The 288,358-nt window shown below is 41.4% G+C and overlaps 3 protein-coding genes across 13 annotated transcripts; 2 read left to right on the top strand and 1 right to left on the bottom strand.

The window, feature by feature from the left end:
* Positions 1 to 27,930: 27,930 nt before the first annotated feature.
* Positions 27,931 to 59,546, bottom strand: LRRC38 (leucine rich repeat containing 38). Of its 4 annotated transcripts, none has more exons than XR_012665409.1 (3): positions 58,827 to 59,546; positions 31,675 to 32,296; positions 27,931 to 31,380 (listed from the first exon to the last, which is right to left on the bottom strand). XR_012665409.1 is itself a non-coding variant. In XM_075121042.1 (3 exons), exons 1-3 carry the CDS (start codon positions 59,449 to 59,451, stop codon positions 28,495 to 28,497), a joined length of 714 nt encoding a protein of 237 aa, XP_074977143.1. In that variant the 5' UTR covers positions 59,452 to 59,546; the 3' UTR covers positions 27,931 to 28,494. The 4 variants fall into 4 exon arrangements, 2 of the variants coding, with proteins under 2 accessions (XP_074977143.1, XP_048681071.1); XR_007353312.2 differs by having other exon boundaries at positions 27,931 to 28,515; XM_075121042.1 differs by having other exon boundaries at positions 27,931 to 28,515; positions 32,229 to 32,296.
* Positions 59,547 to 94,573: 35,027 nt separating this feature from the next.
* Positions 94,574 to 122,276, top strand: PDPN (podoplanin). 2 transcript variants are annotated; one of them, XM_048825121.2, is made up of 6 exons: positions 94,574 to 94,949; positions 108,427 to 108,512; positions 109,682 to 109,811; positions 113,857 to 113,895; positions 114,619 to 114,730; positions 119,786 to 122,276. In XM_048825121.2, the coding sequence occupies exons 1-6, from the start codon at positions 94,880 to 94,882 to the stop codon at positions 119,790 to 119,792; spliced, it is 444 nt and encodes a 147-aa protein (XP_048681078.1). In that variant the 5' UTR covers positions 94,574 to 94,879; the 3' UTR covers positions 119,793 to 122,276. The 2 variants fall into 2 exon arrangements, with proteins under 2 accessions (XP_048681078.1, XP_048681079.1); XM_048825122.2 differs by having other exon boundaries at positions 94,582 to 94,949; positions 114,619 to 114,724.
* A 28,646-nt stretch (positions 122,277 to 150,922) lies between these two features.
* PRDM2 (PR/SET domain 2) lies at positions 150,923 to 270,283 on the top strand. Of its 7 annotated transcripts, none has more exons than XM_048824661.2 (10): positions 150,923 to 151,049; positions 166,832 to 166,905; positions 182,939 to 183,056; positions 186,667 to 186,770; positions 194,858 to 195,010; positions 205,080 to 205,206; positions 235,796 to 235,900; positions 237,593 to 242,051; positions 265,998 to 266,128; positions 267,911 to 270,283. In XM_048824661.2, the coding sequence occupies exons 2-9, from the start codon at positions 166,897 to 166,899 to the stop codon at positions 266,104 to 266,106; spliced, it is 5,184 nt and encodes a 1,727-aa protein (XP_048680618.2). In that variant the 5' UTR covers positions 150,923 to 151,049; positions 166,832 to 166,896; the 3' UTR covers positions 266,107 to 266,128; positions 267,911 to 270,283. The 7 variants fall into 7 exon arrangements, with proteins under 7 accessions (XP_048680618.2, XP_048680617.2, XP_048680622.2 ...); XM_048824660.2 differs by having other exon boundaries at positions 267,813 to 270,283; XM_048824665.2 differs by lacking the exons at positions 265,998 to 266,128; positions 267,911 to 270,283 and adding an exon at positions 245,748 to 245,880.
* The last annotated feature ends 18,075 nt before the right edge of the window (positions 270,284 to 288,358 follow it).

Raw genomic sequence — 288,358 nt, 5'->3', positions numbered from 1 at the left:
AGCAGGAGCTTTCCCTTTTAGCTTCTCCCTGGGAGCCTAACTCCTGCCCCAGATGTTGGAGGGCAGGCTGATTGGGCTTCCTGTAGCCCATTAACCCTTTCCTTCCTTGTGGGAGCTTTGAAAAGCCCTTTGGGATATTGTGATGGGGCATACAAAGCAGAGTTAAATGCAGAAGAGCGATTCTGGGGGGGAGGAAAATCAGCCACCATGAGGCACTCAGCCATCCCTCCTGCACGGTCTTGGGGATTCAAGACGGTTTTATTTCTGTTAAGAAATTAAAACCAGATTGTGGTACATAAGTAGCCTTCCCAGCCCACAGCCCTTGAACCCATGCACTAAACAATACATCACCGAAATGGAAATCCTGTTCTCTGCAAATGGAATACCTGAGGATGAAGCTATCCGGGGGAGGGGAAAGAGAGAGAGTTGCTTTATATAGTGCTTTAACTGCGGGCAGTACATCCCATGCCAAGACATCCAATGTTGGTCCTGATCAGTAGAAGTGCTGAGCACTCACAGCCCCTGTTGAAATCAATGGAAGCGGTGGGTGCTCAGCAGCTTTGAAAAATCAGTTCCTCCCTGTGCTGTCTTTTATTCAGGAAGCCAAAATCAAGGCTACATGTGCCAGAGGAGTTTCTCAACAGTTAGATGAGGGGGTTGATGGTTAAGACTCTTGGGTTCTCCTCTGGTTGCACCTTGGATACACTAGGCAACTTAGAGTAACTCATGCAACTGCAGGTGTTGTAAGACTTACCAATTCATATCTGCATAGCACCATGAGGTCGCAGTTGCAAAGCAGCTATGCAGCATGTGTCCAAATGCATTAGGATTCCACTGTGACATGACGTAGCTTCTGAAATAATAGAGAGGGGACATGATCTGCCTGGATAGCAACCTCCATGCTACCACGAGGTGAAGCTCGACTGCTTGCGTACAATACGTTTCAGAACCAACACCACACTGAAAAATAAAATACACGGGGTAAGAGGGAGTCTCTGAATTCACTTGTCGATCATTCTTTCCTCTTCAGCAAAAATGGAAGTAGGATTTCTATAGTGAAGCTTTGTAGGAAAAAAATCTATTTTTGTAAAACACAGGAAAACAATGGAGTCTCCCCTCACCTTGCACAGCAACACCCAGGAATGTGAAGGACATCTTCAAAATAAATGAGTTTCTGGGCATAAAATATCAGAGGTCACAATTTAGCAAACTATCCCAAGTCAGGATGCCTGCTCATAGAAGTCAATGGGGCTTAAGCAGATGCTTACAGTTAAGTGTGTGGTTAAGTGCTTTCCTGAATAGGGTTCAGAATCACCAAGCGGAAGTAGTAAGGTGTACGAACAGAACTTTTCCCTAGACTTAGTTTTGAATATGGCCCCTGATCAATGCTGAGATTACCGACCAGGTTGGTAACCAATGCTCACTATGATGTTGCTTTTTGTGATGTGGACAATTGACCTCTAGGAACTAGGTGGAACACATCAACTCATTTCACCCAGGCCACCCAAAGCAATGGTGTTTGGCCAAAAGAAACGCTGCACCTTGTTTTGGGGAACCTTGGTTATCTGGCACACATGGCTTACATAAGATTATCTCAGTTCAGTGACATTAAAAATAGATGGGAAATGTTCACCCTGAACAGAGATGCGCATTGCGGAGTGTTTGGGCAAAATGCAGATTCAGATCCCTTTTTCCCCAAGCAGGTGCCATTTACAGTTGTGGCAATGTGTAGTGGACATTGCATGTTCACAAGAGACATGTCCTTAATTGAAAAGTAGGGTTGGCCACCACAGTGGTTTTATGAGGGAAATAAGGGGATGCAATTATCTGAGCTTCATAACACCCTCAAATGGGCATGGAGAAGTTCAGACAAAATTATAAGAGCGTAGAATTCAGTACAAAGCACTGGAGGTGTCTGACTGTGGTGTGTGTGTTGGTGGGAGGGGAAAGGGGAGAAGACAGAAGCGCCATTTACGGACTTCAGAATCAGGTGGGGCAGGTACCATGCAGGTTGCAAAATGCCAAATCTACATCAGCCCCCGTTACTTCTGCTAGTGTTCTGAGGCATGACGCACGGGTAGCAGGGCTACATCTGAACAACGGTGTCTGTACATGTGGCAGCAGAGAAGGCGTTCAAATGCAGCGGATATGCACTACTAGGAAATACCGAAGAGGTTTTCTTTGGAATTTGTCACACAGTGCAACCCTACCTGCCATGACCTGCTGCCATGCAACATGTTTGCTTAAACAAAGGTGGAAGAGGCTAATGGAGTAAAGTAGCAGATACTTAGCGGCTGCGTTCAGTGAGCAGCAGAGGAGCTGCTAGCTCTGCGGGGGCTTATTACGTGTTCATTACAAATGAACACGTCCACCGCCAAACTCACTGGAATTCATAACCCAGGACTTGAAAGAACCGAGGTCAGAGAATAATAATAATGTTTTACATTTCAAGCACACCTTTTACACTGCAGTAACCCAAAGTGGGTTATAAACTCACATTTACACTGGACACATTTTCTGTCTCACTTTTGGGTGGATCATAGCAACTGTTTAACAGCACTCTCCACTATCTGCTGGCCAGTGTTGCTGATTGCGGTATCCATGGATCTAGGAAGGCAGACTATAGGTGTCTGAACTGGAATTTAGCCAGGCTCGAGCTAACCAATACCCCATCTCTTAGCTAAAGTATTACAAGCTCTTTAATTACTGCAAGCCCTCTGGACATTGCTTATGTCTCATCGGAGAGAGGGTGGGAGAGTACGAATTCATTTGCTTAGGCAAGAAACTCCAGTCTGGGGATTTACCTGGAGCTATCACAAGTGAAAAGCAGTGCCACCTAGAAGAAGGCAATTATTATAACTATTGTTTATATAATAAAATATAAAGCCACCTGCATCACAACGCTATACACATGCCTAACGAACAACTGGGATCTTACCCTTCCCCTCCCTGCTGTCTGTTACTGTCACTTGTTGCATCATATCTAAAAAGGAGACTGAGATCATGGGGACAGGGACCGTGTCTTCCCAGTTCTATGTTCTAGAAAGTGCCCAGCATGCTCTTGGGTGCTGACAATGGCTCAACGGGTGGGGAGGTATTGCTAGCCCTTATTCTGCAAAACACGCTTCTGTTACTGTCCCTGGTCTTCTCATTCCCTGAATTGTTTCTTCTGCCTATTGCATTCTTGTCATAATCCTAGGCAGGGCCTGTCCTGGTACCTTGTCTGTGCAGAGTCTAGCACGACGAGGCTTGGATCCTGGACCGGGACTTCTTGGGGCCATTGAAGTAATAAAACACCAGTCACAATATTAATAGTAGGTTTCAGAGGAACAGCCGTGTTAGTCTGTATCCACAAAAAGAAAAGGAGTACTTGTGGCACCTGAGAGACTAACCCATTTATTTGAGCATGAGCTTTCGTGAGCTACAGCTCACTTCATCGGATGCATACCGTGGAAACTGCAGCAGACTTTATATACACACAGATCATGAAACAATACCTCCTCCCACCCCACTGTCCTGCTGGTAATAGCTTATCTAAAGTGATCATCAAGTTGGGCCATTTCCAGCACAAATCCAGGTTTTCTCACACCCCCCCCCCCCACAAACTCACTCTCCTGCTGGTAATAGCCCATCCAAAGTGACAACTCTCTTCACAATGTGTATGATAATCAAGGTGGGCCATTTCCTGCACAAATCCAGGTTCTCACCCACCCACCCCCCTCCAAAAACCACACACACAAACTCACTCTCCTGCTGGTAATAGCTCATCCAAAGTGACCACTCTCCCTACAATGTGCATGGTAATCAAGGTGGGCCATGTCCAGCACAAATCCAGGCTCTCACCCCCCCCCCCTTTTTTCCCAGGGACACACACACACACATGCAAATAGTAATAGTAAATTGTGCATACATAGATAGGGAGGGGGCTACTAGGGTGAGAGGGCCTCTGTTTGTGGCTTCTTTGGAAGAATTCTTGAGCAAACACTTTCCACATGGGAGCACTGCCAGTAAGTCTCAAATAAGATGGCAGATGTTTGCCTGTCCCCTAATAGATTCTATTTTATTTTATGACTTGGGAAGCTGCCAAGCTGTCTGGCGTAAAGCGCTCTGGCTCGTCTGTTCCGCTGAGTAAAGCATTACCATTGCTGCCACAGAGTCTCCTCCTACCCGCGCAACCCCTCGGGGAAGTCACTCCGCAATCAAACGTCCTGGGCCTTCAGAATAGTAATCTGCCACACTCAGAAATAGGCTTACCCTGCGGCTATCACTGGTGTCATGTGAACATCCCTCCCGCCTGTTGTGCCCTTCAGAGGAAAGCCAGCGCTCAGAGCCTGTGTGTGTGAGGGAGAGAGAGTTAAAGGACATTAACTCTTTGTCTTTAGAAGGGCTGGGACTCCTTCCGATATACCGAGCATCACCCCTGCTCAGGGCCCCTACCTCAAATAAGGTGACAGGGATGTCCTGATGTTAGGGGCTTTGTCTTATGTACACAACTATGACACCCAAAGAAAGTGTCCTGATTTTTCACTTGCTGTCTGATCTCCCTAACCGGAAAGGGCTATCATGTGGTTTCACTACATTAAGAGGATATTTGTTATATCCTAGCATGTAGGATGCCAATTTTGAACGTCTGGCTGGCTCCCAGAGTAGGGGTGTCTCACCATACGTGGCCCTCCAGGCTCTGAATTGTGGTCATAGAATCATAGGACTGGAAGGGACCTCGAGGGGTCATCTAGTCCAGTCCCCCGGCCCTCAAGGGTGACTGTGTTAAGAGGAAAACATGCCACCGAGTATTAATTGAAGATGTTCTGCCCAGGCCACTCCCATGGCTTTTTAAGCAGAAGTGAATCAGCACCATCAGTGCAGGGAGACAGCAGGGGCTGCTGCTTCCGTGACTGCCTCCCCTGTAGCCTCGGAGCAGGTCTCGTGGGAGCCTGGGAACGCAGCAAGTCCAGCTGCTTGGAAAGTGGATTTTTCCCTCCCACAAAAAAGATGGAGATTGCTCAAAATGATTTGTCCCAAACTAGGGCAAAAAGCCAACATTTTTGAAGTTTTTCACAAAAAAAAAAAAAAAAAAATTGTTGGGGGGGCAGGGGAGACATTTTGGCTCAGTTGAATGTTTTGTTTTGATACTGACCTTGGTAAAAAAAGCTATAGAAAATGAAGTACATTTTGCTGAACTTGACTAACTTCTGTGCAGCGCTCCCGCCATCCTGCAGAGCCCTTGACTTTAAGGGGGCTTCCAAGAGCAGCAGCCAGGGAAGCCAGATTAGCAAAGTCCCACTTGACCCCTGCTGAGAGGGAGCTGGGGAGAGCAGCAGGAGGAGAGAGGGTGTGCGGCTACCACCCATGCCCACAGAAATGGGGGAGACGGACCCAGGGACTGCCCTGCTGGTTACGCAGGGGTGAGCCCTGCTGCCTGCGGCTCTCCACTAGGCTGGCAGCTCCAGGCAGCATTGCCTGCCTCTCCCGACCCCCACCTGCCTGGCCAGGGGCTCCAGCCCCGGACTCACCTGGACTGACCCCTGCTTTGGCAGCCCAGGCCTGCCAGTTTGCAGCACTCAAACAGCGCCCCCTGACCACAGCGCCCTGGGTAGTCGCCCATGTCACCCACCCATAAGGCAGCCCCGGGTTAACACTTAAATGAATGCTCACAGAAAGCAGCTCACAATCAACCCAGAGACTGATAATGTTCATAAAAATTCTCAGCAAATTGTTTATTTTTAAAAAAAATCTCAGCCTGTTTACAGGCAGAAGATTGGGCCAACTGCAACTAATTTGATCAGCTCTCTCCAGGAAGCTGAAAACTAGAGTCAAACACCCTTTACTTAGATCCTCCTTGAAGTTTTTGGGATTTTTGTTCATCTTGAATTCTGTGGGGCATGCATTGAATGCATTTGTGTGACAAGGAAATCTTTTAGGTGGTTCCATGTCTACTTAGGCCCTGTAACTGGTTTGAGCTACTTGACTTATACAGGTCATTACTGAGCAGGGTCTGAAAAGAAAGGGGAAAACAAGGTCTTTTAAAAAACACCAAAACTGGATAAAAGAATATTAGTAATGACTCAAATGTTTCAGTTTTTAGTTTTCCCCTTTAGGAATTATTTTTATGCAAACTATTTTGTATCAGTTTAGGTTTTAAAAACAGGAACCAAGATTGTCAAGTGTGACTAATATTCTGGAGGTCTATTTGGACATTCCTTCTAGGCTCCCAATTGCCAGAGTGGGGAAGCTCAGCATTCCCTGAAGATCATGTCCTTTAAGGGAACCCAGAATTGGTAGTTAGTTTTGAAAGTCTTAATGAAGGATAGGTTTTTTAAATGTCAATAATATAAATTGTAACAAGGCACCATCAGTGCTAATTAAATCCCTTTTGGGGGACCTTACTGGGAATGAATCGGCAGGAGTCAGCACTCAGAGTCAAACGGATGCCTTTTATAATGGCAGTAATGCTTTAGGGTGTATTTTCCACCGGAATTCTTTCCTTACTGCAGAACAAGCCATCCAGGGTGCTGAAAAGTCGAATTCTCCAAGTGACTTTACAAAGGGTAATGAAAATCTTGCTAATTATTATTTAATTAGATTATTGGCATTACTGTAACCTCAGGAATCCTAAGTAACTAGGGCTCCTAGGCACTGCAGAGATGGGCCAGGACTGAATTCTGATCGGCTCAGTCCTAACAGCCAACAGAAAGATGGTCCCTGCCCTAGAGAGGATTAATAATCCCACCCAGTGTAATGACTTCATATTATAGCAGGTCTTTAGTCAACCAAACCCAGTTTCCAGTCTCCATGCACATCCTGCTTATCTATGGCTTAAAGGAACTTCCCCTTTCCTGCTAACCACAGGTGGCACTAGGTGGCGACGTAAGAATTCGCCGTAAAGTGAGGTTCTCAATCAGAAGAGTGACTGTACAAACACCACTTTGGAGACCTGCTTCCTGTCTGCGCTCAGTCAGACCTGCTGTGTCTAGTGACACTGGTTGGTCAGGGACAGAGTCTTCCGCTGTACTGCACCGAGCGCAATGCTGCCCCCCCACGAGCACTTATGCAATATAATAATAAACATATAGTTGTAAAGTTTGACCAGTTTGAAGACAAAAGGGTAGCACCTGCATAACTGAGGGCCTAACCTGGCATGTGGAACCTCTGTTCTGCTGCTAATGGGGTGGGCGGAGGCAGAAAACAGCTTCACCCTCTGATCCAAGTTTGCGGTTGTCAGCTTGTAAAAAAAAATACCCTTCTACTTGTAAGCAGAGCACAGCTGGTAGGAGGTTTGAGAGACGATAAAGATGAAACTTCACAATCCTAGGTGTGCAGTCGCTTTTCATAGCAAAACTGCACTTCAAACATTACACCGTGCTCTATACACAGTAATTTTATATGTGATTGTGGATGCTACAGTACTGACTGACATTGTCAAGTTTGTTTAAAGACATTAGGCAAGCTTTGAATAGCATAGCACATAACTGGCAATTTGGCCATAATGGATTCTCTGGCTTCTCAGCTGTTACATTTAAGCAATAATATTTTACCCTAAACATAATTCCAGCACTGAATCAATTACTTTATTTGTACAATTAAATACAGTTACAATCCATTTCTAATTTCCTTGGGGGAAAAACACCCAGGATGGTTGCTCGTCGTGTTACATGAACAATCAGCCTGAAATGTAACTCAAGCCCTTTCACAGAAATTATTCATAATGAGCTCTCCGTTAAGGTGTAACATTACTTCCTATTCCCTCTCACTGACACAGGAAGTCTGTGTTGCGAATAACAGCCTCCTGTTGTTGTTATAGAGATGCCTTCAGCTAGGTTGTCCAGTTCCTGCTGATCCTAGGGTTACATTAATTCAAAGGAACGCGTGCCAGGACAGAAGTCTCAGGTTGTGTCGACATGTTTTTAGAATTGCATTAACAAGTGGCTTCACGTGTATAATTAATAGAGAGGAAGGAACCCTAGACTGTCAGAGAGCTCAGCCTCCATCCAGCACATCTTCCTTCCCTAGACCTGCTTTTCTCTTCTATGCGGTTTCTTAGAATGTGGCCAGGGCTTTGTATATTATACAGTGAGAGGAAGAATGTAGACGTGAACAAGAAAGGTTGCACACTATCTGTGGTGCTAAAGAGAGGACAGTGAAACTATTTTGCAGCGCAGTAAAAGAGCATCTGTTACACTGACAGCTCAAAGTGCTGTACAAAGTTTAATTAAAAATTAAGCCTCACTACACCCATGCCAGACAGGCAAGTAGTCTCAAATCCGTTGTAGAGATGGTTAAAATGCAGCATAGAAAGGTTAAATGATGTGCCCAAAGTCATACAAGAAGTCAGTTGCAATGCTGGGAAAAGAACCCAGGAATTCTGGCCTCTACTCCACTGTTATGATCATTAGACTCCAATAGAGAATGAGTGTCACTGTTGTCCCGTGAAAATGATTCAGGGGACTGGTTTTTGGATGAGGGGTCTTTCACCATTGATGGATACTGGTAAGTGGCCAGGACAGCTCTTGGGATTGGAATTGGGATGTAGTCACTGGCCTAGATCAGTAGTGAGCAAGAGTCCTTATTCTCTGTCTGCAATGTACCAATACTGTGGATAGAAAAAGAACGTCTCCCCCCGTATCTGGGAATCTGGAATCTTTGAAAATAGATTCCAAAAGTTCCTGCTTGCTGGTATTGCTGTAAAACATCCAGATCGGGATGCAGCAAAGCCCTGAAGAACACACGCAGCTTTAAGCTGCACTTAAGTTCATCTCTATTCAGCAAAGCACTTAAGCACATGCCGTTGATTTGGGACCTCAGGGAGCAATTTCCAGCTCAGACGAGCTCAGCAGCAGCTTGGACTGCACTGCCTCACTCAGAAGCAGACGTCCCTTTCCTTAGCTCCCCTGGTAGAGCTGCCCTCTACAGACTACAAGAAAGAGTCTAGTTCTAGACTAGGGGCTTGTCTTCATGTCTAGCACTATACTGTTGCGGCTATGGTGCTTTAGTGAAGACGCTCCTATGCCGACAGAAGAGCGTCTCTGGTTGGCGTAGTTAATCTGCCTCCCCAAGAAGCAGTAGCTATGTCGATAGGAGAAGCCCTCCTGCCAACATAGCACTTTCTGCCCGGAGCGTTAGGTCGGTATAACTACATGGCTCTGGGGTGTGGATTTTTCACATCCCTGAGCGACGTAGCTGTATTGATATAGGTCTGTAGTGTAGACCTGGCCGAGGTGGGGGTCCTGGTTAGAGGGCAGACATGCGCACCCAGGAAACCCAGTCTCTGGATGAAGAAAAGGAGTACTTGTGGCACCTTAGAGACTAACCAATTTATTTGAGCATAAGCTTTCGTGAGCTACGAAAGCTCATGCTCAAATAAATTGGTTAGTCTCTAAGGTGCCACAAGTACTCCTTTTCTTTTTGCGAACACAGACTAACACGGCTGCTACTCTGAAACCAGTCTCTGGATGGGGGATTCTGCTAAGTAATTAAGTCTACTCAGCAGCTGGCAGACACAACAGCTGCCGCCATTAAAGTTCTGACAGCATTATATGATAAACCCTTATTTTGAAGGGTTCATATCTTGGCCATTTTAAATCACATTCATCTGAAGTGCAGCAGGCAGGGAAATAATTGTATAAAGACTAGCCCAAAACAAAAGCACCATGTCAGTGTTACACGATGCCAGGCTGAGCATTTTTTTTCTTTTCCATTTAACATTGTTACTTGCTTATTTCTCCAGCACAGTCGTAGAAAAAAACCCAAGACAAACCCGAGAGCCCTGTTTGCTCTATCAGTGATCATGTAACCCATACTCCCATAGTGTAACCCACACCTCCTGGGTGTGGGGTTCTGTCCCATCTTGTGGCACCCAGACCACTTAGAGAGAGAAAGAAAATGAGTTTGTTCTACAGCCTTAGCTAAACTTTTAGCTCATGCGGTAGAGGATCATGCACAAAGCTCCAGAGGTCCCTGGTTCGATCCCACTCACTGACGACCGGGGTCTGTTGGCCTTACAATAGCAGCAGCAATGGGGGTGGGGGACAGTTCTGGGTCCCAGCTGTACGTTAGCAAACATCATTCTCTTATTTGCGTTAAAAATAAAGCAAGCAAACAAACATAACCAGTGTGAGTTTAGTGCTGCAGAAAGGTGCCAGTCTCTTGGAATCCTGAGTCGGTAGGTAGAGTCCACCAAGATGACATGAATAGTCCCCCCCTTCAGATGAGCCACAGAGCCCAGAACTCAACAAAATAGGAGAATACAGTGAATGCAAAAAAACAGGTCACAGGATCAACGCAAAAGATCCAGATGGGGACACCAAGCAGAGAGCTCTGGACAGCAACCTAGGGAGCCCAAGGAGTCAGTGGTTGCTGCCCAAAGGAACTCTGCCTGGATGTGAGCATGGACAAGGGATTGGGGAAATGCCCCACACTCGCAGAAACCCCCACACCTCCACCCAGCTTTGTCCTGCCTGGACTGATAAATGGTCCTCTTAACCGCTGCTGGGAGGTCGTCTTGGGACTTTGTGGGGCAAGGAATGGGGAGTGCATAGAGGAGCAGGTGCAGGGAGAAGTGCATGAGGAAAGGGGCTCCGATCTGCTACACTGCAGGTAGGCATATGCCAGGCTCTCCCTCTTGTTGCAGAAGGGAGATGTGTGGGGTCCTCAGTGCACAGGGCTAGAATGACAGCCCTGGAGATTGAACTTCTGCTTGCGTCCAGCCAGAGCACAGATATGGCAGCAGACCAGCAAACTGTCCCCTCACAAATAAAGGAGATATTAATAACTCACACCTCCGAGACACTAACAACTGAGTTCCTGGTCCAACATCCATTGAAGTGAATAGGAGCCTCGCCATAGATCTCAGCAAGCTTTGGAACAGGCCCTAAAGAAGGGAATGGTGGCCAAGCGATCCGAACAGAAAAAATGGAAGTCAGGACTCCCAGACTTATTCCCACCTGTGTCACGGTCTTGCTGGGTGACTGGCATGGGGTTCACTCACCACTAGCCACACCTCCTGCATTGCGCTCATGCTCCGGCAGTGTCTTCCCCCATGCTGTCTCGCTCTCACTCCAGGGACTGCAGTCTCCTCTTCAGGGCTTGGCCCTCCAGCCAGGTCACTATAGTCCTCCCAGACCTGCTCTCTGGCTGGCAGCTCCAGCACCCCTGACACTTTCCAGTGGCAGATAGGGGAACCCAGGCCCATCCTCTACACTGGGTTACAGCCCAGGGACCCTATAACAAGCAACCAAATTCTCTGCACAGTCCTACCACTTGCTGCTATTTCCCTGTGCTTCTTCCTACATCACAGGCCCCTACCCTCTCTGGGTTTTGCAGCCTCTCAACTCACTGCACCTAGGGAGTCCCTGCACTCTATTTCCCTGCCGTCTTCCCCAGCAGCAAGTCTGCACTGCAGCCAGCTACCTGGCTTTATACAGGTCCTGCCTGTTCCTAATTAGCTGCTTTCAACCTAAAGCTCCCCTGTTTGCAGCCTCATTAGTTGATTGGGCCTGCCTGGCCTATTTCAGCTCTTCTTGGGCTAGTGTGGGGAATACACCCCATGACAGTGACCTTGGATGGGATACAGGTATAGCTTCGTGCTTCAGTGTCCTTATTTCTAAAATGGTGAGAGTGATATTTGCCTGCTTCATATGAGTATGGTAAAGCTTTCCTAGCCAGGGCCAGGCCTTCTTTCCTTCCACACGTAAAGCCATTGATGTGAGTGAAAGCAGCAAGATTTGGTCCTAAATTTGCAAATTGTATTGAGACCCTGAGATGAAAAGTGTTTTGTCAATTCAAAGCATGCATGATCAGGATAAAATCATTTTATAAAGACATTCACAGGGCATTGTACTAAAGGGTTCTAACCCCGACAGCCTCACAAAACAACCTTAGGCCAATTTGTGTTTTCTGACAGCTACCTCAGCTCCCTGGAACTTGGTGAGGGTGTCTGGCTGAAAACGAGATCTGAGTAATGGCCTCTTAGCTACAAATCATTTTCACATCCATCTATCCAATGAAAGGTCCTTAAAAAATCAATCAAAAAATCCCTCTGATGCAACATTCAGAGACGTAATACATTAAACCAGGATGGCAAAGCTGCTCCTCAGAGAGATTAGGCCAGACAAAACAATTATCTTCTGCTTTTTTATTTAATCTGAGATCAACCCGACACAGGAATATCCCTCCCTTTCATACGTCACAGAAGTTGGACAATCCCATAACCTAATGCATCCCGTGGCAGGATTAGTATGTCGTCTGCCTGTGACTTGGCTGAGATCCAGTCATGCTAAAGTTTGGGGCATATGTTCAGTAATACATATCCTAGGGAATTTGCAGTAAAAGAGAATGGGAGCAAAATTGGAAACACTACATTTGAGGGGCTCTGATAAAAGATCTAGGTAGCTACAACCTTGTAACGCTTGGGAGTCTTTCCATAAATGTCAATGGGCTTTAGATCAGGCCTTTCCCACACTCTTGCTACCCTTCTATTTGCTTATATGGCCTCTATCCCCAAAGTATCTGACCCACCACACAGTTATGGTCTTGGTTAGAGATGGACCTAAAATGTAAAATCCTCATCTGGCACCAGATTCTGAATGTCATGAAGTTCAGAGCTGGAGGTTTGGATCAGATGATAAAAGTGGGGCTCAAACGTGAGATCGGGATTCAGAATCTGAACGTCCCCTCCCCACAAAGCTTTGTTTTGAGCGCCTCTCTAATACGTATTTTACAAAATCAATATCACTCGCTGCTTTGCTCATTTCTACAAACACCTACGGAAGGCCTCTTAAATCGAGGAAATATCTAGATTCCGTTGAAACATAAGCTTGGATCCCTTCACGGTCAGTGACACAATTGAAAGGCCTTCCAGAGCCCCACTGGGCAGCCCTCATGCCACCCCTGAAGAGCATGCATCAAACAACCCCTTGCAAGCCTGACTGGTGCAGTGAGGAGTGTGGGGCATAGCCCCAGTCACATCCCTTTATTGTCCTTAATGAGATGCAAGCTACAGCAGTGCTATTAGCTGTCAGGAGCCTGGACCTAACTGCTCCTTGCATCCTGTCTGCTCGATTAGGCACCCACACTTGGGAAGGTCACAATCTTGCCCTATGCCAGGGAAGACCATGATTCAGTGCTTGTTTTGTCAGACCACAAGAAGACACCTTGAAACAAGAAATGGCTCTTGATGTGTCAGTCTGCCTGGCAGAGCAGATAGCTGGGCGAGGCTGAGGTCAAAGACGCTCAGCATAAATCCATCGTCAAACTAGGACAAGATACATAGAGGTACAATGATGATGAGATGTGGAGCATGTGCTTGGAATGGCAATGACTCAAGGATTTGTTCACAACTGGGGCCTGATCCCGCTTTCATTGACCCTGCGGTGACTCCACTGAATTCATTTTAAGCCCGTTGAGCATCTGTGCGGAGAACTGACTGCCATGTTTGTGCAGAACCGGGACCCTCTAAGCAGTGCTATTTGACATCATAAACAAGAAGACGCAACCACTCCACGGCAGTATGGAAATGACAGATGTATAGTTCATCGTTGTAAAATGTGCAAGCTATGGACTATTTGCTTCCTTCCTGCGACAAAATGTGCAGAAGGGAATAAACATACAAAAGCTCCTAAGCTCCATAAGGGTTTACATTTTCCAGCCTATGTCCTCATCAGCATAGCTCTGTACCACTGAAGTCAACAGATCCACGTTTGTTTATATCAGCTGAAGAATTGGTCCTGTATTTTAGTGTGAGGCTGTACAGGGGATATTGGTCTTCAGGAATTTTTAAAAAGTCCTATTTGAAGTTTAATAGAAACCAATCATCCGATGAAGTGGGCTGTAGCTCACGAAAGCTTATGCTCAAATAAATTGGTTCGTCTCTAAGGTGCCACAAGTCCTCCTGTTCTTTCTGCGGATACAGACTAACACGGCTGCTACTCTGAAAGAAACCAATCAGTTGTTCTTTTTCTTTCTCACCCCCCGTCACACACGTACAGGCGTGCACACAGATATACGCACACACCTTCAAACATCAGTAAGTAATGTGCGCTCTGCAACATTACAAAGAAATCAGTCCCCATGGTATATTTTCTTCTGGAAACAGCAAAAAGCTCTCAGCTCGAAGTGTATTTTGCTCTTAGGGGATGATATTAATTAGACCATGTTAAATTTTTATAGTCATTATCTTGTCATATCATAGTTTTGTGTTCATCAGACTATGGTTTCCTTTAAACCCTTTCATGCATAAACCAATCTCTCAGGGTGTATTTTCATTCAACTGCTTACAAAAAAAAAAAAAAAAAAAAAAGCCATTCCGGACTGAGTAATGCCAACAGCTGCTTTTTCTTGCAGGTCTGGTTTAAAGATTATTTCTTACAGTTTTGAACAATGTTCGTGAAGTTTGGACACTCTCTAACACAACTTCAGCCGTGAAATTTTGTCCCGCAATTGGATTGTGAGAATTTTCGACACCACGTTATATGATGCTAAAACATTTCTGGCACTAGGTTTTAGAGGTCACTTTTCTTGTCACATTTGCCAAACGAGCTGCTAGCCAAGGTCAAAAAGTAGAATGGCACTTAGGATCTGCCATAAGAAGAAAAGAATTAATCCGGTTCACGGCAAAGTAACACTCCCTCCCTTCCCTTTTTAAAGAAGCAATGAACATTTTAAAAACAAAAGTTGTGAGTGTAATGATCATGAAAACTGAAGGGTGAATTACACCTGTTGAGCGGGAAGACAGCAAGGACAGGTGGACAGTTTAGGATTAGGAGTCAAGACACTTGGGTTCTAATCCCAGCTCTGCTACAGCCTTGGCATGTGACTTTGGAGATATCACTTTGGTCCAATTTTTCAGAAGTGGCCTCTGATTCTGGAGGTTTTAATATTGGCATATGCAAGCTGAGATGCACCCCAAAATCAGGCCACTCAAAAAGACCAGCCAGGTTTGAAAATGTTGGCCGTAAATCTCTTTGCACCTCAGTTTCCCCATCTGTAATATAGGGATAATAATGCGTATGGTACCTGCCTTTGTAAAGTTCTTGAGATCTATGGATGGAAAGCCCTTTAGGTGTGCTAAGGGCTAAGGGTTGTTGTACACCCTTAATAAAATAATAATAATAATAATCTATAAGAAAAATAGACCACCTAGCTTTTATAGACATGGATTTAGGTGTAAAATATGACATTTAATAGAAAAATCAAAACATTCTATTATGTTTCCCCTGTCTCAAGTATAAATAATAAACCAATAAGAAACTAGCTAACTTGAAAATGAATATTATTATAGCCTTCCATGGAAATAAATTAAGACATAATTGTTTAAAAATGGAACCAGACAAGGTAATAGAAATAGACCGAAATAGACTCCTTGGGGCAGAGACCATGATTTTGTACCTGCTTGTTCAATGCCCCAGTACATTGTGAGCAGCACCAGAAATAAAGAATAGTATTTAAACTTTTAAAATGACTTTCCTTATGGATTTTAAATATGCAGTTAATGTGCTGACTCTGTACCCCAATGCACCACTTCAAGTAAATGGGAAAATTCTACACTTTTTTGGACAGATTGATGGCTCAGAAGGTTGGTTCAGTCTTTAAGTAACCCAGGGTTTTCAAAAACCACCTGAGTCCATATTTATATGAGAGACTAAACAGGTTGCAAAGGAGCTCCCCAACCCGGCAGGTGCAGCGTGTACATTCTTAATAAAGGTCTCAAACATGTTTGCCCAGCTGATCAAAATGACCTTAAGGGATTTTTTCTGATCATTTTCTTCTGTGACCTAAATCCATGTTTGAAGCCAGATCTTCGAAGGATAAAGGGTAATACTTTAACCCGCCACAGATTGTGCGACCTAATCTACTCTTGAGAGAATGATATAATTCCTCAATTTGGGGGGAAATTAGTAGGCAAAAATAGATTTCCAAACTGCAGAGTCATTTCATTCCCTATTAAAGGCTTTTAAGGACTAAACTTCATTTCTTCTGCAAAGCTTTTCAACAATGAACCACTAAAAAGGTGTACCTGAACTGTATTGTCTGTATCCAATCGTAAGAGACCAGTTGCCTGTAAGCTCTCATACAGTTGGGCAGTTTAGTTCAGTGCACAGGCATAGCGGGCTAATGGAAGTTCCCTCCTGCACAGGGGAATCACTGGGTGATGTCCAGCTGCCTTAACAGCTCCTATGTTACCATCCCCTCCCCTGGCAATGGGGTCAGGGGGTGTGACCAGGAAAAAGGAGGTGTGGTTAAGGTGTCTTTATACCTCAATGATTTCTGGTTGGCAGAATGACCCGTGGGGCCCATAGACCATTGATGCAACTTAGAGCAGCCTTCCGGTCTCATATTCTGGGTGGGGATTTGGACTCTTTCATTTCTGGGTTGCTCAGATCTGGAGTTTTGGTACAGCCCATTACAGAGGTAGCATGTCCCATTTCAGTTCCCAATTCAAACTTTCTTGAAATTGGCAGGTGTTTCAGTTCAGAGCGGTGTAAAGCTGAGATTTTGTTTCAGGTCTATTTCTACCTGGCCTAGCCAGATGTGGCTACCCTAACCTTCAGGATTCACAGTTTGTAGCAGGAGGTACAAGGAAAGGCGCTCAGCAATCAAGCAAAACATGGCCTGTGGGACAACCTTGAATCTACCAAACAGTATCTTCTGTTTGCTGTTCGTTCCTGCAAACCTTCCTCTTCCCAAGATGCTAAAACTAAAGGTGGCTCTGCAATGTTTACTCAGATGTTTTTTGACAGCCTGAGAAAAAGCACATTATGCGCTGCTAACCCAATGTTACACATTTCCACATGGCTTCACAGGGCTGGTGGCGGGGAGTGAGTGCTGGCTGAAAGTGCACGAGCCAAGAGAGACTCCAGCTGCAATTCAAACATTCAGCATTGCAACAGGAGCGCTTTCTTGCAGGCTTGCACTGTCAGAAAGCTTGAAATCCAGTGGGTTTTCCCTCCAAACTCTTTGCAGGTATCCGTACATGGGCAGTCATTCAGTATAAACAAAAGCCTGCTTTATGGGGGAGCTTTCCTTAGTCTTCTGGTTAATGATTACTATTCCGTTTGATTGATCATTTATATCACTGTAGCATTCAGAGGTTTTAACCAGGTTGGGACCCCATTGTACTGGGTGCCGTACAAAAGTATAGTAAACAACAGTCCCAGATGCAAAGACCTTACAGTGTGAAAGATAAGACATAACCAATAGGTAAAGCAAACAAGTGAGCAAAGGGAGGGAGGATGTGGGATGTTGCAGCACAAATTAGCTGTATGCACAATCTGTAGCTGATCAGTAGCAGTGATCACAGTAATCACAATTTGTGATCTGAAACCCCGGTCCTTTCCTCTTCCAAGTTAGTAGGGAGCTTCTGACTAAAGCAGTCAAATTGCTCACAGGTGATTGACTACAGAAAGGTGGGAAATTTCCACCCTGCATGCTGATTTTCATGTGTGCCTCTGCACTACATCACAGCATGTTAAAAGTTCAGGCAACTGGACACACTGGAAGGGAATTACACAAATACATAAGTAAATAATGCTTTGCATTAATCCAGTCTGCAGCTGAGTCTGAAATAGAACCCAGATCTTGAGTCACAATATTCTCATGCTTGGGACACAAAACCATCCTTTTCTTTACACACTTGGTAGAATTGCCGGTGGAACCAGGAAGCCTTTGATGGCTTGTGGTCATTACAAAGTGCCTGACACACAGAGCCCATGGCACTTCCTGTTCCACAAGCAATTTTACTGGTTTATTTGTTTAGCTTTCTCTCTGGAAAGGGAGTATGGGCATTCAACACCTCAATCTAAAAAACAGTACCATGAACCACATCACTCTCACTCCCTAGTAAAGCACTTCTATTGCCACTAGAGGTCACTAAAAACAGGTTCCAGGACAAATGATAACATTTTTACACAGTGAGAACTCTTGTCAGGAATGCCAGACAAATTTAGGGTGACCAGACAGCAAGTGTGAAAAACTGGGACAGGGGGTGTGGGGTAAATAGGAGCCTAGATAAGTCAAAGCCCCAAATATCGGGACTGTCCCTATAAAATTGGGACATCTGGTCACCCTAGACAAATTCAGATTTAACATGGAAATAAACATCGGTGTTCTGTTCCTTTATTTGTAGGCATGTGAATTTAGTGCTCAAGAAATATGCCAGATTGGCAGCTCTGGAGACTAAAGGTAGACGGCAGGTAGAGAGATGGTAAAATTCCGCATCTGGCTCTGCCCATGTGCTCGGGTCCTTGTCTGGAGGCATGAATGGCCATTTCAGGCCCCATGGCCCATTCTGTCTTCAGACACTCTACTGAGACAGACTACAAGGGAGATAATTAGAGGAAGTTCTCTGCCAACTGCCGATGTAATTATTTTAGCCCCCAGGCAGGGTTGTGCCTGCAAACCAGCAGCACTTTGCTCCAATTTTAAGTCTACAAGATTTCAGGGAAAGACTTTGAGGGTCTTGTAAATTTTGAAAGCTATTGTGGATACCTCCAGACTTTCCCAGACTGCTGTTCACAGGGCACTTGGCATTCATGCTCAGTTTGTTGGGATACATGGTATTTTTGCTGTGTTCCTGATTTGTTGTCTGATAATTTGTTGTCTCAGTAGAGATTCATAGATGTTAAGGCCAGAAGGGACCTTTAGATCATGTATTGTATTACACAGGCCATTACATTTCACCTAGTAACCCCTGCACTGAGCCCAATAACTAGGGTTTAACTTAAGTAAATCTTCCAGAAAGGCATCCAATCTTGATTTGATGAGAAGAGACGGAAAATCCACCATTTCCCTGGGTAGTTTGTTCCAGTGGTTCCTCACCCCCACTGTTTAAAATTTGTGCCTAGTTCTAATTTGAATTTGTCTGACTTCAACTTCCAGCCACTGGTTCTTGTTCTGCCTTTTTCTGCTAGAGTGAAGAGCTCTTTGGTACCAAGTATTTTCTCCCCACGAAGGTACTTACGCATTGTAGTCAAAACACCTGTCAATCTCCTTTTTGATAAACTGAACAGAATGATCTCTTTAAGTCTCTTTAAATGCTCACTGTGGGGCATTTTCTCTAGCCCTTGAATAATTTTTGTGGCTTTTCTGCACTCAAATTTTTCAACATCATTTTTAACATGTGGCACCAGAACTGGCTGTAATTTTCAAGTAGCAGTCTCACCAATGCTGTAAATAGAGGTAAAATCACCTCATACTCCCTACTCCCAGGATCACACTGGCCCTCTTTGTTCCAGCATTGCACTGTTCAGTTGCTTGTCCACCACGATCCCAAGTCACTGCTTTTCCAGTAGGCAGTCCTCCATTCTGTAGGCATGGCCTACATTCTTTCTGTCCCAAAGTAGGACCTTGCATTTGACTGTATTACAACATATTTTGTTTGAATGGGACCAGCTTGCCAAGCAATCCACAACGCTCTGTTTGACTTCCCTGTCCTCCTCATTACTTACCACTCTGCTAATCTTTGTGTCATCTGCAAATTTTATCAGTATTGATTTCATATTTACTTCCAGACCACGGATAAAAATATTGAATAGTACTGAGCCTAGTACCGATCCCTGTGGAACCCCTCTAGGAATACCTTCATCCAGTGATGATTTCCCATTGACAAATACTTCTGGTCAGTTAGCCAGTTCTTAATCAATTTAACATGTTCTTTACTGATATTGTATAGTTATAATTTTTTAATCAGAATGTCATGCTGTACTAAGTCAAATGCCGTACAAAGGTCTAAATGTATTATATCTACATAGTTCCCTTTGTCAACCAAAGTTGCAAATCCATAAATTTGTTTCATAAATCCATGTTGAATGGCACCAGTTAGACTCCCATATTTGAATTCTTTATTGATTGAATCTCATATCATCATGGGATTATTAGTCCATTAGTTTTTCTGGAAATTATTTCCCATATCATTATTCTGTTATATTTTCCAGAACTGATGTCAGACTCACCAACCTATCATTACCCAGGTTATCCTGCTTGTCTTGTTGGACTATTGGCGTGACATTAGCACAGAAGGAGTCTTCCGGAGTTTCCCCCATATTCCAGGATTTATTAAAAATTAACATCAGCAGGCAAGAGATCTCTTCAAGCCGAGGTGCACCCCAGCTGATTTTAAAATGTTGATCACTAGTAGATGCTGTTTAACGTCCTCTTTAGTTACTAGTGGATTGGAAAGTACTTCATCATCCTCATGTATAAGTACATCATCATGCTTCTTTCCAAATACTGCCCATGGGCAATATTGTCCATGAACACTTTGGCCTTTTCTGCATCATTATTCACAATTTTATCATCTCTATCTAGTAATGGGCCTATAGCATTGTTAGGGTTTTTTTCAGAGGCTGCATTGTGTTGGAGTTCTCTAATCCAGATGGAAAAATGTGGGGGAAAACATTTTCTTTCAATCCTAGCAGCTGGGTCTGTTTGCTTCCATCAGGTAGGGGCCTAGTACATTTAGGGGCTTCATTAATTCCTCTAGGAACTGTCTTATTTTTACTTTATATTTGCCTGGCCATAAACACAGCACCTCCCAGTTTATGTAATCTGTTTTACTGGTATCAGCGATTTCTCTTTTGCCATCAGACCAAGACTCTGTATATTACTCACGAACAGAAGGGGGTGGCAAAAGCTTCAGTGCACTAACATTTTACTAGCTAATGTACAGGTTATAATTTTTGCACTCTCTCTGTGCTTCACAAGTGCACCGAAACACACACACATGCACAACCTTTTGTATTTGTGTAGATACAAATGCGGATTGTATCAGCTATTCCATGATAGGAACAGAAAATTCTTTGCACGGGGGTGGCATAGATCCATTTTTCACTTTGGGTCTCATTACTGAAATTTGACCTATTACACAAATGTGACCTGCGTTTTTTTCGGTGGCATTCTGCTATGGAGAAGACCAGCTTAATAATGCTGCTGCTTCTACCAAGCAACTCTGTTCGTTAGTTTATTCGATTTTCATGTGCTCCTTCTCAGTGCTGTGTCTCTCTCTGGGAATGGAGCACAAGGTCAGATTCAGTAATGTGGGATCCTGCAAACTCAAGTGAACTCACAGGTAATGCCAGAAGTTCTCATCCAGCCACAAATGATGGGAATTTGCATTTATGCAACGCAGACATGGGATTTTGCTTGAGCACAAATATCAGCCGTTTGTGAATGCAATTTGCATGTGGACTGGCCCAATGACAAAATTCACAGAATTGTGGGAGAGCCAAACTGGAGGATCCACTCAGCACTGATCAGAATCATGTGTGGTGGCATTTTACGTGGACAGCTGGTCATTGGCAAGTTAACTAAGGCCACGCAATCTGTTGCACATAGGAAACTTCACAGTGGGTAACAAGTTTTTGTTATTACTAGGTGTGTCCTGGACAGGAGTCAAATTAGCAGCCTAGGACCTACAGGCCGTTGGCTTCAATTAGACTATACGTCTGTGACTGGCAAGCAGGATTTGGCCTTTACGTTGCCATTTACCGGTTCTCAGGCCCATCCCCTCAACTTGCTTTCCCAAGACATGTTTATGTTGCTCCAAAAACTGGCCCATTCGTATCCATCATTGAATATGATCCACAGCAAGGAGAAAGTCAGCTTCGAACACCTTGGCTGATGAAGAATAAAATACTGGCCTCATATAGTCACTCCAGGTGATATTTTACTTAAATATTCTCTATGTTGAACCAATTTTTTTAACCAATGTGTATATTTCTAAAAAGCCAGTGCCTATTTCTCACAATTTCATCGCACAAATGTGCTTCCCTGCACAATATTTTGGATCTTTATGCACAGCCCCATGATGCTGCAGCATTTCGTCAAAGAGATATATCCTCAGGCAATTTCACAGCTGCTTCCTGGCTCTTTCAGCTTGCAACATTTTATCTGGGTCACGTGAAGTATCGCTTCTTCTCCTGAAGCAGATAAAACATTTGCTCATTTCAGGTGACAGCAGGAGACAATACTGCGAACTCAAAGCCATTTTTACAAGAGAAAATGTAAATTAGGATGCACCCGCTCCACTATTACACAGGTGTTTGTAATAAGCTACTGATAAAGTTTCTTGTGCATTGTTTTGAATTGGTTGCTTAGGGAATGAAAGTTAATGCTCTTGGTTGTATTGGCGACATGCTTATTTTAATAGGGTTTAACTCTAGATTAACACCAGTGTAACTGAGAAGAGAGGGCCCAATCAGACCCCTCCACAGGTAAATATCCCGCTTCTGCACAGAAGGGAAGGGATTAGCCACACCCTACCAGCCGTACAGAGCTAGGGATGGAAAAGATAATACAGGCTCTTTAATCATCGTCACTCTCTTCATGGTGGGATTCCCCCGTAAAGAGGGGGCGGCTCCCCCATGGGACTCCCCTGCAGCTGTACTGTCAGGAAAGGGACGGGAAGGCTTGCCAAGTGCCAGGACAGAGGCATGGTGGGCCTGGCCCCTTTCTGATCCCCAATATCTACACAGAGCCCAGAAGACCGACATGATTTGATGGCTGGCTCTGCAGGGTGAGAATTGGTGCTCAAACCCAAAAGCTGGCCTTATGGAGTCAGAGCCTCCTTTCATTGTCACTGGTGTAAACCAGAGTATCTCCACTGTGGATCCCATGGGTATCTAAAAGGAAGTAGGCTAGAGAGAGCCATGCAGACAGATAGAGCTTAGGGGTTCTCTGCAACGATGCTGAACCCAGTTTCATCCATTATGATGTTGATGTAATTGGTAGGTAAAAGCCCCTCACTGACACCCAAGGCTCCCTGATCCTCGAGAACACTACACCCACCACAGTCAATGGAGTTACTCTGGGTTTACACTGGAGTCACTGACAATAGAATATGTCCCATTATCTTTACCTGCGGCCAGAGTGTCTCTCAGTGCACTTCTGCATGACAATTTTTCCTACCCACTCTCAAATGCCACCAGTCTCCCCTGATTAATAAGCCACTACTCCATGCTTATTTTTTAGTAAGTCAGAGACAGCATAATCAGTCATTTCAGTTATGGGGAATAAATCAGAGTAATTGGCTGGCAATTAGTACAGCACAAATGGTTCTGAAAAAGTGAGTGATGACATAAGAATGGAATGCTTTGGACTTTCACAGCACCTTGCATCCAAGAATTTTACAGTGATTTACAAACATTTTGTTACATCTCACAACCTCCCTTTGAGGTAGGGAAGTATTCTTCACCCAGTATGCAGGTGAGGAAACTGAGCAATAGGGAGGCTCAGTGATTTGTCCAAGTTCCCACTGCAAGTCTGTGAAGAGCTAAGGACGGACTCCCAGTTCCTGACTGCTGGTGTGCCACTGTATCATGCATCTTCCCTTCCAGGTGCAATTTGTAGCACAGGAGGTGATTTCTAGTTAACAGGGGAAAAAATTGCAACTGTACACACACACACATACACACACTTATCATTGTGGGTATATGCATTTTCATGACATTAACATGGGTTTCACATATTTTACCAGCTAGTTAATATATGTTATACATACATATGTACAACTGTGCATATTTGATTGTAACCCCCTCTCTCCACCTGCTCCTTATCCTCATAAGATCGTAAGATCTTTGGGGCAGGGACCATGTCTTCGTATACGTTTATTTAACACCTAGCAAAAAAAGGCCTGGTTCTAATTGGGACCATGTGCTTCAGTGGTATTATTATTAATGTTATCCTTCCATATTACATTCAGGACATTTTTTAAACAAATAGCCTGCACAATGTACAAGATCTTTACGCATAAAAAGGAGATCTCTGCTGTCTAAAATTTATCCCCATGAGTCACCGATAAATCCTGATCATGAACTGGCTCTGTAGGTTTGAGTAGTCAGGAGTTTTGTTAAACCCTCTACAGAATTCTTGCATTTTAGGGGCTCCTTGACTTTCCTTAAAATTCTCACAGTGCCCAAGTGCGCTGTCTTCCAGTGGTCACCGATCCTGACGTCTTGCTCTCCCAATTAGTTCTTGAGCTGCTCATCCGTATCCTTAGGGATCACTCCAGTTGCTCCAACAGTCACTGGGATTGTCTTTATTCTAGTTTTTCATAATCATTCCACTTGGTGGCAGAGTTATTCATACTTCACTATCTTCTCCTCTTGTTTCTTTTTTTACGTTTCTGTCTGCTGGGATCGCAACATCAATGGACACGGTCTTTTTTGTCTTCTTTTCTACAACAATGATGTCCAGCCTGTTTGACAGCACCATTCAGTCTGTGGCAATTGCCAGACCCCATAAAATCTTGGCCTCCTCGTTCTCTAGAGCAGTTTCAGTTAGGTGGTCATAATACTGCACGGTTCGTTTAAATCTGTATTTGCCACAGAGGCTTGAGTGCAGACACTTGGTGACCTCATTGTGTCTGTTCAGATATTCTCTCCCAGCCAGGCTCCAACAGGCGCTCAGCACATGCTCCACCATCTCTTCCTTTTCGGAACACAGTCTGCAGTTCAGGGAGCAGTGCTGTCGTTTAGTTTTGCTTCGAATATAATTAAGCCTGAAGATCTGCTCTTGTGCACTCGTAATGAGGTACTCTGCCTCTTTTTTGAGGCATCCTTCTACAAGCCATGAACAGGTTAGTTTTCGATCACTAATGGGTTCGATCTCTCCCCACCACTGTCCGTACCATGATTTCTGTGTACCTCTTCTGAGTCTTTCTTTGGTGATCTGCTTTCTCCTTTCTTTTATGCTTTCTTGGGCTTTGGATGCACTCAGTCATCACTTGTTATCATGACCAGTTGATCTTTTACTCTCTCTTGCTCGTAATATATTTTGATCTTATACTTTACATTGTCAGATGCTTCCTCCACAGATAGCAGAACTTTTCTTCCATCAGATGGTCGGACCTCCACACCTTGGCTGCCAAGGCTGTCGTACATTGTTCCCCCATCCATTTGCTGCAATGCCACAACCCTTCAGGAATTCTAGAGGATTCTGGAAAATGAGCTTCCCATCCACCAGGACCTTAACAACATCCCTCACCCCCGCTTGAAGGCACAAGAATTGGACCCAGGCATTTAACCTTCAGCAATGCAACGTCAACGCTGAGGCAGCTTGGAAAGCCAAATGGACTTCACAAGAAGTCACAAATAAATATCCAATGAAAGACCCGATGCAGTCGATCCATGGCTTCGATTTCCCACGAAGCTCCTGAGCAACCCTAAAACGTATCTGCACAAACCATGGCAGATGCAGATACATGCTGCACAAATGGAAAATTAAAGACTCTCCAGTGTGTGACTGTGGTCACCCAGAACAGACCGTGGAACGTATAATAACTCAATGCCCTACTCACAAATACAAAGGAAGCATCACAGCAATAAACTCTGCTATTCCAGATGCAATGATCTGGCTTAACCATCTAAATGTAAAATTTTAATTGTTGCTCCACATCAGTCATGTGAAGAAGAAGTTGGGGGTACATCCTGTCAACATCTTAATTGATATTCATTACTCTATGCATCGCCAGGAGCTTTCTTGTTTGGATTCCAAATTTTTTCTTCTCCCCTTGATTCCACTTGATCACCCCCACAGAGTACTGTACTACTGGTATCACCCACATATTAATAGCTCGGATCAAATTCTTCCAGTTGAGTTTTGTCCTTAGAGTAGGTCTTATTTGTCTGTATCTTTCCTCACCTCTTCATTGACTTCCTTATGTTGTAACTCTGACAGTTCCCTGATTCCAGGGTATTTGTAGGGGCTACTCTGAGAGATATCTTGGATAGCACCTTTGTTAACTTGTATGCCATCTGTCTGTACCAGTTTGCCCTTCTTTTCAGATGCGGATGCATGTTTAGCCAAGTCAACTTGTAGATTTATATCTTCGCCAAATGCATCGACCACATCATCAGTTTCTGTGTCTCCTTTTGTGATAGTCCATAGATCATCCATGTATAACAAATAGTCAACTGGTCTTCGCCCTTTGCTGATATGGTAACCACAATTGGTCTCACGGGGCATCCAATGCACCAGCATTGCTACAACAAGCAGCACTGGTGATAAGGGATGCCTTTGAAAATTTCCTCTTTTAATATGGACCTCACCAGTGAGAATCGAGTGTTATTATTCATTATTATTATTATTTATATTACAGCAGCACCCAGGCACCCAACTGAAATAGGGGTCCCAACGTGCCAGGCACCGTACAAACACACACTAATAGATAGTCCCGGCCCCAAGAAGTTTATGGTCGACACAGACAAAACCGACCAAGGAAATTTGTCTACCTACATTTTACAAGTGGGGAACTGAGGCACAGAGAGATTAATTGACTTGTTCACAGTCAAGTCTGTGGCAGAACTGAACCCAGGTCTTCTCTATTCCAGCCCAGTGTTTTAGCTTCAGACCACCATTCCTTTCAATATAGATATTAAATAATAATAATAAAAACCCAGTGAGAACTAAGTCCAAGTTCTGACACATTAAATAGCAAGTAAAAATATGTGAAACCCATGTTAATGGCATGTGAGTGCATATGTTCACAATGCAAAAATGATTCCAAACAGTTGAGTATAATACCGACGTATTACATATTATTCAGCAGTGTACTATGTTATGAAATGCTCTTATCTTGAAAATAACATATTTTGCAAAAATCACTTTAACATGAGACAGTGACAGTGTTATAAACAGAGCTTTGCTAAACTCTACCATTGGTTTTGCAAACTATTTTGGGTTTCAGCTTGGCTTGGTTCTCATCCCCTGAGTTTCAAGTGGGCTCAGGCCCTAACCAAAACCAGTGTTTCAAAAGACTTTATCTTCACAGTGGGTTGAACCAAAATCTTCAAATGCCAACAGCCCTAAACCTGGGATCATTCTCAGTCCAGATCTTCCTTTTGTGAAGCCATCTCTAAAAAGTTAGAATGAACCTAGAAATTCAAATCAGAACCCCATCAAAATGGCCAAAGTTTTGCCTAGTTTGGGTCAAAAAGTACACAGAATTGCTGAGCTTCACAGGACATGGAAGAAAAACCATAAATCCCTCCCTTGAATGGTATTATGAATATTATTTATTATTTGCATTACCGTAGCACCTATGAGCCCTCATCATGGGCAAGGATCCTGCCAAGCCAGGCACTGTACAAACAGAAAAAAAGATGATCCCCATAGGATTTTCCCCCCAAACCCAGTGAAGGTTCACTTGAAAATTTGCCAGAACAAAACATTTGGTGAATCTGAACCAAGCTTTGGAGCCATAATAAAACTTGAAAGCAGAAAAGTGTCACCTTGGTTCATGTATCACTAAAAGCTGTTTCCACAGCTCTAATTACAAACCTGTTGATGACGTATCTGTGTATGCTGCAAATGGCACATTTTTCATTAATTGAGTGCGTAGCGCAATGGAGTTGTGTATTTAGAATCATAGAATCATAGAATCATAGAATATAAGGGTTGGAAGGGACCCCAGAAGGTCATCTAGTCCAACCCCCTGCTCGAAGCAGGACCAATTCCCAGTTAAATCATCCCAGCCAGGGCTTTGTCAAGCCTGACCTTAAAAACCTCTAAGGAAGGAGATTCTACCACCTCCATAGGTAACGCATTCCAGTGTTTCACCACCCTCTTAGTGAAAAAGTTTTTCCTAATATCCAATCTAAACCTCCCCCACTGCAGCTTGAGACCATTACTCCTCGTTCTGTCATCTGCTACCATTGAGAACAGTCTAGAGCCATCCTCTTTGGAACCCCCTTTCAGGTAGTTGAAAGCAGCTATCAAATCCCCCCTCATTCTTCTCTTCTGCAGGCTAAACAATCCCAGCTCCCTCAGCCTCTCCTCATAACTCATGTGTTCCAGACCCCTAATCATTTTTGTTGCCCTTCGCTGGACTCTCTCCAATTTATCCACATCCTTCTTGAAGTGTGGGGCCCAAAACTGGACACAGTACTCCAGATGAGATGGGTGGGGGGATCATTTTCATGTACAAATAAACAACAGCAGCAATGTATTCATTAGAAATATATTTGTGTAATTTGTAACCATGGCACTACATAGTGAAAACCATGTCATTTCATTTTCTTGAAAGAGCAAGAAGAGAGTAAGAGAGAATTGATGCAGCATATTCTTTCACTGGACCACTTAATTTTGTTTCAGTGCATTTCCAGAAAGAATAATCTTGTGATTACAATTGTAACATTAAATCAGGTTGAAGAAGCTGGAGAGATAGAGTGGAATGAGAAACTGAATTACACTAGGCTTGATTCTGTTCTCACACTGGTGTACATGAGAAGTAACTCCATTGACATCAATGGAATTATACTGATGTAAAATCAGAATTAGACTTACTGTATATCTTGTGCTCCAGCCTCGCTTATGTAATAATAATACATAGCCCAAGATATAGTGCTTTTCACCCACAGATCTCAAAGCACTTTGTAAAGATAAATAAGTATTAATCCCCCTTGTACAGATAGGGAAACTGAGGCACAGAGATGGAAAGTGACCTGTCAAAGGTCAATGGTAGAGTTGGAAACTGAACGCAGGTCTCTTGAGTCCCAGTCTTGTTCCCTATCCACTGACCCACACCACCTGTCAAAATAGGAAAATTAAATTTCACTTCCATCATCTTGAGCAATTAGTACACAATATAGATACAAGGGATTTGGGTGATTGCAATAAAAATCAATCCGCATGAATTGTGCAAGGCAAAATCATAGCAAAAAAAAGTTTTACAGAAACAATACCAGTTTTTACAGTAGTTAGATGCTACTTATGGTCACACCTGAGTCTTCTACAACAGAGCATAGTTCTTGGCTTGCTTTGACTTTTTTTGTTCGTTTTTGTTTTTTTGTACTATTTTCAGTCTTCCTAGCTTTTCTAAATAATATTTTCAGTATGTACATTTTAAAAAAAATATTTCCATGACAAATTTTTTAAAAATATACTTATCCAAAAAAGCTATCCAGTGCTATTCCAAAAATCTCCTGTAATAAATGTTCATTTATCTTTTTAACAAAAATATCTGCCCTTTTATAGATGAAATCAAGTTTTGACAAGACCTATAATACAGTCAGAATTGATATATCCTAGAGCCAGATTCCACTCTTGTTTGCACTGGTGCCAATCTGGATTAACTCCATTGATTTCACTGGTGTTATTCTGGATTTATACCAGTGCAACTGTGAGCAGAACAGAGCCCTTAGTATTTCAAAACAATAATTTAGAGCCAGATTCTGCAAGCAGACCCTTGCTTTTGCTTGAAGTCCAACTGAAGTCAGTAAGGGGTGTGTGAATGCCAGGATCAGCCTGCCTGGATCTGCTTGCAAGATCAGGACCTTATTGGCCAATAATTTTCATTGATTATGTCATGCTGCCAGACAAGAGTAGGAGAAGATCCCCAGTTCTTCTAATATCTCACCCCAGTTCCATGCATTGCAATCATAATTTTTCATCATGTCTATTTATTCAATATTGACTCACTGGAGAAATAAATGATTTAAAACATTCTTTAATAAACTCAAACCCCTTCCTGAACAAACTCCCTGGTGATCCCTGCCTCATGGAAACATAACATAAACCTTCTATCCAGTGACAACGCTGCTGGGATGACTGGCAGAGAGCGGGGAGAAGCCATCTCTTCTATGAGAGTACCTCCTAAGACCCTGATTCATCAAAACATCCTTATTCAGGACAGCACTTAAGCATGTGCTTCAATTCTACTGAAATCACTGGGGCTTCAGCACATATTTAAATCCTGCCCTGAATCGGTGACTAAATATGGATGGGGATTTGTATTCTGCACCAAGATCCACAGCCACGTTTTACCCTTGGCCTCATCTCAATGCTGGGCCAAGCTAAAACCTCCATGCCAAACTCTCCAATATTGTGGGTATTCACAATCCAGATCCAATGATTTCTCAACTTTCTGAGAGTGAACCATTGCACTAAGTATGAATGTTTTAATGGTTTGTTTTGTATTTCATAATGAGAACTTCGTATACTCATACTTGGAACCCACTTCTAGCTTGACCTAGCCTTGAGCTTCAAAACTCAGAGACAGACCTGATCCAGATTGCAAATGCCCTGAGACTGCGGATTTTTCAGTTCAGCTGAGGGAACCAATTTTAAAATGCAAGCTCAGAAGAAACCTCTTAATCTTTGGGGATATTCAAATCCAGTGTTCTGTTTCAGGCACAGGTCTCATTGTCATGAACTTGGGTATAATGAAGCTCTGTTTATACTGAAGTAGAATGAATGCACCAGAGTAAAATCATAGAATCATAGAATATCAGGGTTGGAAGGGACCTCAGGAGGTCATCTAGTCCAACCCCCTGCTCAAAGCAGGACCAATCCCCAATTAAATCATCCCAGCCAAGGCTTTGTCAAGCCTGACCTTAAAAACTTCTAAGGAAGGAGATTCTATCACCTCCCTAGGGAACACATTCCAGTGTTTCACCACCCTCTTAGTGAAAAAGTTTTTCCTAATATCCAACCTAAACCTCCCCCACTGCAACTTGAGACCATTACTCCTTGTCCTGTCCTCTTCTACCACTGAGAATAGTCTAGAACCATCCTCTCTGGAACCACCTCTCAGGTAGTTGAAAGCAGCTATCAAATCCCCCCTCATTCTTCTCTTCTGCAGACTAAACAATCCCAGTTCCCTCAGCTTCTCCTCATAAGTCATGTGTTCCAGACCCCTAATCATTTTTGTTGCCCTTCGCTGAACTCTCTCCAATTTATCTACATCCTTCTTGTAGTGTGGGGCCCAAAACTGGACACAGTACTCCAGATGAGGCCTCACCAATGTCGAATAGAGGGGAACGATCACGTCCCTCGATCTGCTTGCTATGCCCCTACTTATACATCCCAAAATGCCATTGGCCTTCTTGGCAACAAGGGCACACTGCTGACTCATATCCAGCTTCTCGTCCACTGTCACCCCTAGGTCCTTTTCCGCAGAACTGCTGCCTTGCCATTCGGTCCCTAGTCTGTAGCTGTGCATTGGGTTCTTCCATCCTAAGTGCAGGACCCTGCACTTATCCTTATTGAACCTCATCAGATTTCTTTTGGCCCAATCCTCCAATTTGTCTAGGTCCCTCTGTATCCTATCCCTGCCCTCCAGCGTATCTACCACTCCTCCTAGTTTAGTATCATCCGCAAATTTGCTGAGAGTGCAATCCACACCATCCTCCAGATCATTTATGAAGATATTGAACAAAACCGGCCCCAGGACCGACCCCTGGGGCACTCCGCTTGACACCGGCTTTCAGTACATTTCAGAACATTGCTGTATGCAGACTGCAATCCAGTTAAAGTGTCCCTCTGCTGATTATAGTGAAGTTGTTCAAGTGGCTAATGACACTCAACGTTGTTCCAGGATTTGAATGATACATTAGGATAAAGAGCCTGGTACCCAGTACTGCAGTGATAAGGGTTGTCTTTGCTTCATTATACCTGAAACCAAAAAGGAAATCTATCATTATTTATATACCCTGGCCAGAGGTTTGCTGGGCAGCTGCTTAACAGCAGCTAATGCTTGAGAGGGTTTTTATTGTTGTTGAGACCTAGAACAGTATTGGCTTATTTAAAATGTTTCTTTGCTTGAGTGAGGCTCATAACTCGGATCACTGACTTGTGGGAGAATCTTTACAGAGACACCATGTGTAAAGAAAATGTCAAACTTCCTATAATGGTTTATACAGCAATACGAACCAATGTAATTGAATTTGGGAAGTTGGGTACATTTACCTGACTCTCCTCCTCCCCAGGCAGAGGGAGGAGACCATATGAAATTGCTTCTGTATTTCCAACTGAAAGCTCTGTATCTATGCTACATATAGTGGGCCCTTTTCAGGGTGCAGTTAGAACAATCTATTAAGTACATATGCTATCATGAAGACAATCTTTTTCAAACACCGGGACTTCTTTTGGATTCATTCCCCTCTTTCTTCCTCTCCTAGCCCCACCCTGAGTTTAAATGCAACGTTTGACTGAACTCCACAGAAACAGATCCAGTGTCAAGAGATCTAGGTTTGCTTTTCTTTCTTTCTTCTTCTTCTTTGACATTGGCTGTTGATCAAGTAATCTATAAACGAGGGATATTTAAATACAGGAAAGGTTCAGTCCTCACTGTCTTCTTCGTCATCGTCGTCTTTGCTGGGAGTGCATCTCTGGAAGCAATGCACCAGCGTTGCCAAGAGGAAGCTTGAGAGAATGGCAGCGATGGAGACCGCCACTCCAGAGAAGATGATGATCAACAGGTCCGTTAACGACAAACTAAATTTGCATTCACTGAAGCTGACCTCAGATAATTCGTCCAGAAAGATTCTTCTGTTTTCAACAGGCAGGGAACACTGGAGTTCACGTAGTCCTGCAAAGAAAAAAAATAAAAGAGGGAGGAGACGAGAAGCGCATTGGCCGACCGTTTACTTGGTTCAAGCTGGGACCCGGACAGCTGGGGAGATTTGTATGGGGATCACCTTTAGGTTTCTAAGTTTGTATTCAGCAAGTCCAGGAAGGAAGTGACTAAAAGCTGATATCAACTGATGGCTGTTGTTACGCAGCCTGTGCAAAATAAGCTTTGGGAGTATCTGGACAAGTGTCCACATCCCAAAAATAGAACATTCGTGTTGACCTCAGCAAAGAAGGCAAGGATGGAATGGGCCATGGAGGCTGAGTTATGCACTCCTCTTTACCCCTTCAGGCCAGGCTTGAGACATATTAGTGAGTCAGAGTGGGAAAGCTTTCAACATGCATGTTCTGTAAATAACAACAGGACTTCAGTCTTCAGTACTGTCTGTTTTGGGTATGTTTCTTTGTGATACAATCACCTATACAAATAAAACACAGTCTTAAATGTAAGCCTCAAACTCTACATCATAGTATTATTTTCATATACCACCCTATAATTCCTGTGCATTCTCCTGTGGGACCTTTTCCTCCTGTGTGCAGCAACAAAAACCAACCAAGAGGTTACTTTGGGTAAAATTCCCCTGTGCACAAAGGGTGAGCAATGGTATGCACCATCTAAATCCCAATTACACTTTATTTTTAGGGCTAAAGTGAGGTCTGAATAATGCATAGGTCTTGTGCGGCCCTTTGCATGAGGGTAAATTTCACCCTTTGTAATTATCTTGTTTGAAACAGATCATTGTTCCTTTAAGCCAAAGGACGTGCAGAAAGATGCACAGGGCTACTGCTCTTGGTACTGATGTTGTGAACTTTGCCCTCCCTCCACCCCCGCTTCCTGTGGATAAAACTATAGTGATGTTTTTCCTTCTGATCAAGATAACAGATTGGGCTTAACTGATGCTTGATTAACTCTGTGATCTGCTTTCACCTTCTCCTTTACACTTTGTTATAAGATAGTATTCCTCCATGCATTATTGAGGAATGCCTAGAGCTGCCTAATAGTTTGCTTTCTTTATGATGAAATTAGGAAACCAAATTCAGAAATGACTATGAATATAGCTTGATAAAGACTGTGAGGACACCAGTAAAAGTAATCTCCTTGCAGAGCAAGCAGACTAGAGAGAGTATTTCTAATGATGCCAAGGAAGTGCTTTGATGGACTGATGGGTAAACTGAGTGAACTCTTCAGGGGTCGTTAGCATGATGGATCTACTTGGCTACTGAGGATAGGAATGCAAAGGGGAGATACGAGGAATGTGTATTAATGGCCAGGGAGCCCCTACTGGTCTATTTGACACATTCTTCCCTTTGTCTGCTGGTGAGCACAGAATAGCTGGAAAGGCACCTGGCCTCTCAGGTTTTGACTCTGCATCATTGCGTGCTCACAGTTCAAGGTGTGTTTCTGGGGAAGTACTGCTCATTATTCTATGAACACAGTTCCCACTTCATTTCAATTACATGGAGAGTTGTTACAACAGGACTACATGGGGTGTTTATGACTATCAGATTGGGACGGTTGAAGCTAGTGATCTAGATGTCACAGACAGTCTGGACTCAGCCTAGCTGTTACATGTTAGTTGCTCCATTTGGGATGTGGTTAGGTTGAAGTCCATCCTAGACTCATTGTTCCACTGTCTTTTTGACCCTATCATGTTACAACCCTGGTTTACCAAATTCTGGCTCCTAAGCCTCTCGACACAACCCTGGCTAATCCTCCCAAGGTTCTATGATCTTCACTGTGCCCCATGTTCCTCTCACCCACAGCACAATATGCAGCTGCCTGCCAGCTTCTCCAAAGCAAGTCAGCAAAAGAGGACACCAGTCTGCATGCTCAAGGCCGGGTGGCAGAGGAAGATACTGAGCGGTTTCCACCTGACGAATTGCTACCGGGAGCATGAGCTGCATGTTCTAAGCCTGGAGTGCAGTGGAAATGTGTGCCGGACAGCCATGCAAACTGGTTGGCTATGTGGACCTTTTGAAAGCATCCTGTCTGCATCACTAGCCAGCATCCTATGAAGCTGTGGAAGCCAAAGGTTTCAAATGTCCTCTGAGACCTTCAGCAAATTGGGGCTGCTCTTGTATTTAAACAGGTCCATAAATGTTCTCTAGAACTTGTGCAGGCAGGGTGATGGATCGGCACACTCAGCTAGTGGGAGGAGGGTACAATTTAATTATAATGTCTGTGACTAGTAGGGGCAGCTGGAGGAGGTAGGAGAGAAGGAACTGCGTCTCCATAGCTTGCAGGGGTGTTTTCTGTACCCTCCAGGCACCTAGGCAGACCTTTCTAGTGCACAGCCTGTTCACTGGAGCTTTGCACTGGGTCTAGCTAGCATTTGCCTTTAATGATGCACTTGGGATAGACAGTCTAACCTAGTTATTTATTCAGTGGTAACAAGAAGGGCGAAAAGCAAAATAAGATAGGAACAGAAGCCCCTCCCATCCCAAGATCCCTGGGAAAGAAACCGGGGTGAAGAGAAAACGTGGAGGTCTTAGCCAGGGAAGCTAAGCCCTAGGACCTCTCTCTCTCTCTCTCAATTCTATCAGATGTTAAAGCCATGAACAGTTATAAAATAACCCATTGCCATTTACACACACAGCTAGTGATTTACATTCTTCTCACCAGATTGTCACAAGTAAGAATTTTAGTTGCACTCAGATGGATAAAATAATTACTACCAATAATATCGTGTATGTAAGCCTCATTTCCATGCAAGAGCCACTTAGTTCTCTGGGACAATGCAGCTAAAGAAGTCCCCGATGAAGCACATGAGAGCTGGACACAAGGCATTCGTGGAGAAGAAGGTCTGGCTATGGAATGAGCTACCAGTGGGGATTAGACTATGCCAAAATTTGGCCACATTTAGAACACGTGGCCCGACACAAGTTTTTGCTTAAGCTTTTCTAATGGAACTGGAAAGGTTTTTTCCTATATTGTGAATAAACAATGCACCTGTATACTCCAAACAGGCTTCCTAAAATCTGGGAAAGGAGAAGAGCAGAAGTCTGCTATATAACCTAATTTACCTATGTGAGGCTTAACTAACACAGGGCCAGATTTTCAAAAGTGCCCCCTGCCTAGAGGGTTCTGAGCATGACTGAAAATCAGACCCCAATTTTGGAAGATGAACATTTGAAAATCTAGCCCTGAGCTGTTTCGAAAGTCTGCCAGTGAAGTCCAACCTAGAAAACCCTCAAATAGATTTAATGTTATGCAAGCATCTTAATATGTTTTATGAATATTAGTGTTGTGATTTTCAAAAGCATGTAAGTGATTTAGGACCACATTTCCCATTGACTTTCAAAGGGCCTTGTGCTCCTAAATTGCTTAAGAGCTTTTGAAAATCTAACCCTAAATTATTAAACTCCTTAATACCCTTGTGAGGCATGTATTATTCCCTTTTAATATATAGGGAAACGGAGGCACCAAGCTTTAAACACCACCTCCAGTGCATCATGGTAGACGAGAAGTAGATGCCAGTGGCCCTGAACCCTGCAAAACGTTTGCACACATTTGCACCTAGAAATTAATTGTCCGCTGCTCAGGTAATTTGCAGAGAAGGCCTCATATGTTGTAAATTCAGTTTTATTCTCTCAGAAGCAAAAGGACCGCTTCTCTCCTTCTGCTTCTGAGAAATTTCTTTGCTGTTCGGTTGTATCCTGAAAAATGCTTCATGTCAGGCTTCTACAATCACATTTTGTAACATAAAAGGACCTGGCTGGCCAACTGTGCTGGAAAATCAGACTTTCATCATCTGAACCTTTGAGAAAAATCCTGTCTTTTAAAATTTCTTGGCTGATGCGTCACACTGGGTCAAAAGAATCAAGTCACGAATCATAAGGTGATATGGCCAGGAAATAACAAAGGGAGAGAAAGAAACTTTCAGAAATGAAACGGGGTGTTGGAGAGTGCTGAAAGAGAACTTCTTTGAACAGCACTGCAAGCTCATAATGGGTGCTGTAGCAAATCAGTGGCGAATCATTTGGAAGGCTAGGAGTTTGAGCCATTATGCATTTCATTGCAAATCGAAAGTCAGTCCTGATTCCATTAAATTATCCTGCCAAAATGGGACCATTTTCAGAGCAGAGCAGCATGTACGATCCCTAAACTGCGGCCCCATTCACACACTGGTTCTCTGAACCCTACCTGATCGAAACTCTTGGTTAGCCAAAAGTTGAGTACATTCCCCCAAGTTCTGAGGGAAGCTCTGGTTCCTGGCATGTGGCTGAATCACAATTCACTTTTTAATTTGAATTAATATTCACAGATATTCTTTTTCCATGATTCCCTCAGTTTTAACCATTCAGTCTCTGCATCCATTTATGAGGATGTCATCTTGCAGGGTGCTCAGTGCCCTCAATTTGCAGGACTGACCTTTACTCCTGGGCCTCTCTGCTGGGACTGCAGAGGGTTAAAGTAATGGAGAGCAGCAGGGTGGGAAGCATAGCTCCCCTTCTGCTGTTAAAATTAGCAGGAGCTCCCCAACTACTGCTCCCAGATACTGGAGTTACTTCTGAGTTATTGGCCTGAGACCATCAACTCATCACACACAGCCCATCAAAATTGTAAAAACGTATGGATACTTTTTACATAGACTAGAGTTGAAACAGGGACCAAGACAGCAAAGGCTACATAAGCAATTCCCCAGAGCCATCCAGTTTCCTTTTGATTTATTTAATACAATTTGTACACTAGAAATAATGAAATCTAGTTGCTCTTTGCTTCTCAAACACTAATTATATCTTAACGGTTAAAACACGTTGGAACATAATTAGGGAGCAGCCAGAAGCGAATCAGGGTAACATATTGCAAATTAGAATTAACAGGAAGATGTTTGCTATGGGGAGGAGATCAGCACCATGCTGTGACAGAAAAGTCTGCTCAAAGGGGACATAGGAAGGTTTCAGTTAAGTACAGCTGAGAAAATGGGGGAAGGGCGGAAGAGGGGAGAGAATCTGCAAATAGTCAAATGTGAAAGCGAATTTCAGTTTGAATATGGTTATGACCCTTTCTGAGCCTTTGGGCTTTACTAGTGTGAACACTCGTGAGCAGCCCATTGTTTAGCTCAAGTGCGTGAATATTCACTGAGGCTGAAACTCACCCCAAATTCAGAGGGCAAGTGTAACCCGTGCTTGCTTGGTGTGGTGCTCTGTCCCCCTCTAGTACACTTAGCCCTCTAGGAATTGGAGTCTGCTACAGCTGAAGCTAAGAGGCACATGGCTTTTAGCTCATGCAGTAGAGGCTCATACATAAGCTCTCGAGGTCCCAGGTTCAATCCCACCCGCTGATGATTGGGGTTTGTCGGTATTACACAAGGACCAGGTCTATGCACCTCTTAAATTCCACTGGACTTAAATGCAATTTAAGTAACTGACGAGCTTTGTGCTGGGGCTCTGCACAGGGGTGAATTTCATCCATGGAATACAATTCTGCACTGACTTACTGATATTATTAGTGGTATTCCAGAAGTGCCCAGAGGCCCCAAATCAGAATCAGGGTCTCAATGTGCTAGACATGGTACAAAAATGGAATAAAAGTCAAAGTCCCTGCCCCAAGGAGCATACAATCTAACATCTTTGCAGTCCCACTGAAGCCAGTGGTGAGAGTCAAGGCCAGATATGACCTCTTAGGTCAAAACTTGTTAAGAGTATGTTATTTTGAAATGTGTAAGCCTGCTTTTCCTGTTTTCATTTTACAGATACAGCCTTATCAAGAGCATTATCTCTGGTGCCATGAAATGAATGTTGTTGTAATTATAATTCTTAGCATATGCACACACCTAGGAAAATCATAAAGTTGGGATGCACAGCTAGGTGGTCAGATCCGATGTTCTAGTTTGGGCTGACTATCTATCAGCCTCCATAGCTGCAGTTAGCATGTGAATACCATTCAGAGAAACTAGTTCCAAACGGCTAAGTTTTCCCATACACAAAATTCAAGGCATGTATTTCTCAGCCTCGATTACAACAGTAGCTACTGGAGTCCATGAATATTGACTCCTGTTTGTTGCCAGCACGCCTTTCTGTCATGCCCTGACACAGACAACATTTATTTCAGACAAAGAACAAAAGAAAGAATGAAAGAAAGAACAGCACTAAAATCTCCAAGTAGAGACAGAACACAGTCCTGCCCTCTGGACTAAAATTCAAACCAGCAGCTATCCCGTACAGTAGGCAAGGGAACTCCAATCCATTTAAGGGGACAGCATGCAGAAAACAGAGTGAAAGCTTTCCTTTCCAATTATAGTAACACAGAGCAAACAGGCAAAAAAATAGGGGCCTGGAGATACAGTGTTATGGTAAGTGGTGCTATAATAAAGAGGTTTCAGAGGGGCAGCCGTGTTAGTCTGTATCAGCAAAAAGAACGAGGAGTCCTTGTGGCACCTTAGTGTCATTATAGTGGGTATGGCAACACCCATTTTTTCATGTTCTCTGTGTATCTCTCTTCCTACTGTATTTTCCACTGCATGCATCTGATGAAGTGGATTTTAGCCCACGAAAGCTTATCCCTGTATAATAAAGAAAACTCCTATTTTCTGGTACATCTGAGTTGTAGTCAGCATAAGTCTAGAGGAGGGGTGCAGAAGGTGACTTTAAGCCACCCTTGTGCCCACTAATCCTGGGCTCCAGAGGGGGTACTGACCTGGTTCTCAATTTAGCTTAGAACAGCCTAATTTATACTGTTCTCGGAGGCGCTGTTCCAGCAACCAGAGATCAGCCTGGCATAAGTACATCCTGGTTGCTCCCCCTAACCTGGCATGTAGCAGTCTCTATACAGGGGGAATCCTTCACGGTCTGGATCCACCAGCATTAGGGCTGTGTTGTGTGCTGGAGTTAGGGTGACCAGATGTCCAGTTTTTATAGGGACAGTCCTGTTTTTGGAGGACTTTTTCTTATATAGGCGCCTATTACCCCCCACCCCCGTCCCAATTTTTCACAGTTGCTATCTGGTCACCCTAGCTGGAGTGGCACAAAGCAGCCCCCATGCACAGGCGTATTGGAGCCAAGATATACACTGTATTTTCTTGAGAGAAAAAGAAATTGAGAGAAACAGGAGAAAGAAACATTGTTCCTAGGTGCATCACCTCCTGGAGCCTGGGAATAACTCAGCATGGTGGTGCATCTCGTATCTACAAGGCAGATTTTCTTTGTGTGGTACCGGGAAAGATTGGGGCCCAATCCTGCACAACTGATGTCAATAGTAGTTTTACTGTTGACTTCAGTGGGAGTAGGACTGAGCCCACAGGGAATATGTCAGCTCTGTTCCTTTCCCCATGTGACATTCCCTGTCTTCACCTTACATCAGGATGTAAAGCATCCAAATCAAAGAGAGTTTGTATCGTACTGAGCCCGGGGGGAATATTTCCTGCTGTGTGTGAACTAGAGTGTGCTGCAGTGATGGAAAGCCTGATTATAAAATGAAACACACACACACACACACAAAGTGCTCCTCTTTGTGTAGCTGTGGGTCCTGGAATCTAGGTCAAACTCTCAAACAAACCAGATTAGATTGGAATTTTCTACTTGTTTTATTCTCACACACTCCAACATCTAATTTAGCCCGGAGTTTTCACAGAGTTCTTAGTCATGGAAACTAATAGATGCCACGGGCAAAGCTCGACCTGAGACAAAAGAGGCCTTGCTAGCTCCCAGCTGTGGCTCACCCGCACTGTGTATGTGCCTTCCTCTGGGTGAGACCAGGAGGGGGGAAAAAACAGGCTGCTAAAGCTCTTTTGGGAATAACCTAACGTGACTGCATTACTCATTGGGAGCTGGAGTCGGTGGGGTTGGGAGAGAGAGAAACCATATATTGTTCCATTCAAATTGGTGAATTAACTTTGTGAGGCTGTTCCAAAGCCCATTAAAGTACGGGAGTTTTCCTGTTGACTTCAAGAGGCTTTGGATCAGGTCCTTCATTTCTAACAGGAGTGATAATAATAGCAACATCTCCAGTTGCGCAGGGTGCTTCTCCTCCCTAAGGGATGCGTGGAGTCCAAGATAATGCAGTACACCAGTGGGTTTTCAACATTTTCATTTGCGAGCCCCTAAAAAATTTTGAATGGAGGTGCAGACGCCTTTGGAAATCTTGTACATAGTGGGTCTGCGGACCACAGGTTGAAAACTACTCCAATACAAATTGCATCATATCTATTGATTGCTGATTGGAAGTTCTATATACCTGGGCAACACATGATGAATTTAGTAAGATGCGGGGACCATAACAATTCCTTTCTTGCCTTTCATAGCTTGGTGTCACACCCTTCACGCGATTTAAATGTGAGTCGTCTTCATCATCATGAAACTTGAGTCCACTAAGTTTCTATACCGGAAGGACGGATGTTCTGCGTTCCAGAAGAGGCCCTATCTCCCATCTAGCAACAGATCCACGTGGTGGATCTTAAATCCAATGGTCTGTCTCCTCTCTACATGGAACTCCCTCCCACAAGTGATCCTGGGGGTTCTGTGAAGGAAGGAAGGGCAAGACAGCCTGCTGCAAAGTGGTCAGCATTAATAACAATGGTTATTTCCCGGCAGGGAGGCTGCTGCACAGAGTGGCTTCCCCACCCAGTCCGTATCCTCTCCACCCGCCTGGGCCAGAGGGACAGAAGAATGATGACATTTAAGCTCCGCTCCTCATCTTCTGACAGATGTATTGTCCATTTGTCTATGATTTATTGCTTCTTTCTTCCTCTCTGCAGTGAAAATCAGCAGGGATGATTTAACCCTTACCGATCTATTATACCATGATAACAGAGAAACACTGAGATACTTTCCAGCAATGGGTCGCACAGGTATTAACACCTACTAAGCCACTCGAGCAAAAGCATAAATACAAGACCAGGACACTTTGCAGTGCTTATTTTCAACAGCTTGTTACTGCAGCCCCTGGGATTCGCACACATTTAAGTGACAAAAGGATTGTCTAAAAAAAGTTCCAAATCCTTATGCACCCCACACCTTTTATTTAATCATCATGTTTAAAATTTGTTTAACAACAGAGCCCAGAGCTCCAATCAGGATTGGGGACACACCACACAAACATGTCTGAAGATACAGTCACCATTCTGAAGGCCTAAAAAATTAACTCAGTGGGAATTTCAGCACATTGACTGGAATGCAAGCACAGAGCGAAAGGAAGGAAAGAGAAGCCGTGCACCACCAGGTAGGGCTGGCTGTGCCTGGCCCTACATGGGTGTGCAAAGGAGGTGGGGGACGACAGCATGAGGAGCTATTTGTTTGTGCCCCCGATGAATTCCCCCTGAGTGCAGCAGCCTCCCACAATAGAGTCACCTCCACCAGCTCTGTGCTTCTCCCATCTCCCTGCATGTGAAGCATGGTGTGGGCGGGCTCAAAGAGAGACAGGCGTGGTCAGTATAGACCTGAGCCCCTGTGATTCTTCACTCCTGTTGCAATGGTTGAAGACAGGGGTCATTACAACAGGGATCCAAGTTAGGGCTTCCCCGGCCTATATCAGATGCTTCACCCTCTGAATGTGGAAGGTGGCAAGCTGACTCCCTTCTGTACCCGTGCCTGTGTAGGCACCAGGACAAATCTGCCCTGAGGACTCTCCTAGGTTCCCCAAAGTGATTGGGGAAGGGTTGCCTCCTGAAACAGCCAGTAGAGTCACTCAGGTCAAAGGCTGGTGCTGCGGTCATGCTTCCTAGGAGGCACTGGAGAGGCTATTGGTATGGTGTGTCTGCACACCGTCCCCACCACGGCATATGACTCAGAGCCACAGTTCAAGCCCAAACACCTCGACTGCACTGTTTCCTATGCGTGATTCCTGGTGCAACAGAGAGGTCTGAACATAGGACATTAGATAACAGAAGATCAAGACATGCACAGCTCGCATTACTTATGTGCTTGCATAATATGAAGCTTCAGTTTTACATGCGGATCATTTAGACCAGGTCTTTCCATCACCAGATGGGAGACAGGATCTTCTCTGGTGAGTAATAAAAATCCTTTTGAGTCTCCTAACAAATTGTAACAACCTTGCTAGAAGACAAACTGTACAGAAGTGGGCAAAATGTGTGCAGAGATGCTCAACAGAGCATCATTTGTGCTCCGGAGCCCTAGAGAACTTGCCCCACTGCAATGTCTAAAACCTGACCAAGAACAGGTCCCATTTATGTTTTGCTGCTTGACACGAATAGTAAGCCCATAGTCAGGTACATCAATAGACTACACAGTCACCAATCTCAGATGCTGACCTGTCCAAGATTTTAGTGATTTTATTAGTGCAGCACTAGATTTTGGTCCAAGAACAGGCACCCAAGTTATCCAGCCCCTTGGAGATAAAACCTCAGTTAATGGGCAAAAATGGAAAAGCCTAGCAGTTGAACAGTTTCTTTCTATAAGTCCACAGTCCCTTAAAGAAAAGTTCTATAGGATGTAATAGAAATGTTACCTTTTCTAGAGGTTTTTGAACCATCCTATTCAGTTTAATAGAGAATTCTACCCTGGCTACACAATTCTATAAGGTAAGGTCCCCCCGAGCCATTGGCTCATGTGACAAAGGCACACCAGTTTTCATGGCCAGTGGCACACATGGGAGGGTTGTGGCCAGCACTATGTCCAATCGCACTGGAGATGGGGATCCAGTGGGAAAATGAGTGAGATCTGAACTGGCAACTTTCAGGATTGTGATCAAGATCCTGAACACCCAGCCACCTCCTACACAAGTCCATAAAATGGTTAAAATTACTGGAGAGAAGATCTCATTCACTGTTAATTTCTATAGTTTTGAGAGTAACTTCTATAGAACCCTGTTGATTTCACCCCTTTTAAAATTCTACCAGGCTTTCCCATAAAAGGTGTCTCATGGGGGCTGTGGAAGTTTGAAGTTGAAAAATTAGCTGGAGCTAATAAAGATGACCGTTATATAAATCAACTTGCTCCCACCCAGTGTTCAGAAGAGCCGCTTCTTCATACCACACACAAATCTGTAAATGAAATAAATGTTATAAATATGTCACGTACGTTATTTTGGTCAGGGTCATCCTTTATCTTTTAAACTCCAGCTGTCCCAAGGACAAGGTCGTACGTTCTGTATCTTTCTGGTGTTTCATTTGCAGAGACAGATGTATTCATGTTGCAAGCAGTCTATTGTTTCTCATTCTTGTTATTATGGGAACCCCAGGCAGAGATCAGGCACTAGGCAGTAGCTGGGCATTGCACTCGGGCCTTTATGTACACATGACAACAAGGTTGGGGTCTGTGTCTTAAAGAGCTGACAGTGTAAATAAAGTGGGAAGCTTGGGACTGATGGAACTCTAGAACCATATTTTGAAAGGAGGTGTGTTCTGAGGCACGTCAGGATATATGTACTGTTTCTTTAAATAGCAGAAAGTGAGGAAGGATAGTGCTGAGGGAAGGGTCTAGGCCAGGGATCGGCAACCTTTCAGAAGTGGTGTGCCGAGTCTTCATTTATTCACTCTAATTTAAGGTTTCGCGTGCCAGTAATACATTTTAACATTTTTAGAAGGGCTCTTTCTATAAGTCTATAATATATAACTAAAGTATTGTTGTAAGTAAAGCAAATAAGGTTTAAAATGTTTAAGAAGCTTCATTTAAAATTAAATTAAAATGCAGAGCCCCCCGGACTGGTGGCCAGGTGAGTGCCCCTGAAAATCAGCTCGCGTGCCATAGGTTGCCTACCCCTGGTCTAGGCAGAAGCTGTACTTATTTTAATAAAGTTCCTTGTTCAGTGTTCAAAGAATGGGACTCAGGGATGCTTTACTATTGTCACACGACAGCGGGGGAAGTGTTAAGGAGTCTTGCTGGTTGTTTTGCCTCCAATGGGGTAACGCCCTGACAATCTGCTCACACTGCAGCTAATTCCTACCTAAATGTGGAGGGGGGCAGGAGGACTATGCATCTGCTTAAGTGCTTTGAAAATGGATACAATCTGGAAAATGGATCTATATCCCCCCATATTTTGGGAGGGATGAAAAATGGAAGAAAGTCTCAGCAAAATATTGTTTCTCTTTTTTAAAAACAGCTCCAGTAGAATATTGTGCCACCCAAAGAGATGTGACCCTGCCGTCCTACCCGATCCTAACAGCACACAAAACACCCAGATACATGTAAGCTGTGTAGAAAACCTGCAACACTCGATATCCATGATTCAATCATGTTTGTCACTGGGGCTGGTTAGCCAAACAAGTTTCTAGCTACACACCAGTTGGCCCACTGATTGCTTTGAAATCACCTGCTCTGGGATCTGAGGTGAATATTTCCCCAGACATCTGCAACGAGTGATGTTATATTGTACGCAAAAAGAAAAGGAGTACTTGTGGCACCTTAGAGACTAACCAATTTATTTGAGCATAAGCTTTCATGAGCTACAGCTCAGCTCACGAAAGCTTATGCTCAAATAAATTGGTTAGTCTCTAAGGTGCCACAAGTACTCCTTTTCTTTTCGCGAATACAGACTAACACGGCTGCTACTCTGAAACCTGTTATATTGTACGGTAACTTCTGATTTGGATTTATGTTCCTCTGGCTCAAGATAAGCAGCAAATAGCACAACTGGCCTCAGGTTAACTTGACTCTGCTTTAAAGGACCTTCCGAGTACATGCTGTGTCCTTGGTTATTCCTAATACTTAGGATGTTATGGGAAGTATTTGTATTAGTTATACCTTTTATAAGGAATATTTTGAAACCCATTAGTATTGCAATACCATTGCTTTAGTCTGTTTTCCCTTTTGGGCTGGGATTGCCTCTTTTCTTTATACAGCACCCTACACAAATCCCAATTGGGCCCTTTGGGTGCTACCATAATATAAATATTTACTACTTCTTCTACTAATAATTATAACTCCCTAATACAAGAAACTTTCTGTTGCCTTAGTTAATATTACATGTAAACTATCCATTAAATAATTGATAAATTTGTAAAAACCAACCTATGTCAGCAGGCAATTAGCCAGCAGAAAGAGGGACTACAATTATTGCTTACTGCAAATATTTTCCTCAACTCTATTTTAATCTGCATGAGTGAGTTACTGAAGATTATTGCAAGAGCATTTGAATATTCCATAGCAGCTTTTCTAGAAAAAAAGTAAAATTGATATTTGTCATTTTGGGTAAAATTGTAGCTGTTCGCTGATGTTACTGAGGTTACAAAGCCTTGAAATGTTTAAATGTGGCATTTTATTCCTTATATTGTATTTTGCCTCTAGTTACATATCCCTTTCTTCTACTTTAACACTGTCACTAATGTCTTAGCTGTATTAATAAGCACTGAGAGAGACTTCTGCTCTGAAGAGATTTGAACTGCCACTCAGCTCCTGCCTACGGCTACCAAAAAAGAAAGGCAAAAAAAATTCAAAGCTGGGCGTCTAAGGTTAGGCACCTAATTCCACGTTTAGGGACCTATAAATAGCGTACTTTTTTTAAAGGAGGTGAGTGCCCACAATTCCCACTGACTTCAGTTTACCTTCAGCTAGAGCTGGCTGCTCATCACCTTTGAAAATTGGACTATTTGTTTTGGATCCTAAATGTAGATTTAGCCTGAAACTTTTGGCCAGAGTGAATTTGCAAAATAGGAATGACCATTATTCTCCTGAAAATCCTCAGAAATGAGGAACACAACAAAAGAAGCCAGTGACAGATCATTTAACTGCAACTGAGCAGAATTCAGTGTATAGATAAAAACCAGTGCACGGCGCTTGTGGAGGAAACTTATTTCTGTTAGGGGATTCTGCATGAATAGACTAAAAGCTGCTGAATGTGAGATGTCTCGGAACTTTTGATTCCATTCCTGGCCTTGGATATTAAGTACTAATTTATTGATGTGTTAGTATATGCATTGATACCCGATGAAACACTGTGCTATGGAAATGGACTGTAGTCTCCTGCCTTTTCGGTGGAAGCTTGATCTAATTCTATAATAGCACGCAGTGTAAAGGCAGCCTTGTGTGTACAGCAGATAAATAGGTACAGGTGCTACTGGCAGGAAGATACGAGTGACAAAAAATTCAGTAGTTTCACTGACTTTCCACCTGGCTAAAAATTTAAATAAAACTTTACATATAGGGCACCTTTTGAAATTAACATTTACCATTTTCATCGAGTCCATTAGGGCTACGGATGTCAATGTGGCCAGGATTTGGCTGCTGGCAGCAAGAACCTACATCAGGAGTGCAGATAAACTGAAGCATACTGTTTTAGGTTACATACCATGACTTGGTCATCTCTTGACTCTCATCCATTGTAACCTTTCCCTCTGATCTCTCCCCACCCCATTCTACAAAAAACCCACCGTTACTAAAGTTATTCTTTTCCATTGCTCCAACCACATTGCTCCACCCCTGGAATCCCACGTTGGTTTCCTGTTACTACATTCAATTCAACCTCCGCTTCCTCACTCCGGAAAACTTGCCCATAATCTCATCTCCACCTACTGTGTATCACGGCTCTCATTTTCTCCTACTCCCTTGTTCCTTCTTAGCCTTCTTCCCAGTTCTGTTGCACAGCTCATCTCTAAGCGGTCTATATTGGGGCGGTAGCTGACGACAAAACTGCTCATGGCAGTACCACAGCAGGGTGTACATCAGCTGCGATACGAAGCCAATGCCCTTTGGCTCTCCTCAGGTCATACGTGACTCCTGTGCACACAACGGAGCAACAGCTGATCAAAAGAATGCCTGGCAAACAAGAGAATGACATGGCTCAGGCCAGGGCCTTTGTATTTTCACGTGCGATTTCCTACCACCAGTGGGGTCCCTTCCAACAATTTTCAAAGGGAACCAGAGAGCTATGATTCCATTGTTACTTCAGCACAGGAGATGTGGCTGTGTCTCTACTAGGCTTAGATGGGCAATCTCCCTCTGTTGCTCTCCCACTGAGGAGACCATTGATAGAAGCACAAGTGTAGACGGCATTGTCATTTAAACCACCATGTCATCTAACCACGTTCAAAGCAGTGGTAAATAGTGCAACAATGAAAACCAGTTCCCTATCTGCACTAGGGCTCCCTCTGTTGGCACCGTTGATTTCCTACATTTATAACCACTGAAAATCGGTTAGCGAGTCTGTGAGTGGCCAACACAGTAGACGTCTTACCCCAGAAAAGGAGGTGGTGAATCACAGGGATTATACCAGACCATATTGTTTTGATAGTAGCCATTCACAGTCTCTACCTTCTGCTTAAATTGGTGCAAATCTTTCACATAGTTCCACAGCTGCAGCATTTTAGCAAATAAGACCATAAAGCCTTTTGTTCCCATAAAGTGTAGGAGGGACTTTAAGTGGGATACGCATTAAATAGCAACAGGATGAGAATGCCCGTACTATTGACGCTAGTTTTAGTGGCACAGTGGCTGCTCTTTGCAAGACCAATGCAGCTCACCAGCTTCCTCACCCTTCCTGAAAAGGCTTTTTCCTAAGACGCTGAAAGGAAAAAAAAAAAAAAAAGAGGGCAAGATGACAGAAAGGAGACACCACAGTCACACTTCAAGAACTATTTAAACTCTAATTAAAAGTCATGTTAAAAATGCATTAGCCATTAGTAAACAAGGTCACGCTCACAGCTACCCAAGGCATGTCCATGCAAGGTATAAAATAGCAATAGAGACCGCTACAAAGCACTTAATTAAATATGGGCACCCCAGGCTACTTGAATTCCCTTCAGGACTTGCATTTCATCGGAACCCACCTTTTGCATGCAAGTGGGGAGACTCAATGGGGTCCTTTTACAGCCTTTAATTTTTCTTCCAAGCTGTGTGCCCAAAAAGCTTTATGGGTTTAAATGATGAAATGGCAGAGTTAGGCCCCAATCCTACAGTTCACGGAACATCTGCAAGCAGCAAATTGCCGCATCAGGGCTTGCAGTAGTAAATAATACATTGGAAGAGTGAAATTAAGAAGTTTAGGTCTTTTCAGCTGAGACCAGACCTGAGAGAGAGAGCAGATGAAGTCTGGAGATATAGGAAGGTTTTTACTGATAGCAGGAACAGCAGGGTTGCATTTTCATGGCATTGCTAGCTCTACATGAAGCAGCAAATACCTTAAATCTCATGAGACTGTGGATGAAATCCTGGCCTTACAGAAGTCAAGGGCAAAATTTGCTTTGACTTCAGTTGGGTCAAGATTTCATCCAATCGTTCCAAGATCTCTCTAGACCAGCCCTGCATACCCAACAGACTTAGGTGGTTTGAATAGGCCTCTGAAAGTTATTCACACCAACCCTCCAAATGCCCTGCATTCGTTCTCGCTTTTTTAATAGCACATTTCTTACCCTACTTCTAAAAGGTTCCTTAAAGGAGCCCATGTGAGCTCCTTCTCTTTTAAAGTTTCCACTCCGGTGAATCTGGACCTTGTCAATCAAACCCAGCAAGCAAAAAATGAAATGTGTTATGGAGTCAATAGAATGAAGCCGAGGGAATGCCATAATGGGATAGGCCTCAAATGTGCACTTCCCTTGACTCCCTCAGACAACAGGGTCAAATCCTGGCAAAGCCAGCTCAGCCCTTGATCCAAATGAGACCTTTAATGAAAGAGACCCTGTCTTCTCTGCATAGACTCTACAGATCTGATGGAAGATATCTTAAGAGCAGATATTTGCCCTGGTTTTCTCCCTCACTATTCTTAGCATTCTGTGCACCCGTCATCTACCTGGTTGCTGCAATGCAATGGTGCCACATGTATGTACAATGAAATTCGCCCTCCGTGCAGAGAGCCTGCACAAGATTTATACATCAGGTTGAATGTCCGCCATAGTTTGGACAGCACTTTTTGGATCCTTTCAGATAAAAGCAGCTATACAATCAAAATGTTATTACACTGACCTTCATTTCTTCTGACAGCTTGATGCATTGCACAAGTTCAGCCTTCACTAAAGCTGGAACCATTTAGATGGGTAAAAATTGCCCTTTGTTCTGGATTGTGATAAAAATTCAACATTGTACATTTAAAAGAAAGAAAGTACTTGCCTTCCATAAAACTGGTAAAGTGATCAGCAGCCATTTGTTTTGAGCATAGAACATTTTATACAGCTCCTGTCACAAGCCTGCCTGTAATTGAGGGTGCGAGAAGAAGCACTTTTTGCTGAGTAATGCTTTATTTAGAAAGATAGGTTGGGTGCATAAAACTGAGATCTGTAAAAGGAATCAAATGGCAGATGTTTGTGCGACACAACAGAGCCAGATAGGCAGGAGCAGCATAACTGGGAAGAGACTTTCTGGTCAAACCGTCAAAGACAGAGCAGCAGAAAAAGTAACTTTAGAGGCCTTTTCCCGTCATTGCCCTGCTAATTAGAAATCAGACACAACGGATGCAGGTTTTGCAAAACGTCAGGGGTTGAACTGTGGTTCATATCCAGGCCACCGATTTACCCAAATATTTGGAGTGTAGGGGGAAGAAGGATGTTTCGGATGAATTGTTCTGGGGTTTGGCCCTTATCTGCTGCAGCAGAATGGAATTTCTATTCAGATGGGCTACACTGCAGGGTGGTTTGAATTTTTTTCAAACCTCGTCAACCAGAGGTTGAACTTCATCAGCTGGGTGTCTATTTTGCTATGTCCAAACCCAAGGCACTTTTTGGATCAGGATCCCATTTTAAGGAAATGCCCAAATTTCAGGGATGGGGTAGTTGGTGGACTTGATACACAGTTCCAGTTTGTGTCATTCTCTGCTATACTGGAGAGGCAGGGCACATTAAACTGCATTTTCAACAGTCTCTTTTTAAGCTAAAAGAAAAGGAGTACTTGTGGCACCTTAGAGACTAACCAATTTATTTGAGCATGAGCTTTCGTGAGCTACAGCTCACTTCATCAGATGCATACCGTGGAAACTGCAGCAGACTTTATATACACACAGAGAATATGAAAGTATATGTTTCATATTCTCTGTGTGTATATAAAGTCTGCTGCAGTTTCCACGGTATGCATCTGATGAAGTGAGCTGTAGCTCACGAAAGCTCATGCTCAAATAAATTGGTTAGTCTCTAAGGTGCCACAAGTACTCCTTTTCTTTTTGCGAATACAGACTAACACGGCTGTTCCTCTGAAACCTGTCTTTTTAAGCTCACGATCAAGAGTAATTTACAGCGTCTGACTGTATCCTGAAGTTTCTCTCCCCCAGCCACTTAGTTTCTGTTTCTTTCCACCTGTCTCTGATCCTTACAGGGGCCATATTTCACAGCAGTATCCGAAAGCTGCAGTCCTGGGCCCCAGTTCAGTTCCCTAGTGCAGGTTAGGGATTCCCCTACGGTTGTTATAGCAGCCACAGAATAGCAGGAGTGTACCTCTTCTGACATGCTTTCTCCTACTCCAATCCACCCTTATGCCCTGAACCAGCTTTGAGCCTGCCAAGGATGTCCACTGAAATGGATGGGGCATTATAGCTGGTGCAAATAGGCACAGGGCACTGATGAATCAGTCCCTCCCCCCCTTAAATTTCCACCTATATTTCAGGAGGGGATGTTTTCCCTTTCTTTTCTTTTTAAACAGGAACTCAGTATTGGTGAATGAAAGGCACATGAGATTCCCAGGCTCAATAATTTGACAGCTCGGTCCCTTGACAATCTGTGTTGTTAATGCCGCCATATACCTAAACGATTTCAAGTGGAGATAGTCACCAGCCAGTCCCCCACATCTCAGCTTTCCCCATTAACATGTGCTGTGATATTCAAGCACTGGAATTGCTCTAAATATGGAAAAGGAAAAGTGTGGTGCTGAATTCAGACCTTTATCTTGAAACCTGCACAATTTGTCCCTGTCTTTCCTTTCTAAACTGTTTCCCGGCATAATGCTGGCTGCCCTACTTATCTTGATGTGCTGACAGCAAGAACACACGCCTCTGTGACTCCAGACTTGCAGCAGCACATCAGGGAATTCAGTTCGTCTGACTGCCAAATGTCCAGGTGGATTGCTGTTTGCATAGACACTGACTCTCTGGGTGCTCCAGGGCTGGAGCATCCACGGAAAAAAATGATTGGGTGCCTAGCACCCACAGGCAGCCAGCTTCTCCCCTCCCCCACGGCGCCTCCCTTCCACCGGTGGCCCCACCGATCAACTCTTCCCCCGCCCTCCCAGCACCTCCTGCCCCTCGCGATCAGCTGTTTAGCGGCATGCAAGAGGTGCTGGTGGGGAGAGCGAGAAGCGGGGACAGGGCGCACTCGGGGGAGAAGGCGGAACTGGGCAGGAAGAGGTGGGGTCTTGGGGGAAGGGGTTGGACCTGGAGCAGACTGGGGGGAGGGGGCCCAATGATTTTAAAGTATAGTAAAGAAAATCTTGCCCTTTGTGGCTTGGTTTTGCCCTCACCTCCTTGAGTAATACTTTCCTACGTTTAATGAAATAGACAGCCTGTACTTTTAACAGCAGTAGCTTCGATGAGGCAATGTGAACTAGGGTTCCAACCCCTTCTGAATGTATGTACTTAAATTCACTCATGTGAACTGTCCCAGTGAAGTCAATGGCACTGCCCTGTCAGGCAAGCTAAGCAGGTGTTCACAGGATTGGGGTATAGGGACAGGGAGACCATTTCAGATAAAATAAGAACCTGCCCAAACCTTTGCCCCAAAGTCAAATAAAACTAAATCTTCTGAAAGCTTGAAAAAGTTTAGTGAATTTTTTTCGGTAAGTTGGTGAGCTCCTCTGCTCTGTTGATTCATGAATCATGGAATCATAGAAATGTAGGACTGGAAGGGACCTTGAGAAGTTATTAAGTCCCGCTCCCTGTGCTCAGGCAGGACCAAGTAAACCTAGACCATCCCTGACAGGTGTTTGACCAACCTGTTCTTAAAAACTTCCAGTGATGGGTAGTCCACCAGCTTCCTCGGAAGCCTATTCCAGCGCTTAACTGCCCTTATAATTAGAAAGTTTTTCCTAATATCTAACCTAAAACTCCCTTTCTGTAGATTAAGTCCATTACTTCTTGTCCTACTTTCAGCAGATTTGGAGAACAATCGATCACTGTAGGAATGTAGGGCATGTAGGAATGTTATCAGGAGGGCCAAATCGCACCTGGAGCTGCAGCTAGCCAGAGATGTCAAGAGTAACAAGAAGGGTTTCTTCAGGTATGTTGGCAACAAGAAGAAAGCCAAGGAATGTGTGGGCCCCTTACTGAATGAGGGAGGCAAACTAGTGACAGAGGATGTGGAAAAAGCTAATGAACTCAATGCTTTTTTTGCCTCTGTTTTCACTAACAAGGTCAGCTCCCAGACTGCTACGCTGGGCATCACAAAATGGGGAAGAGATGGACAGCCCTCTGTGGAGATAGAGGTGGTTAGGGACTATTTAGAAAAGCTGGACGTGCACAAGTCCATGGGGCCGGACGAGTTGCATCCGAGAGTGCTGAAGGAACTGGCGGCTGTGATTGCAGAGCCATTGGCCATTATCTTTGAAAAGTCGTGGCGAACCGGGGAAGTCCCGGATGACTGGAAAAAGGCTAATGTAGTGCCAATCTTTAAAAAAGGGAAGAAGGAGGATCCTGGGAACTACAGGCCAGTCAGCCTCACTTCAGTCCCTGGAAAAATCATGGAGCAGGTCCTCAAAGAATCAATCCTGAAGCACTTGCATGAGAGGAAAGTGATCAGGAACAGCCAGCATGGATTCACCAAGGGAAGGTCATGCCTGACTAATCTAATCGCCTTCTATGATGAGATTACTGGTTCTGTGGATGAAGGGAAAGCAGTGGATGTATTGTTTCTTGACTTTAGCAAAGCTTTTGACACGGTCTCCCACAGTATTCTTGTCAGCAAGTTAAGGAAGTATGGGCTGGATGAATGCACTACAAGGTGGGTAGAAAGCTGGCTAGATGGTCGGGCTCAACGGGTAGTTATCAATGGCTCCATGTCTAGTTGGCAGCCGGTATCAAGTGGAGTGCCCCAAGGGTCGGTCCTGGGGCCGGTTTTGTTCAATATCTTCATAAATGATCTGGAGGATGGTGTGGATTGCACTCTCAGCAAATTTGCGGATGATACTAAACTGGGAGGAGTGGTAGATACGCTGGAGGGGAGGGATAGGATACAGAAGGACCTAGACAAATTGGAGGATTGGGCCAAAAGAAATCTGATGAGGTTCAATAAGGATAAGTGCAGGGTCCTGCACTTAGGACGGAAGAACCCAATGCACAGCTACAGACTAGGGACCGAATGGCTAGGCAGCAGTTCTGCGGAAAAGGACCTAGGGGTGACAGTGGACGAGAAGCTGAATATGAGTCAGCAGTGTGCCCTTGTTGCCAAGAAGGCCAATGGCATTTTGGGATGTATAAGTAGGGGCATAGCGAGCAGATCGAGGGACGTGATCGTTCCCCTCTATTCGACATTGGTGAGGCCTCATCTGGAGTACTGTGTCCAGTTTTGGGCCCCACACTTCAAGAAGGATGTGGATAAATTGGAGAGAGTCCAGCGAAGGGCAACAAAAATGATTAGGGGTCTGGAACACATGAGTTATGAGGAGAGGCTGAGGGAGCTGGGATTGTTTAGCCTGCAGAAGAGAAGAATGAGGGGGGATTTGATAGCTGCTTTCAACTACCTGAAAGGGGGTTCCAAAGAGGATGGCTCTAGACTGTTCTCAATGGTATCAGATGACAGAATGAGGAGTAATGGTCTCAAGCTGCAGTGGGGGAGGTTTAGATTGGATATTAGGAAAAACTTTTTCACTAAGAGGGTGGTGAAACACTGGAATGCGTTACCTATGGAGGTGGTAGAATCTCCTTCCTTAGAGGTTTTTAAGGTCAGGCTTGACAAAGCCCTGGCTGGGATGATTTAACTGGGAATTGGTCCTGCTTCGAGCAGGGGGTTGGACTAGATGACCTTCTGGGGTCCCTTCCAACCCTGATATTCTATGATTCTATGATTCTACTGTCCTCTTTATAACAGCCCTTAACATATTTGAAGACTGTTATCAGGTCCCCCTCAGTTGTCTTTTCTCAAGACTAAATGTGCCTTTCCTCATAGGACAGATTTTCTAAACCTTTTATCATTTTTGTTGAAGAGAGTCCAGAGAAGAGTGATTTGTCCTCATTTCCTAAAGTGTGGTGCCCAGAATTGGACACAGTACTCCAGCTGAGGCCTCACCAGTGCCAAGAAGAGTGAGACAATTACTTCCTGGATCTTACATACAGCACTCATGTTAATACACCCCAGAATGGTATTAGCCTTTTTCGCATTTGCATAACATTGTTAACTCGTATTCTATTTGTGGTCCAAAACCTTACCAAAATCAAGATATATCACATCTCCAGCTTCTCCCTTATCCACTAGGTCAGTAACCCTATTGAAGAAGGAAATTAGCTTGATTTGGCATGATTTGTTCTTAACAAATCCATGCTGGCTATTCTCTTACAACCCTATTATTCTCTAGGATCTTACAAATTGATTGTTTAATCATTCGTTCCAGTATCTTCCACATATTGACATTAAACTGGCTGGTCTATAATTCCCCGCGTCTCCTTGTTCTCCTTTTTTAAAGATAGATACTATGTTTGTCCCTTTTCCAGTCCTCTGGGACCTCACCCATAGTCCCTGAGTTCTCAAAGATAGTTGCTAATGGTTTCAAGCTTGCTTCAGCTAGTTCCTGAAGAACCCTACGATGAATTTCATCAGTCTTTGCTGACTCGAATACATCTAACTTAGGGCATGGCCACACTTGCGGATGTAGAGAGCTGTGAGCTAAACCAGCCCTCAGAGAGCGCAGCAGGGAAAGCGCTGCAGTGTGTTCGCACTGTCAGATTCAAGCCCACTGGTGTGGCCACGTTAGCAGCTCTTGCAACACCACAGAGAGCAGTGCATTGTGGTAGCATTCAAGTGGCTGCAGCATGCTTTTCAAATGTCGGGGGGGAAAGGGGGGAGTGTGACAGGGAGTGTGCTGTGTGTGGGGAGAGAGAGTTGGTTTTGGGGGGACTGAGAGTGTGTCAATATGCTGTCTTGTAAGTTCAGACAGCAGCTGTCCCCCCTCCCTCTCTTTTACGCACTCACAGCAAGCAGCAGTCCACAGGGATGGTTGCTTTGTCCCGGAGCAGATAAGCAGCCGGCTGTCAGAAACGGAGCTTTGAAAGGGCCTATCCGCATTGCTACAGCCAAGTTCAAAACAATGACAAGCACGGCCACTTGACTTAAGGGGATTATGGGACGTTTCCAGAGGCCGATCACAGGGCAGTAATGCAACACCTCGTTCACACTGACACCCGGGCATTTCAGCCGGGGCGCAGCAAGCGTTATGCTTCTCGTGGAGGTGGATTACCAGGAGCGCTCCAGCTGCAGAGTCCAGGAGCTATAAGTGCCTTGCCAGTGTGAACGGGTCGGGAGTTAGGGCGCCCGGGGCTGCTTTAATGCTCTCTAACTTGCAAGTGTAGCCAAGCCCTTATTCTTTAATCTGTTCTTTCCCTATTTTGGCTTTGTTCCTTCCCCCTTGTTGTTAATATTAATTATGTTAAGAATCTGGTCACAATTTACCATTTTAGTGAAAATTAAAGCAAAATAGGCATTAATACCTCAGCCCTCTTGATGTCATTAGCTTTTCTTCCCCATTAAGTAGAGGACCTATACTTTCCTTTGTCTTTCTCTTGCTCCTAATGTATTTACAGAACCTCTTCTTAGTGTCTTTTATGTCCCTTATGTCTCACTTTGTGCCTTAGCCTTTCTAATTTTGTCCCTACACGCTTGTGCTGTTCTTTTGTACTCCTCCCTAGCAATTTGTCGATGTTTCCACTTTTTGTAGAATTCCTTCTTGATTTATAGGCCATTAAAGATGGAGCCATATTCTTTTACTATTCTTCCTATCTTTCCTTCACATTGGAATAGTTGGCAGTTTTGCTTTTAATATCAACTCCTTGAGAGACTGCCAGGTCTCCTGAAGTCTATTTTCCCTTAGATTTTCTTCCCAGGGGAATCTTACCTCGCAGTTCTCTTAGTTTGTTAAAGTCTTCTTTTCTGACGTCCATTATCCTTATTCTGATGATTTTACTCCTTCCTTTCCTTAGAATAATGAAATCTATCATTTCATGATCACTGTCACCCAAAATTCCTTCCACCTTCAGATTCGCTACCAAGTCCTCCCTGCTGGTCAGAATCAAGTCTAAAATGGCTGCCCCTTGGTTACTTCCTCCACTTTCTGAAACAAAAAAACTGTCCCCAACACATTCCAACATCTTACTGGAAATTGTATTTTACTGTATTACTTTTCCAACAGATGACTGGATAGCTAAAGTCCCACATTACTTCCAAGTCTTGTGTTTTGGATATCTCTGTTATTTGTTCTAGAAATGCCTCATCCACCTCCTCTTCCTGATTTGGCAGTCTAGAGTAGACCCCTATCATGATGTTACCCCTGTTATTTACCTCTTTTATCTTTACCCAGAGACTTCCAAGTGGTTTTCCTCTCACCTCCTTCTGGAGCTCAGAATAAATATATAAATATTCTTGGGTTTATCTAGGGTTGAAAATGGCTGAAACAAAACATGGTGACAAAGTGTTTCTAGCCTCACTGACCCCAGGAAGCATGGGGAATCCTGTAAGAAAACTTGATCTCTGGGATTTCTAGGCCAAAGAAACACAGGTAAACTTAGGAACAGGCATAAGAGCAATGGGAAGGTGAAAGTGGAGTGGTGGAAGGTATACTGGGAAGGGAGGCAGATTGGGGAAGGGAGGGTCATATTATTTGAATATTTTTAAGGTGGAACAGATCGGGTTGGGTTGGGGGGATGATGGAAATGAGGGATAATGCTGGCTCAGATAAGGAGGTAGGGGGGAAACTGATCACAGCGTATGCTCAGTTAAAGGTTAAAGCAAAAGAAAATGTAAATGTCATTCAGACAAGGAGTTGGGGGAAATGGGTGAAGGTTCTGTTGGGACACAGAGGGGCAGATGGATGAAGGTTTGGCTTGGATCCGGGGAAGAGATGGGTCAGGGTTTGGCTCAGATACTGCCGGAGAGGTGGGCCAACACTCAGCTCAGAGACAGACTAAAGGTGGCCCAGGCATCGTGGGGGACGTAGGTCAAGACTCAGCTCACGCCTGGCAGGGGTGGGGAGATCAACCCTTTGTCTCCCCAAATCACTTCATTCATCTCTAATAGGAACAAAAAGAAAAGGAGTACTTGTGGCACCTTAGAGACTAACCAATTTATTTGAGCATGAGCTTTCGTGAGCTACAGCTCACTTCAAGTGTAGCTCACGAAAGCTCATGCTCAAATAAATTGGTTAGTCTCTAAGGTGCCACAAGTACTCCTTTTCTTTTTGCGAAGACAGACTAACACGGCTGCTACTCTGAAATCTAATAGGAACTGATTCCATGACATCCTTGAGCAGCTAGGGCACACAAGATTAATGTATCAAAAATGCCACCCAAGGTCACGAGCACAGGGAGAGCTCACATACATGATGACAGCCTCTCTGGTGACAAAGAGGAGGGAAAAAGCTTCTGAAATCATTTTCTTGGCTAACTCTGTGTTTTCCTCCCTCTGCCTCTGACACTCCATGAAATACACAGAGATGCTCTTTACAGAATGGATTCTCCCTCTTTCTCCACCTCCTCCCATTCTCCCTGGCTTTCAAGCCTCAGCCTTTTATCATCCCGCCCCCGCCCCCCTTCCCAGTCAAACACAGTCCTGCTCAGAAGCAGACTAGGCAGCAGTGACCTCATTAGGGGTGCTACTTTGTGGACCCTCAGTCACACTGTTAGCGCCTATGCTCCTAGCAGTTTGTCTTTCACGTGCATCTTGGGGGCTCAGTGGCATGAGTATATGACCCGGTGCTTGTTGGGAACCATGAACTGTGGTTGATCTCCAGCTAAGGCTGGTAAGATTAAGAGGAGCTTTGGGCAGGGAGAGTCTGGATTCCTGCACATGGCTGCTTTAATATTATTTCAATACACATCTGAAAAATAACCAGCCAAAACCCCAGAACCAAGTGCTTTGCCATTTGAAGTGGTCCAGATCCAAACCCGGATGCCGTTCCAAATTTTGTAGCTTGAGCTCTCATATAAATTGGCTTCCAAAATTAAAAGCTATGTTATTTGTATGAAAACCAGCAACAACCAAGCTGTAACTGGAGATCCCAATGCAGGCAATCAAAAGCAACTAATTCCAGGAAAGGGTCAACAACCACAGTGTATAAAATGGGATGCAGGGACTGAATTATCCTATGCTGCTTCATAGAAAATCTAGGCAGGGTAAAATAAGGTTCCCCCATGTGCTGGCACACATATTCAGCCATTCAAAGGGCTTATTAAGGGAAATCTATTTATTTACTTAATAGAAACCAAAGCCTGGAAGAGAATCAGTGCTGGGTTACCCTATTTGAAAAGGCTCCTTCTCAACCTGGATAGGTTTAGTCTCAGGACCAAAATATCCCATTTGCTGGGAGGAGATGTTGTTACTAAAGGAAACCAGCTTCATTTTAAGGGACTCACTGGTTCAAATGTGTAATTGTGGTAGGACCAGAATTCACAGGTTGGATCACTGCAGGCAATACACCCAGATGGACAAGCTGACCAAGCACACACACACACACTAGCTGCCTTGCAAGTCATTTAGCTTTACCTTTCTGAAGCTTGGATGCATTCTCTTGTATCCAGCTGAAGAGGTTGGCAAAGTCACAGTCACAGACCCATGGGTTGCCCTCTAGACGTATAGTCCGAAGGGATGGAAGTGCTTCCAGGGCAGCCACGTTGAGGCTCTGCAAGTTATTGTCATTCAGTTCTAACACTTGGAGCTGTTCCAGGTTCTCAAAAGCAGCCTCGTCCACATCCACTAGGTTATTGTTCCCAAGGCTTAATTTTATCAGCTTCTCTGCCGACTTGAAGATCCCAGCATCAAGCTGCGTTAAATTATTGTAGCTTAGGTCTAAAAACACCAGTTTGGTGGAACTGCTGAAAGTTCCCTCTTCTAAGGAGGTGATTGAGTTATTCCTGAAGTCCAAGTAGACTAGATCTCCATAAAATATAAAGAAATCAGCTGGTATAGCCTGAATGTTGTTGTCAGCTATGAGAAGTTTCCGTACATCCAGTGGAAACAGATTAGGAACACTGGGGAGTCCTTGATCCCTGCAGTCTATAGTGTGGGAGTCCATACAGCTACAGAGAGCAGGGCAAAGATGCCCCAAGGGTAAGAAGAGCAGGCAGAAACAGAGAGAAAGTAGAAGGCAGAGGGGAAAGCATGGCCACATCGTCAAGGATTTGAAAGCTATGATGAGCAACGCTGCTAGGAGAAAGACATTTTGCTCAGCTGGGTAGCAATGCCTGGTGGTTTTTGTGTGTGTGTGTGTGCGCGCGTGTGTGTGTGTGTGTGTGTGTGTGTGTATCCAAGAGATCACATATCATCACAGATCAGATAGCAGCCGACTAGGGAGGAGGGGGAGAGAGAGTGTGTGTGATTGAGGGAGAGAGGGAGGGAAGCAAATGTGAGGATTTACACTATCAGGGATTTAGAATGCTGTAGAGTGTAGGGAAGAGAGAGATGACTGAGCGGATGGATGAGCTTTGAAGGACTCCCCTGTTTTTGCAGGTTAAAGGAAGCAGGGAGCCTGTCTGTGTATTTGCTGCTTATTCCAGCAAAAGGGAAATCAGACCTTCTCCTGTGACTCTGTGAGCAGCAGTTAACCGGTAACCAGTTCATGGTTAACTAGCCGTGAATGTAATGAAAGCTGATGAAGTCAGTTATTTTATTTCTTTCCGCACCATGCTGTGTTCCTAGTTCTAAGTGCTCCCTGCCCAAAAGACAGCCAGGCAGGGGGAGGGGAGGGAACCAGCCTGGACTGCTGCTAAGGTCTCTTTCTTTTCCATTTGTAAAGCAGGGGGGAAAAGACCAGCTGGGGCAGTGAACTGACTATCTGAATACTCGTCCTGAAAGTACTGGCTTCTTTTGGTTCGGATCAAGTATAACATCGGTTAAATACATGTCAACCTACCTTCCACAAAGGGGATAGAACCCATAATAGCAAGGAGGGGCACTTGATCTGTTAGGCATTTTACATGGCTCCTTTTTTATGATCCACAGCTGCTACTTTTTAATGTTGCACTAGCCATGTCCCTAGGAGGCCAGGTACAAACATGTCTTCTGGGCCAGATCCTCTGGTGGCGTAAACTGAAGGCAGTGGAGCGACATGGAATTACATCAGCTGAAAATTTGGCCTTAGGGGTTTTGAAATATCTGACATTCTCCCCATCCCCACCCCCAGCAGTACAAGCCTTTGCATGTGTGTCTTCGTGACACTCTCCCCAGTATCACTGCTCCAAGGACATACCCTCCCCTTCAGCTGCAGGGAGCTGCGTGTGTCCTACAAGCAGGCAGACGTGTGGCCTGGACACTAGATCAGCAGTTTAAGGGCTAAGGGGGAGATATTCCGAAAGCACAGCTGATCTTTAGGCAGGGCCGGCTCCAGCTTTTTTGCTGCCCCAAGCGGCGAAGGGGAAAAAAACCAAAACCCCAAGCCTGGTTGAGCTGCCGCTGAAGTGCCACCCAAGAAGAAGAAAGGGACTGCAGCGCCTGCCGCCGAATTGCCCCCGAAGACCTGGACATGCCGCCCCGATGATGGACAGAGTGTCGCCCCTTTCTATTGGCCGCCCTAGGGACCTGTTTCCTTCGCTGGTGCCTGGAGCTGGCCCTGTCTTTGGGCACCTAACTCCCATGGAAGAGCGATCGGAATTGGGCACCTAAATGCCAATTTTGCCTTTTTCTAAACTCCCAGGGGAGCTGGCCACGTTGGTTTATTATCACATTACAGAAACGTGTTTAGAGTCACTGTTACCCAACTTGTGAGGTGCTTAGAGCTAAATCTGACTAGGGAAAGCAGAGTTTGGGGAAGGAGTGAGGGTAGCAGCATCTGTATTTGCCAGGTCTGTGCTACTTGTCCCATAGAAATAGACACCCCATTATCCTTTCATTTAAGAAGACTTCTCCGTGTAGGACTGCCTGCAGTGGGGACTACTCCATGCACTCTGCTGTTTTACACTGAGGGCCCTGCTTTACCATATTATTCATTATTACGCTAGTTCTTATGACTATTGGCGGAAGAGAGTTGGAGTGAAATCGCAAGCAGCTGGGTTCTACGTTGCCCTGCTCAATCTGCCTTGCTGATACTGCAGAGTAGTTGTGTTTTACGTTAGGATTTGAGGTGTTGATGATAACAAAGGGATTAGCCAGGTGCACTGACTTACCGTGGAGGGTTGTCTTGTTTCCTATCACTCTCACTAGCTCTGGGTTGTTTTCTTTAGCTGTTGTAATAAGGGTGCAGAGCCGGAGTAGAGTGCACCATTGCACAGACTGGTGATGAGACCTAGCTGGGGGAAGTGAGTTTACAGCAGGAATTTGAAGGAGGCCACGGTAGGGCACAAGGCAGCCATAAAGCCCCCCTCCCTTGCGAATACCCCAGCAAAGTGGATTTTTCCAGCAGGCACAAAGACCATTCAGTCAGCTCTGCACCAATCCCCACATGCACCCATGCAGGAGGTGTGTTGCAGGCAGGAAAGAGAGGGCTGTGGGATGGAGGAGGCATGAGTCGGACATCCCAACACTCCGGCTATTCCCTGATTGCGAACAGCCCAGTGGATATTACAGCTGGGGCACAAGTTAGGTCAGCCCTCTGGGCTGCTCTAGCCCACACTAGGGGCCATATCGGCCCCCAGCAGCCCTAGGAAGTGGAAGGCGCAAGCCACTCCCCCTCCTTGGGTTCAGCACCAGCACAGACATGCTGTCCCCCCTCAGGGTAGGGGATGGGAAAGGCTGTTCAGATGTAAGAGGTCATATGGAAAGAGACAGAACTGCAAGTAGGAAGAGGAGACAAAGGAGGGGCAAGGTGCCATGAACTGCTACCCTGTTCTGCAACGTCCTCTATTATTGCACTTCCTAGGCCGCTCTGCCAGTGCTATTCCATCCCTCATTCTAACCCCTAGAATTTCCTTTATAAAGCCACCCAGAGTGAAGTGGGCACCGTTATCTCTTTAAAACACTAGGCTAGAAAGAAGTTCAACAAACTGTTACAACTATGATTTTAAAAATTCCATAACCAAATTAACATGTGAATGGACAGCTGCTAACTTACCACAAAATGCACGTCCCTTCTGGCCTGGAATTCCTCCACAATCAGCATCAGAAAGGAACTACAACTGATATTTCTTACGCAGAATTGCAGGCTTTTAACCTTTAAAGGCCCAGTCTTGCAAACAACTGCTACCAGGAAGTAGTCCCATTGGGATTTACAGGTACCTCTCTATATTTAGTCTCACATGTGTGTTTTAGGTCAGAGCTGGTGCTGTTCCTGTTTCCTTCAGGTACAAAAGACAGAGCTATCACAATACCTGGTCATGTAGTCCCTGTAAGCAATAATAAAATAGTAAATAATAATAATAATAATTAATAATTAATTAACTTCTTTCATTTACATAGGGCTTCTTCCTATGCTCATTGACGTCAATATTGACTTGCATGGTGCAGAATCAGGACCATAATTCTTTTTATTTAAAAGACGGCTCAGTAATATTAGTCCTATTTTACACAGGGGAAATTGAGCTTGGAGACATTAACCCCTGATTTGCCAGGGATCATGGTATTAGTAGAGGCAGGAACAGAACTCAGTTCTCCTGACTCCTAAGGCCCACCACAGTCCTCTTCCCTAAAGAGACTTCCTTGTTGGTCATTAAATCAGGAACTTTCTTTACCCAGCATAGAAGATGCTGCCCATGGTGAAAGAAGATTTCCTTAGCTTGTGATTTTGTGCCTCACGCACATAAATGTGGTGTGAGATTTCCATGTGGCCTGAAGGCAGACTTCACATCTGAGACATTCCGTATGCAGAGCAAGGCAGAAGCCTAGAGATTGCAATCAAGCTTTGGATCCCATTGTGGTGTGATAGCAGACAAGAGAACACTTGTTGTGTGGTACAAACATATAGCACACAAGCCCTGACCCAATGAGCTTAGAGCCAAACCAAACAAAGTTTAACAGAGGATGGTTGTGTATAACAGTGTTACTCTTTGGCTGTACAATAGCAGCTGTTGTGTTTCTTGAGCCCTACCTTGCTACCTCTCCTGTACTATCCTTGATTTTGACTGTTTTCCTCCTGACTTGTTTTTTAATCTATCTGACATTTCTGCTTTGCTCAGCAATTTCCTTGGCTTTTGCTTGTTTGGGTGTCTTACCCGACTCCCTCAGAATCGAAAGTCTCTCTCTCCTCCTTTTGAAACTTCATTCATTAATATTTTAAACATTCAAGACATTTCCAGAAATTCTGCTATGGGGACAGAGATGCAGCAGAATTATCGAACTAATAATCCAGTAAGACACGGTTACTACAATGACTGTTCTGGTCCTTTATTTGTATTACACAGACATAGTTGCCCTGTGCTATTTACATAGCCAGTGTTCTGCTAAGTATATAGCACCCTCTTGTTACCTACATGTCAGTGGCCATTATATAGTTCATTATATCACTATATTACACCTATTACCGATTCTAATGCGCAGTTTACATTCGGAGCACCTTTTCTTCCTCCCCCTTCCGAAAACACACTACAAAATGAAACTACAGGATTTAATTCATGCTGTCTCCCTTTCAGTTGGCTATTTTTAAGGAGCTATAATCAGACAGAAGCACAGACTGAAATAACTATGCTGCCCAAGGGTAATTCCTCCAGCTATGTGGCCTATGCACTGGCAAGATCACACTTACAGACTTGTCCAGAATGGGCGAATAAAGTTCTCCTATATACTACAGCTTCTATTTCCCTGCCAGCAGCCCTGGCTCTAAGTACAAGGAACCAAAATTCAAGCCCACTGCAAAACCATGCAACTCCAGTCCCTGAAGCCAATGGCGTTGGAATCACAGTAGGTCTCAGTTTGGCCCACTGTGGGTAGTTCAATAACTCTCTTGGGCATTTCTTCCAGTAATTAGGACCGGTGGGCTTAGGTTTTGACGTCATCTGGCAGATATGGAGATTTCAGGTAAATGTAGAGTCATCTGATGCTGGGTAAAGCAAAACCTCAGCACTTTTCCTTTGGCCCCAGAGACCAAAGAGCCAGAAAACAAAACTGCTCCATCCATGAATATTACGTGATTTTTCAGAGTATACAGTGTTCAGTTATATTTTCCATTTCTCTCGGGCCCATCCAGCACCTCCCAACAGGTAAAGCCACACCCACAGGAATCTCACATTTCCAGGGCCAAACTTACATTCATCCAATTTTGAAAAATCACAACTTTTCCAATTAGGTACATGCCATGCAAGAACCAAAGCTGCTCCCACTCGAGCATATGGTGAGACACCTCTTGCCCCAAATCATCTTTCAATCTTCAGCCATAACACCCGCTTCCAAGCTCCCCGAAGGCCAGGGAGGAAAGACGGGTTTTGCAGTGTGCCTGGAAGGTTACTACAGTCACAATTTCGTTGTCAGTGTCCTATATTTTGAGCTTTCTGAGCCAGGGATCGTCTTTGTTTTACTCAGTTGTACAACACTTAGCACAATGATCCCCAGTTGGGACCTCTAAGCACTACTGTCATATAACTAATCATTGTAAAGCACACCAGCATTTCTCCATGCAAGTATTCCAAAATAACTAAGGGGGATATTGTGCTTAGCCCCTGTGTGGACAAAAGGAAGACATGAAGAGCTCCCCTCACCACCTACTTGCACTGGCTGGGCACAATGGCAGGCCTTGTGCAAGGACTTGAGTGTAAATCTGCTTTCCGTGCCAGGGACTGTCAGCAGCAGCCTATCCTAAACCAGGGAGGGGTGAGGCCATCCATCTGTTGGTCTGTCTTGGAGTTTTATACTCCTGTCCATCACCATAGTATCTCACTGCCTCCCACATAAAATCAATAGCAAATATCCATCTGAATACTGCTAATGTTACACCCTTTCTTTACTGGCCACCAGAGAGGAGTGGATTCTGCACCCTTGGGGAAGGTGGCCCAATTTCTGTGTTTCTCCTGCTTCACTGCCTCCAACAACTGACTATGTCTTAAAGGTACAGGATAACCGCAACCAATTTCAGTAACTAGAAGAGCCGGTGCAGCCATGTCTCGGAAATGCCTGAGGGACACAGATATTTCAACCAAGAGACCACTACGTACAACAGACCGAAGCAAGGAGCTGCCCATCCTAACTGAAGTCTGTGAAAAGTTAACAGACCAATCTTTTTTAAAGGATGTTGTTATTCCAGGCTTATGCTTTACTGGGTTAAGGTACGGGTCATGCCTTGGGGCTGCTGTACTAGGTGCATTTGATGATCACCAGCTCCCTTCCTCTTCATTGTCATCCATCAGCATTGTATGCTGGGGCCCAAATGTTCAAGCGTGGATGGGCAAAGTTAAGAACCTCACTTAAATCAATTAATTCATTACACACTGAAACGAATGGTATTTGCAAGTGTTCGACGCCTCTGAAAATCTCTTATTTAGTTGCCTAACATTTTGATGCAGATTCTTTCTTCTGATGACAAATATTTGCAACCACTCTGGGCAGGGATGCTTGATGTTAGTATGAACACCATTGGACAGTTTTTCTTTCACTCTTTCTTAGATGTAAGGTCAAAAGAAAAAAAGGGAGAAAAGGGAAACTTCTTTGTCTTGTTTAATTCCTAAGGAATGTTGGGAACTGTGAAAGGAACTGAAGCTTGTGTTATATCTGCTCAGAGTCCTTCATTGCTGCCAGAGACTGCTGCTCCATTGGGAGACAAAACATCTCAAAATTAATCAACTTCACAGTGGCAATGATTGAATTTGAAAACTTTAGACACCACCGTTCAGCAGCCAAACGAGTTGAGTCCAGCAATCTACATCAGAATGATTCCATCATTTGCGAACGTGAGTTAGACAGACATATGGTAACGATATTATTAGCAAGTCCTTTAAAACAACATAACCATTCATGGACCAAAGGACCCTGTACGTTCTGTTTCCCTACCCCAAAAAGGTGTTGGTACACAACTTCCAACATGTAGTTAGATGCCCAGCCTCTGTCACATGCAGTAGCAGGTAATTTGACTTGCTGGCCCAGTATTACCAGGGTGTCAAGGAGAATTATAAGCAACTAAAAGTGGCACCTTGCCCACTCATAGGAAACACTGTCTTGTTAGCTAACAGGAATGAATGTGTGTCCCCATTGCACTGTGATGAGTGAACTGTTGTGTCTCTGGTTACTGGGAGTTCCTTAAATCAGTGAGGTACAGGATTGTGAGCTTTACTGCTCACGATGTGCTACACAGGTGTCCATACAGCACTGCCTAAGCTTCCAAAGTCCAGTCCCAGCATGCCCATAGCTTAATGAAAAACCCGGTGTGGGATCCCCAAAGATTGCACGAATTTTAAAGTACTAGTTCTCAAAATGTGGTCCGTGGACTACTAGTGGTTGGAGAAAGCTGACGGGCTTTCTTTCTTGTTTCCAGGTACTCAACTGCATTAGAAGACAGGTAAAAATACATTAAATACTTCCCTACTGTTACTTTTCTCTGTAGTTACCACAGAGATGTTATGCAACTGTGACAGACAGAGGACAGGACCCGCATGATACCAAGTGAGAGGGGAGCATAGGTGCTGGAACTTGGGGTGCTACCACACCCCCTAGCTTGAAGTGGTTTCCATCATATACAGGGTTTACAGTTTGGTTCAATGGCTTTCCCTACCCCCACTATACACATTGTTCCAGTACCCCTGGAGGGGAGGTATCTACGTGACACACTCTCTCCATTAAAAGGTGCTCCCTCCTTTTATGAGAAAATTTGAGAATTCCTGCTTTAAAAGGAGTGCTCACTTTCAGGATTGGTTTGGATAAGCAGTTTGGACCATGTCTGGGGTCTGCATAATTGGCCAGGACTCTCACAAGAACAGGACTTCTCATGAGATTTGCAGCACACTGCATCTGGTCAAGCTGGGAATATGGCACTTCTTGGAGGATCATGGTGCATCCCGGTGTAGTCCTGGACATGCAGATTCCAGAGTAACAGCCGTGTTAGTCTGTATTCGCAAAAAGAAAAGGAGTACTGTAGCTCACGAAAGCTTATGCTCAAATAAATTGGTTAGTCTCTAAGGTGCCACAAGTACTCCTTTTCTTTTTTTTCAAATAAGCTTATGCTCAAATAAATTGGTTAGTCTCTAAGGTGCCACAAGTACTCCTTTTCTTTTTGGACACGCAGAGAATCAAGATTCTTCAACATAATGGAACAAGAGGGGATAAAAGATTAAATATTTTAGAACCTTCAAAAAGGTTTAAGGTTTGGGCTCAGTTCTCAGAACAGCTGAAAGGTTAGAGTGGCAAGGAAGGTCTATTTTGTCTGACCCAATTTCTGCAAATCTATAGCCAGGTTCATTGAAGGGCTCATAAAGATTTGAAAAATCTGGAGCGAACCTGGGGTCTGAGCTTGCTCCGCAGTCTGGAGATAAATTTTTGAGTAAACTTCATGTGACATTATTATTTTCACTGGAAAATATATGAAACTCGCTGGTTTTTAAACAGCAGCTTGGGTCGAGTGTTGCTTTGAGTTCTGAGGCTTGTTTGAACCTGAAACTCAAAGTGAAGCTCAAGTGGAGAGAGCTCATGAGAAGTAAAATGGAAAAGAAAAAAAGTCTGACTGAACTTCTCGGAATTGAAACCACAGAGTTTCTTGCAGCTTTAGTTAAAAGTTACAATAAGAAAGGGATCTGAACCCATTGTTGCCAATATAAAGATGTCATGTTTGCTCCAAGTAACAGTATTCTAAGGACTTTGTGCAACTGATCTTAACCAAGTGTAACCCCTACCCTCCACATTCATTCTGCCTAACCTTTCTATAGAGAGCAATCTCCAAATACTTTATAGAAGCATTCAGAGTCTGACCGTGTCACTCTGCGATCTGGCTAAGCTGAGAGTAATAGAGTATGACAAATTGTGTATGTTCTGGGAAACAGAGTGAGCAAAAAAGTTCTTGGAGAAAGGAAAACAAGAAATTAATCTGGAAGAGCCAGGAGATTAATTTGTGTTGTTCAAGGTGGGGGTGATATCTCATTTTTATTACCTCTCTGAGCAATTTATAAAACATTCTGGATAGGCCCCTGTGCCCTGACTCCATGGGGACTAAGCTCAACCCAGACTGAAACACATAAGCAGCCGAGCAATTTATTTTGATTTATGGAAAGGTGTTTTTCTGCTAACAGGCACCCATTCCATGCTGCGGAACAACACTGAACATCCGCTGACTGCCCCAATAACAACTATGTGGGTGAAACCAGGCAATCACTGCACTCGCAAAGGAATTCACACAGGAAAACGATGAGACAAAAACCACCCTGTCACCTGTGGATGAACACTTACAAAGCGATCACTTTATATCTGATCTATAGGTTTTCATCCTCAAAGGAAACCTGCACAGCACTTTCAAAAGACAAGCCTGGGAACTTAAATTCATAACTTTGCTAGACACTAAAAATCAGTGTCTTAATAAAAGGAGTATTTGTGGCACAAGTCCTCCTTTTCTTTTTGTGGATACAGACTAACACGGCTGCTACTCTGAAACCTGTCTTAATAAAGACATGGGATTTATAGTTTATTACGACAATCTCTAACCCACTAACCTTCTTTTTTGTCCTGTGACAACAGGGTGTTAATGGACCACTTCATCTTAAATATGCGCTAACTACTTATGCTAAACTGTTTGACCTCGGATTTAGCTGTGACACTGAGGCCTGGTCTACACTACATGGTTAGGTCAATGTAAGCTACCTAGTGTTGACCTGGGTGTGGAAGTATCTTTGCTTAAATCTGGCTTGCACCTAAGTGCCTCTCTATGCCGATTTAGTAACACCACCTCCCCAAGCGGTGCAGAGTCGTGGTTGATGTAATTAGGTCAACGTAGTGTCAGTTTAGACACTGCGTTGCTTATGTCAACTGTTACTGACCTCCAGGAGCCATCCCACAATGCCCCACACTGACAATACAATCGATACAAGAGCTCCTGGTGAGGATGCACACCGCTGACACAAGGAGACAAGTGTGCACATACACAAGCAATTTAATAACTGCGGTGGCTGGATGCTGAGGTAAGTTAGGTTGACATAATTTTGTCATGTAGACATGGCCTGAACACCTTCCCCAGAACTGAGGAAGAGCTCTGTGTAGCTCAAAAGCTTGTCTCTCTCACCAACAAAAGTTGGTCCAATAAAAGAGATTCCCTCACCCCCTTGTCTCTTTAACATTGAACAGAAACATTCAGCCTCATCCACAAACAGGAAAAGAACAGGCTGCTCATTCCATCCCAGGCAATGAAGCAGCTAACCCTTCCCACCCTAGAGCTCCCCACAGAAAATAAACTTCTCCAGTGCCCACCGCCCCCTCCACATATGTCTTGGGGAAAAGATGGGACTTGCAGCATATCCAGAAGTTAACAAATCTTGACCTCTGGAGAGGGGGCTGTGGTGTGCAGTGCAGCCTCATGGGAGGTTCTGTTCACCTCCTGTGCATGCAAGGCGGGATTCTTCCTGGCCCTGAAAAGGCCTACAGACAGGATAATGTTGGAGGCAGACCAGCGAGTGGCTAGTGGATCCACAACTATGCAGATCCAGTTGCATAAATGACACAGGGAAGAGCAATGCAAAATGGTTGCAGTGCAGCCCCCTTCCCCGACCCCGAGTTGAATGGGGATTGTGGATGTTGTGACTGCTGGGGTTACATGCACGTCCTTTATACTTTGCGATCACCAAGGACACACAGCCCTTTACATCAGCAGAGCACTAAGAGAGAAGCTCCCATTTATTTCCGAAGGGCTTGAATTCACTTTGCCATTAATGCTGTAATTTTAATGGACTGAAATGTCTTGTGGAGACTGAAGGAGATCGTGCACTATGGTAGTGGCTTTGTGCAACTGTGTGCCGCATTACATACCGAGCTAGAAAAAAAATTCTTTGCAGGCAAATGAGGACACAGGGAAGTTAATGGGCAGCTGCGGTCTTTATAGCTGTTCCTGGGCATTTCTCTCTACTGCAAGAAAGGGGCTTATTTAACACAAGATGTTCTGAGTCGCCACATTTTGCTGTGTTAAATCACCCTATTTGATGTGATACAACCTAATCACAATGGAAGAAAACAGCTTGGTTTTTCCAGTTAATAGAAACCAACACAGCAATCTGTGAGCTTGAGTCTCTTCTCCCATCCACCATCCGGAGCACTATTGCATACCCTTCACTGACTCTGTGTGCACAGCGCCTGTGTGTGTCAACTGGGATTCCACGCACGAGATGAGCGAGAGACGGAATGAGAATAATCCTCTTACATTTCTCCAGTGGCTTTCACCCAGAGGCACGTCACAAGCTTCACTAAGGCCGTGTCTATACCCATGCCACCGTAGTATGGACACTACCTGCAGTGACAGATGGGGTTTTCCTGTAGTCGTAGTAAATCCACCCCCTCGAAAGGGGGTAGCTTAATCAACAGAATAATTCTTCGGTAGCAATGTCTATACTGGGACTTAGGGTGGCTTAACTCAAGGGCTGATGTTTTAGGTGTAGACCAGGCCAAAGAGAGTATCAAAATGACAGGCCACATTTGCAAACTTGGTCTCTGAAATTGCACCCTCAGGATTGCACCCTCATCAGTTTGCACGCACCAGTAAGGCAGGCGTACAGTTCCCTCATGGGCATCTGCCACCTCGCAGGTCATTTTTGAAACTTTGGCCCTGTATATAGACAGTAGCTTTATCCATCACCAAAATGCATCCACGTCTGAGATGGAACACAGCAGCTGTTTAATGGCGCAAGTGACACTGCATAATAATTTAGAGCAGTATGGTGGAGTATATTCCCCACATAGGCTCCAAAAGGATTAATATTGGCTTAAGAGGCCAATTAATATACCAGGCTGCACCTGGAGGGGGAGCCAGGGTTGACTGAAGATGAAGCTCATCTGGGGAAGCTCTGGAACAGGACAATAAACAGAGGAAGCTGAGAGCAGAAAGGGGCTGCTCTTCAGTATAAGTGAACTCCAGATAGTGATAATCAGGCAACAGACAAAGACGAAATAAGCTTTGAAATGCTCAGACACCTAAGAGACGAAAGCCTGGGGGTAATATTAAAATTATACAATAGCATATGGAGAAAGGGGGAAATGCCTAAGGGCTGACAACATGTGATTATTGTCCCAAGGAGGAAACCAGGCAAGATTCACTCTAGGCCTGAGGCATACAGAACAATTGCCCTCACACCATGTTTAGGTAAAACTATGGAAAACCTGGTGACAGAGAAGTTAGTAGAACACTTGGAAAGAAACAGCTTATAGACGGAACACAAAGTGGGTTCAGAAGAGGCAGGAGTGTGACTGACCTGACCATGTTGTGTATATATAGAGACAGAAGCACAAAAAAGCTTGACAACCAAAGAACCAAAGTAATCTTCCTGGACATAGCAAAAGCCTACAATGTGCTATGGAGAAAGGGACCATTATGTAAAGTGGCAACCATGGATACTGTAGGAAGAATGTGCAGATGAATAAAGGATTTCCTAGGCAAAAGGGTAGGGGAAGCCTCTTTTACCATATATTCCATTACAAATGGAACTCCGAAGGGGAGTAGCTTTAGCCCAATCATTTTTAACATCATGATGAAATCAACTTCCAAAGGAGACGAATGGAAGAACAGGCATCACATTATTTGCTGATGACTGTTCTATATGGCCCGAAAGCAGAAACCTTGAACGTGCCCACAAAAGAATCACTTCAGAAGAGTACAGAACGGGGAAACAAAGGTGGAGCTTCAAGTTCTCCACTGACAAAACGAAGGGAATGATCTTCACAACACGGAAGATTCAAAAAAGAGGGAAAACTATTTATATATCTACAGATCTATATATGAACAGCAGATAAGTATAGTGAAAAAGTACAAATTCTTAGGTTTTCTATTTGATAACAAGCTCACCTGGAGGGACCATATTGAAAATATTATAGGTAAGTGCAAAGGAAGAATCATCTGACTCAGGAGTATATATGGAACCTCCCAGGGAGCGGATAAGAAATGGTGATTTATACAGCGAACTAATCAGATCTTTTATTGAGTATGGCTGCCAGGCTCTTAGGCCAGTGTTGAAAACAAATGTGACAAAACTAGACTGTATCCAAGTACAGGCATTGCATATTGCATGTGGTTCCTTCATTACTATGTGTCCGTCTGTAATGCGGACACCAGCCAGAGAAATGCCTGTCAGTCTTCGAATGACCCTCCTAGACTTAGATTTAACTTTTTGAGCCAAAGTAGAGGTAATAGCGAAGATGCTAACATTATGCTAATATAGACTGATTGTTGAAAATTAAGTGGAGACCGGGTAGGAAAAAACCTCAAAATTCCTCATGCAGTTAGGGTAAAGAAACGGATTAAAGATCTCAATGAAAAGAAAGGCTTAAAAGAGGGAAAGCACTTTATCACTTGAAAACCATCCCCTGTCCCCCCCGAGATAGACATGGAATTATATAATAAAATAAACAAAAGGAGAAGAATGATAAATATACAAGATATAGCAAATCAATATCTCTATGATAAGTTGGGACACTATTATCAAATGGAAAAGGAGTACTTGTGGCACCTTAAAGACTAACAAATTTATTTGAGCATAAGCTTTCGTGAGCTACAGCTCACTTCATCGGATGCATTCAGTGGAAAATACAGTGGGGAGATTTATATACACACAGAACATGAAACAATGGGTGTTACCATACACACTGTAACGAGAGTGATCAGGAAAGGTGAACCATTACCAGCAGGAGAGCAGGGAGGGAACCTTTTGTAGTGATAATCAAGGTGGGCCATTTCCAGCAGTTGACAAGAACGTCTGAGGAACAGTAGGGGGGTGGGTGGAAATAAACATGGGGAAATAGTTTACTTTGTGTAATGACCCATCCACTCCCAGTCTCTATTCAAGCCTAAATTAATTGTATCCAGTGTGCAAATTAATTCCAATTCAGCAGTCTCTCACTGGAGTCTGTTTTTGAAGTTTTTTTGTTGAAGAATTGCAACTTTTAGATCTATAATCGAGTGACCAAAGAGACTGAAGTGTTCTCCAACTGATTTTTGAATGTTATAATTCTTGACGTCTGATTTGTGTCCATTTATTCTTTTACGTAGAAACTGTCCAGTTTGACCAATGTACATGGCAGAGGGGCATTGCTGGCACATGATGGCATATATCACATTGGTAGATGCGCAGGTGAACGAGCCTCTGATAGTGTGGCTGATGTGATTAGGCCCTATGATGGTGTCCCCTGAATAGACATGTGGACACAGTTGGCAGTGGGCTTTGTTGCAAGGATAGGTTCCTGGGTTAATGGTTCTGTTGTGTGGTATGTGGTTGCTGGTGAGTATTTGCTTCAGGTTGGGGGGCTGTCTGTAAGCAAGGACTGGCCTGTCTCCCAAGATCTGTGAGAGTGATGGGTCGTCCTTCAGGATAGGTTGTAAATCCTCGATGATGCGTTGGAGAGGTTTTAGTCGGGGGCTGAAGGTGATGGCTAGTGGCGTTCTGTTATTTTCTTTGTTGGGCCTGTCCTGTCGTAGGTGACTTCTGGGTACTCTTCTGGCTCTGTCAATCTGTTTGTTCACTTCAGCAGGTGGGTATTGTAGTTGTAAGAATGCTTGATAGAGATCTTGTAGGTGTTTGTCTCTGTCTGAGGGGTTGGAGCAAATGCGGTTGTATTGTAGAGCTTGGCTGTAGACAATGGATCGTGTGCTGTGGTCTGGATGAAAGCTGGAGGCATGTAGGTAGGAATAGTAGTCAGTAGGTTTCCGGTATAGGGTGGTGTTTATGTGACCATCGCTTATTAGCACCATAGTGTCCAGGAAGTGGATCTCTTGTGTGGACTGGTCCAGGCTGAGGTTGCTGGTGGGATGGAAATAGTTGAAACCATGGTGGAATTCCTCAAGGGCTTCTTTGCCATGGGTCCAGATGATGAAGATGTCATCAGGGTAGCACAAGTAAAGTAGGGGCATTAGGGGACAAGAGCTGAGGAAGCATTCTTCTAAGTCAGCCATAAAAATGTTGGCATACTGTGGGGCCATGCAGGTGCTCATAGCAGTGCCGCTGATTTGAAGGTATACATTGTCCCCAAATGTGAAATAGTTATGGGTGAGGACAAATGCATACTGACAAATGTATACTGACAAATGTATACTGACAGCTCCAAAGAGGAAGGAACAGGTAGAGTGGGAACAGCTTTCTCTGTGCCCTCATTCGGACTCAGGAAAGCCGAAAGACTATCTAACTTTATCTCCGCCTTCACAGCTGAGCTAACAGGGATATTGCTGGCACTAACTTGGGCCTTAGATTTGCGGCCAGCTGCTGTGGCCATCCTGTCTGATTCCTTATCAGAGCTGCAGGTGCTATGCAAAAGCAAGTCTGACAGCAGAAACAATATATTTAAGAAAATATTACTGCCAGTCACTGAATTTGCGCAATTGAATGTGGCCGTAGTAATAGCATGGATCCCAGCACACGTAGGGAGAGCTGGCAATGAACTGATAGATAAAGAGACAAAAAATGCTCTTAAACACAAACAAGTTGACCTAGCCCCTTAAGCAAACTGGAATTTAAACACTTAATCAAAAGTGAGCTAAAGAAAGCATTGCAAGAACTGCAGGCACATGAAAAGAAGGGGGAAAATTCCATGAAGGTTGCCCAATAGTTGAAAATGTTGCTATAATCCAAGACCCTGAGAGGAAGAGTGAAGTGGCTCTATTTTGAATTTTAACAGGTTATTGTGGATTAAATAGTAATCTATTTCTAATAAACAAACCTAAGGACGGTCAATGGGATTCTGGCTCCTAAATCCCTATTGAAAATAAGTTTTAGGATTTTAAATCAGTGGGCCTTTGCAATACTGAGCACAGCAACCCATAAATGCCTTTAAAAATCTGGGCGTAAGCATTTTGACCGCTAAGTGTAGGGAGCCCTTTCTATCATCTGACCCTTCAAACTTTTTAATGCTACTTAGAACATTCTAAAAAATATATCCTCCCCGAAGTTTTACTAAAGACTTTTGTAAACTTTTAAAACCGCTGTTCTTTCACACACACATAATGACCAGAGACCAAAACAAAATGGCTGCGTAAAGATCTTGGGGCCAGTGGGTGAAATTCAACCCTGTTTTTTACAATGTTAGTGGGAGTTAAGTGATGGCTACGCCTGTGTATTCTACAAAGGGATGAATTTCTCTTCATGGTGAATTAAGGCTGGATTGATTTGATCAGAGGATTTCATAGAATCATAGAATCATAGAATATAAGGGTTGGAAGGGACCCCAGAAGGTCATCTAGTCCAACTCCCTGCTCAAAGCAGGACCAATTCCCAGTTAAATCATCCCAGCCAGGGCTTTGTCAAGTCTGACCTTAAAAACCTCTAAGGAAGGAGATTCTACCACCTCCCTAGGTAACGCATTCCAGTGTTTCACCACCCTCATAGTGAAAAAGTTTTTCCTAATATCCAATCTAAACCTCCCCCACTGCAGCTTGAGACCATTACTCCTCGTTCTGTCATCTGATACCATTGAGAACAGTCTAGAGCCATCCTCTTTGGAACCCCCTTTCAGGTAGTTGAAAGCAGCTATCAAATCCCCCCTCATTCTTCTCTTCTGCAGGCTAAACAATCCCAGCTCCCTCAGCCTCTCCTCATAACTCATGTGTTCCAGACCCCTAATCATTTTTGTTGCCCTTCGCTGGACTCTCTCCAATTTATCCACATCCTTCTTGAAGTGTGGGGCCCAAAACTGGACACAGTACTCCAGATGAGGCCTCACCAATGTCGAATAGAGGGGAACGATCACGTCCCTCGATCTGCTCGCTATGCCCCTACTTATACATCCCAAAATGCCATTGGCCTTCTTGGCAACAAGGGCACACTGCTGACTCATATCCAGCTTCTCGTCCACTGTCACCCCTAGGTCCTTTTCCGCAGACTGCTGCCTAGCCATTCGGTCCCTAGTCTGTAGCTGTGCAGATTTGGAACTGCCAACCTGAGGGGAACTTCCAGGATCACTTCTTTTTCAGGAGCCTAGGAGTGCCCAATTTTTTGAGAGATGGGTCACTCATTGGACAAGAGTTGGAAGTAAATTTTTGGCAAAATAGTAAACTTAATTGAAAAATGGAGTTTCGGGACAACTGAAACTATTTGCCAATTCAGGCTGAATTCAGCAAATAGCTTCAGCCAAATAAAAAGGTAAGAAAAAATTTCCAAAAAGTCAAAATGGTTTGTTTTGACTTTTGGAAATGAACCGTTTTGACATTTTGTTTCAGAACCAACTGTTTTGTTTCAAAATGTCATTTTGAGTCTACATTTCATTTTAAAACTATCATTCGTTTGAGCCGAACAAACGAACTGTTTTTTATTTCAGTTAGAAAAAGCAGGGGGAAAAATCAGTTTCACTTTGAAACAAACCAAATTTTCGTGTCACCAAACCAAAAAGTCAATTACTTGCTTAGCTCTATATAGGACCTGCTTCTATAAATCCATAGTCACACAAACAGCCTTTACTCACAGGAGTAGAGTCTTATGGAAGCCAATGGGACTATAACCAGTGTAGGGACAGGGACCTGAGTGTTTGCTGGGTGCGGGCCATATTGATTAATTAGTTCAGTTACTATTCTCTGGGTTAGTTTGAAATTTATCTGCAGTCCTGTGCATGGCATGCACCGGTCACTCAAGTATGTTCACACAAAGATGATCCTTCCATCTCTGAACAAGTTTCTCAGGCTCCACAAAAATATTGTGCCCCTCAGGGAATGCAACGTATTTTGACTTAATGTTTTCTGACATTTCACTCGCCTTCTTAATAAGATGGGTGAAATGTCAGGAGAAATTAAATCAGTGAGTGCAGCAATCCCCCAAAAGGGGAATATTTGGAGTTCTAATACTTCCTCTGGATTTGCTTTTTAAAACAAGTTGTTACCCATTCCTAACTGTTAAAATTACCAGTTTTCATAATTGTTACAGAAAGTTCTTAACCCAGGATTTAGTAATCAGTGGTAGCACGCTTGTACTCAGTGATTTTACACAATGTCCTTTACAGTAATCTTACACATGCACTTGGTGACACTAAATTAGCACTCATTAGTAGTGCTACGCTAATATTTGTCAGCGGATTTCCCTGATGGGCCGCATGCCAAAGGTTGCCAATCCCTGAGCTAAGTATTATTATTAATAGGCTATAGGGCCCGATTTTGCCCATCTGCCCCACAGAGGTCAGCAGGAAATAGGATATTGACATAGGGCCTATGAGCCCTATGACGTGAGCCCTAAGTTTAGATGAAACCTGTTTTCATGTAGTTATCAGTATTTCCATTTTGAAATTCATAGACTCAAATATTTACACTTTGTCATTGCAACGGTGCCTGGATCTTAAGGCGATTTTGTGCGGCATGGGCTATTAAAGCCACACGACTCTCAAAGGGAGCAGCTGACTGGCTCTCCTTAACATCCTTGAATTGGTTTCCGCAAGACAGGTCTCACTTGTAAATACAGAGCAAAGCACAAAGCATTTATCCGCTAATTTAAAGCTTGACTTCACTTACCCCATAGCTGCAGAAATCCTGCATTTGAACTGCACTCCCATCCCTCCCTCAAGTTACTGCTGACAAGATATTATCATATTAAATGATCACAGCAAAATACTTTGCTAGTGCAACGAGGTCTCTCTAGTGAATATGCCATCGAGCCTAATTGTGCCACCCCACATCCACCCTCCTCCTAAAGACCGAGTCTCTGCTGCTCTGCACCTTCCATGAGTGCTACGTGGATGTAAAATGCAACAAACAAAAATGATAGCATTTCACACCCACTTCGGACTCATGTTGTACAGGTGCAGATGATGACAGAAGGTGCAAGGTGGTGACCAATCAGGCCCTGACTCTCCAACTTTCACTCTGGCCCCTTCAGAATATTCATTAGATGATGATGTCGTTTGCTATATGTTTACTTATTATGATACTGTGACCGGGGTCCCAGTAGGGGCCAGCTATGATCACTCAGTTAGGGTGAACTGCAAAGAACGGGGCAGACAATCCCCAGAAAGCTGGTGGATAGTCCAATACTTAGACTCACCAAGCCAGCCACCAAAACTGCTTCTACAATACCTTACTGGTTACTCAGAAGTCCGAACAATGCAGTTCTCTTAAACCAGAGTTCCCTTAAATTGATCCAGCCCCAAAACTCCATCCAGATACCTAAGTCAAATATGATGATTTCTGAAAATCATTTTTCATCATATAAAAGAAAATTTTCTACCAATCCCAAAGGATTGGACACATTACCTCCCAGGTTAATGACTATTCCAGATCTTTCACAAATAAACGCTACAGCCAATTCTTATTAACTAAACTAAAATTTATTTTTTTTAAAAAAAGAGAGAGTACGGTTAAAAGATAAATATACATACAGACATGAGTTCAATTCTTAAAATTCAGATTCATAGCAGAGATGGTGAGCTTTGTAGTTGCAAAGAATTCTTTTAGAAATAGTTCAAAAGTTATAGTCCAATGTCCAAATCTCATATTCAGGGCGCACCAGCATAACTGGGACCTCAGTCTTGCGACTCAGACTTCCCCTGATAAAGCCTAAGCAGATCTGAGATGACAGAATCAGGACCCAAGAATCTTTTATACAATTTCATGTCTTCTTTGACAAGTAAGAGTTCCTCCCGGAACAAAAGGTAATTAGGACTTTGAAGGAGGTCCATCACCGGTACTTAGCTACAGAATTAACATAAGGCAATTTGCTTGTTCCTCCACCATTCACAGATTATTTGCTATACATTTCAAAGAGAGATGAATACTGAGATATGCCATGTTTACAATTCATTTAAATGCTAGGATCTTCTTTTGACCTCTGAATTATCAGAATGCACCATAGACAGGGACTGTTGATTACATTGTCGACCCTACTCACACCTATGTAAATACACAAAAACACAAACATTATCTCCCCACATGTCTTTTGAGGGTTATTTATTTTGCAGGATGTTTAACCCTTTCTAGCCATGTGTCACAGGTACGTATTGATGCTTTTTTCTCTCCTCTTGTTTTATTTGAAAAATCAAATCAAATTACATTTCAAGAGAAAAGTAAAGTCCAAATCAGAATAATAAAGCATTCACAAATCCCATTAAAAATGAATTATTTGGAAAAAAAGAAAAGTCTGATTCTAATATCTTCTCCCAGACAAAGAACTAGCACTCACGGCTGGAAGCAAGTGATTAGTGATTTAAAATAATACTACTGTATTTTATTTGATGTGATTAGAAAACTGGGCATATAATTTGTGAATACATCTGGATCTTGCAAATATTTGTGATTTTGTTGTTGTTGTAATTTTCAAGTTTTCAGACTGGTTTTGGTTTGATTTGAGGCATGCTTTGCCTCTCAAAAACCTTCAGATTGCTATTAACTGTTGAATTTGTTGCCAGGCCCCATTCACCCAGCATCACTACCGCAGTTGTCATTTCAGAAAAATACGATTGTTTCCACTGTTGCCTTTTATCTACTTCTCATTGAGGCATGTGGTGTTTCCATTCCAAAATATTTTTTTGGGGCGGGGGAACACTGGTATCTGAAGATGTGGTACAGAAGCTGCAGCCCATGCGTCTGGTTTGTTTAGAGTGTATTTGTCTGCTAGAGTTTCTTGGCGGGGGTTGAGGAAACAGTGGAATCCAATATATAAATAGCGACTGAATTTTAAAAAGTACAATATCAGTAAACATACAACTCCCTCTAGTGGTCTCAGAAAGACTATAAAATGTGTAGGTTTCAGAGTAACAGCTGTGTTAGTCTGAATTCGCAAAAAGAAAAGGAGTACTTGTGAGCTGTAGCTCACGAAAGCTTATGCTCAAATAAATTGGTTAGTCTCTAAGGTGCCACAAGTACTCCTTTTCTTTTTATAAAATGTATAGGCTCCCTTGTTGCTCGAACTCTTGAAAAACTATTTGGAAATATATAGCAGAGTCAGTCATATCCTACTGGTATGGAGTGTGTTGCAGAACCAAGGAAAGACACCGGAATTACCAATCTGTGGGCGCCCTTTCTTTACTTTCAAAGTTTTGCAGCTCTCTGGTCCTGGTTACATCTTGGCTGTCATGTCATCCTTCCCTCTCACATTTGTTCCAGCCACCTTTTACACCCAGTTGCTCCCTTTTCACCCACTTTTCACGTTCATCGTTGCACCTTCTTCTATGCCATCCCTTATCCCTGGAACATTTTCTGTATCCTGGAAGTAGAAGAATCCACTATCTCTGTATCATATCCTGCGTTAGAAACACCAGGCTGAAGCCAATGGGAGTTTTACCATTGCCTTCTGTGCGGCCAGAATTTCACACACATCCGTCTTCTGCCCAAAGAGGCACTAGTGCTTATTTACAAAAAGAAAGCAGCTGCATCACTATGCACCATCTCCTAGCAACCCTGCGTGAATTTTACCCCATGCAGAAGAAACAGAAAGCACCTGTGCAGGGGAGATAGTAGAACTTAAATGGTGCATAGGCCTTGTGCTGACTCTGCACAGGGATGAATTTCAACCCCAGTGATTTATATCTGAACGGTTTCCTATTTGCCTCTGTAAGTTATAATCTCTGTCGGTATACTGTCAGCACTCAGCACACACAAATTCATATTCAGGGCATATGAAATGAAAGCATGAAAATGCCCGAAGTCCTAATGACAGACCTTTGCTTTAATACGTTCTACTCACTTTAAAACACTGAAACTGCATAAAAACAAGAACAAGCTCCGACAGATCCATTCCATACATCATAGATCTGATGAGAGTGAATACACAGGATGTGTGTCCAGCTTCTTCTTTTTTTGTTCCCTGGCTATATTGCTTTCCATATTTAACTGCCCTAGTTAAATAACCATCTGTGCCCTAAGAGAACCTATGTCAACATTGTAATTTTTGGTTAAATACATGGTGGTCATCCACAGATTTAAAATTAGCAAAGTAAAGTAAAGAGTGAGCTTTCCATATTTAATTCTGTCACACTATTGTATGTCATGTACAGCTAACTACTGGCAAACTTTGGAAAGATTACCCCTCCTTCCCCCCCAGATAAAGTGGCAACATCAATTATTGTGCAGCCTAAGCAGCAAGCCCTCCCTCCTGCAAACAGTTGTTACCATATGTCCTCCGATGAAGTGAGCTGTAGCTCACGAAAGCTTATGCTCAAATACATTTGTTAGTCTCTAAGGTGCCACAAGTCCTCCTGTTCTTTTTGCAGATACAGACTAACACGGCTGCTACTCTGAAGTGTGACTAATGTTTGCAGGAATGAGACCTAAGAAAGTAGAATAAACATTCTCATAAGCTCTATTTTATTTTCTCTGATAATGTAAAAAGGGAATTGGGGGAAACAATGAACCATTACATTACATACTGTACTCAATGGGACTCCTTTTGTTAATAATTTGAACTGGGTTTTCTTAACAAAAGATAAACACATCTCATGCCTGAGGGTATAAACTGATTATCACAACTGATCCTTTCTTTTTCCTCAATACAACATTTCATGACTGGTTTGATACAATAAATTTTTTTTCCTTAATCTAAAATACCAGATATTGACCACTGTCAGAGCAGGATATAGGACTGGATGAACTGATGGGTTGATCAACTACAGGAAACCCTATCGTCGTATAAAAGCTCATTCAAAGAGATCCTTTTCTATACAGGTTCTTATACAGCGCTTATCATTGTAACATCTGAATGTAGAATCTGAGAAGTATTTTTGATGATCTACAAGTTTTCTTAATCAAGGTAGTGTAGAATACTTCAAAAGTGTGCATCATATCCCTCCCCATAGAGGCTAGGCCTCACGGAGGTTAACACCGTTCTCCTGCTACCAGACAAGTTATCAGTAGTTGGTTCTTAGGCTCAAGAGGTAGTGATCCATTCTTTGGTACAGAAGGGCCCAGATTTAAACCCTGTCTCTGGCAATGACCCCACAGTAAGAAACAGGAAAACCCAGGCTTTGAAATGCCAAAGGTAGGAGATAAAGTCACATTAATGTCATTTGTAATGTAATTTGCTTTTGAAACTCAATATCCAAAACCAGAAACTTTTGACAGGTCAAAAACCTGCCGGCGTTCATCCCCTCCAGACTGGGCTACTGCTGACTGTGCGGACAACATGGAAAGTCCAGATTAGCCCCCCCCGACTTCCCTAGTATGAAACTATACAGACACTCATCGCTGAATCCTAGTTCACTCTGAGTGTCAATTCAAGGCCCCAAGTCCTCGTTGGGTTGAACCCTGGCTACTTCAGAAATTGCCTCTCCATTAACAACCCACCAAGACTGCTGTTATTCCAAAGACAATGCAGCTGGCAGTGGTCAAATTTAAGCTTTTGAAAGACAGATGTAGGACATTTTTGGTCAAAGGCCTTTGACCATAAAACAATGTTCAGTGGAGCCAAGACTGAGTGTGACCATTTTCAGACACATTAAAAGACTGACCTTTTTGCCACAGCTTCCTACGGTAGTTGAAGGTGAGGAAGACAGTTAGTAACAAAGCAGAAAGTACAAGAAGCCAAAGAGAAGAGAAGTGAAGAGCAGGTGGTCATCTCAGTGCAATTGCTAATAACTGTATTTGGCACTTACATTCTGTGGTGAGGGATGCTAAGAAATACTGAAGACAGATAGATCTGGGACCTCGTGGAGGAATTTTGTGCCAAGTCTATTGTAAGATGCAACAAATTGGCTTATGTCACGTATCTAGATCAACTGACTGAGCACAAACAGTTGTTTTTATAGCCTCTTTTATATTCTTAAGTAACAGTCAAGTAAATCTAAAAACAGCCTTCAATTGGCTTGACATTAAACCCACGTTGTTTGGAAATTTCCCACAAAGAGTCTCCATCTCTCTGTGTTTCCACTCTTAAAAAAATCTTCTCTCTCTCTAAGGGTATGTCTTCACTTCAAAGTGAACCTGGGTCAGAGCACCTGCCTGGCTGTGAGCATCCCCACTGCAAAACCTTATCTGTGTTACTTTGTCCCCTCTGTTTCTGCACTCGGCCATGTGGGTCTGGGGGAATGTAGCATTTTGTGTGAGTGCGCGGAGAGGCTCTAGGCTTCATTCCCAGTCAGTTGGGTCAATTGAAGGAGAACTTGTCTGTCTTTCAGGGAGAATTGTGGGAAGGCATTGGAGGACTATCTGAACTTGAATGATATAGCCTACTTCCTCAGTGTAAAGTGGGTAGGTTCCAGCCCGAGTTAAAGCAAAGCATGGGTATAAACCTACAACTTCAGCTCGGTAGGCTAGCCCAGGCATCTCCATACCCAGGTAAAAGGTTTTTGTGTGTGGACCATAGAGGGGGTCGGACTAAGTCCTGGGTAAGGGCCCAGGTTAACTCTGAAGTAAAAACATAACCTCAAATGTTTGCTTGAATATAGTCTCAAGAATATAGTCTCATGTACATTTTCTCTGTCACTTTCCTTCCAGTTTACCCTGCTGAGTTTCCTCTCAACCCATATGAGATACAAGGAAAAAATTTATTACACACCTTGACTTCAGATCAGTGTACATGCTTGCTGTTGTATTCTGTGGTCCCTTTGTGGAAGTGATAGGCTGCACTCTGCTTCTGTCTGAACCCATGAATTTCTCATTTACAGTAGCAGCATGAAACAGTCTTGCTTTCTGTTTTTGTCTATGCATCATGGGCCAGCTGGTGCAGATTTGTATAGCTGCCTCAACTTCAACCAGGCTGTGCTGATTTAGATCTGCTGAGGAGCTGGCCCCTAACCTCTAAAACTGAGGAGTAAATTAGGAAAAGTAGAGAAGTAAGCTAGGATTTACTGTTCTAATTTGAGATCTCGAAGGCCCAGCACTGATTCAATGTTCTGATTTAATAATCTCTCTGAACTCTACATCTAACAGTCATGGCTGGGCTGACAGGCCTGAATATATTATTTTATGGTCAGGAGTATTAATGTTCAAGGAAGGATATTTGATTGTTTACCTTACCAATTGTCTACATAATATACAGGTTTATGGACATCCATGAAGTAGAAGATTTCAGAGTAATAGCCGTGTTAGTCTGTATTCACAAAAAGAAAAGGAGTACTTGTGGCACCTTAGAGACTAACCAATTTATTTGAGCGTAAACTTTCGTGAGCTACAGCTCACTTCATCGGATGCATGTGAGCTGTAGCTCAAGAAAGCTTATGCTCAAATAAATTTGTTAGTCTCTAAGGTGCCACAAGTACTCCTTTTCTTTTTGTGGATACAGACTAACACGGCTGCTACTCTGAAACCATTCTTATATAAGTCCATCCAGCCCAACATCCTGTCTTCTGATGGTGGCCAATGACAGGTGATTCAGAGGGAATGAACAGAACAGGCAGCCACTGAGTGATCCATCCCCTGTTGTCTGATAGCTTCTGGCTATCAGAGGCTAAGGACACCCAGAGCCTGGGGCTGCATCCCTGACCATCTTGGCTAACAGCCATTGATGGACCTATCCTCTAAGAACTTCTCTAATTCTTTTTTGAACTCAGTTATACTTTTGGCCCTCACAATGTCCCCTGGCAATGAGTTCCACAGGTTGACTGTGCATTGTGTGAAGAAGTACTATACTTCCTTTTGTTTGTTTTAAACCTGCTGCCAATTAATTTCATTGGGTGACCACTGCTTCTTATGTTATGTGAAGGAGCAAATAACAATTTTTATTCACTTTCTCCACATCAGGCAGGATTTTGTAGACCTCTATCATATCCCCTCTTAGTTGTCTCTTTTCCAAGCTGAAACTACCCAGTCTTTTAAATCTCTAATCATATGGAAGCTTTTCCATACCCTTAATGATTTTTGTTGCCCTTCTCTGTACCATTTCCACTTCCACTATATCTCTTTTGAGATGGGGTGACCAGAACGTCACACAATACTCAAGGTGTGGGCATACCATAGATTTATACAGTGGCATTATGATATTTTCTGTCTTACTATCTACCCCTTTACTAATGGTACCGTTCTGCTGCTACATATTAAGCAGCTGTTTTCATAGAACTATCCACAATGACCCCAAGATCTCTTTCTTATGCAGTGTACAGCAGCTAATGTGCGGTGATACATGCAAATTGGTCTGTTGATCATTTATTCTGAGCTGGAAGTATACACAAAGTTTTGGAAAGTATATGCAAAGAAACACAACTGGCAAATAATGTAGGTAAAATCATTTAGGGAACAATCCAGTGTTCTCTGAAGCCAAGGGAAAAACTCCCATTGACTTCAGTGGGCTTTGGATAAGGCCCATAATACTCACCCCCTTTGTATCCACTGGAACAAATGCGAGTCAAGGGTTTTATAACAGAATGGGATCTGGCTTTGCAGATTCTAAAACACTGGGTAGGCCAAATGCTTTCATAGAAATGAGTTAACGCAGTGACTCCAGCTGAAAAGTCAGCAAAAACTGGCACAGGACCGTGGCTATTTAGAACCTCTTCTGGGGCCTGTCCCACAGCTCACTGAAGTCAATGGAAAGAGTCCCACTGATTTCAATGGACTTTCCATCAGATCATTGGTGAATGTAGACCCATCTCTGAGGGTTGATCCCCATTTTTCTTTCAGGAAAAGAACCCTTGGAATCTTGCAACTTCTACTTAGGTAGCTCTGTGAAATGGGGCTATGTCAACTCTACTATTTAATGTCTGACACCGAACTGGTTTGCAAATGGGTTGTTTTTATTTCCATGGAAAATCTTAATGGAAAAACTGAAAACCTCTGCCTGAAAATCCAAAGTTTCTGATGGGAAAATCAAAACAAAATATGCCTGAGTTGTAATTTGGTTGCAGCATACCTCAGTATTCCCCTTTGGGTCAGGCTCCTGGGCCAGACTGCATGTCCCATGATGCACCATGGTCTCTCCTCTTGTGAGCTGCCACAGTGCATCATGGGAGTCCTGTGGCCACAGTGCATCGTGGAAGATGTAATCCAGACAAGGAACCTATATTGGCAGTATTACATGTTCCAAGTTCAATCTAAATATAATACCATGAATGTTGCAGTCACATTAATTTTTCCAGCACAAGGTAATCAACAAGGCTTAAATGGTGATCACTGTATATTCGAAAATGGATATAAACCATAAAAATAGAATTCTTTCTTTAATAAATGGTTTTTACCTTTGTAAATTTCAAGGTTTTTTTTTCTCTTGTCAGTCTCCAAATGGATTCCTACAGCTTCCAGACCCCGTTCAAAATAAAAAGCTTTGGTTTGGCTTTGCTGTGCATATTAGTGTCTATTCCCTTGCAGCATCACCTGTAACTTTGGCTTCTGCCTTCTGGCCACTTAAATGAACAAATGGGTGTTCTGTCTTTTACAGTAAGAAATGAGGTGTTTGACTGTTTGAGGAACAGGTAAAGGATTATTGCTGGAAGTCTCTGAATGTGAAAAATTCCACAGTGAGGGTCTGAAATTGAAGAAGTGTAAATCAACAAAGGATTTGTCCTTTTCACTTCATTTCCTGCACTGCAGTGAAATAACCATCAAAGTACCTTTATGAACTGGCTAGTGCATATCTGCGTCACTGCCCTATACGCTGTGGCATCAAATAAAGATTCTCCTACAGCTCAAGTGGTAGGGGCCTGGGCTCTTGAAAAGGGAGACTTTGGGTTTTCTCTTTGCTTTCCTCCCATGCAGTTTCTAGTTGCCAGAGCATGCAGGGTTAGGGTTAGGGTTAGGGTTAGTTTCTGGCTGGCCCAAGATTTGTTCTAATGCTTTTTTGTTTACAGTGCAGACCCAACTGCTGCTAGAATTTGTTTCTGCAGAATTAGCTCCAATGCAATTGGGACCCTGTTTCCTGTCCCCTTGAAGAGTTTCTCTAGAAACCCAGTTTATAGAATGCACGTCAGCCATTCCGCAGCACTAGAAAGTATACTGGTAAAGAGCGACTGAAGCCTACAATTTGTTATCCTTTGCAAACTAGAATGAACTTGTCTTTTCCCGTTGCCAAATTTCCTGTTTCTGTATCCTGGGGCAGCTGTGGGCCCTGCAAAATTGGGTCAGAAACATAAAAGCTGTTTTCTTCAAGCTTTATTAATTTTCAAGTCATTTCCTGTTTTCCCACTGCAGCCAAAACCACCCCTTTGGCAGGTATTGAACTATGACAACCCCTGATTCAGATCTGCAGCCATTGAGTAAATGGCCTCATAGCTGAAAGAAGCAGCGACCCGGAATGATAGCTACCAGGTTTCGTTATTCTGCTTCAAAATGGCAATTTTGCTTTAGTGTGGACAAACCTTTCAGGAAATCACACCCACTCCACAAAGGTCCCTGCCTGACTCTTTGAATCATTTCCTATCCAGAACCTCCCCTCCAACTCGGGTGACCAGATGTTCTGATTTTATAGGGCTTTGTCTTACATGGGGACCCTATTACCTCTCATCCCCAGTCCTGATTTTTCACAGTTGCTATCTGGTCACCTCCAACTCCTTAGAAAGTCATGAACAGGGAGGTCTCTTCCCATACACTGAATGCAACCTTTTGAAAACGGAAATAAAACATGTGTTCCATTATTTGGGCTTGTATTTATTTATTTGTTTATATAGCACCTTCAGCTGGGATGGAACCATGAAGTCCAGATGCTTCAGAAATGGCCTCTGATTCTGGGTGTCCAGGTTGAGGCACCATGGTTCTGATTTACAGAGGTGCTGATCACCCACAGCTGCAAAGAAAGTCAATGGCAGCTATGCATGGTCAGCTCCTCTAAAGATCAGGGTCTCAGGATGGGAACCCCCAAAACAGAGGCATGGGGCCACTTCAGCTAACATAGACATAAAAGTTTAGGGCTTGACTCACAACTTGCATCTCCTTTTGCCAGCAGAAGCAGAGGGAAATCATCCCATAGAGGAAGCAGGAGTGTGGTTCTGCGGCTATCAATCCCTGAGATTTCTGCACAGGCAAATTGAAGCTACACCTGGAGCTCCATAGGAGCCTCCCCTGGAAGCTACCCAAGGAGCATGTTTCCCAGATGTCATTGCCAAGCCTTCTCCATGACTGGTCCTGCTTGATTCCTGGGCAGCATTGGGATTGGGCAGCAACAGAGTAGGGATTATGGCTGCCTTGTGCAGCAAGGTCCCCTGTCCTTCAGATGGACTTTGTGTCACTGGGGTCTGGATTCATTCCATGGATGTGAATCACACCATCAATAGACAGCAAGGGATTATTTAATTCACCAGAGCAATACAGCCATCTCTGGGGTGGCACATGCCAGTTGTAAGGAGAGTGGTCACTTTAGATAAGCTATTACCAACAGGAGAGTGGGTTTGTGTGGGGAGGGTGGGGTGGGGGGGAGAGAAAACCTGGATTTGTGCTGGAAATGGCCCAACTTGATTATCATACACATTGTAAGGCGAGGGATCACTTTAGATAAGCTATTACCAGCAGGAGAGTGGGGGTGGGGGGAGGTATTTTTTCATGCTTTGTGTGTATAAAAAGATCTTCTACACTTTCCACAGTATGCATCCGATGAAGTGAGCTGTAGCTCACGAAAGCTCATGCTCAAATAAATTGGTTAGTCTCTAAGGTGCCACAAGTACTCCTTTTCTATATGCCAGTTGTAACACCACAAATCAACACCACACAAGAGCTTACAACAGGGAGTTAAGAAAAAAGCAGGCAATTAAACTTACAGGGGAATTTGCATACAAAGAAGGTGCAGCAGGGCCAAATCATCTGTGAAAAGCCCAGTTAACACAGCCATAGATCCCCTGGCCACACCCCTCCGTGACTGTGTGCAGGAAGCCCACACACCTCTGTGCTCCAGGGGTGACAGTCAGGTTCTGGCTGTCTGCACTGGCCCCCTGTTTCAGGCTCATCCCTTCCTGTGCAGCAGATTCACACTGATTCATCTGGGGTCAAGCCCTTCCCCATCTGCAGAGCTGGAAGCACCTCATTGAAAAATATGATCTGAAATCTGAATTTTAAGCTCTGAATCTTTCCATTGACTTCAGTGGTCTTTGGATTAGGTCCTTCTTGCTAAACCCCATGATTCAGAAGAAAAACAAATGATCCCAGAACTCATAATGCTTTTGTTGCTGAGACATTAAACTTTGCTGGATGATCTCTCTCCACCTCCAGCGTCTCTCTCTCGCTAAGTCAGAGAGACAGCCTGGCCTCCCAGGAGGCTGTGTAAATGACTGATAGGGTCAGAAGGAGAGAAGAGCTTATGAAATGAAAACAAAATAGCAGCTTGTGTTCAAGGCGCTGTCTCCCTCCTCCCCTAAAGCATTGCCATTAAAACCCCACAGAGCGGCCCTGTGCAAAACCAGGCAGTTTTAAAGGGTGACTCACCCACTCACAGCCTGGTACATTCCAAACTGAAGAATCTGACTGGTAAGATTTTAGGCTTATAGATATGGGACACCTCTGGCACTCATCTGTAGAGGTCCAGGCGCCAGTTCAGTAAAACATTTACGCACATGCCTAAGTCCGTCCCTATTCAGCAAAGCACTTACACACATGCTTAAATTTAAGAATGTGCTTACATCCCATAGAATCATAGAATATCAGGGTTGGAAGGGACCCCAGAAGGTCATCTAGTCCAACCCCCATGAAATCAAGTAATTAAGTTAAGCACATGGTGAAGTGCTTTCCTGAATAGGGTTGAACTGTAGAATTAGGGATGAACTGAAGTCTCTTGCTCCACTAACAAAACATTACTTCTCTTTATTTTTACAAAATATATTGGCTAGATTAGTAGAATAACGATATGTGGTGAATGACAGCTTTCAGAGTAGCAGCCGTGTTAGTCTGTATTCGCAAAAAGAAAAGGTTTCAGAGGAACAGCCGTGTTAGTCTGTATTCGCAAAAAGAAAAGGAGTACTTGTGGCACCTTAGAGACTAACCAATTTATTTGAGCATGAGCTTTCGTGAGCTACAGCTCACTTCATCAGATGCACCTTAGAGGCTAACCAATTTATCTGAGCATAAGCAAATAAATTTGTTAGTCTCTAAGGTGCCACAAGTACTCCTTTTCTTTTTGTGATATGTGGTGAAATATTTTTTCACAAAGAGCTCTGATTTCAGTGGAGTTATACTAGGGAGGAATTTAGCCTGTTATCTGCTTTTAAACTTCCTATCCCTTATCCTAGGTGCATGCCCATACATAAGGAGATTCCCCTTCTGAAGATGATTCTTTAAAACTGTGATTTGGGTTTGTGTTTTTGTTTTTTTATTTGTTTGCTTGGGTTTTTGTTCCATCCCCAGGGTCATAAAATGGCCCCAAATCCCAAATTCCTTCATTTACATATTTCTTAGGGACCTCTCCTTCCATTTTCTCCCTTGGATGTGAATGAACAATTTTCATAAACATTATGCAAGGGAGCCATGCACATGCACCAAAGAAAAGACAGAGTCTAGAGAAATAATTTGTCATAACTAACAAGTGGATGGGTCTCACTAGTTAGTGCTAGCTGAAAGTGGTACTAGCTAAAGGCAGTATACTCCACTGATTAGCACACAGCACTAGGAGTTAAAAGATCTAGGTTCTATTCCCAGCTGTGCCACTGATTTGCTATATTTCCTTATGCAACTTCCTTTCCTTTTTTGTTGTGCTTGGAAGCTGACTTTATAAAATTCTTGATAGACAGGTAGGTAGAATCCTCTAAAGTCTTTTTCTGATGAGGAACTGGCTGACTTACTGGTCAGAAGAAATTGGTATATATCATAATAGGCTTAGACAAAAATGTTCAGAAGTAGCCACAGATCTTTGGAACCCTCTATTTCTTGAAAGCCCAACTTGAGACACTTTCTGTTCTATCAAATAGAATTAAATGAACTTTAAAGAATAAAGTTTTTTAATCCAGCACACCATATGTCATCCTTCAGAAAGATTCTCATTCTGAAGCCAACAAGAGATACATCCATGAATCTGAGGACAAATTTGACTCTAAACATGCAAAGTTCTCAGGGTACTGTAAATAGGTTCATTGATCAAGGGGGAAAACAGGGCTAATGTCCTGGAAAGACAGGATCCAAATCAGAACAAAACCAAACCATTTCAAATTCTTCTAGGTAACAACATTTTCAAATATTTTTGACTCAAGTCAATCGAAACGTCTTGTTCCGATTTTGACTTTTAAAATTGGATATATTAAATTTTATACAATAATATAAAATAAAGCCCTAGACTACAAGTCATTTTGAAACAAAAAAAAAAAATCTAACCATTCTGTTCTGATAAGGTCAAACTACTTTGAATATCTTTTTTAAATGAAGTGTCATTGAAATCGGCACATTCCTGTGAAAAGTTTCATTTTCAATAAAATCGCATTTTCCAACAGAAAACATTCTGTTGGGAAATTTTTAACCAGCTCAACCCCTGAATAATCCATCCCAGGTTTTATAGGTGACTCAGGGCATGCTGAAACACAGTACATGGAAATATTTGTTTAGTTAGTTCTATGAAGACAATAATCCAGGCAGGCTATAGTCAAGAAAAGCTGCTAACTCTTAAATTAACATTGAGCCTTATGTGTTTAATTCTAATTTCCTAGTAATCTGAGCTTCAACAAGGAGTATGTGGCTATGGGCACTTAACTTACTGGTATAGCTAAGCCTTTGGCACTGAATACAGAATTGCTGGAAAATGGGATGTGTCATTGCTGGAAAAACGGAATGACCAATGCTGAGACATCAAGCCAAATTCATCACCGGAATAAGAGGATCTTCTCCATTGAAGACACTTATGCCAATAACGCATCCAGCCCCTCACTTCTAGAAGTCCTATCCTTTGGAAACAAGCCCTAGGAATCAGAGTAGCAGCCGTGTTAGTCTGTATCCGCAAAAAGAAAAGGCTAGGGAGGCTGTTACAGATGATGAGTCAATGGGGGGGAAAAAAAGGGAAACTTTTCTATTTGTTGCCTCTGGTTCAAGAGGACCATCATGTTCTCCAAAGCCAAATTAGTGGATGGAACGAATGGCACTGAAATCAAGACATCTGTAATTTTGATGGATGGTAGCAGAAGATATTGTATATCATTTTCTGTGGAGTAAATGATTAACATTACATTGTGCAGATGGGAATCAACAGTATTGATTAAGGGGCCTGGTATGTAATGGGTGGGAGGGAGAACATACATAGGTTTTTAACCAGTAAAATAGCACATAGGGAAATTTCAAAAAGACTATAATCAAAATCTTTTAAATAAAGGAGGCTAAAATAAATAAATAAGTAAATAAGTGCTGAGTGTTTTAAAATATCATGAGGTTAAACAAACTTCCATTTTTAATCCAATTTCCAGCTGAGATTTTTGTTCCCCTAGGAAGGGGAACATCTTCCCAAGGCCATATACTTACACTGCTGTGAAGCACACTGCCCTCAGCCAACCAGCTCACTGGCAACCCACCAGTGCTGTGTATTTGCTTGGAAAAACACCCAAAATAATTCTGTTTATAGCACCTTTCATTTACAGTTCTTTATATACATGGTCAAATTTAGCCTCAGTTTACTCATCTGTACCTACTACTTACGGGGGCTGTGAGCCTTCATTCATTCATGTGTGCAGGCACGTAGCTCCTGCCCATCTGAGGACTTCACAGAGGCTGCTTCCACAGGCCCAGGGTAGATGTGTGTGACAATTAGTGTTGCCACTTCCCCGGATTTATCGGGTAAGGGGATTTTGGCTCCGCCACTGAGACCCTCACCCCCTATATCTGCACATCCCCTGCCCAGCAATTAATCCTGCTCCCTCTGCTCCCAGTTCTGCTCCCACATCAGTTCTGCCCATTCCCCCACCCCATCTGTTCACTGCCACCCCCCCAGGCCCCAGATCAGTTCTGTTCCCCCTCCCCCAGTCTCACCTCTGTTTCTCCTGGAGTTCTTCACCCTCCTCCCCAGACCGGGGAGGGCTCAGCAGGGTGCTCTTCTCCCCTTTCCAGGCTGCAGGGACTCATCACCAACCTTGATCCCTTCCCAGGCTGGGTGTTCCAGCAAGGGTGGGGGAGAGGCAGAGGAGCCATCCTGTTGCTCACGGGAGGGTGGGGAGGAGCACAGAAACCCTTAGGGGCTGGGGTCTTTCTGCTCCCGTACTGTGAGAATGGCATTGGGTTGCTGAAGGGAGGGGGAAGAGAGCTCTGCCTCCGTCCTGCTCTTCTCCAGGAGGCAGGCGAGAGAGGCGGGCAGCAATCAGAGAGGCTTCCCCCAAGCAGGCCTGAAATTCCCTAGAGGGCTGAAACGTCTCACGTCATTGCCAGATGGGCTCCAAAATCCCATGACTCGTGGAAAAATCACAAGAGCTGGTAACACTGTAGTTGTAGGGGCTGCAGACCAGCAGAGGCCAGAGGCCCTCCAGGCACTGGGAGCCAGGACTCAGTCCCGCTTTGGATGCTGTCCTACTGGCATGAGAGCTGTCAGCTGCCCAGACACAGATATATATCCTGAGCTCCAAGCCCACTGCCCCCATCTGGCCTACTGATTCCAGGTTGAGCTTTCAGTTGTTGTTACAAGACTGGCTGGGGCCTTCTTTAGTTCTCATCCCTGAGACTCTTGCCCGTTCCCATCTCCTCCTTTCAGTTGACCCCTTTCCTGTCCAAGGAATGAACTGTCATTTATTGTTATGTGGTGTTTGCTTTACTGGCCTAGTTAAGGAATATCCTACTGGTCATAAGGTGTTAGGCCTTTGTACACCCAGCACTAGGTGGAGGCCCCAGTTGGTAGGAATGCACGGCACATTGCTCCTAAAGGGGGTGAGGGGAAGCGCAGATGGCCTTTGAATAGGGCGGATCAAGGGACTCCCTATTCTGGGGGATCGGGGTGTCCCAGGAATGGTCAATCCGTTACTCTATCTATTTGACTTAATTAAGCTTCACAACAACCTAACGTAGTACGTACAGATGAGTAAACTGAGGCTAAAATTAAGTTACTTGTCCAAGGTCTCAGAGAGCAGACTGCTCTTAGTGCTTGCTAGTGCATGGACATGCCAACATATAAATGGTAGATGACCATTAGGATGTCACTTGAGGATACACAGACAGACACACACATACCAAAATCAGACACTGTGTTTACTAGCAGCATTAAATCCTCTGTTCCACAATTATTTCTCTATCCCTGCACACACACACACACACACACACACACACGGGCTTACTGAGAAGTGAAGAAAACATCAGTTTACTGCTGGAAAAACACACGAAAAATTATACTTTACCCTTGATCCTTAAATATTTTTGAAAGGGGACTTTATAGAAAGGAGGGAACTCCCTGCTCACCTCCCTCTGCCTGAATTCCCCTCCCCCTTCACTAAAGATAATGGTCTCAGGCATCTTCTAAAAATCTGATGCAGATCTTGTAACTTTAAACCTGGTCTGAGATCATAATTTTAGTGCTGGCCAAACAGAGTGCAGAGGGCGGGCCTGCCTCTTTTTTCCAAGACCACCTTAGATAGCCTCCCACCCCGAGTTAAAAAAAAAAATGCTGACTCCATTCTCAGTTACTTTTCTTTAGCTATACAGTTATCACGCTGGGAAAACCTACCCCTCTAGCTACTGCAGTCAAAGGAATATTTGGAACCCCAAAGTTTTTCCACAGTGATTTCTGCTTGTGAGTTCAACTTTCCCCCACCCTGTCTCTAAAATAATCAGAATTTGGAATAGTTTGATCCCAGGATTGGAAACAGAACTATCAAAGATGTTTATTCAAACTCAACTCCTCATCTTCCTCCTAGGGAGCATGCCCTTCAGGGCATTTGCTGAAGAAGGTAAGAAGAATCCTATGATGAAATTATTTCCAATGATTTGCTGTAATTAACACAGATTGTGTTGTTCTTATTCATTTGCAGCGGGACTGGTCTGTGTTGTTTATTAAGCTCTCCCTTCTGAATTCTTAAAAGCCACTGTTGAGTGAGTGTCTAACGTGAGAGAGACACGTCAAAGTTTTCAAACTGGTAAAGTTTACTGAGTGTTCAAAAACAGTTTTGATGCATGTTGCCTTTTATACAGGAATGCAAGGGAGTGGGAACTATTATAAGCACTCAGTGAAAGCATTACATCAACAGCCCTTGGAAATGTCTCCAGTTTTACCATGTACTGTGTGCAAGAGGTTACTGTCAGCAATGATTTAGTGTAACTGAAATTAAACAGTGGAACCTTTGATACCAAAGTGATTTTTATTCAAAGAACAAATTCTTTGTAAGCAGATTGCGTTGTAGAGTTCAGTGCACTGTAGCAATGGAGGACTTTCGCACTACTTCACTTTCAAAGGGGGGTTGCGAATGCTGACTTCACTTTAAACATGTTTGACTGTATTTCCGTATAAACAAGTGTTGTGACAGTTCTTGGGGAAATTTATGAAATGGCAAAAATTATTGATTAAGACAGGTTCTAAGCAAATGTAACTTGACTCTGAAATGTGCTCTGTGCCTGCTCAGGGGGAGTACATTTTGCAAACTATGTCTTTTGAATTTTAGGTATTAGAAGCATGAAATACTCTGCATTCTTAGAGTTCTTGGATTTTTTTAATCCAGCTAAAATGCGTAGGGGTAGATCTGATCCACTTACACTGAATAGTACCGTTAGTCCACAATGAGTCACACTGAAACTGATAAAACCATTCATTGAGTAATGTGCTACTCAATATAAATCAAGATATCAGTATCTGGCCAATAGGCAATTAACATCAATGGGGTTGCAGTGGTGTAAGATAGCGGGGTTTTGCCAACAAAGTTCTGCATGACAGGATAATATTTTTATCAAATGTGTTAATCATGCCCAGAATTTTCAAAAGCGGAAAATTATTTTGCAAGCTTTTGCTTTTGGGAAGCTACTTAAGATATTGGACTAGATCCTCAGCTAAATCAGCTCAGTTCTGTTGGAATCTGTGGAGCTATGTCAATTTATACCACCTGAAGACCTTGCCCACTGACTGTCACTGGAACTGCCGGCGCTTAGCACCTCGGAAAATCTGGCTCAAGGTGTCTCAGGTTGGGCTCCCAAACTTTACAACCACCCAAAGTCAGTGGACACTTTTGAAAATGTTTGCCTATTCCATTTTGTGTTCCCCAAGATAAGCACATATGGCTCAAATCTTCAGTACCCTGCACCTCCTCGTATAGTCCTTCACATCAGTGCAAAGTGTCAAATGGTATTTTTCTGATTGAGCATCATTTTACATTGGTTTTGTACTTACTTTTCACCGGTATAAATGACTACACAAGCTGCAGAGAAATGGTGAATCCGCCCAGAGCTGCTGTCCAATTTTAAATGCACCAGAGTATCCCACTGTGAAAAACGAGGCAGGGAGATATGTAACAGCTATCTGTAATTATCGTAACCAGTTTGGGGGATGTCAGAACTGTAGCTGAAAGAGGACTTTTTTAGTTGTTTAAGAAAAGAAAAAACCCTTACTTTCTCTGAGCGCTGAAGCAAGACGTGTGGCTGTGACCGAGTGGGTGTTGTGCCCATCTCCACTGAATGAGTCACAATGCTACAGTTCAAACTATGTTAGCCAGAAACATGTTTAAACACAGCTCTTGCTGGCAAAGTGCTAACATGGTTTTCCTTGGCAGAATGGATAGAGCTGAACTCTGGTGACCTCTGTTAGAAGTTGGTTTACAGAACCGTGCTCTCGATGTGGGAGCTCTTTAATAGTCTAATCTGTCTGTCTGTCTATTTTGGATTAAGATTTTTCAGACACACAATTCCAAGTTGGTGCAGCACCACCGTTGGTTTAATCTGTGTCTAGTGTAGTACAAACAAGACTCAGATGGGCATTTGTACCACGGTGTCATCTAACTTGTACCCATTAGTGATTATGGATAAACAAATCCCACAGGACTAATACAATTTCCTTGGCCAATAAAAACTAAGCTGATTTTGGGGGGGGGGGGGGGCGGCGGACACTGTGTTAGGCAGAGTTGTGTCTAAACATAATTATTCTGACCTAAATTATCTGAACCTCTGGGTCTGCAAAACTGGCTGGAGATTTTGTGGAAAGGGACATTCCTTGTAAGATTTCTGGTACTTCTTGCGTCCGCTTAGGCTAGAAATAAACCTGGCATTGTCTCTTAGTGGCATTTTGGCCTTTCCATTTCTGGACCTAGACAGAATCTGGAAGGGCAGGTTCAGTCTGAGTTTGGGACAAAGTTTTAGAAAGATTCTTATATGATCTTCCCTCAAGCTACTTAGTGCCGCATATACCCAACCCAAGACCTGTTCTGCTCCTGGCAATATTCCCCTCCTATACTGGTAGTCCACATGATTCACTCTACCATCGAAGCAGGTTAGCAGTATCAGCTACTTCCAAATCTTTAAGTCTTAGCCAAAGCCAGATGTGCACAAAGCATCTGGGGCCACTTGTGAGCCAGCAAGCCTTTAAAACATACGATTTAAAGACAGCAGCCAGTGCAGATCGAGCAATGGGCAACATCAGCAAAGATACAAATAGCTTTGTGAGGAAAATCTGTGAATCCTATGCGAACGGCCAATAATACACAAACATTCTCAGCCCCCGGATGCTCTACGGTACGTCGGCATTTCAAGACGGAAGTGTAAATTCCAGCGTGAAGAGACATACATGTGCTAGCTTGAGAGAGGGAAGCTGTGGCAGTGTAAGTAATGGGAGGAGTTAGCTGCCCTGAATACATACCGAGCATTTTGAACAGGTACGTCCGAGGCATGGCTAACCGCTCCCACACAGTGCAGCTACACTCTGCTTACAGCGAGCTCTCATGAGTATGTCTCCTTGCGCTGGAGTTTACATCTTGAAGTATAAACATACTCTTAGTGAACAAAGAGCTACGTAAACTTTTCCTTTGGCCTTTGTGTATATCTTAGTATCAGGGGAAAAAATTCCCAAATCAGTTAAGAAATAGTCTTCCAGTGGATATCAGCCCTCATTGCAGAGAATGGACGTTGTTTGCTAGTCAACAATATCGGTCTTTCTCCTAACATCTTTGGTTCCATGGCTGGTTTTCTGCTGCAAAATAAAAAAAGTTGTAATCTCTGAATAGTACAGAGTCACTTTTCCCACCTTGGCTTTGCCTCATATTCATGGCTACTGGTCATTTACATGACAGTAGTTCTCCAGAACTCTGGTCATTTCCCCATGCATCTGCCCCAATTAGAATATTACTTAATTTTGCAAGCATCCTTTATATGAGCAAAGTTAAGTGCAGTATTGGAAAGCTCAGAGGATTTATTTAGAATCAGCTGTTTCTTTGCTAGGCTGGCCCTACAGGATCAGACTCAGAGATGGAAAAGTGCTGGCCTTGTTCCTCTGGCTAGACTAGTCAAGGCAACAGAAACCATCTGCAGCGGGGTGTGGCGGCCAGATACACCAGCCACAGGAAATGTTTCTGACAGTTCAGCAAAATGTTGTCATACAGCATGAACCACATGGAGCGGCAGGACGACAAAGCACGTTGCAACATAAATCAGGCCCCAACTGGATCCCATACTGTGCATCAGGAGCTTGCTTCCAACAGGAAGATGCTTTCTTAGATTCACAGTGTTCTCCCATTCACCTGCCTTCAGTGCCAAAAAAACCACCAAATCCATATGGCAGTACATGTATTGGGAACCAGCATCAGGCACTCTAGGGTTTAATCAACACAGACTGCATCTTCCTAAATAACAAAAACAAAAGCAGGGCAGCGCCTTTCAGAATGTCACTGCACAGCCATGTGTCATGCCATGATTTTCAGTTGCAAATTACCATTAAGAATTATAAGAAAAAGGAGCCAACGTCACTCTGAAAACAGCCACACAATGGTTCCAAATAGTCCACTGTTGCCCCTCTCTGGATTTTATTCTGCGTTTCATGATATTTCATATTTTTGTTAAAGCCTGAGCTGCTGGAGTCATGTGTGTAAGTGAGAACTTCAGCTTCATTTTAAAAAAGTCATTTCCTAGTTGCAGAGAAAAAACTTGAAAATGTGACCCCTACTAGCTCAAAATCCAGAAGGTATATAAAAAGAACCCCAAATGTATTATTTTTCAAAAGGCCATGATTTTTAAGCTAATATGATTGTCTGGGGGCCTGACGCATGATTTTTCAGTGTCCAGGGTTGGCAATAATGTGGAACCAACCAAGGGGGTTATAGATTCTTTGTACTTAAACTCTTAAGCAACTGACTCATATAAGAACATCAGAACAATCATACTGGGTCAGACCAAAGGTCCATTTAGCCCAGTGGTTCCCAAACTTTAACAACCTATGAACCCCTTTCACTAAGATGTCAAGTCTCGCAAACCCCCTCCTAAAAATGAATATTTCCAGGGATTTTCTCCTTTATCTGAGTGTAATTCATAAAAGCAGTGATCGTGGAAATATAAAATGTGTTTTTATGACATGCTTATTACACATTATTTATTATTAATTATTTATCATTACGGTATTTTTATTACATTTATGTAAACAGCAACACTCTTCCAAGATCTCACTTTCCGTAGCTTGTATCACTTTGAATAAGCCTGTTATAAGACAAGGCTCCTACGTTTCATCAAGGAGTGTCAGATGTGAAACAGCATGAAGGGATTTAAGAAGCCAACTCAAAGTTCCTCCTATACAAGCATTCAGGTCTTGAGCAGTCCAGGCAAAAAACGCACGTTACAACAAAGCTTAAATTTGTTCTTCATAATAATTTTAAAAACAATACTAGCTGTCTATTTAATTTTAAAAACAGCAAAAAATATCCACCTCCCTTTTCATTTCTTATAAGGAGTCTTGAAGTTTAAATCTCCTCAGTGTGATAAATATGCTTGCTTTGATCTGCTTAGCTCTTGGAAGTCCAGAGGCTCTGGGCTGCTGGCCCCGTGCTGCCCGGGGTTCCTAGGGACAGCTCTGGCCGCCATTAGGGAATTTTTTCCCAAGAACCGCCTGTAACATTTCACAAACCCCCAGGGGTTCACGAACCCCAGTTTGGGAACCACTGATCTAGCCCAGTCTCCTGTCTTCCAACAGTGGCCAATGCCAGGTGCCCCAGAAGGAATGAACAGAACAGGTCATCATCAAGTGATCCATCCATAATAGAAGAAAATAACACACTGCACTTGTAGAGAAAGGTGAGCAGAGGTGGTGGGGTTTGGATCTCGTTCTGGATTAGGTTTAAACTGAGGCTGAAACCAAATCCTGGACAAGGAGATTGGATTTGAAATCTAGAGAGCTGCTGTTGTGTGATTTTGTTCTCAAATGTCAGAAACCCTGTGAGATCAGATGTTTTTGTGAGTTTTCCACCACTTTGAACTTAAGTCTCTCCAGAAGTGGCCATATCAGAGCAAGTCCCAGAAGATAGGCTCCTTGCAGATTCAGAACTCAAACAATAAAGGTCAAAGGTGGGTCCATGCCCAGGGATTTGAATCTCAGACTCATGGGGGTTAGACCTGTGGTAAGTAAAGGATATATAGGGATCACTTTGCCCACTACCAAATGGCAATCGTCTCTGGAGTAGAATGAACGAGCTGCATATTACACACATTAACACTATGAACACAATAGTTTATGGCAAGAAGTGAAGAACGCTGCCTCCAAAGGGGAATTTCAGCATGGAGAATGTAGTTACTTGAGGTGGAATTTGGTATGGACACTTGGGTTAATACACCCATTCCTACAAACAATTCCGTAGGGTCTTTAACAGCCATAGGTGCTCAGGTGATAGGTTTTTTTACATCTCATCCAGTAAAAGGCACCTGCAGCACCCCTCAATAATGTGCTGGGGGTATTGCTTCAGTGCATTAATCAAAGGGAAGAGTGTCACCTACAGTGTCACAAATTCCACTTACTACAGTTTCTTGTTGCTCCTAAGAAGTCTCCCATCCGAGTACTTACCTAAAACTTCTTTTGAGGTTTGGATACAGTTAATCAAATTGAAAGTTCCATTTTTTCAGCATGAACTAAATCTGTGGTAGCGTTCATAAACTGCAGTGTCTGCAAAGCAGGCTACCACATGATATTTAATTATAACATGACATGATGGGGAACTGTTGGTTTGGCGCTGATTGAAACACAAGCACTCAGTTAGCCCATAATAGTGGGTATGATATTTCCTGAGCTATCTCAATGGCCTATATGAAGATTTCACTGGGGGTATTATTAGACACAAATAGATTTTCCTTGGTCTAGCTTTCTGATCCCACATCATTGGTGGTGGCTTCTCTCAAACTTTCATCTTTGATGCCTCCCAGACTTAGCCCTCTGGTAAAGAACATTTTAAATAAGAAGTGACTTTGCTCCTAAAATCTGAGAATAAACCTTAAGCACCAAAATTGTCTGGTGGCATAATGGAGATGATTAAGCCAGCAGAGAATTTGACCCTACTGGAAGCATGACGAGCAGGAAGGATGACATTAACCATATTGTGGAACAAATGCGGCTCTAGATTTTCTAGTACAATCCAGTTCTTAAACAGCTCTGTTAAATGGAGAGGTGTTTCTTCTTCCTTAATAGCATAATTTTCATGCCACACAATGACACAGCCTAAGCTAAAAATTAACATGCACATTCATAAAACTTAATATATCCTGCAATTACCATTTTAGTACAAGAAGTGACATGCCAGCTCTGCTCCTTTAAATTAAATGTACAAAGCACTAAATAGAGTTGCAAGGCCTAACTCTGGCTTTCGTTCTATGCACGTAACAAAGAGCAAAAGCTGGCCCCAGACCTTTGGCAAAACTATCCAAGCAACATTTTGGAGAGTGGCATGGTGAATATACTGCTTCCCATCTTGGAATCGTGTACAGGTTTCTTTGCTGCTATATTTGGCTAAGAATGCCACAGTTATATCCCGCAATATTTTTTCAAAAGAAACTTTTATTGCCCATAAGGTCTTTCCTTCCAGAAGCAAAAACCAGGGTAGTTTAGCTCCAGCAACATGTGTCTCAGCAACTAATGGGATAATCTGCCAGTTTTGCCACTTCCACTGGTTTCGTAAATAGTTTCAGGACCTAAAAGTTACAGTCTTTTGAATATTAACAAGAACTTTATATGTGGAGTGAAGTTTGAGACCATGGAAGTTGTGAAGCAGGTGACCAGTTTGCATCCAGAGCTAAACCTAGAAGTTGTGAAGTGCCACAAAAACCAAAATAAAAGAAACTGGTGCGTTTTGCTCAACTCTAGTTGAAAATAATGTTCTTCAAAAGCTCCTATTCTCCCCCCCACACACTTTTTCCTAATCAATCTTGTACTAGTTTGTATCCAGTAGGTACCAAATACTTTGGGGATGGAAAGAAGCCAGGTTTCCCCCAAGCTTAGGGTAGCATGTGTAGATGGCTGTCCCTTGCCTTTCATGAAAATCTATACACTGTGTGATGCAGTGTGGACTGCACCTCCCATGGTTTCCTGATGTGACTTACAGTAGCTTGATAGGACTTGACATGGTGAATGCATGTTATTTTACATTACAACATAGAATAGGTATAGAAGATATTCTTATGTGGTGGATCAGTTCCCGAATACTAGATGAGGAGGAGGGTTCCCACAGACAGCATTATTTCATAGGGCTTCAGTAACTTATATCAACCCTTTAACTTTACAAATATAGATTTGGGACATTACTCAAAATGGAGTAATTACATTAAAGATGGTGCAGATAGCAGTACTGCCAGGCTGATATGTTAACTACTTCCAGTCTACTACCTCTGTAATGGGAAAGGCATGACATGTTGTATATGACATATCCCTAAGAAATGTACAGTTATGATCAGCTTCTAATCTAATCATGGTACTTTGGCAGCACCTGAGTACAGCTGTGGCAAAATAGCAATATCAATAGAAACTGTGTGGGGAAGTCAGTGAAATACCTGTCTAGTTATTTGTGGGTACCAAGTCATTACTTCTTCGGGTGAAGAGAATACCATGTCCATTATAAGACTAAAATCTGCTGCTGGTATCTCCCACCAAAACTGACAGTGGGTTTCTGATCTGAAAAGGAACATTCATATAAACACATGCATTGAACTTAATCTGAAATCTCAGGGCTGTGTGTGCAATACAGCTACAGGTCCATATTCAGACTCTATATACGCGGGTGCAACGTGGATTGAAATCAAGGGAGTTGTACCCATTTCTTCTTAGGTTTGAATTTGGCCCCCAGGCTTGAAACAACCCACCTTACCTGGATCAATCAGTATGGGCATCTGAGGCACACTCACTGGTTCAATTACATTTAAAATTCAAGTTGCTTTGACTCTGACAAATGCTCCGATGCTTTTAAATCCTGAGAGTTAATCACTAGGTAATGATTGCCGATTTCAATTAATGAATGTGAATAAAGTAACTTGAATTCTAAGATGCAATGACCCCACTGACTGTTTTCTGTGTGACCCAGGTAAATTGTTTGAAAGGAGTGTATTCTCCTTTATATATACGCATATATATGCATGGTCATATGCAGTCTCGTGTTTTATGATGTCAGCATATGATGTGAATAAATCATAGAATCATAGAATATCAGGGTTGGAAGGGACCTCAGGAGGTCATCTAGTCCAACCCCCTGCTCAAAAGCAGGACCCGTCCCCAATTAAATCACCCTAGCCAGGGCTTTGTCAAGCCTGACCTTAAAAACTTCTAAGGAAGGAGATTCCACCACCTCCCTAGGCAACGCATTCCAGTGTTTCACCACCCTCCTAGTGAAAAAGTTTTTCCTAATATCCAACCTAAACCTCCCCCACTGCAACTTGAGACCATTACTCCTTGTCCTGTCCTCTTCCACCACTGAGAATAGTCTAGAACCATCCTCTCTGGAACCACCTCTCAGGTAGTTGAAAGCAGCTATCAAATCCCCCCTCATTCTTCTCTTCCGCAGACTAAACAATCCCAGTTCCCTCAGCCTCTCCTCATAAGTCATGTGTTCCAGACCCCTAATCATTTTTGTTGCCCTTCGCTGGACTCTCTCCAATTTATCCACATCCTTCTTGTAGTGTGGGGCCCAAAACTGGACACAGTACTCCAGATGAGGCCTCACCAATGTTGAATAGAGGGGGACGATCACGTCCCTCCATCTGCTCGCTATGCCCCTACTTATACATCCCAAAATGCCATTGGCCTTCTTGGCAACAAGGGCACACTGCTGACTCATATCCAGCTTCTCGTCCACTGTCACCCCTAGGTCCTTTTCCGCAGAACTGCTGCCTAGCCATTCGGTCCCTAGTCTGCTACGCACACACACAAACCATGCTACGCACACACACAAACCCCCTATGCCTTTACACTACAGAATGCTGCTTTTCAGATTGTATATTCTCAACTTGGACAGAGAAAAAAACAAAGAAAAAGCCTCTTCCAATTTTTGTTAAGGTGGATTCTTTAACTGCCTTTACCTAAATATTCCCATGACTCACAGGGAGTGAAACTCACCACATGAAGAGGGGAAGACCAAAGTCTACTCACCATTTATATCCTACTTAAACCCTATTTTGAGGGCTGAGGTGGGGCACAGGCTGTGTGCTGGCTTTGCACACAGGGGTCTCATTCATTCAGGCCGCAGGGAAAGTCAAAAGGTGGTTTTGGTATCTTCTGTCTTCTAAAGATTCTTTGTTTTTCTTGGAGGTACCTGAGAGACATGCTAACTGACAACTGTCATGCAACTCCTGCCCATTCTCTTGACCTACACAACAGGCATACTTTGAAAGTAATCAGAAGAGGCTTTTCCAGTAGGTTGTCACACCATGATAAACAGTGAGCCATGAGCTCATCTTTTCATATGTGGGCCATGGGATGTCTAAGCATTTGAAATATTTTCAAAGCAATACTGAGCTTTCAAAGACACTGTGTCTTGTTGTGGTGTGAGAAGTTGCAACCCAATAGCAGTTGGGGGCTGTGAACTGGAATGCATCCAGTTGGAATTTGGCAATGCAAAATGCACTGATTAAACTACATCCGCACCAATCTACAACTGAAATAACAATGACCAGAGATGAGCCAGTGGTAGGAGGGAGTCATGGTTCCAAAGGGAATGTTTATGTTTACAAATGGCTCGGAAATAATAACGGAAATATATGTTGAACTGAACTGCTGCTTTCTGCAGTGGTTCCCCCTAAAACCTGGATCAGCTTGGGTGAAATTGTATCTGTACACATGGTCAGTAATGAACCAAGCCCATGCACTACTTCCGTCCCAATTAAGCCCCCTTTTGAAGACTTAAGTGATGAATGGGCTTTGTGCTGAACACTTGCATGGGGTGAATTTCATTCCCTGTGAAGATAGTTTCCCCCCAAATTTGTTCAAATAATATTTTAAACTTTGGAATGCTTGAAGGTGAAATCAGATTCCTTTTCCAAGAACATTTTTTCCTCTCCTGTGTGCTCACATTGGTTTGTAATCAAAAGATTACTTGTTAGTCAGACTACACATGCTGGTTTATTACTGTAAGAGCATTTGCAAGCACTGGGCCTTCTACACTGCTTTTACTACTGTAGAGGTGCTTATAAATACTGTACTGCCCCAGTTATGTGCGTTTCTCCAGTATGACTCTTGTGATAAAATCCTGGCCCCATTGTAGACAATGAAAAAATTCTCATTAACTTCAGTGGGGCTGGGATTCCAGGCTCGTTCTTCACTGACTCAGGGTTTGTCTTCACTACGGAGCTAAATCGGCACTGCTGCAATCGATACAGCGGCATCGATTTAGCGGGTCTACTGAAGACACACTCAATTGATGGGAGAATGCTGTCCCATCGATTTCTGTACTCCACCTCAACAAGAGGCAGAAGCAATGTCAGCGGGAGAGCGTCTCCCATCCACATAGTGTAGTGTGTACCCAACAGTAAGTAGATCTAAGCTACGTCAACTTGAGTTATGCTACCAGTTGTAGTATAGACCAGGCCTCAGATGGAGTTTATTCCTTGTGTACAATAGTATACGAGTGGGAAATCCATTTAACTACGTTGATCACTATGTATTGAGAATTAGGGTTGACAAACTTGACAGAGTATGAAGTTTTCCAAACCTCTGTTTTTTGGGGTCAGAGAACTAATGAGAGTTTACAAACCCTGTTTGCCTGTAATTGAAACCCAAAAATGAATAATAGATTTTAAGGCCAAAAGAAACCATTAGATCATCTAGTCTGATTCCTTTATAACACAGGCCAGAGGATTTCACCCAACTTCCAATGTATTGAGCCCAATGTTTGATTATCTGCCAGAAAGGCATCCAGCCTTGATTTGAAGACATCAAGACATGGAGAATCCACCACTCCCCTTTCTTTGTAGTTTGTTTCAATGGTTAAATCACACTCACTACTATAAAATTATGCTTTATTTCTAATTTGAATTAATCTGTCTTCAGCTCTCAGGGATTGGTTCTTGTTCATATGCTTTTTTTTTTTTCCTAGATTAAAAAGCCTTTTAGTACTTGATATTTTCTCTCCATAAAGGTACTTATATACCATGATCAAGTCACCTCTTTATCTAATCTAATCTAAGATAAAGAGATTGAGCTCTTTAAGGCTGTGCACTATAGAAATAACTAATGCAAACATACAGACAAAGACAGATTTCCTATACTACCTCTGGCATACAATATTGGATTATTTCACAGCCCCTCATGTCTCTCTTTGTGAAGCTCACTAATGCTCTACTTGTTCTGCTGCATTGTTTCCTTTAGGCGTCCGTAGTATCAAGTAATTCTTAAGGGCTGAAAGCCGTTGCACTGCCAACAGAGTAATTAGTTTCCCTGAATGGGGTTCTTGTTGAGCATGTAGTGAACTTCTTTCACTTCCCATGTGGGGTTTTCCTCCATTCATTGGTTTTCTCCATCTGTGCTTATTCTGTGACTAGTGAATAAGGGATGTTTTTTCAGTTGGGACTGGGATTATAACTTTAACTGATCCTCACAATTTGCATTGTTGAACTCTCAAGCAGATGTTTCTTGGTTTACATACAGTATATACAGCATCCTAATCCAAATATTGTACTTTAAAGGCATTACTTTGTAAACCCAAAGAGGGCCAAAGACAAAGTATTTTAGTCTGTATCTGCATTTAGACTTTCTCTGTTCAGTAACTGGATTTTTCTTTTTAAATATTTGATGTTTGGTAGACATTTCAGATCTGGAGAAATGCCTTTATTAAATATTTTATGGTTTAGATCTGCTCCGGGGAAACATTTAATATGTATCAGTATTTGCTCTTTTGGAGCTTCTTCAAAAATAGAAGAGAAAAATAATCATCAAACACAATTTTTTAAAAATAATTTAGATAGAAAAAGGATTTTTACAGTATTTTCCGACACAAGAATGTTATTAGATTATAAAATCACTGGGGCAGCTCTTTTTTGTTATGTGAATACAGTGCCTAGTAGGGATGTAAATACTGTTTAAAAAGTTAACTGTTTAAACGATTAAAAATATTTTGTTTAAATGGTTAACCGATCCCACACGGCTCAGGCGGCTCCAGTCGGGCAGTGTGGCTGGGTTTAGTGAAATAGTTAGGACAACTGTCTTAATGAAATTATTTCTTGATAGAGACATTTCTAATAAATGCACTGCAGCTCAGACTGGGGGAATATATATATATAGTACAGTATGTATTCAAGGAAAGAAGAACTGGATATGGAAATCAGTGAGTAATTTAGAGATCACTCCACAGCACTTGAAGAAATTTTGTGCAGAAACCAGATGCACATTGAGCACCTCCATCAAGTGGTAACAGGCAAACACAATCTAATTTAGAATTAAACTATACCTGATTAAACTTGCTTCTAGGGACTTGTGTTTGTATTGTCCTTAGTGGGGAAGTGCAAAACCTTCCCAAACACGTCTTTGAGAGTCCTCTTCACAGTTCAGTGCTCTATCAGATTAATTCCAATGGCACAACAGAGCAGCTGTTCATTATTACTTTAAGTCAATCACAGGTGAGTTTTGTTTCGGCCTCCAGGGACCTCTCTAAAAAGCAAAATCGTACTTCTTCCATGTTAAGGCAAGCATCACGAGTTCCATTTACACAGTACCTGGTGGATTCAGCACCTCTGGCCAAAACTCTAGACAAACTTTAAACATTGTTAATAAAGGACAGCTGACTTCTTGGCCAGGATGCTTAATACAAACCAAGGACCTAGGCCACAAGGTTAAACCAAAGTATATTGCAAATATATGTGTGTAGACATATACATACCGATAGTTTACCTCCACTGCCATATCCATCTATCTCATGTTGAATATACTTAATTTGGAAAATGTTCAACTTAGCCATAATAAGTGATCATCAACTGAAATCCCTAACTCATTTTCTGTGTTTTCCTTAGCAAGCACAGTTCCACTGGAAGATGAAATAGTATCAATCGATTTCAAAGACAGAAATGACTCAGAGGTTGAAGAAAGGCCAACTCTGGTGGGTGTCTCTTAAACTGAGGATCTTCAAACCTAGCTGACACTGTATTCCTTGTCTTCTTGCTTTGTCTTTTGAGCTTGTGGCTTTATGGCAATAAGTGATGATTTGTTTCAAAAATAAAGGGTGGCCAAATACCAGTTTTTTGCTTTGCAAAAGTTTGGGTGGAGGAAGATGAAGCTGAAAATAATTATAACATTTGCTGAATTTCACAGAATATTCAGGGCTTGCTATGCACTGTCTTATACCAGTTCTACCCTGGTGTGCCTCCATTGGCTTCAGTGGAACTGCACTGATGTAACACAATGGACAAACAAATTTGTAAATTTCTACAACACTGGGTAAAACTCCCCTTTCCCTGCCTCTGCATTGGCAATGTTTTGCTGTCAGTGATTGCTGGGGCAAGCAGTTCTATCTTTCAGTTGCATTGACTGTTGTTCCTTTACAGTAAAGTTGAAGTAGTGACAATGAACAAAAACCCAAGGATTTAATTTTTCCCTTTAGAAATCGATGAACTGGCATATTGTCTTCTATACTGGAAATACTTCCCCACAGCTGCGTTCCTAAAAGCTGGGCTTTAAGGTGGACATAGCTTATAACTGATCAGTAATTCAGCATGTGTTGTTCACACTGAAAATCCAGACAGTCAAATATAGGCTTATATTATTAGTATTAAAACTTGTAGAACATACGACAGCCAAACAGGGCTGTTTCTTTTCTGTCTTTGTTTCATACACTTCTTTTTTGTGAAACCTAGGGCTTGATTCTCAACTGATCTTGGGCTGGGGATAAGAGGTACCTGGTTGTGGCTCCCTGATCATGTGGCTGCTTCTGACCCAATCCTGAGGTAGATTAGAGCAGCCTATAGCTGGCCTGCAGCATGGTCACACTCCATCCCCATCAACCCATACACAGGAGGATCTGCAGGCAATTGCATAGAAGACTGCTATGCTTTCTATATGCCCACAGGAGACTCCCCCAAATTAGGGCAGTAGGATACCTCTTCACTCCCTCTATGCAGTTCACTCTAAAACAAAAAGAGCAAAGCTGACCACAGAATCCACACATTGGACTTTATGCAGGAGAGGAAATTAAAGTTCTGCCTTTATATATAAATGTTAAAGAGATTGGGTCTTACTTCGTCTTTCTCTTTTAACATTCACTCCTCCCAGTTGCCTACAAGACTGCATACCATAACAGACCTGTTCCCCTTAGAAGAGCTAATGACCACAGAAAGTGCGGTCGCCGATAATGAAGACAGTGAGAACTCTACTGATCCAGATGTTGTTGAAAATTCTGAAGGTAGAAGCCTTTACTTGTGATTTTTAGTTTTAATAGACTGTAAATTATGTTCACTGAGGTTCATGAACCTGTCAAAGCCAAGCTGGGCCCATTCATGGCTTTGCACTGAAATCCCATGAATTCCACTTGCAACTGAGTTTTGCTTTGGCATATAAGGTTTGTTTCAAAATGGAAAGTCAAAGCGGAACTGGGAGGGCACACGTCTAGCCTCGGTATAAAATAGTTCCACAGATCCCTGCAAAGCAAATTTCCTACAGTTGTCTAGAGCAGCCTGGCCTTGGGCTCTGCTTTCCTAAGTACCTGTAACCCCCCACCTCCCGAACTGCTGTTGCTCACACAAGCAGTTACTGGAGATGTCACTGCCCCAGGTCACTCCCTGTTCTACCTGGATGTTGGAATAGGCTCTATCTGTTGATAAATAAGAAGACATTAAGTTAACTACAGTCCTCAAACAAAATTTCTGGTTTCCTGGTTTCTTTCTCTGCTTTTCTATGCTGCAGCAGTTGCATATCCCTGGATAGAAGATCAAACACATTTGTTTAAAAATGTATGTTCTTCTGTCTCCTTACCTGATTCTTTGTCTCAGCTGCCAGCCTGGGCATCTCTTGAGTTTGTTCATTATTAAATAACAGAAGCAATGGTAACCAACTCTGAATTTTACAGAGGGAGTTTCAGACTCACTTTCTAAAGTACGTGTGGGTGATTTGAGATCACTTTCCTCTAGGAAAGAAAACAGCAATTGTGTTTCATCTACTTCTGATTGCTAGTCAAGTAAGGCGTTAATAACACTGGCTAGAGAAAGAGATTGTGCAGCCTCTGTACAAACTTCCCACACACAAACTCTGGCAATGCATTGCAGTTCCAATCTTCAACACACTAGTTAGTTCAGGCTTGGTTCTTTATTAAGTAGAGACTGTCACTCATGCCAAATTGTAGCAGATTATGGGGTGGATGCAGGCAAATGACTCCTTGGAATTAATATGTGGTGACCAAATTATCTGGCCCCAAGTTTCTGGAGTTCAAAGACATATGCATTAGTTAAGCCAATGCAACATCAAGTTCCTATCATTTTATTTATATACAGAGCCACTTTTTAATTATCGAAAGAGGAAAAAAAAATTGGTATCAGTCAAGTATGAAAAAAAAGTCTACGCCGTTTGCTACACAAAGAATGTCTGTCATTTAGGTCAGAACACCTTTTGTACTAAAAATCTTCCAGTCCAAAATAAAAGCTCTTTCCCAACAACCATAATGCTTGTACTGTGCGCAGTAATGCTCGCTAAATGCTTCTATTCAAGGATCTTACAGTGCTTAACATTAATGAATATACAACACCCCATTCCAAGGTGGGTAGTGATATCCTCATTTTACAGATGGGGAAACAGGCATAGAGAAGAAAAGTGACTTGCTCAAGGTCATGCAGGACATCAGTGTCAGAACCAGGAATAGAACCTAGATTTCCTGAGTCCCCAGCCAGTGCCTTAACCACAAACCATTCTGCCTCATAACAGCTGCAAGCCCTTTATAGGCAATCTTTCTAGTCACCTAAATGAGAGACCCCTTCCCTAAATTAGTGCTGTTCAGAATTTAATACCCAAAGAATCACTTTTTCATCAGGTGCAGCCTGAGACCCACCAATTAACTGCAGCATGATACCCTGAAACTGCACAGTGACACTGGGTCAGTATTCAACAATGCTGCGTCTCCGGCTCCGCTTTCCCCAGTGTCCATTGAGAGAGGAGAGGTCTCCCCTTTCTCTCTCTTTCCTCAATCTTTTGGGCACAGAGGAAGGAGATCTCCTGTCTCGTAGCAGCTGAGAGGGGATGGGGAGGGTTTCTCTGTCCAAGCTACTGGATGGCAGGGATTGTTTCTCCTCTCCTTCTTCCTCCCCACCCACCCCTTTCCTGGTTACTGTTGGTGGGGGGGGGGGGGGAGCAGGTACATCCCAAGGGGGAATGCACCTCCTGGCAGCAATCACACTGTCTGTGAGTTTGATCAGCATTCCTCCACAGGAAGCGTTCTTATAGTCAATGTCTTAAAGGCCTATGGGCTCCGTGAAGATAGCATTCAGGGCTTTGAACAGTCACAAATGGGTTATCACTGATCTACCCTATTTTTTTTTTGGTGCCTTTCATGTTAAAACTAAAGAGGAATGATTAAATGCTCAGGAATTGTGAGAAGGAAAAGCTCATGCATTATTATAAGCATTTTCAAGTGCCATAAAATATTATGGGTGTGCTGAGCTGTCCTAGGCATCAGTGCCCAGTTTGTGCCAAAGAGCACAAATATCTTCCCAGTGTTTTACTTTTTCTGTCAAGAGACAAACAAAGCCATTCTAAAAATGACACAGTTTCCTTAAAACATTGGCATTGTGTCAAAGCATCCTACTGCTGCACTGTCAGATTGCAAGCCAATAACAAGCTGTGCAGTACAAACTCGGGGGCTGGGGGGGTTGGCTCCATGGAGTGCAGATACTGTAACAGATATGTTCAGGTCAGACAAGCTCATGACATCCAAAACAAATGTGCCTTCCTGTCCGGTTAGGCATAAATCTAAAGCAGAATCTAAAATAAATAATGAAAGAGTAATGTCTCTGGGCTCAAGCCTCAAACAAATCAGTCCAAGTTTGACTAGCCCACTTAAGGATCCAATATAGGAATCAAAATGATACACCAAAATGATACACAAGGAACTACACTAGTTTTAATATCTGGAACACTGATCACTTCCCTGCCTGTTTGTTGTCCTGATTTTAACCAGGCAGGTGTCACTCTGCAGTTAGGTTAGCTAAGATATTGCTATTATTTATTATACAAAAAAAATGTGTTAAAAGAACATTAAGGTTGCAAAGTCAAGCACTCAGAAGTTAGGAAAAGCCAGAGTTAAGGTTATCTGTGAAATCTAATTTATAGCGGTTTTACACCAGTGTAGCTCTATTGATCTCAGCGGGGTTGATCCTAATTCACACCAGTCCAAGATCCCTTTAAATTTCAGTTTGTCTTTGGGCTGGCCTACACTGACAAGTTAGGTCAACCCAGAAGTGAAAAATCCACACCCCTGAGCGACATTGTTAAATTGACCTAACCCCAGTGTAGACTTGGAAGAATTCTTCTGTCAATCTAGTTACCACCTCCTGGGGAGGTGCATTAACTATAGTGACAGGAGAAATCCCTCCTGTCACTGTTGGGCAGCAGTTCTCAATCCACGGCCCAATTAGCACACAGCTACGGCCCAGGTCAGCTGTGTGCTACAGGCTGCAGGCTCTGGGGTCCCGGCTGCCCTGCTGTGCGGCGGGCTCTGGGCTGCCAGCTCCTCACTGCCACATGGCCCCACATGGCAGGGCTCAGGGTCCAGGCAGCCGGCTGCCACCTGTCCCTATGCAACAGGGTCCCAGCGGGATCTGGGGTCTGGGCAACCGGCTGCTGCCCGGCTCCACCCAGCAGGATCTGGGGTCAGGGTCCTGGCTGTCGCTCAGCCCACTGTGGCGGGGTCTGGGGTCGGGGTCCTGGTCCTGGCTGCCCCCCGGCCCTGCACATTGGGGGTCGGGGTCCCCGCGCAGCAGGGTCCGGGTCCCTGGCCCTCACTGCAAACACAGCTCTCTGCTCCTGGCCCCACCCTGTGGAGGGGTCTCTGGGTGGAGGGTGCTGAGCATAGGGGTTCATGGAGCGGTTTAGGTGGGGGGCACTGTGGTTCTCACTCTGCGGCCCACAGTGATAAACAGGTTGAGAACCACAGCTGTGGGGAGTATCTACACTGAAGGGCTATAGCTGCCGCTGTGCTGCTGTAGCATTTTACGTGTAGACAGAGCCTTTATTTCAGCTGTGATGCTCCATCCCTTCACAACTCCTTCTACTCTACACTCTCTGTGTGCTCTCTGTTTACACTCACTCCCCAATTAACACCCTATTAAACTGCACACCTGTAGTGGTTTCATTCTCAGACCCATTGTACTGTCGTTTTTATAACCTCCCCTACAGTGTGACATCATGGCATGAAGACATAACAGTCACCATATTAAAAGGTTATTTTGGTTCTTTCTTTCCAGACGAAATGGGTGGCGAGCCAGAGACTCCAAAGGAGAAAGGTAAGTAACAAAATTGGCTGTAAAAGGAGTAGATGCACTTAAATCCCAGATGATATACGGCTATGCACTTTTAAAGGCTTTAAAGGGCCTGTCTCAAAGCCCATTGAAGTAAATGGACAAACTCTCTTTGACTCCAACAGGCCCAAAGAAAGTGTGCAAGGAAACTGCTAAACCGAAATGACATATTTTCAAATGGTTTGCAATATTGTAGGCGTTAGTCCCAAGGTACTAGATAGACAAGGTGGGTGAGGTAAAATCTTATATTGGACTAACATCTGATGGTGAAAGAGACAAGCTTTTGAGTTGTACAGAGCTGAAGAAGAACTCTGTGTAAGCTCAAAAGCTTGTCTCACCAACCAGTGCTTAATATGCAATGAAAGAGGTGCAGGCCTCAAGCAATTTTTTTTTTTTTTTTTGCTTTCATAACTGATGTGGCAAGCCTGGAAGTGCCGGGGCTCTGAACTGCCGAGCGTAGAGGTGCCGGGGCTCATCCCTGGCACAAATTAAGCATTATCACCAATAGAGTTTGGTCTAATAGGACCTGTCATGTCTCTCTAAACCGAAATGACATATTTTAAAGTTCACAGGATTCAGGGAAGATACCCCAGGAATCGAATGTGACAAAAATAATTCCATTTTATTACGAAGTATTAGTACCTCTTACTATCCGGCCCCACAGTTATGTGGAAAACATGCTAACATCCTATACATTTCCCCACTCAGATGGCCTGGCAACAGTTGCACTGGTTGGAATAATCGTTGGAATCATAATAGCAGTGGGAATCGTTACTGGAATCATCATTGCCGTCGTGAGGAAAATGTCGGGCAGGTACTCGTAAGTAGATTACTAGGCAGGCTTTATGGCTGGAGGCTGCTATATCTCCAATCTCAGTGATGGACACCCTTCAAAAATTCAAGATCCAATGCAGTCTTTCCATTGATTTCAAAGGGTGTGGGATCAAGCCCCAAGTTTGACTATTGGATTCATTCCAGATAAGCAGCCAAACATTCAAGTAGTTTATCTGAACCCCATGAGAGACCGGAAAACTCACAGGAATGGGCCCTAATATTTCTAGCACATCTACTATTGGACATAGCGAAACACAGTTTGGGACTGCCCCTTATCGTGGCATTCAGTGCTTCTCAGTCTCATTCTTCTCATTCAGTTGTGGCTGGAAAACAGAAGCGAAGGGGGAAAGAGGGGAAAGAAATACCCAAGCTTTAAAAAAGTTTGATCAGCATCCACTTCCAGATATTAAATCATAGAACCATAGGGTTAGAAGGGACCGCAAGGGCCATCTACTTTAACCCCCTGCCAAGATGCAGGATTTGTTGGGTCTAAGCCATCCAAGGCAGATGGCTCTCCAGCCTCCTTTTGAAAACCTCCAGTGAAGGAGCTTCCATGACTTCCCTAGGCATCTGTTCCATTCTCCTACTGTTCTTACAGTTAGGAAGATTTTCCTGCAATTTAATCTAAAACGGCTATGCTGTAGTTTGAATAATTTACTTATTTATTGGTGGTGCTGAGGGAGGGTGTGTCAGTTTCTTTCCTTCACTCCTCCAACTGGGTCATCTACAATCCTTAATCATTTATACAGTAGAGAGACAGTTAGTCAGGCAGGGGTGAGCAGAGACAAGAAAATGTACTCATTTGCTGACCTGCTTCTTGTGACAGTCAGTCCCCGGCCAAGGAGCCTTAGGAAATGATAAACTGATGCTGTCACAGCTGTCGGAGCAGACTTACCAGAGTTAAAATCAGACTGAGGCATTTTTCTCTGGAACATGCCTCTAACTTCTCTTTAATATCTGTTTTGTGCAGGTTTCACTCAGTGCATCAACCTGTGGCAGAGTAATCTGTCTCATGCTGGTATCTACACGGGACCAGATGCTAAGATGGGGTTAACTGGCATAGCTCCAGTTCACACCAACTGAGGATCTAGTCCTGTCTCTCAGCTTTAGTGTTTATAAGAACATCAGTACAAATCAAAGGAGATGGACCCAGCGGGCTGTCTCCCTTTAGTCTATTTTTTCAGTTACTTAAACTATGATCTAAATTTAATATTTTAGTTAATTTTTTTAAACCAATTTAAACTAATTTTAAAGGTATCCCTACTGAAAGAATTAGAGCTAAGTCTAGCAGATTCTTAGTCAGAGAGGTTATGCATGAAATTACCCTGGCTGCATACACCAACCAGAAAGATGCAGGTGGAAACACCTATTTAGCTACATTTGCATGTACTAGTCTCTGATTTATGTGCAGAATAAGGCAATGGCATGTGCAAATTAAGCACACTGTTGCACACAAACTCTTTGAAAACCTGGCCCTCATAAAAACCAAATAGTAAATACATAATCTTTTTGTTTTGATTTTATTTGCACTGTTTGATGTCTGGCAGATTTCTGAGTCTGGAAAATAATGAGTTCATTCCCCCAACCTTCCCATATTTTCTTGAGTTTTTGATTTAAGTGAGCCCAAAAGTCCAAGTAATCCTGGCTCTGAAATTGATTAGCTGTGTGCCCTTGGGTGCACCACTTACCCTCTTTGTGACTCAGTTTCTCCTTCTGTAGAAAGGGGGTACTAACCATACCCATTCCACTTAATCAACTAAAAGGCAAATCACCCCGTTCCTCATTGTGCTAAGCCTAAGAAAACAGGCTTGGCTTTGTCTGACCCTGTGGAGTTAGGAGATTTGTCACTCTACAGCCCATTCAGCCCATGTGCTGGCAAGAATGGCTAGTGGGTACATGTAGCCACAAAAGCCTGGTCCCTCTGCCTCCAAGTGCCCCTGCATCCCCCACCAAGTTCTGCTAGGTAATGGCTCAAGTGGAGCTTTAATGGAGTTCAGCTCTATATTGCAATTTTGTATCTGGGAATCTGTGCCTCCTCTCCCCGTAAGGCTGTGGAGAATGAGAGAGAAAGAAGTGGTTCGGGACTATTTAGAAAAGCTGGATGAGCACAAGTCCATGGGGCCGGATGCGCTGCATCCGAGAGTGCTAAAGGAGTTGGTGGATGTGACTGCAGAGCCATTGGCCATTATCTTTGAAAACTCATGGCGATTGGGGGAAGTCCGGGACGACTGGAAAAAGGCTAATGTAGTGCCCATCTTTAAAAAAGGGAAGAAGGAGGATCCTGGGAACTACAGGCCAGTCAGCCTCACCTCAGTCCCTGGAAAAATCATGGAGCAGGTCCTCAAGGAATCAATTCTGAAGCACTTAGAGGAGAGGAAAGTGTTCAGGAACAGTCAGCATGGATTCACCAAGGGCATGCCTGACTAATCTAATTGCCTTCTAGGACGAGATAACTGGCTCTGTGGATGAGGGGAAAGCAGTGGATGTGTTGTTCCTTGACTTTAGCAAAGCTTTTGATACGGTCTCCCACAGTATTCTTGCCAGCAAGTTAAAGAAGTATGGGCTGGATGAATGGACTATAAGGTGGATAGAAAGTTGGCTAGATTGTCGGGCTCAATGGGTAGTGATCAATGGCTCCATGTCTAGTTGGCAGCCGGTATCAAGTGGAGTGCCCCAAGGGTCAGTCCTCGGGCTGGTTTTGTTCAATATCTTCATAAATGATCTGGAGGATGGTGTGGATTGCACCCTCAGCAAGTTTGCAGATGACACTAAACTGGGAGGAGAGGTAGATATGCTGGAGGGTAGGGATAGGATACAGAGGGACCTAGACAAATTGGAGGATTGGGCCAAAAGAAATCTGATGAGGTTCAACAAGGACAAGTGCAGAGTCCTGCACTTAGGACGGAAGAATCCCATGCACCGCTACAGACTGGGACCGAATGGCTCGGCAGCAGTTCTGCAGAAAAGGACCTAGGGGTTACAGTGAACGAGAAGCTGGATATGAGTCAACAGTGTGCTCTTGTTGCCAAGAAGGCCAATAGCATTTTGGGATGTATATGTAGGGGCATTGCCAGCAGATAGAGGGACGTGATCGTTCCTCTCTATTCGACATTGGTGAGGCCTCATCTGGAGTACTGTGTCCAGTTTTGGGCCCCACACTACAAGAAGGATGTGGAAAAATTGGAAAGAGTTCAGCGGAGGGCAACAAAAATGATTAGGGGACTGGAATACATGACTTATGAGGAGAGGCTGAGGGAACTGGGATTGTTTAGTCTGCGGAAGAGAAGAATGAGGGGGGATTTGATAGCTGCTTTCAACTACCTGAACGGGGGTTCCAAAAAGGATGGATCTAGACTGTTCTCAGTGGTAGCTGATGACAGAACAAGGAGTAATGGTCTCAAGTTGCAGTGGGGGAGGTTTAGGTTGGATATTAGGAAAATCTTTTTCACTAGGAGGGTAGTGAAACACTGGAATGCGTTGCCTAGGGAGGTGGTGGAATCTCCTTCCTTTGAGGTTTTTAAGGTCAGGCTTGACAAAGCCCTGGCTGGGATGATTTAGTTGGGGATTGGTCCTGCTTTGAGCAGGGGGTTGGACTAGATGACCTCCTGAGGTCCCTTCCAACCCTGAAATTCTATGATTCTATAATTTTATAAGAGGATTTGCTGCTTATGGTTTGTAATGCACGTTGAAATTCTCTGACAGAGCGTGCTCCAAGTACTGAGTGTTGTTATTATTTCCTGTTTAATTTATCCAGCAAATAGGTTTGCTGTGAAATGGATGTGTTCCCAATGCAAACAGATCCTTTTCATTTCCAATTTCTGCTCCAGCAGAAACAAGGAAACAATATTTATCTATACATTGTCAGTGGAATCTCTGCATACTTTCCATCGCGAATATCATAGGTCACCATAATGAACTGCCAAACTGCTTTTAAAGTATTTTAAATGCTCTCTTGTCACTTATCATTTAACCCATATGTGACTGTGTCTGGAGCAGATATTCCGAGTTTCCAGAGTCCCTTTGAAATCTCCAGCTCTGGTGGTCACCTGCCTCATTCCTGCTTTTGGAAGACAATCTTCCACATATGGTGGAGTCAAATGGAAATGCTATCCCTTCCTACCCTTGGATGTGCCTCTCAACTTTCTACTGTTCTCTGTTTAATTTCTTCCCTCATGTTACCAATTTACCATTGGGAGAGTTAGTGCTACAGGGAGACACCACCTCTACAATGGGACAATCAATAATAGAGCTGGTAAAATGGTGAGGAGGGGATAAAATTGCAAATATGTCATCAATATCAGGACTTCCATTCAATTTTTTGTCAGACTTGAGCCCTTACACTATGTTAAAACCCATTCATGAATTTGCATAGCTTCAAAACTGGTCTGCATGGTTTGGTTGAACACACCTGTGGCAATGTTTGCAAAGAGCTCAGATCCTATGATGACAAGGCCTTCTAAGGAGATAGACAGAGGATGATATTTTCAAAAATGCCTGACACTTGCGCTCTTATCATTCACGCACTTTTGAAAATCCCACCCAGATACGGTGCTCTGGAACAGCACATGTTCTCACAATAGGGTTTAAGGAGGACTTAAGTGGCATTCTGCTGGCCACTGTACAGGGGTGAATTTCACCTTAGAGTAACTGATTTTGAAGTTGGAATACTGAGAGATAACACTGGATACTGCATAGGCTGTCCTCTGTTCACTTCTGACATTCTTGGAATATATTCTAGTACTGACAAGATATACGAGCAGCAAGACCAGTCCATGAATGCTTTGCAAAACTGAAAGAAATAAAAATGTATTGAATACGGTATTTGGGGAATGCACTTCACCCTGCTTTAGTAAACAGGCAGCAGAAGCAAGCTGCACTGGTAATAGGCACGAGAGAGAGGAAAATATTAACTGGGAAGGGGAGGAAAGAGGCAGCGGGAAAGGCAGGGAGGAAGATGACAAGACAGACAATGAATATATTTTTCTGGCTCTGGGAGCCAAAATAGTATAATGTTACCCCATTTTTCCATTTGTTTTCACAGGCCCTAAAAATAAGTGAAGAAAGAAATCATGTCGTTTTAAGCCAGAAAATAAACGTGCTTCCTATTTTACAACTGCTAGAGACTCTGTTCCTGTATCGCTGAGAGAAGATGATCCATGGAAATCGTGAATGCAGAATTCCAAATCCATGGGGATCCCACACAGCTTTCTGAAGGGATGCTTTACAGACTTATCAGAAATGCAACAATTCATAGGACTTTGATGATCAAAAGTATTTAAGAGGAATGAAAAAAAAATGCTATAGAAAAGAAAAACAACAAGCAGAGCCACATGCATCTGAAAGGTGCTTTATAGATAGTATAAATACAATTGTAGATAGGTGTTAAACTTTGCCAGGAAAAAGTCATCATCTCACATTGCATCCTATTGGTTCCTTTGAAAAGTTAAATCCAGATTCTTTTCTGTTCTAAGCCCACTGTGAAGTCAGAAAGTCTGTTGTATCCTTCAGTGCTATAGATGTTTAAAACCACCAGTCCTTGTAGGATGTTGATCTACTGAATCTGTATTGTTTAGCAAGGTAAGAAAGTAACTTCATCCTAACCATCCAGAATTGACTTCAGAAGGAGACAACTGTATTTAAATTATGTAAGCAAATTGCATTCTTGGCCTGGCACTTCAATCATTCTGGTCAGGATGCTGCACGTCTATAAAGAAAAACATGGTGGGCCCAGCTGGAACTGACCTACCAACTCATCTCTCTGACTGTTGTGCCAAGACCTTCTGTCTTCTCTGTTGCAGAGATGTGCAGGGATTGGAATACACATCCTAACTTAAGCAATGCTAAGAAAATACCCACTTTCGATGGGTCATCGTAACCTACTACTCAACAAGAGCTGGATTTGATGTGTAGACAATGTCTGAATCAGTAAATGGCATTCTTTTTATACTTTTTTTTCCCTTTTTCTTTTTAACTGCATGGCAGGCTGAGTTTAGTCACACACTGTGCAACATCAGATCACTGCACATATTGATGAGGTGTAACACTTCTCTGGACACAACATAATTTTTACCATGGCATAAATAATGCAATGGGACAGGATGTGACTGAGATTTCAAAGTAAAAGGCTTTAAGTTCCAAATGGCTGCAAAATATCATGTTTAGTAAGTGCCTACTCTGGAATCCACTTCTGCAGAGTGGACTAAACATGCCAACTTTTCCAGATTTGCTCTTCTACTTCCTTTGTCTGCCACGATCTATCATATAGAGCTGAGCTTTGGAAATAAAAAATTATGGTGTATCTAATATCAGATTTTGCAACAGTTAGTCTTTATTTTCTTTTATACTATACACAAAACCACTTAAATTCTTACCTTCCTGAATCTTTCTTCCTTCTGTTACTGTCTCTCTATCCTGGATTCTTTTTGTCTTTTACAACCTTTGGCACATTTCTTTCATTAAAAAATCAAGTGTATTTAAAAACGTCTATGTTCCAGTCTAGATACACTCGTAAGAAAAAATGATTTAGAAACAGTTTGCAGTGCAAGACTTGAACTTGTACATCAGTGAATCCTGGTCTCTGGTGACTATGATGAGCTCACAAAGTATAGAGAGACTAGGAGATGAAAGAGAAATTCTAGTGATCAGCAAACATTTTAATTTAGCAAACTTCAAGTTTAGGGCATTTTATTATGGCCTCCATCCCGTTCAGCCCTGTGTTTTGTCAACCTGAACTTGTGCAAACTTTTCTATCTAGAGAAGGGCCCAAACTGAAAAAAATAAATAAATCAAAACTGGATCTGGGGGTTGGGATGTTTTGATACAGGCTTTTGCTCTGGCCCATTTATAGAGTCCAATTTACAGACTTGGGATTTAAAAATAAAAACTCAGCATTCAGACATGTTTGGATACCGGGTTTTGGTTTGGGCCTGTATCTTTAAATCTATTTGCTTCCGCAGCCACTGAGAGGACATTTGTAATGTCAGAAGTGGAATGTAACATTCTCTTCTTTATCAACAACTAATTATAAAAGATGAACTTCACCCCTGTACGGCGTCAGCTCAAAGCCTATGCACCACAAGTCTCACTTAAGGCCTAATTTAAAGACTTCAATGGGATTTAAGTGATGCGTAGGCTTCATGCTGGCCCTCTACACATGGATCAAGTTCCCTCCAACTAATGGTACCAGAATATCTAATGTTTGAGGAGCCTAACTTAGAATAAAATGAAATATGCCTTCCTGGCTTCATTTTGGGTGACTGCTCTCATAAAAATATAATCAAGAGCTGTACATTTAAAGGGAGCTGTTTCTGTGATGGACAAGGTGGAATTTACAGTTGCCTGCATAGGATGGTGATAAGCATAAAACTGAATTATTGCTGTTCATTTGTTGTTAATTAAGGACTACTGCTATACAATGTATTTCAACTATCAGAGTGTTGACACCCTAATATTAATCTGTTGTAATGTAAAAGGATATTTTTCTATAGCTATGGAATACATTCATGAAAAAATACATTCCTACTTCACTTCAATCTAATTTGTCTTATATTTTGTCTACACACAAAGTTGCTCTGATTAACTAAAATCAGTATGATAGACCATTGTGCTAAACACATGTGGACATTCTCAAACCAATTTAAACATGGTGTGTATCAATTTAGCTACAGAACAATACCTTCCCAAATTAAGCTGAATTGATATACGGCATTTTTAAACCACAAGGGGTGAAATCCCGGCTCCCGCTAAGTCAATGACAAGACTCCCATTGACTTGAGTGGGGCAAGGGTTTCACCCCCACAGGCCACATCGGTTTAACTAAAATAATTAAATTATAATTCAGCTGGTATGTAGATAAGGTCTCACACAGATAGTCTCACTGCCTTCAGCACGAGTACTCGTGAGATTTTGCCCAACTGTTTTGAACAGTTCTGACAACTTAGCCTTTAATTGCCTTTTAAATATTAAGGGCTGTACATTCTTCTTCTGGGCAAACACATCTGGTAACATGCAGTGGGATAAGTGAAACTCACACATGTGCATTGAAAAGAAAATATGCCCTGAGGTGAGCATCTCTACAGAATTCCTATTCCATGTGGCTCAGCTCAGATACAGACATTTGTGTTTCTTAATAATTTAGAAATAACTTTTGTATTTCATTTCCCACTAATATCCTTTGTTTTGTTTATTTCTCTGCATAGTTATATGTTGGAATTTTGAGGGAACTAGTTTACCAACAGTATCCTCAGAGGAGGAGGGGAATCCATATTTATCATTGGTATTTTTAAAAGGATTATTATGTACCTGTTTGTGAATCACATTTCCATGACTTTCCTATCTGATTTTAACTTCATATGTGACCTGTATGAAGTTGCTGAAATGTGTGTAAATCCATATGAAAGCAGCAAAGATATTGATTTTTCTTACTGTGGCAAGATACGATTATATGAAGAGTAAATTACGTTAGTCTAGACTCTGAAAAATGTCTTATGTCTGTACTAGAAACTTCCCTGCGTGGTGCACTTGATCACTGACCAAATGGATGCCATCTGGAATTATGAATTATTCAGCCATTACAGGGAATATCACAGATTTCACCAGTTTCCTCTGTACCAGTTCAGTTTGCTGCTGCTGACTTTCACTTGCACAAAAAGAAAATACATCCTTTCCTGTGTCTATCCCTCAACCTGAATTTCATAGTGGTTAAGCCAGAAATAAGAGCACATGCTCTCCAAAAATAGCATGGTAGAGGTCAGGCAACCTTTATGGATTGCTCCCAGAGTTCTCCTCAATCATTCACAACATGCCTGCTCAATGATAAGCATCAGCATCCTTATAAGGTGTTTCGTTTTGGGGGTTTTTTGGCCAATAATTCAGAGATTTTCACTAAGGGCCATAAACTACCCTTACTCCATGCATGGAACTGACACAGGTATTCTGAACATAGCAGTGAATTCTGTACTTTGACCATTAACTCACACAAAAAAAGCCCTAAATCTTAATGGGTGAAATTCACTCTAAGCAGATGGCCAGCTCAAGGCCTATGCACCATCAAAATCCTGTTTTGAAGGCTTAAGCATTGTGTAGGCTTTGTGGTGGGCTTCCAGTCAGAAAGTTTACTATGTAAAACATCTAATCCCTCTTTGTCAAGGTATATCACTTACTTTACTGATGGGCTTTAGCTCCTGGTAATGCTTCAGAGCCAAGAGTACAGCAAGCTGGATTCTGTTTTTGTTTAAGGCACTATCTCCCAAGTATCCAGCTACACTTTAATTAAAGGATCTTTATCAATGGCATAGGAGTGAGCAGCAGAAAGACATGGCTTAGTAGTAGAGTTGGGTGAAACTTGTTGGATGAAATATAGATTCTGTGACATTGAAATGTTTTATGACTTCATGTCAGTTTCTCTGAATTGTTTTGATAAACAACAATCTAAACATTTCATTTCAACATTTTCTAAACAAAAAATTTTGATTTTTCAGCTGGAAACAACTTTTCCTTTCAAAAGCTCCTTTAATTTTTTTTTAAATCGTAAACTTTTAACAATTACCAAATTCCAAATGATTTTGTCAAAACTAAACTTTTCATGCAACCTGACATAATTTTTTGTTTTACTTTTCAAAGTGCTGAAATTTTCAAAAAAATTACATTTTCGGTTTGACCTGGAACTATTTATTTTCCATTTTTTTGAGCGAACTGAAAAATCCATTATTCGCATAGCTCTACTTAATAATTATTTACAGGATGCCTTTGACACCAGCTATGAGAACAATCATCCTTCCATTTATGATTTGCTCTAGAAGGGACGTTTTAGAGAAAGGATGATCCCTATACAAAGTCACTTTTCGGGTTTTAACTGCAATTTAGGGGTCTTATCCAAAACCTATTGAAGTCAATAGACAGCCTCTCATTGACTTAAGGGGAGCTGGATCAGGTCCTATATAAAGAAACTAATCTAAAGAGAGGAGCTTGTATATAAAAAGTATATTACAGAATACACAGACGGCTAGTGCCAGATATGATCAGATTAAATATACTCCTGCTGCCAGACTCCAGATCTTATCTTCCATCGCATGCCCCACACATCCCTGAAGACACGCTGAGATGAGGGTGAAAAGGATGAAATCAACCCAAGTACTGAGCAGCATCACACCACTTCAGGGCTGATTTGGTGGATAAGCTTTGCAGTGACTCTCTGAGAGGAGGGTAAATTTCACGCTCTGTGCCTGATCTGGTAAAGTTCTGAGCACCCTAAAATCCATCTGGTGTCAGCTGGAGTGGAGGATGCTCAGCACTTGGCAGGAGGAGCTCAGAAAAGGACCTATTTCCATTCCTCTTCATCAGTTTTTTCTGCCTCCACAAAAAGAAAGTTCCTTCTCCTGCATCAGTTCTCCACTTCATATAAGCATCGAAACACAGCTTCTTTTGCTTGAACACCTGCAGTCATATTTTTCCTTTACTGAAAGTTTCCTATTTAAACCCCCTTTTTAACTTCCTCGGTAAAATCAGTGAATGGAAGGAACGATTCATGATCGGTGCTTGAATAAGAGCAACACCTTTTCACTGGATGTGGGCAGGGTCTGAGTCATGGAGAGTACCACGTTGTTTCCAGTGACATCATCTAAAGTGGCTGCCTCTCAAACTAACCCTGTGCTAAGCATGTACGTGCTCTGATCTTCATGTGTTTAATAAAGAGGACAGGGGGCAAATCTGTTCCTCGTGCAAGTGAGTACAGCTACCACTGGCTTCAGTTCACAGATTCTGGGCCAGACATTAGCTTTTACTAAGGCCTCTTTGTGCTGCTTCAGGGGTGCAAAGGGGCCATGAACCTGACCTATCCACTTAGCTAAAGATTCCCCCCCCCCACCCCTGGGAGAGTCCCTGGGCGGGGTAAAGGCATTGCAACAATAATTACTGTAATACAATAGTCTGTCTGAGGTTTTTCTAAGGGATGAGCACCTTGGTAACTAAGCACCATACGTCAATTAAAGGAGACAATAATCTTGCTCACAGTAGCCAACTAGATTGCTTCTTTCATTGTTTCAATACACTGCAGTGTGCAAAACAAAACCCAACCCCTCCTACTACAGTGAACCTCAGTTTAGAGAAAATAAGTTATTGTGAGAGGAAAACATGATGTCACTCTAATGGTTTTGTTGTGTTAGGATCTGACCCAGATTGAAATGCAGGAGCTTGTTATCTGCCAGGAAGTGGTCTCAGCATCTTACATGATCAAGTCCTAAATGCTTTGGGATTATAACCAGCTACATAAAAAACAAACAAAAAACCACCACACACGCACACACACAGAGAGAAACGCTAATTTTGTGGATTCATCTTTTTCTGCATTTGTAGTCCATGCAGGGAATGCATTTAGCACAACTGAAAAGAAAAAGAAAAAAGTAAAGTTGGAACAAAGTGATTTCCAACTTTTTTACTGCCATCCAGCGACCTCACAGTACTGCCTATAGCATGAGAATAGCTCCAAATGAATCACATAAATTCCTTCCATATAGGACTGTGCTTCACGTACAACGTATTTCCATTTCTCTGTCTCACCTATTCTTTGTTTCTTGTGTTAAATTCTAAGCCAGACAAACAAACAGGTCTTATTCTGAAAATGTGTATCTATCCCAATCTCATATATGTGCTACATGTGCATGGTAATGATAGAATAGTAAATTAGATATGGAACATACTTATTAGGCTCTCTAATTCATCCTCCTGCCAGGGCAAACTTAGTAAAATAACCAGTCTACTTTTAAATTGTTTCATATGCAGTTGCTAGTGAGTTCCTGGTTCATGGCACCAATTTGTGTTTAGACCAAGTGGTGGTTGTGAACTGATCATAATACAGTAACATACAGCATTTGTTCTGATTGTTTATTCAGTTATTGACAGAACTGCACCCCACATGTGACACAAATAATCCTTTATTTTCCCAACCTGAGGGCATCATCCCTGCATTGTTCAGAACTGTCAGTTGCAGAGACATCTGAGCGAGCCAGATAGGCAATGAAGTGATGGGCAGCTTTGCAGAATGGATTTGATCTTCTGAGCATATGATTTTTGATTTGGGTTTAGTTTTCTAGCTATGAAGAACAAGGGAGGAGCACCAGAACAAGAGCACACTGTACAGAGTGCAGAAGGGTCAGTTCCCAAGAGGTGTTGCCAGGAGTGTGAGTCCGTTCCATCCCTAGTTAGAGATTTCTGGAGGGAAACCCCATTGCTCCCACAGGTGTAATAGAAATATATTGAGAATCACAGGTAAATATTCATACATATATGGATGCAAAGGCTCTAGCAATCAAACACAGCCTGTTCCTAGTTCAGAATCTCATTCCAGTGAGTACAGTGCTGAAGACTTAAAATCCCACCAGTCCTGCAGGATGGGGATGGTTTTTTTCACAAGAACTCATTGGTTTTCAGTGTGCCCGAAATAATGGCCTTTAGAACGAGAGAAATTTTAAGATTCCAGGCTGCATGGGTCTGTGGGTTAGATCTGTGCTGAAGAGAGGCTTCTGTCTTTTGTTGAGGGTTGAGTTCTGCTTTATGCTTTTAGTTTCCTGGATTCTGAGCTGCTCTAGAGGTCATTCCCCCAACATAAGTTACAACATAAATTAGCAGCAGGTGTTATCTGGGCCTATGCTGTTCGTGCACTAGAGAAGTTCCCCTGAAGGCTGTTTATGGCCCCTTTATATGGTCACATTACAGTGCAGTGAGCCCTTGAATCTGGCCATATACATAGAAATCCTAAGTGAAGGGTGCAATCAAACATCAGTTTCAATGAGGTTTTAACTCAACTCTTAACAAGGTTTAACCCAGGGGGTGTTGGACTGGGATCATTCTGCCACCAGCAGCAAACAGTAGCCAGCAGATGGGGACGCACATTGCTTCTTGTTCAGGGGAGCAGCACATTATCTTGAGCTGGTCTGTGAAATCCTGACCTGGTCCATAATCCAGCAAACTGGATTAGTTAAACATGTGCAAAACTGTTTACAGGATCGGACCCCAGGTCAGCTGGATTCCTGTAATCAAGAGTGCACCAGGGAATGACTGCTCCCACACCATGACTTGTTGGCCACATCAGGATTTCATTCACAAAGAACATTTACCATTTCAACACTTGCTATTGTCAGGCAAACACCTCCAATTCCTCGTCAAGTTCACAGCGGTAATGCTCCCTTTGCAGCTTGGCTCTGGGTCATGAGTGTGACTCTCACAAACAATGGACAGGCAGAGACCAAGTTTCCTGTGAGAAAACCGGATGTCACTGGACCTTCATAAAACGTTGTCATCTCGGTTTTTGGGTGTCTGGGAGGAAGACAGTGCAATGGACAATAAAGGCAATTGTTACCGCGTATACGCTGCAGATATTTTCACTGTAATAACTTAAAACAAGTTGCTGGGGATATGCGGAGTCGTCAGAACAAGTTAACACCAAAAAAACAAAAAAAAACAAACAAAAAAAAAACTTAACTGTAGCCATCATAAAAACCTCATGAGGCACTCTCACTCTGATTTTTGAAAGTGTGCAAAGCTTTTACACGGACGATTAAAATCAAAACAAGAATTCCGCGTTTACCATTAAAATGTGAGTATTATCTTAGATGTATGTTGAAATGGCTAGGTAGTATTTTACACATCAATAGGTTTTCAAAAATCTTAGTTGTACATCAGCCCTGTGAGATAAGTATTACCCCCATTTTACAGATGGAGAAAGTGAGGCAGGGAGGTTAAATGACTGCCCAGGGTCACACAGTAAGTCAGTGACAGACCTACAACTAGAACTCCAGGAGTCCGTAAGATTCAGTCCAGTAACAACTAGGCCACATCACTTCACAGATGAAGTAATGACTTTCCATTACACATTTTTATGTATAACATGGCACTTTTGTGCCCTTTCATATGGTGCATATAGACAGCAACTAATGGCACAGGAAACAGGGTAACTTGACTAATATGCCAAAAATCCTGAAGTGAGAAATGTCCGCTCTGTGGAAACCACATTAATTTAATACAGTGGAAACCCCCTCAATATCTAAACTCACCCCTCTTAGACCATCCGAAAGGTCGCACTGAAAATAACAGCAAACCACTATGACTAACCCGGTAACTATCACAGCTGGCCCTCAGTATCATTCCTGAATAGAGTGGCATAACTATTCATAGTCTCTTCCAGTTAATGAGATTAGATATTAGAATCTCCATCAACATCAGCACCTCATCACTAATAGCTTCTTAATCACACTGAAGTCTATAGCATCTAGTGTTGTTAGTGGTCACCCATAGTTATTAACAGGATCTAGAAAGTGGTAGTGGGTGTGTAACTTGACCCTAGGGGCCGTAATAAGTAATTTGAATTACTGCTTTGTACATTTCTTGCAGCTGTAGCATGGAGCCATTTATGTATAAATAAACCCGGCATCACACTAGCCATGTGTCTCTTTGTCTGGGCCTTGTGGATTTAGGCGTCAGACCAAATCCGCAGCCCCCTGCTCACCAACGAACAGTTGGATTAGGACACAAAGGTCCCCATTCAGTCTAGTAGCTTGTTAGACTTCTCTAGGCTGGAGAGGGTAGATTTTCAGACTCCTGTAAATGCTCAATTGGCAAGTGTCTTAACAGGCAAGAAGCCCTGCAGATTCCATACATTTTCAAGGGTATGTATTCTGTTTCCAGAAAGCAGTTGGAAAGAATGATTGATTAATTACAGAGAGTGTCAACAGAAACAGGAGATTTCAAAAACAACAAATGAGCAAGAACAATTTACCTTCCTGCAATGTAAGAACTGGAGACGTTCAAAAAAAGAGGCGGGAGGTGGGGGAGAATCATAAAAATTGAACACTTCCAAACTGCTCTAAAGGAGCCACAATGGGCCATGCTCTATGCTCTTTTAATAAATAATAATAATAATATAGTCTTTTGCATTTATGCAACATTTTTCATCCTAAAAGATTCCAAAGCTCTTTGTGGACTACAGGCTCAATTCTCAGACATAGGCATCGAAGTTGGAGCTCTCATTTCCACAGCCGAGCGCTCACATCAGCAGTTAGACAGCAAAGGTGCTGAGCTCCTGCAGTTTTCCTATGGACATCAGCTGGAGCTGTGGGGAGCTCAGTACCTTGGAAAGTGACATCCAGAGCATGATTTTAGCACCCAAAATGCAAAACAGTCACTGCACAGTAGAACAAAATGAACAGTTAGAGCCAGCAACAACTATGCCACTGCTTGCGAACAGGAAGTGAGGACTAACTCCTCCATTTGGAACCACAGGAGGAATTCAGGTGGGCAAAAGGTAATTGGACAAGAGTCTCATACACACACAATAGGTCTCCCCTGTAGTACCTGCAGCACTTGGTTTTAAAGGTATAAGTTACAATTCAATAGTTTTTGGAGATGTGCTACAGAAATGGATACTTTGCATATTGCTTTTCTTCTCGATTGGAGCGTTCCTTCTCATCGCCTTAGGTGCAAAGCAACCTGCCAGCACAGCTTATAGATATTCTATAATACAGGGCCAACAATATTAAAGAGACGTACTAATTTCCACCCAATCAGAGCTCCCTTGCTGAGCATGTACTTTATATGTGACACTGGTGCCCTAGGGTCAGCTGGACCCATCAGGCATCTCTTGGGCAGCAAAAGCTGTCAAGGATGACAAGGGGAATTTTGGATACACAAAGAATGCAAGTTTGGTCCATCCCACAGACTGTAAGTCAGTTTCCACCCTATTTTAAATTCAGACTTTTACTATTTACAGAAAAAACACTGGGTCAAATTCGCCCCAATGGGCACAAAAAGGGTGCAATTTCCCTTCGCTGCCTGGGGGACCTGTGTCACCCCTGCGGAAGGGTAGCTAAATCTGTTCATTTTCCATGTGAACTGGCTCCCTCTTAGCCTGACTCCCTCCCTTTTGAGGCTGGACCCCTGGCTGCAGATTCCCTAGTGTCACGGACACTGAGCAGCTTGGAATTTACTACTGCTGGAGCCCAAACCCTGGGCTGCAACAGCCGAGTGAATCAGGCCCATTTTGTGTGAACATTAATCATCAACTGGTTTTGGAGAGCAACATTTTGACTTGTCTGACCGTTACGCTTTTCCTTCTGATTCCTTCTCTAAGCAAAATTAGACCGTTCAGATCAGTTTAATAGTGGGCAGGAGTTTAACAATTTTATCAAGATAGTGGGTTATTTAAGAAAGACACACCCTTGACCCCCACCCCCAACAGATCTATTTAATGTCCCATAACTCCTAATCGTTTTATAGCCTGTGTAGATCGACAAGAAACCTCTTTTCAGCCCACAGCCAAACTACATGTTTCTATCAAAGAGCCAAGTTTCAAACATGTACTCATTCACTTGTAGGCCAAATGACCTTTAGGGTAGACTTTGTGTCTCTGCTGGATTTCCATCCACGGCTCTTGATGTGTGTACACTGCACACATTTATAAACTGCATTCCTAAAAGCTAAAATAGAAACTTCCCAAGACCAAACAAAAGCTACAGGGATGCTTTCTTAAAGCCTCCCCCAAAATGAGCTGATAGGTAAGAGTAACAGCATTTTATATGCAAGATACATAGTTTTCCCGGTGCCTTTTTTTTACTCCTTTATTAGTCAAATTCTGGTTATAACTAGGCTACTTTCCTGTTGCTGAGCCGCATCTGTCAACCAATATTGGTAGATGCAGAATAAGAAGGAACTAGTGTAATATGATGGATTTATAATACATATAAGGAAAAAACCCCACATGCTCTTGTTCCTTTTCAGCCTCTCTTTTCAATACTCTCAGGAAAAAGTTTGAGATTTATTTGAGAACACCAAGTGAATGGAGCCCCAATCCAGCAAAGCACCTTCACAGGTGCTTAACATGTGTGTAGTCCCGTTATTTCAACCGAATCACTCACATGCTTTGCTTCAGGAAGTAGCCCGTGCTTAAATGCTTTACATGCTTCATTTTAGCTCATGCTTAAATGCTTTGCTGGATTAGGGACAAAAGGAGTCCCTTCTAATATGCTCAAGGTTTGCTCTGTATCCATCTGGAATGAGAGATGGGTTAGTGGAATGTCAGCTCTTCTTCCTTTCCTGCTCTTTGTCCTGAGCCTTTATGATTTTTGTAGTCTCCAATGGGCTAATAAATCTCTACCAGAGTAATTCTGAAGAGGGGAATGTCACCACCTCTGGCTTTTGCATCGTTATCGTTGTAATATTCACATTCCATCCCCAGAGGTGCTGCTGCTTATATTAGTTCTGCAGTGGCTTCCAAATGGCCAGCTTGCAATGCTTTAGCTAAAAAGAATCCAGAAGTGGAATCCAGGGAGAAGGAACGAGATTATTGCTATTTGTCTCCTACGTATGCTGTCAGTTATTGTGATGCCAAAAGATTAGAGTAAGAGACTGATGAATGGCAGTTCTGCCCAGTAATCTTTTCAGTGCTTGCTTGGGGTGTAGCTGGCAAGCTTGTTTTGTTTCTCTTTCAAGTTTCACACACACTTGCAAATATTTGTAATCTGAATATCTGACCTACATGTTGAATTCATTCACTGAGGTTTTTTGTCCCTGGTCTGTTCCTGTGTTCTTTCGACTGTGGGGTGTTTGTTTTTTAAATTCACTGTCAGAAACAGGTGCAGCACAGACATTAATTGACAGTAAAAATATATAACACACAGCTGGCCCAGTCAACCTTTTGGTAGTGAAATTCATCAAATTAATTTTTGATGAACATATTTGCAAATTATTCACCCAGCAGTACAGCTCAGAATATAAATGCGTATGTGTGTGTTCTGGGGAGAACAATTTATTCTTGAAATTAGCTGAATACATTCTTCAACAACTATTATTCAGCCATCTCTTTTGGAAAGGGAGGTGGGTCCACAACGAAACAGTTTGAGAACCATGGATATAACTCTCTTGTGTTTCAATGGTTGAGTGTTCTCTCAGTCAGTAGGCTACTGGGGGCATGGAGTTGTGTTAGAGGAATGCTGGATGGAGTCAGAACTTTCCTGCCCCACCTACATCATCTAGTAGAGTTTATATCCTAATTAAAGTAGTTATTTTTCTAACTCATTTCTAGACTTTTAAATATTGTTACTTCAAACATATCAAGCTATATATACACACACTAAAAGTTTTCAGTCCTGCAAAAACACACCCAACTAGTGGACACTTCTACTCCAACAAACAAACACAGACAATTTTGTTTGAGTCGAAGTAGTGGCCTGGGATGATGCCTGAGAAGTCTGGCTTGCGATTCAGTCTCCATTCCAAAGAGGTAATTTTAGGATAAAGCCTAAACATCCCTTCAGTTGTAGGCACACCATTATGGAGCAGAATAAATATTTGATTGTGTCAATACTGCCCCAAAATAGCATGTTCCAGCCAGCAGATTTGAAGCAACTTGTAATGGATGCTAATTTTCTTTAACACAAACAGTTTTCTCAGTATGTCAAGTTTATTTGCCCAGAACGAGCATTAGGAGATGAGAAAAACCACTGCTTGATCATTCCTCCAAAAGCATGGCTACTGTTCAAAATATACAGTATCATCAGCTCATGGGAACAATGAACTGTCATGTGCTTATATGCCAAGAAGGATACAATTAAAAAAAAGTCCCACAGTTTATTAAATTGAAGTACAGCTGCATCTGATAGCAGTATAAAATTCAGGTACACTGCCAATCTGACCTGATTGGGCAGTTTCAGGCATTAAAGCAAAATGGTATCTCAGCTGAAGTTAACATTAGGGGGAAAGTGCAAAAATCTTAGAAACGTGTATGGTTTGATGAGAACAGATCAGGATTAGGATTTTAATACCCCAAAAGAGAACCTTAAAAACCCAGACATAGTTCCTGCAATGTAACTCAATGCATAGGGGTTACATGGCAAAGGCGTGGCGTAACTTTGCATTCTGACTTTTCACCCATGTTCAAAGCTCATTTCAGTCACCAGGGAAGCTGCGTTTTTGTGTGTCTACATCACAGACCTACCACCTTATGCAAGCATAAGGTTTGTGCTCACTGACTAGTGTTCTGCAACCACAGAAGGTTTTGCATTAGGACCGGTTTCAGAGTAGCAGCCACGTTAGTCTGTATCCGCAAAAAGAACAGGAGTACTTGTGGCACCTTAGAGACTACCAAATTTATTTGAGCACTTCATCGGATGCATAGAATGGAACATATAGTAAGTATACACACACACATACAGAGAACATGAAAAGGTGGAGTAAGAGGCTAATTAAGAGTCAGCAACAAATACCTCCAGGCTTGCATACTGCATAAGGCCATGCAAGGACATGGAAGCCACAGACATTTCATCCTTAGTGGCTTTTGCAGCCTTCCACAGTGCAGACCATGGACATGCTTATTTTTATATTGAATCAGGCGCCTTTAGATGATCAAACATTGAGCCTTAATTTTCACTCAGCAGTTCAGTCATGTGGAGAAAACTGCCTTTTTCCCCTTAAAACCTTTTAGAAGGGGCACCATCTTCAAAAGAGGAAGGAGGATACACTGTGACAGGTAAAACTCTTGGAAACTCTTGCTCAGATTCACACATTAAAAGACACTTATGAAGTTTTAGTTAAAGGACTATCAGTTGGAAAAAGAAAATCACAAATTCTTAAGATATTGACTGTCATATCACCTTCATCTCTACACTGAGACCTTGAAGGTTAAATCTGGGCGTTCGTACATGTACACATACACACAAATTCATAGATATTTAGGCCCAAGGGACCATTATGACCATCTAAGTCAAGTTTAACCTCAAGCATAACTCATTCCAGGGATTTTTACACAGGGATTCCTGCATCAAGATCATAATTTCTGCTTGAATTAGAACATATCTTTTAAAAAAATCTTCCCGTCTTGATGTAAAGATTTCAAGGTATGGATAAGCCATCACATCCTTGATAAGTTGTACCAGTGGTTAATTGAAACCCAGTAGAGGGGGTGGGTCTCAGAACTTGGCTCCAGTCCAAGAGGGAATATCTACACTGCTATTTTTAGCCCCACACCAGAGTCAGTTAACCTGAGCTCTGAGACTCAGTTCTGCGGGTTTTTCTCTGCAGCACAGACATACCGCAAATCCCCATTGCCAGACCCCTGAATCATCCAGTCCCTACCCTAGACATTTTCTAATGTATTAATGCATACATATTATTCCCGGGAAACCTTTTGCGACTTATGCCTCACTCAAACTAGGAAACAACTCAGTTTCCTGCTGTCAGCACTTGTGCTGTTCTCAAATAACACTTTCTTTTTGAATGCCTGAGGATATTTTTCACATTCCTGCCCCGAAACATAATGTCATGCAGGAAACGGGAAGAACTGGCAATCCTGCCAGGTACACTCCTGGGAGAAAAAGATGGGACTGCGAGCTCTTCCTTGTTTCCTGTCTGCCATTCTGTACTGAGTACATCAGGAGACAGGAATGTGAAGAGGTTCCACGTGCAGACTAAAAATTTATTCTAAAAATGAACACTAGCTTTCTTCTTGGAGGAATATGCTGCCCCCACCTGTATCAGAATTCTCATTAATACCAAAGGGGTCACTGTGATCCTCTGGTCCCGATGCCCGGAACTGTGACCCACTGTTACCCCTCTGCCTTAGCAAGTGTGAGAGCTTTGCCGATGCTAAACTGTGTGTCTGCTTCCTGACAGACTAGCCTCTCTGCGCTGCCAGAAAATTTTTTAGGACTCTGCCAGTCAAAACTTTGCCTTGTAGGTAACAGTCAATGAACCCCATCTCCTGAGATGTTGGATATCTCCCTGCAGTCCATCTCACTGGACGCTCACAGAAGTTATTAAGTTCACTGTCTTCAAAGAGACAAAGCACACACCAGCCTGTCAGGTTAGCTGAAAACTCACACTTCACTTTACTACACAGCACGCAGATAAATTTATTCTTGTTTCATTACAAAACTATTAACAAAGAACAGAGATTTAAGTGATACTAAGCAAGAGAAAGAGAGAGAGATTTGGTTATAAACAAAACAAAACAAAACACGCTTTCTAGTGACTAAAACTTAACATAAGCAAGTTAGAAAACTGCTTAGGTAAAGATTGTTTCTTACATCAGGTTACCAGCATCCCTAACCCTCCAGAACACGGGATCCAACTTTCACAGGCTCGGAGGCAGCTGTACCTATGTCCCATCAGTGAGGGATGCCAAAATGGAATTTTGCTTCTACTTATATTTTCCCAAAGTCATTGTTTTGTCACCAGAGTCAGGCTATTAATCACCAGCATGTCACTGGCTTTCATAAAAGACCTTGCTTGGCACACTTTTGTAATACTGCATACAATCAGTTGATTCAATTGCTTATTCTTTGGGGTTCAGGCCCCCTGTCCTCCCTCTGGGGTGTCTGGACCCTGATCATCACAGTCACAAGAGGCAGTATGTGAATCTTCTCAAAGATTCATTTCCAGTCTTTCCTTAGCCAGGATGCACACTGCACTGATTCTGTGGGCACCTAGGCTAATCTATACAATGCTCTGGCAAGAGGTGCTAATGAGTTGCCCATTTGGGGCCACTGATTCATAAGCACCCAGGATGAAACTCTTCATAGAAAGGATTAAAGACACCAGGCAGACACTGCCTTCAGCAAGGTGTTAACGGTATTGTGTGAATTAAGGCACTCTCCTACATCTGGGCTGTTGGACCTTTCTAAGCTTTTTTGTGAGTCTGCAAAGCAGTAGCACAAAAGGGAAGGGGGGGGCGGTTAATAACAGAGCCACTGTATCCAAACCATCTGGTCCAAGTGGAACTTTGGATTGGGGGTTCCCAGGTGTAGAGTTCAGGAAATGAGGGAGGAAAGGGGGCACACAATATTTTTTGTGAAGCCCGGAGACAAACAGATGCTCAAGGCAGCTCCTTCTTGGGACAGGGCAGTGGTAATGTGGCCTTTCCTGAGGTTACTTGCTTGGAGTTTGTTGCTAGTCTTCTTTGAAGCAAGACGACTTGTGCACATTTTGTAAATAAACAAACGTATACTAAGAAAATACCTGACTCTGTGCCATCAATTCCTGCTCCAAATGGGAATCTCACTCGCAAGGCCCTGAAATCTACTTCTTCAGCTTGGCAAAGGAACAGCAATGCATTATCTGAACAAGACTTCATAGCACACAACAGGAATAGAACTCAAGACCTGCTGTCACCAAAATACCAAATAGCCCTGACAATCAAACAAAAGAAGTCTCTCTCTCTCTCTCGCACGCATAGGCCAAACATTTCATCCAGCAGAGGCACACATGCACACTCAGTGCAGAGATTGCCACTGACCCTGGGCAGGTGCACAAGAGTGGAGGACAGAAGACACGAGAACTATTTTACAATGTGTACTAAAAATGCTTACAAGCTTTTGCAAGTTCTTCAGGACAGGGTCAGAGTCAGTGTGTTGTAATGCACATTTCCACAGGATTCTGCAGATGCTCTTATCGGAATACAAAATCTTTACAAGGGGGCCTCTACCTTTGGGCATGAAGATTGCTGCTGAAAAAACAACACCACCATTATCAGTTGATAACCCCTTGAACACTAGGAATAGCCTGGTCATGGAAACTGCAGTGCTGCTTTAATTACAGTGTCGTGGAGGTGGGATTAGTATCATTTGCTGAATCAGAGATGGCCTATATGTTCTGTGCTACTGTGGGAGAAAACTAGGTTTGAGTCTCAGGCTCTACTGCTACAGGTTGCTAGATTTTAGCTCTTCTTTAGGTTTATCTAGATGAGCAAAAGAGGTTGATATTAGTTTGAGGTGAGAGAATACAACTGTTTTTCTAATGTATGTAGATGCAGGTCACCTTCATTTAGTTTAACACCTAATCTCAGCCTCCTCTGCTAGCCTCAACAAACCCTTAGAACTTGATGGGATATTTGTGTTATTTTGGTTGAGAAACATGAAGAAACAAAAAACCCCTTCTACCATACAGCTTTTTGCCATTCCATAGCACTTGTTTACTAGTGAAAACCATTTAGTTCAGGCAGCAGCACAAGACTGTCTAGCTGGTCCAGAGCTAGATTCACCCAATTGAAATTATCCTTGGCACTAGGACATGGCTGTTTGTAGGTCCTAAAACGTTAATGAGATCATGAAAACATTCAGTGCTATTAACCGTGATGCATGAGGAGATTAAAAATACCATCTGTTCATTAGGACCTAGATGTGTTGGCTCTGGGAAATATTTAACCCACCCATTTCAGTTTAGTCTTTTAAAAACGGATTTTCAGGGGGGATTCTTCTAGTTAATGATGTAACGATTAACATCATAATACCTTGCTTTCCCAGGGAATATCTTGGAAGCAGCCTTGTAGAAAGCAATAACAGAATGTATGTGTGAGAAAGGGGAAAGGAGGGAATGCTTTGTTAAAACACCAGTGTGTGTAAATTGTCTGAAATACCAACCAGACCAGGTGTGCTTCACAACAGGAACAGGGTAGAAACCACAAAAATGCCTTAAACACCAATAAATCAGACTATGGAGAGTGACTAACAGTGACACACAGGCAGAATATTAAGAGGGAAGAATTCCCTATTGCAGGCCAATAATGCAGATGTTTCATTATAATTGCATGCTTAGTAAATTGTATCCTAGCACCAGCTAGTGGCAAGAATTAATGGAGACATTATTATTTACAAGAAAAATAGGGAATATGTTTGTCACAAGAAAACTTCCTATCTTCCATCCTTTTAAACATATAGAATATTTTAAATAAAACCAAGGCTATGAAGTGGCCTCAAAGGTCTTGTCTATACTAGTTGTTTTGGAATCATAATTCTGCATAGGTGCAGCCCAACATGTGGCAACACTGGAAGAAACTCATGTGTTTTTTCCCATTCATTGTGCTATTTAATCTGCTCAGATCCAGACCTGTCATTACCCAACATTATTAGCTATACCAAGAGTTTAAGGCCTAGAGAGGTTGCTTTAATATTTTTATAACGTTCTCCCTTCCTTTGAGAGGTGAAGCTGGGAATGGGCAAGGCAATTAATTGTAGAGCATTGATTCAGACTCAGTCACCTCACTAGTGATGAGCTCACAGTCCTCTGGTGCCTGCTCCAACTCCCACAGTGCCTAGTTGGTTTTAGGAGAAGGCAGTCGCAAAGCCCTGGGAGATTGCTCTTATATGGGTCACCACCTGATATCACTCAGTGGAAAGACTTGGCACCTGCTGCCACACCTTTTGGCTGCTGATGGTTTAGCTTAGCCTTTCACCCTGACTGGTCAACAGAGTGAGTCAGGATCCAGTGCAGATCTCAATGTCAAGTTATTTGTACTATGGTAGCACTTGGAGGCCACAACTGAGTTTAGGGCCCCATTGTTTTAACTACTGTACATATAGTAAGAGTCCCTGCCCAAAAGAATTTACAATCTAAATATACTCCTCAGCTGCTACTGTCCCAGCCTGGCCTGATAGGTTTGTCTATGTAACTTCATATAATATATTACAAATGTGTGTGCCCCTGATGCCTATTTCTCTAGTCTTCTCTCCACAACTCAAAGCTGCCAGAGATAACAGCCATGGCACAGCCAGTCAGAAGTTTTGAAAGCTCGACAGTTCAAGCTGGGAGTGGATTTTACAAGCCAACATGCAAAATAATTTGAGGGACTTGAAATCTTAGCAAAACAAATAGGTGAAAATTTCTGCCAAAAAACAATTTACACCGATTTCACCTAGCCCTAATCTTTATCCCCATATCACAGATTATATAAATGATGTACAGAGAGGTGAAGTGACTTGATTAAAGTCTCTAAATGAGTCAGTGGAAGAGCCAGGAATAGAACCCTGTGTCCAAACTCTCCAACCTCTACTTAACTCACTAGACAAACTCAACCCACCCATAGTAGGCTGTAGTCCTACATCACATTTCCTCCCACTCATTCATACAATGCTATGATGTGTCTCCATGTGGAGGGTTATTAAAATGGACGAATAAAAAGACAGGAAATAAATAAAATAAAAAAAGGAAGGACAATGCTTAAAATAATCACATAAGAGTTATTTGCTTATTCCTATGCATACATTTATATTTATGTAAATTCAATCTTCACTTTGATAGTCTCCGTTTCCTTCTGTAAAGAAAAGGTATGAACTGCCAGGTAACAAAACACCTAAATCCCATTCTACCTGGATCTTTCTGGCTGAATAGAAAGACTCATTTAATTGATAATAAAATGTGGTTCAGTCAATATCCACTTTGCTGTTAAAACTCAGAACCCCACCTCTGCCTTCTGGATGTTATACTTAGTAGAGTCTTTGTTGAAACCTCTATTCAAAGCTTGTGCTGGTTATGGTATCTTTCCCCATAGGGGTAAGACCTTGTGGTGATTGTAAGTTTAGACAATGTCTTTCGGTTTGAACAAACTTCCTGATTGCTGCTCAGAACTGAGAGTGTTTCCTTTGATGGACCCAATCAAGTTTAATATTTAGGCTCTTTTGAGACAGACAACACTCCTAGCCTGGCTGGTGCGTAGGACCTTTGAAGCTGGCTGAATTAAAAAGTGGAACCTTCCCCGGAAGCAGGTAAAGGCAGGATGGGTACTTCTTCAGTTCTCTCATGCTTGATGTAGCTCAGTTTTCATCAGCAGTCTTAACAGAGTCCATTGGGTACACTTCAGAGCATTTGAAGTGGACGCTAGCAATCTAAACTGTTTAGAGAATTCTTTCACCTCACTGGCATTCAGAAAAATTCTATTTGAAAAGCATACAATATATAGAATTCAGGCCTAGTTTGAAAAATAAATCTCCCAATGCTTTTTGCCAAACAAGCAGTTAATTTGTGTCTTTATTGCTATTACCATGAGAAATTGCTAGCATTAGCCATAATAACAACACCCGGCACACTGTCTCCTATGTTTACCAAAACAAGCTGGAGTGGCACAGAGAAGTTTGATAATACAGACCTTGTTCCAATTAGCAAAAGAAAAACACATATCAACGTACCACAGGTCAAGTTATTTTCAAGGCTACTTCAGACTGTATAGCTCATAGATTCCTTCCTAGTGTTCCATATTTCATTTGCCTGCAGTTTTATTAGTTACTGTTCATATTAAGGTTCTGTAACACACATGGGGTAGGAGAGAAGGATCCTTAAAGTGTGATTATGGTTAGAAAAGTGATTATGTAAACAAGTCACCTTTTCAGTCATCACATCTTCTCCCTGCATTTATTCAGAGTCAGATCTGCTGACTCTTCTGAGAAAAAAAAATGTATTCCTGTTTGCACTGAATATAATATACGTGTGCATGCATGGATAAAACAGAGAGGGAACCACATTTTCTCCCTTTAAGAGAGAGCCAATTGAATTCTGTTCTTGTTTGTGCAACATATACATGATAGTTAACTAAGTTCTGAATGCAGAATTTTTCGTACGGTGCTGACGTACGGAAAGGATCCAGTTTGACTTTCAAATCCCAGGATGAGTGTGCTGGGCGGTCATTTACCAAAACAACCTCTTTATTTGTAAGCCAGTAAACAATGAACCCTGCAATGCTATCTAAGTCACTTGTTTCAATATAATCACATGTTAAACAAATTTTGAAAGCGACAAGAGGCTCATTCTGACAGGAGGCATTGCTAGTTTTCATTGAGCTGATAAAAAGAGGTGCGGAAATCAGAAACTTGGGGCTAAATATAGGGTTATTTTAACTACAGGCAACAAGAATGTGTGTGCTCTGTGTGGTTCATTCAAGTTGTTCTTTGGGAGAGGAGACTAATGTTTGTTCTATAGCTATATCACAAGGCTTTTTGACATAACTCAACTTTTTGTTGACAGTTTTGCATGCGTCTACAGCTAAATATGTCTCCCACAGATGTAGCCCCCCTCATTACATCATCTCCTCGAAAGACTTAAGTCCAAAGCTTACATACTTCCACTGACAAAACGCCAGGGTGGACACTGCTTTACCTGTGTCACCTCTGACAGTCCTCCAGCAACAGTCGCACAATGCCCTGTCCTCACGACAGTGACTGCTCTGATCACAATTTTGAACTCCAGTACCCAGGGGTCACAGATACTGGGAGTCTGTCCCCTCCTTTAACATCCTCAGAATGTTTTGGAATTGCCTTTTTCTGGTTGCCCGCCTTGACGTGCATACCTACTGACCCACCTTTGCGAGCAGCCAGCCATGACGGCTCAGTGTAGAGATAACAGAGCCATATTATGTTTATTTTTCCTTTCTCAAGCAAAATGCACAAAGGTTTTCAAGTGGAAAAAAAACCCACTAAGAGTATAATTTAAACAAACGAGCCTATCTATGTGGCTCTTTGGATTAAATGACAGATTTGCTAACTCTCACAATTTTATCACAAGGCTTACAATATTTGATATTTTTCTTAAAGCCCAAGCTCTGAGAGACACAGGTGATTACATGAGATGCTCAGCTTTCATTTAAAGTAAAAAATAAGTTTCTAGCCCTCATGGTTGCAGAATGAGAACAGGAACTCTAAGGGCAAGACCAGAAGGAAAATGAAACGAAACTGACATTTATTATTTTGTAAAATGCCATGACTTTTAAGCCAATCCCATGATTTTTGGTGGCCTGACTCATGATTTTGGAAGGCTTGGGGTTGACAATCCTAAAATCATGAAACACATAAATATGGCTTGCATGTTCGATATCACTCCTAGTCTGTGCCCGTAATCAGGTAAAGGTCTGAGGAATTTATTTATTTATTTACTGTTTGAAATAAAATGGAAATTGAATTGTATGTCTGCATGATTGCCACCAGATGGTGCTTATTTTCATAAACAGTAAATGCAGGAAAAAAGAAGAAAGCATTTCTTATATGTGAGTGGCCAGATTCATGAAAATGACTTCAAGTAGAAGCAAACATGTGGCTATCCCAAGAAAACCAACCAATGAAGCCAAACAGGCTGGCAGGCAACAGAGCCTAAAGGCATCCAGTCTGACATATTCTATGCCAAAGTTAAGCAGCCCAGTTAGGTTCAAAATGGCTGAATGATCAACCACGGAGAAAGAACACTGAGAGCTGAATCATTGATGGACCATGAAATACAAAAGACTGAGTCTTGTATTAAAATACCACAGAGGGAAGAGATCCTGAGTTAAGTGTTGCATGAGACAGTGAGGTTGCTACTGGAAACTCTTCTGTTTTAAGCTGTAATAACAGAGTTAATAAGGTGTCATGTTCACTGTCTGTTTTCGGTTTGTTTTTTGTTGTTGTTTTTTCCTTAATGCTGCAGACCTGCTAACTTTCACACATTCAGCATGAGACTCACTCGGTTCAGGTTGAGTCTGAAGTCTTTTTTTTTTTTTTAAACTTTTTTTAAAGTTCCTCACTCTTGTGAGAAAGGATTTTATGATTTGTTTTGACAAGACATTTATTATCTCATATTGCTCATTTAAATGATTGCAGCTTGAGGGCCCTGATAATGCACGAAGGAACTGTACTTCACTTATACATATTTTAGTAGCTCACAGTAAACATAGGTTTCAAGTAAGTAGAAGCACCTGGCTGATGATATTAAATTGTCGTGCATAAAGATGAAAGTATGGCCTCTACTATTTTTTGTCTTCTGTAAGTAAATCTGTAATGTCACTTCTGGATTGCAAATGCCTTGGTTCACAGAAGGAACTCCAATTTACCCAGTGTCAATACCTTTGTTATTGCAGTTATGAAATTAACCCATTATTTCCAGAGACAAATGTGGCTTTTGAATTCTGATGAAGGTTCTCTCTTGTGTTGGAGTCTATAACTTTGAAAATGTACTGTCCACTGCAGAGTTTGCAGAAGCCCCCTTTCGTATGCTAATAAGACTTTGACAGCAAGAGGAGTTGAGTCTCATCAAAGTTTTTTCTTGGGTGATATTTCTTCCCCTTCAAGGTAAACACAGACTCAAGAGCTAGTATTCTACCTGAGAAAAGCACCAGTTATTGCAACCGCATCAGACCTTTGGTTTTCAGGAGGTTTTCATGCAGCCTACCATGTATTTTATGTGGTCATCATAATTGTTTAAATAAAAAACTGTTTTAAATGCCAGCCAGTAACAAGCGAATATATCCCTCATTTTCTACATTTACTATATTTACAGTTTACTGAATTAAAGCAGCAAATGGTAAGAAATACTAGAAAGATTTAGGCAATCTGGAGGAGAGTCAGAAAACAGCAACAAAAACATGAAGGGGCTGATCTAATTTACAAGGAAAGATTAAATTTACGTTAGGAACGTTTTTGAAAATTTGCACCAGTGAGGTATTTATACCCGTGCAAATTTCTCTAATGTCCCCAGACCTAAATATTTATAGCCTGATTAAATCAAATACAAATAAAAAGTTCTTGTAGTCTCTCATTAGCTTTTAAGGATATGAACACCAAGGAGGAGAAGAACTGTTTTGGGTCTAGTGAGCTGTAAGTAGGAGTAATGGGATAAAACAAGGAAAAGGTAAATACAAGCTGAAAAGTTTTGTAACAGTGAGGTCACTAAAGATTTCCTTTTCCCAAGGAAAGTGGTGGAATCCCTATGATCTGACACACATAATATTGACAAAGCACCGTTTATCTGTCTCAGGTATTTCTAAAATTGCCTGTTACTAGGATATCTAAGTGCTGACACTATACATTAAGGAATACAACTGGCTGAATAATTCAAAAAATAATAGGTGAATATTTACACAGGTAAAAGAGGTGAGTTCAGTTCATTTGGTTTTGGTACTGGGATAGTCTGTCTCCTTTTCTTACTTGGCTGAGCACAGAGTAAGGGATCCCACCCTATTCAGTTCACCAAGATCTTGGACCTGAATACCTCATTCAGAGCACAATTCCTGCTCTCCCAATATTCCCTGATGTGAGCAAATAGACTGTGAGAGGACGGGACCTTGGCTTTACCCCTCCCTCACCTTACTCATTGGCTACAGTAGCTGGCCAGGTAGAAGAACTTTCTGCCCCACCAACCCTGGAGCAAGAGGGAAGGTAATCAAGGAATTGTGACATAATTCAGTCCTTAAGCCAAGCAGTTACGTATGGCTCCTGCCTAAAGGCTCAGACTGGCCCATCCATATGACCCAATCAGCAATATGACGATTTCAGCAATAAAACATACAGTATCTTCTAAAAACTGTAATAAAAACCAATGGTCACAGATGAACTTTCAATTTGTGAGTGACAGAAATGAATACCTTTTTCTAATGCTCACCATTGCTTCTGTTAAGGGCTCATTCTTTGTAAAATGCATTAAATATCTCAATTAATTTTTTTTAATTTTAATGTAATTAAAATTTAAATAATACTAAAAAAGGGCAAAACCAAAAGCCTGGATCCAAATCCACTGATCTTTGGATTTGATCAAAATCTGAACTCGGATTGAAGTTTTGCAAATGACTTCTGTATATAGAATGGATCAGTCAACAAAAACCTAGAGCTGAATACAGAACCTTGGACTCTTTAAAATCTGGATCCAAATTCTGCAGCTTTAGTCCATCTCTGGTTTTAAAAAGTAAGTTATGTGGCTACAAACAGCATTGGTCATTTTAAAATCATGTTGTTTTCCTTGCTGTAGTTTAGAAACTGCACAGATTATGTTTTATTACATTTCATTGTGATCCCCAAACTCACTTTAAATAAAGATTTTAGTTTAGAAATAATTTGGCTAATACTCTCTCTCTCACTTTTTGAAAGGACTGTGAAGGCCTTTCAAATGAACAACTGAAAACATTAGGCTTAGATGAGAATATATGCCCACTTGTGAAAGAGAACAGATGGACTGCAGACAGCCTACCAGTACATTGGTGCATCTACCGTCAAGAAGCAGACCACACAATGATACCAACCTCTTAGTAATGTTTAATTGGAAGAGTAAGACTATATCAGTCATCCCATTGCTAACATGCTAGAGGTATTAATTATCTAAAGTGCTGATGCAGTGACAGCTTCTGATGAAGAAAGTTTTATACTGAAAGATCCTTTTTTTCTTCCCCTTGAAAATGTGTATGTAACCCCAATTAATGATTATTGCAGTTCTGCATATGTATTCAAAGGCTAATGATATCTAGTGCTTTATATCTTCAAAGTACTTTACAAACATGAACTAATTAATCTTCAAAACAAACTTGGGAGGTAGCCTACGTAACATCCTCTCATTTTAGAGAGGGAAACTAGCACAGAGGTCAAATGATTTTCCCAAGCCAAAGAAAGAATTATAGTTTGACAGTTCCTGGGTCCTGAAAACACTAACTCATACCTTTGTCTATTTCCCTGACAGCTAATGAAATCCTATCTATTATCAACAAACCATCTTAAGAGCTTTGGAGGGAACTATTATTGTATTTGAGTTTTTTCTGTTCATGTGATCTCTGCTGCCTACTTCAGTGTTCTATTCTTGTTTCTTAAATAGCATAAGAAATATTTATTTTTGTAAAGATGAACACTTTAATAAAGTTGACTTTGTGTTAAAACAAAGCGCTATTTTCTTCTTCAGAAGCAATGCTACTAGTGATTTGGAATTAAGATATATATTCGTGCACATGAATGTATCTAAACAGAGTTTCATAGCACGTCTAATATTAAATACCTAAATGGGTAAAAAGAAAAATGACTGTAGGTCATTGCTTTAGATGCAAGCATAAAGCTAATTTCAATGAAAAAAAAAAAAGCACAAAATACCCCAAACAGTTCTATAATATAACAAACTACCCAACAAAACCTGACTGCTTCTCCAATACATAAACTAAGCCTACATTTTATTTTAAAAAGTGTGTATGGCTCTCTTGCTTTTTTATAGGGAGACAATTTCCCAGAATTCCCACTCACCTGTTTCCTTATACCAATATCCCAAGCTTTAGATTCCAGTTTAGGACTACATTTCCCATGATGACTTTTAGTCAAGTATCCTCCAATCAGCTACAAGCTAGGTCTTTAAATCAGGCTTCTATGGGGGTGGTTCCTCCCTTAAAAAGGAAGGAAGGTTGAATCACTTCCAATATATGAAAAAAAGTTTTCTCCTTCTCTTCTCACAAATGGGTGAGTAAACACAGATCCATAGATAATAAGCATTGTAACAAAACTAACAGGGTTTAAAGTCTTATGGAAAAAATATTATTTTGCATTTAGTGCTATAGTTATGCATGGTGCTTTAGAGGTGAATAAATAGTCAAGATCCCCTATCCCATGGAGTTCGTAATCTAAATTAGACCAGAACATAAAATGCCAGCATCTGGGATATAAGGAGTGAGAGAGGAGTGAAAATGGAGTGAGGAATTCTGCTGTTAGGGCAGCATATATTTTTAAACATGAATGAAAATCTACTTTCATATGGGTAAGTATAATATGTAAAGGTAATATGTTGTATTTTGCATGAGGATAATTAGTAATTACTTAAAGAAACCTTAATTCTAAATTAACTTTTTTGTGGGTGGGAGGATTTGTGTGTGCCAGCCATGTTCCCTCCCTTCCCCATTTGCCTTCATCCCTTCTAACATAACAAGTCTCCAGTTTCTCATTAGCATTGAGGCTTGGTTTCTATTAGAAAACTTGCATCGGTGGAATTAAATTGATTAGTAGTACCAGTGTAAACCCTTAATATAGATGCACTTTAAGATTTTTCATTTATGCTTAAACCAATTTAGTGTACTATAGTAAGCTAGAACAGTTTAAGCATGTCTATGTTGATGGTTTGCTGCTGGTGTAACTAGATTAGTTTTAAATTGGTTTTGTTACACTGGTGCACATTTTCTAATGTAGACAGATCTTGAGTATTCCAGGTGTGAAAAGTGGCTGATCGACCTTCTAAAAAAAAAAGAGGAGAGAAACAAGTATAGTAATACATTTACATTTAAACAGAGCCCCTTTCTTTCCAAAGTGCTTAACACACTATGAACATATAAATCCACAGAAATGCATCCACCTCTGGGTATAAGCGAGGTAGGGATCACCATAATAATGGAGGAAAAATTTTGGCCAGGACACTGGAGCATGCTCCTACTCTTACAAAAATGAGTCATGGAGGCTGAGGTTTTCAAAGCAGTACAAAGGAGTTAGCCATATATCTTCCACGATAGAAAAAAAAATCCTTTGCACTGACTTTAAAATCTCAACAAAGGAGCTTTAATGTCCATGAGGCAGAAAGGGCCTTAGTTATCAAGACTGTCCCTTGCAGACTACAAGGAAACTGAGTTTATCTGTCTTGAGAGAAGGGCTGAGAAGACCCTGCTGGGATTTGAATGTCTGGTTCTGAAGAATCTTGCCATTACAAATCCGAATTTAGCTTATCTTGTCCCAAGAGCTTTATAGGGTCTACCTTATAAAAAGGTTTCAGAGTAACAGCCGTGTTAGTCTATATTTGCAAAAAGAAAAGGAGTACTTGTGGCACCTTAGAGACTAACCAATTTATTTGAGCATAAGCTTTCGTGAGCTTATAAAAAGGATAGCTCATAATCAAGAATGTTTATTTTGAAAATACTTGTCTGTGTATATTCTGTACAGTCTTTGAATTTACCAGACACCCAGCCTGAAGTAACTACAAAATCTAAAGGGGGAAAGGGCATCAGTGATGAGCAAGGAGATGCCTTGGTGAGCTACTCTGCCACCCAACTTCTGGGAAAGGTCCTGGGATTTCTGACAGGGTGCTGTCCCTGAACATTGATCAGGACTTCATTTCTGAATCAGTCTCTGGCTAGCAGGAGTTAAATTTGAAACTCTACTCACCTCTCTGCTGGAAGGGAGAAGGAGTTTTCTGCCTCCCTTCCTACATCCAGGATTTCCTTGCCTGCTACAAGGATGGAGGAATGGGTTTTGTTACTTTCTGTCCCTCAATGATTCCTAGTTATTAGGAGGGAGAAATGATCTGTTCTTGTTATACTCCTCTCCTTCTCCAATTTTGTGTTCTTGGGACTTCCTCCATGAATAACTCCAGGACCTGCTTCAGCTACCTGTAGTTTCGACAAGCAGCTGCAGTGAGAAATGAACATTATTCTTGACTGTTTCAGTGCTGACCACAGGGTTCTGATTGCTGAAGAGCAGCTGTGAATCTGGCTTTTGTCCTGGTAATTTCACTCTGCTGTTGCCTGGCATAGCTATGGACAACAGAGGCACAGGAGTTGTTTGGCTTCAGACTCTGCACTCTTTAAAGTTGAAAGGTTTCAGAGTAGCAGCCGTGTTAGTCTGTATTCACAAAAAGAAAAGGAGTACTAGTGGCACCTTAGAGACTAACCAATTTATTCACGAAAGCTTATGCGCAAATAAATTGGTTAGTATCTAAGGTGCCACTAGTACTCCTTTTTTTTTTAAAGTTGAAAGGTTATCTTTGCAACCATAAGTGTTAGAAATTGAATGGGTTATTTTAAATTAAGCAAAAATTGTCAAGTTAGGCAATTTTTCCTTGCTTGCTCGGGAAAGTTTCCAACTCACCATGTGGAACAGTATTCTTCAAACCAGATATTTTATAGTTTGTATTGATACTTTGCCCATATTTATCAGTAGTTTTACTCCATCTTTTTATATACATGCACAATTTGAAATCAAATCAAACTACAAAAATACCATTCTGCATTTTAGATCTCTAAACCATAAACAGTCTGGTAATATCAACCCGCTCCATCCCCAATTGTGTTTAACAGAAGAATCCTTCCCCATTTATGTTATGAATGGCACATTCTCCTCTTGTCTATGGAAGAGGGAAGAAAATCAGGCCACCTAATTCTATGTATATAGAATTTCAAGTTCAAATCCTTATAGTCAGACTATACAAAGAGAGACCCTATTATACGCAATGATACATACGCATAAATGTATCAAGAGATGAGCCTACTCTGGTTTTTCATTAAATACCTGCTCAGAAACTACAGTGAGAAGATGTTTGTTGCTACAGGACATCACAATATGTTTGCTGTTTCAAAAGGACACTAAAATTTCACATTAGGTCCCAACAAGTCAGGAATTTCACCATCACCCTCCCTTTCTACACCTGCCAAATCTTACTTTTTGGGAGTAGGGAGGTCTCTCAAACCTGTGCCCCCGATGATGAAGTGTTTCTCTGACATTTAACATCTCCATTCATTCCAACTAGTTTCTGACAGCCCCTGAGCTCAATCAGCTTGATGAGTGAGAAGAACTCCCTTGTGGAGCTGAACTACTGAAGGGAGAGAAACAAGAAAGGGCTAAGAAGGGAGAAGAATGTGCTCTTGGGGGTGGGGGTTAATTATGGAGGTGAGCACCTGCAACTGATTTGTCAGGAGGGATATTGAGGGAGGGGGAAGAGTCAGAGTTTGGGTGTCTTGGGAAATGGGGCCTTTTGAACTGGTCATAAAATGGGAATTATATTTTTAAAACTGAAGAAATTGTCCTCCCTTTTCATCACAAAATTTCAATGTTTCCTCACCTCTACTTTGAGGGTACTGAGCCATGGAGGAAGGGGGTCAAGGTTGAAGTTTTGGGAGTCTTGAGAGTTTGGGAACAAGTAGGGAGTGGGCAGAGGAGCGGGTTGGGGGTTTGGGGAAGTGACTGGGGAGGGGGCAGAGGCAGGGCATGGGGAAGGAGTTTGGGACTGAGTAAGGAGGGGGCAGAGGTGGGTTGGTGGAGTAGGGAAGGGTTATGGGGAGTGGCCAGCGGTGAGTTTGGGAGGGAATAGGGAGGGGGGGCACAAGCAGGTTTGGGGAGAAGGCAGAGGTAGTTTGGGGAGGAGGGAGAGGACAGAGGCAGGGTTGGGGGGAGTCGGGAAGGGTTTCAAGGGAGGGGGCAGAGGTGGATTTGAGGCAATAGGGAGGGGGCACAGGCAGGTTTGGAGTGGGAAGGGGGTAGAGAGTTTGGGGGAGGGGTTGGGGCAGGGGGCAGAGGCAGGTTTGGGGGGCTGGGGTGAGCGTGTGGAGGGGGCAGAGACCGGTTCGGGAGGGTTGGGGGGAGTGTGGGAAGGGGGCTGGGGCAGTGGGGAGGGGGCAGAGACCGGTTTGGGAGGGTTGGGGGGAGTGTGTGGAGGGGGCAGAGGCAGGTTTGGGGGGAGTGGGAAGGGGGCTGGGGCAGTGGGGAGGGGGCAGAGTTTGGGGGAGGGGGCTGGGGCAGGGGGGAAGGGGCAGAGACCGGTTTGGGGAGCGGACTGGGGAGGGTGGAGGGGGCAGAGGCGGGTCGGGGTGACCCGCAGGAGACCCGGGCGATGGCTGGGGGCGGACTCAGGGGGGCACTGGCTCGGGGTTCCCTGCTGGGGAGGGGGGCCCGTTCCTCAGCGCCCCCCTCCTCTCGACGTCACTTCCGAGGCCGGAGACAAAATGGCGTCCGGCTGGTGCCGGAGCCTGGGGCTGCTCCGGGCCACTTAGAGCCGAGCCGGGCCGGCCGCAGGGGCAGGTGGCGGCGGCGGCGCAGGTAAGACGGACCCGGCGGCGCTGCGAACAGACGCCGCCGCTGCAGGGGGGACTTGGGTCCCGGGCTAGGAGCCTCCGCACAGGGCCGCTGGGGGCGCCCTACCCGCAGCCGGGGGACGGGCCCTGGGGGGAGCCCGGGGACCGCCCTGCGGTGGGAGGGGCGGTCAGGTGGGTCCCTGAGGGCAGCGCCGTGGAGCCGGCTCCATGGGATGCCCCTCGCCGGGGCTGGTAGATGGGGGCTGTCGGAGGGCTCCGGAGAGGGGCGGGGGAGTTCAGGCTGTGGGGAGTAAAGGCCCCCCTCAGCCGTGAACCCCAACGTTGTGCCTTGGGGGAGGCGAGCAGGGCTCCTGGGGACACCCCCCCCTGCCCAGGGTGCTGGAGGAGGGGGCCAGGGACAGAGCCCTGACGGGCTGGGGGCCAGCGAAGGGAGTATTGTGCACATGGGGAGCAATGCAGGGTGGGAATCCGTTGGGAAAGGGGGGCCGCACCCATCGAGGTCTGTTTAAAAATTTCTTCGCGGAATAATGTTTTTGCAGTGGTCTGGGGTGGGGGGTTCGGACACATATTGGAAATGCCCAAAACTAAGGAAAAACCTCCCAAATGCAATGAGATTCCCACTTGGCCAGTTGGAACGTGCAAAATAATATACCTCATTCAAACACACAATAATCTTGAGCCTACTCTGTCATCAGAAGCCATGACAATTGATGAGCCTTGCAGCTCATCTCAAGACCAAGAATCCAAGCTCTGTTTGACCAGGGAGAAATGAATTCCAGCGTCAAAGGCCTGGTCTGATCATAAAAATTAGATTGACCTAGCTACGTTGGTCCAGGGTGTGAAAATCTTCATGCACTGTGAGATGTAGTTGGGTTGACCAGACCATCACTGTAGATGCTGCTAAACTGGTTGACGAATGAATCCATCAACCTAGCTACCACCTTTTGGAGGGTTGGATTAACTACGTTGATGGAAGGGTTTTCCATTGGAGCAGGAAGCATGTACACTATGGTGCTACAGTGACACAGCTGCAGCACCATGGCTGTGGCTGCCATGGTATAGATGTACACAGACTCCTCGCTGAAAAGACCCTCTAACAGGGTCTCTTGCACAAACCAGAGAGCTCTTGCTTGAAGGTGGAGCAGTATCACTGGGGAAAGAGATGGTTCTTCAGGTAGCCTCAGACACAAAACACTTAGGGCTGTGTAGATCAAAACTCCAGTTTCAGACTGATTGGAAATCAGTGCAGGACATGGAGTGCTGGTATGATGAAATGTTCTCTTTGCAAAGTACTGTGGATAGTCACATTCTCACTAAAGTTTCCCAATGATCTTAAAAACTGTAAAGTGTACTGCAGGACTTTGATTTTGAGGGACAAAGAAAATGTCAAACTCTTTCATCAGTAGCAGAAGGGAAAAAAGCTGCTTTTGTCAGTCACTACCTGAGCATCCAAATGCAGCAGAGAATTTAATAACCTCCGTATTCTGAAATTGAGTAATAAACAGAATATATGCTTCTCCTCTCTAGTGGAGCTGCTAACATTTCTCCAATTTTTTCTCCCAACTTACCCACATTCTCTGTCTTGATTGAGCTACCAGCTCTCTCATACAACTCCTGTTCTTGGCTAGTAATCCATCTCACTAGCTGAATCAGAGAGGATGGAGATGGTAGAGTAAAGTGTTGTCAACAGTTCATACTAACCTCTTCACACACCCTGCAAAGTCTAATGTTTACATGGTCTTCTCATTAAAATTTTCAAACTGTCACCACCACTGGTGTACCTCTACAAGTGCGAGCACTAGTATAGACTGGCCTACAGCAACACCTGCGCTCTCTAGACTTGCTCTGTGCAGGTGAGATGACAGTGGTTAAAACACTGGCAGCGGGTCAACATTAGCACTCCCACTGTTGCTGCTACAAACGGAATTGCTGACAGCAGTGGTGGGCAATTTTAAGAAACAAAAGATCCCTCAGACACTCTGAATAGTAGGTGTGACAAGATAGAACTCTGTGATGCCCCGCATGAAAGGCTTCAGGCTGATGGGTCAGCACTGTCCCCTGGGATCTCTTAGAAAGAAAGGAATAGAGCAACCCTCTTGCTGTCCTTGGCAATTATTGTAGATGTGGCCAAAACTTCGGGCTCAGCAACATTGTAGGCAACTTTCATGTGTAAAACAGCATGCTTATTTTATCTTCCCGGCGATTTTCTACGATGGATGTGTTAGTGGGGAGACAAAGGTTTAAGTCCCTGGGAACGGGACTGTAGATGTACAGTTGTTCAGATTTGAGGATTCTGAGAACAAAAAGCCTTTTTCCAGGGAGGCAGGCGTGAAGGGGGGTGCTGTTTGTGTGTTTAGCTAAGGGTGACAGGTTTACAGGAGTTGGAGCGGACACCCTCAGTTCTTCCCTTTTCAGGAGTAGGCACTGTCCAGATAGAAAGACTGGCTTTTTTAAAAAAAACTTGTATATGTGACTTTTTATTGTTAAAAAGTTGGTAACACGTGACTCTGCATGTGTGCAATGTATGCATCATTGGAGTAAAAGAAACACACATGCACAAGTTCCCTTTATATTGGCTTTCTGCATCACCCCCTGCCTAAAAATGGAGGTGAAAGATACAGCAGTAAATGAAAGTGAATCTAAATTTCTCTCAATAACTTCCTGGGCTGTTAAGATTTGAAATGGTTGATGAAGGGCTGATGCTCCAAGTCCCCGCCTCTCTCCTTTCAAGTCAAGTGTGTAATTCACGGACAGTGAAGATCTCCTGGACAACTCTGTGTAAGAGCAGTATTGTGTCCTGGGTTTCTTTGCCAACCTTCCTTTCCCCAGCACTGTTGTGCAGATTGTGATGGGCCCGTTAGTGTCAAATTTCCACTGCAGAAATGGCTGCGTTTCAGTGCTATATGCAGGTACTTTCTGAAGCACTTAGGGATTAGAGGGAATGATATAGATATAAAATATGAAATATTGTGCCTTTCTAGGTGTTTTTCTACTGCAGCCGAAATGTGCAAGCAGCACACTGTAGCTGACAGGTGTAGTAAGATTGCTCTGTACCCTTTCCAGAGGTATATAAACTCAATTGGGAAAAAGAATGCATGGTGCTGAAACTTATACATCAGATCTTTTCTTCAAATTTAACTTAAATCTTTCTCTGTTTAGTTAGCATTGCTGTTGTATTTAATGCTTTCAAATGTGTAATTTTAACACTCTTGTCTATTGTGCCCTTCTGGATCACATTTTCACAAGCTTTACTTGTTTAGGTACCAGTAACATTTTTATTCTTGTGCATCAGTATATTTGAGATGCATTTAAGATATACATGAATATTTTATCGTCACAGGTCCTATTCAAAACACTGACTTTCTACACATCATGGAAATATTTGTATATGAACAAACAATTCTACAGTATTATCAATAGGTTTCTTTCTGAAACATTATTTGTATTGTGCCTATTATTTCAAGGCGGTACTCATAATTTTGGGTGCTTTACCTACAGCAGAGTTTTTTGAGGCTGCTTTGAAGTGTGCCTTTGATGCACCTTAGGAGATCCTTATAGCACTGGTGCTTATTTCATGCTGTCTTTGTTTGATTCTTTGAAGGGCAGCCATCAACTCAAAATCTAATACTTTAGATTTTGGTACTTCATACCAATTTGTGGTTTTGAAATCATACTTTGGCTTAATTTTTTCTCTGGTGCTATATTGAAGACTCCTAGACGCAAAAGGGGGAGGATAACTGATTAATTAACTATACAAAGTAGAGTGACACTGACCGTATATAATGAGCTGTAAAATCAATAATGTAAATAGCTGAAAAAAATATTTGTACTTTAATATTTCTATTACACTTAAATGCTGCTTGCAACAATCACAGTCACATTTTTTCAGGCTGAAGTGTAATTTTTAAGTTAACTGTGTTCCTGTAGATTTCTTTTGAATTGTATCTTTAAAACGAAAATGGGCTTCATGAAACAAAAAGTATATCGATCTATTTTGGGAGGGTTATTCTTTAGGGTTTTTTGTTTTGTTTTTGTTTTGTGGTATTTAGAAAACATGGTTTAGAGGTTAGAGTAAGGGACTGGGAGCTGGGACTGCTGAAGTCAGTTCCCATTCTGTTGTTTACTTTTCTGTGTGACACAGGGACAAATCACTGAACTTCTCTGTGTCTGAGTTTACCTGTCTAAAATGGTCATAATACTTGTATCGGGGTATTGAGTATTAATTAATTGCTGATTATAAAGTTTTTTTTTAGATCCTCTGATGAAAGACTAGATGAGCACAAAGTGTTAACTTTGTATTTGTAACACGTAAGCGTTAGCTTTTTGCTTTGATTCTTTTCAGTTTTATTTTTCTCTATTGTGGCCGAGTATTGAATATGTCCTAGTTTGTAGATTGCCACACAGGTAAATATTCAGGAAGAATGGAGAGCTTTAACCCACAATTACCTAGTTTGGGTAGTAATCAAACCCTACTTTTAACACAGCTTTAACTATCTGCAACTAGTCTGTTGTTTTCAGATCCTTGCTTATGTAACTGTCCTCTGACCTCTCCCCTGACCTCTCCCTGACTATCCTATTACTTAATCTACAATGGGAAGAAATGAGTTGTTGTGGAGAGCTTGATGTGTAGATGTGGCAAACTCAGGGTTTATTTTTGCATTGAAGATTTCTTAGCATGGTTATCTGTTAAAAGTATTTATTTAGGTTAAAGCAGTTCACTTGGTTACTTAATATAGTGGTGCTAGTCAGGGTCCCCACCAGGGTTAATGATGCAACAGTGCTTACTTACCTTAGTCTCTAAGGTGCCACAAGTCCTCCTTTTCTTTTTGCGGATACAGACTAAATGGCTGCTACTCTGAAACTTGCTTACTTATTGAGTATTACTGGGATCACTGATTGCTTTTGTTTTGACAGTCCGGAATGACTGAAACTGTCTTTGTAATAAGAAAAGGAGTACTTGTGGCACCTTAGAGATCTACAGCTCACTTCATCAGATGTATACCGTGGAAACTGCAGCAGACTTTATATACACACAGAGAATATGTTCATATTCTCTGTGTGTATATAAAGTCTGCTGCAGTTTCCACGGTATACATCTGATGAAGTGAGCTGTAGCTCACGAAAGCTCATGCTCAAATAAATTGGTTAGTCTCTAAGGTGCCACAAGTACTCCTTTTCTTTTTGCGAATACAGACTAACACGGCTGTTCCTCTGAAACCTGTCTTTGTAATTAAGCTCCCACAGACAATGCTAATTGTTTCTGTTTTTTTAAAAGGTCTGGATTTAAAAAAGCCTCTTACGGTTAACATCGATTAAGATATTTCTACAAGCCTTATTTCACTGAATTTGTTCAAAATTGTTATATAGCTTAAAAATACCTCAATATTAAATAGTAGGAATAAAAATGGAAATATGACTATCCTTTTTCTTAATTAAAATTGTTTATGTGGTATAATTAAAAAAAAACAAAAACACCTTTTCTGGTCAAAAGTGATGGAAAATCTCACTGTATGACTTGATTTCTTTTTCATCTTCTGTCACTGATTTTCAGTCTGAGCTGGGGCAAGTCATACAAACTGTCTGCACCTGGTTTTCAATGTCTAAAATGGGAGTAATCTTTGGCTGTTTTTCCGATCTATAAATTGGGGGTAGAAGTCCTAAAGAATTTCCACATGTACAAAGATGATTAATATTGTTTATATAATCAGAATTTACCCTATTTAGTTTAAACTTAGAACTTTTGCTAAACATACTATAAAATCTAGATAAAATATGCTCTGCAAATACAGTTTTTGTGCTGGATGACTTTTGTTTATTTCTTAACTTTATTCCATCTATGGTGTGTTTTTCTTTTTTTAATATAATATATCTTTTAATCATAAGCTTTGCAAGTAGAATTCAGAGCAAGGCCAAAGTATTTTGTCTGTAAATTAAGCCAGTGTTCTATTTCAGAGCTACTGCAATGCTTTCTCTACTAAGGATGTCATGCATAGCTTCCTCAAAATAAACATAACTTGTTGACTAAGACTGAATGTTTCTAAACAGGTTTTTCTGAAACTCCAATCAAGGTTATGAGATGCAGCAATTCTTGTTTTACTTATAACTGTTTATTTTCCAGTCAATTTTGTAACTAGTGAAGGGACCTAGTAATTCTGTAGAATTTAATCTTGTGGCAGATTTTGATTTGAAGCAACTATTACTCAGCAATACTTCCTTTAAATTAGTTTTAGAAAAATTCAGAGATTGCTGTATTAGTGAGAGTGCTACCTGGAAAATGCGTGGCAAACCCTTTCATTCAGGACTTTTGTATTTCAGGTAGACCTCAGGGGGTATCTTTTATAGACTTACTTAAAACTGTTTATAAAAAGACTGAAGACTATTTTTAGGCTTGCGCATCAAGTTCAGAACCTAGTGTTTTTGTTTTTTTTTTTGTTCTGTTTTGTTTATGGTAAAGAACAATGTAGTAGGGATTCTTGTAGCCAACTTCCTCCCACCCATATAGTGAGTGAGAATTGGGAGCCAGGGCATTATATCAAATTCCTCTCTACCAGCATGTGAGGTAAGAGTCCCACTCCTTTAGTTCCTGGGGAGTGCCTATAAAAGGGCATCCCTCCCTAGGAGGGCCGAATAGCAGGGGCCATAATTTCTTTACTGCAGGTGTCCAACTGACATCACCATCTGTTGGCTTTTGGTGTGTTTTGTTTAAAGAGGACTTGGCAATTTGTAGAGGAGGTGAAGTGACTGAAGTTGAAGGAGGTCAGAAAAAAATGGAATAATTGGGGACTGACTTATTGCTATTATATAGGCTTTTTAATTACAATTACACTAGAAATATAAGAGCTAAAGCAGAACATAAGCGGGACTTTTGGAAATAAAGCAAAACAATTAGTAATACTTATAAAATCATTGAAAATATTTTGATCTAGAAGAAACTTATGATCGGAGTGGGGCAGAAGGATGATAGTGAACCAATGAAAAGAACAAAAACAAAAAGAAACAAAACTTTTGGGCAGAGGCTGAGAAAGCCATGAACTAAGTACCTGGACAAAATGGGCAATGGCAAGGAATTAATAAATATTTATTTTAAAAGTAAAATATAATAGATACATAAAAATATAACATAACATGAGCTTAGACCTGTGCTAAGCATCCTGACTGCTTTGCCTGTTTGTTGCATTACTTTTCTCCTCTCATCTTCTGTCCTCTCTTTTGAGATTGTAAACTCTTTGGGGCAAATATAGTGTCATGTTTGAAAAGTGCCTAGCACTTTGCAGGTGGTACCACAAAACAGATAAACAGTAATAATTTTAGAGACTAACAAATTTATTGGATGAAGTGGGTTTTAGCCCACAAAAGCTTATGCCCAAATAAATTTGTTAGTCTCTAAGGTGCCAGAAGTACTCCTTGTTTTTTTTTTTGCTGATACAGACTAACATGGCTACCACTCTGAAACCAGTAATAATTTTGGCTCTGATGCATTCTCCACCAGAGAGAGAGACAATAGCTTTCAAGTATAGTGTTTCTGTAGGAGAGATAAAAATGTAATTCCCTGAGGGAATGAGTCTGAACAATATTATAAAACATTTCAACAGAGGGTACAGAATTTACAGTGAAACTGCCTTTTTAGTTTAATTTCTCCAGCTCTTTGTTCAATATTTATATTTATCCCTTCCTTGAAATGGTTAATAGGAACAGTTCATCTTTATCCAGATAATTTTAAGGGTTTCTGGGGTTAATGAGATGGAGATAAGTGTTTGTTTTTCTCGTACCTCTTGTCAGTTTGCATTGTGTAAAATAAAAATAAAGCAATTCTCCCCAAAACCCCCACCCAGAGTCCTATTTGGAACTCTTAATTTTTAGACATGTATTTACTTTGCACTGCAGTGTTTTTTGCTACAGAAGCATGTAATAATATGAAACATACCATATAAAAGATTATGCACCCCCTCAAAAGGAAAAGGACCTGTTTGCTCAAACTGCTTAATTGGAGACTTTCCCTCTGATGTTTAACCACATACGGGCCCCTCAGTCTGTCTTCTCTGTGCAGGGAATGCAGTGCTCCTACTGAGGAAAAAGTGATGGTATTCTACAACATTCTCCACGTTTTTTCCTTTTTTAAATTTAGCAACAGTGAGAGAGATGTTGGCACAACCGCCCATGCCATTGCACTTCCCATTAGAGCATTGTGGGGGTGGGAAGAAGAGAATATTATACCTAATATGCAACTAATACTAATAAATGTGAAATAATATCTGAGATTACTGCAAATTTTGGGGCAGTCTGTTCCTTCTTCATCATTTGTAAGGTTTTATTGAAAATGCAAACCTAGCCAATATTACCCATTTTAAGAATAAACAAGAAAAACTACGAAGTTGAAAAATAAATTTCTTCACAAAGCAGCTATCCTATAGGATATTGGAAAAAACTCTCAGCCTAGGTAAGAGTTAAGTAAAAAAACCAAAAAAAACCCCCAATTGTGTTGGGTTTTCTCAACTAAGGCAACTTAAGCTTCCATCTGGAGTTCCTTAACTATTCCTTGGTTCAGAAATACCCTGAATTGTAAAACAGTTTGTTTGAGGATACTCCTCAACTAAGTCATATTATCATTCTTTTATGTTTGCATGTGGATAGCTTTCTCCATCTGCAGGACACCGTTCACACGAGAGAACAGTCTCTTCCTTGAAGAGCTTGCAGTTCAGGTTGGTTACTTCAGTGGTATGTGAAATTGTCACTTTGGAGAAGGAGGGCAAAAAGCCTTATATGTGACATTCATGATTGGTCCTGGGAAGCAAAACACATTGTGCCCTATATTAAATCATGCTCAATATAGGATTTTACCCTTCTTTGGGGTGGGAGATGTGAATAAGTAGTTTTAGCAGATTTCACATTACTTACTTAGTGCTGTAAATGATGTGATATTGAAAGAAAATAAAAGTTCACATCCTCTTAAAAACACAAATAACTGGCAAAGAGGTAGCTGTTTCAAGCTTTTGTGAGTGTCCTGGGTGTAAGTTAAAGGGAGCAGTTAGAGATGATACAGAGAAGAAAATAGGAGGGGAGTGTAGGATGAAATGAAAGAAGAGATGGGAACAGGCACAGAATTAAAGATGCTTGAAGGTAAGGACAAATGGTTATGGAGAAGAGACAAACGTAGAAGGAGAGGAGATGCTGATTTTCCTTGCAGTTTCCAAAAAGTGGGTCAAATTCTGATCTCAGTTACACCAGTGCAAAGCTAAAATAACTCAATGGATTAATTTATACTGTTGTAACTGAGAGCAAAATTTGGCCTAACCATACTTAACAATCTTCTTTTGCATTGACGAGCCCACTGTTTTAAAAAGAAAATGATTGCTTGGGCATGAGTGTTTCACCTTTCTCACACATTTTTACAGTTGAGCCTGTGTTTAGTTTTCTAAAAGTTCCTTGTGGTAAGAAAGTCTTGATTTAAAGATGGAAAAACAACCAGTATTAAGGCCAACCAACAAAACATCCTAGTTTATCTTTCTATGACCTTCATTTCCCCTTATTCTATATGGATGAGAGAGTAAAGTTTAAATGGTAGGTTTCACAGTAGCAGCCGTGTTAGTCTGTATTCGCAAAAAGAAAAGGAGTACTTGTGGCACCTTAGACTAACCACTTGATTTGAGCATAAGCTTTCGTGAGTGACAGCTCACTCCATCGGATGCATTCAGTGGAAGTTTAAATGATGCTTCTGAGAATGTTTAAAAGGTGAACTTCAAAGGGAAACTCAGTATTGAATTGAGCCTTGAAATTTGTACTGAATTGTATAATGGGGAGTTTGGGGGAATTGACACTGAAATCTAGCCTTATCTCAGTTCTGAGTTTCTCTTTGCAGTTCACCTTTCACATAGCTTTTAAAAATTAAGGGGGGTTACACATTCTTTCCAGATCTAGTGGAGAGAACATTTCACAGTCATATGGCCATAATGGAAAATAATGGTGGACCATAGTAGTTTTTACTGACAATACAGTAGAAAAAGAAGTAGAGTCAAACCTTTTTTTCACAGTAATGATGGTTTGACAATAAATATGTTTCTGATGCACTGTAATTTTATGGTAATTTAACACTGCTCTGATTATTTAGCAGAATGAATTGGGAAGCAGTCGTGTAATGAATCAGTTCACTTTGATCTCTCAGTATTGTTTTATGGCAGTAGTATGCTCCTCTTGGTAGTGCAGTGGATTTAAAATCTCAGGCTGCATTAGGTAGGGTTGAATTGCTGTAACCTAGTGTGAGAACAGCGACTGCTGTAGGTTTCAGCAGTTAATTTCTTTTATCAATGTTGCTGGGAAAAGTGAAGAGATAATACCACTTAGTCAGAGGGCAGTTGTAATTGCAGCTGGTGAAGAATGTGAAAATTGTTAATTTAAAGATGTGTGGCTGGAAAAGGGCCATATGACAATTATAAATGTGTTCACTGATTGTCTGCTACACTGTTAATATCTTGCCATGTAATGGAGATAGAATAAATGTTAAATTATCCTTTTGTGTGTGTTACTAGTAGAGAGAATTTTTTTTTTTTGCCATCTGGTGAACAAAGGCAAATATATGATATACCAAAGGTCTGTACATTTCACAGTTAATGTCTAGGCAGGCTGTTCTGCAGTATTGAATTATTTCTTGTTTTTTTTACTTGAAGGAGGGCATTCTTATTGAATTCTTAAGCCATTCTTGTATTTCTCCCATGTTAATTTTTATGTAGTGGCAGCACCCTTTCTGCTGCTAGTCATCGCAGTGATTGCTTAATGCTAGTCAGAGTACACGGACTGCTACATTTAAGGACTTACATGTTAAACAAAGGACAAGTTATATAATGTCACTTCTGGTTTGAGGAATTTATTATGTTGGTATCAGGTTACAGCGTCCTTAAATATTTTCCAGTTTTTAATGCTTGCATTGTATCAGTTTGCCAGCAACGTTTGATCAGTTGTTTTTGGTGAAAGACTGAAATCTACTGAGCAGCTGCTGTAGGTTTATCCTATAATAAATATAATGATTTAAGATATTTTTCAAGCATACAGCTTAACCAGTAAGGAATACAATATTAATTTAACAAAGTTTGATCTTGGAATCATTCTTGTATCTGGCCTCACCTTCCATAATTACAATGTATTTGCAGTTTTCTTGATTTGATCGGCCTGTTGCTGTTATCCTGTCTGCTGATCAGCAGCATCAAATGGGTAATATGGAGTTTTTAAAACTTGAAAGTGACTCTTAAACCCCTTTTGGAAGTTAATTTCATTTTTATTAATAAAGATATTTTACAAGGATCTGGGGGTTTTTTTGGTTTCTTTGCAAGTCATTTAACAACCACCTGGAGAATTAACTAGGTGGCCATTAAATGTCCAGAAAACTGTCTGGGTGGTGAACCTTATTGCTTTAATTATAGCTGTTTGTTGTAAAGGAATCTGGATTTCCTTCCAAATTCCGATTTGTTCATATACTACTTGTTAATGATTATGTATTCTAGCATCTAGAAATAGTATTATCAGAAATGAATGTTATGAACATGAATTAGCAAAAATAGAATGTTTGAGATACAGCCATAATTTAGAGTACAGTAATTGATATGGACACTTTTGACATTTTGTTCATTTCTGGTAGTATAGCCGATGTCTAAATATTATATTCTGGACTGTGTTATTGATTAAGCTTACCTGATGGATACAACTGTATGTTACTGTTGAATGAAAACACGGTCAGCTAAAATATCTATTTTACCTCTTCCTAATCTGTTACAGCAGTTCATGTGAGATTTTTTTCCATAGTAATAACACAGTTGTAGTCTATTATCATTTTTCAAATATTTCCTTTTAGTGTGGTTGTGCTAATTGGAATCTGGTATGTCAGGATTCTCTTGATCATAAATAAAGGTGATGTGATTTCCCTTATTTTTTCTTAATTTTTATTTATGTAATGATTTGTGAATTTAGTTCAAAAATTATCCTATATGTGGTGTAAAAGTCATTTTATCTGATTATGTAGTTAGGTCCTGATCCTGCGAACATTTACATATGTTGAGTAAGGCTTTGTCTACACTAGCACTTTTGCTGGCAAAACTTTGTTAGTCGGGGTGTGAAAAAAACACCCCTCGACTGACATAAGTTTCACCAACAAAAGTGTCGGTGTGGATAGCGCTATGTTAGCGGGAGATGCTCTCCCACCAACGTAGCTACCGCCACTTGTTGGGGGTGGCTTAATTATGCCCGCAGGAGAGTTCTCTCCTACCAGCATAGAGTGGCTACATGGGAGACCTTACAGCGGCACAGCTTGCAGTGGTACAGCTGTGCTGCTGTAAAGTCTGTAGTGTAGACATAGCCTAACTTTACATATCAGTAATCCCTTTGTATTCAGCGAGACTTTGTACATGTACATGCACAAGTGTTTGCAGAACCAGGGTCTTTCATTTTATTCGGTTTTCTAATTTTTAAATCTTTTTTGGCTGCCTAGTGGAAGTTGAACATTACGTTGTTGCTGTTAAAAAAAAAAAAATAACTTGTGTTTTGTGTCCCGATACTATCCTTTCTGTAGGTGTAAAAGGAGCCAAGTGACTGTCTAGGAGATTGTATTTAATAGTCTTTATTCTTTTTCATAATGAATATCAATACGTTTTTGTGAGATAAGTTAATTACATTCTCTTCTAGCAGTTTAACAGTGAAATACACTAATTCCAACGTCTTGTCAAATACAGCAAGATACAAAACTGAAAAAGATTTAAGAAAAATTCTCAAATCTCTTTCCATTATAGATGGAACTTGTAACAAAAGTAGTTAAAAAAATTTAACCACCAAATTTCAGTAGGTATCGCTATAAAATCAAATTCTATCTATACTTATGCTTTAGGCTTAATTTTATTTTCTCTTCTAGTTTTCTGCCTTGAAGGTACCTAGTTCTTGACTTTGGTACCTTGTTGTAGTAGTTTCAAAAGTAGCTAATAGCTACTGTGTATGTTCAGGAAACTGTCCACAAAAATAATATATACTTTTTTTTTAAAAAAAAGAAAGCAGTACATTGAAGTTCACTGCCTTCTCCTCATATTGTTAGAGAATTGTCAAGAAGTGTAGACAGCTAGCTTTTTAAAAAGTTTAATAAAACATTTCTATTAATATTTAGTTTTATAAAGATTTTCTTAAAAATACCATGACCATTTTGTGTGTGCTGGATTTAAATACACCTTTATAGTGTTCTCAGTGTCATAGAATTAAATTAGTATATGAAAACCAGGGAGAAAACTGGCTAGCTCCATTGTCCAGCTAGAACAAAGTTAAAAAATTAAATAGCGTAAAGTGAATTAGATGTTTACAGTTATTTCAGTGTTAATAGTGTGTCTGATTACCTTATTAACACGGGTAAGAGAGCTTTTTTTTTAGAAATGATTTTAATCTGACGGTTTTCATTTAGCATCTACCCCTCAATGCGTACGCTTTGTTTACACTTATTTTCAGTCCATGTCAAATAACCATTGTTCAGTGGGTGAGAAAGTGGTGCTGATGTAAGTATTCCTTTTTCAGGGAATGTTTTTATTCCTCATTATTTGCATTAATGGCTCTACAGTTTCATAGATAAATCAATTCAAAAGGTGTTCCCTATGCATTCAGTTTTGAATTTTAGGAACATTTACTGGTATTGTGTCCAGATTGTTCCAGCTCAACAAGATCGAACACAAATGCTAACGTATCTGTTTAACAAAACAAAACCATGCTCTTTATATCAGGAATTTCTCTTGGTGTTGAAGCAAGATATTGTGAAAACAAGACCTTTATTTTACTAAAAATATAAAAAATTGAGTCTTTCACACCGCAAAATGTTTTGAGTCCTATATTAGTCCACAATTTTATCTATAAATTGACTTAGATATGGATACATAGCCCAATGGAACAGTTAATAAGTACTTAAGCAGCAATGCTGCTAAAGTACTCTCAAACTGTTTTATGATATAGGCTGCATGTTAACAGAGAAGTTTGTCATACTGTCTACTTTTGCTTTACATATGATCACCCCCTCCGTGTAACAAGCCATCTTTCCATTAGTAAGTCTCCATGGAACCCTAGCAGTCCATAAATCATATTTCAGGAACCTCTTGAGTAAAGCATTTAAGTAACAGTATCTAAAGTAAAAACTACAATATTCAGGAAGGAGAGGCAAGTAAATGTATCAAAGCTGAGGGCAGTATGGGAGGCCCCTGAAGAAAGACTGTGATAAAACGTAAGAATATGAACCTCAGCCAAAAGGCTAGGGACCAAAGGGACATATTGATGTCACTGCAGGACTTAACAAAATCAAAATGTTGATGCCATTTGGGAGCTGCTGAAAATAGAAATGAAAAGCGTTGAGTCTTATCTATTTTTCTTGAATCTCATTGGTGCTGCCAATCTGGAAAGTCAAATTTTTGGGTCAAGGAAAGTTGTGAACATATTGGAACTGAACATGAAAATGAAATGTTTTTGAATGATTTGTGCCTGCTTGATGGGTGTGCTGAAATCTTTTGGAATATCTTAAAGTTCCAAAAAGAGGTCCTTTCTTCAAACGTCACAGAGTTATTCGAAATTCAGGGGCTGATCCTGCAACTGGCTCTGTTCAGACCGAGACCTATACCTGTGGAGCAAGTTGCCAGATTTAGGTTGGATAGTTTCCCAGCCTTTTGTCTAAACGTAAGTGTAGTAAGTGGATTGTAGGCCAAAACGAGTTATTCATAGAGGACTAGAATACAGTAAGAGGTTCTCTTTTCAAGGAAAGTTTTTCTTTCATTATAATTCATATGATCCTCTATTCTTAAGAAATCATCATGGGTATATACATGACAATACTTGCTATGTTATGAGGCATTTCAACTTTTTGCGGATACAGACTAACACGGCTGCTACTCGGAAACCTTTCAACTTTTGTATAATTCAGAGAAGTGAGGAATTACTAGTAATTTATTTTGAGTGTTTTGCTAAAACACATTTTAAATTGTAATTTTAACATTTTTTAGCCCAAGCATTTGAAAACATGCATTGTTAATATAACGGTATTAGTGATTGTTATCTTGCTTAAGAAAACTGAAGCCAGGAAAGTAACAGGAAAAACTGTATTTTCATAAAATCCGTTAGCAGTGTAGACACCAGTTAATCTCCAAGAGAAATAACGTGGTACGGTATATTTAATTTACTGCGTGGTACTAAACGATGTTCATGTAACAATTACAATGTACTTGCAATAATGCTTCCTTGTACATAAATAACAGCAAATAACTACAATCTAAGGTGTAGTGTTCTCCTGGTAAATATAGACACAAGTCATCGGGGCCCCAAATTTAATTTATAGATGTGTATTATTTATGGAAACATGCTTTTTCAAACCTGGGGCCTTTAATGTAAACTGTGCAGCTAAGTCCTTTCAAACTGCTACCTGTGGGGGTAAGCATCATGACTGTGTAGCTTAACTAAAATAAATCACTAAATTAGACTAATTCTTCAGCAGTGCTTTCTATTGCAAAATGCTAACAGAGCTAATTTGTTTATAAAAACTGTTAAATCAATGTCAGTCATCTGAATACAGCTTGTTTCAGCTTTAAAAGATGCCGTAGAAAAATCAGTGATAGAAACCTTTCTTTGGGTTTTAAGATTAAATTTGAATCAGTTATAATGACAATGTAGCAGTCTGAAGCAGATTTGATATAAAGTAATAAGCTTCTTTTTGATAAGCCCCTCTCTACAGATCTTTATGTAGTTTCAAATCACTGTAGGTAGGCGTGTATTACAATTGTCTGTTTTTCTTTTTAGGGCTCATGTAATCACAGGAGTTTCTTTGTTGTGTGTATCTTTTCAGAACACAACAGGAATTCAAAATGAATCAGGTGAGTTTAAATGTAAGACTTTCAAAGTACCTTACTTAGATGTTAAACCAGTTAATTATTACCAGGAATAGTAATAGTGATCCACTAGAAAGCCAAAATGTTAGTCCTGTTCTTTAAAACCTTTGATTTTGTTAAATCTCATAGTCCTTTTCCATTCACAGTTTGGGTGTATGTGAAGTTGATCTTATTTTATTAATTTTAATTGGCTTTCCTGTGTGAACTCCTGTGTGAATCAGAAGTAAGATATTGCGGCTGGCACCACTTACAAGAAAACTCCTCCAGGAGACCCATGTCAGTTTGTACTTTACTTTTATCAGTTTACCTGCTTATAAGAACATTTTGAAAATTGCAGCCTTCTGTCTGTTTTCCAGTTTCAAACCCACAATCATCAGAACCTATTATGAAGACTGAAACTGATTCAAGAAGAAACCTTCACACTATTATATATCCTTAAAATCTCTTTATTCTGAAAAGTTAAGAACATACATTGAAATATAAGCATTTTTCCTTATAGCATGCCTGTATATACGAATATATACGAATATATTGACATGAGATTTTTGTATGTCCTGTAGTGCAGTGATACGATATATGATTTTATTTATTCTAAATTTACATGAAATCAGTAAGACTATTATATTTATGTTTGTCAGTTGTACGCACTTGGGTTATTTAAGAACACTTATGAAATAGGTAAACATTCCCTTTTAATTCTTACAAAGGCTTCTTTTTTGGACGGAGCTAAAAAAATCCCTTCTGACTGTGAATGGAAGAATAGGTTATGATACTGAAGGGATGTAATCAGTTTTTGAGTTTACTGAAAAAAATGACCCTGAGCAGATGTTTCTTGTTTCTCTGGCCAGAAACAGCCTTGGTTGCACAATGACATAAAGAACTTAGTTCTGCACCTTCTTTTTCCTTGATGTTCACTGTTCCTAATGGCTGGCTTTATCACCTTCATGCTCTCAACATGTCATTGAGGAATAATGTAATTAATTTATCTCCATCAACATAGAACACAGGTGCTACTTCACTGAAGAACACCAGACCACTACCATTACAATGGACTAATTATAACTAATTACAGTTTGGATTTGGCTGGTGGGATTTCCCCTCTCCTGCTCCCCTTCTCCTATTATGTTGTGTGGAAACAAAAAATAGATTTATAATATTTATAATAAACAGTAATATAAAAAGATCTCTACCAATGGAACTATCCAGCTTTTAAAGTAATATGGTAGTTTATGCATTAACACTTGTGCTAATGTTCTTTTGCAGTCAGGTATGGGATGGTTGGGGGAAATATCTCATCACAGGTACATGTATAATTGCAACCAGACAACTTCATTTGTGAGGTTTTTTTGCATGTACTCAGCAATATGAGAGAGGAGAACAGCTTGTTGCTGTGTAGCTGCTTGAATAGTAAGTGGTGTAGTACACTTTGGGAAATTGCTAAGATTCTGTAAGCTCCACGTTCTAGTTTTTGGTAATTGCTGTTGGTGGTTCTGGTTCTTTCCCATATTTTTCAGCAATGATTTATTTTTAGAGTTAAATATGGTTTCCACGCTCTATAAAAAAATAAATAAAAATCCTTCTGTTGAACTGCTGATATTATTTATTCAGTGCCATATGTGTGTTTGGTGTTCTGCAGTCAAATAGAGGTCCCTGCCCCAAGGAGTTTTTCCTATAGTTTGAAATCTCTTTTGGCGTCTCCCACATTCAGATTTGGTCTTCAAAGTGTAGAGAGTACACATGGCTTCTTATGATTTAGTTGGCCATTCAGATTAATTATATATTTAGCATCAGCTCTGTGGTGTTGTTTTCTCTTGTAGTGCCTTTGTGATTTCATTCACTATCAACAAGTTATAGTGCCAGGTCTATATAAGAGCTGTCTTTGATGCCTGATGCCAAACATCTCTCAAGTGCCCTGTACTCATATTACTTTCATTCTTCCTATTTCTGCTTTTGGTCTAACTTAAACAACCGTCAAGTTAATTGGAGTTTTTTTCACTCACATTATGCAGAGGGACATTGTGATGCTTCCTGTGGGTACCCTTGCTACCAACTGCTTTAGCATGAGGAAGCTTCGTCTATGCGTGCCGTGAGTCAGCTCCCTGACTCCACCAGCCCCGGGCAACATAAGCACTTCCTCAAGAGCTTGCAGGTTCTGCTGTCACTATAGATGATTTAACTGGGAATTGGTCCTGCTTCGAGCAGGGGGTTGGACTAGATGACCTTCTGGGGTCCCTTCCAACCCTTATATTCTATGATTCTATAGGTTAGCGCAGGGGTCAGCAACCTTCAGCATGCGGCCCATCAGGGTAATCCCCTGACAGGCCGTGAGACAGTTTGTTTACATTGTCCGTCCGCAGGCATGGCCCCATGCAGCTCCCAGTGGCTGCGGTTCGCCCTTCCCGGCCAATGGGAGCTGCGGGAAGCAGTGGGCTGCAGGGACGTGCTGGCCGCCACTTCCCGCAGCTCCCATTGGCCGGGATCGGCGAACCATGGCCACTGGGAGCTGCGTGCCTGCAGATGGTCAGCGTAAACAAAATGTCTCGTGGTCTGCCAGCGGATTACCCTGATGGGCCGCGTGCCGAAGGTTGCCAACCCTTGGGTTAGCGATTGGCAAAACCCCAACCCTTGAGTGTTCAGTCCCTGTCCACTGGACTCTCACAGTAGTCAGATTCACTGCTTCCAAAGAAACAGTATACCAAAGCTTACCAGTTCAACCTCCGATTACTGCTCGGCTTAATGCTGGCATTTACATATGTTTACCGTGAAATCAGGTATAAGTTTATTTAAGAAAGCATAGAAATTCAATAGTAGTAAGTAAAAGTATCGGAAACATTTGTAAAACAATCTTCATACACGTTATAGGTCCTAGAGTTAATTAACAAGATACTCTCATGTCTTTTAGAGTATTGCTCATCCAGAATCCTTGCAGCGCTTTATAGCCACCCTGGCTGTGACCTCCTTTCACGAGACAAACATGCTGTCAATTTGTGTCCCAGATGAAGGATTCCATGTGTCCTTTTTGCACTCCAGATATACCAGACCAATCCTTTGTCTTTGTTCATAAACAGGACACCACATTCTCCCACCCACCTGCTGTCTGTGTCTTCCTGTAGATTTTCCACTCCCTTAATTTGCATCTGGCCCAATATGCAAATAAACAGGCATCAGTGTCAGGCATACAATACACAAATAGCCAGACAAGGAGATAGGTGTCAGTTACCTCCTGTCTGCAAGGATCCTCTCCGAATTATGTCACCTCCCGGTAATCTGCCTTAACTCTAAGACCATAAGAACATACTTTTCAATATGGATACATAACTCCTTACATATTATTCGTACATACATTTTTTGTAATGATTATTGGTAGAGACCTCACATGCCACCCTTTGTTGAACTATTATGCAGATATCTGATCCGGGGCTCCCTGTACAACACTATACACCCCTTGTGCACTCTGCCAGTTGGCGTCAAGGGTCCCTGGTCACAGACATTTGTTTCCTGGATCGCTCCATAACACTTTTGAGGTAGACATAGAAGGTGTTGTAATGAAGTAGATTAGGTGAATAACCTATTTAAACAACAAACCTGGATCTAGCGGAGGATACTAACCTAGCGGAGGATACTAACCAAGCAGAATACAAAAACCTACAAAGGAATCTCGCAAAACTGGGTGACTGGGCAACAAAATGGCAGATGAAATTCAATGTTGATAAATGCAAAGTAATGCACATTGAAAAGCATAATCCCGACTCTACATATAAAATGATGGGGTCTAAATTAGCTGTTACTTATCAAGAACGAGGTCTTGGAGTCATTGTGGATAATTCTCTGAAAATAGCCACTCAGTGTGCAGCAGTAGTTTAAAAAGCAAAGAGAATGTTGGGAATCATTAAGAAACGGATAGATAATAAAACAGAAAATATCATATTGCCTCTAAATCCCTGGTATGCCCATATTTTGAATACTGCATGCAGATGTGGTTGCCCCATCTCAAAAAAAAGATGTATTGGAATTGGAAAAGGTTCAGAAAAGGGCAGCAAAAACTATTAGGGATATGGAGCGGATTTCATATGAGGAGAGATTAATAAGACTGGGACTTTTCAGCTTGGAAAAGAGATGACGGGGGGGTATGATAGAGGTCTGTAAAATCATGACTGGTGTGGAGAAAGTAAATAAGGAAGTGTTATTTACTCCTCATAACACAAGAACTAGGGGTCACCAAATGAAATTACTAGGCAGCAGGTTTAAAAACTAACAAAGGAAGTATTTTTTCACACAATGCTCAGTCAACCTGTGAACTCCTTGCTAGAAGATGTTGTGAAGGCCAAGACTATAACAGGGTTTAAAAAAGAACTAGATAAGTTCATGGAGGATAGGTCCATCAACGGCTATTAACCAGGATAGGCAGGGATAGCCTCTGTTTGCCAGAAGCTGGAAATGGGTGATAGGGGATGGATCACTTGATGATTACCTGATCTGTTCATTCCCTCTGGGGCACCTGGCACTGGCCACTGTCAGAAGACAGGATACTAGGCAAGATGAACCTTTGGTCTGACCCAGGATGGCTGTTCTTATGCATGCATCTCAGACTGCATTAAGATTATATTGAGAAGACATTGCATGCAATCTGGGATATTTGTATAGGTGGCCGTTTAAAAAAAAGGATGGGAGTATAAATTGCTTAAGTGAGCAAATGACGTATATTCTTAAATCAAATATCAAATCAGAGTTCTGCTGTGTGCATTCACTTGTTACTAATATCCCTTCTTAGAGACCCTTTCAGAAACAGAGAAACTAACATCACTGCCAATAGGAGCTGCTGCTGCAGCAGCCAAAACGTGTACCTTTGGACAGTCTGAGAACTTCCTACAGTTTTGACTAGATTTTCTCTGCTCGAACTGGCTGTTTGCGCCAAACCCTTCTCCCCCGGCCCCACAATCGCTTGTAGTGTCTTCACCTCCGCTTCAGGGCACCCCTGCCCATCTTGCCTTTTTCTCCCCTGCCCCTCTCAACCCTTTCTTTTCCATGGCCCCTCTTCCTTGACTTTGTATTTGGTTTGTCACCTCCTAACAGCCTTACCTTAAAAAAAATGTGGAACTAACATTTGCTGGCATCATATTGTGTGTTATACTCCTTCCCTCACCTTATGTCTGTCTTGCCTATTTAGATTATAAGCCCTTCAAGGCAGCGACTTGTGTAGAGTGCCTAGCAGAGCGGGGCCCCATTCTTGATTGGGCCTTAGGCACTAACATAATAAACATGATTAATAATAATATTGCTTCAGAAATGTCTTCAGAGGTACTGTCAAGGACAGGTAGTTGGGCTCAACATTTTATTTTAACTTCAGTCTGCTGTCTATATAGGATTCTCTTCCACTCCTTCAAATGCTTTTTGGTGGTGTTTTTCTACCATTTTACCCCCTGTAAATTTGAATGCTAAGAGCTCAGTATTTATCAGCGACTTCACATTAACAAGTGTAAAAAGCAGTAATGAAGCTGATTAGTCATTCTGTTATTCAGTGAGTGCTAGCTTTCTTGAAGTATTCAAGTGGTGGACTCTGAGGAAAACGTTAAAACAATACCCACTGTTTTAGGATTTCTCTTTTACTCTTTCAGGCTGGTTCTATCCAGATGTCTGTTAACATTGCTTGTAGCACATGCACTTATATAGTAGCCCCATAAAATATCCCAGAGGTAAACTAATTTCTTGTATAGCAAAAGTTATTTGAATGCGTTTCTTCAAAGTCTATGAGAAGTGACTGAAACCATAGTATTTCTGGATTATGTTTATGCAACTGCATTCAAGTTGCAAATAAATGGAGTTGCATTGATTTTAACTGAGAACAGCGTTTGGTCCATTGTTTAGTGTATTGAATAGTGTATTTGGTTACTTATTAAGAGTTTTGTTTTGGAGGTGTAAATCTACTGTCATGAACCGGGCCATTGTCAATGCTCTTGAACAAATGATTTGCGAATTCCGTTAGTACAGTGGAGGTGGAATTCAAACTGCTATGTTAAATCACTTTTAGATACTAATCTCTTTGATTTATGTAAGTAGAAGTAAATTTAGGTACTGATTTGTATTTTAATACCTGCAGGTACATGCAGGTTACATGTTCTGTTACATGCTCGGACTGTTCTGAAGTTTTTGAGGCTGAAGGGTAGTGTTAGTATTTAGGGACGAATTTCTGACAGACCTAAGTGGATAATCTAGTAAAATGCTATACAATTTTGTCCAAACTAGTTGACTCTCTACTGTTTATTTTTAGAAATAGAGTAGTGAGAGATTACATAGTTAAATGGGGATTAACATTTTTAAAATGAGCAGTACTGGGAACATGTCCTGGTCTGCTAACATCTTCTGGCCCTGACATACTGGGAAGAATCAGACCTTAAAATTACATAATTCTGATTACGATCTTTCATGTATTCTAGAAGACACTTACTAGCCACAGACCAATATGAAAAATAAAATGAGGGGTCACTAATAAAGTCCATGTGCAATACCCCCGTGCGAAGCCCAATCCGACTTGTCCCAGATACTGGGAATGGGAAAAAAAGTGCTGGAATTCCAGTCACCATGCTCTGTCAGCTCAGGTGCCTTCTGCTTCTATATTTGTTTAAGGCTAGTAAGTGTCTGAAAGTCACAAAACGTCCCCATTATTCCTGCCTTTCTCTGCCTGCTGAAAGAGGAAAGTAAACTTTTCTCTTCCTCCACGGACTTCTAGCTGCTGGAGGTTAGGAAGTATGGTAGTCTCTACCCATCCCCTGACCTCTTGGCTGCTATGCATAGCAGGGGATCCCTGCCATTCTACATCTTCCATAGTTTCCAATTTTTAGGTCATCCTCCTCTGTGTACGTGTCTTTGCAGCTGTTCCAGGCTTACTGAAGCACAATGCAGTAAAATTGGTATGACCACAGTATTGTCATTTTCTCTCTGCTGCTGTTTGGGAATGCTGTAGTAGTGGCAGAGACACTGAAATGGTCTTTCTGAACTCAAGAAACGGCACTGTATCATTTCATATTCGGCAAATCACAAACATGAGGGCTAGAAAGTAAAATACTTTTAAATAAAAGCCTAAAATAAGCAAAAACCATTGGTTAGAGCTTGCCCACTTACTGTGCAAAGCTTCCCAACTCACTTCTGCTGAGAAGGTGAGTGGATTTACAAAGTCCTGTGCATGTTTGTGCTATACTTGTACATAAATGGGGGGGGGGGGGGAGAAGAAGGAGGAGGAAATTAACATGTCTTCAAACAGTGGAAACTTCAAATAATTGTAGCCGTCGTGGGCTGCTACATCCAGCAGTGCTTCAGAAAGGATGTATAATTCAGTAACCACTAACAGGAAAAAATACACATTTTCTACTTTTTTTACTAATTAATAAATTTATTGAAGACTGATGTGGCTAACTACTATAATCCTGACCTGAAATTTTTTCAAATGATGTTTAGCTGACTGCTAAATTCTGCCAACCTATGTTTATCATTTTTAAAGAAATGGTTCTTCAGCGTCATGTTACGATGGTGAGTATTTGTTTTACCTGGCATTCTTCTAATTCATATTTTTAACTATAATAGTAGGCTGGACATATTAGACTAATCCTGTGTAATTCTTTTCCAGCTTCACTGAGTAACATAGTCTGTTTGGGAGAGAGATTCCCCTGGCTTTGTAATCACTGAGTATGAGGCTCTGTCAAGGATACATACCTTTGAAGAAAAAGAAATTGCTATATTTACCTGTAATAGGAGTACTCTGAAGGTCATTTCCTCTGTACATCTACATTTTCCCTCCTAGCTCCCCATGAGTTAGGTGGTTTTTTTTATTCCTTTGATACTTATAAAAGTTCTGTTGCAAAGGAACTGGCAGTTAATGGCTGAGATATGCTATGTATATTTATATATCCATCCGCCTGGGCATGAGGCATGTGCGTGGACTGCCTCACTGTCAGAGGATGTTAAACTACACTGTGCTAGCCAGTCAGCTTTCAAGGTCATGAGACCCCAAGAGTACAGATTTATAGTGGAACCTTCCTTTAGAGAATTGCATTTACAGGTAGGTAATTTTCCCTTTAAAATTGCTAATGAGCCAAAGTCTGAATTTTTTATATAGACTACTTACTACATTTAGATAAAAATATTTTTTGGTCTTGAGCCTCCAACCCTCTTCTTGGTTGGAGCATTAAAATATGGTCAGAACAGGCATTCAAAAACCAGTTACTATATAGTTTCACAGGGCATTGCAAAGAACAGAGAAAGTAGAAACTGACCCTCTTTACATGCATTAAAATATTTACTCTTACATTTCTGCCTTTTAAATTAAACTTCAAATCTGAGATTGGTGTTTTTATTTTAAGTGTTCAGAACTCAAATCATAGTAATAATGTGTTAGTAAACATGTCTGATTTCAGCAGATCTTGCTTATGCTGCGTGTGTGGATAAGTATACATACAGACACACACAGGTTCATGATACAACAAATACGAGAATTTTTAACTTATTTTAGTACTTAAGTGCGCTACGGTGCAGGGCAAGCCTCTCTTTTTACTGATTTTTTTTGTATGGAATAAAAAAATGGCAAAAAGCCAATGTGTTAAACTACTGGAAAAAAGTATCTAGTGACTCCTGCTGATGAGTCAAAACAAGTTTAAAACAACCTGATGGTGCAGGCCTCTCTTTGATACATTAATGCTTAGAGTTGATTGACAGCAGTGGAAGTTTTATTTTAGTACCTGTTAGGCAGTAGACATTTTGGGGTGTACTCTTTAAACTGCTGGATCAGTGTTGAAACTTTACTGGTTTTATTTAGCACTTGGCCACACAAGTCTCAAATGTTTAAATACACAGCTATCACAGTAAATATATAGAAAATGGTATACCTTAGCCTTATTTACTATCCTATGTTTTGGTGTTTGAATCTTAATATTGCATATTTTTTTCCAAATGCCTATTACTTATATCGAAAATATCTTATTACAAGGATACATTTCTCATTGCTTAAGTCAGATATGAAACATTTGTAAAGAAACATCCCAGTGATGGGGAAAACTCTAAGAAAACAAATTTGTGATGGGGAAAAAACAAATGTTCTGAGGACAGTACCAATAGTTAATAGTGGCTAGATTACCCCATTCTGAGAGCACACTAAAGGGAGTGGTTACGTAGGTGGTAGATATCGAACTGTGTTGAATACTTAGCTTTAACTGAATTGTTAACACCATGTCTTCATTTGCAGGAACCTAATCATAGCTTGTCTGCTTATCTTTACATTCTAGATCTTCCATATTTTTTTTTATTGCAGTTCTCGCTGTCTTGTCATTACTCTGTCATTACTTCTGGCCAAAGGAAATGTAGCCTTCTCAAGGGTATAGTATAGTCAACGTTGCTGATCAAATCACAGGACCTAGACTTTTCAAATCAGTGCAGCTTTCCTTCTCTTGAAAACCCAGCTCAGAAAATATTGTAATCCTCCCTAGGTAAAGGGGGTACTAAAGATTATTTCCCAAACAAGGCCTACCATTTATTTTATTAATGCTCATCATGTTCACTTAGTCTGTTAATGATTAAATTTGTAAAAAGGAGGACCTAGGAGAACTGCATATACCATATACTCTACAGTCCTACATGAAAATACAGTTAAATGTCAAAATATGGTCTTACACATTTCAGTTTTTAGCTCACTTCTTTATATAGTTGATTCCAAAGATTTGCAGCAGTGTACCCCAAAGCTTTTCCTAAATTTTATTTCTTTTGGGTCACCTTATTTATTGAATGTAATTGATCTGTACAGTGTACACAATATTGACTGTTTTGTTTGAAAAACTATCACAGATAACTAAGTCTTTATACAGTACATGTAACAGTGATCACTGTGGTATAGTTAGTATCAGAGCTACACAGTTATGTCAAAAATGGTTGAAAACGCTGCTTATACTGATTGATTATACTGTGTACCTCGTGCTGGGAAGTGTTTTACTATTTTTAATCTCAAACCAGATCTTAAGGATTGGTCGTTTCTGGAAAGAGCCCTAGGTTCACAAGGTGTTGACACGGGAGATTGGGGGCAGGAGGGTTCAGTTTTGGCTTGAAGATGCACACCTGAATTTGGTGCATACACAAATGTGCCTGTAATTTTTTCCCCTCAAACATTTACCTTTTCATTGCTAAGAAAAAAGCCATGCACTGGAAGAACCTTTTGAGTATGGGAATGCATATGAGCATTCTCAGCATCCCTCTGCTCTGTCTCCTATGTAGAAGCAAGAAGGATTACAAAGTAGAGCACGGTTACCCAGGCCAGTTGTGCAGTCCCCTGGTTTTGGTTGATATTTTGATACCTTTTCTAGATATTTAGATTTGTTATTTCCATCTTTGCTACTGTCTTTTACTGTGGCTTAGGATGAGTAACTATGGCCAGAATTTATCAAACTTGGATGCCAAAAGGTAGGTATTTAAAGATTTTCAGTTACCTAAACATCTTCAGTTCCAACCTGATGCAGTTCTTTTAAAGAGCAATGACTTCAGTGGGAGTTGTGCATGCTCAGTAACTCTGAAATTGTGGGTTCATTCATAAATAGCTTATAGAGTTAACATATTAATCTATTTGTAAGCATGTTACAGATGTGTAGTACAAATAATGAGCACAACAGAAGATGTTATAATTGATTAGAAGCAACCTGTTGGGCTCCTTAACAATTTAAAATAATTGATTAGCCATTTATTAAAATACCTAATAATTTATTACCCTTTTAGAACCTAACTTTTCCCCTTAGTACACTCTGACCAAATTATTATTTTTACTTATCTATATGTGGCTATTGGAGAATTCTGACTTCAGAATGTTCATTATTCAAATTCAGAGTATTAGAAACATTATTATTATTTTGTGACATTTAAACTAACAGCAATTTATAATGTTTTTGTAGCAAAGTACGTGACTAAGAAGCACTAAAACTCATTTGTTTTCATGCTAATTTTTGGAGCTACAAGGTTAGATGTAGATAGGAATAGTTCCAGTAATCCCCCCAGCACTCCTGCAGGGGGTGCTATATGTTTTGGCTTTTGTAAATTTCCTGGATGAAAGCCTGCCTTTCATTTTGATGCCTTGCTGGTCCAAGTCATTGTATTTTGCAGAATGCAAAGTGAACCTTCCCAATGTCTTTTATCAAGTTGAATTGTGCAGCATACATCATGCTTGGAGCAAAATGGTATGGACTGGCAGGGAAAGGCATATGGAGAAAGAAGCAATCTGCAGTGCCTTTTGTGAAGTGTCCTTAAAGAGACACCATCAACTTAAAAAAAATCACCTTATTCTGAATTTTTTTAGTTACTACAGTAGAACCTCAGAGTTACAAACACCAGAGTTACGAACTGACCAATCAGCCACACACCTCATTTGGAACAGGAAGTATGCAATCAGGCAGCAGCAGAGACCCGGGGGGGGGGGGGGGGAAGCAAATACAGTACAGTACTGTGTTAAACATAAGCTACTAAAAAAATAAAGGGAAAGCAGCATTTTTCTTCTGCATGGTAAAGTTTCAAAGCTGTATTAAGTCAATGTTCAGTTGTAAACTTTTGAAAGAACCACCATAACGTTTTGTTCCTAGTTACAAACATTTCCAAGTTAAGAACAACCTCCATTTCCGAGGTGTTCATAATTCTCGGGTTCTACTGTATTGATACGAGTAATACCAATGATTACAATAAAGAGAAACATTTTCCACTACTTTTCAATTTCCTCTGTGCACTTCACAGCACTTTCTTTTGTAGTCAGTTTCACTGTTTGTCGTGTATAAATGACTTCCTCCTGTTTGCGTTTGTTTTCCACACAACAAATGAGAAGAAAAACTTATAAAATTTAAGAAATATGATTGCAAAAATTGACAGGGAGATTCAGGGTATGGTGTGGTACCTGAAACTACTTCTTTGGTTTTTTTGTTTTAAATTGAATAGATTTCAACGTAATGTCCTTTAAAAAATCTGCATCTATCATAGTGGGTTTTTTTCCTATTTGGGGTTTCTGGATGCTACTGTAATACAAATAATAAATAAGCAGGCTAATCATCACTCTAATCACTCTACTTGCATGTTGCATCTCTTTTCCTGTCTCTTTTCTTATGTCCTGTCTTTTTTTATTTTTAAGCTCTTTCGGACCAGAGGAACATGTGGTGGGAAAGCACTTACCACACTGTGTGGCTATTACCACAATACAAATAGTAAATATTTATCCAGTAGATCGCATAGCCCAGCCAACTTGTGACACATTCTTCAACACAATATCATTACCATCTCTTGGTATCTTTTGACTCATTATATCCTAAACATAACTCTCAGTTATGAAAAGCTATTTGTAAATCTGTAAACAAAAGTAAAATAGGATATATTTTCTTTAGCCATGTTTTTCACTTACACTGTCAATTTATGATGAAGATAGGTGAATTACAGGCCAGACATTTGAGGCATTCCAGCAATCCTGTGTAAAACTACTCTCCTGTTGAGGAAAATTAGTTTTACTAACCTCAGCTGAAGCCAGCTTATTGTTACGGCCCTACCGAATTCATGGTCCATTTTGTTCAATTTCACAGTCATAGAATTTTAAAAATCATAAATTTCATGATTCAGCTATTTAAATCTGAAATTTCACAGTGTTGTCATTGTAGCAGTCCTGACGCAAAAAGGAGTTTGGGCGGGGTGGTGGGGGTTCACAAGATTATTCTGTACTCTTACTTCTGCGCTGCTGCTGCCTTCAGAGCTGGGCAGCTGGTGGCTGTTGGCCAGGAGCCCAGCTCTGAAGGCAGAACCGATGCCAGCAGCAGCACAAAAGTAAAGAGGGCATGGTATGGTATTGCCACCTTACTTCTATGTTCCCCCCTGCGGAGCTGGGCCCTCAGTCAGCAGCTGCCACTCTGCGGCCACCCAGCTCTGAAGGCAGCAGCGTAGAGGTAAGTGTGGCATAGTATGGTATTGCCACTCTTACTTCTGTACTGCTGCTGGCTGGGTGCTGCCTTCAGAGCTGGGCACCTGGCCAACAGCTGCTGCTCTCTAGCCACCCAGCTTTGAAGTACAGAAGTAAGGGAGGCAATACCGTGACAGCCCCCAACCCCCACAAATAACCCTGCAACTCCCCCCCCCCCCCCCCCGGCAACTCCCTTTTGGGTCAGGACCTGCAATTTGAGAAATGCTGGTCTCCCCCATGATATCTGTATAGTATAGGGTAAAAGCACTCAAAAGACCAGATTTCATGGGGGAGAGACCAGATTTCAGGGTCCATGACACATTTTTCATGGCTGTGAATTTGGTAGGGCCCTACTTATTGTGGATCATAATGGAGTAGATGTGTTCCTAATTCCCCACAAACTTATTTCATCTGGATTCATTTTTCTCAAAAATCATCACAGTGCTAGGCTGTAAGAATCAAATTAACAGCAGACATAAGTTAAGGGAGTAGATGATCAGCTGCTCTTCATTTCTTAAGCATAGATTTCATTTTTTTTAAGGCAAACAAGATAGCTTAAGAAGTTTCAGCAGTGCTTTGAGAATAGTTAATGTAAATAAATGGTTAATTTAATGGTGACTGAATCTGTTTTAATATAGAGTCCAAGTGGGCACAATACCACCAGTCCCGTGGCTTTCTCAGGTTTGTATTGTCTTTTGGGTACCTAACAGGTAAAATACGTTCTCCATCAGCGTGGCTTTATAATATACAACTGTTCTGGCTGTATTGCTGATACTAATTTGAATTAATGTACTTAGCACAGCAGCTGACCAGCTTCCATAGTTACCTTTGCTGACTTACAGGGTTGTGCTGTATCATTTGTACAGATGAAAATAGTGCCTTCCCTGAAGAGCTCACAGTCTAACATGACTCCTTTGTCAACTTTCTTCAAATATTCAAAGCTCAAAATAAAAATATTGAACTACCAAGTAAAGTTATATTAAACTTAAAACATGCTGCACCTGAAGAGTAAATCTCAACATGCACTTGCTTGCCTTACTCGATTAGCTTCCTTGGTCAAGGGTCAAATATTTAAAAAATGCACTTCGCTACTAAAACACGATTTCTTCTTTTTAAAACCTGTTCGGTGTCTGTTGTCATGTACTCGGTCAAGGAGGATAGGCCACTGGGTCAGCAATTACCTACCATTTTATTCTCTGACTTGGGGCATGAATCTTTCTGTTTATATATGTCTTGGCTAACAGCTGTGATGCTGGCTTCTCTTACAGTTTAACACTTTTGAAAAAAAATCCTAAAATTTAAAAAGCTTCCTTTTCTTACTGCTAATTTTTAAATTAGTTAAGTTCTGAATGCATCATTTGTAGCACTTCCTATAAATAAAGTTATGTATGCATGTTCTCTCTAAACTCTTTCAGTGACTTAAAACTTTCTTAGAATATTACCTCTGGGATGATATTTGCTTGGGATTTTTTTTAAACTAGAGCAAAAGTTGTGCAGCCATTATCCAGTTTGCAGAGTGTGGAAAAAACTACTTTTTTTAAATTAAAAAATTGTTTAGCAGACTTAGAACAACTCTAGCATCTCAACAGGAAGTTGCTGAAATTTGAAATTTCATAATGATGATAGTCTACAGGCAGTAAAACTCTTCATATACCAATGTTTATATTGACTCTGTTTACAAATGTATTCATCATGCTCTGATCCTGCAGTAGTTGGAGTGCAGGTGGACTCCTGTGCTTGTACAGAGTCCCATTAAAGGCAGTTGCAGGATTGGGGCTTTTATACACCACTTTTAAGTGTCCACAACTTTAAGAAGTGGGGGGGAATTAAGAACTGTGTCTAGCCATAGCAAACGTGACTTTGCCTGCGTATGCCTACACATTGCAACATGCAGGATATGCAAAGTTGCCTACAGTTCTGAGATCTCTTCATAACAATTTGACTGAGCCACTGTGAATTGAGAAGGGAATGTTATAGTGAACTGGAAGTTCTTAAGAATGCTGAAAACTAAACTTTTTGGAAAACGTTTTAAGGAGGAAGGGTGGACTCGTGGCTAAAACAGTGGATTGTGACTTAGGAGGTATGGGTTCAGTCCCAGTTCTGCTCTAGACTTCAGTTGTTACCTTCTTATATTGCTTTCCTTCAGAGGAAAAGAGGTACTCAGAGGGGCTGTATAAATAGCTGGACTCAGGAATCTTGACCAAATATTCAAACTTGTGTGCACCTGTGCCTAACTATGGATTTCAAATCCTACTTTGAACATTTTGTTTCTAATGTGTGGAATGCTTGTGTAATGTTCTTGTTTAAGATTGATTTATAATTCAGCTCAGTAGACCAGTTTTACCTGATTAATATATAAATTTGCACGGTTCTCAAAACATTAGCTGAACTAGAATGAAAAACGAGTTGATTTAGATCAATTGAATAATGGAAGAAATATAAAATACATTTTTTTCAAAGGCATAGAAAGAGCGCAACCCTTTGTTTTTGTTCCACTTTCTGCCTTTAATATGACTAATATAGCTACTATTAATAGCGATCAGGTAACCCACACCAACATTGACACGTATACCAAGTTCAGGCACATATGAGATTAAATATTTCTGAGATGGAAATTCTGAATTTTAAATAGAACACAAGGCTGAAGTAAGTGGCAAATGGCCTGTGGGATATAAACAAACCTAAATTACATTTGCTTGCCAAGTAGTGATCATAGACAAAATACATGCATCGACTTGTCAGTATCAAACATGAGCATAGAATGGCTGGAACAAAGCAGGAAGATTCTCAAAGGAACAACTGGGTACATTTCTCACTAGGAGATTTTTTTTAACATGATTTTAGAACTCTCTACAAAAGTATAAACAAGTGTGATGGGCATACCAAAGAACCTGCAATGCCTTCATGTGGAAGACATTTGCAATATTGAATCCCTGGTTGAAATCCCAAATTAAAATTTCACTTTCATTTTGTCACCAGTTTTTCTAGCTTGTATGGATTGATCATCTGTTGTGCTAAAATGTTTTTCTTTCATCATGGTCATGGCGCTTCTGTTTTTTTGACTTGTAGAACACAACTGAATCTGCAGGAGCAGCTGAGACCTTGGCCGATGTACCTGAACATGTGCTTAAAGGACTTCCTGAGGAAGTGAGGCTTTTCCCATCTGCTGTTGACAAGACACGGCTTGGTAAGTGCTGTAACTGTGAAGAGATAAAGGAGAAATTAGAGAACAAAAATATCACATTCTGGCAGCTATAGAAAGTGAAGCATTAAAGTAACAAAGAAATGGTGCAGTCAGCGTGAGTTTCCCCATTCCTCAAAGAAAAAAACAAACGGGAAGGAAACTAAAATGGGGTGGGAAGTTAAAATAAAACAAAGCTTGAATTATGAAAATGCTTGTTAAAGACAAAGATTGCAATTGTGTAGCAATGAGATTTTGAGTTTGTAGTGGAAAAAAGCCTTTTTTTATGCTTGCTTGTTCTCCTGCATCGTGCATTTTTATCAGATCAGAAGTGACGTTTAATAGGTATCTAGTGTTCCACCAGTTAAACTTGCGCTGGAAAATTCTTCATAATCTAGAGTTATGATTTTCCTCTCTGTTGCTTGTGAGTCCTTCTCCACAGTCTCCCTATTGGACACTTTCTACTTGTACCACTGGTTTTTACATAGGAACTCAGATAAGTTTTTCACTTTTATTGTAACAACTTGGTTCCCAGATGGAGAGTAAAGGCAGACTTCTGTTGAGCTTATGATGAATGATCCACAGTGACCTGGCTAGCAAGGTCTCAGTGAGAATGATCTGTCACTGCATTTCTTCCACAGACCATGCTTGTCTGCACTGAATTGAACATCAGAATATGAATTGGAGTTAAATTTGAGCTTTTTGCTTCTTAGCTTTATTAAGAAATACTGTTACATCTCTAGGCTGAATCTCCTTCACTCACTGCTCGTTTACCTGCTCCACAGCTTAATTTTTTGCTGGTAGTTCTGTGCAGTCATCTTGCGGTTTCCATCCAGATCCCTTTCTTGCTCTCTGATGATCACAATCACAGCTCTTTGACTTCAGCCTGCAAGGAGGGATTCACTGCAGACCTGGAAAATACCACACAAGACTGGCTTCCTTGCCACAGATATTTTCCATGATATGGCATAAAACATGCAGTCTCCTTGGATATTCAGCAGCTGGTAGAGTACAATGGAGAAGTGTTTTGAGAGAGGGCAAATTTGATAGCAGAAATACTTCACCGTGCAGTTGCACTAATGCCTTTCAAAGAGGTAAAGTTTCCATTATTAGCTTTGATGGAGCTTGTTCTATAGGGTAGGGAATTTGTGCAGAAAGCTAGCAGCTTGAGAGAGAATTTGAAATGTAATTGGAAATGAGACTTCTGTACCAATTAGATTGTAAGCTGTTTGGATCAGAGACAGCGCTTTCCAATAGGACCCTGATCCTAATAGAGGCTACGAAGTACAGCAGTACAAATAATAAATAATGCTTTGGACTGATTAAGTGACCTGTTGATCTTTAAAGTACAAGAGGACTTTTTATGATAACCTGCTAATAGAAAAATATTAGAATCCATTTTGAAGACTCTTGCTTTTCCAATCTGAGACAAGGAAATACAGTGCTGAAAATATAAACAAGGTCTAATTAGAAATGTCACGCCTTGAGTTGTGTTAGATGTAGGGGGAAAAAACATAGAAACTTTCATTGGTTATGAAGGTTATATAAGTGTTCACTGAAAATGAAAAGTTTGGTAAAAGTATTTTTAAAGCAAGTATTAAATTGTCAATGAAATCAAAATGTTTTATCTTTGTAGACCAACAGGTATGTACCTACCAGAGGTTAATTGTCTGTGCATGGAGCTTGTCTTTTAATTCTAGTGAAGGATGGATGGTTTTAAGAATTAAAGTTGCGTGAAACACATAAGTTTTGTGTGTCCATATATAATTAATTTTCTTATTATAAAACGTGAACCTTTACTTACAATTTGACAGCTTTTCAGAGTAAGATGTTTTGAAAAGATCAAAGTTCTGTTAAGGTTTGTGGATAATAAGTTAAGGGCCGAACAAGTAGATTTTGAACAAATCTTAATTAAATTTTCTCTTTAGATATACTATTAAATACCACCTAAGAACTTCTGTATGCATTTCATTTGCCTTTCTTCCATTATTGTATGTAAAGCAGGTGAAAATGCATTTTTCCTACAACTGTCCTCCAATAACTTCATAAGTTGTTCTTGAACAAGTTAAACAACCCTACATAGTAGCTGACATATGGGTCTTTACTAACTATATTAAAAAAAAAAAACAACACCAAGATAATATAGTGAGGCAGCAGTTCTCAACCAGGGGTTCAGGGCCCCCTAGGGGGCCTTGAGCAGGTTTCAGGGGGGCCTCCAAGCAGGGCTAGCATTAAACTCGCTGGGGCCCAGGGCAGAAAGCCAAAGCCCCAGTCCCTGAGACCTGCCACCCAGGGCTGAAGCTGAAGCCTGAGCAATGTAGCTTCGTGGGGGCCCCTATGGTATGGGGCCCCAGGTAATGCCCTGCTTGCTATCCCCTAATGCCAGAACTGGCTTTTATGTGCAGAAAACCAGTTATTGTGACACAGGTGGGCCATGGAGGTTTTATAGCATGTTGGGGGTGTGTGTGTGGGGGGGCAGGGGTGGGAGCACTCAAAGAAAAAGTTTGAGAACCTCTGTAGTAAGGTATTCTGAATATGATCAGATAAACAGGAGGGATTGGAGAGATCACCTTTACCTTACTGTATAAAGACTGGGATAATGGATACAAGATAAAACGGGAAAATGCCTGAGTTCAGTATATGGTACTAAATAGAGAGTTATCTTCCTTTCCCTTTTGTCAATTGTACATTAAAAAACTGGGATAAATTACTGTAGTGTAATTCCAAAGTTCATTCCACTGATGTCAGTGTAGTTGCTTTAGATTTTCACTGGTGTAATTGTATGCAGAATTTGACTTTATATCTATAACAAAGATAGCATTTGGTTTTTATTCTGAACTGGTCTGAGACAATGGAGGTTGTTGCAAGGGTGTGTGGGCTGTCTGTATATCATCAGCTGAATAGTGTGCTTAACTGAAACAGTGCAGAAAATGGTTTGACAAACCGTTTGTGTAGCTTTATAGAAACTTACCATAAAATCGTGCATACAGCAGTATGGGGATTCAATGCTTTTACCTGGTGACGTGATACGAAGGATTCAGAACAAAATTTTTCAGATAAGTACTATTTTTCATCGTTCTGAAATAGATTCTGCAATTCTGCCTACATTACAAATTCTATTGCTTTAATGAGATAGAGATGATATCATGCTGGGAGGGTGGGGTTCAGAATATCGCCTCTTTTGCTTCATTTCCTTCATAAGACCACCTCTTGTCCTCTTCACCATCCCAACAGTTGATCAGTTAGGACGTTCCAGCTAGTAGTCTCCAGATTTGAACTCTGGTCAGGTAGAGATGCTGTTCTCATTTGCAAGTAAGGAAACTGGTCTGTAATTCTCTTGCCATTTCTTTGGTTCAGCAAATATGGAGTTTATTCATCTGTAAGGTCTATAAATTTACTCAAGTCTTTCATGGGTAAGTTTCTTTTCTGGGCTCATAGTTAGCTTTGTAAGTTGACTTTGAGTAAATTTTTATTTCTTTTGTATTCTTTTGGTATTGCAAATGCTCCCTGAAAATAGTTGCATGTATTTTGATAATTTATGAAATTTGAAATGTTTAAGAAAGCTATTTGTCAGAAATAAAGTAGACTAATTACAGTTACTGATTTAACTCTCCAGGTGTCTGGGCAACAAAGTCAATTTTAAAAGGCAAAAAATTCGGACCATTTGTTGGTGACAAGAAAAAAAGATCCCAAGTTAAGAGCAATGTTTACATGTGGGAGGTAAGAAACAGCTGGTAAATGAAGTAGCCAGCTATAGTTAAGTGATTATTTTCTATTTGACATTTAATTTTTTCCCAGACGTTATAGATATTGATCATTGTGTATGATTATTTAAATCAGAACTATTTCCTTTTCAGAAAATATAGTTAGTTGAAACTACAGATCAGACTGTGCAATTGTTTTGAATTACACAGCTAAAACCCTGCCATTGTCATTGATAAAATATTAAGTAGATGTTTTGTAAAGCAATATGAAGTATGTTAAGCACTGCTACTTGGCCCCAACTTCCTGCAAAAATGGTCTTTTGCTGATCAGGCTTGGCTTCAGATGGCTTGATCCTGCAAGGTATTGCACTTCTTCACGAGAGCTGAGTACCTTCAACTCTCACTGAAGTCAGTGGAAGTGAAAGGAGCTTCGCATCTCTCAGGAGGGGTTTGGCACCTCACATGATTTCTCTTACAGCATAAAACATTTACTTGCAATTTTCAGGAAAACTCAACTACTGAAGTACCACCTGTGCAGCTCCATTTTGACATTTGTCAAAGCAGTATGATCAGACTTGTTTTGAAATGATATAAATGCGTAAAAAGGAGGAAGCACTTGTCACTGTAAATAAAATAGCATAACTACAAAATCCTATTATTTTAGACAAATCAGTATTTTTAAAATGTATATTTGACATTTAACACTTTTCTCCAAGTAAATGCAGCATATGCAGCTTAAATGGGATAAAGCCGTGTTACGTTATTTTTTTGCTGCTCCATTTATTCTAATATTTCTAATATCTGTAAATTTGAAATCCTGTTTTAGAACTGCAGAACGGCTTTTTTGTCAAAAACAAATAGCGAAATCCAGCATAGTCTTGCAGCCTGAAGGAAGAATATCACAAAATACTCCAGTCTTGTAAAAATCAGAATACCTTGATTCAATATGTTTAAACTGTATATCTGTTCCTTTGATAATAAATTATACTGGTGCACAAATGCTGTGCTATGGAAGAATACCTATGGATAAAAACATCATAGAATGCTTTACAGACCATTAGTCTGAGTAGCAATTTACACCGTAAGAATAGACATACTGGGTCAGACCAATGGTCCATCTAGCCCAGTATCCCGTCTTTTAACAGTGGCTAATGCCAGATATTTCAGAGGGAATGAACTGAACAGGGAAATTGAGTGATCCATCCCTTGTTGTGCAATCCTACCTTGGCAGTCAGAGGCTAAGGGACATCAAGAGTATGGGGTTGTGTCCCTAACCGTCTTGGCTAACAGCCATTGATGTACCTATCCTCCATGAGCTTATCTAAGGATTTCATTTTTGATTCCTGTTAGTTTGGACCTTCACAACATCCCCTGGTAATGAGAAATAATGTTTATCATTGTACAAAAAAGAATTAATTTGAACACTATGTAACTTAAAGCTCAGACCTCAGACGTGTGTGGCTGTCTTCGTGTAATGTATCACATAGTACTTTCAGAAGAACTCAGATATTTGTACAACAGGATGTAGAGGAATTTAAAGAATTCCAAATTTTAAATCATCTTTCATTTGAAGATAATGTAGCAGTGTATAGAATATTTAGAGTGCACATTTCTGTGCTCGTTTGTTTCACCATTTTGGGTAAATGTGACTAAAAGCTATCTTCATTTCAAATCCCTCTGTCTTCATGAAGGTGATAATTTAGGGACTTGTAATAGATCTATTAATAGATAGTAGGAAGTAATAAGATCATTGAAAGGTGTGGATGGGTCCATGGGAGGCATTAAAAGTATATTTGTTGGAGAAAAGCTACCTTGAAATTTTAGACTAGTGGGCAAACTGGAAAGTAGGAACAGCAATTTTAAAGTATAATATGCAGCTGTAATCTCTCAATAGTAACGCTGAGAATTTATTAAACAATGAACAACAGAAATCCATGCTAAAAGTAAACCTAGGCTCTGAAAAGAGATTTTTCTGTTTAGTAATTTGGTGACTGTACAAAGGATTAAAATACAATATGGAAATCTGTAATCTTCCCCAGAGTCTCAAGGTAAGAGGTAGATCTACAACATGAATACCTTCTGTAGGAAACTTAGTGGTGGGAAATTACCAGATAGGCACTGTAGCTCCATTAAAAGCCATTCTGTTTGCTATAACAGTCTTACATGCTAAAATTATTTTAGGGGACACTTTGGTTTGTTTGTTTTTTCAAGTAGTTCATAACTATTCAAGTCTGAGTTTCATTTTGGCAAGAAGACAGAGTTAAGACTGCTGTAGAGGGAAAGGGTAAGAAACAGTTCATTGTACTGCCCTAAAGAGTTTATAAACTGGTTAGACTGCAACGCGTGGGTGTTACAAACAAACTGAAAGAGTTGAGGGGAGGCTGGGTAACAGTGATAGTAACACATTATTTAATAGACATGCTATGTGCACATTTTACAGATTTCAAGAAACCGATTTTAATGATATCTGTTGGCCACCTGCCAACAGTAATCCCTGTTGGCCACCTGCCTAATAAAATAAAACAAACTATGAAGCACTGTGTACACACACACACACACACACACACACACACACACACACACACACACACACACACACACACACACACACACACACATCAAGCTAGTTGTTGAACCCTGGCACAGAAATGGACCTAGAATGGTAATTTCCCATAAAAGCAAACTAACAGCCAGTAAAATAAGAATCAAAATAATTCAAGCAGAATGCCTGATAAGCCATCAAGTGCCTCTAGACATTACAAGAGGATACTACAATGCAGTGTATCTCAGGCTTAGATCTAGTACAAGTACATATAACAAGATGAAATCAGTCAGGTAAATTATTTACCTCAGCTGCACGTTTTTTTTCTCTGTAGTGCATAGTGAAAGTTCATACAGCAAAAACCTCTTACACCAAGTAAATTACCAATTCTATTTGACAATTACATCTTGTATGTATTTGACGTTTCTGAACCACTTGTTGTAAAGTGATCTGCTTTGCAATGCAGGTAATAAAAGGGTTGAGGGTCAGTTACAGCTTGCTTTAGTACTGGTTTAGCAGTTGAAAAATGTAGGCTGAAAAGAGATTTGTAATCTGCAGCAGTTCGCCCCCATACTCATATTTACCAACTCTCTCACATCTGAAAACCATTTTAGCATCTTAACTCGAACAAGGTAAATTGTGAAAGAGGGTGCTGCTCAGTAGTGGATCTTTAAGAAAGAAACTAAAGTAGTCTGGAGAAAGGGTGAGACCCTTGAAGTCAGTATCTCCACCTAGTTAATAATTAGCAAACTTCAGGTGAAGTGGGCATTTCTGAATCAGCTCTGTATGGTATAGTTCTGTGTTTGTATGCTCAGAGCCTGGTTGAAGAAAGATTGTACATGTTTTCCTTTCTTGGAGGAGAAGGCAGCTAAAAGGAGTGTGGTGGCATTACTAGAAAACCCATGGAAGAACAGCTATCTGCTGATGAGCCCAGAATTTGAGGCATGTTGTGCCAAGCCATCTAGATCCTGTCCAGCAGGAATTATGTTTAGTCACAGCATCCTAGAGAGTTGCCAACGCTGTTTCCTTGCCCACTGTGGACAAGACTTAAAGTCAGCGCAGTGAAGACTGGTTGAAATAATAAGTAATCTAGTTAGTTTGGCCATGCATTCCGTATCTGCTAGGTCTTCCATTCTGGGATTGCACTCCCTAACAATGTTACATTGTGCTGCTCTTTCATTTTAACTACTCAGACTGTTTTTATAGTCCTGATCTGTGGAAGAGTTTACTTTCACAGATGTAAGGATTTGGTGCACTTACAAGCACACTCGTAGAAATCAGCTGATGAAATCTGAACACTTAACAAGGACAATGTTCACTCTTTTTCTATCTGTGGTATAATGAGAAGACTAACAAATGTGCAGAAATTTGTGGCAGATTCTGCTGGGATTTTACCCTCAGTCAACAAGTTTGTTCCAAACCAGCATGGTGTGGGCACCACAGAACTAATAAACTTTAGTAAATGGTCCCTGTTTTAATGAACTTTAGAGATATACTTTCAAATAAAGATATGTAAAATATGGGGGAGGAACAAAAATGTATACTTCAAGTGTATCTGAACTAAACCTCAGAAATAATTCAAATGATGCAACATCATGCAGCAAAATGGAAGACTCAGGATGAAGTCTGGCTTTGGGTTTATCACTCAAGGCTTTGCAAAGATACTAGTTGACGCTTCAGCGTAAGCCAAAAGTCTGTTCACTGTGTAGCTTCCCCCTAGCCAAAGTATATTTGAAGCTGAAGAAAAGATGCCATATTGAAAATTTTAGAAATGTAGAAAGAGGATTGGCTCATTACTTACAATTTTTCACCCAATTTTTTTTTTTTACCCCATCCACATCTTCCACCACTTCCACTGTCTGTCTGTTTTGCTGACCTTATGTCTTTTACACGCTATATAGCCTTTGGAGCCAAGTCTGTCGCTTATTTATATACTTGTGCAGTGCTTAGCCTAATGGTGCCCTGATGTGGCAGAGACCTATAGGTGCTGCTGCAGTATACATAACTACCAGATAACACCTCATCATTCTTGCTAAATATATGGACAAACGAGTAGTTCTTACAATTCAGTTTACACTAAAACAATGCCATTTTCAAAAAAGCAGGTTTCAGTGAGCAGGTCTATGTTGTAGATAGGGCCCAGGTCATTTGTTTTATTTAAATGAAGACTAGACATTCCCTGGCTTTAACAAAAGAAAAACATTTTAACAAAGTTATGCCCCATTTCCAGGGGCAGCACAACTCTTGCCTCTGAAAAGGGGTTATTTTAAAATGCTCTTTGAATAGCAGAGTGGCATGGGCCTTGCATAGCACAGGTGCAGGCACTTTTGCCATTGTCATCTGACCCTATGCCTGGTAGACAATAGCACTTGCACTGTTGCTAGTATTGGGGGGAACTGTGCTGTGCTAAACGGTGCAAAATGCCAGGGCCGAAGAGAGCTTGGGGGTGGAGAAAAGACGTGTTACAATTCCTAAATAGACTGGAGAGGAGTAGAAGCAAATACTAAATTTAAACAAACTTCCAGAATCTGTCTGTACTTTTCCTTTCTTTTTCTATTCGTAGCAGGTGTGTGTAAATCTTTCCCCCGAAATTTCTATGTGAGCAGCCCCCTACTTGTACTCTACAATCCACTATATGTATCGAGGTAGGAAAAACAATTTTAAATAAAGAAGATGTCTCCAGCTGCAAAAAGTGATTATTGCTGTGGTTTGGAAGGAATGTATGACAACTCATGATACCCTTATAGACATCTATCTTTGATTCAAATAGTAAATGTGGTAGGCATATATCTTGTCTTAAAAGCATAGAGGATTTATATGTTGGCTGAAAACAGATCACTTGTCAGGGAACTGATTTTATTGCAAGCTGTCTTGATTAGTTAAAGATAATTAAATGGAGTTACAACCCACTTGAAAACAATTTATACAGGATCTTGGAATATCAAACATTTCAAACCTGTAGCTGGATAAATTTTATAAAAACACTAAAGATCGCCTTCACACGGTAAAATGGTACTTTATCCACTGAAACAGATAAAAAGTAAATTATTTTAACTTCCAACTTTTCTGATGTGTTTACTTTTTTCAATCCATCAAATGGGGACAATAAAAGTTAATGCATAATGTAACGTTTAGTATACTTATTTAATCATTTAAAGAATTATTCCTTGAAGACTTGCCAAATTGATATAGTTAAATCATTTTGTTAATTAACTTTAAATTTCTTAAAACAGTGTACCTTTAATTACTAATGTAGGTTTAATTTAAAACATTATGAACAGTACAATTTTATTCAGTTTATTTTAATTGCAAGTATTAGGATTTGTCTACACATGAAAGTAAATCCGGAATAAGGTGGAATGAGAATTTAAAGTAGATTAACATTTTCTGATGAATGCCATGTTCGTTTTAAGAACACTTTCACAGCAGATTTGACAAAACACAAAGAAGGCACCAATATGAGATTTATAAAAATTGCTACAGCACTCAACCCAAGGTTTAAGAATCTGAAGTGCTGTGCAAAATTTGAGAGGGACGAGGTGTGAAGCACGCTTTCAGAAGTCTTAAAGAGCAACACTCTGATACAGAAACTACAGAATCTGAACCACCAAAAAAGAAAATCAACCTTCTGCCTCTTGCATCTGACTCAGATGATGAAAATGAATATGCATCGGTCCGCTCTGCTTTGGATTGTTATCGAGCAGCACCCGTCATCAGCATGAACACATGTCCTCTGGAATGGTGGTTGAAGCATGAAGAGACACATGAATCTTTAGCACATCTGGCACGTAAATATCTTGTGACACTGACTACAACAGTGCCATGCGAATGTCTGTTCTCACTTTCAGGTGACATTGTAAACAAGAAGCAGGCAGCATTATCTCATACAAATTGTAACCAAACTTGTTTCTCTGAGCAATTGGCTGAACAAGAGGTAGGACTGAGTGGACTTTAATCTCTAAAGATTTACATTGTTTTATTTTTGAATGCAGTTATTTTTTGTATATAGTTCTACATTTGTAAGTTCAATTTTCATGATAAAGAGATTGCACTACAGTACTTGTAATGGGGGGATTGAAAAATACTATTTTTGTATTTTACAGTGCAAATATTTGTAATCAAAATACAAAGTGAGCACTGTATATTTTCTATTGTGTTGTAATTGAAATCAATGTAATTGAAAATGCAGAAAACATCCAAAAATATCCTTTTTAAAAGGTATTCTATTAACAGTGCGATTAATTTTTTTAATCATTTGACAGCCCTAATATTAATGCAACATAGATACATTCAACACTGAAGTATTTCACCAGTGGAATCACAGAACTGTTATAGGAAGAAAAGATGAGCACATTAGGTCAAATTGTAATGTACAATTCATTGCCAAAATAATAATGCACACAGCGATTACATAACCCTTTTGCAACTTTGTCAAATTAATTTTGATCTCTTAATTTCACAGTGAGAAATAGTTTTCTCTTCCTAGGGCAAGAGGTTCTTTTTACTTACATGCGTGCGCGCGCACACACACTCACTCACTCTTTACCTACTTGTTGTTCTCTTGTCTACTCCACTTCTAGAGAAAGAGGGAAATCTAACAAACTACTTCAAACAGTGATAATATAAAAGAACCAGTTACTGTATTAGCATGTAAGGATATACATAGACCTCAATCAGACATCCCAGTGCCGAGCATCTGCAAAGTACTGAAACAACATTTCCTGGATTAATATTTGGCTGGGAGGACACAATCAGTAATTTGAATTTTAAAGGTTCATTTGGTTGTGTTCTGACTGCCAGCACTGGCCCAGGTGGGGCTATTTCAGAGTTCACAGTTATGTAATATGCTAAAAAGTCATATTTCCCAGTTTGACTTCCCATACTTCTGCATCCACAGAACTGCAGGTACCTTATATAGCACATATTCTAGCAACTCACTGTAGGCACAGTCACAGAGAGTGTTAAGTGCTATAATATACGTCTCCAGTTACTTGCAAGCGCAATATCAGAGGAAAATATGCCAACTCAATCAAGTTACTAGTTCTTTGTCTGCAGTGCACCAAGCACTGTAACCTGAAGTAAACAGTATGCTCTGCATTTGAGAGGACTTACAAGTTTATAATTCTTTCTGACCTTTCCTAAGCCAATAGCTTCAAATAACTTGAAAGTGAATTCCTGGACCCACTGAAATCAATGAGATTTTTGCCATTAATTTTAGTGGGGCCAGAATTTCATCCCTTGTGTTTTAGGATTAATATGCCATTAATATTTAAGAGCCATTTAGCATAAACATCTCCCCACCCCTCAAAAATCAGTCAAATTCTATACAGGCTGAGGGAAAATGCGTGTACATTTCTATTTTCCACACTCCCAGGGGTGAGGGGTGTTACCTGGTTTGGCAAATTTCAGTAAAATATTTAGTTTGTACCATTCTCATAAATCTTTTCATCAAGAAATGCCTTTCTGTCATAAATTATTGAAATTATTCCTGTGTATTTAAGCATCTATATTTAAGGCTAATTCGGTTGCCCATGAGTAACTCATTCTTTTTTATTTCTAAGGTATATTACCCAAACTTGGGATGGATGTGTGTTGATGCAACTGATCCAAGGAAAGGAAATTGGCTGCGATATGTGAACTGGGCTCTTTCAGGAAAGGAGCAAAATCTATTCCCTTTGGAGATCAACAGGACCATTTACTACAAAACCTTAAAGGTAGCACTGTCCATTTGTGAAGTGTCGATGACTTTTTGGTATCCATTTCTTCCTTTTCCTTCAAGAACCTGTTTTATTTTTGTACTTTCTGTGATGGATTTGGGCCCTTTGGGGTGTCACCTGATGTGCTGGGGTGCCACTGAGTCAGCCTATTCTGCCAGCCTGGGTGCCCTTTACCTGGCTTTGCTGAGGTAGGCTCACAAGCCTCTTCCAACCAAGCACACAGGCAGGGCCACACCCAGCTGCACAGAGAGACAGAGATCAGCTCTGGAAAGATTCAGCCTTAGGGCTTGTTCCAACACTCTGGTGCCCACCCCTTTTAAGAGGTACAAACCCAGAGGCTTTAAGAAATTCACTCCCTTCCTCAATGTGGAGGGAGATATGCACAACTTCTTGCCGCCCCGCCCCCTGCCATCTCTCCTGTTAGGAATTACAAAAATTGTGTTATATTATAAACAAGAAATAAGTTTAACTACAAAAGGGTGAATTTCAAGTGAATACAAGAGATAACAGACAGAACAAAGCAGATTATTGAGCAAATAAACCAAAATACGCAAGCTAGGCTCAATATACTTAAGAAACAGGTTAAAAAATGTAAGTTCTCACCCTAAATGTTTTAGGCAGGTTGCGAAGTTTCTGTGGTTCAGAGTTCCAATTACATTCCTTTTCAGACTGGACCCTTGTCTCAGTCTGGACTCTCCCCTTGCCTTCCTTTGAGGTAGCTGTAGCAGTCTTTCTTCTTTGGCAGACAGGCCATGGAGAGGAGTCGTCCCGTTTGCCTTCCTCCCACTCTTAAATAGGATTTACGTAAGGCAGAAATCCTTTGTTTCCCAAACTTGTGCCCCCCCACCCCCTTCCAGTGGAAAGTTCCAAGAAGTCCCAAGTAATGTTTAGTATCAGGTGACTAGACCACCTGACTCTGTAGTATCACAGCATCCATGAGTCATTGGTAGTATGGAGCAGTCCACAGGAAGGCCAAGCCTTTTCAGTCCATTGTCCTTGCTGATGAGCCATCAACCCTGTCTGGCTTGTCCATTGTCGTACCTGAAGTGTTATCAGTGGACATCACCCAAAGCAGTATAGTTGAAATACTACTTTGTCAATATAGTCAATATTCCTTACTTCAGAGACAGAAATAATACAGGCATACAAATTGGATAATTGCATTCAGTAAATCATAACCTTTTCAATGTCATCTCACATGAGCCATCTTGCGTAAAGTACATCTGTTACATCATATTCATATCATATGCATATTTTCATAAAGAATATGGAATGAAACGTCACACTTCCGATCTTAGAAACCAAATTCTTGAACAGTGAGAAAATATACTTGAAATGTCAGTTCTAGCCGTCCAAGGTGTCTCTTCTCTGTGAATAAAATTGCAAGCCACTATTACAAACTGAGATATGTATGAACGCTCTATTTTGTATTTGGGCTTGTTAATGGTTTGATACAGCACAACTGTCAATACTGAGCTATAGCAAGTGACTACTGGTGATCAGCATTTCTCAATTCCTAGGCATGCTCAAGGCACACAAATCATTACTCAGCACAACCTGCCTGCTTGAGATGGATCCTTTCAGACAATAACAAGAAATACATAGTTCCTATTGGTCTTTTAATCTTTTAATAAAAGATGTAGGCAGGGTCTGTATTTTACTCTTCTCCATTTTTTCATTTCATAATGCATGACTTTTGACAACTCTCATATCCCCAACTTAAAAAAAAAAAAAAAAAGAAAAAAAGGCAGAGCCCTGATGGCTTACATATATTTTAAAGAAGTTGAAAATACTGTAACCACAGTTTCATGAGATACACTTTGTTTCTCTGATTAAGGGAAGGATTAATCTACTAGCAATGCGCGTTCATAGCATTGTTCCAAATAAAGGCAATATAGCTTCATGTTCACCTAATCTTGTCGTCACTGTTCTCGTTTATCTAATATCTCACTTTAATATATGAAGTGTCCTTTGTCTATGGACTATATTCTGTTCATTCATGAGAATTGATTCAATGCTAGTGAGTCTTACTCTGCCAGTAGTCATCCCAACTTGTCCACATAGTCAGTAAGCAGCATTTCCCAAGCAAGGTGTCACAAACAACATAGATTGTACCAGCTATCAGTGTGGAAAACTGTCTGGGATCTGTGCTATCATACATGATCTGTGTGATGTGATCAGTTTGAAAGCGTGATTGGAAGATCCACGAGAAAAACTGTAGCTGCTCTTGCATTTTCCTAGCTCCAAACTTCTCAGTCAACCTTGCCAAACATAGAAGGATTTTGCAAAAGAAATCAGCATCTTAACCTATGATGATGAGAATAATTAACCATTGGAACAATTTACCAAGGGTCCTGGTGGATTCTCCATCACTGATAATTTAAAATCAAGACTCGATTTTTTTCTAAAAGTTATCCTCCAGGAATTATTTTTGGGAAGTTCTGTGGCCTGTTGTTACACGGAGGTCAGATTAGATTATCACAATGGTCTTTTCTGGTCTTGGAATCGATGAATCTATCCAGATTTTGAAAATTTGTTTTTGTGTTGCATTCTTGCAAATTTACTGCACAACAAGATCTGTTCATTGAGGGGAGAAAATATCTTGCAAAAAGACCACTGACAATATAGCCATTCTCCATCCACTGAGCAGAATTTTGTCAAAGATGTACTTAATGCAAATTTTAAATATAGATGTATGGTTTGCTTTTAGGACTTCCCAATAAATGGGAATAACAGAGATTATGATGTAAAGTTCAGTTTACATGGCTGCCTCCCTTACTGGCAAATTAATAAGTAAACCTATCTTGCCAGCTTTACAGATGTTCCCAATCACATCTGAAAGCATTTGTTTCAACAGCTTTTGCTTTTCCTGTTCATATATCCTCTTGAGAAGTAGGACAACGGGCAAACTCCAGTCTTCCTAATCTTAGTTTATACTAGAAGCTAAGCAGTTTTTAGTACTGTTACAACTGTCAACATTGGGTCAGTTTCCTAGTATAGATTAGGCTTTGGAGAGTCACTTAGCACAGATTTCGATGTACGCAAGTTAGTAATTTTCCTTGTAACTTTTTAAAGAATATTTGAATTAATCTGATGTTTTGTTTGGTAATGAAGCTTGTCTGATCCACAACATTACAAGATCTAGTATTTTGCAGAATTTTATTAATTATCCAAAATGATTAAATCCATGGTAATTAGCCTGCACAATTATAAGAGCCAGATTCCCGAAGTTAAATTACTGCAAAGAAAAGCAAGCAAATTTAGCTGCAGAAAGACTTTGAGAACATAGTATCATATAGAAAAGCATTTCTAACTTTTTGGAACCTCAGAGCCATATTACTGTGCTAAATTATTTAAAACATATATTCAAAAAGTAATGTTACTTGTCTATCTCCTTGAATGCAAAGCTTGTTTTTCCCATCATTTAGTGTGCCTGAAATTGCTTCCTTCTTAATGTGCCCTGATCTCTCTTAGGTACAGTTCACCCCTACTCTGATGCATGACTATTTTTTTTTAAAGTAACGTAATAAATACGTAAAACAAGAACATGGAGCTGTATAATGTCCTTGATAAAATGCTCTTTAAAATTAATTCCCGTTCCTTTTTGTTTAATGTTTCCTCCCATGCTGTACCCACTGTGTTCAGCTGTCATTCTTTCTAATGTCTGATTTAAATTGCAAGCTCTTGGGGGCAGGGACTTTTGTCCTCGTATCTAAAGTGGCAGGTACCACTGGTTCTATGAATTTATTCAGAGAGCTGAAATACTCTCAACGTTAGATGGAGTAGTCCTGCAGTTAACATGGGTCTTTGAACATTTGGAATGGTGCTGCTCTCCTCGTCTAGAAATTTTGCACAATATGTTTTTGTTTGTATATATTAACCTTTCACAACGATCATGTAGATTTTACTAGAGTAGGGACACAATTTACTCACTTGCCCCTTGTCACAACAATTGATGATAATTAATAAAACTAAGGAGATTCCTCTTGGAAGTAAAAAGAAGAAGAAGAAATCTACCCCACAAAAGAAGAATTTTGCAGTGATGGTGTGTACATAATGTCCTCAATTTTATTGTTTGGCATTCAAACTAGTACTGCATACCTAATTAAAATACTGCTCCCACCTAATTTTTTCCAAGTTTAAGTTTTTTCATGGCTTTGTGGATTTTTAGTCTGTGACTCAAAAAGCCTAATTTCAAAATATTGGAGCACTGTAATATTTTTGAAAACCTCTAGGCCAAGATAAGCAAAGTCTTGTCTGTCTGAGCATGTTTGGTAGAGTAGGGCCTCAGAGCTATGTAGATCTTTCATTTTCTTCCCATTCTCTGTTGTTATCTAATAGCAACATTGCTCATTTGGGACTTTGTTATATTGAAGGTCTAGGTTTGAATATTAAAGTGAGAAAAAATGAATAACGCTGCCACCCTTTACAAGGTGGTGCTTTCAAGTTAGGAGGACTTTTGTAGGCTGCTTGGTGTACGTCTTTCCAGTGCACATATGTAACTGGGGGCAGTTCACCCCTACTATTTAAACTTTTAATTGGTTTCTAAATCAGTCATTAAAAAAAAAACTTACTATTTTTTAATGAAAGGCTTTGGTTTGAAGTTCACATTAAAGTTCTTGGAAAAAGTATGTTCACACAATACGGTACTTAGTACTTTGTCTTCAAATACTAACTAATAATTTGCAGTGAAAATTCAATTAGAAGAAATTTTCTAAATCGGCTTGATTAAAAAGATGTGACCAACTTCAGGTGAAATTAATTTGTTTATGGAAGATCCCATTCTATCAAGTTACAGTACGGTATAAATCAGTGTAAGTACAAGACACACATAATAGCTCAGAGACTTGATTTGTAGTGCCATAAATGTAAACCAAATAATGGAATTTTGATATTTTCAGGTGTAAACACTGCCCACAAGCACAAACACCTCCATCCAAAAAAAGTGCTTCATTATTCTTATAGTAGCCCCATGCAAGCCACTGTATAAACACATAATAAGAGATGTTCCTGTCCTGAAGAATTTACAACCTAATTAGACAAGATAGACAAATGCTGGAAAATGACTTATGTTGTTTCTCATCCTCCCAGTTCCACAGTGCAAATCCAGAACTGTTAAAGAAACACAAAACAAATAAGTACACTTAGGTCACAATGTACAGTAAATGTACAACAGAAGGATTATTCTACAATTGATATGTATATAATACTTTGGGGGTGAAAGCAGTTTTATTTTCATCTACTGCAGTGGTTTTCAACCTGTAGTCCGTGGATCTCTGGGAGTCCGCAGACTATTTCTAAGATATCCAAAGGGGTCCACACCTCAATTTGAAAATTTTTAGGGGTCTGCACATGAAAAAAGGTTGAAAACCACTGATCTAGTGCCTTCAGCTAAGAAGAGAGAACACCACAGGGTAGGCGGAATGTACCACAGACAATGCACCACAACCTTAACTCTGTCCCACTAAGGATGCCATACTTTACTTCATACTTTTACTAAACTGTTTCCTCCCAACACTACTTCACTGAACATCCAATCTAATAGCTTTGGGAGAAGGTAGTTGGTAATGAGATGGGTTGTGTTGAGGGGGTCAGAATTCAGGTTTCAATGTGTGGTCCTTAGTGTTATGGTAGTTGTAGTAATGATTAAGGTTTGTGCCTCTGTGAGGAGGAATAGAGGTATGTATTGTTCAGTGGCTTAACTTTTCATTTCCTTGTTTTTATGTGTTGGTCATATATGTTGTGTGTTGTAACCCTTTACTGCTCTTATGAAGAACTTACAAACAACAAAGTTCTTTGTGTATTTATGTTCAGCACATGACCTTCAAAGTTTGGAAGATCCTGTACGTTATAATAACCAGCACCACCACTATAATGTACATATTATTGAATTATGCATTACCTTTAAGATACAATATTAATGTTCGTAACTTTTTAAAAATGTGGTTGTAGACAGAATTTAAGGGGGTGGCTCAGGTAGGTAAATTTTAGATTTTTGATATTTTTTTTTACTGAAAACTCTTACACGGGAAGGTTCTCTGATCCTAGCCTTCTGTTTCTAGGTATAGTTGTATGCTTACTCTACATCAAAATCAAGTGATCGTGGATTTCCTCAAAGTAGAGCTGTTGCTTTAATTAGTATTGCTAACATAGGAGCTGTTCTATTGCACGAGCTTGGACTGAAGGCAGGCCGCCTCTTATTTTGGAAGGACAGGGTCAGAAGACTTTATTTAGACATTGGTTTAGCAACTCAAACACTACACTCAGCAAATTAAAAGGGAAAAACAACCAACCATGGAACAGAGAAGTTGCATGCTTAACACAGCACTGAATTCCCCCATTTCTCTTTGTTGTCAACCCATTCTAGGTTTAGATTGGACCGGGCCTTCATTCTTGGTTGTATGGCACTATCACACTGACACTGTGCAAATAAATAATTTACCCAACACTTATTCCATCAGGACTCCCAAACTGCAAATGGAAACCAAAATCTTAGGCCTTGCTTATATTAAAAGTTACACTTGTTTAACCGTATTTTAAATGCGTTTAAACTTGTGTAAATTTCTCTGTAGACACAAATTGATTTAAACCTAGCATATATTGATTTAGGTTAATCTGGTTAGCATTGGCCTTATATTTTATGTATGTGAACATATCAAGTATAATGGTCAGTGCAATTTTACACTTGGATTCTCTGAAACGAACCTTTTCACTTTCCTTATTGTGAGGATTAATTGAAAAATGTTTATGCTTTGGAATTTAGCAAATCAGGAGAAAATGGCTCTGATAGTCAAATGATAAACACTTTTAACAACAAAGTATATAGTTTTAAAAAGTACTGTACATGTTTTCTTTTCCTAAAAATTATGCAATACTTAGTTAATATGGTATCCATTAGATAACAATGTAAATATTATTGAAATATATCTAATTTATAAAGTAAAGTTAATCCCCTTATACCAAAAGCTTGAAACTTTCTATATTGTAACAGTATTTATGTCAGTAGACTTTTCCAGTAATGAATGCTAAGCTGTGCATGTCACATCTTGTAATGAAGAGGTTCTGTTTATAAGTACTCAAAACAAACTTAATTACCATTTTTTTCCAAACTAACTTTCAAAAATAGTAAGATGCAAAGAATTTTGGCTTGATCCAACTCCTATTGAAGTCAGGTTGGTGTAGGCCTTTTGTTCGCAAAAATTTCCACAGAACCATCATAACACCTCCATAATTGGAGGATTGGGCCAAAAGAAATCTGATGAGGTTCAATAAGGATAAGTGCAGGGTCCTGCACTTAGGACGGAAGAACCCAATGCACCGCTACAGACTAGGGACCGAATGGCTAGGCAGCAGTTCTGCGGAAAAGGACCTAGGGGTGACAGTGGACGAGAAGCTGGATATGAGTCAGCAGTGTGCCCTTGTTGCCAAGAAGGCCAATGGCATTTTGGGATGTATAAGTAGGGGCATAGCGAGCAGATCGAGGGACGTGATCGTTCCCCTCTATTCGACATTGGTGAGGCCTCATCTGGAGTACTGTGTCCAGTTTTGGGCCCCACACTTCAAGAAGGATGTGGATAAATTGGAGAGAGTCCAGCGAAGGGCAACAAAAATGATTAGGGGTCTAGAACACATGACTTATGAGGAGAGGCTGAGGGAGCTGGGATTGTTTAGCCTGCAGAAGAGAAGAATGAGGGGGGATTTGATAGCTGCTTTCAACTACCTGAAAGGAGGTTCCAAAGAGGATGGCTCTAGACTGTTCTCAATGGTAGCAGATGACAGAACGAGGAGTAATGGTCTCAAGTTGCAGTGGGGGAGGTTTAGATTGGATATTAGGAAAAACTTTTTCACTAAGAGGGTGGTGAAACACTGGAATGCGTTACCTAGGGAGGTGGTAGAATCTCCTTCCTTAGAGGTTTTTAAGGTCAGGCTTGACAAAGCCCTGGCTGGGATGATTTAACTGGGAATTGGTCCTGCTTCGAGCAGGGGGTTGGACTAGATGACCTTCAGGGGTCCCTTCCAACCCTGATATTCTATGATTCTAACACATGAATCAGTTCAGCAGGATAGGGGACCATGAGTAACTCATAGGTTGGCAGTAGAGGAGAATAGGGAGCTCTGCATAAACAATGGTCTTTAGGAAAAATTAATGACATTTTTAATGCTATGAACTGACTTACATTTCCTTTGCAAAGAAAACTTCTAGATACCCGTAAAAAAAAAAAAAGGTAAAATTGATTGTTTCTAGGTGTCCTTCCGTCCCCACACCCTCACCCCAAAGCACGAGGGATTGCACAAGCCCCAGAAGCTAGATCTGATCATGGTAAAGATGGTTATAATGTAGATGCCAGGAACCTTGCATCTCTTGAGTTCTTCCAGCATATGAGGGTAAAATAGGTTGTTTTTTTTTCCCTTCTTTGGCTCAGGTGAAACTTAAAATAAGAAGTTGAGATCCCCGTTGCTCTAACCTAATTACTTTAAAATTATAAACTATTTCTGGCACCATATTATTCTTCAGCCACTGAAAAGGGTAGTTGCAGTCACAAGAAAGAAAGGCATTTGTATCTAGGGCCAATGGATTTTATTCCCACACTTGAGTAGAATTGTTCCGAATGGAGAAATGTTTGGGAGATTATTTGAAAAATATTAGGTACAGAAGTATTTCCCCCTTTTACTCTGCTCAAGTTGGGAAAATCTTTAAGGGGATTCACTAAAAAGTGTATGATCCTGATGATGCTATTTAAGACCACACAAAATTACCTGTAAAATTATCAATTCTAGTTTTGAGCAGCATGGTAATGGCACTGGGACATCAGAGTAGTAATCACAATGACCTGTATTTAGTTCAATTTCTTGTTCCTTTCCTTTCCTTTTTTCTTTTTGAGTTTCTGTGTTGCATAAAGACTTAGAAATAAGTATGGAATGGCACACAATTCTCTTATTATTGGGCTTAATTCAGGGGGACTCCAGAAACATGTAGTAATTGCCTTTCATTTTCCTCTCTTCCTCTTTCTCTGTCGTAAACTTTTCCAGTCAATGTATTCCTGAAATTAAGTTCCAAACTGTCAACTTCAATAGATGGCTGTTTCTATATGGGTTTCTACTATATGTAGACATTTCTTACTCTTTTTTTGTTGTATTACAGACAAGACTGTCTTGTTTGTGTAATGTAAATAGTTGCAGTTAAATCTACTAAAATGAAGAAAACATTTTAAAATGACAGTATATAGTTAAAGATATCTGTTAGAGATTGTATATCCTGAGTTTAGAAACTGCATTTTTTAAAGAAATATATGTAATATATAGATGCAGATCAAACTTAAAAATGTAAGCACAATTACTCCTCAGTAAAATTTTGCTCAGCTTAACCTGAACTTTCACATACCTTTTCAAAATTTGTTTTTATAAAAAAACAGTAGATTGGGGAGAAATAATCTAGAAACAGTGTCATCATTTCCCCCTGCTAGGGGGAAAATGAGTTAACAGGCTTCCTCCATCCTATATCTGAATTTAACATCTTCTATGACCTACTTTCTCTGCCCTACCTTCCTTTTTAATAACAGAGCCAGCTTTTAAAATCATCCTCAAATCAAAACTGCAGCATTTTCCGCATAAACTGAGCTCATAACAGGGTGGGCGATTAGAGGTCACTGTTTGCCGTGTCAGGTTTAAAGGAAGCGTGATGAAGCTGTAGCTCAGGAAAGCTTTATGCTCAAACAAGTGCAGTCGCTTTAAAGGTCGATTCCCCCTGGAAAGCCTGTTCTCAGCCAGGAGCCAGTGCCCTGGGGTTGGACGCCTGCAGTCCTCCTCCCAGCAGGGGGCGCTCGGTGCAAGCCGTTCCCCTGCTCGCGGCGGCGGCGGCCTGCCCCGGCCCAGCCGGGAAGGGTTAAAGAGTTCTTCCGGTTTGGTCCGTCCGGCCGTGAGGCAATAGGCGCTCGGCGCAGAGCACAGCTGTTTGCCGTCCCCGCGGCGAGCTCCACGCCCTCTGGCCCTGAGCCTGCTCCGCGGCCTTGCGCGAACAACCCTCCCGCTGATTGGCGTTGCCTTTCTCTCTCTGCCGCCCCCCCAGCCAATTGAGCCCGGCGACGAGCTGCTGGTCTGGTACAATGGGGAAGACAACCCAGAGATAGCAGCTGCTATTGAGGAAGAGCGAGCCACCCACCGGAGCAAGAAGAACTCCCCGAAAGCCAAGAAAGGTAAGCGCCGCCCCCCCCCCCCTCCCCGCCGCAGCCCGGCCGGAGCTCGCCCCAGATCGAAATGGAAACGCGCGCCGGGGGCCTGGAGTGAAACTTGCAAACTTTGGCCGATCCCCCCCCTCCCCCCAGCCTGCTCGATCAGTAGCCACCGCAGGACTTCGCAGCCGGGAGCAAGTATGTCCGGGTGACCTTTTCCAGACTCCGCCGCCTGCTCGGCGAAGCCGCTCTGAGTTAAAGGGACCCGTCCCCGCGTCCCGTCCCGTCCCGTCCCCTCCCGCGAAGCCACCCGGGCGTGCCCGCACTCTCGCCTTTTGAAAGTCGTGCCGGAATTCTTGGCTACTTTTTGTTGCGTTTGTGGCTTTCTGGCGCTGAACATAGACAATAGGAAACGCGCAGGAAGGGGCGGAATCGTGGATTGGCGATGGGAATATTCACGTTTTAACTTTGTCCTAATTATAAAAAAAAAATTTAAAACTTGAGGAAAATGTTGTGATTTTTAGAAATAGATAACTGGGTTGTGGGTTTTTTTTTTTTATGCCTAGGTATTTTTATGATTTGCAAGGTGGTATATTAAATAGCAATACTTCCCATTTGCAGCTTTTGGTGGCTAGCTGACATTTTAGAATGGATTAAGGTAAATTGCAGGCCTCACTAGATGAATTCAGACAGATGATGAGAAGAGCACTGTAAGAAGAGCAGTAGTTGTACGCTTACAAGTAGGCTTGTAAGAAGAGCAGTAGTTAACTTAAAGCCCACAGTTTTAAGTTGAGTTCTTAATCTGCTTCTGACCTCCACTGACGTTCAGGTGGTGATACATTCAATGTTACCAAATACTATCCTAACATTTTCATTTCCTTGGTGTGTTAACATCATTATAAGAACATAAGATGTGTTCGCACCACAACTCTTAAGACTCGGTCAGTATTTTTTTTTTTAAATGTAAGTTCTTTCCACGTGAGTGGGGTTGCTGTTAACTTTCTGCGTGCATATAATTTTATCATGCAAAGTGTCTACCGAGCAATAATTTTCTTTTACAAATTATAAAAAGCTGTTCAGCAGTAGACGTGAAAAATGCAGATGTTGATTCACAAGTTTTAACTTTTAGGACAGTAGGAATTTTGTGGCTTATGACAACGTGCAGCCTGAAAATATGAATGATTGCTTTTGGCTAATTTTTTGAAGAGTTTAGGATAGGCGGAGAATAATTTTGGGGGGCATAGGGATTATTTAATTTATAAGTAGGATATACTGAATATGTCTTAATTTTTCCATACATCATTTAATAAAGATGTCAAAATTGTTGACTTTAATGTGCCTCTAGGAGAGCCAGGTTGATATGTATGCCTGTATTTAGCTGGGTTTTTTATTCAATTATTTTAGGTCAAAATTGCATTTTTTAAGGGTGATGATACTCAGTTTAACAATGTTAAGGACTAAAGAAAAAGTAAATATATACAGGAATGTGCATGTGTGTTGCTGCTGTTTTTGTTTTAGGAATATATATTTTGTAAGATTCTTGAATGTGTTTCAAATGAACCAATAAAAAAAGGTAGTGAAATTTTGAAATGGAATCATACCTGTAATATCCTCTTTAAATACAAATTTATAACCTAGTCCTGCTTGTGCTGAAGTTGACTGTAAAGCTCATATTGGAAGCAGGAGCAGGGCTTTTGGAAAATGAAAATTTTTGTCCTTAATTCAAGTTTATTTTAGCATTGGGAGAAGCATTAAATGAATGTTGAGGTCGCAGTAAGTAACAAAAATCTAAAATTCAAACACTGATTTTTATTTTGATGACGGTGGTAAAACACCTCTTTAGTACATACTTAGCAAGAATTGTTTAAGTCCATTAAAGGCAGATTTATGCTTTTTAATAAATGTGCATTCGCCTGGTAAAATACAGTTTTGGTCTGCATGTTATTTACCCAATAGGCAATAACGGTAATCTCAGAGTTTTATTTATTATTTTTTTTAAATCACAAAAGCAAGGAGTGGAACATTTCCAAGATACTGAAATTGTATTTGTATTAATGCAATTGTGGACAAATCTTCACTAACTAACCTCACAGTTCCTGAAATTGTTGTTACTTCCCAATACTAACATTTTGGGATTATTAACTGTTCATGTCTGGACAAAATTTTAATTAGAAATAATCACATAGAGGACATTATCTCTATTTTGTATATTTAAAAACCTCTGATCCCAGGCTCTAGGCACTTAACAAATTAACAGAACCACAATCTATCGAAAAACCAAAATTAAAAAAAAAAAGGTAACTGTTTGTAAAAGGTTATTTGTGTGTGGAATTATACTCTTTGGTCACTAGGTAAAAGTAGAACAAATTCATCACAAAGAATTGCCAACCATTAAGGCTTCATAATCCATGCTTTAAATGATATAGCACATCCACATCTAGATGCATGGTGGGTAGCTCCCTGAAAACATCTGCTCAGTATGTAGTAACAGTCGAAAAAAAGCTAACAATGTTCGGAACCATTAGGAAAGGGAAAGGTGATAAAACAGAAAATACCATAATGCCACTTTATAAATCCATGGTACGCTCACACCTTGAATACTGTGTGCAGTTTTGGTTGCCTCCTCTAAAAAAAAAAAAAAAAAAAAAAAAAATTGCATTAAAATTGGAAAAGGTATAGAGAAGGGCAATGAAAATGATTAGGGGTATGGAACAGCTTCCATATGGGAAGATATTAAAATGACTGGGATTGTTCAACTTAGAAAAGGGATGGCTAAGGGGGGGATATGATAAAGGTCCTTAAATTTTGAGTGCTCTGGAGAAAAAGAAAAGGTGTATGTTGTTTACCCCCCCCGCCCACCCCAAGAACCAAGGGTGACCCGATGAAATTCATAAGCAGCTTTAAAATAAACAAAAAAAAAAGTACTTTGCACAGTCACAGTGCACAGTCCACCTGTGGAACTCATCGCCATGGGATGATGTGAAGGCCAAAAGTATAATTAGGTTCAAAAAAGAATTAGATAAGCTCATGGAGGATAGGTCCATCAATGGCTATTAGCCAAAATGATCCGGGATGCAACCCCAACCTCTGGGTGTTCATAACCCTCTGACTGTCAGAAGCTGGGAGTGGACAACAGAGGATAGATCACTCGAAATTGCCCTGCTCTGTTCATTCCCCCTGAAGCAGCTGACACTGCAACTGTCAGAAGACAGGATATTAGGTGAGATAGACCATTGTCTGTCCCACTAGAGTCATTTTTGTGGTCGGTGTGCCGTACTTTCCATCCTTTTTGTGCTCAACCATGAGTTCTATTCCTTGTTCTGTTTGTTTTTGTTTAACAAATTTTGTTGGAATAATTTTAAAGGAGGAAAAAGGTGTGCACAATCTGTTACATCAGTATTTGTAATAGTGTGTTGCTATTCAAGCTAACTTACATGTAAGTAATACAGTATTTTTGGCTTTCTTTGGGAGCAACAGCCATAGTACGGTTGCAAAATGGTTTCCAGTATTACCGCCTGTCTTTTCTCTCTCTCTCGCACTCACCCTCCCCCTTTCTGGAAATTGTATGTCGTGTCTGAAATTATTCAAGCTTGATCTCAGCCCAGAGGTTGAACTTTTATGGAAAAGTTAGGAAGTTACAACCCGTCATTTGTGAATTCAGCAATGATGGAAAAAGAAGAGTAACTTTCCCTTTTGAAAAAATGCTACCCCCAGTTGTTTAAAAGATACTGTATTACTTGACTGTAGTTGGTAGAAATGGAAGCCGAAATGTCAGATAATTTTATACGTTAATTCCTACTTTACCAAAGCTGCGGTTTGGTTCCTCAGGAGAGTTGTGAAATTTGAATGATCATTAGAAACCTGACCAGGATAGTTAACTGCACTTGACATTCTGTATTCTGAGCTACAGGGTTTATCACCTTCATAGATCTTAAATATAGCAATAACTCTTTAGGAAATATAAAAGCATATAGTTTAAACGGCTATGAATGAGTTAGTAAATATGCCTTTTTTTTTTTTTTACAAAAGAGACATTTTGACTGTTTAAAATGTAAACAAAAAAAATACTATGAACAGTCTTTATTTTTTAACAGTATCTTTTTATTCAGCTCGCTAAATACATTTTTACAACACGTATTTGCATGTTTGTATTCAATTAAACAACTATCTCCTTGGGTTTTAACCAGTGTAATGCATTTAGTGGGCAAGAACTATCTTTAACTAGTCATTGGATTTTGAACAATTTGCAATAAACAATTAATTGTCTTTGGATTTTATTTAGCCAACTGATTATTTCAGAAGTGTGATTGTAATAGTTAGCTAACAAATTAATACCTTTTCCAAATTATCATAGAAACTCCATTGTGAATTTCCAAATAAACCCGCAGTCTCCTCTCAAACAGTCTGTTTCAACAGTGGTTTCTGTTAGTGTGAGGTTGGAATTATTCACTTTGTAAAATTCAGATGGCAATTAAGCATGGCAGGGAGAGGTTGAGATAGGTGCAAAGGATAATATTGAAATTATATATTCTCCACTGATTCTCTCTGGCCTCAGTTTGACCTCTTTTTCCAAGCAGTCATTGATGGTGGTATTATTATAATCCCTCTTAAAGGAAACACTGGAGGACCTCTGGTATTCCCCAATTTATCCTGATGTTTCCTGTTGCCTTTGCAACCGTTTTGTTTACGCCTAGGCTATGCCTCACAGAATTCCATCTTCACTTTATATACTCTCTCAGCCTCTTTACCTATCACTTCTGATCATACAGCCCAGCTTCGGTATCTGCCTCCTTCTTAGAACTCCACTTCCGAAATGAGATACAAGAAGATGTAAACATGCAAACAGCTAGTGTCTGATTAACTTCTAGCTCTTCAGATTAAAATGCATGATTTACCATTTTTCTTAACACTTCATGTCAGCCTAGGAGTTGCTAGGAAGAGTTCCCGAAAAAAGAGTTCAGAATCAATTATTTCTTTATTCTTTATATATACTTGAAACTTTGTATGTAAAAAAGACAGTACGGATGTGGAGTGTGTATTCTAGGTTTGGGGGAAAATTCAGAGTAAATAAGTAAATAAGCAACTGAAAAATCTCTTTTGAGCTTTCTTAGGTGGCATCTAAAATTTTTCTCGGCATTTTCTCACCTAATGAAGCAGCAGCATCTTTGTGACATATAGGAAAACGTGAGAACTCTAGATTTGAAAGTGACAGCAGGTGGGACTGGGACAATTTACATGAGAAGATTATTTCAGTGAGGCCACAGCATGCAGAAAAATTCTCTAAGAAGCATATGTTAAGTTGAATTCTGTAAATTCCAAACGTTTGTTAGAAAAAAGCTTAACTTTTTTTTATTTTTCTGTTGTAATACAACCATCACAATTTTAAAGTGAGGTGTGTTTGACTTTCCTAACCCAGGATTGCAGAAAACTGTCTCAAGCCAAACAATGGCATTAACATAGGCTACTTCTTTGCATTTAATTTTTTTTAAGAAAGGTAAAAGTTTGCAACTAAGTCAGGTAAGTAGGATAGTTGTTAATTACTCTATCTTCTCTTAGCTTATTTTCCCCCTCTACACAGCACACTTTAGGTGTATTAAAATTAATGAATAATACAAAAGTTGGAGCCCTTAGCTAAGGTCCAAGGACAGCATCTGCCCATTTCTAGATGCTGAGGGTAAGGGTTGGTTTCACATAAGGGCACTACCTCATTAAACAGAGGCAGCTCCCCATATTTTATACCAGTTTTGGGATGTATGGGTAGGTTTAATCATCTAGACATTCAGTGTCTGATACATTATTCAGTTCCTGTATATAGGAGCATGGGGGGAGGTGAAGGTGTATGGGGTAAGTTTAAAAAAACGGTGTTATAGAAGGGAGAAGAAAGGAGAGATAAATATAAAGGAGGTGGCAGAGAAGTCAGTGCAAAGAAAAGGGTGAGAGAAGGAAAAAGTGATACACTGAAAATTGTGCAGGAAGAAATGCATCATGGTTTTTTAAAGAAAAGCAGAGAAACCTTGCTTGGCTACACTTCAGTTAAGATACCATACCAAAAGCAAGAGAGATGCAATCAGTCGCATTATAAAGTAGTGGTAAATAAAAAGTGGATTGACAATATACAATTAAATACAGTACGTAACTGTTTTATTTCTTTAAATTACAGTAGGGTGGTTGGAGAGAGCATGTATATTTCACTCTTGTAACAAGCCATTTTTTTAGAATTCTGGGTAAATTTATCAAGCCCTTGATAAGACTAGAAGATGGATTTCATGCTTATGCTTTTTCTAATATTTATTTCAATTATTAGTGCGTGTGTGTGTATCTGTTATTGGTTTGGTGGGTAAACCTCCTCTTATGGAACCAAGGGCTTTTAAGCTTTCATTATATTTCACACCTGCTTTCATAGTTCACCTTGTCTTTAGAAGTGTTTTTTCAGAACTAAGACTCTCTTAAAACTGGATGTTTAGGATTCACCACACTATCTAATGTAATCTACTGCATTGAGGTATTAGTTTTCCTTCATTTATCTGGAATATCTACAACCAGTGACCCTCTGAACCAAGAGGAGGAAAGATTGGTCCAGTTTAACCAAATAAAACTAGGGTTTCTCATTTACTGCTTTCATAGTTTCCCACATTCCCCTCCTGGGTAACTTTTTAACAGTTTGTTTTTCTTCTGTGTCTGTTTGTCCTGGTGGTGGTTCTCCCCATTCTGTGCTTCTGAGATGTATTTGTGTGTCTGCTGTATTTCACTTAGTACTTCATCCAGACACCAAATCCCAGTGGTATAAACTCAGTTACAGTCTGGCATGAAAACTGTATGTGCCTCCTTCATTTCTCCCCTCTCTGCAGAGTCAGGATAGTAGATCAGAACAGAGTATGTGACTGCATTTTGGCAAGCTCAATATTTTCTTGCCGGAAGAAGTGAGTAGGATTTTGTGGTGATACTCTAGTTCCTGTCTGCATTACAAAATCAACCATGTCAGGTGACCCAGTGAAAACGCATATTGTGGTATAGACAGGATCTGGTCATACCGTCAGATCATACCAACATCACTGTGGGGATAGTAGTAGTCTTATAACACAGTCCCAATGCTGCTAATAACAAATCCGTGTTAAAACTCTGCTACCATAAGTGGCTCTACCACAGTATAAATAATAAATGTTGATATCTAGCATAGTTCTGATCAGATTTCAGACAGCGCCTGAAAGGTACAGTGGTTCTCCTTAACTGTTCATTTTGGAGCCAGTGTGGATCTGGAGAGGGTAAATTAACAATTTAGATTAACTCTGATCAGTTATACTTAGTTATTATGGCATCTTTATTAAAGGCTGCAAATAAAGTTCAGTTTTATTCTCCTGTTTCAGAGACATTAAAGGAACACTCATTCTCCTCTTCTCTTGGGTCTTTCACACAGAAACGGGGAGAAGTGGGGGGAAATGCAATTGAAATGCCACAAAAATTGGCAGAGGGATTAATTTTATTTTGTTTTTGTCTAAAAGTGGTCTGTATTTCAATTTTGGCATTGCTCCTTTAAGAGACGGTTTTCTCACATGGAACTTTATATAAAGAACTGTAGTACTCTGAGTAGAAGCTCTTGAGAATAATATGGTGTGTGTTTGTTAGAAATACTACATTTTTTTTCTTTAACTTCCCCTTTAGGATTAATAATAATAAACTTGTTAGGTAGGAAGGAATATCAACATCTCTTTGATCAGATTTTTTTCCCCATGAAGAAACTGTTTCAGAAGTAGCTGTGTTTTGACCTCTTGCAGAAAAAAAAATTAAAGAAGGGTGAAATGACTTACCTAAAGGGGTGTGTTTATTGGGACACCTTGCAATTTCCTGCTGATGTGAAATCAAAGTTTTCACAAGTCCTTTCGCTTTTGTTTTGTTCCAAATTATTTTCTCGTAGACCTTAGTCCATCCTGTGCTTTGCTGCACATTGTGCTACCCACATTTGCACTTTTTTTTAAGAGAACCACTTAAATATACAGTTTGAACTTGATGACACAATGCAGGCCTTGAGTTACCATTTGAAGTTAAAAAAATAGTTTCATTTGAATAAAGGAGAATGTGACCTTGAAAACTGTACCATATTTGGTACATTTTTGTATTTAAAAAAAATTAACTCCAAAAACACTTTAAAGGAAGTGCTTAAAAACACTTTCTAAATATAAAATGAAATATATATTCCATGGTGAAGGACATATTAAATATAATTTATAAGTTGGGCTTTAAATAACTGTAACTTTGTTAGTGTTCAGCTTTTTGAATATTGCTTTATAGTGATGAGATCCCTACATGAAATAACATTCTAGCTACGCAGTGTTGCCAATCAGCTGAAACTGGTTTGGGCCAGTGATTGAAAAACTTACTAGACACCTAGTAATTAAAAAGTTTAAACCTACTAGCCAGAGTCCCATACAAAAGATATGGAGGGAGGCCAGCAGCAGGGTCCAGAGGTAATACCCTAATGAGAAGCTTCACTCCCACTCCTCTTCCCCAACTGATCTGAAGAGCGAAGGTGCTGTGGTATTCCTATTAGGGAGCTGCCTCTGGCCCTATTTGGAGATTGTATCTTTCATGTTAGCTTCTGTGTTGTACATATCCAATAAATTTGAGGTCACCAGGACTATGAAACTTTTCTGTTTTTACCCCTTGATTGCCAGAGTTTTGCACGGGGGTGGGGGAGTTGCTACCTCATATTTCTCCCTCTCTCTCTACCCCCATCCTCCCCAGTAAATGCCTCCAGTTCCTGCCTCTGCTGCTGCTCTGAACTTTCCCAAGAGTGAAATTGACATGATTCATTCTAGCTTTCCTGCTGCCCACGGGGTTCAGCATAGCAGAAGATTGTGGCTCAGTTTTAGGAGTAAAAAACCATCTGTTTTTAAAAAAGTTTGCCTTGAATGATGTAAATATGTTCTCAAATTATGTAAACTGATTCCCTCAAAGATCCATGCTTCCAGGGATAAGCTCCCAGCAAGTTCTGGTAACTTTGCTATATATTTCATTTAGAAAAAAAATTGAAAGTTTTTGCTTTAGAGAGATTATTACAGTTTCATGTGAACACTGGAAACCTTGTGTACTCTTTGACTAATTCAGTATCATGCTAACTTCAAAAGCCTTATCTACTGCATGTATATAAAGTTTCTCTGAAAATTTCCAAAACGCCTACCACAATTTAATTTCACACTTAGTAACAATGGGAGCACTACTGTCGACCTGATGCCACTGACTTTCTTACCTTACTCACAGCAGGACTATGTGGTGCTTAAAATGGAAATGGCTGTCTGCAGCTTTGTCTATAAAGTCAGTGCTAACGTCCCCACTCTTGACACCACTAGTGGAGCTGAACTGGTGGTAGCAACGGAAGAGCCATGTGTAAACTCCCCATCCTGCTCACGTGGGCTGTTTTATTTCATCTAAGTAACCAAAGCAGATTATGGGGTCTCGCAGCAAGCATCCACTTTAATTTAATATCAACAGAATTGTTGACAGCACACATTATTTTCGTAAATACAAAGAAGTAGGGCATACCAGCAGAGTTGAGGCACTGTAGGTTGAGTTCCGTCAGGTATGCATATTTGTATAAGCTATATTCCTTTTTTTTTTTTTTTTTTTACACTTAGTCCATCTTACATCAAGTTAAGATGTGAATCTAATATAGGCAGTAAATTGTTCTATTTCTCTTAATTCTTTTATTCTGGTCAACCACATTACTGTAGACTGTATTTGTTTTTCCGACTATACCAATAAAGTTCTAAACTGAAGTCACAACATTTCTGAACACATTGTCTAGTGATGTACACAGCTATGGGTCCCATATTGAAAACAACTTACACACAAATCACAAACAGCTCTCCAAGATTAATGAATTTCACTTGCATCTAACCTGGGCTGAATTTGAATCAGGGACATGGAAGTTGCGGGGGAGAGGGGCAGTATTTCAATACCAATTTTTAGCTGATTTTTAATTTTTAAGTCTTCTTTTAAAATTGTCCTTTACTTGTAAGAGGAAGATTTTTCATTACTTTGATGGTGAGCCATAAGGATGTGAACTACATGTTCATAAGCAGCCAGTAAAAATCAGCTTCGTGCAACAAGGTTTCATTGTATGAAGGTCTTCCCATACTTGGTTAGAGCATTTCTTTCCAGCTCATGGAAAAACTGTTTAGACCTTTGCTAATGTAAGACATTTAAAAATAGGGTGCAACTGATTTAGGAAACAGCTTTCAGTGGGCTTTGAAATTGCGTTCAGACATGTGGAATGGCAGAGCAGCCTGCTAATTTTTATTTCTGCAGGGTCATTTCATAGAAATTGCCTTGCCGGGTCAGACCAGAGGTTCACCTAATCCAGTATCCTGTCGCTGACACTGGCCTGTACCAGGTGCTTCAGAATAAGTTGTATAGTTGCGCAATAATATATGGGCAGGAAGAAGTGTCTTCCTAACCTCGAGAAGTTAGTGTTAGCTTTACATGTCCCAAAGCATAAAGATTGCAGTCATCTCTAAAATTGTATTTTAACTACTGTAACTAAATGGTTTTTGTTCATATACTTTTCTAATCCTTATTTTAATCTCATTAAGCTTTTTGCCTCTATTGCAGCGTTGATTTCTAAGAGGTAGTTTGTTTAAAGTAATTCCTTCCATCTGTTTGGTTATTTTTTTATTTGTTGCCTGTTGATTTAATTGGATTTTTCCTGGCTCTTTTACTATGAGAGGTGAACAGGAGAGAGCGCATGATTGACTTTATATGGAGTCTTATTTATCTTCATCATGTCACATATTATTCACCTCCTCTCCAAATCAACTAGTTGTAATCTTTTTAAATTCTCCTCATCTGGAAGTCTTGCCATGTATCTAATCATTTTAAGTGCCCATCTCTAGCCCGCTTCTATTTCTGCTGATCTTTTTGAAATGATTTGAGCAATAATATCCAAGATGAGGGCATATTATCAATTTATATAATGCTATATTTTCAATAGTATTCTTTGTTCCTTAATGCAATCCAACACCTTCCTTGCAATCTTTTGTTCATTGAGAATGTTTTCATTTAATATTTTCATAGTTCTTGATTTTTTTAAATTTTTTTTTAACATTTCACTAAGGACTTGTCAGCATGCACAGTTGCAACATAATATGTGGAATTTTAAACTAGTTGATTAAATCAGTGCAAAAAATGACCTTTAAACCAGTTTATTAAATCAGGCAAAAACCTGCAGCCTGACTGCTCCGGAGCTGCTCCAGCTCCGGGCTCCGCTCCAAAGCCCTGTTCGTAAGAGTTTGTTTGTGTATAGAATCCATCAGTGTGTGTGAATAGTTTGGACTGGTCCTTTCCATTGTCTGTCTTTGCTTTTATTTACATTTTGAATATTATTGATCATTGTGTATTTTGCCCAGTCAATAAGTTTTAATTAACCCTTTAAGTTTCTTGTAATCCCTCTGACCTTGATTATTTAACCTACATAATGTTGTCATTAACAGATTTTTCCACTTCATTGTCTACCTACTTTTCCAGGTCATTAATAAATACATTAAATAACACTGATCCTAGTATGTATCTGTGGGGCATTGCACAATCACCTTACATATTAAAATGGACCATTTATGGCTAATTTTTCAAATGGCTAAGTTTCTCAACTCTCTTGTTTATGCTTTCAGAGAATTCTAGTAGGATTGACAGGTGTAATTTTCCTTTTACAGAAATTATTCTGGTTGATGCCAACTATATTATTATATTCATTTAGATGTTATATAACTCAGTCGGTTTTGACCCAGTTTACCTGTTACTGAGAAAAGACTCGATCTTTAAAACTTTTGGCTGAGTGAATTAAGAATCTCCTATTGAGTGTCAGATATTCATTCCTTAATGTTCAAGTTTCAGCATCTAAATCTCTCCTCCCATACCGTTATTTCCCTTTGCTTGAGGAAAGGCAACCTCCGTTTGACCACCATTGCATCCGATGAAGTGAGCTGTAGCTCATGAAAGCTTATGCTCAGGTAAATTTGTTAGTCTCTATGGTGCCACAAGTACTCCTTTTCTTTTTGCGAATACAGACTAACACGGCTGCTACTCTGAAACATTGCATTTTAGCTATTCTTGGTGAGCTAGTCAAAACCACCTAAGTGGTTTAAGTCAAGGGAATTTTTCCTCTGAAATCACTTGGATGCTTTTGAAAACCCCACCCTCCGTGACTGCTTGCTACTAGGTAGGTAGTTTTTGTTAGGAGTTGATTTAGTTATTAATTTTCTCTGCATAATGCTCCTCAGCAACATTGATAGAAGGTTAAGATGTATGCTTTTTAAAATTGAAGATAATGCTATCATTTATTGTAGTGGCTGTATTGCAACTATTTTGTAAATATTCATATTTGACCCTTTACTATTCCTAAAGATTGACTGTAGAAAAGGCTATGAAAATAAATAAAAATATTGGTATACATGGACATTTACCAAAATGTTGCCAAGTTTCAGAGAGAGATTTTGAAAATTATAAACTTAAAATTTTTGAGCTTTAACCCCTTAAGGGTTTTATAAGATAAATAACTCTTTGACTGTCAGTAGGAGACAGGCACCCTAACTCCCTTACATGCAACTTCCGTTTGAATGAGATTTTTGCTTAAGAAAACATCCTGGCGTTCTGAAAGTGTTTTAAACCTAATAATGTTGTGAGGAGCTTCACGTTCTGCCACTATTCCAAGTGCTGCAGAGTGAATATTTTTCCAAACCACTTCCATTGGAATAAGACATCTAAAGTAAGAGCTTAACTTTTGCTGTCAAGTAAATAAAATTGAGCTTTTTGTACCCATTTTACATAAGAATTACAAAGCAGTAATAGTACAAATGTTTTCTGAATCATAAATTTAAATACATGGTTTGTAAAGAAATGCTTAAATGGTGCAAATAAGTTACACATTATATTCACTCACTCTGGTTAAAAAAAAAGAGTAGCTTGTAAGAGAGGTATAAATCAGGATATAATATTGAAATTATACTCAGCCTTATAATAAAGCTTCACACTCAAATTCAGCCAATTTTAGGGTAAATAATTGACTGTCTAAATCACTTTATTATTAGCGATTTATTTCAAGTTGTTGTAAAGTAAAGGCGTTTCAACCCTTGTCAGGAGTTGCAAAAGTCAGGTGGACTTTGTTCTAAAACTTTATTAGTGGCGACCACATTCTTAGCTGTGGAATGTCAGTTTCCAAGTTCTCTGCTGTCCCAGATATCAGAAGGTTTTTCCTGTTCATTCTTTCATAAATAAAAATTTCCCTAAGTACATTTTAGTGCAAATCATATTTTGTGTGTTCTTTTTAAAGCTATATTCCAAACCATCCAAAGAAGTGTGTATGCAAAAAGAGCCTTTATAATGATCAGAGGTTTAATTTGCTCAGAATAGGTTGCTGACTAAAGTGATTAACTGCCTGATAGACTATCGTTATGCTTATGCTCCCACTTGTCTAAATTTTAAATCTCTTTGGTGGAAAAATAGAAGAAATTGCTGTTCTTGATAGCAGTTTTGTGTTTAGTGACCTTTTCTTGGCTCAGTAAATAGTATATCCGGCTGTTTATTTTGTTCTCTTGTGATTTGATGCAAACTGTAACTTAACTTCTGTTGTTTGTTCTGTCAATCAATACACCAACTGTACTCCTCCTTCTGTTAGGCAAGAAAGGCACTGACTGAGCAATTGGAGCATTACAGCTATAGTTGTCCTTTGGATCTGCAACTCAGTAAGACTTTTGGCCTTATAAAGGCCTGAAATGTGTTCCTCTTGAAAAATGGTCATTGAGGCTGCTCTTGAAATGAATGCGATTCTTGCCTTCATATAGAAAATTGAGGGAATCTTCTGGAACCCAGCAGTACTCCTTCATAAATGTGCAGGAGAACGTAAATGATTCCTTCATAGACCATATTGCACATTAAAATAATGGGGCCTACATAGTGTTTCGCTTGTTACCCTCCCCTTGAGTCTCTCTTGATCAAAAAAGATGAATTGTCACTTCAGAGTTGGAAGGAGATGACTGCAAGTTTAACAGATGCAGGAAGGAAGCAAAGTTTTCAGGCATGCAAATGCATACGTAGCCTTAATAGTGACTGCCTAACAGCAGTTAAAGGTATATTTGAGCATTGTTAGTTTGGAAAATTGCAGTTTATGTAGTATTAACTGAGCCTTTTCACTATGGCCTAAGTTTAAGAAAATATTGAAAGAGCCTTAGCAATTTTTTTTTTTTTTGGTCCAGCTGTAGTTGTTGAAAAAAATCTTGTGCAGTATTTAACATTGTACACTGATATTTGTCTTCCATTACTCTGAGGCTTTATATGTCTCACTGAGGGCTGGAATAGACTGTTGCTTAATCTCCAGTTTTGCATCATCTCTGTTCAGAGGTTTTTAGAAAACGTAATGGTTTTCTTTGTGGCAAATTATAAAAACATGACTACACTTCATTTGACATACACTTCCATACACCTAATATGCTTATTTCAGCAGTGAGAATATATGCACTATTGTCGTTTCTGTTACGTGGTGTCAAATTCTTAAATGCAGAGCAAAAGACCCAGGAGGAGAGTAAGCACTGTAAGTGGGAGGTGAATAAATAGCCCTTTTTGGCTTGAGCAACAGATGACAGCAGCATGTATGGTTATAAATTAGACTTGCATAATGAATCAAAACTGACCCCACAGTGTTCTGCAGTTTGTAGAATTTGCAGATACCAGTAAGGCAATGAGACTCATTGTGATGCAGAAATTATTGCTGATCATTCCATCCAGATTAGTTCCTTGAACTTCTGAGTGGGAACTTAAAGGTGTTGCACATCTGGCTGGAAATTTTTGGTAGTGTTACAGAAATAATTCTCATTGGTAAGCATACATACTGAATGGTTCTCTATTATCACCATCTTCCATGAAACATGAATTCTAATCTCCCCCAGTTTTTGTGAGCACTTTTAGTTACAGGTCTTGTGATTTCATTCTGCTTACAAACAAGGAAGAGGAAGAGAGGGTTTAATGGTAGGAAGCTAGCAATGTATAATGATAAGGTCGGTGATAATGCAGAGAGAAATGTTCCATTGTGGTGGTGGTGGTGGTAGAGAACATTTTTGACAAATGACATTTCCTGGATCCTGCGGGAATACCTAGGTAAAATAAAATAATTTAATATTGTAATAAAATGGCTAACAAAAAGGAAAACTTGAATAAATGTGAATTTAACGTGCAGTTTATTTAGCAACTCTGAGTATTTTTAATTTCATGCTCAGGGGGGCAATACCTGGGGGTTACAACACTTGTTGGCAATATTCTGTTTTCAACGTCTTGAAAGACTTTGGTCTCTCTCTCCCAGTGGTAAACAGCCAGTCCTATGACAACAGTCCCAATGCTCCAGCTAGATACAATGGCAGCCCTGTTCCTGGGTATTGCAGTCGTCGCACAACTGTGTTCTCCAAGTGAAGCCACAGCCCATGTTTGGGCAGAACTATTTGGATGGACTCCTTTGCATTTTCAGACTTCCATGCAGTCATGTCTTGGTGCACCAAGCCTTTAAAATCTCTGATTGGGGTGAAGGTGCGGGAAGGGGCCTTTCTTAGTGGCAGCAGCACCAGTAACGTTTACAGGAGGTACAGTAAGGACATGAGCTTTTGGGTCAGCCTTAACACTACTACAGCCTTAACATGCGATATCTTAATGCTGCCAGTACTGGAATTTGATATTTTTTTAAATAGAAATAGAAAAGACCAATAAAAGTTATCATATAATCATATAACAGATTGGATAATGAATATCATAAAGCGAGTGGTTTTTAGTACAGTTCTTGGGTAAACTTTAAAATTTAAAATACTAGTCTATATAAGGCAAACGTTTCTAAACGGAATTGCTATCCAAATCATAGGTAGCTGAGAAGCACTACTACTTTTGAACAAATGGCATTTTAAGCACATTACATATGAGCTTTGTGGGGTGAGATCCTATGATGCAAATAGTGGCACCTAAAGTGCTTACTCTTTCTTAATATCTCAAAGCAGTGGCTGGTTTTGATGAAAAACATACCTACTTTAGAGAGTGGGGAAGAATGGACAAATAAAAAATTATTTGAATCAAAGTAATCGTTCATATTTGTTATATTTCAGATTTAGCTTCTAGAACAACGCCCTTCTCCATTTTTGTCACTGTATAGTAATGTGTTCCTAACTGTATTGCACATGAAGAGTGACAGACTGTATCGAGTGCAGTTATTTCTAGAAATCTCACTGAAGTAGTTATATTCCCAAAATCATTTGTTTGCTTTTCGTTTAATAGTAAGCTAAACAAAACCTAAAGGAATGTAACCAAAGAGAAAAATGCATTTCTTATATGGTTGCAGAGTGTATGTGTAATTAGCTATCAAGAGACTTGCCTGGAGCTTGTAATGAAGTGTCGGAAGCCATGTTATTAGCAAGAGTGGGAGGTACTTTGCTTGTAGTACCTGAAAATTTTACAGCCGTTCTGGCATTCTATAATGCTGATTGTTTGCTTATTTTAAGTTATATGTGCTGCTCTTTTAACTTCCTAAGTGCCAACATAGATGTAGGAAGCAATTTTTTATTTTCATAAAGACTGTAAAAGTCCTAAGTTTAGTTAGTTACATTCATTTGTTTTAATTCCTATAGATAGTTGGCATGGCTAAAAATATCAACATGTACCATACTATGGTATTTGATTTAAAAAAAGAAACCGTTATCATGGTCCAGTTTGCAATTTTTGTATAATTTCCCTTGCTGTGTGAAGAAAACAGTGTTTGTATACAGGCAGAAGAAATGCTGGTATCTTTGAAAGGTAAACTGCAGAAGAAACTAACTACTTGATTCCTGCCAATATCCTTAAGTTACCTTTAGTTCCCAAGGAAAATGTTTTGACAGATGCCAAAGTTTTCAAAAGTGGGACTTTTCCAATGCCCTGACGTGATTTAGGCCCACAGGTCACATTGACCTCAGTGGGACACTTTTGAAAACCCCCCACTTAATTTTAAGCTCCTGTTTGAAAATTTTGGCCACGCTCCATAGATTTCTTTTCCTGTTCTTTTAACTGGGAAAGCTATTTTGTTGCAAGAAAGAATTCATATCTTCAGATCAGGATGTAAACACGCTGCCAAGTTTAAATTTTATTATATTGTGTACATACTCAACCTCCTGCTGAGCTGAGAACTGATACCATGCTTACTATGAAGCATTGTCAAATTTCAGCTGTTTCCCCTAAGAATCTAAAGGCAGTGTTAGCCTTTAGTGATAACAGGTTCTCTTTTTTTCTTGATGCCTGTGTATTCCTCCTACTCCCACCATTTATTTTTCCTCTGTTCAATTCTCTAGTTGTGTAATAACTTTTTCAGTGCAATTTTCATGTGAATATTTTTTGTTTTAATGACTTTGCTACGAGCTGCTGCTTCTGTTTTTTCACTGTATCCAGATTTAATCATGATCGTGTTTCCTGGGACATTCCTCTCATCTGTTCTGGTAGGACAGATCCACCCACACAGATGTCCAGTTCTATCTGTCTGAACTTTTCTACTCAAAGTCTTGCAAACACGTGATAATGGGAACGTGATAAAGCAGGGTATTAAACCACATAAGTGTTTGTTTACCCATTTTCAATAATTGATAACATTCTGCAGCATTTAAATAATTATGGATAACTAAGTCCCAAGTATTCAATAGCTACAGTAGTTTGTGTATGTTATATTTGTATAGATTCGTCTGTAAAGCCGAAGTGTACATTTAGTGAATTGAATTACACTCCTGGCATTGTAGAGAGTACATTATCTCAAACAGCGTATTTGTTTTTACTCCTCTTCCTGTCATGAATGGCGATGGTGTACAAATAAATAATACAGCAAGTGCGTGAGAAACGACACAGGATGTTCCCATGTCACTTCTGCCTGATGATTAAAGTACTGTGCAGGTAGACATCTTTCCATCTTTTATAGCTCTTCAGCATAAAACCATTCTGTTCAGAGGACCCTGTGGACCTTTTAAACTCAGTTTTTCAGGGATTTTGTGTAACTTCTTATAATGGTGATGTTACTTTGTGCTGTTGCAAGTCACTCTCTCATTTGATATCATCTCATGACACGTGTCACAATTTCATTTGTCCCATAGGGATTAATAATGTACAGTTGCAGGAATTTGTGGTGAGATGAAATAGCGAAGTGTTGCTTCCTAATGGTGCCATTAAAGTGTCCAACATAGAGGTTTTGAGTATGTATAAAAACTAATTTAAACTTCCATAAGTCACATAATTTTGTCACACTTTCCATGGCATTGCAGCTTTTGTTATGCAGCCATTTTATCGATCATTCATGATTGTACTACAATCTAATTGCTGTATTTGCAAGACCTATTTTTATTGACTAGTACATAACCTTTTGAAATATTGTAGATTAAATAGTATATTTTGTTATATATCTTACTAACTTTGAAGTGTGCACAACAGACATAAGTCAGTGTATTTGTAACCCTTCTGCTTCTTTTCTCCTATCCTTCCCATTTTTTGTTTGCCCTAATTTGAATGTCTTGTGTTTATAGTTAGGATGTAAGGTCTTTGCAGGGTACGTTTCGGTTTTTTGGTTTGTGAGACTCCTAGCATGCTTTTGGACGCTTCAGTAATAAGTACTTACAGTTGACTAATTTCATCTTTTATATAGGTTAGAAACAGAATCTCTGAGGATATAGCCTTTCCCTACCCATATTCCAATACTAATTTCTTAGAAATAGTACTTAACAGGCAAAACTATATTTGCTCATTTTGTTGTACATGATTCAGCTATTGCTTTGCAGTAGCAAAAGACCTTTGGGGAATACCTCAGGTAGTGCCATCACATGGAAAATATGACAAAATATGACTTGTGGAATACTCTGGGCCAGCCCTCCAGTGTGTGTAATAAAGCCAGTGTTAGATTTTTGAGGGTATCCTCCTAAGAAAAGACAGAATTCTCATTGTTATAAACTTTAAGTATCACAGTTGTAATTTTGATGGGCATTCATTGTATGATATTAATAAATGCTGGGGTATGTGTGTGTGAGGCTAGTGCTTGGTGTGTATGTAATTAAGCTTGCTTCATGTGTGCTGGGGAAGAAATTTTAAATTCCCAGATTTGGCATCAATACAATTACTATGAAGTTTCTATTTCTTCTTCTGACATCTGTCATACCTATCCTCTTCCTCCTCCTCTTCACTCTCCTGAGAACCTTAAGTATAATGTGTTTAAGTATGTAGCTAGGAAAGAGATGAGTTGTGGTACAAGGAAAAAAACCTTTGATCAATGAAAGTGTATTCTTTTTTGTTGGTAAACTGCCAGTGTAGCAGAAGACATTTCTCTCTTAATTGTGCTGCTGTGTTTGTGTACTTGTGTTGTTCAGATGTTAAAGTGTCTTCGGTAGCAAATTCAATGGCTGTAAAACTTTGGCACGTGCAGCATCTTAAGTTTTTGGGCGCAACAATTCCCACTGTCAGGTCTTGCACTTTAGTGCCTTTTCTTTTTAATAGAGGACAGCTCCCTTTGGAGCACTTCAGTAACACTTGGCAGATTTGTTAGAGGCAGTCACTGGGCAAAGGCAGGTATAGTTCCTACAGCCCTTGAGGCTCTTGCCAGCCTACAGAGAAGGGACTCTGCACCAGACCTGAATTAGGATTTCCATGTGTCAGGGCGTTGTAGTCATTCTTCTGTTTACCTGTGTGTATAAAATAGGCTCTGTACCAAGAAGCTTGAGCAGCTCCCAAGCGTAATGCTAAGCTCAATTGTAAAATATATAAAAGATACCAGTATATTTTTATACTGACACCTGTCTGTAACTCAGCAGTGGTTTAATCGATCTGCACCAAATACCTTATTTACCTATCAATGCATACAATCTACACTGACTTGGTGTGGCCCTATAACAATACTGCAGCAAAAGATCTGTGCAGCTCTTCTACTTGTACATGACAATGCCACACCATCGTATCTATCAATATTGAGAGACGTAATGGCACTGTATACTTTCCAATATATAACAAACAAGTTTTAAATGTAATACTATCTACCATTGCATTTTACATGTTATATTCGCCTTTATATTTACTTTGACATTATCTTTATAATACAAGTCTCATAAATAATGCTTCTTCCATACAGCACTGCAGACTAAATTGATACCTGGTTTAATCGGGTGCGACTCCTTTGACAATAATGACATTGCATCTGAGTAGACTAGCTCTGAATTTTGCCCTTTTAGTGTTAGAATATGAACATGAACAATGATAGTGTCTAGAATCCTTACACCTGTCTCCAACTCACTGACTTTGCAGCGACTTCACTTCCAGTGTGCGCAAAAAAAGTAAATTTCATACAGCATTAGCTTAATCTACAGCTTTGAGACCACTAGGGGGACACTAGGGTAGAAGGCTGCATTTTGTCCAGCCCTTTTAGAAGTTATTTGGACTTCAAAGAGTGAGCTACACAAATCTGAGACTTTTACCTTGAATGATTCTCTCACATTGGCATGATCCTATGAAGGGAACAGGATACAGAAGCAACAACATGCCTCCTTAAGTTAGGAAGCGGTAATGGAGGTGGACACACAATCCTTAGCAGCGGACTTAGGCTGTTGGTGCTAGGAAAGATTTGTTGTTATAGCTATACCTAGTGTAGGTGCAGCTTATACCAGCAAAACTCTGCTTTTGTTGGTAGAACTTACACCAGTTGACTGAGCCAAGTAAGCTATTACTGGCCAAAAGCATTTTTATGCTGGTATAACTGCATGTACGCTAGGGCTTTGGCCAGTATATACTTTGCAAAAGTTTCTGTTGTAGACCTCCTACTCTCAGTAGTGTTTGGGCATTTGTAGTATATGTGATGGGCATTCGTAGTAATTTATCTAGTTGCGTGTTTGTGGAACAGGACTAGCATTTTTAGTGTAATTCCATAGTAATGGTTTGTCTCCAGTTTTATAAATGTAGTAATTTTAATAAACACCAGTCATGCCAGAGTTTTGGGGAATTTCTTTTATTTTTTGTTTGCCAGTTTTCAGCTGTTGTGTGCCACATGCTTATATCTGTCTTTTGGTGGGTACAAAATTGGAGGCCATTATAGGTTGATTGAAAATAGGCCCTAAAAGTCTGAGAGGCTGTCGGCTGCTGAATCCTATTGGGTTATGTAGTCCTTTCCCCTAACAGTGCAGCAATATTCGCTGCAATATATTTCTTAACAAGATTCTGTATTTCTCTTGAGTTTCAAGTGTGGAAGCTTTTGAGTTCATAAGACACACCCAACTGAGTAGAAGAATTTGTCTGTAGTTTATACACGAACTTCCAAAAATATACTTCAGAATGGTTCATCTTCTCAAGAAACTTGCCCTAATTAAATAAATCTCCATACGTTAACTTAGCTGGACGTGGGTAAAAGTTTCTTTGGTATGTTGTTGTAATGTCTGTACAGTTAAGTCGGAAATATTCAAAGTTAATGTCCTAATATTAAAATGGTATTTAAAAGTTTTTGTGATGAGGCAGAATTTCTAAGGGTTTTTCTTTTGATTTTTTTTTTTCTTGCTTGCGTAGTCTAGGAGCATTATTTTTTCCCCCTACCCATTATCCCTTGTCATTTTCGTTTAGTTTCTTCTTTTGTCCAGTGTTTGCGCCGCATTTGCCAGGTAGCATCTCATTTTAAGCCGGGTCCATTGGCACCTGATCTCTAATTGTTGCCCGGCAAAATGGTGGAGTGGGGTCACCTGGCCTACATCAAACTACTGGAATCTCTGGACAACTTTTCAATACCTGTTTGTTTTACAGAACTGGGAAGTGGGTGCAACATTCCATATTTGATCTTGGATGCTACATTTATGTGAATTGTAGTGTAAATTATCAAAAAATATTTTCCAGTGCAGCAACGTTGGTGGATGTATAGATCGGCAATGCTTCACATATAGCCTTTTAAAAAAAAGAAAAGTACAGCTGCATTTTATGTTCACTTATTGCTAAGCTTTACATGTATTAATCTGCAGAATCTTGTGGCTTGGGGTGGGAGCAGGGAGAGGGTTCAGCAGATTTCAGTCATCCCCGTGGTTATACAAAAATCCACTCTCATCATGTGGAATAAAGCTTATACAAAATTTCCATAAAGTGTGAAAAATTTCCGGCAGTTTTCCAGTGTTACTGACTTTAAGCAGCCCTTTTAACATACAGGCTTTGTACTGACTTATCAGTCAGAAAGTGTTTATGATTTGCTTTACTATCTCAGCAGGTGTTGTGATAGATCCTAATCAAAGGCTTTGAAAACAGGATTTCTTTATGGGGTGAGATATGAGTAATGATAAAGATATTTCAAAAAGCAAATGCAAGACTCTTAAAGTGTTAACAGAAAGAAAATGTATGTTGATGGGAACAGTATTAAAGTGTTCACATCTTTACTAACTGGCATTTGTCATCTGTTTTGTTTTCTCTAGCTTTCTTTCTTGTCACTAAATCTGTTCCCATCCCACAGCATTGCTGCTATTTAGGCCCTTCCACATTCAGAGCAGAACTGTGCAGGAGCCACATTGCTGCTAGCATGTTTCTGCATGTCATCATTTTAATTTTTGACCCATTCAGTCAACCTGAGTTATTAAACACATTGGGCTCTATTCTAGACAGAGTTGTGCTTTGCAACTCTTTTTCTTACAGTTCACACAAAAATTTAAAAATGCATAAGTTAGCACTGTAGCATGTTCTCACCTGTATTTTGTGCTGCTTCTCATGTGCATGTGGAAGGATGACAAATTCAGAAGGAAGTAAATCGGGGTGAAAAAAGAGCTGGCTGTCCCTGTCTTACCCCCTACCAAGTTATACCAAGTTTGAAACATAACATTTACAAATAGAGTATTTTAAGTCATGCAGAACTTTAAATTGTTCTTGTATTTCTCTAACATGGACTTACCATTTTTGGAACAATGTCTCTTCTATTTTGGACATGGTCTTTCCATATGTGTAAACTGCATTTATATCTAGAATATACAACAAGTGAGATGGCTGCAGGTGCCTGGAGATTGATGTAATTCAGCGTTTCCTCCAAAACCAGGCAGGCAAACATAACTGCAAAATTATTGTTAATGTGCTTCTGTATTCTGGACATAGGCAGTCCTCTTCTGCCCATTCTGCTGTTACTCAGAGAAAAAATACCTTACATTGAGAACTGAGTGTAGTGGTTATGGTGTAGTCCAGAGTGGATGTGGACTGAAATGTGAATTCTTGCCCTTTGGCCATAGTCATTATTGCTCTTGGAGGTTCCTTTTAAGATGAAGTAGCTCCTCCCTTGTTTTTCGGGGGAGCCAGGATTTTTCGGCAGCCATTCTCTGTTGTGTGCTTCAGCAGCAGCATCTGTGTAGAGTATTTTTCTAGAGGTATGTATCTACGCACAGCCAGTTGCAATTTGATACGTTGATTTTAGACTTCGAGGGAATTTTTGACCTTCGGTGACCAGTGATTTTTGTTAAACATTATCCATGGTTCTTGGTGTAGAGAAGTGTGTTCTGTACTTATATATGATCAGAGCACTGTCTGAGAGAGAAGAATTAACTATGAGATCCACATATTGAGTTATGGCACACTCTGCATCCCATTGAAGCCTTATTATTTTAGTCAGGTATCCCTTTGAGACAGCAGCACCTTGGCAAATCTGGTAATGCTTGTTGATCTTCTGCAGCTCCAGTTTTAGGAAAAGATGGAGATGGATATCCCCCCTCCTGGCATATACGTGTCTTCTTCCATCTCTCCAAAAATCACCATCAGCAGAGGATTTAATTTACTGCAGCTTTTGGTTATTAGCAAAGTCCACATCAGCATAAGTACTATAGATTGTTTTGAGGCTGTTGTCCTGGTCTGAGCTATAAAATGTTGCCAGCCCTTTACATTAGGGATAAATAGAGAGGGTGCTACTTTTTGCTAAACACTGTTGAAGTTCATCCAACAGATTGATTTGCAGGCTTCTAGGGACAGCTCCTCAGTTAATGTAAATCAATGGATCTACATTGATTTACATCAGCTGAGGATCTGGCCCAAAGTCAGTAATGTAGGATTTCTTGTACCCATGTGGTTAGATAGTGCAATGGTGGGCAAGCAGTCGGCACACCCACCCTATTGCCTACAGAATGCTGCATGAGTGGCAGGAGAGAGAACGGAAACACAATTGGTATCAGCAGAATGTTGCACTGAAAGTCAAAATGTGCAAATTGTGGCCATTCCCCTTTTGACCTTTGTCATTGTAGGCAGTGTAGCTGTTCTCCCTCTGTTTCTTTCATTCAGTTTTCTTTTGCAGTCTTCTTCTGCAATTCTTTTTATGCATATACATATATATTTGGTTCTACCTTTCATTTATTCTTTAGTCATTGTTTCCATTTCACTTTCCCTGTGTTTCATTCCTGTATCTTTCTTGTTTAGACCAAGTGGAGGATTCAGCTGGCAGTAGCAGCCATGTAGGACCCTTCAGGAACCTGATGGTAAGTGCACCTGTGTACTTATACTCAGGCTTCCACCAGGTTCAGTACTGTATTTTTTCCTCTGTGGTCTTCTGCTGGTCTTGAAGTCTTAAAGTAAAAGAAAATGAAGAGGCAACAATTCATTAGTTGATCATTGGTATCAGTTCTTATCAGTGTCGTGGTTATTGCTTTTGCTTGGAAATGTGTTGGATAAAACATGCAGGTCTTTGAGAGTTATCTGTCTTGAACACTTTTTTTTATAAGCAGACCAGAATCTGAAAAAAGGCAAGATGTGGCTAACTGCTGTATGTGTTTAAAAACAAAAACAAAAAAACCCAACCTGTTGAAAAGCAATAGATACTTCCATTACTCCTTGCAAATTGATCTGACTAATCTAAAATTATATATACATGCAAGTCAGCTTGTTGGCTATTCTGAATAAAGGCAAGTAGGTTCCAGATGAATCTTCTCTTCAAATTATTTGTTTAAAGGCCATGAACTTAAAAATGTTCCAAGTATATCAACTAGGGTTTTGGGTTTTTTTTTTTTTTTTAAAGCAGGAGGCTGTCTAGAGGGGGCTTGGAAATTACCTTCTTTTCATCTTGATATTGAGAGAGGAATTTTTAGTAGCCCATAAGCAACTAGATGACCCATTAATTTTAGCTGTAGGTTAAATAACTTCAGTTATGAAGACTGTTCTTCTTTTGTTTTTCAGGTCATAGTGGGGATGATATTTTTGGTAGTGTATTGTACAAATGGATGAAACTTGGGAAAGTTTGCATTCTCTTTATCATTTAAAAAAAATACAAAAGCAAAGCCCTTGTGATTGTTTTCTACATCATTTACCAAGCCTCTTAATTATCACAATGCATGTCTCAGCTTATCAGAAGTGAAGAGTTAGTTGTGTTTCCATTTCAAAGGTTTTATAGCAGTCACATTAGAGGTGGCACCATAGGTTTAAAAGTGCCCAGTGACCTGTTCCACTCTGTTCTAGAAATAGTTTTAATCTACTGTAGCTCCAGCTGCCACAGCATGTAGGACCCGCAAAATATAGTCCTCAGCCACCACCGTATTTGATGCAAAGGTGAGGCTCCTAGAGATTTCAGGTTCTGCACACGTTCCTTTGTTCGAGTGGAATGCTTCCCTCTGTGTATGGAAGGGGAGACTGTGGGTCAGACTACTTCAGAACACGAGAGGTCTTGGCATATGGACCAGGAGACCCAATTTTCCTCTTCACCCCAACTCCCGCTTCACCAGAAGGTGAGAGAAGGAGCTGTGGAATTTTGCCTGTGCTCTCAAAATTCTGTTGTTGGGTTTCAACCCATACGTTGTTTCAAAGCTCATTAGAGGCAGTGTCCAAAGGATACATAATGGCACTTGGTGTGTACAATGGTTTCTAGACTCTATTGAAGTGAACGTTTGAGTCTTTTTTATATTTTTTACTTTTGGTCCCAGAGGTGCAGTTGCATCAATTACACTTGCTGTGAGCTTCAGCAGGGATGACAGGTGTGTTAGCACTGATATTTGGATGTGTACAGCTTGTCACGGAGTCCCCGAGCGATGGTCTGGAACTGCTCCCTACGAAACCAAGCAGTACTTTGGTGAAGTCTCCTTTCTGTGAGCAGACTGTCTGCAGGGCAAACAGCTCACACAGCTTCCACCTTCCTGGGTCTGACCTCAGAGCATTCAGCATCCTCTGCCCCTCCATGCGCTTCCCACAGGGAGTCTGCCCAGGTGGGGTCCTGGGAAAGCCAGAGGATCATGCACCCCAATTCCACAGTCAGCCGTGACTCTCAGCCAGCCAGTGAAACAGAGGTTTATTAGATGACAGGAACACGGTCTAAACCAGAGCTTGTAGGTAGGTACAGAGAACAGGACCCCAAGCCGGGTCCATTTTGGGGGGCAGTGAGCCAGACAACCACGTCTGCACTTCACTCCTCGTCCCCAGCCAGCCCCAAACTGACACACCCTCCAGCCCCTCCTCCTCTGGGCTTTGTCCCTTTCCCCGGCCAGGAGGTCACCTCATCTCTTTGTCTTCAACCCTTTAGCTCTCACTTTGCAGGGGGGAAGGGTCAGGCCATCAGTTGCCATTCTCTGTGTCCAGAACCCTGCACACACCTGCCCTCTAGGGTTCTGCAACGATCATACACCCTTATCCCACCACCTAGATACTTAAGACCTGCATAGGGGAAACTGAGGCACCCCCACAATATTCAGAGACAACATTAAGAACAGTCCCACTTCATCACACAGCTCTGAAGCCCTTTGTGCCCAGATAGGGAATTGCATTGAAGACCATGGCTGTGGATCCTTTTCTTTCAAAGGTTATCAGAGGTTCTGACTAATGGCATATAATATTGAATTGCGGAGCTTGGCAGGTAAAGATGCACAGAGAAACTCATTATGGTCAGTCGGAGCATCAGAAAGCATGCTGAAACTTCTGATTAGTCTCCAGCTGCATTTTCCCAGCACTTGATAATGATGCCCTATCACACAATTCCAGGTAGGTATGATAGTCAGGGAAGTTCTTAGAGACAAAACATTATAGTATTTGGGGATAAGATGAGGCACAAAGCTGCTCAGTTGAGAGAAAGCATTGCATATAGTAATGTGTGATCCAGAGATGGCAAAAAATAAAAATAAAAAATTGTAATGTATAGTGATCTCTTGATCTAATAAAAATCTGTTAAGGTAAAAAATAAGAAAATAACCAAAAATGGAATGAAACACCCTGAGAAAGCTGGACAACTAATTAAATCTAAGTTCATCAAAAAAGAGGGAGAAAATACAAAATTAGTTCATACATCAATGGTGTCCAAATAAAAACTAGTAATTATTTTCTCTAGTGTGAAGCTGATCTTTCTTTGATCTTTAAACATTTCTGTCGGAAGATTAGAAAGTTTCAGTAGGAATAGAGAGGAAAAACTTTCAGCAAAAGACGTGCAAAATACTTCTAAGAGTAAAGGAATAATCTCAGATTTAAGTTCAAAATGGTTCATATGAGGCAAGTCCAATGGCTTCTTAGGTAGGAGAGTGTGCTTCTAAGTGAGAGACATGGATTCCAGAATACATTTCACATCTCTGGCCAGAAGGTCGTGTATTAGAAAGTTTTATGTCTGAGAGGCCTAAGAACATAAGTGATCTCTCTCCTGCCATGTATCTCCATCCTCTGACAAACAGAGGCTAGGGCAGGGGTGAAAGTAAGTCTAGGGACTTAGCGGTATGGGGCTGGGCTGGGGCTGGCTCTGGCCCCCAGGAGGGGCAGGGCTTCGGGCGGAAGGGATGGGGCTGAAGAAGGTCAGAGCCAGCCTCGGCCCACCTTGTACCAGCAGCGTAGTTCCTCCTTCCCCCTCCCCGGGGTAACAGCGGCAGCCGGGGGCTCTGGCAGCAGTTTAAAGGGCCCTGGGCGGTAGCGGCAGCCGGAGCCCTGGCCCTTTAAATCGTCCCTGGAGCCCTGGGGAAGCTGCGGTGGGGCTCTGGGGACGATTTAAAGGGCTCAGGGCTCTGCCGCCGCTACCGCTCCGGGCCCTTTAAATCGCCGCCTCAGCCCACGGCCGCTACCTCAGGGCTCCAGCAGTGGGGCTCTGGCAGCAATTTAAAGGGCCGGGGGCTCCAGCTGCTGCTGGGAGCTGCAGGCCCTTTAAATTGCGCCTGGGGAAGCCGATCCACCCCGGTGTGGCGCACTGGCTCTTGCCGGTACCCCGTACCGGGGCATACCAGCTTACTTTCACCTCTGGGCTAGGGACACCATTCCTTACCCATCCTGGCTAATGGCCATTAATGGACTTAACCTCCATGAATTTATCCAGTTCTCGTTTAAACCCTGTTATAGTTTAAACCCTGTTATAGCCTGGCAGAGGATGTATTACTTCTCTTGTAGCGGTACCATTCTAGCAGCTGGGTAGGCAGAGGTGTTCATTTTCAGAAGAGATGGCTGTTTTTAGGGCTTGTGTACAGTTGAAAGTTAATTCAGATTAAGGTAGGGTGTGCATTTAAAGTACCGTAGCTAGTCCTGAATAATTCCATATGTTGACCATCTTATTTTGGAATAAGAGTTCCTTTTTCCTGTTTCACTTAATCCACTTTTGAATAACTGAATAACTCCGTATGTAGACAAGCCATTAGCTGCAAGGGAAATATGTAGCATACATCAATGTATCAGAAGTGTGAGATTTTTCAAGGATGGAAAGTTTACCCAGAATGAAGATGTAAATAAACACTTTTCCACCCTTCATACACCTGTGAGAGCCTATCCCTTACCCTTTAAATATCATAGATTTGGATGAAGAGAGACTATATATAGGAGCAGGAGGAGAACTCTGGAGAGTATACCCTCAAAGCCAATTTGTAAATGAAGTTTCTGTGCATCTTTCAAATCATTGGCTAAGTCTTCTGATAATTCCATATTTGGGCCTTTTTTTCCCTGAGAAGGTCTCCCTTTGCAGATAGTACAGACACAAATGGAGAGCAACATATTGGCTATAGTTACAAAAAGAAAAGGAGTACTTGTGGCACCTTAGAGACTAACCAATTTATTTGAGCATGAGCTTTCGTGAGCTACAGCTCACTTCATCGGAGTTATGAAGTGAGCTGTAGCTCACGAAAGCTCATGCTCAAATAAATTGGTTAGTCTCTAAGGTGCCACAAGTACTCCTTTTCTTTTTGCGAATACAGACTAACACGGCTGTTACTCTGAAACCTATAGTTACAAAGTTATATTTGACCTATGTTTTTTTTTTCTTGCTACAGCTTCTTGGATGGAGAATTTCTCCGTATTCTTTTCTGTCTCACATTAGCTATTTCTCGGGGAGAGAATTGTCTGTCCTCTCATCTGTAGTAAGCATATCTGGTTCTTAAGCTTTCATGATAGGTCTTATTGTCTAAACTATTCCTTTTTTTCCTATTCTCTTAACTTTGTCGAGTGTATCAGAATGTGCTGCCCAAAGGTTACATGTAGCATTCCCAAGTAAGGCCTAACCAAAGTCTGATAGAGCAGACCAGCTACCTGACTTGCTTTCTTGTAGTGTTCCTTTAGTATTTTCTGGTTTTGTGTCAGCATTGCATTATTCACGTATATTATGTTCATCATCCCTATCTTTCTGTAATTCTGCTCACTAACAACTGTTACCCAATTTTATATTTGATTACTCTTTTTATGTAAACCACTTTATAGTTACCTTTATTGAATTTAATTGATTTCATCTTTCTCCAGTTTGTAAAAATCATACTGTGTTTTAATATTTTCTTTTGGAATATTTATGATTCCTCTGCTTTTTGTATCACGCTCTTCCAAGTCATGGCTGAAAAGTGATGTAGAATTATTTTGAAAACTACACAGAAGTATATGGAACCCATGTGGAATACCAGTTGACAGCACTTCTCAAATTGACACAAAGCATTAAAGAGTGCAGTGGCGTTGTAGCCATGTTGATCCCATGATATTAGAGAGACAAGGTGGGTGAGGTCATACCTTTTATTGGACCAACTTCTGTTGGTGAGAGAGACACCTGAAGAAGAGCTCTATGTGAGCTCGAAAGTTTGTCTCTCACCAACAGAAGTTGGTCCAATAAAAGATATTACCTCTCCCACCTTGTCTCATAAAATTGTCTAAGATACCATTAATGTGTAACATCATCCTTATAGAAGTCTTGTTTGTCTAGTATACCTATGAAGATGTCAGATAACTGTGTCTGAGTTATTTGAGTTACACTGCATTTCCTTGATCCTCTTTGTGCCATCAGTGAAAGAAAACTAGTTCAGCATGTTTTTGTTTCTGACAAACTCATCTTACCTTGTACTGATCATTTATTTTTCCTCTAGGCGTTTGTAGACTTATTTTGCTTTATCAGTTATAGTGACGAAACAGGTATCAAAATTAAATTGGCTAAACTGTTAATTTCTTGCAAGTCACCTTTTTTTCCTTTGTTCTGTGCTTTGCCCTTTAGCAATCTTTTTGCATACACTTAATATAATCTTTGAATGTTGCTATCCTTTTTTTTTTTTTTTAAATTGAGGATGTGCCATTTATGTTCCTCAGGAAAATGCAGTAATTATTCAAAAATGTGCAGTTTTTCTAAAGCTGGGTTTTGAATTTTGTCACTCAAGTTTTTTTAAAAAAATTGTTGAGCAGCAGTAGACAAATTTTTTGTATTATTTTTCAGGGAAGAAAAAGGAGTGTAAAAACAAAGGAAGGAAGGCAATAGATACAAAGCAGAGAAAGACTGATTTGGATTTTACTTCCACAGATATGAGGGAGTCTAAAAAAGGTAAGATTTTTCAGTTCTCATATGAATTTCTTTAGGTATCGTATTGAATTAAAGGAGGATATATATAGCATTATATACTAAAACCAGCAGCACTATAAAAATGTTTATACTGTGTGCCCAGCTATCTTGTAGTGTTAAATAACTTGAAGTTACTAGTTGTACGTTCAGAGAAGTATGTCATTTGTTCACACTTTATACAGTGCAGAAGGGTTAGCTTAGTACAGAATTTAAACACAAAATCCCGAACCTTCAGATGGAACATAATAAAGAAGTCCTTATTTTAAATTTAAGTCTTCTGAAACTTAGAAATAGGATCAAGATGTAGTACCAAATGACTTTGGGAATCATGGTATAATAATTTTATTATATAGCCACTGGCTGCCCTAGCCTTTTGCCCAGCCATTTGGATTGCTATACAACAAAATAAAACAAAGTGCAGTATAATGCAAACAGAATAAAATACCACCTCTAAAAATTCTCACACAACAATTGATGCAGTCTGTCTTAAAGGTGACCTGCAGAGCATATTTTTGAAAATTGGTTTCTGCCCGTTTTCACATTGTGATGTATATTTTAAAGACCTGAAAGATCTTTAAGATTTTTTTTTCCTGATTGTTTTTTTGGTTTAGAAATATCAGGAATGTAAAGTCTGTCTTCCCTGGCTTTGTTGTTGGACCAGTGGGAGATATAATTGAAGGAGGTAAGGGCAGCATGTAACTACCGGCTTCATTCAAGATCTTTTCCTCCAACTACCCTCTGACCAACCCACTAAAAACTAGTAATCCTGGGAATCTGACACCTCCCCTCCCCCCCGCATACCCCAGCATTCCCAAGCTAGACATATAAAGGAGGCAGGGGAGAAATTTTTGCCTTAACTGCATAGCTGCTCTGCTGACGTACTCTGCTTGTGCACGTTATCAGCAGGATAGCTGCATTCCCTTCATCAGGAGGTATTGATGATGTCTGAAGGCAGGTAGATGAAACTGGCATACAAAGGTGCCTTCAGAGCCAGTTTACTGCAGCAAATGATGCTCATAGTGTATCTGATTCAGAAGAGGGTGGGCTGTGCCTGTGGGGATTCTACAGCTACTCATGAAACAGAATTTAGGGAATGGAAAATAACAAATTGGATCGAATAATGTGTTTTACAATGTGTTTAGAAACACCAAACAAACCCAGATTGGTGTATTATAAACAAAATTTAAAGTAATTTTAGTTTTCAGCCAAATTCTAAAACTTATTTGGCTGACTTCTTAGATGTGTGTCCAGGCAGAGTTCAAATTTAAGGTCTTGTTTCTCTGAGTTTAAAAATGGTGACAAAAGTCAATTAATTTCATCTGATGATTTTTGTTTTAATATCCAGAAATACACAGTGAAATGTACCAACACCCTGCTCTCTTTCTTGGAAAAGGCTTAGCTGGCCACAATGTTAGCAGTAATTCTCAGTTTCTCAGTGTATTGAATTCAGTCCCCTACGTGTTGGTCAAAAAAGTGCAAACAGGAAAATATGAATACAGTTTTTTGTTCTAAGCACTGCATCTTAACGATAGGAAACAGTAGCATACTAGTACTCATAAATATTGAACATATTGGCAGGGGGACACAGGAAATGAAAGGGATTATAATATTGTGGAAAATTTGCTAAATTCACTAATGCTTTTCTTTCTCTTCCTCCTTTTCTTTCTTTCTTAGACTATAAAGAGGAAGATGAAAAGCCATCTGTTTCTGCTGTGCTGTCACTGGAACAAACAGCTGTGATTCAGGAGATGGTAAATCAAGATGTTCTTCCAAAACTAATGATCCCAAGTCCTACCAGTGAGCCACGAACAATGCCTGAAGACAAACCAGGAGCAATAACTTGTGGATCAGATGATTTGGAGGAGGAGGAGGAGGAAGATGAGGAGGAGGAGGAAGATGAGGAGGAGGAGGAAGATGAGGAGGAAGATGCTAATTTACCTGAAGAAAGTTCTGGAAAAGAGCCTACAGCGGTGTGTGAAGAAAAGCTAGACTCTATGGAGGAACAAAACAGCATATCGGAAGAATCTCCAGAGAACTCCCCGAAGAAAACACCTGTTGTAAAAATTCCTAAAGCAAAAGGTGTATCTAATGGTGACCTCCAGGAAACATTTATGTTTCCCTGTCAGCATTGTGAGAGGAAGTTTACAACAAAGCAAGGACTTGAACGCCACATGCATATTCATATATCTAGTGTCAATCATGCTTTCAAATGCCGATACTGTGGGAAAGCCTTTGGCACTCAAATTAACCGGCGAAGGCATGAACGGCGTCATGAAGCAGGGCCAAAAAGGAAACCGTTCTTAACACTAACTTCGGCCCCGCAGTCTGATGTTGCTGATGGACGGACATTTGCAGATGATGGTCTTAAAGATGAAGTCAACGTTTCCAATCTGGTGCAAGACTTCACAGTCTTGGATTCTGAGAAGGTCTCCCAAGAAATGTCAAATTCTACCTTTGTTGAGGAGAACAAGGAACCCAAAGAATTGCATCCTTGCAAATATTGTAAAAAAGTTTTTGGAACTCATACTAACATGCGTAGGCACCAGCGTAGGGTTCATGAGCGTCATCTTATTCCCAAAGGTGTCAGGAGAAAAGGATTCATTCTTGAGGAACCACAACTTCAAATTGAGCAGGCCCAACCAGCCCAGAGCGTGTATATAGCAAGTACAGAATTAGAAGAGGATGGTGAAGCAGATGACATATATATTATGGATATTTCTAGCAATATCTCAGAAAATTTAAATTACTATATTGATGGTAAAATTCAGTCCAACAGTAGCACTAGCAATTGTGATGTGATTGAGATGGAATCCAATCCTGCAGACCTGTATGGAATAAATTGTTTACTTAGTCCAGTCACAGTGGAAATTTCTCAAAATTTAAAGTCTACACAAACACACATCACTGATCTTCCTAAGGAGCCTTCTAGCGGTGGAAGCAATGAATCCAAAAAGAGGAGGACTGCCAGCCCTCCTCTTTTACCTAAAATAAAAACTGAAATAGATCCAGAACCTATAACTCCTTCATGTTCGTTAAGTCTTCCTCTTAGCATTTCAACAGCTGAGAGCTTACCTTTTCATAAAGAAAAAAGTGTTTATTTGTCGTCCAAGTTAAAACAACTTCTTCAGACACAAGATAGTAATAAGATAACTCCAGCAGCAGCAGCAGCAACTGAAATCCCTAAATTAGGTCCTTCTGCTACATCTTCACCCATTTTGCCTTCAGTATCTAGTAGGTTTAAAAGGAGAACCAGCTCTCCTCCCAGTTCTCCACAGCACAGTCCTGCGCTTCGAGACTTCAGCAAACAAGGTGATGGAAAAAACATGTGGAATGATACAGTTATAGGTTCAAAGATGCCAAAATTAGAAAGTCACAGCAACTCACCTGCATGGAGCTTATGTGGGAGGGAGGAAAGACAGACTATGAGTCCTCTGTGCTTTGAAGACTATAAAATATCTAAGGAATGGACAACAACTCCAACTTTTGGTAGTGTGTGCAACCAGCAGCCACTGGATTTATCTAGTGGTGTAAAACAAAGGTCTGATGTCAAAAGCAAGACTCAGGTTCCTTGGGAATCAGTGTTGGATCTAAGTGTGAATAAGAAGCCATATAGTGACACTGAAGTTAAGGAATACAAAGAAAATAATTCAGTGCAGCCAGCATGTAGTGGTATTAAAAAGAAGAAACCAACCACATGCATGTTACAAAAAGTTCTGCTGAATGAATATAACGGAACGGATGTAGCTACTGAAAGCACACCAGATTTGACTTTGAATAGAAGCCCAAGTCCATGTAAATCAGCAGTACCCCAGCCAGAAACTGAAGTTGATCGTGGTCTGTCAGCACCTACTGTTGAGTCCCCTTCTCATAGTTCCTCTGCTTCCCCTTTGCCTCAAACATCTGCTATATCCTCCTCATGTCAGTTGCCCCCTCTTCTAACGCCAACAAATCCTTCCTCCCCACCACCCTGTCCTCCTCTATTAACACTTGCTATGCCACCCCCTCCACTCCTTCCTACTATTCCTTTACCACTTCCAGATGCCTCTGCCAGTGTCACTCCCAGTCCGTGCCCATCACCACTCTGTAACACTGCTACACAGTCCCCACTTCCAGTCCTTTCACCTACAGTATCTCCTTCTCCATCCCCTGTTCCTTCTGTTGAACTTTTTACTACTGCATCACCTGGTCCTCCAAACCTCTCCTCCTCCTCCTCGTCCTCATCGTCATCCTCATCTTCCTCTTCTTTCTCCTCGTCGTCGTCCTCGTCCTCGTCGTCCTCCTCCTCCTCTTCTTCCTCTTCCTCTTCCTCTTTCTCATCTCCTTCTCCTCCTCCTCTTTCAGTAGTTTCTTCAGTTGTTTCCCCTGCTGATAATCTGGAAAGTACTCTCCCCATAATAGCTTTTAAACAAGAGGAAATGGAAAGTGAGCACCTGAAGCCAAGAGGCGATCCAGAGACTTCAAGTGAAGCAGATGTAGTTCAGGAAACGTTCAATAAAAGCTTTGTGTGCAATGTCTGTGAATCACCTTTTCTTTCTATTAAAGACCTAACTAAGCATTTATCTGTTCATGCTGAAGAATGGCCCTTCAAATGTGAATTCTGCGTACAGCTATTTAGAGAGAAAACTGACTTGTCAGAACATCGCTTTTTGCTTCATGGAGTAGGAAATATCTTTGTATGCTCAGTCTGTAAAAAGGAATTTGCCTTTTTGTGCAATTTGCAACAACATCAGCGAGATCTCCATCCAGACAAAGAATGCACACATCATGAGTTTGAAAGTGGGACTCTAAGACCCCAGAATTTTACAGATCCCAGTAAGGCAAATGTAGAACATATGCAAAGCCTACCAGAAGTTTCCTTAGAACCCTCAAAAGAAGAGGAGGAAGATCTAAATGACTCCTCTGAAGAGCTTTATACTACCATAAAAATAATGGCTTCGGGAGTAAAGTCAAAAGATCCAGATGTTCGTTTGGGCCTCAATCAACACTATCCGAGCTTTAAACCACCTCCATTTCAGTATCACCACCGAAATCCTATGGGTATTGGAGCCACTGCTACAAATTTCACTACCCATAATATTCCACAGACCTTTACTACTGCCATTCGTTGTACAAAATGTGGGAAAAGCGTTGATAACATGCCTGAATTACACAAACACATCTTGGCATGTGCCTCTGCCAGTGACAAAAAGAGATACACACCCAAAAAAAATCCAGTACCACTGAAGCAGACTGTGCAGCCTAAAAATGGCATGGTCATTATAGCTGGCACTGGAAAAAATACCTTCAGACGAATGGGACAACCTAAAAGACTTAATTTCAATGTTGAGATTAGCAAAATGTCTTCTAATAAGCTAAAACTAAGTGCATTGAAGAAGAAAAATCAGCTTGTCCAGAAAGCCATCTTGCAAAAAAATAAATCTGCACAGCAGAAGGCAGACTTGAAAAACAGTGTATCGGAGTCAGACTCTCACATCTGCCCCTACTGTAATAGAGAATTCACTTACATTGGAAGTTTGAACAAACATGCATCTTACAGCTGTCCCAAAAAACCCATCTCCCCTTCCTCTAAAAAAAATGCATCCAAAAAAAGTGGGAGCTTCTCATCATCTGCAAGTGGCGATAAAGGCAACAACCAGCGCAGACGGACGGCAGATGCGGAGATCAAAATGCAGAGTATGCAGGCTCACTTGGGCAAGACGAGAGCACGAACCTCAGGACCTGTGCAGATTCAGCTGCCTACTGCATCCTTCAAATCAAAGCAAAATGTAAAATTCATACCTCCAATTAGATCCAAAAAGCCAAGTCCCTCTTCAGTGTTAAGGAACTCCAGCCCTGTAAGAGTGGCCAAAATGACTCACATTGAGGGAAAAAAAACTAAAGTGGTGGCCAAGAATAATTCTGGAATCTCAAGCAAAACATCCCGGAAACTGCATGTCAGAATACAAAAGAATAAAGCTGTTTTGCCAAGTAAGTCTGCCGTGGCAAACAAGAAAAAGGCAGATAGGTTCAGTGTAAAATCTAGAGAGAGGGTTGGAGGACCTATCACTCGGAGCTTACAGCAGGCAGCTAATGCAGACACAATAGAAAACAAGAGAGAAGAGAGCAGTACAAAACAAGAACTAAAAGACTTCAGGTAAGCTTCAAGCTTCAAGTTTGACTAAAACAGCAACACGTTGCATGTGGGCTTTCCAGTTCCCTGGTCTTTTTAGAATTTTTCTCAAATTTAAGGTAAAGAAGGTTGAGCTTTGCAAAACTTGCAGCAGGATCTGTTGCTCAGTCATGCTGAGCTACATTGCACATATTTCATTATCTCTGTATTTTGTCAAATCACATCATGAAATATCATCCACAGAGAGATGGAGCAAACCGAATTGGAAAGCCTGGCAAACATATTTAACAAAATTTGTATGTCCATTGGATAACATGACCTTGCTACAGCATATAATGTGCAGTCAAACACAGTAATCATTGATTTAATACATAGTGGTTCTGTATGTTCAGAATCATGACTGAATTCCTCAACTATTTACCTAAATATTTTGGTTCAGCTATTGTTTAAGTATTGCCTTCATAACAGATAGAATAATACAAGAATATAATGAAAAAATAAATGCAGAGATAGTAACAATACAGTTATTGGTCAAAATCTGTTAACTACTTGCCCCAGTATATAATTAAGGGCAAAATGCTCTACTCCACTTTTAGCTACCAATACGAATGGAAAACCTTCTCATCAGGCCCAAAATTTGTCAGCAAGTTGAGCCTGAGCAGAAGCATTATCTCCCTTATCCTCCACAAAGCATAGCAGAAACCTCTCAGAAAATTTTTGGGAGAATGGCTAACTCAGGCTTCCCAACTCTACACAGCATTTTCTGCCAGCAAACCAGCGGAGAAATCCTGGGTGGAAATTCTTTTGGCTTCCTGGTCCAAACCTCTCAATCCCTCCAAAGGAGTTGTGACGTGGGTATTGACAGGGATTCAAGGTCAATGTGATGACTTAGGGACTCCCCGGCATATTGGGAACATAGGTCCTAGGCATATTGCACAAGGGTCTAGCCCTCTGCATAGGTGCTTCTGAGATAATTGGGAATTCTTGTGTGTCTAGGGATATCCATAGTTTGGGAGATCTCCTATCCTTTAATGCTGTTGAGCCCCTTCCATCCTGGAATGGATAATGTGGTGGCATATTTACAACCTCAAGGCCACTGAGTTTTCCTGCTCAATACTTCTTCAATTCTTTTAGCAGTGCCTCCCTCTTTGAGTGATTTATAGTAAACATCAGATGTGATGGACAGATTTAACTGCCTGATTTTATATTTTTTCTTGCCAAATTAACTGTTTCAAAACTCCTATAGGGGAGAGAGCTGTCTGTTGGTGTTGTTCTGGTTGCAGTACAGTGCTTGTGATTAAACAATAATGCAGGCCTTTCATTTTTAATGATCCTTTGGAGGAAATACTTTGTCTAAAAGTACAGGTTTCAACACAGGCGCATTATTCCAGTGGGCTAAAGGGGAAATAGACTCCAGTTACTTTGAACTATAAACAAAATCAATACACACACACAAGAAAGAGAAGCAGAAAAAAGGTTTTGAATTTTTGTCAGCCAGTAATACAGAAAAATGTCTTCAAAGAGCAAGAGAAACCAGCTAGCCCTAATTATCTCACAACATCAATGTCTCTGTATTACAGTACTTGCCTCAAAATCAGTTGCTGTCTTGCAGAGCTGTCTGTAAAACTGTTGTTAGTAACCAAGGATTTTGCGTGAGACATTATACTGGAAATCAGTAGAATTTGGAGCCAGAGATGTATATCTTGATTAGCTATTTAATAATAGATCACATTGAAAAAAAGTGATCCTTTGCACACACAGAAGTTGTTTCAAAGTGTTCACGGCATGAATAAGGATTTACATAGAGACAGCTTTGACATTCTGTCTCAAGTATTATACATTTCCCATTGCAGCTCGCATTGTTGGCTGGTCTTAAGGATAGTTCAGCTAAAAAGGAAGTTTGCTGTTTTGTTTTAGGAATATGCCATTTAAATTCATAAACCTGGATTTTATTTGCCTGCTTATCCTTGATATTTATGTCAAGAATCAAGGGTTTCTTGCCCTAATACTTTAATTGATGCCATACACACCAGGCATCAGTCGGCAAACTTTGATTCTGTTCTGCACGCAAACATTTGTTTTTTCCAGGAAATCTTAATTAAGTATTTTTCAAAACCATCTGCTTCACTAAGCAATTGTTTGTCTTCAAGTCTACTTCTCACACTTTGGTTTGTGTTTTCTTTGGAAGCATATTCAGTTCATAAGCAGCTTATACTATTATTTTTGTCATTTATCTTCAGTTTTTTTTCTTATTTTCTAGGAACCTCCTGTAAAAACAAAACAAAATTCCCTAAATGCTCAATTTAGGATAAGCACTACGACAATGGATGTGAAATCCACCAAGCTTGCGAAACCAGCTGAAACTGACTCACAATCATAAAATGCAGCTGATTGCCTGCAGGCTTCTTGCTCTGATGTTTAGTGTCAGGCATATGTTTTCTTCATTGGTGCCTGATACACATGCTGGGCTACAGGATGTTTTAGATACAAAGAGAAGGGTACTATTAATAATAAATAAAAGAAGGAAACAATATGGGCTAAACTGAACAGAATCTGCTGCCACTGAACTGATAGCTCAGATTTCTGGTTTTGCCCATATCTTGGTGAATGGCATGCAAAAAGACATTTCAGCTTAAACTTTGCAAAGCAGGTTCCTGTTTTATCAATAGTTCGTTGTAGAGTCAGGGACGACAAATGTTGCTGCACTCAAAGTATTTTTGTCATGTATTGAGTCTCCTGAAGCTTTTCTTTTAAATTAACTAGTAGAGAGGACAGAATTTTCTCCTTCCACCCCCACTTTTTTTGTTTTTAAGTCTTTTAGATGCCCTGCATAGATGTGGGAAAAACCAGGTTTGGACATTTTATGAATTTCCCAATCTCCTATTTATACATGCAAATAAAACTTTCTTCCTATAGAAATGAAATACTGGCACCAATTTCTGAATTCCATATAATTGGACACCGTGTACTATTTTATTAATAAACAGGCCAGAAACGGGGCTGTGTAGGTGTATATTTTGAAAGATAAATGTATAATTAAATTACTGTAAAAGGTCTGACACCTCATTATCTAATAACTTAAAAGCAACAAATTGACCTACTGCTCATAAAGAGCTTTTCATGGAAATATAATTTCTCGTGCATTTATACACCCTGCCGGATTAATGATTCAGTTGATGGAAAGCAGCTAGTTTCATTATGCACCCTCCCTCTTCCCCTTCCCCCTCCTTCCCCCTCCCCCCTTGACTTAACAAGTAATCTACCTCTTAAAATTTGTAGTTTAATACTTGTTTGGTGAATTTGTGCCACTTTCACTTTCACTATCATTCCCATTTTGTTACATTTCTGTTATGGGGACTTTATGTTGAAATATTGTATAAAGCATTTGTAGCAAGTTTAAAAAAAATAAAATATTTAAAATTATTTAAATTGTTTTGGACACTTCAATTGTATTATATGTGATTTACATTTTACATTAATTTCTTTTTTGTTTTTGATTTGGGTTGTTAATCTGGAGAGTGTGCCTGTATTAAAGTTTGCTGTTAGTTATATTTTCTTTTGTTGGAGAGTGATATAAAGACTATTCTAATGAAAATATTAAAAATTACAATTTGACATACAAATGGGGTTGTCCTTGCTTTTAAACATTTTAGCCTTGTTGGATATATTTAAAGTGCAGGCAAGCAAATGAAGAGAGGTTTTGTTTTGTTTTTCCTCCAGCATGAAATAAACCTTGGATATCTCTCAGATGTATAAGATCTCTCTGCCGTTGCAAGCACTTAATGACCAGCTAGATGGGACTACCGTGGTACATTTTATATAACTGTAACCAATAAAGTAAACTTTTTAAGAACTTGTGAAAAACTTGCTTTTTGTACCTAAATGTGGACTGTGAGGAAAAACATCTAGAAGGAATTAAGTAAGCTTGCATCCTTTATATAATAACATAAAGCTCAGCAAAGCAAATACACATAAATCCTTCAGGGGGTTTTGTTGTTGGTTTGGGTAAAATTAATACCTTGAAATAATACCACTACAAATGCAAGGGCATTAGACTTACGTAATACTCAGTGATCTTTAGATTTTTGTTTTTGTAAGAGGGAAATAAAATATTCCATGTACACAATACTTAAAGTTTATACCCTGATTGTATTCCTAATTTCTGAAATTGTTTATCACAAAAATAAATTTTAAGGCTTATTGAACAATTTGGATTTTTAGAATATTGCATTCCAAAGCAAGGAGGAATTATGACATGCCTGATATCCAAGCTAAAATCTTCCAATAGCATAGCTGTTACAATTTACCAACTTAAGACCTGCCCACATTAGCATGACACTTAGTTTAGTTTATCGTGGTTCAGACTGTAACTGTATTAAGTTAATCTTTATTCACAGACATTTTAGAATATCCATCATTAACACTGCAGGAACAAGTTAATGTTTTACAGTACATGAAAACATAGAACAAGATACCATGTGATATTCTCCCATGATTCCTTTCACTGTGTACACAGACTTGCCATTGAATAATAGGAAATATCCAAAACTGAAGTCTATTACATGACTGCCTATTCAAATAAATACCTTTATTTATTTGAATGAGATTCTCAGATAACTCTGTTTACTTCCTGGTATGAAAGTAAATACCACACTACAAGTATTTATTTTGGAGGCACTGTGCTACCCATACCAGGGGTGCCAGTCAGGAGCAACTGGCATAGTTCTGCAGAAAACCCTGTGAAACACTTCATCTTTTTAACATGTTTAAAATATTCAGGCTGCTCACTCTAGTAGTAGTCAATTTTTTTAACCATTTAAAAATTGTAAGGAAAGCAGGGCCAATCTGTGCTAAAGTTCAGTCCCAGTGAGGCTATGTTTTTTATGGTGGTTTTCTTCTTGAACATTGTTTTATGCTTAAAAACTAATTGCAAATTGTGGATGAGCAAATACTTTTAAAGGCACTTTGTATGTGGCATAATGTGCACTGTAGCTTGATGCCTAGTGTGGTCTAGACACTAGAATGCTGCAGAGACATGCTGTTAGTGTTGGTTACATTAGCAATTGTATAACTGTTCAGTTGAATAGGATGTGACACTTTAAAATGTATAATTGATTATGTTTTGCAATTTTTGGTGATTGAAAATATTTTTATTTATTACTTATGCATAGTGAGTTACATGGCACACTCCAAGAAAATTAAGAAGTGCGAAAGAAGTTTAGAAAAGCATCCTACACGTTACGTTAGATATTAGATTGAGATTTTTAAAAGTTGCCTAGGGACTATAGATCCGTTTACCTATTCATTTCCAGTCCTTCTGACACTGGCACTAAAACTTCTCATCAAATGCTTATTTAGTGCTCAGACCACTTTCCCGTTGGCTGTTCACCACGATCTGGCACCTTGGAATCTTTTTCAGCAGTGAGATCAACAATGAATTGGTCCCTGCTCTCCTGGTTTCGATGCTTTGGTAGAAGCTTCCATTGCCATTGTATCTTGCGTGTTCTGTGATTGTATCCTTCGCTCTGTAAGGCTCTCAGTCTGGCACCTTTCACAAACACAGAATTCGCACACAACATTTTCCAAAGGGGAAAGTGCGAAATAGGATCCATCTGCATTCCAAAATGAAATCGGATCTTTTGCAAGAGATTACAGGCGTTGCCATTGCTAAAAGAGGTGACAGTAAATAGAACGTGCTCTTCAAAGCAGCTCTTTTCTCCCGGATAAGCAATTTTACATTTACCATTGCATCTCATTTACGTAATTGACTACCCTGTGGATATATATAACCATCGCTTTATGATCTAAACATGGATGCAAAAATGAAGGTGGCTGAAATATCTGGACTCAGACAATGAAAGCATTAAGTTCTTCCCTCTTACTGAGAGAATATACCTGACGTTGGTAAAATGAAGTGAGAGGTATCAGTTTAATATTTAATACATACTCTGGCACTGTAGTCTATCCTTCTATGGAACTAGTGAGCTAGTTGGTCTTTTCCACCTCTTTAACTACTATTATCTTCTAGACTAGCAGGAGTAGAAGTTAGTCCTATAGACTAGGACTAGTAGTGTAGGGAACAATGCTGCCCTGGCAGGGCTGTGGATTAGCTCTCCTCCTATCTCTAACATCCTTTTGTCAACTGTCGCAGCCAGCCAATTCAGGAAGCTGTTGCAAACACCTTGATTACTCAGAGAGCTCCTGTCAGTGAAGCTGCCCCATTGGTTGACTGACGTCACAGACAGACCAGGTGATATGACCTGACCTGACTCTGTCCCACAATCCCATGCTGGCTGGGAAAGTCCGGTGTGTCTTCTAAGATACATTTCATGTGTATGTTCTGAAATGAAGGCTTTGCATATTAACGCCAGTTTCTACTGTTATATTTTGTGTCATCTTTTCCCATTGTGAGGCCTTGTTTTAAAGCTGGTGGTCTAATTTGATTATAAAATAGTACTTGGCAGTAAAGACATCTTAAAGGTTCAGACAAACAGCTGTTAATGGTTTTAAAATGTTTATGGGAAATTTTTAATGTATAATTTTTCTTTTTAACCATAAAGTACAGAAAGGATTAGTAATTTGCTATCACTTTTGTTTTGTTCCTGGATGAATCTTCCTTAAATATTTGGTGGTCTCTCATTTCCATATTTTATTGAAATTTCCCATTTTATTTTTCATTCCAGATTACTTTTGCAAAAGTGAATTTTCGTTAGATCTGAGATGTAGCCCTCCTCTTTTGATCTTCAGATCTATAGACATTCAGGTACTACAAAAATAGATGGGACAATAAAACCCCTCAGAGTTACAAATACTTCAGGAATGAAGGTTGTTCCTAACTCTAAACAAAACATTATGGCTGTTTACAATTGAACATTGACTTAATACAGCTTTTAAACTTTACTATGCAGAAGAAAAATGCTGCTTTCCCTTTATTTTTTAGTAGTTCACATTTAACACAGTACTGTACTGTATTTGCTTTTTTTTGCGGGGTGGGGGAGTGTCTCTGCTGTGGTCTGATTATGTACTTCCAGTTCCAAATGAGCTATGTGGTTGACTGGTTGGTTCGTAATTCTGCGGTTCTACTGTATATGAAAACATACATAGAAAAGAATGTATGTATTTTGTATGTTGTTTCAGCCTTTAAGGACCATTCATTTTTTGCCCCCACTAAACACAAGAGAATTGTGTATCCTTCAGACTTGGAGTGGGATAGATGTCTTGATTTTTTTTATTTTTTTGTTTCAGTTCATTTAATAGACATTCCTTTGGGGCGCATGAGCTCATTCTCCAAGGTTTTTTGCAGATTTATAAATATGACAATGTCAAAAGTCATCTTTTTCTTAGTCCCATTTTTGGTAGGTATCAAAAGCTTAATCCTAAAGTGCACCAGAGCTCTGTCAGAGCATCCTGATGATTCTATCCATCATGTAATGGGGCTTGCACACCAGGGAGGGCTAGCTCAGGAATCCTCAGTAGCCTGTTAATAGCAGCTTTAAAGGCCCTACCTGGTACCAACAGAGTGGCCCCAGCAGCCGAAATGGGGGCTATAAACTGATGGATCTGGCTGTTAGGGAATATCTCCAGTGTAAGGGGTTACATGTGACTCAGAGCTGGTGTAATGGCTGTACGTACCTCTCCAGTTTCCCCCCATGTAGGGGGTACAACTGAGAGGGTGAAATTCACCCTTTCGGAGTGGCCCTACACACCACTTAAACCTAATGTTGAGATCTTAAAAGGGACTTTGTGCATTCCTGTTACTCTAGGGCAAATTGCACCCTGAATGAATAGCTGAAAATATTGGTGGACAAGAAATTATCCAGCCCCTTTTTCAATCCAGCTACACATCATTTGATTTCGTGACCACCTCTGGTATTGAATTTCACATGCTGTGTATTGTGTTGTACGCTCTCTTCAGAAGACACCTATCCCAACTCTCATTACATTCCTAGGATAAAATTCACCAAAATGTTAAGAAGGCTTCACAGAGCTTCCACGCTGAGTAAAAGAATCAGTGGAGGAAGGGGGTTTAAATCTTATCAAGGTGTTTATTCTACCAGAAACAAATTAGCGTAATCTTTAGTGTTTATAGTCCTATTCCCTTATTTATTTTAGACCAGTTTTGTTTATATGTCTGTTAACGGGCCCATCATCATGATTAACCATCGGGTACTTTTATGCTGCATTTTGGTTATTACATGTCTTGTTAGCTGCAAGTAATAATATGCATTGTATAGCCTTACAGTGAGCATGCTTTTATTTTGCCTTATTGTGAGCAAGAAAAGATCCATGTTCTTGAATTCATCCCTCTATAATGTAATGAATCTAAGTAAGTTGGTGCACGGGAAAGCTTGTGACAGCCTATTACTTCTGTGTTTGTATTCTCTTAGGTTCCCATACCACACCCATCACTACATACCCGAGCACTTTCCAGAGTCAGCAAATTAAACAGAGAGGCTAGCGTCTGTCAGTTGGAGTTTCCTCTCCATTTCTGTTCGTCTTCATGGGGAAAAATGCATGTATAATAATTTTTTTAAGTTAATGCGCTAGGTGGGTGGTGGTGGAGTAGTCAAGTTAAAAATTTCATAATTTGTCTAATAGTATTAGACCCCCGACCAAGAACAGGGTCTTAGTGTGCTAGTTGCTGGACATATGCAGAATAAGACAATCTCTGCCCCCAAAGAGCTTACAATATATAAATAGCCAAGAGAGCGAAAGGGAGGGAGGGGGAACAGGCAGAGGTGTGAAGTGACTTACCCAAGGTTACAGCTGGAGGTCAATGGTAGAACCAGGATTAGAGCCCAAGTTCCAGGCCAGTGCCCTCTCAGCGGCATTTAGGCCAGAGTGGAGTGAAGTTGTAACTTTCGGTTCCTCTGGGGGTGAATTCTACGGCCTTGGATCAGCCTCAAGAAGGTCCCATCTCCGGCACCAGCCCTGAGCTGGGCTAATTGAAAGATCCTGGAGACAGAATTGGCCTTTTAAGTCTCCTTAGCCCAGATCATTTAGCCCTTTGGACAATAACAAAGCAGGGTTCTATGAGACGTCAGTGTATGCGGGGGAGCCCCCTGTGCTTTTGGTAGTCTGTTGCTGAAATTGTGCCATTCCATTCTGCATTAGTTGCAGTTTTCTTATGGCTGATTCAAGCCCAAGTAAACTACACTGCCATAATCCATCTGGGAGGTGATGGCGGGCCTGGGTATTGTGCCACAGTCCTCTAACCAATTAGCAATGGTAAAAGGTGGATGCTGCTAAATGAAAGCCCAGCATCAGCTAAGAGTCCTGAACTGCAGGCTGCTTTGAGCTGTTTGGGTGGCATATAAACCAGTGTACACAGGGAGAAATAACTATTTTACTTCGATACATGTAGTAAAGCAGTCATGACTGGGTTGGCTGGGTTAGCCAGAATACAGTGGGGTAGTCATGGTTCAATTTCCGTAGGAGTTACACAGAGAGAGAGAGAGAGAGAGTTATGATGCAATTAAATAGAGCAGCAAGTTCCCAGCCTATAGTCCTGTCATGAGCAGACTTGGTTTTGTTGCACTGAGTGGTCCGTTACAAAAATATGTCCCTAAAATATATTCATGCCGAAATTCCCAAGATGTGGGCCATCCGCAGCTCCCATTGAGTCAACAGGAGCTGGAAGTGCTCGGCACCTCTGAAAATCAGGCTATCAGCTTGTAAAATGACCTGGAAGAAGAAATGCACCCTAGCTGATAGAGCAATGGATAAGAAGCTGGGATCTTGGGTTCTAATCCCAGCTGCTTAGTTACTGACTCCCTGTGCAACATTGGTAAGTCATTTGACTTTCTGTACCATGGTCTGCTCATTAGGGAAACTAGGTAAAACAGACGATTTCACTGATGACCAGGAGCTGCAGCTGACCTGACTTTTGCATGGTAAGTAAATTGTAAAATGCAGGATGTATTAGAGAATTAGAATTAAAGTCTTGGAAGTAGTATAAAATTTTACAGCACAACTGAAAAAATAAGAGTCCCTAGACTTTATAATAAAGCAAAACCATGCATTAATGCCGAAGTACTTGGGATCACCAATGTCCTGTATTCTAAGAAAAGATTAATGCTTATTAAACAAATTTTTTTTAGTAGGATATTACGGCCAATGTTTTTGAGCCTTCAGCTGGGATTTTCAAAAGCACCTGAGTGTTAGGTGCTCAAATCCCATTGACATTCAGTGGGAGTTGGGAGCCTGATTTTAGACTCCTTTGTAAATCCCAGTCTGAGTATTAACTCTGCCCACATTAGGGGGGTGCCTTGATTTAACCTGTGTATAGACTAGTAAATAGCTCCCTTTATAAATTCCAGCCTCAGTACCTAAAATTAGGCCTCTAACTCCATATTTATGCCCCTGTACAGAAAAGCTGTGTGCCTACACTTGCCATTGAAGTCCACGGGGCCTGCAGAAGCTGAGCACCTTTGAAACTCTGGCCACATCTATTAAGGTGCCCAAATATTGTTTTTTTGTTTCAATTTTAATAAAAAAGATGCGTATACAAAGCTCTAAGTCAGAGATGGGCAACCGGCAACCCAGCAGCTGCATCAGGTCTGCCGCAGCCCAGCTCAGGGCAGGGGAGCTGGTAGCACCAGGGCCGGGAGCGGGTGGGGTGTTAGGGTGGAGGGGCGGCCTGGGTGCAAACACGGGCATTCCATGATGCTGTGGTGAGAGCCAACAGTCTGAAGCAGGGGGCCAGGCCCAGCTCGCTCTCCAACCACCCTGTTCTGGAACCTTCCGCCCCTCAGAGGCAGGACTTGTCCCAACCCCAGCCCCACCCAGGCTTGTGTCATCCCCCTGGGAGGACCCACCCCCAACACACACCCCAGCTTGCTAGAAGATGTTAGAGGATTTTGTGGTCCTCTACTGCCTTATAGCTGTCCATCTCTGCTCTAATACAGCAAAATCCCAACATTAAAGTACTCAAAAAGGGAACTCTTCTGGCTTACTACCTATTTTTTTTAAAAAAGCTTCCACCTACTGAGACGCATACTCGACCCTCTCCAAAACCCTGTTCAACAGATGTCTTTTGCAGCCTGCCTGGAAAGTCACCAGATTTGGGCTATTTTTCAGATTTATATGATTAAAGAGCCTAAATTTAGGCACACAGATTTGGAAATATTTGTCAATGTCAAGTAACTTCTTCCAGTTGCTTAAATTTGAAGGGCATTTTACTGTCTTGTAATGTTGCCCAGTGCGGTGGGGGCCCGGGAAGAAAGCACATACTTCTGGATTTTACTGATTATCTGGACTCGTTAAATATGGAGAGCGTATTCAGTGTGGCATTCATCAATGTCAAGTTATTTAATGATCCTTCCTAAATTCAGGGGAAAACCTCTCTCACTGAGGTCACTTATCAGTTGTTGCTCTCATTGATCAGAAATCATCCCAGGGGTTGGCTAAATGATTTGGACTCTTGAACAGCCTGATGAATATATGAGTTCAGTTGGAAGTAGATGGATTTGTCATTTCAGAGTAAATTCCTGGAATAATTGCATGCAATCTATTCATAAAACTGTCTAGGGAATAATACACATGGTCTGAAATGAAATATGAGGAAATAAATCTTTTTAAAGGGATTCTAGCAATGATATAAACCATGTTTCATGCATGTGCTAGTAATCATCTATATAATTGATCATAATATGAAAAGCAAATGCGTTTTTACTTCTGGTGTTTTAACTTTAACTTTGGGGAAAGTTCTGTGGGCTGTGTTATACATAAAGTCAGACTAGATGATCAAATGATCCCTTGTATGAGCTAAAGTCTTCTGACCTTCTATTTCTAAAATGCTTGGGGTTTTTGGCATGTGTGTATGTTCTAAACAGTACGCCATCACTCTGATACGAGGGATGGAAGAGCATGGTCTTCAGCTGTATACCATCTAATGGCTCCATTATCCCTATATGATATGAATGAGTGATTCTCAGATTGTTTATATTGTGGAGCATTTAATATAATATAGGTGGGGCCATAGGTGCTGACTTCCTCTCTACCTGAGCGATGCTTGATCTCTGCCCCAGGCCCTGCCCTGCCCCCCACTCCACCGCTTACCCCAAGGCCTCCCTGGCCCACCTCTTCCCCTCCTCTTTCCACCTCCTCCCAGAGTGTGCCCCTTCCCAGTTCTTCCCCCTCCTTCTCAGCACCTCCTGCATGCCACAAAACAACTGATACACGGTGGACGGAGGCGCTGGGAGGGAGAGGGAGGAGTTGATTGGCAGGGCTGCTGGCTGGCAGGAGGCGCTGAGGGGGAGCTGGCTGCCAGTGGGTGCTAAGCACCGGCTAACTTTTTTCTGTGCGTGCTCCAGGGCTGGAGAACCCACAGAGTCAGCACCTATGGGTGGGGCTGGGAGCTCTACCTATTATTCAAGTTTCCCAACACTTCCCATTAAAAGATGCTGTTTTCAGTTGCTTATAGCTTTGCCCAACTTTAACTATTTGGGCTGGAATTTTCCATGCCGGTTGTCTGTCTCAAGCTGAAATCGTGGTTCGTTTTTTGAGAGGGGAGTGGGGGGAATTTCAGCCAAAATAGTTCAGCCATTTCCAAGAGCAAGACCAGGGGAAAGTATGGAAAAGTGTGCTGTTTTGCTCTTATTAAAAAGTACTTAAGACCTTATCTTTGAAAAGGTGTAGCACTCCCCATTCTCTGGAGCAGGGACTTGAAATTTGGCAGAGGGCGTGGCCGTTTTGTCAGAGATGTGCCTTTTTGCCATCCCCAAGAAAAACCACCTGGTTTTGACCAAGTCCTAATCAATTGCAAACTGTGGTTTTTGTCCAAGGCTCAATAGAGACATGCTAGAGCTTAGCAGAGAACATCTCCCGAGTGCGAGAGCTCCGTGTGGTGGTTTTAAAGGTTCCATCCTTGTTTATGACCCATGTGGGTGTCAATAGGATGCCATTTCTGTTTTTTCAGTTTTGCTTTTTTTAAAACCTGGGAAATGACACACACACCCCCCTTCTGGTGAAATAAGGTTATTAAGGTTGCACAGTCAAGCATTCAAAAGTCAGGAAATGCCAGAATTAAAGTTGCCCATGTAACCTTAACTTGGCCCCTTTGTACATGAACATTATTGTAGCCTTTAATTACGCGATCTCACATTATTTTTCCTCAGGACCCTTGCTGTAGTCGATGCACAGAGTAGGGACCTGCTCTGGGGATGAATCAGGGCATGTGGTGAAGGAAACTGTAGGCCCCCTGGTTCTGTGTTGCAGACACTGGGTGGCGTGTATGTAATGTAGTGATTGAGGCAGAGGGTTGCAGGAAGAGAAAATGGATGGTCTCAGGGCTAAGACAGGAGAAGGCTTCGTCGGAGTACTGGGCTCTGTTCCTGCTTCTGCCACGTAGTTCCTGTGTGATGCTGGGGAAATCACTTAAATCAGACTTTGCAGAGATGGTTGCTAACTCTTGGTATTTTCCATTGAATGCATCTGATGAAGTGAGTTGTAGCTCACGAAAGCTTTTGCTCAAATAAATTTGTTAATCTCTAAGGTGCCACAAGTACTCCTTTTCTTTTTCTTTTTGTTTCTGTTTCTCATTTCCTCAATGCCCAAAACTGAGACATGGGGCCTGAGTTACAGAAGTGCTGAGCGTACACAGTTGTGACTGAAGTCTATGGGAGCAGTGCTTAAAAAAAAAAAAAACCCCAACATTCTATTATAATGCTATGAAATCTGAAAAATCACGTCTTAGGTGTCTCAAATTGAGCACCCCCAATTAATGACATCTTTGGACCTTAATTTTTCTGTGCTTCCTTTCCTCATCTGTAAACTGGAGATAATACCCCCTCACCTCCCAGGGTGTTGTGAAGATTAATTGGTGTTTGTGAAGAACATACGGTCCCTGCCTGGAAGAGCTGACAATCTATACAGATTATTAGACAGACAAAGTATGGGTGGGGAAACAGAGGTGCAGAGAGCTGATGTGACTTGTCCAAGGTCACACAGCGGGTCCTTGGCAGAGCCAGATCTCCTGATTCTCAGTCCACTGGACCATCCTATCTCTCCAAGATAAGAGATCCCTCTTGGGAGTAGGTTTCAGAGGGGTAGCTGTGTACACCTCATTGTTTTTGCTCTCAGGAGTAGCTCCCCTTCCAAAACCCCTTTCCCACCTTCCCTGCATCATCTTTACTGTTCCATTACATGAAATAGCAATATTAGGATAATAAGGGAGATAAAAATGACAATAAATTCACCATCATCTGATGGATGTGGCAGCTGGAATAGGTACCCCCGTGCTATTTTTCCTCTGGGAGTAGAAATTTATATTTATTAGTACTGAATCTTCTCTCTCCCTGCTGCTCCCAGCTCCCTCTAGATCATGTTGTGGTTTGTCTTGTCACTCCTTGGTTGAGTTTACGTCAAAGAACAGCACGAAGCAACCAGTCAAGTAAATGTACAGAAGTACTTGATTTCTTGGGTTAGGTTGAAAAAAAAAAACAACACACCCATATCTAGAAGACTGACAGATGCTTTTCCATAGTGACAACAGCAAGTTGTTTTGCAGATGGTAGTTTGAGAACCGGCGACAAGCCTTTCAAAATAGGCATAGCACCTCATGCTGCGTGATCCTTTTAAGTTTCATAATCCAAGCAGGGCTGGCTGAGTCATTACTTGGATCCAAGAAGTGCCAAGGAGCTGTGAGAAGTGGCGTTGGTTGATTCAGCAGGTGACACTCCATTTTTCTGAGTCGTTCTTGGCCCGGTGCCCAGGCAGAGTGCTAGATGGCACTGTGCTTTTGGAGCAGTGCCACCTTTCAGATGAGATGAAAAACAGGCTTTGACCACTTGTCACTATGCCACTTAAGAAGAGTGAGAGGGTTAATCCCGGTACCAGGGCCCAATTCAAGGTAAAGCACAGAGTCTACATCAGTTCCTCCTGCAGTTTTATTTGGATACGTTTCCTTTCGTGTCGGAACCTGTTGCTTTGCATAGGCAGGGCACATACTATAGAAGTGAGAGTCACCGTACCCTGAAGGGAAAACTCGCATCCAGGGGAGGATAGGTGGTGTTTTCATTGTTGCTCTCCCCACACGGGTTCTGCTGGGGAGAAAAGCTTTACTCCTCAGGAAGCCCTGCCAGTGGAGGCTGCTGTCGGGATGAGCTGAATCAATGCATCTCCCAGTTGCCCTGGCTATATCCTATCCATTGGAGGGAAGATTGTAGGCACCTTGTATGGCTCTCTTGTCCTTTCCTAGGGCATTAACTCCAGCAGGAGCTGGTGTAGCTGCCTCTCGGCAAATCCAGCCTGCTGGGTTTAACGGAGGCCATACCTACACTGTGGGCACTACCGTGGCACAGGAGCTGTAGCTCCATAGCATAGACGCCCCCTTCAGCAAGGGAAGGGGTTTTTCTATCGCTGGAGGTAATCGGCCTCTCCGAGGCAGTAGCAAGGTTCAGCAGAAGACCTAGCTGCATCTACAGCAGGGATTAGGTTGGCATAGCTGTCGTGCTCAGGGTGTGAATTTCTCTACCCCAGGCCTCCGTTTGAGTAGCGGTTATGCTGCTATTTCAGTGTATTGCAGGGTTCAGATTTGATTGTGTTTTGCTTGGGCGCAAGTTTGGCTGTTCAGTTCTTTGGGGTGTGAGGGGTTAGAGAAATGCTAGATGATTCACTCTTGCCCCATTGTGCTGCCTTGCATGGTTTCACCAAACTACATGGCCCCTTTCTTAGGGTTTCATTTTTAGATTCCTTGAGACTCTCTCCGTGCACAAACGCGTATTAGAAGTGTAACCCATTGTGCAGTTTGTGTTCCGTAACTCCTTCTGTGCCTGAGCTGCAGAGAACATGCCTGCTAAGTCTGCCAACTAGGACACTTAGCCCTTTAGTTCGTGATCTTAGCTTTGCTGGCCCTAGCTTCCGTCCCCAGTGACAATCAAGGTGACAGTTATTACACTAGTAACTAGACTGGCTTATGTATGTGTCAGTTCCCTGCAGTACTGCAAACGCATTATCACATCAAAGCGTCTTTTAAATCGGCTACACCCAAAGCGTTTTTTCCCTGTGCTGATCCTTCTGTGTGTGTTGTTTTGTCTGAAGCAAATTACGTGATGAGATATGCAGGGCTGAATCAAGCCATTTCAGTTCTGCTAGCCCTTAGTGCTAACCACCCGTGTTTTCTCTCATGTTCTTTTTATAACTCAGCTGGGGTGAGCACATTCATATAGAGGGTAAATAAAGATTATATGAAGTCTTCCCGATCTATGATATTCTTTCTGTTGCTATTAAATGATGAGCTTTATTCGTTCCCCCAACCAAGAGGGCAATTCAGTGCACATGGAAGACTTTTATCAAACTATCCAATTAGATTTTATGGCAGCATAAAAGATGCATTTGAGTACTTCTCGTTTTAATCCAGTGTTCTTCACCTTTTGGCACTCCAAACTCAATGTGCGCCTTAAAAAGGGCCGCAAGATACATTGTTGAAGCAATCCAGTCCATCTCACTGTAAAGGCTCAGGCCAAGATTTCCAAAAGCGACCAGTGATTTCTGGGAGTCCAACTGGAGACATCTCGATGGGGCCTGAAAGCGCAGAGCATCCACTCTCTGAAAATCAGGACCCTTCCAGCCTCTGAGGCTGGGCTCCCAGAAATCACTATTTGCTTTTGAAAATCTTGGGTGTAATTGTAAATGGTGAGTTAGATGTCACTTTGTCACATGGATTCACCTTCTCACATGTTCAGATTGCCCCCCCCCCCACCCCCATAAGAATTGCATCAGGCTTTAAACAAAGGGTGAGGTTTTCAGGGGTCTCAGCGCTGGCCTAACACTGATCCTATGTCTGGAGTCTGTAGGAATCTTACCTTTTGATTTAAATGGGAGCAGAGTTGAGCCAGCACTGAGCAGTCTTGAAAATGCCACCCTTAGGGGGCCATCTGCACAGTGAAACTGACTTGGGGATGGCCTGATTGTTTTGTGTTGGCCTGAGGGAGCAGTGACCATTGTCATGATGTCCCCTAAACCACCATGGCTAGACACTCCAGCTCCGCACCTCTAGAAAGCTGGGCATTCCAGCTTCTCAGTGATAAATGAGCTTTTTCTAGCTTTGGTGGTTTGAGAGAATTGACCATAAAATCACATTATTTGGATTATTCCTTTGTGTCCCTTTGTTTGGTGCCTGTAAAATCAAATCTAGCCCCGTGACCCAGCTTCCCTCCCACTGGTCTGAATTGAGCACATAACACTCTCAAAAGAACTGCAGTGGGACACACGGAAATCCTCCGTTTTGGTAAGCAGAATAAGGACTTTCCAGTTCCTAAGTATATGGCTGTAGAGTAAAATGTGCAAGAAAATCTGTCAACAAATTTCTTCTGGTCCAGTAGGCCCTCCCTTGTTTCCCTTCGAAAAGTTCCCTGCTCCACAGTACAATCCATGGAACTGATGTTAGCTAATATTTCTCAGGTTTCAGAGGAACAGCCGTGTTAGTCTGTATTCGCAAAAAGAAAAGGAGTACTTGTGGCACCTTAGAGACTAACCAATTTATTTGAGCATGAGCTTTCGTGAGCTACAGCTCACTTCATTAAACATCTGATGAAGTGAGCTGTAGCTCACGAAAGCTCATGCTCAAATAAATTGGTTAGTCTCCAAGGTGCCACAAGTACTCCTAATATTTCTCAGTGTCCCCTGGTGGCTGTTCTGTGAATTCACTCTCCCAGTAAGCACTATTCTAATGCAGCTGAGAGAGAGAGAGAGAGTTCGTTTAGCAAGGTAACATACTCGCAGTGTTTCATACCTGACCGGAAGTGGGAAGTACTAAAAACCCTGTTCCCAGGTGGTTAACCAGCCCAGTTTTGCAAACCCAGAAGGTTGGCAGTTTGGAGATGCACTTGTCCAAGAGGAAAAGAAGTACTTGTGGCACCTTAGAGACTAACCGATTTATCTGAGCATAAGCTTTCGTGAGCTACAGCTCACTTCATCGGATGTGTTCAGTGGAAAATACAGTGAGGAGATTTATATATACACACAGAACATGAAAAAATGGGTGTTATCATACACACTGTAAGGAGAGTGATCACTTTAGCTCATCTTAAGTGATCACTCTCCTTACAGTGTGTATGATAACACCCATTTTTTCATGTTCTGTGTGTATATAAATCTCCTCACTGTATTTTCCACTGAACGCATCCGATGAAGTGAGCTGTAGCTCACGAAAACTTATGCTCAGATAAATTGGTTAGTCTCTAAGGTGCCGCAAGTACTTCTTTTCTTTTTGCGAATACAGACTAACACGGCTGCTACTCTGAAACTTGTCCAAGAGGTTTTTTGAACCTACTGATGTCAGTCTGCATCTGCTGAAGTTGGTTTGCTTATGGATCTTAAATTGATGATGATAGAGGGCAATAATTATGCTCTATGTTAAGAACTAAACCAGGTTGTGATTGGGTGTGGAGGATGTGGAGCCGGGGGGGAGGGGGGGAAGAGACTTCTGACCGTGTACATATTTTGTTGTTAAATTAGGGGATCAGAAACTTAAGCTCTCCAAGAAAAACATTTTTCAATTAAGTCAAATATTAAACCCTAAAATCCTCACTACAGTTCCTTTAAATTCTGTCCTCTTCACCATATACTAACACTGGTTAATGCTCAAATAAATTTGTTAGCCTCTAAGGTGCCACAAGTACTCCTTTTCTTTTTGCAGATACAGACGAACACAGCTGCTAATCTGATAACTGGTTATTTTGTTACTATACTGCCCCATTTATAATATCTCAGCAGGATCTTTAATCCTTTTGGATCTCGATTTATCTAGCAATCATGACAAATAGCCTCCGGGCTTCATTCCCACTAGTTACACAGCTGATGTTTCTGGGACTTAAATGGGTAATGTGGAGGACTGAAAAACACCTTTCAAGAATGTAAATTGCTCACCTGTGGTGGAAGACAAGGTAATTTGCATGAAAATGCCAAGTGCTCTTTGTAAAGGAGGGGAGTGTATGTTTAATGTACCTTTTTCTAATGGGCTAGCTAAATTACACATCCTTCTGCTTCCAACCCAGTGTTCAAGGGTTTGGGGAGGTTGGAGCAGTAGACATTAGAGGTTTTGGAAAATGTTACTTTTCACTGAAAGTCGATTGCTTTCAAACCCTTCATCTCTACATTTCAGAGCATTGCGGTAGATTCTACTGCTGTAGCTCTCTCTAAAATCAACGGCACAGCCGTCCAGCATACTGGAGCTGTGTCCCTAACTTACAGGGAGGAGCCTTAGGTCTTGTCTACATGAGCAAGTTGCCCTGGTTTAACTCAAACCAGTTTAGTTAATATGGTGCAAACCCCCTCTTCCCCCCGTGTGCACACTCCTATTTTAGTTTGTGTCTTATTATAACTTAGTTTAAATCAATTAGGAATTTTACCAAAACAAGCCAGACCAATATAACTCCCTTTATGTCAGTGTAACCGTGTCTATTCTAGGAGGTTGTAGGTTTGTCAATTTTGGTTGGACGTGTTCCTGGAGGTTTCATTATGACATAATCTTTAGGAATTAAAGATTAATCTTTAATTCCTGGAGGGTTGGCAATCCAAGCCGCTGCACTGATTTAACTAAATCTTTTTTTTTTTTAAACCAATTTAGTTAGATCAGTACAAAAACCTTGTTCAGACAAGCACTTAGTGATACTTCTCTTTGCCTTCCCCCTGTACACTCCTTATTTTTTTCTGAGGTCAGCCCAGTTCTGCAGTGAGAAGTATCTCTTGAACTGTGGTGCAGGAGTGGACTTGATACGCTACTGAGGCTGCATCATAACTGGGCATCACCACCACTGGGCTGAAATTCTCTCCCCTTTGCTCTGCCCCCCTGCTAGCCATGGTGGGGGCGCTAGCATCAGTGAGGCACAGGGGTTTGGTTACAGTGCCTCATTGTCATTATTGTCCCCGGTGGGGAAGTGGCAATGGTGGGAGAACATCTGCAGGTGTCCAGTGTCCATGCCGGCTGACAGAGCGATAACTGGTTTTAGAGCTAGTGCAGTTGCAGGATTTTCAAATGCTTTAATGTGCATGCAGTGGCTTATTGACTTCTTGGCAATATCTCTCACCTGCTCGCTGATCCACCTGTCCCAAAAGCAGAGCTGCAACTATTGTAAGAAGCAAGCTCATGAGCCTCCCAAGAGGTTAATTTAAGGTCAATAGAGACCTGGCGTGTTTTTCTGTGGGATCCAATCATTAAAATTGTTCATAACAGTGCAGGGCTCCATCCTGACCCATTCAGAACACTTTGTGGGCATAACAAGCTCCATAAATATTGCAAAAATGCAAGCGAAACAGAAGAGCCTTGTGTTGCTGTTGTAGACAGGTCCAATGCATCCTACATCTGTCCCAGATGGGCTTCATGTGGTGTTCGGGGTGTGATCCCCTGCGACTGTTTGTCATTATTGAGTTCATTCCTGATGCATTAAGTTGCTACATCAGTGTCCGTTCGTTCTGCCATCCCTTGCCCGGCTCCAGACAATGCTACGCCTTCTCTCTGGCTGGGAAGGCAATGGCACCACCATGTGGGGGATTTTTATGTACTTCTCTGAACAGGGCTCTCGCTGCAAAGGATGGGAGCTGGCTGCTGCTCTGATGAGTAGAGGTCCGCGCGTGTCCCATCGCACAGGCTGGCGTGCATCGCCATAAATGATGTTTAGCTTGCACTGAGAACGTTCCAAGTGTTTGTGCCTTTGTGAAAAGGCCCTGGCCTACTGTGGTGTTTAAAACACGTTCATTTCCTTGGTTTTTAACACATCTTTGCTGCTACCGCTTTCAAGCTTTAAGGTCGTGATTCAGTGAATACTTTTCCACCCCTCTCACACAGGATGGGGCGTCTTTCCTTTATTCTGAGCTGGCTGACTTTCTGAAAACCCCCACGTAAGTGGTGGTGTTGGAACTTGCTATTGCACAACACAGCAAAGTAACAATGATACTACTGCTTGGTGCTTCTCAGCGGAAGATTTCCGCGATCGACACAATTAACAACTCGTGCACTGTCCCTTTGGACAGCATTGAGCCCTACTGAGTGAGGAAAGCTTTGCAGGGACAAAATGGGGGAGGGAGGGCCAGTAGTAAATATCCCCTGGACAGGACACTCCCTCCTAAGCCGGGATGGACAGCCAGTGCATGTCTGATCTCGACTGACAGCTCTGAAATGAAGATATAAGCCATGAATTGAAACCAGGACCAACTGGGGTGAAGATAATCTCCCCCCCCCCCCACACACACACACACTCCATGCCACTTGTGCATGGGTGAGGTTACCAAAGAGTCCAGCAGTTCCTCCACACCACAAGTCGGGCCCTCTGTGGCACGTAGCTTGACCCCATTCCCCCACCATCCCAGGAGAGTAGGAGAGGACCAGGAGCTGCAGAACAGTCCATGGTGGAGGGTGGAAGATAATTTTCACAAGCTTCTCCCCTTGCAGCAGCAGGAGATATGTGGATTCTTTGCACATGCACACATCCCCATCAGGATCTATTGACCTGATGTAGAGTCTCTTAGACCTCGTGTTCACTGGGAAGAAAGGTGTGTTCTTGAGTAAAATCCTCATGAAGACGAGGCAGGTTGTAGTTTTCACATTAGCAGGTCAAGGTAAGGACTATGGGGAAGTCTAAGGTTTACCTCAACTTGCTAACACATACTAGATCTACAAAATGCCTTGTCTCCATTAGCATTTGACCTCTTGAGTTACCACATACTAGCTAATTTGAGGCAAGAACACACCTTCTTTCCTAGTGAAGATGCACCACGCAGGAGTCTGATGGAGTTTGAGGACTGCCAACATAATGGCACAGCAACAGATTTCCCACAGGCACTCTTACAACAGACAGCACTCACTAGCCTTTGGCACAGGAAACAGTCCATAGTTAACCATATGGCTTCAGTGATTTTTAAGTAGAGAACACGAGACAAAGTGGTCAATAAAATATCCAGGAGTTACTTTTCAGCCTCAATCTGGCTCTTTAAAAAACATTCTCAGTCTCTCACACCCCAAAACACAAGGTAAGGGATCTACTGTAAGAACTAGTTGAAATGCAAAAAAAAAAAAAAAATTTGGATCTACTTTAATGTTGGGGGTTGAGTTTTTGGGAGGAGGGGTAAGAGGTGAATCTTTTCAGGCATGTTGCCTGCCTATATTTTATTTTTCATTCTATATGTTAAGGTGCACAAAGGTCTTTGGGCATTTGCCTAATACATGAATGTGTATTATTATTAATTTTATAAAGGACTTTTGAAAGTTGCAAGGCATCCTTGACATTAATCAAAATTTAGGTGGACACATTCTGCTTAAAAAAATCCAAGCCAAACTTATTTTCTTCCTTGTGTTACCAGTAACATTTTAATTGCTAAAATCAAAAGAAAGGTCAACTTTTATTTACTTGTTACCATTCCCATTATTTCATTTGGGAGCATTCATCATCTTGGGCAATGAAAATTGGCTTTTTTTCTACTGGCCGTTTTCACTTTCTGGTTCTCATGCACTTGCCCAGTGCTACAATGTTACATATGCAAACACTGCAGACTCAAATCCAAACTAAACAACTATTTTCATGGATTATTTTAAACATCCCAGAAAATATTTTTATTAGGCCTGATTGACATTTTTCTATTTTCCAAATGTTGATGACAAATTCACACTTTTAAAAAATTGATTAAATTTCATGAACCATTGTACAATTTTTAAAAAAACAGTTCTAATTTGATACCAGGTTTTGTGAAACATTTTACAAAACCTACAGCTGGGGACTAACATTAAGGTCAAAGGTCCCTTTTCAAAGATTTCCTTTGAACTGTAAAAATATGCTGGAGCAAAAACTAGCTTCTTGAGTATTGTAGTAATAGATTTTTGAAAGAGGTCCCTCTGTTGGAATGTAAGTTGATAATAACATAGTGTTAGTCTTGATCAGGCTCTGCATGTGCAATATGCAGGGTCGTTACCACAGCTCTGTGTACACTGTACAGATTTGTGCAAATAACCGGTGCTGTGGTACTGGCAACCACAAGTGTTCAAAAATCATGAGATATTTCTTTTAAGCCGGAATGCTTTTTCAAAAACTAATAGATGTGTGATTCTTTTTATCCTTGCCTTTTGGTCTTTTAGCCTTTTACATGCTCTTTTCGCCTTGTCAGTAGCTTTTATCACCAACCCTGAAAACTAGAAACGTAATTTTTATTTTGAGATGAAAGATGAGATTCTCACGTAGTCACAGGATCCGGGGACCTGGGGCTGAAGGTAAAAAGCAAATATCAAAAGCCTTGCAATAAAACCATAAGAGTTAACCACTCTGCTTTTGGTTATTTGTGTGTGCAATTATCTGATTTGCAAGAGCTTTCGTGGTGATGGGGCATGCAGCTTAGGAGTGTAGTTGAGCACCTGGCCTTTTTGAACACCTTACCCTGTTAGTGTATGTGTTTTTTTATGTAATGTGAAATGCGTTTTGCATCAACACAGATGCAAAACAATGACATGGCATGGCGACATGACAAAATAGACCCTGACTCTGCCAGCTATTCTGCACAGGGGGCCCGCTGCAGTCACAGCCCTGTTGACTATTGATGTCCAGTTTGTCCTTCCTGGAAGGTTCTCCACATAGTTCTCTGAGCCTGGACATCGGGGAGGCGGTGGGGGGGGGGGGGAGAGAAGGGGGTCAGGGAGAACACACTCAACTTTCTCCTGAGTTTTCACCTAAATTGACTAAAGGGTCACTGCAGAGCAATGCAAGACACCCCCTCGTTTTCATGAGCAACTTTGGCAGCACCTGGGTCTAGAGCCTTTGTACAAAGTCAGTTGGAGCCAATGGAAGGTCTCCCAGTGAGCTTTGGATCAAGCCTGGGAAAGGTACCCCGGCTTTCATATGATACTGGGCCACCAGCCTGGCAAGTAGGTTGGGGTAAATGTTTGAACTGAGATTGTGTGTTGGATATGTGGCCTGCCTCTGCTTTTATCCCAAATATGATGTGTGTGCGTGTGTGAGAGAGAGTTTCTCCTGCCTCTTTATGCAGTTACAGACTCCGCACGGCCTCTAGATGTCCCCCCTCCTCTTCTCAGAACACCAGCACCAGGCAATGCAAGAGATCCAGCTGCACGACGGCCCACTTCTTCAAGGAATAGACTCTTCTGCACATCAAACCAGGTACAGCAAGGCAGTCGCCCCTGGTACTGATGACCACACAGCGCTTTGTGATGCTTTGCATTTCTGTAGCCAAAGCACTTTACAAATGTTAGCTCACCTCAGAGAACCCCTGTGAGGCAGCTAACTATTGTCCTCAGTTACTGGTGGGGAAACTGAGGCACACAGGCTCAATGACTTGCCCCAGGTCACAAAGAGAGCTGGGAATAGAACTCTATATGTGAGCCCTAGTCCCCTGCTTTAGCCAGGCCCATAAGACCATCCTTTCCTCTTGTTCTGAAACACCTAGACCCGTTGGACCCATAGGTTCAAGTCCTGGCAGGGTTGATTTAGCGCTCCATTCTCCTTCAACAGGAGAACAGAGTTCCACTCCACGCCCTATGTGAGAGCCTTGTGGAAGAGGCCTTAAAGCTCACTGTGCCACTCCTACAGGTGGATCTTTGAGCCCTTGGCAATTCTTATAAGTGCTCCGATTCTCCATTCCTCCTGTGCTGCTGGGCAGGGACCTGTGTGCCATTTGCTTGCCACCCTCCACCTCAGACAGGACCGCATTTCTTTTCTGCTGTTCGCAGAAGTGCTGAAGTGCTTTGAGATCCTATGGGACGAAAGGGCCAAAGGCTTAATGTCACTCTATTCTTAATATCAAGGCAACTGCACCCAAACCACCAGGGGATGCCTTGGCAATGTGCCAGTAGCTTAAGAACTAGACCCCTTATTTGCATATTAATTTACATATTTAATAGCCTTGACTTCACTATTTGCTTCTTTGGTAGGAGACATTTTTAATACAAAAAATAATGCCATGTTGCATTTTAAATACATTAGCTCAGATCCTCAGCTGGTGTAAATCAGCATAGCTTCATTGTAATCAAGGGAGTGACATAAATTTTCCTCAGCTGAGGATCTGGCCCAGTCCCCCTAGTGATCCTGAAATGACTCACTTCTCCGTACATCAGAGGAAGTTTTGACTAATCCGGGTGGTTGAAGAAGCCCAACTCAGTAATAAAAAGTTTGTTGAAAGCTGCTAAAGTGCTGTTGGATAGCACGTAGTGGATAGAACACTAGACTGGGACTCAAGACCTGGATTTTAGTCCTGGCTCGGTCACTGGCCTGCTGGGTGACCTTGGGCAAGCCACCTCGTCTCTGTGCCTCAGGTTCACCGCATGCAAAATAGGGATAATGATACTGACCTCTTTTGGGATCTACTGATGAAAAGCGCTACATAAGAGTGAGATATTATTATTACTAGTTATGTGAGTAAAGTTAAGTACATGTGCAAATGCCTACAGGGTCGAGATCCTGGATGGGTGCAGGGTCTTGAACCCTGAAATAGGTTTATATTTGGTTAAACTAAACTGTAAATGAAATAGAGAAAATTAGTATTATGGGAAAAAGTTAGTACGATAAGAAAACCAAACTGCCTCCTGCACTATCAGAAATGGTGGCGAATAGTAAAAATTTAACATTGATTGCACAGTGATATCTGAGTTTCCCCTGTTATTTCTTGTTGTTAGAATAGGGGAGACTGTGACTTTTCACATACCACTTTGGGTAAATGGTGACTTTTCTATGGAGACCACAGTTATTGCAGGTGATTATGTGTATTTGCAGGCACAGGACAGTGCTGAACTGAGAAGATGAGGCAAAGTAATCCTTAGATATCATAATCTGTTCTGTTCATTCCCAGTTCGAGTGAGACCAGGAGTTCATCAGGAGAAAAAGGGGGGCCAGTGGTATTCTGTGCCAGAAGCAACGGCATCTTGTTGTCATTGTCCTTCTTTGCAGAGAGCGAGTCATGAACTATGGAGGCCGGTGAAAGGATGATTCTATCGCATCCCCTGCAGTATGAAGTCCACTCATCCAGAGCCAGTGGAATGGGAAAACATTCAGAGAGAATTGTAGATTGTTGTGACCACATTGGGAGGGCAGGTAGATTTGGGCAATTCTTCTCTTTCTGTTGGAACGTAGAGGGGTTGGACATACTATGCAATTACATCTTCAAAAGACTGTTACATCATTTTATCTTCTAACTGTACTGTACACTTTATAGAACTGAGCAACCCATTGAAAATCCACCCAGAGTGGAGAGTTTGCTGAGGTGTTCATATCCCAAATCTGTGGGTACCCCAATTTGAGCGTGTATCATGACCTTTAAGATGTTGGAACATTGCAAAGGTTGTGATGCCACTGCTTTTAGAAGATTGTAGGACTCGCATCTCCTGGAATCTCACCTGTTAAGTGGTCTCTGAAATGCAGTGATGGTGTCAGTCCAGTTTTCTAATGGGACAAGCGTTCATTTTGCGAAAAGCTTCCGTTATATTTGGCACTAGCTCGGCACCCATTCATTGCTGCCATGATTGAGTTTTACAAGCATTCCTAAAATGCCCATCACAGTGCATGGTACCAAGCAACATCTTCCCACAAATAGGGAGATTAGTAATTGTGACCCTCCATTAGAGCCAATCTAGTTTGGTTAGGCTTAGAGAGGAAGGAGCCATGATGATTGACCACAGCCTGTAAAGACGAAGTTTCAGGGTGTTGCAGTTAGTGAGAAGGCTGAACAAAGAGATATATTCTCTCTTGCTCATAAAGGGCCTCGTTCACGCAGGTCTATCATATGGCAGAGGTGACCTCTGCTTGCTTCCACAAACTTCACCTTTGTAGTTGCTTAATGAATTTGGATGTCCAATACCCATTAAAAATTAATGTAAACCACATATCCAAAGCCACTGGGCAGCTTTGAAAATCTCAGCACACTGATAAAGCAATTTATGGGTCTTAGATATGTCTAGGAGCCTGCCCCATTGTACCTAATCTCCAAGTTACAGTCATTTAGCTTTATCGAAAGGTCTCCACAATAAACTCTGCTGTACTGGATGCAGCAAATTCTCTTTTATTTCATTTACCTGTCCTTGTTTCTTCCTTTTTTCATGATCCAGAATTTGTATGGCAACACCTGCACTAGAGTTCTTTAGAAAACGGATGATCTTCCTGTATGTTTTGACAGCACCTAACATTGTAGCAACAAATCGGAGAAAAATACCAGCACCACTTTGAGGTATCCCTAAAGTTTCCAGTGCAATGTTGTTAGACAATGAGCATGTTTACTAAGTGATGTATTTTCACTTGTCACTCAGGGGCTCTTGCTTAAGAGATGCCTCATGTTGCGGCCTGAACTATACTTAAAATAGCCCACTCTTTTGAGACCTCCCTCAGTATCTAGGAGTGGGCAAGGTGTTTTTAGAAATGGAGATTCTGGCTTGGATTCTGCTGGGCTTAGTGCCTTTAAGGTAGACCTGTGACATTACTAAAGCTGAATTTTGTGCAGTTTACTTTTCTTTGGTTTTTTTTAGAGTGATATTAATTATACTGTTCAAGAAACTCAAGGAGAGAAGTGTGTAAATGCTGTAATTATATGAATACTTTTCCCAGAGCAGTTTTGGTTTATCATGCAAACCTGTAAATATGTATTTACAATTTTAAAAGCACGTCTTTGCGTCCCTATTGTAAATGCTCCATTTTTAAAGTTTTGTATCTTGTTACTCCACTAAAGATTGCAGCACCCAGTTTGACCTTGCATCAGTCCACACTAAAAATCCATTACAGTCTGAGCCGTGGTAGAAAAATATCCACACCATCAACAAGAAATGTCCCATTATTGCAGTAAACTTTTCACTGTTTTCCCCTTAGACAACAAAAGAAGATTCTTTGGAGGCAGGGAGTCCATCTTTGCACAATAATTGATTCAAACTCATGGCATTTCTATATGATGATGGGGACATTTTCACCTGTGCATATTCAGGAAAATTGACCATTGTTTTCCAGGGCAGAATTTCAATTTTGCAACAACCCTCCACCATGCCTGCTGGTGAAACTTGTGAAATTTTGCCTTTGATCTTCTCCCCGCCCCCCCCATCACAAATTCTCATGAAAATTCAAGGGGGGGGGGAGACCCAGGTTTTGCATGTACAAATTTGCAAGGCTGATGCTGGTAGCTCTGCAGCACTCTCATGACACTTGTTTTTAAAATAAAAAATTCAGTATAAACAATGTGAAGACGTGGTGTTACCTGGTGGGGCTTGAGTTCTGAACATTGCTCTGGAAAACTGAAGACTCTGTCTGCCATGTAAAGAAAAAACAATAAACTAATGTGACGAACTGTCGCTTGGGAACGGTTACTGACTTGCCAGCACTTTCAGTCCACCAGTTTTGAATCACAGCCATGCAACAGGAGGGGTTGAAATGGAGAATTCCTTTGTGGGTATCTCCTGTAACTTAAATGCGGCCAAAGGATTTTTTTTTTTTTTTGGAGGCGGGAGAGTGGAGGGGAGAAAATCACTGTAAATAAATGAATATTCCCAGTGTAACACTGGGTGTCAAGGGCCCAGACCTGCTAATAATTATGAACAGGAAGGGCTGAGTGCTCCCTTTATGTCACTACCATCTGCCATCTTTTCGGACAAGGCCAAAGCATCATCCAAGCCTCCATGTTCTTTGGGCCCTCCACCCACCCCATCAGCTTTCTCTGCTCCTGCAGAGAGCAAAGATTCCTGCATTCTCAGGAATGTGCTCACACTCACTATGTGAAGATGCAGCAGCATGGTCTAGTGGATGGACCACTGGCCTGGGGCCCAGGAGATCTGAGTTCTGTTCCTGGCTCTTGCAGTGACCCAGGGCAAATGATTTCCCATCTCTGTGTGTCCCTTCCAAATCTTTGTCTGATCTATGTAGACTACAAGCTCCTTGGGGCAGGGACTGTCTTATGATGTGTTTGTACAGCACCCAGCACAACAATCTTGGTGGGGGCTTCTATGAACCACCACAATATGTACAAATAATAATTTAAACCGGAGAAAGCTTTTCTGAGAAAAAAGAGCCAGAGGACATAAATCGGAGCATTTTAATGGTGTGGCATCTGGACAGAGACTGCAAAAAATTACTACAATAGGGGTTAGAGAGTTTGTTAATGGAGAGAAATTTCGATGATCACGCTATGCCTGCTCTTGTCAATGCTCACAACTTTTCCTTCCACTCTGCTGGAGTTCTCCAAGAGTCCCCATTTTCAGGGAGGTAGCTTTCTGCTTTAAAGAGAACTCAAGCTCTTGATCTTTCCAAACCCTCCAGACAGTTGGACGAAGGGGTTAGTCATGTCATCTGTGCAAGCTCACTCTTCTCTCCTTTGATTTCCCTCCTTCTTAGATTAGCCTATTCTCTCTCCCCTCCCCTCCCCCCCCCCCCAAGGGAAGGGTCCTTTGCTCAATCTGTTTATGAAAATATGTTTGATATTGGTTCCTCAGACCCCTCTCTCTGGGAGTAATAGGGCTGGGAAAGAAGTCCAAGGTTAATTATACAGAACAGTATACATGTTCAGAAATGGAACAGAGTTATGTCAGCTGTATCCATCCATCCCAGCCAGACTGAGTCTTTATATCCCATTCTTCATCCCTAGCTTGTAGTTACCACCTCCTGAAAATGAGCTGTCCAGAGTTAAATGCCACTAGATTGTTAATTGCAATGGTGTTGCTGGAACGTATTTGGATGCTTGAACATGACGAACAGCCTGTGACAATCCATCCGCCTTGCCAGTGTTTCCACAATGACGTTCCCCCTTGCCCACACCAAAGGTAAATCTCATTATCATGCATGATGCAGCTCATGCACTTGATATCAGAGAAATATATGTATTCACGGCTTAGACGTGATTTTTCAGCTAAGATCAAAGCAAAACTCAAATGAATAGTCCAAGGTAGGCAAAAGGTGCCCTTTACAGGAATCATGATAATGAACTGTTGGGGCTTATCCAGTTCCCAGTCGACAGCGGTTTGCATTACAGAAGAGACATCATTCTAACTGGCACCTTTGCTGGACATCTCAACAGAGGAGCCATGAATGAAAGAACCGAGGGGACAATTAATGTCACCTACTGCGGGAGTCGTTCCAAGACAGGGTTTTAGACTCCAAAGATCACTGAGAAAGGGAAGCAAGCCACTGAAGAATCTGACATAGCTTCCCTAACCCAAGACCACCTGCCATCCAGGTAAGAGAGGCTGGGACTCAGAGGAATAGAGAGAAGGTAGGTGGGATGGCGGGTAGGATTTTTACTGGAACATTCCTCATCTGAACGCATTATCTGAGGTCTGCTCTAGAACTGGATGAAGGTGAGTAGAGTGTGGAGAAGGGTTTCCTGAACCCATTAGTTCATCTCTGTTACAGAACAACCGCATTCAATGTTGAGCAAATTAGTGGTTTGAAAAGGAGATTCTATGCTATTCCTTGTGGTGCACTGTCTGTCTATGGCTATAAAGTTTATTATGGTTTTTAAAGGATGGAGGGTGGGGAGGGTTCATTACTAGTGAATTCATTTCAGGAGCATCCTTCATTCTCAGAACAATGGCAGATTTATTGAGCCATTCCACTGGGAGTATTTGAGGGGTAGTTTTGAGGCTAAAAGCAGTAGATTTTTCCCTTTGACATCTGGAGATTCCTTCATGCCCCATAAGACTGTGTTGTTACTAAAGTCACCACTTTATGTTATTGTTGATTAATGCTGTTAGCTCGTTTGAAGCTGCATACCGAAGTCAATGCGCTGTCTTTTGCCCGCAGTCCACTTTTGCAGCCTTGATGGTTTTTTAAAACCCTAGTTTCAATTAGGTGATGAGCAAAACCAGACTTCTCTGACCATAAATCTCTCACTGCATGAGAGCAGCTCTGAAGTGTTCCTTTGCTGGCTGGCTAGATGTCATTTGCTCTCACTTGCTGTCCAAGTGGCCGCACTAATCTCCCCTTTGAAAGGAATGAAGACAGGCTTGGTGTTTTGGCTTGTGGAAGAAGATACTTTCACAAAGATACCTTCACAAAGATAAGGGGGAAAACCCTCCAACTATTACTGTGGCTGCCCTTGTGCCACAACATAAAATCACCCACAGCTGCAGTCTCCAGGGGGACAAAAGCTGGAGATGATGAAGCAGCTGGTGAACAAACCCTTTGGGAAAAAAAAAATCTCAGCCAGGCCTCTCAAGACAGAGGATGGAGAGCCTCACAGAAGAGGAGAAACCTGGTTTATCTATTACCATCTTTGATGCCAATGGCCAGCTAATGTTCCTTGCAGGCTATGTCTGGAGAACAGTGCGTGTAAAGGTTAAAAAAAAAAAAACAAGGAAGACACTTGCAAGTGTCAGGATCCCCTAGCAGCTTGTCACTGTGTATTAGATACGGGGCAAGCTCCTGAGGGGACAGACTAGAAATAGTGTAAGAGTCAAGCACTAAGGAACGTGCTTTCCTTGTTCATGGGAAAAGGAGCCTTTTGCCTCTAGGTCACTTGTTTGAGTCTAGCCTAGGTCAGGGACCAAAAGTCACTACTAGCTGATGGCTAGTAGCGTATGTGAAACAAGCAGAGGGTGCTCTCCGTATCTCTAGTGGACCCCAGCACAGGCACATGACCCATCATAGCTGGTGCTGTCAGCAGAGAGGCCGAAAACTGAATAGCCCCATGAAGCCCCTCAGCCCTAGAGACGGTCCCTCTCAGTCAGGGGTGAGCTAGTTTGGAAGGGGAGTGTGGCCAGGGGAAGCTTGCTGTGGAGCAGAGCGTTCAGACCACAAAGGGTGAGTGCTTGGCTGTAGATGATTAATAAAAGGCAGCACCTGCAGTGGTCAGCTTGTGGAAAAGCAGAGTAGGTGGGAGCAGGCAGGCGTTTGGAGACTGTTTGTTTGTGGCACTTCTTTAGATTTAAAACTCAAGCTCTACTAAGCTGCTTTGGTGCCTGTTGTGCTCCTGCTTTGGAAGAAGGGAATAATTCCTCTCAAGAGTAAGACCACCCTGGAACAACTGCCCTTTGCATTTGGAGGCTGAAGTAAATAATCACGCTGGTTCTTCCTCCCAGGTACAAGTTTCCTCCAGGATTTGTTGTGCTGCTCTACTAAGCTGTTAGTCACCTTGACTTTGTAGCATCTTTGTTATGTGGTTGTTCATGAATCTCTCTGCAAGAAGCCTTTGCTATGCTTTGGTAAATGCTCCATTTGTGAAAGTTTAGGGATGTTTGTATCCTTTTATTTTAAAAAAGTAGTATGTATTGTGTTTTTCATCAGCTATTGGAATCTCCTTCTGCAGAAAGTGTTGGGCCCATCAACATTATTTTCACATAAGAGCAAGTGATAAAAAAGGGGAGAAGTAACCCTTACAGTCCTGCCACTGACCAGACAGTACAGTGCGGTGCAAGTGAATAGTAGGCTTGAGACTCCACAGACCAAATAGACTGGAACCTTTTCATGAGCGCTTAACTCACTACCAGTTTTTCCCCAACAGGAAGGGAAAGAAATGCACTCCTGAAGGAGGGGCGTTCAGCCAGGAACTACAGGGCAATGAAGTTAGCTCAGTTCCTTTTGGGGTGTTGCCTATGAAGGGCCAGATTCTCTGCTGCTCTGGACAATGTGTAGTGACTTGCACCTGTTCTGATCTAGCAGCAATTCACTCCTACGTCGCCCTTGCTCTGTGCAGCGGTAAATGACTGTAAATGTATTGTGCAGGGCAATGAAGAATCTACCCTAAAGTCTCTCAGCTCCTTCCTATCCTGTCCAATTGGGTTTGCATATTGCAGAACTGTTCTAAGCCAGCAGCATGACGCAATATTTGTGTTGCAAGGCAAACATCCCACTGTGATGATTCATCTGCCAAACTTGCTTGCTCTGTTACATGCTACACTGGGGCTGGTTCAGCAGGCTCTTCTTCCTGCTACAAGAGTCGGTCCACCCTAACTACTGCTGTTTAGATACTGAACAGAAAATCATGAAAGGCAGGGCAGTCTAGGGGTTAGACTTGGAATTGGGCGATCTGGCTTCAATTCTCTGCTCCACCACAGATTTCCTGTATGACTTAAGCAAGACATGTTGTACCTCGGTTCCCCATCTGCATAAGGGGGGATAGTAGTTCCCTAGCTCATAGGGGTGTTGAGTATAAATGCATTCGACTGTAGGGTGTTCAGACACCTCAGTATGGGGCCATATAAGTACCTTTTGATATCTTTTTTTTTTTTTTTAGAAGGCCAAGAAAGATGACCATGAAACTTTCAAAGTGCCAGCAAATGAAATCCTTACATACCAAATTTCCTCCCCTTCCTAGTAGGGAGTGTGGTGTTCACCCTACTAACAAAAGCTTCTCTTTATACCTTTACATCCACCTAACTGTGCAGAAACCCAAAGCCTCCAACTAGCTGCAAGAGGCAGCTCTCTGGTTTGATCAGCCTTCAGAACCCTGGCTTATGATAGGAGTAAATCTCTGAATTCTCCAGCCACACACTGACCCTGAATACCTGTTTCCGGAATGTCAGAAGTCTTCAAATACCAAACACTGGGGCTCAACCCATCTCGAGTTTTTCTCATAGCAATTCCTTCGTTTAAAAATTACTTTAGTTATTTTCTTGGAATGTGGCTTATGCTGCTGGCATCAAACAACTCATTATTCTTTCTGCCAAGAACTACTTTCCTAATGACTCTTCACTGTATTTCCCCCCCTTCCTTTTGTTCCTAAACTGCAAGTCATGAACGACCCATCTATTTCCAGTGCACATGAATTGAATCCCAGGATATAATCTTTAAATGTGCAGTAATTCTCCTCATCTGCATTTGAACTTGCTTGGGGCGGCAAACTGAGGGAACAGCAAAAATTCTTTAATGCTTTGCCAGTCAGTATTTTTCAGTAAAGATACAATTGCTTGTTTCCATGTCCTGCTGGTGAATTTCAGTTAAAAACATGAGTTAATTCCTCGCTGTTCCATTTAAACTCCTCCTCTTCTGTTCCTGCATCTTCTCCCATAGGGGAGCACTGCATGGCATAGCACCCATACTGTGTGCAGGGATTCTTCCAGAGCATGCATGCTCGCGCGCGCTCTCTCTCTCTCTCTCTCTCTCTCTCTCGTGTGTGTGTGTGTGTATACATACACACACATGCACACAGTGAAAAGCATGTTATAATAAAATCCATTTTCTTGCTGGGACAGCTCCTTGTATATTGTGCCATCCTGCTCTGACCTCTATGTTAAGCCCTCTGCTATATGCTTGTTCTTCCACTCAGGTAACTAAACGTGGAAGAAAAACCGGTACCAAGTGGGTTGCATTTACCAAGGCCTGGCCTTACGTGATTTGCTTCCACTCTGCATTCACTTTAGACTTTCTTTGCCAATCTTGCAGAAAGCTTCGCATTGCAAGACTTCTTGACTTCCTGTCAGATCCACTAAGCATCAGCATGGGGAAGATAAGTTGCTACATCTTCATAAAACGATATGAAGGACCTTGTCAGCAGGGCTGTTCGTCATTCCAGACAGAGTACTACTAAAGGTGAAATAGCCAAATTTTCTCTGTCAAATCACCCGTTTCCATAATAACTTGGTTTTAAGTTACTAATTTGCCTAGGATACTTTATCAAGGGAAACATTTCAATGGACAGATCTGTTGGATCCAGTCTTGGCCTCTCTCTCTCTACGGGACATGTTGAAAGCCCTATTGCTTCAGATATAGTAGATGTGGCCTCTTCTCCCAAGGGAGATGTTAGATCAGGACTTAAAAGTCGAATGGACCAAGTGTGTGTAGACATGCTGTAGGGTACAATACTGCTTTGACCCCAGTGAGCAAACAAGTTTCTTCCATCTTCTCTGGGATGCTATAGCCATAAACTTTCAGTAGTGAATGGAACTTTGCCTCACTTTCCTTTGTCACACACTTGGACTGACACTAACAAAAATGACAGCAAGGAGCATAGATTTCCTCTACATGCTTGTACTGAAGCTAAAGAGCAAAATATCTGCCTTGGAGCTTAATTCTACCCTTGGACAATGGATGCCCCATGACTGTGTACCATATGTTATACAACCGGTGCAAATGCAATAGATACGGTATGCAGCAATGGGACCTGCATGTTCATTGTTTGAATTACTGTAGCAATCAGAAGCCCCAATGGAGAGTAGCTCCTATTGTGGTCGGTGCTGTAAGGATGCATAGTAACATGATCCCTGCCCGCAAGGAGTTAATTTAGCAGGCTCAAACTCTTAATCCACATCATGACCAGCACTCTGCCAAGGACACAAAGAACAGCTGTAGAAATGGAAGAACATCCATTTGGCAGAAGAATAATTGATCTTGTTAATATTCTGCCTTAATGACTAGGCTTTGCCCTAGGATTCAAGGTTAAAATTCACAGGGATACCATCAATCAGGGTCAACAAATCTAGAACTCAGCGTTGAGTTGTTTGGGTGGTCAGACCTTTTTTTCCCCCCATCCTCTCTTTTAGGGCCATGTCAGAAGTGAGCTGCTAGCAGTGGCTATGTTGACTGGCTGGCCCTGTGACTTTCTTCAGGAGACAGTGTTTCCATGATGTGACAACAAGGTAGCCCCAGTAATATGCTCAAAGGGCAGAATGGCTTTGGAGCTTCAAGACTGTTCATATTGACTCTCCAGGCACTTCACAAATGTGCCCAGTGCGTGAACACTTGATATCTGGAGCAGGGTGGGAGTAATCAAATTTCCTGGGTGTTACTTGTGTTTGGTAGAAGTTTGCAGCATATATTTAGCATGATGTCATCGCTTTTATGCCCCATTGAGTTGAGACCTTGCCTAGCTGACCTTTTCATCAGAAGCCAGGGGAGGATTGAGATGTAAAGGGAGAGAATTCGCTGTAACAATGTAAAATGGTGATGGCTTGATTCCCCCAGGGACCAAGCAATTGCAGCTCCCACTGGTTTCAGCTGGAGTTGGGAGTGCACAACACCTTAAAACTAGGCATCAGGTATCTTCACACGGCTTGCCCTGTCCCCATCCCTGTTCTTGTGCTTCAAGTAAGGGACTTCATGCGTTGGTGGTGGATCAGGTTCTCAAGGCCCCACTAGGATTTACTGTTTCTGTTGTGGCATTGCCTGGGCATCCTGATCACAGCCCGACAACACTAGAGGCGGTGCGATCGAGCATTTACAGTGGGGTTTTCCAAGCACTCTGTGTCGGCTTAACTCTGCTCCCATTAACATTAAGAGTCAAAATCCCTTTGACTTTAATGGGAGCAGAGTCAGGCCAATGCTGAGTGAGATTGCAAGCTCTATCAGGCAGGGGCTGTCTTCTGTTAGTATAGCTCCTAACGCAATGAATTCCTACCCATCACTGGGGCTCCCAGATGCAACTGCAATAATAACTTTCAAAACTGAACCCTTAATTGATATGCAAGTTACAGGGTGGGGATGGGAAGACAGGGGAAACAGTCACAGTGGTCTGCATAGTCCTGGATAGCCACCAGCCTATGAATATTTGAGATACCTGTTGCTGTTCCCTCCCGCTACTTCCTTAGTCACTTAGCAGTTGGGGGGAGGGGAAGGGGAAGAGGAGGGAGAGAGAGAGAGAAGCAGATCACATCAATGAGTGGGTGAAGGACATTATAACCAGAGGCCGATACAGTGGTATATAAAAGACAGAAATGTTGATAGATTGTCTTAGTGTTTTATACTGCTGCTCCGCCTATAGTAACTGAGTGCCTTTTGCGTAAAATAGACACAATAGTGAAGAGCCTGATAGGGTTAAATGGCTCACACTTACATAGAGGATCACTGGTTGCATGCATCAGATGGTCCCAAAGAGTCTTCATCATTCAGAAAAATAAATCTAACCTTCACTGGGGTAGTGAACTAGGAGACTTTGCTTTTGGCAGCTTAGTAATTTCCAGGCTGCTCAAGAATATTGCCAAGAGTACTTGTACCCGCCAGTGCAGCCCTGTTTCTACCCCTTCCGTTCAGGCTTGATAGTCATGACTTCTCAAACTCCTTACTGCACAGTGCACAATCCACAGGGAACTATTGGCAATAGAAAAGAGCTGATTCCTGCTTTGGCTGCTGTCCATGGCTGGTACTGAGGGAATTCTGCTGCCGTTGTGGTTTTTTTTTTTTTTTTTTGCTTCAAGGCAGGGTCTCAGTTCCCCTGTCCTAGCTGCGGTTCACAACATGCCAAGAATAGAAACCCTACTCGAAGTGCCCACAAGACTGAGGAGCTAATGGAAAAGTCAGACAGCATTGATTCATGTTTGTGCTGCAACTTTCAAGGGAAATCTGGTTTGATCTTGCGATAAGAGGAACCATTTACTGGGCTATTCCAAAAGATGAAAAGATTGGAGGAGTCTTCAAAACAACAAAAAGCGAGTCTCCAATCTCTCTACTTGTACAAATCACTGCAGGTGCTAGAATAACCCATCTCCAGCTTTGGCACAAACGGCATCTACTAACATATGTTGAGGATCCTGTAAAACACACATTGTTACAATATTGTGACCTGTGTAATAGAAACTCTCCCAAGACTATAGGACATCTCAGATGTATGATAAGCATTTTAGAACTTGAATGATGTTAAGAGTAACTTTAAGGCACTAAACCGGGATTTGAGAGAGCTGGATTCAATTCCTGGCTCTGTCACTGTGACCTTGGGCAAGTCACTTAATTGGTTTCTGTTTCCCATCAGTTCTTGGCTCCATTTTATGCAATTTGCAATTATCCATCTATGCTGCAATGCCTACAAAACACTGGCCAGTGAATGAGGTAGCTGGTGCTCTTCCTCCATCCATCATAACTCTCATTGTTGCCTTGTGCTCCCCCATCTGTTAGTTGCACCAACCTCTAATCTCTTGTTTCAGATTGCAAGTCATCTGGGGCAGTAACCATCTTTTCCATGGGTATACAGAGTATCTAGCACAATGGGGTCCCGATCCTGGAGCACCCCATAGCCTCTAGTTATTACTGGAATACAAATAACAATCCTCCTGTGGTCTGTCTGTCGTAGGTACTTAGCTGGCCAGCACTGTACATCTCACAGTCCCTAATGTAATTATAACAATACCCCTGGGAAGTAGGAAAATATTATCTCCATTTTACAGATGTGGGAGGGGCACAGAGAGGCAAAGGCCCTAATCCTCAAAGGTATTTAGGTGCCCATCTTCCATTGAAATGAATGGGAGAACTAGGAGCCACCAAATGAAATTAATAGGCAGCAGGTTTAAAACAAACAAAAGGAAGGATTTTTTCACACAATACACAGTCAACCTGTGGAACTCCTTGCTAGAGGATGTTGTGAAGGCCAAGACTATAACAGGGTTAAAAAAAAACTAGATAAATTCATGGAGGATAGGTCCATCAGTGGCTATGAGCCAGGATGGACAGGGACGGTGTCCCGAGCCTCTGTTCGCCAGAAGCTGGGAATGGGCAACGGGATGGATCACTTGATGATTGCCTGTTCTGTTCATTCCCTCTGGGGCACCTGGCATTGACCACGGTCAGAAGACAGGATACCAGGCTAGATGAACCTTTGGTCTGACCCAGTATGGCCATTCTTATGTTCTTATGGGAGTTAAGTGTCAAAATATCTTTGAGGATCTGGGCTTAAGTGACTTGCCCATAGTCCCACAGAAAGTCTGTGGCAGAGCAGGGAATTGACTCCAGGTGTCTCATGATGCACTTAACCATTGGATGATCTTTTCCCTCAAAGGGGATATTCTGCAAATATTTACTATGAGGGACTCGGTGGTGGGCACAGTAGAAACCCTATACAAAAAGGAATAAAGCCAAGCAAGTTATGGAAAAAACTGTCCTTAGGAAAAATGAGTTATGCAGTAAGTGTTTGTCCTAGTGAATTATTCTACCAAATTGCAGAGTATGGGATTGGTGAACCTGCCCTGGAGATTTTTTGGTCCCCCTTGTGTTGTTTGAGTACCTTGATTCTCTTTATAGTTTGCTGCCAATTGTGCTTTACAGTTCTGGTTTTTGCAAGCATGGTATATGAATGCACTTTATCAGGGGCCCCTTTGTTTTGTATAAAGAAAAGGAGTACTTGTGGCACCTTAGAGACTAACAAATTTATTTGAGCATAAGCTTTCGTGAGCTTCAGCTCACTTCATCGGATGCATTCAGTGGAAAATACAGTGGGGAGATTTATATACATAGAGAACATGAAACAACGAGTGTTACCATACACACTGTAAGGAGAGTGATCACTTAAGGTGAGCTATTACCAGCAGGAGAGCAGGGGGGAAAACCTTTGGTAGTGATAATCAAAGTGGGCCATTTCCAGCAGTGGCTGTCAGTGACTGGAGTTAGTCTGCTGCTCTGTGTTTATTGATTAAGTAGATGAGTGGAATGAGGGGTTTCCCACTTGGGTAAGTGAACTGCTGTGTGGTGAGAAAACGTAGGCATTTTTAATTCTCCTGCTGATTTTGCTGGTGCTCCCTGGCTTGGGGGGAAATTGTGAAGGAGGGGCTGATGTACCACCCCTCTGAGCAGCCTGCCTTCCCACAAAGCCCATCGGCAAGGATTGGAGATTTGGCCCTAAGAACTACTAGGCTGAAAGAGTGATACTCTTCATGGAAAGCAAGAAATTCATACAGGCTGCTCCCACTATCTACTGTTTATGAAGAATAACTTGCCATAATATGCACAGAAGAGCACCATCAGTATTCGTTAGTACAGTGAAAATATGCAGGCAGTAAAAGCCCAACAGGGCATGAACAATTTGCTTATAAAATTAAAGAAAAACCTTGGCATTTGCAGATCCATTTATCTGAATAAAGAGTCAATTAGTCAAAGTTCATTGATCACGGCTGTTGATATTCCTCTAGCCATGCACATAGAGCCTTCAGAGTAGCTTTCATAAATCAGAGTCCAGGCACCAGAGCTCTTTCAAAGAGCAAAAATAGATACATGCAAAAGCAGCAGATTGAAAGATGCATGAACATAGGAAGTAAGCTGGCTCAAGTGAATTTCTTATTAGTGAAATTGCAATAAAACAGAGATTCAGTGAGGCAAACATATCTTTCCATCCCACCTGTTCATGAACCCTACTTGCCATTTTTCAGCCATCTCTACTATGAGGTTTGCTTGGAAAGATTTCATATTCTTTGGGAACTAAAACCATTTTTTTCTCCCTTACCCACTGCTTTTCATTTGCCACTGAAAGCGTCTATGCATGTGTATCCCATACCCATTACTGAAAAACCAGTGCGCCCCTCCAATGTTTCACTTTATCAATCAGAAAAAAGCAATTCACTGTTGAGACAAGGCCAACTTTGTTGACGGTCTGAATGAAGATCTGTAGCATTTTTGCATCTTGGTCTCCAACACTTCCAGGTATTCTGATGCTCTGCAATAAGCTCCCTACATGTTGCAGAATGAACCCTTTCCACTTGCACCAAAAGGCAAAACCTTAATTCTACTTGAGCTTCAAGTTAAGGTTTTGCTGCATGAGGGTTTGTTTACCCTGATGAGTTGGGGTGGGTGTTTTACCAGTAGAGCTACACTGAAGGGGGTCACTATAGGTACGAGTGTATACCTGCTGCATTAGCGTGATGGACCCTACCTGCACTGCTTTGGCTTGCCCAGTTTGAGAGTCACTTGTTTACACTGGTGCTGGGCTTGCAAAGGGTCAGCGTCCCCTGCTGGCAGGGGACCTGCTTGTGTGCTTACAATGAAGCATGAGCTAGAGGTGGGTGAAATACTTTGGACTATTTTTTGACTAGATTCACAAGGGGACTTCAGTGCCATTTGTGAAACCGCTGGAGAAGGAGGAGGAGCCAGTACCCTCCCTTCCCTACTGCACTCTCCTACAGCCCTGTGGTTACAGCCCTCCCCTACTATGTGGGGGTTTGAGTCTCCACTGTCCATGATTCAGAGCAGGGACGTGAACTTGGCCATAGGGCTAAGGAGCAGCATGACTGTCACCCATTTCTCTAATGGTTTTGTGAATGACTTTTCTAAATTTCCTTTGCTGTTGTTAATTAAAAAAAAAAAACGCCCCAAATCAAAATGATTTTTTTTTTTTGAGTTTTCACTGAGTACAGAAAACACACGAAAAACATTTGGCCTTAACCAGCACCCCACCAAGTCAACAATTGGCACAGTTCTCGCAGCCACTTTGCAGGCTTGCAGGGCTCAGTGTCTGGACGCACTGAGGCCATCAAATGGGAGGAGCTTGACTTCTAACATTCAATTGCTGAAGTCTGGAAGCTTTTCACAGCTTAGCTAAGCAAAAAGATTAAAATCGGGATGGGGGAACCCCAGGGGGTTTGGAAATAGCAACCCTCCTGAGCTGTTTCTGAAGGACACAAAAAGAGCTTGTAAACACTTGAAAATTCTTGTTACCCGTGGAGCACCAGGCTTCAGTAATTATTTTAAAAGACAGTTTTCTAGCTTCAGGGATGGCAGTGGGGATCTATACACCCCAAAAGCTTGGTGCACTCCAATGGATGCAGTATGTACATACAGCACACAAAATGGGGGTGTGTATGTAACTACCTACACTCAAATTACATTAAAAGAGCATTATGATTGCGAAGTCAAGCATGCCAAAGTTAGGAAAAACCAAAATTAGGGTCTGTGCAACTGTAAAACTCACGCACATACACCCGTTGTGTTGTGATAGCATGTGAGCGTGTCGTTAAAGCCATTTTTCACACAGGACCCGTGTCCCATTCAGTGCATAGGATGGACCTGCGCTGGGAATGAAAGCAGGATGGTGAGGTCAATGGGACCCCTGCTTCATTGGCTGCAGAAGCTGGAAGGCGGACAATGGCTGAGGGGCTGTAGGAAGAGAGAGGAGGGTCTCCGGTTTAAGACAGTTGAATGCTGTGCTGGAGAACTGGCATCCGTCCCTGCATCTGCCACATAGTTGCTGTGTGTTGCGAGGCAAGTCACTTAAGCCAAACTTTTCAGAGGTGGTCACTAATAGCGTGCTCCTTGCTTTCTGGGTGCCCTGTGTGAGATCTTGGGCCTGATTTGCAGAAGTGCCAAGCATTCATAGTTGCAGCTGAAGCCAATGGGGACTGTGCTTTAGTGCTATATAATGCTAAGTACTGTGAAAATTCAGGTCCCAGGGACGAAACTTGAGCACCCAAAGTTACTGGATACATCTGACCTTTAACTTTTCTGAGCTTCAGTTCCCCAGCTGTAGCTTGGGGCTAATAATTGGCCCTTATCATGCAGGTGTGTTGTAAAAATAAATTAATCTTTTTGAAGATTCAGCTGCTGTAGTGCTGAGCACCACAGAAGAGCCCAGGAGGAAATGAATACTTCCGTCTTCAGAGCAGAATTTGAAGTGTGTGCCGTGAATAACACCCAGGGTCAGATGCTGAACAACAAGAAAACAAAAATATTGACTAGCTGCTCGTTCATTGAGTATGCTCCATTCTGTGCACTGAATAAGGCAAAAGACTCTATCATTTAATGCAGGGGTGGCCAACCTGAGCCTGAGAAGGCGCTCGAATTTACCAATGTGCATTGTCAAAGAGCCACAGTAACATCAGCAGGCCCCAGTCAGCTCCCCCATCCCCTGCCAGAAGCACCACTGATCAGCACCTAACTCCTCATCCCTGCGCGCCCCCCCCCCCCCGCTGTGATCAGCTGTTTTGTGGCGTGCAGGAGGCTCGTGGGGCGGGGCGCAAGAGGAGGAGCAAGGGCACGGCAGACACAGGGGAAGGGGCAGGCGCCTTGGGGGAAGGAGGGGAGTGGGGCTGGAGCCTGGGGCAGAGCCAGGGATTGAGCAGCTCCAGCACCGGAGTTGGTGCCTATACAAGGAGCCGCATGGGGCTCTGGAGCCACAGGCTGGCCATCCCTGATTTAATGCGTATGCACAGAGGGGATGAATTAAGATTGTACGGGAAAGGCTAAAGGTACCTACCTGACATAAAAGCCACCCTCCTGTCAAAGTTGAAGTCCCTGATCCAAAGCGTAGTGATACTAAAGTTAATCAAAGAAATGGCCACCAGCATTTTTTTAACATTGGGCAAAACCATGTTTGTTTTCCTTAGCTTTGGTCACTGAAACAGCTGAGCCATGGCCTTTTAATGAGTTGGGTCCTTTGTGCCTTTGAAAATTTTCCCCTCTGTATTTTCTCTTTCTCCCCCCCCCCCACCTTCCTCTGATGCCTCTGTCCCATTTGTCCCTGTAGTTTTATTAGATTCTCCCCCTGCCCCTTCTGCTACTGTTTATTTTCAGTCTTTTTTTCCAAACGCATGGCCTTTATAGAGCAGCCCATATAAGTCTCTCCAAATTAATGTCCAATGTGAGCTGAACTCTTGAATCCACAATATTCAAATAGGTTCAGAATTAAGCCAAACTCATTCTAAATTCAGAGCACTCTACCAAGTCATTAGCAGAGGTGATCTGAGGGGTAACAGTGTTTCTGACAGAGGCTTTGTAGTGTCATCAAGAGACCAATAAAGGCAGGAGTGAAATTTACACCTTGGTCCTTGAGCAGAATTTACCATTTGAAACAGTAGGCTCCTTGCTTCAGTTTATGGTTCCAGGCAGTGAAGTTGTGGAGGTAGCAAGATGCAGCCTGTGTCAGTAATTGTGTGTTTGCCTCAAAATGCATAATGGGGGTGGTAGAATGCCTGAAATCTACTCTAGCCGCAGCTGGAAGACAAACCCCTTGCTACTAAAAAATAATCAAAACATTTCCACCTTTATAATGTTATGTGGAGCTCTCAAAACACTACTGTGCACACTAATTAAACCTCAACTCCATTGCTAAGATGTCAATACTGACATTGTACAGAGGAGGAAACTGAGGCACTGGGTGACCAGATGTTCTGATTTTATAGGGACAGTCCTGATATTTGGGGCTTTGTCTTATATAGGCACCTATTACCCCCACCCCCAATTTTTCACACTTTCTCTCTGGTCACCCTAGCCCAGGGGGATGGACCCTCCTAAGCTTACACTGAATTGAGAACAGAACCCCTGAGCCATCAGGTGTGTGGGAAAAGTTCAGGCAGCTGTAATGAAACTTATAGCTCACAGCAACGTCATTGAAAAAACATTACTACTTTATAGGGCCATCCAAACCCAGTGATATACATCTCTACAGTGCAAAACGCACTTGCATTATCTTACCCTGCTTGTGACCGGAATCTCAGGGGAGCCAGCTGAGGTCGCTCAATTAGGGTGAACTGCAAGAAATGGGGAAGCCAATCCCCAAAGCTTGTGGATATTCCAGTACTTAGATTCACCAAGCCAGCACCAAAACACCTTCTATAATACCTTACTGGTTATCCAGAAGCCAACAACACAGTTCCCTTAAAGTAACCCAGCCTCAGGCCTCCCCCAAATACCCAAGTCAAATATGGTGAGGATTTCTGAAAATCTTATTCATCATATAAAAAAGGTTCTGCCAATCCCAAAGGATTGGACACATTACCTCCCAGGTTAATGAATATTCTAGATCTTATCCAAATACATGCTTAAAGCCAATTCTTATTAACTAAACTAAAATGTATTAAGAAAAGAGAGTGAGTATGGTTAAAAGGTCAGTGTACATACAGACACGAGTCAATCTTGAGATTCAGATTCATAGCAGAGATGGAGAGCTTTGTAGTTGCAGAGAGTTCTTTAAGAAATAGTCCATAGGTTATAGTCCAATGTTAGTATTCAGGGCGGTCCACTCAGGACTGGGATCTCAACTTTTGTGGCTTAGGCTTCTCTGCATGAAACCTCAAGCCAGTCTGAGATGAGAGGATCAGGGTCCAAGCCATTTTTTATACAGTTTCAGGGTCCTTCGTTGAACAATAGGCACTCATTTCCTAAGCATTGCCAGTAATTATTTACACAGATTAACATAGGGCAGTTGCCTGTTTTTCCACCATTCGCAGATGATTTGCTATACATTTCAAAGAGGGATGAATACAGGGATGTCCCATGTTTACAGTTAATTTAAATGTTAAGATGTTCTTTTGATCTCTGAATTAACAGAATGCAGCATAGACAGGGACTGTTTGATTACATTGTTGACCATTACCAATATACATGTACATACACAAAAACACAAACATTATCTACCCATATGTTTTTAAGGGTTGAATTTGAGTCATTTATCCTACAGGATGCTTAACCCTGGTCATGCGTCACACTGCTGTTCTGAATAAAGATGCTGTATCTCCAGACCCTGCCACACTGCTTTCAGCATGTCCCTAACCTATGTCTGGGCAAGTAGAAAGTTGATGCAGTGAATATACCCTGCTTTCCAATCAACGTGCAGTAGAGATCTCATTGTGTTTATGTCCGTGTTTCAGAGACGTGTACTGACTCGATCTGATTACTGTAAGCTGTGAACAATGATGTTAAATGAAGCGCAGCCGCCCAGCTTGCAAGGAGCATGATGGTGTGTGTAATCACTGCGGTGCTTGGTGCTATACACACAGTACACCACACACAAATGTTAAGCTCTTCTCCTTAGAGATTGGAATACAGTGGCAGGACTGCTGTCTCCCCACTTCTGCCACCCCAAGGCACACTTCAGAAATCAAACCAGCAACGAGACGTTAGCACATGTATTTGAACACTGTTGTCATGATCTGCCCCTTTCTCAGAGGTGAAAGTAAGCTGGTCCGCCATACCAGACCAGCTTCCCCAGGCAGCAAGTTAAAGGGCCTGGGTCTCCGACCAGCGGCTGGAGCCCCGGGGTCGTGGTGGCAGCCAGGACCCCAGGGGCTCCGTCGGCAATTTAAAGGGCCCAGGGCTCCACTGCGGTCTCGGCGGCTGGGAGCCCCTGGCCCTTTAAATCACTGCCAGAGCCCTTGGCCCTGCTGCTACCCTGGGGCTCTGGCAGCAGGGCTCAGGCAGCAATTTAAAGGGCCTAGGGCTCCACTGCAGTAGTGGTGGCCGGAGCCCCAGGTTCTTTAAATGGGCCCCGGGGCTCCCAGCCACCTCTGCAGCTGGTAGCTCCGGCAGTGATTTAAAGGGCCTGGGGCTCCCAGCTGACACTACTGGAGCCTGGGGCCCTTTAAATTGAGATTTAAAGGGCAGGGCTCAAAAGGCCCCTCCTCTTCCGGTTAAGGCCACGCCCCTTCTGGTTGAGGTCCCTCCCCCTGCTCAGGACTCCGGCGTACCGGTAAGTCCTTTAAGTTACTTTCACCCGTGCCCTTTCTGGGCCCACACCTTGTTCCACACTGGTGTCTCTGGGTGCCAGTACAGTCCTCTTATGCCTCTAAGGGTGTGTCTACACTGCACCATAACCTTGGAGCCATTGGGGTGAATTACAACTTTTTTAAGAGATAAGGGGAGGGCAAAAACCCCACAAACTTTTCTTATGTATTTTCTACATTAAAAATCCAAAATTGTTCAAATATGAAAATGTAACCCTAAACGTAAAAAAAAGGAGGGGGCTGAGGGAAAATTTTAAATTTTTTGGGTTGTATTTTGAAATTCAATTTTTGTGTGTGCCTATTTGGGGCA

The sequence above is a fragment of the Caretta caretta genome, chromosome 18, assembly GCF_965140235.1.
Source record: "Caretta caretta isolate rCarCar2 chromosome 18, rCarCar1.hap1, whole genome shotgun sequence".
Lineage (NCBI taxonomy): Eukaryota > Metazoa > Chordata > Testudines > Cheloniidae > Caretta > Caretta caretta.
The sequence above is the reverse complement of the archived record's forward strand: the minus strand, read 5'-3'. Positions and strand labels throughout refer to the sequence as shown.

Bases quoted from the DNA above. Each gene is read 5' to 3' on its own strand.
- LRRC38 (XM_048825114.2), bottom strand. From the start codon at position 59,451: ATGTGGCCATGCTTTCCCCTCTGCCTTCTACTTTCTCTCTGTTTCTGC. The intron at 32,297-58,826 runs GTAAAGCTAAAT...TTTTCTTTGCAG, and splicing joins TGCATCCAAGCTTCAGAAAG to GACTACGTGAACTCCAGTGT.
- PDPN (XM_048825121.2), top strand. From the start codon at position 94,880: ATGTTTATTCAAACTCAACTCCTCATCTTCCTCCTAGGGAGCATGCCC. The intron at 108,513-109,681 runs GTGGGTGTCTCT...CACTCCTCCCAG, and splicing joins TTGAAGAAAGGCCAACTCTG to TTGCCTACAAGACTGCATAC. The intron at 109,812-113,856 runs GTAGAAGCCTTT...CTTTCTTTCCAG, and splicing joins TGTTGTTGAAAATTCTGAAG to ACGAAATGGGTGGCGAGCCA.
- PRDM2 (XM_048824661.2), top strand. The intron at 186,771-194,857 runs GTAAGAAACAGC...TTTATTTCTAAG, and splicing joins GCAATGTTTACATGTGGGAG to GTATATTACCCAAACTTGGG. The intron at 195,011-205,079 runs GTAGCACTGTCC...CCGCCCCCCCAG, and splicing joins TTTACTACAAAACCTTAAAG to CCAATTGAGCCCGGCGACGA.